Below are 288,358 nucleotides of genomic sequence, written 5' to 3' on the forward strand. Positions count from 1 at the left end.
CTCCTTTCTCTCAACATTTCACCTTTTGTTCCAAACTGACTCACCATTGTCCAGATCATTCAGGGGCTCGAAACATTCATCCCAAACCAAAAACAGATAGCAAGGACTTTGATACATGTTTTAAAAAGGAAAACATTAATAAAGTGAGCACTGGGCCTATGAAAGTGAGTCTGGAGAATTGATAATGAAAAATAAAGGGATGGCAGGTGAATTGAGCAGGTAATTTGCATCAGCTAGACTAGACTAGACTAGACTTACAGTGTGGAAACAGGCCCTTCGGCCCAACAAGTCCACACCGACCCGCCGAAGCGCAAACCACCCATACCCCTACACTTACCCCCTACCTAACACTACGGGCAATTTAGCTTGGCCAATTCACCTAACCCGCACATCTTTGTGACTGTGGGAGGAAACCGGAGCACCCAGAGGAAACCCACGCAGACACGGGGAGAACGTGCAAACTCCACACAGTCAGTCGCCTGAGTCGGGAATTGAACCCGGGTCTACAGGCGCTGTGAGGCAGCAGTGCTAACCACTGTGCCACCGTGCCGCCCTAAAGCTGTCACTATAAAGGATACAAGTAACATCCCAGAAGCAGTTATAAATTAGGAACTGGAAATGTAAGTGCCTGGATTATGGTATATCATCCAAGGGTCTTAAAAGGTCACTGGGTCTGAACAATACGGTGGTTGTTCCTACATTGCAAAGACTGCGGCAGTTTAAGTAGGCAGCCCACCATGACCTTCTCTAGGGTAATTAGGGACAGGAAATAAATGAATGATTTGGATCTGAATTAATGATTTTATTGTCACATGTACCTCGCATTGAGAAAACAGTTCAATAGCTGTTTCACTATCACCATGAGCTGACACAATTTTGGACAATTTTAAGAAGAAAAACATTTGAAAGATATAACTTAAAGAGAGTCCATTGGTCCTGGGCCAGCTCATCATCCACACAATGCCTACCCTGATCCCTCCTCCACTGCCTCACCTATACCAGACCCAACCAATATCGAAGTTGGCACTTCCCCTCAGAGCCTATCCCCCTCTGGCACTGCCCTCCCCCCCGCTGCCTGCGCTGGCCCCACCATCAGAGTGGCATCTTTCCCATTGGGCCACACCGCGATGTCGCCGTGATGGTGTCCCACTGCCACCAGCAGCTGACCCAACCAATGATGAAGGCACAGATCCTCAGGTGGCGCTTGGGCCTACCTCGCTGACATCACCTCCTGCCGATGGAGCAGCCACCGGTGCCGGTGCTAGGTCCCGTGCTTGCCCTGTAAAGTGAATGAGGGCCCATTCTTCACCATCACCGTCACATGCTGGGCTCACTCAGATCCACGCTGGGATTCCTTGTCCCAACTCATGGTAGTAAAGGGAAGTAAGTATAAACTAAAGACAAAACAAACAAGGGAAAAAGAAAAGTGGACAGAATGGACGAGGCCTGGCACAGAAGCCCTTCACTGCCGCCATCTTGATAATATAATGTTGATCTAGTCAGGAACATGCATGTTCCAGAAGAAGGGGAGGCAATGGCCTCATGGTATTATCACTCGACTGTTAATACAGAGACTCCGGTAATGTTCCAGGGACCTGGGTTCAAATCCCGCCACAGCAGATGGTAGAATTTGAATTCAACCTGAAAAGAAAATCTGCAATTACGAATCTAATGACGACCATGAAATGATTGTCGTGAAAAACTCTCTGATTCACTCTATTAGGGAGGGAAACTGCCTTCCTTGCCTGGTCTGGCTTGACATGTGACTCCTGACTGCCCCTGAGCAAGTAGGGCTGGGCAATAAATGCTGGTTTAGACAGTGATGCTCACATCCTGCAAATTAATCAAAAAGAAGTGGCTACCAAAATAATTGATGCATTGGTTCCATTGTCCAAAACTCCCTGGTTCAGAGAGGGTCTCATTAGATTGGAAAATAGCAAAACTGATTCATTTATTCAGAAAGGGAGTGAGACAGAATGCAGTTTTATTAATACCTGCCACAGGGAAAGTATTTGTAATTATTATTAAAGGTCTAGCAGGGCAGTTAGATAAGATTAAGGTAATCAAGCAGAGCTGACAGGATTTTGTGAAAGGGAAATCATGTTGAACCAATCTGCTGGAGCTCTTTGAGGGAATAACATGAGCTGTGGATAAAGGAGAACTCATAGATGTCCTGTATTTACATATCCAGTGAACATTGCCACATCAAACATCATTGTGGGAAATGAAGGTTTCTGGTATAAAGGGTAGCAAACTGCATGAAATGGATAGTTTACTGGCAAACAGAAACGGAGATGGCCATAAGTGAATGAAGAAGGGTTATACTAAAACATTGATTTCTCCACCTCCTGTTGCTGCCTGCCTTGCTGTGTTCTTCCAGCCTCCTTTGTGTCTACTTTGGATTCCAGCATCTGCCGGGTTTTTTTTGTCTCCAACACGTAGAATGCGCAGATTGTCCTTTAAGAAAAGATTGGACAGAGCTGGCTGGTAATTACTGGACTTTAGAAGATTAAGAGGTGATTTGATTGAAACAGAGAAGATCCTGAAGTGTTTTGGCATGGATGAAGAGAGATTGTTTCCTCTTATGGGAGAATCTCAAACTAAGAGCTGACTGTTATAGAGTCACAGAGATATACAGCACAGAAACAGACCCCTCAGTTCATTTTAACCTTGCCAACCAAATTAATCTAGTCCCTTTTGCCAGTATTTGGTCCATAATCCTTTAAACCCCTCTTGTTCTGTTAATAAGGCAATGCCATTCAAAGCTGGGGTGAGGCAATGTTTTTCTTCTGGAGGACATGTGCCTCTGGAACTCACCTCCTTGAAAGGTGGAGAAAAACTTTTAAGGCTGAGGTGGATAGATTCTTGAAGAGTGGGTGAAAAGTTTTCAGGGGTAGGTGGGAATGTGGATTTGGGTTTACAGGTTGGATCTGGGTTGATTTTGTGAAATGGCAGTGCAGGCTCGAGATGCTGAATCTCCAAATGTGCAGATGACACTAAGCTGGGTGGCAGGGTGTGCTGCGAGGAGGATGCTAAGAGGCTGCAGGGTGTCTTGGACAGACTGGCTGAGAGGGCAAAGGCTTGGCAAATGTAACGTCATCTGGATAAATGTGAGGTTATCCACTTTGGTCACAAAAACAAGAAGGCAGATTATTCTCTGAATGGTGGCAGTTTAGGAAAAGGTGAGGTGCAACGAGACCTGGGTGTTATGGTGGAACAGACACTGAAAGTTGGCATGCAGGTACAGCAGGCAGTGAGGAAAGCGAATGGCATGCTGGCCTTCATAGTGAGAGGGAGTAAGGATGTCTTGCTGCAGTTATACAGGGCCTTGGTGAAGCCCCATCTTGAGTATTGTACGCAGTTTTGATCTCCTGGCCTGTGGAAGGACATTCTTGTTATTGAGGGAGCCCAGTGAAGGTTCACCAGACTGACTCCCAGATGGCAGGACTGACATATGAGGAAAGACTGGATCCAGTGGGCTGATACTCACTGGAATTCAGAACAGTGAGGGGGAGGGATTTCATCAAAACATATAAAATCCTGTTGGGACTAGACAGGCTCGATGCAGGAAGAATGTTCCCGATGTTGGGAAAGTCCAGAACTAGGGATCACAGTTGAAGAATAAGGGATAAGCCATTTAGGACTGAGATGAGGAAGAATTTCTTCACTCAGAGAGTTGTGAACCTGTAGAATTCTCTCCCACAAGAAGCTGTTGGGGCCAGTCCATTAGATAGAGTCAGGAGGGAGTTCGACATGGTCCTTGCAGCTGAAGGGATCAAGGATATGGAGACAGCGAGAGAGAGAGGGAATGGGATATTGAGATTGCACGATCAGCCATGATCATATTGAATAGTGGGCAGGCTGAAAGGGCCGAATGGCCTACTCCTGCACCTATTTTTTATGTTTTTATGCTACTTGCTTGGTTGCAGCCAGAAGATGAAAAGCAAACAGGGTGCGTGGAACTGAGGACGATTGTACCCACCATGAAACCGACCTGCATTCCATCTCCATGCAAGGCTTGTTATGTAAAAAGACACTGGACCCCCATGCACGAAGTCTGGCTTCAAAGACAACACAACAATAACTAACAGAAGACAGGTGCAGGAGTACAAAACAGCAGCAAGGAATGCCTGAAAAACCTCATCAACATAAAATGATACACATAGTTTGCAGCAAGACAAACCTAAGTCAAAGTTCAGAGTGAAACAACTTCCAAATCTTCCTCATGCTCTTGTGTTTCTGGTCAATGATAACCCTCAGGATGTAGATAGTGGCAGTAATTCATTGAATGTTAAAGAGCATTGGCCAGATTGTCCCGTTATTGGAGATGATCATTGCATAGCATTTGTGTGGCATGAATTTGTTCTGTTGCCTTGCATGTTCACTTATTGCTTGCAAAACAAACTATATATTCTTTGTATCTGGTCTTGTGTTTACCATGTTTATTTACAAGTGTCTCTACAAGAAAATGTGATATATCTACATATCTAAATATGGACTGCAATAAAGAAAAGTTTTAAAAGGAGGACCCTACTGGCTTACTAAAGCAGGAAGAAAATGAGAGGAAAAAGACATATCTGTACAACAGAGAGCAGCTGGTCAAATGAATGGTCAGGATATAAAGGGCCATACAGAATGACTAAAGGGTTGATTATGAGGAAGAAATTAGTGTATGGGAGGAAGCTAGCTAGAAACGTAAAAAAGATAACAAGAGTTCCAACAGGTATATAAAATTAAAAATTAAATATTAAACAAATATGGAAGCAGGCCATTATCCTCACTTATAGACGATACAAGATAATTCCAGTAATAGTTGTAAATTAAGAGACAGAATAAAGACAAACTTCGTGAAGTTACAATCACTGAAGAAATTTACTATGCAAATTGATTGACAAATTTTTGGGTCCAGATGGTCTTTATCCCAGAGTGTTAAAAGAGTGATTAATAAGGCAGTGCAAGCATTGGTGTTAATTAACCAGAATTTGCTACATTCTGGAAAGTTTCCATTAAACTGTAAAGTGGCCAATATAACTTCCCTATTCAAGAAGGAATGGAATCAGAAAATGTGAAACAATAGGCGAGTTAGCTTTAAGTCAGTCATGGGAAAAGATTCCCAGTTGGTCATTAGGGAGGGCATAGCTGGGCACTTTGAAAAGCTCAATTGGCAGTCTGAATTAGATTAGATTACTTACAGTGTGGAAACAGGCCCTTCGGCCCAACAAGTCCACACCAACCCGCCGAAACACACCCCACCCAGACCCATTCCCCTACATTGACCCCTTCACCTAACACTATGGGCAATTTAGCATGGCCAATTCACCTAACCTGCACATTTTTGGACTGTGGGAGGAAACCGGAGCAAACCCACGCAGACACGGGGAGAACGTGCAAACTCCACGCAGTCAGTCACCTGAGTCGGGAAATGAACCCAGGTCTCTGGTGCTGTGAGGCAGCAGTGCTAACCACTGTGCCACCGTGCCGACCGAATTATTCTGAAAGGAAAATCACTTTTCATCGTCTTACAAAAGTACTGCAAAGGAATAATGTGCTATGGACAAACGTGACTCTGTAGACATACTGTGCTTGGATGTACAGAGGCAAAGGATAAATTTCCAATTCAAACATTATTGTGGAAATGAAAAGTTTGCATAGCACTCCCTCTGGGTTGCAAGAAGCTCTACACACGTCAATTGACGTGTCAATGAATGTTGTTCACTTCCGGAAGCTTCTGCCACTCCGACAGGGAATGTTGGTGTAGAGAGTTACATACAGTCATGGATAGGAGGTTAAAAAATGAGGTCTGCAGATGCTGGAGATCACAGTTGAAAATGTGTTGCTGGTTGAAGCACAGCAGGTTAGGCAGCATCCAAGGAATAGGAAATTCCTTGGATGCTGCCTAACCTGCTGTGCTTTAACCAGCAACACATTTTCAACATGGATAGGAGGTTGGCTGGTTCATTAAAAAAAAAGAGTGGGCATAAATAAGTCGGTTTCTGATGGGTAGGATGTGACAAACGGAGGTCTGTACTACACCCTTGACAAGTTTACAATTTATATCAATGACTCCGATGAGGGCTAAATTCCCAGATGACGCAAAGGTAGGAAGGTATGGTGTGAAGAAGATATAGGGAGTTTGTAGGTGGACATAGATGGGATGATTGGTCAAAAATTTGCATAGTTTCAAAGAAGGGCCGCTGGATTGGAAATGTTAACTCTGCCTTCTCTCCTCAGATGCTGCCAGACCTGCTCAGATAGTTCTGAAGAAGTACTTAGATGTGCACTTACAATGCCGGGCACACAAGGCTCTAGAAAATGGGAAACAAAACCAGAAATTGCTGGAAAAGCTCAGCAGGTTTGGCAGCATCTGTGAAGAGAGATCACAATTAATGTTTTAGATCCAGTGATCCTTCCTCAGAACTATGCTGAGAAAAGGTCACCAGACGCGAAACATTAACTCTGATTTCCCTTCACAGATGCTGCCAGAACTGCTGAGCTTTTCCAGTTTCTGGTTTTGGTTTCTGATTTATAGTATCCACAGTTCTTTCAGTTTTCATCCTGGAGAATGAGATTAGGCTTGTTTTTGGCCAGCACAAACTTAATGGGCTGACAGTCCTGTTTCTGTATTGTAGACCTCTATGACTCTAAGATCATAATGGATGGACCCTTTGTTAAAGTTGCATTATTGTAGAGTTACTTTGTAGGCACACTTCTAGATGTAAAATGTAGACACTACCTACAATGTTAGGAATGTGAATTTTGCAATAATAGAACCGTGTATCCTCTGTATACCAAGGATGAATTGTTGGACATGGAGAAAAATGCATGCTGTTTATTAAAGATTAAATGTTACACATACTTTGAATAAACACCAACTATCACAAATGATGTCTTGCCACAGAAGGTACAGATATTTACTTTCATTGCCCAACTTCATTTTATATTAGTCATGAAATTAAATCCAGCTAGAAGTTTCTTACACCACTTTAATAATGAGTTGTACCCTTTGTTTTACAGGTGGCATTGTTACCTTAACATAGTAAAACTTAAAAAGGATCCACTGCATAACTGTATCATGACTCAGCCCACCATATATGCATTTCCTCATACACAGAGAATGAAATATACAGTTGTATTCATGAGGGGATTATAACTGTCAAGAGCCATTTTAGATGACAATTACAGTCCCTTCTGTTGTATATGCAGGTTTTCTTTTATATTAAAATATATCGTTAATCTAAAATATAATATAATTAAAGCAAATCTTCCATATAAAATGGATATTTTTATGATGCACATGATCTCAAACAAGCATTAGTAGGACAATTGCTTCTGAGACAATATGAGACTGAATAAAACACAAGTTTTATTTTCTTATAATATTAGAATATGGTAAAATACAGAACATTTGAAAACAAAGGGAGTATTAATGGATTGTAGCAGGAAAGACGTTTCCTGCAGCTTATTTATGGCATTTTTTGACAGGAATTGTAATTTACAAAATACAAGCTAATGTATTTAAAATTTTATCATGACAAAATATATTTACCAGATTCAGACCAACGTTAATAATCGAGGATATTTTAATCATAGCATTAATAAATGTTACAACACAAGTGGTGGTATTATGATCAATGTTAGTTGTGGGGGTGAGGGTAGCATGGTGCTGTAATGGTGATGTCACTGGATTAATAATGCAGAACCGCAGGTGAATGTTCCGGGGACATGGGTTCAAATCCCAACATGGAAGACAGTGAAATTTTAATTGGATAAAACTTGGAATTAAAAGCTTGCTAAATTCCACCTGTGAAACTGCAGTTAATTATCACAAAAACCTATCTGGTTCATCAATGTCATAGAATCCCTACAGTGCAGAAGCAGGCCATTCAATCCGTCAAGTACACACACTAAACCTCGAAAGAGCATCCCACCCAGACCGAACCCGATTTCCCCTTGGATAATCTACCTAGCCTGCATAGTCCTGGATACTATGGGCAATGGACCGTGGGCAGCACGGTGGCACAGTGGTTAGCACTGCTGTCTCACAGCGCCTGAGATCCGGGTACAATTCCTGACTCAGGCGACTGACTGTGTGGAGTTTGCACGTTCTCCCCATGTCTGCGTGGGTTTGCTCCGGTTTCCTCCCATAGTCCAAAGATGTGCGGGTCAGGTGAATTGGCCATGCTAAATTGCCCGTAGTGTTAGGTAAGGGGTAAATGTAGGGGTATGGGTGGGTTGCGCTTCGGCAGGTCGGTGTGGACTTGTTGGGCCGAAGGGCCTGTTTCCACACTGTAAGTAATCTAATCTAATTTAGATAGCTAGTCTGCTGAACCTGCACAGCCTTGGGCTGTGGGAGGAAACCCAGACACAGGGAGAACGTGCAAACTCCACACAGTCACCTGAGGTTGGATTTAAACCCGAGTCCCTGGCGCTGTGAGGCAGCAGTGCTAACCACTGAGCCACCACGCTGCCTAATTGTCCCACAGAATCCAGAGCAATATGGCTGCCTCTTAACTCCCCCCTGGACAATTACGGATGGGCAGCAAATACCCAAAAACCTGCATCCCATGAACAAAAAAAACCTATACTGATTTTTGAATCAACTGCCCATGTAACCCCAATCCTCAGCCTGAATCCTCTTTGATGACTGGACATCCTTCCTGAACAGCAGGGACCAGAACTGTATTATTAGACTGGCTGAGAGCTAACGAGTGTTGCATAATTGTTTTTATTGTTATTTTGTTGTTATTTTTGTATTCTGTGATCACAAATTTTGTTTGTATTGTAGAACTAAGATTTTGTCTATAATAGGATCATGATGTTTTAGGAGGCTTTTAGCACATGTGGTATGGAAATGTACTGACAATGACAGTGATGAGATTATATACTTTAGTCAGTATGAAATACTGATTTGACTCTAGCAGTACCATTTTGTACCTTAAAACCACCATCCTATTCCCTATGTTAATCTCACAAAGTTGCATGTGCATTTAGCAGCAAGATGTAACTCCCTCTCCTCCTCCACCAGAGATACTTAAAGGGTTCATTGACTCGATTCAGTTTCGTTGATGATGTATTTTGGTTGGCTAGGATAGATGTAGTTGAAAATGTGTTGCTGGTGAAAGCACAGCAGGTCAGGCAGCATCCAAGGAATAGGAAATTCGACGTTTCGGGCATAAGCCCTTTCCTGATGAAGGGCTTATGCCCGAAACGTCGAATTTCCTATTCCTTGGATGCTGCCTGACCTGCTGTGCTTTAACCAGCAACATATTTTCAACTGTGATCTCCAGCATCTGCAGACCTCATTTTTTACCCTAGGATAGATATAGCACAGCCTTAATTGTTTGTACTATTACTTAAAGTTGAAGTTTACACAGAGTGGAATGGTGCATGGTAAAGAGTTTGGTTCTCACTCCAAGGGTTCTGCTCACACTCCTGCTCCCAATCTTTGTTACAGCAGTTTCTATTCCCCTTGGCCTACAGCATGACCAGGAGATGAAGCAGAGGTGACACAGAGGATATTCAGTTGCTGTAAGAGGGATGAGGTGGTGAAGGAGAAGAACTCTCGCTAAGAGGCATGCACACAGAATAATTCTCCTTAACATTCAGTGAAATAGAGTGGGGTAGAGTTTCACTCCTGAGACAGCTGTGTCTGATCTAATACTCATGGGGGAGGGGTGCAGCTGGCCAGGTTTGGGGCCAGCACTTGGGAAGCAGAGCGGAGGCACACATGGGAATGGCAGAGTATTGAGGCATGCTGGTTAACAGGCCAAGCTTGGTTCTCTGCTCATGGCAGAGTCTAGGACCAGAGGGCACAGTCTCAGAATAAAAGGACATCCATTTCAGACGGAGATGATTTGCAGTTTCTGCGTTCAGAGGGTTGAGAATGATTGGAACTCCTTGCCACAGAGAGGTAGAACATAGAACAGTACAACACAGGAACAGGCCCTTCGGCCCACAGTGTTGAGCCGAACATGACGCCAAATTAAATTAATCCCTTCGCCTACCCTGGGTTCACATCCCTCCATTCTGTGCATATTCATGTGCTTATCTAAATGTCTCTTAAACACTCTTATCGTAACTAGCTCCACCACCACCCCTGACAGTGTGGTCCACATTCCTACTACTCTCTGTGTAAATATCTTGCCTCTCACATCTCCTTTGAACTTTCCCCCTCTCACTTTAAATGCATACCCCCCAGTTTTAGACATTTCAACTCTGGGAAAAAAATTCTGACCATCAACCCTATCTATGCAGCTCATAATTTTATAGATTCCTGTCATGTTTCCCCTCAGCTTCCACCACTCCAGTGAAAACAACCTTAGTTTGTCCAGCCTCTCCTTATAGCTTATACCCTCTAATCCAGGTAGCATCCTGGTAAACCTTGTCTGCACCCTCTCCAAAGCCTCCCCATCTTTCTTGGCGACCAGAACTGAATATAATATTGTCAGCCCCATGGCCGAACCAAAACCTTAAAAAGCTGCAACACGACATCCTGACTCTTGCAGGGAGAAAGTGAGGACTGCAGATGCTGGAGAGTCAGAGTCAAAGTGTATGGCACTGGAAAAGCACAGCTGGTCAGGCAGCATCTGAGGAGCAGGAGAATCGCCGTTTCGGGCACAAGCCCTTCATCAGGAATGTGAGAGGTAGGGGTAAGGGGGCTGAGAGATAAATGGAAAGGGGTGCTGGTGGCAAGGTAGCTGACAAGGAAATAGGTAGATGCAGGTGGGGAAGAAGGTGATAGGTCGGTTTTGAGGGTGGGGCCGATAGATGGGAAGGAAGTTGAACCGGTAGGACTGTTCAAGAGGACAGTGCCGAGTTGGAGGGTTGGATATGGGATAAGGTGGGGCGAGGGGAGATGAGGAAACTGGTGAAATCCACATTGATCCCGGGTAGTTGGAGGGTTCAAAAGTGGATGATGAGGCATTCTTCCTCCAGGCGTCGGGTGGCTAGAATTTTGTGGTGGAGGAGGCCCAGGACTTGCATGTCCTTGGCGGAGTGGGAGTGGGAGTAGAACAGTTCAGCCACAGGGCAGTGGGGTTGTTTAGTGTGTGTGTCCTGGAGATGTTCTCTGAAACAAACCACAATTTGGTGTCCTGTCTCCCCAATGTAGAGGGGACCACGTCAGGGCAACAGACACATTAGATGAGGTGTGTGGAGGTGCAGGAGAATTTTTGTCAGATGTCCTGACTCTTGTACTTAATTCCCCAACCAATAAAGCCAAGCATGGCATACAGCTTCTTCATCACCCTATTTACTTGCGTGGCCAGTTTCAGGGAGCTATGGACTTGAACCTCAATGTATGGGGACAGAGTCCATGTGAACATTTAAGGCTGAGGTGGATCGATTCTTGATCAGTCAGGGAATCAAGGGTTGGAGGGAAAGTGTAGGAAAGTGGGTGTGAGGAAGGTCAGATCAGCCATGATCCTTTTGAAAGGGGGAGAAGGCTTGAGGGACCGAATGGTCTACTCTGGGTTCCTATTTCTTATGGTCTTATCCACCATTAGTACATCTCAGGAACCACGCTGAGATAAAATTTAAAAAAAGGCCTGAGTTTGTAATACAGTCCTTACAGTAATAAAACAATTTACAATCATCAAGTGTGTAGTCTCTTATGAAGCAAACTTCTATTCACAAACCCACATCAAAGACAGCTAATCCTTTAATAAACTGCAAATTTTGAATGCTGTGCTGATATAATTGTAACTTGTTGAAATCAGATTCATAAAGAGGTCTTTGGTAAACATGAAGAAACAGATATTTTAACTCCTAGAACAGTTATTTAAATATCCAATGACAGCAGTAGCTCAAAATCTTTCATTTGTTTTAAAGAGCTTGTGATTTATTTCTAACAATTATACAGACTGTTTTAGCCTTTACATCTACTGGATAAAACTGTAACTACCTACTCGTGGATTATGGCCCTTGCTGTAGCCCAGGATGTGGACTATTTGAACTTAGCAGTTTCTGCTATTCTGAAAACTTCACTGAATCTCCATTATTCCACAAACATCCAGGGTAGAGTGTCTGATCACCTCCTTGCTCACAGTGGGCTGCTCAGTGAAATCAGTCCCCTGTCACGGGGATACCTGCAGCCTCTCAGCTGTTCGATGATGGTCTTGTGAGTGAAGGTGACCATTTTGGGTCTGGGTTCCTCGCAGACTGGAGCAGACAACATTTCTAGCCAAGGTGTGAAATTTGACAGTTATAAATACAAGAGTGAAAGGGTGATGTGAAATCATAAATGAGAGGTTTGGGTTGTTGTTCAGTAGGATGTTTGGATGGTGAATGATAGCGATATGGTATATAAGTTGTGTGTGCGAGGCTAGTGACATAGTTGGTGGGAAATGGCCTTTTAAAGTTACTTTTGATTACCTTAGCCACTTGTGTAAGATCAACTCAAAAGCAGCGTGAATGAATTAATGTCCAGAGGGTACCCTGTCCACGTCTTGCATCCATACTTCTGTTGCTGCCAAAAATAAATCTAGAGCTTGCTCTTTATAGAACTGTACCATTATTGTTTCTTTCTTCGGTTAATCTTGCTTTTTAAAATTACTTCCAGCACCTTCTGCAATCAAAATGCACCTCTCAGGTTAAAAGGTGCAGGCTGACTGTAAGCATCATAACTGTGCTAGCTTCCACCAACTTTCTGACTCCCCCTGTTCAGATGTCCAGCCATTCAACAGCAGTGGCCTCACATTTCAATCACAAACTGAAGTGGCAGGCACAGATTGCAAGCTTGCTGCATCTGAACAGGCTGGCCTGGATTAATTGCACCTTACAATTTCCCTACTTACTTACGGAGGGCTGGAGTCCCTGAAAAACTTTGAATGGATGGAAAATCATGTGAGCCCTGCAGTGCCATCTTCACCCAGTTCAGCTCCTTAAAAATATTTGTATTACATGAAAATTCACATTGACTGGTGCCGATACTCAAATCCATTCCAACTCACATTCAGCATCAGGTTAAAAGTTATGCACCACTCAGAATTAAACAGGATTTTTTTTTCTCTATACTGTGAACACAAACAATAAATCAAAGGTAGAGAATAATATAGACAATGCTGTTTAGAATTTCCCAGATTTGATTCAATCAAGGTCAGCAAGCATTTCCCCCATTCCTTCAGCCAGTCCTGACTGACCAACATATCATTCTCTCGGTTTGAAAGTGGAAATGTAGTATCTTTCTTCACTGATGCCATTTGTAGCGGAACTGAACATCAGAATCTGGCAACACGATACCAAGGCCTGCCCGGTCATTATTAAGTCCAACTGGCTTTTCTCCTTCAATGATTTCCAAGTCAAATGTAGCTAACATTATTGAGAGAAACATTTTGATCTCACTGACTGCAAAGTGTCTCCCCGGACACATGCTGGATCCAGAACCAAAAGGCATCAAATAATACCGAAGTTTCCTTCCTCTCTTGTAAAAGGCAGTCTTCTCCGATCCATTTTCCACAAAGCGATTATACTTGTACACCTGCAAAACACAAATCAGAATAAGTCTCTATGCATTGTTACAAGAAAGGTGAAACCTGACTTGGGTTGTAGCACAAATTTGTAGCTCAGTTCACACACCGCCCCGTTTTCTGGTCGATATTATTAAGTGAAATTGCAAATAAGTGACTCTCAGGTGAGCCCTGGGCTGTGGTGTCTTCCATCAATTATTCTGTCAAAGTTTACAAGTACCTGACCTACTGAAGGGAGTGCCAAAGGCAACATCACGGTCATAAAACGTGAATTTCAAAGAGAAATGGAGAAAATTGTTTAAAATATTAATATAAACAAGATCACATAAAAAAAACTTTTAAGTCAAAATTGTATTGGTACAGTTGTTTGTTTCCACTTCGAGTTACTTGGAAGTGAAACATCAATTATTTGCTTTGCTAAACAGTCACTTGTGGACAATAAGAGATAAAGCTGACAATAGAATCATAGAATCAGAGTCCTACAGCATGGAGACAGGCCCTTTGACCCAAACTGGTTTATAACGACTAAAATGTCCACCAACACTAACCCAATTTCCCTGCACTTGGCCCATATCCTTCTAAACCTTTCCTATCCATGTATTTGTCCAAATGCCTTTTAAATGTTGTTAATGTACCTGCCTCAATCACTTCAGCCGGCAGCTCATTCCACGTGCGTACCACCCTCTGTGTAAAAAAGTTGCCCCTCAGGTTCTTTCCTCTCTAACCTTAAACTAATGCCCTCTAGTCCTTGATTCCCCAAACCTGGGAAAAAGACTGAGTGCATTCACCCTATCCATGTCTCTCACGATCTTATACACTTCTTTAAGATCCCCACTCAGTCTCCGATGCTTGAAAGGAAAAAGGTCCTAGCTTGTCCAACTTCTCCCTATAACACTGTCCCTCGAGTCCTGGCAATATTCTTGTAAATTTTTTCAGCACTCTTTCCAATTTAATAACATCCTTCCTATAGCAAGGTGACCAAAACTGAACACAATACTCCAAGTGCAGCCTCACTAACATCCTGTATTGCTGCAACATAACTTTCCAACTTCTATACTCAATGCCCTGATTGATGAAGGCCAGTGTGCTAAAGCCCTTCTTCACAGCCCTGTCTACCTGGGACTCCACTTTCAGAAAACCATGCACCTGAACTCCAAGATCCCTCTGTTCCACTACACTCCTTAAGACCCTACGATTCACCATGAAACTCCTAATTTGATTTGACTTTCCAAAATGGAACACCTTACCTGATGAATCTTTTCATAAGGTATAAATTTATCAGAGTCACAGAGGTCTTTCGTGCAGAAAAAGGTCCTCTGCCCCATCATGTCCACGTCAGTGAAAAACAGCCCCCTAACTATTCTAATCCCATTTCCCACCACTTGCCCATAGCCTTATATGCCTTGGCATCACAAGTGCACATCTAAATACTTCTTTAATGTGATGAAGGCTTCAACCTCTCCCACCCTTAGAGGCAGAGAGTTCCAGACATCTACCCCCCTCTGAGTGAAAGCATTTTCCACCACATCCCCTCTGATCCTTCTGCCCCCCTCCCTTAATTCATGTACCCTGCAATTCCAGAACTGTTTCATACATATTCATTAACCTACATATTTTGTTGCAAAGTTTAGGTTGCTCTGAAATGTAGCCCCAACTGAATAAATGCCAGGAAATGTTATGTTATTTCTTTGAGGTTTGGAAAAGGCAGTAAAGGGAGCTGGCGATTCAAATTAACTGTGAAAATTCAAATCTGCATCCCGCACAGTAGTACACAATCTGTTCCCCAATTCAGTTTTACTTTCTATCTTGTCTACTGATTGCCAAATGGTTCCACTAAGCCACTGTGAAAACGTGTCACTACCATTTAATGCAGTATTCCTACATATTTTAAATATTTTCGTTTGTTTATACTTGTCCCATATACTTTAATCTCTGATCCGTTACTGAGCAATCATCAGTTTTCTTGAAGGCTGCTCTTCAATGTAATTATTAAGCATGACGGAATTATCACCGATACTGTACTGAGGTGAACAAACACCAGGAAATGCAAAGCTGAAGGCAGGATTCAATGTTCTCTCTCTTACATTTCCCAATATTTCAGCTGTGTAGACATATCCCATTTGTCAGAAAATTAATATTTTCTGCAAACAATCCAAATTGCAGTTTTATTAAATATTATTTCTGGGGGACATAATAGTGATATATGAAGTAATGACTGTAGTCAAAGCATTAATGGCCTTTCAGTGACCTCTGAGTGTAATCTGAATACAGGCGTTTCCAGGACCTGAAATTATTAATATGCACTGCCTAAATGAGAGGGCATAATTTGCGCTTTAAATCTAGGAATGTACCCCATATATGTTTCAAGTATCAATCATTTCAAATGTCTAAGCTCAATGGTCTAACTATGAAAGTAACTTGTCTGATATCACAACACAAAATATGGTATGGTCCGTATGGATTCCTGAAAATTCCAAAGAAAAGGTATGTAGTAACATCAGCCAATTATATCTTCCAGGTCAAATGGATTCTCTTTGTCATTTACACACAAAAAAGTCTATCAGAATAAGTAATTGTAATTGTATAATTGCTTGGTGGTACAGAATGTATTAGATTAGATTACTTACAGTGTGGAAACAGGCCCTTCGGCCCAACAAGTCCACACTGACCCTCTGAAGAGCAACCCATCCAGACCCATTCCCCTACATTTGCCCCTTCACCTAATACTACAGGCAATTTAGCATGGCCAATTCACCTGACCTGCACATTTTTGTTTGGACTGTGGGAGGAAACCGGAGCACCCGGAGGAAACCCACGCAGACACGGGGAGAATGTACAAACTCCACACAGTCAGTTGCCTGAGGCGGGAATTGAATGCGGGTCTCTGGTGCTGTGAGGCAGAAGTGCTAACCACTGAGCCACCGTGCCGCCCTTATTATTGAACAAAAAAAGAGAGAAAAGCTGCTAAAATGTTTTGGATTGTGTTTCATATGCAATATAAATTGCCGCTCCCTTTGATATGTTTGTATTCTTGTTCTGTGTGGGTGACAGAAAGACAAAACATTTCAACAGCTTTTCTCTCTTTTATTTCAGTAATACTTAATAATAAGCAATTATACCCAGTGAGTCAATTGCTTATTCTGATAGACTTTTCTTGGTCCAATGGGAATGAGCTCAAGGTTGGGGAGGGAGGTGTTGGATGGGATCCCTGTCTTACATTGCATGATGACATCACTGAAGACCCACCTTTCAGGAATGTGCAAGATCCATCCTGAAGTTTCTTTCTTACAAAGATGGGATCAGGATTTATTCCATGAATAGCTCACTGAAAAGTAACCTACATTGCTGCACATCCACGCCCAGTATCAGCCATTGTAATTCTCCTGTAATGATTGTGATGAGGTCAGCCAGGTGGACCTTATAGAATTTGAGTTCCTTGATTGAGGCTATTAATCTGGTCTAATCTGGGAGCACTGGCTGATAGATATAGAGAGGAGTGTTGGACCCTCTTGTAGTGCAGTGGTAGTGTCCATACTCCTGGACTAGGAGGCATGGGTTCAAGTCCCACCTGTCTTGGAGGTGTGTAAAAACATCTCTGAACAGGTTGATTAGAAAAACAGGTTAAAAACATGAATGAATTGGAGTGTCACACTGACAGCCAGCTCTGAGGGAACTGGATCAGTGTCAAGGACTGTCCACGAGTAAATAAACAGCAGCTTGGGTGTCAGGATACCGCTCTCTGTGGAGTTAATTCAATGACCTGCAAATATTCTAAGAAAGCAAACAACAAAGAGCCCATCAAACAGGTATTCATACATGCTCTAACGTTTCTTACCGAAAAGCCAAAATAAACTCATACTAATACAACCTAAATAAAACAGATCCAGACAAACTTTAGTGAGGTTAGGCACATCCATGTGCTCCAAAGGCCTGCGATTTCAAATAAACTTGTTGGACTATAACCTAGTGTGGTGTGACTTCCAACGTTGGCATCTAATCAGATTTCAGTTCAATCATATTTTATCTCTATTTATCTGTCATGGCTCCAGGTCCTTTTGCCATCACAAACCAAAAACATGTAGAGCTTTGTCTTGAGAATTGAGACCCTAGCCCTAACCCTAACCATTTCCCAAGTGAAAAAGGTCCTGCTCTTTTTACTGGCGGAATTAACAAGGTACAGTTGGGTGTCAATGTGCTCAGAACAGTTCAGCCTTCCATGAGCATCTCCATCATTCTTTTCACTCTCTTCTAGATCCCAGTTATTTTTACTCTCTTTTCTCTCTATCAAATTCAAGCACCTGGACATTGGTTTGAAATGTATAAAATTATACCTGTAAGTTTCAACTACTTTTCATTGCATGTTTAAGTTTTGGCAGATACTAATGGATACATGGGAGTAAATTACAAAGTTTTAGGTTTGTATTAAATAAGGGTCCAGATTAGAGTAGTGCTGGAAAAGCACAGCAGGTCAGGCAGCATCCGAGGAGCAGGACTCTAATCTAGACTGTGGTTTCCAGCATCTGCAGTCCTTGTTTTTACCTAGCTGACATTAAATAAGGCTGAGTTTACAACCAGCATTTGAACCCTTAGACTAATTCATACCTTAAAGTTAAATATTAATCTGACTTTAAATATTTAATAATACTATGAAATCGTAAATGTGTATGAATTTTTTGGAGAGTTGGCAACAGGAATTTGTTTTTAGCTACAAGCATCTATCAATGTAACATATTGATTCATGATAATATTTATGAAAGACTATTTACGTAATGCTGCATCAATGTTAACTAGTTGTATTCAACAGCAGTTGACCATGATTTACTGTACTAAGAATGTATTATGTTAAATTAAATGCTGGCCAAATCAAATTTTTGTCTTGAATAATAAGTGTCAATTAATACTAATAGCTGAATTTAATGTATTCATGTGCACATGTACATGGGAAGGTCACGGTGTGAAAGAAGACAGCAGTGTTTGCTGCTGCTGCTGCTGGAACAGTCATCTCTGCTCTCCAACCTCAGCTCGTAGTTTAGTGTTAATGCTAGTACTAGCAACAATTTACCAAATGCAATGTAGAATCTGATTGCATTTAATTTGCATGCAGGTGGTGAATCTCTCAAGCCACATTAAGGCTGTGCCATGGTGGATTAATTTCCAGCCTTTGATATTCATTAACTCTGGCTGCGGAGAGAGAAAAAATACAGGGAGATGACACAATTACCTTCAGAGCCTCAGTGCAGAGCAACAGCTTCACAATCTCAAGTTCACAGCACCATATCAATTGATCAAGAAAAGGGAGAATCCTTATGAAGTAATGTGAAGCAACATATGGCTATTACAGGAATTTTTGGAATCAATGATGCTCCGGCACAATTATCTCAATGATGCAGCTTATTTGTTACTGACACAGTTCTTTCTCATTTCTTTTTCTTGGTCATCAAGTGATCCTTTACCTAACAAAGCAGAGAGTTCTCTTGACTTCAAGCCAATCAATTCACAGTTCAATGTTAATCCTTTTCAAAGCAACACTACTCAATCTCATTCCCATATTCTCTATTGAGACACTAAATTCAATGACCTTCAGGTCTTGGACCACACACTATTCAAAAGATGGGAGATTCTTTTCGCAAGAAAGAGCAATCACAACGCTAGAACAAAAGGCTTGGTTGTTGCTGTAAGGCAGCAGGATAGACTGAGCTGCACATGCAGGACATGACATACCTCAGGATTTTCATAAACCTCTGGATCCATGTGTAGAATTTGAGGATAAAGGACAACCCAATCGCCTTTTCTCAGTTTGATGCTCTGTCCTTCTTTAAGGTTTAAGGTGAAATCCTCCTGAGCAGTTCGGATGTTCATAGAGGCACTACATAATCGAAAGCTCTCTTTTATGGCACTTCCTAAAGGCAAGTAAGTATAAGAACAGACAAAGAGAACAAATACAGAGAGAAAGCGAAACAGTGTTAGCGTCAAGAATTTTAGAAACATCCCGTCTCTTTTCGCTTTTTGTATCCATAATTTATTTTGGGGGAAAAAGTCCTTTAAATTCTGAGCATATTGAATGACATATTAGCTGTATTTGGTGTTGAATTAAGTGCTGGAATTCTTTGACTTCAACACAAAAAGAGAAACAGTTTCCTTGCAAAGATGATAATTGCAGATTTTCAGATTTTTTAGAAAAGCTTTTCAAACTGAATGCACCACCCCATCTTAGTAGGCTCCAGAAACCCAATGTCCTTGGCATCCTAGTGGCCTTCAACTTTTGTTCCCTGCTCGACAGATTTTATGGCTAATTTCCGGCAATTTATCCTGGCAGTTCGAAGAAGAATTCCTGTGGGAATAATGTGCATAATTTGCATAAATCATTCTGATAGAATGCATATCAGCATGTAGCTCCTGTCTAGGGTTGCAACACTCACATTGTAATCAAAACTGACTTCTTTCCAACAGTATATCTGGATAGCGAATTTAGCAACTTGATTCTTTCTGATCATCTTGGGGAAGTCGAAAAATTGTATCCGCCCATGAGAGAGGGTACAAATTTACAAAAGTCATCACCTACATTTAAGGGATGAAGGAAGTTCACATCCCAAGCACCATGGCGTTGTTAAGAAAGGAAGCTTAAAAAAAACTGCAAGTATTAATCCGAAGTAAACAGCAACTGTTCTTTCAGTAAACATTAAATCTGCAGCAGCGTGCACAGAAAATAAAGTGGCATGGGATGCATTCTTGCAGGAGGTTTCTCCTTAAGCGTGCATTTGTCTAAAGGAATGAAGCTTTGGTCAGCTCTGTGTGGTCAGCGCGGTGATTCAATGTGACGTACAGTGAGTCTGTGCATATTCTTTTGGACTGCCTTCGTTACTATAATCAGGCAGAATCAAATCGGTTTGTTGGTGACGAAGCCAGGGCAGGACTGCGAATCCAGAAGAAAGCCTGGATTGCGGATTGCCACAAGGCACCTGACACGATAGATTCTAACTGGCAGCGCCCTGGCAGCGAAACGTTGCAGCGTACGAGAAAATGTCTACCCTCCTACCCTCATGCTGTGCGCTGCCACGAGAAAGACACTGTGTATAAACCATTTTAGTATGTGCTCGGGAAATGATAGATGACAAGTGAAACATTACTGTTTGCCTAAGAAATCAGACGAAACAGAGAGGAAAAAAAATTTCATGACTACAGCACACGACGGTGAAATGGTCGTGCAGTAGTTATCACTTGAGCAACATGATCACATTCCATTGGTTGAAACTCTCCCTTGCAGCATGGCACTCAGTGGCTGATGTAGTATCACAAATGACAATTGGGCAAGCATATCTTATGCAGAAGTTAATCACGATAATGGAGCGCAAAGTGTGTCTTCGTGGTCAGATCGTAAATGACAAATCTGTTTTACCTTACAGTACCAGCTACATGTGGGAGGTTAGCCTGCTTTGGCTTTGAGCAATCATGATGATAATTATTAAATGCCAAAAGTAATGAGTCAGATGATGATCAGCAAGGGAGAAGCACAGGCCTATGGGGTTTAAGTTGATAAATTAAAAGACACATTTCTATAAAGCATTCAAAGCTTGCAACACATTCCCAAAAATAAAATGCAGAAAATCTCATCAATCTAAATAACCCTGCTTACAATTTCTTGCACACATTTAACATATATCAAAAGCAGCCATCCAACGCCACAGATAGATCAGCTGGTAGCTTGGGAGGTCTTCTATTCAGTACCAAGGGCTATAGTTTGTAAATTATCCAGCGCAGTGGTGCGGCATCTGTTTCTGTACTAGTATCGAACAAACAAGCCAATTCAAAGCCTATCCCAGGATAGCCAGACAGCAAAGTGTGCACAACCTTTGTTTTCAAACACACACTGGAGACATCTTGGAATATTGAGGTTAAGGAAAACATTCAGTTCCTTTTCAAAAAGTACTACACTGCCAGCATCTGTGAAAGATTTCTTGATTTGTTCTTGAAATATGTGTGTTATGAAACATTTGCAGGCTCAGTCCTGTACAGATAATATGTTTCTCTAGATTATTAAAGTGAAAGTTTCAATCTCACCTCCAACCTATGGGCAGCCTTGGTAGAAGTCAATTGACAACAATACATGAAAGCATTCAAATTACAAGCTAGTCTTTTCTTCCTTTCAGTAGGAAGTAATATTGTGAGAGACTGGTTATAAACTATTGCTATGTTTGCTGTAGTCGACTGTCTGAGAATTCAGCAGCTTTGCAGAAATTTGATAAGGTAGCAATCACTGTAAATATTTTTTCTAATTTTTCAAATAAATTAATTGTTGCAAAACTAAGGAACAGTGCAAGCTACAAAATAATTGCAGACTTTATTGTAAACATTACGGTCTTGCATGAATCTGACAGCTTGAAACACAACATGGTGATTCGATGCCCAGATCCCAATCAGATACTGCACTAAAGGTTTGCACAAAAAACTTAAAGGTCATTGTCAACTACTTTGATATTTAACACCTGACCCAAGACTCAGAAAGCACATAAGCAATGGTCAAAAAAAATGTGGTTCAGGAGTACTGAACAGTAAATGATCAGTCACCAACTGGGAATGCTACAGTGGCCAATCCCCACACTTATTGTTTGTCAGGTAGTAAACTGGCTACAAAAGGAATCAGCAAAAACCAAGAATTCACTCCAGAATGATAGAATTTTATTGTGCAACCAGCCTGCTATGTAAATGTGTTGAGAATTTTTAGTAAGTTGCTGACTTAAAAAAAAAATCATCTGTTCATTTCAACTAACCCTAACCCTAAACTAATGTAGTTTATAAAATACCATGCAAGGACTGCACAAAACACTATATAGGACAAACAGGAAGACAGCTAACAATCCGCATCCATGAACATCAACTAGCCACGAAACGACACGACCAGCTATCCCTAGTAGCCACACACTCAGACAACAAGCAACATGAATTCGACTGGGAAAACACTACTATCATAGGGCAAGCCAGACAGAGAACAGCCAGGGAATTCCTAGAGGCATGGCATTCATCCACAAACTCCATCAACAAACACATCGACCTGGACCCAATATACCAACCACTACAGTGGACAGCTGAAACTGACACCCGGAAGCGGCAAGGACAGACCACTATAAATACCGGAAGAAACATCAAAGAAGCGCTTCGCAGGAGGCTCCAGAGCACTGATGATGTCGCCTAGCCAGGGGACGAAACGTTTGCAACAAAAACTTCCAGCTCGGCGAACAGAACCACAACAACGAGCACGCGAGCTACAAATCTTCGCACAAACCCTAACCCTGTTGACTAGAGTAAGGAAACAAATGTTACATCCCGCTTGTAAACTGGGTAACACAAAAGACTGAAATGTTATTGGATCAGTAAGCAATCCTGATCTATTGAAAATATCTAACTTCATAAAATTAGATGAAAGAGGATGGGTGTAGTCATTACGGATTGACTTTCAATGCCAAGTCTGCTTCTCACTGAGACGCTCATTCCAATTCTTCTTCATGGGAAGTCAGTAAAATGTGGTTTAGCCAGTGTGCAAGAGAAAGCACCACAGAAGCAGTACGCTGGGGAAAACACCTTCTCTCTCTGGGGTGCACTTTCTGCTCAGGAGTCTTAGTGAAAAACCACATTTCAGATGGCAGTGATATTTTATAAACTTTAGGCTTTAGATGGGTTATTACTGGAGGAGGAAGTTAAAAGCAATGTACATAAGTTAATCGCCATAAAGGGTGATCAAAATGTAGTCTAGTAACATTTTCCAACTTCATGTCACATGTGCATATATCTGAAACACTGTGGTCCCCTTATTTAAGAAATGTAAGGAAGCTTTCACTGGAGGCAGTTCAGAGAAGGGTCACTAGGATGATCCCTGTTATAGAGGGGTTGTCTCATGAACAAAGATTAAACAGGTTGGGGCACTACTCCCTGGAGTTTAGAAAAATGAGAGGTGATCCCATTGAAGCATAGAGGATTCTTAAGGGGCTTGACAGGGTCAATGCTGAGAGAGTATTTCCGCTCATGGGAGAGTCTGGGACCAGAGGGCACAGCCTCAGAATAAAGGGGCATTAATTTAAGGCTGAGATGAGGAAGAATTTCCTTTCTCCTGGGGGTTGAGAGTTTTTGGAACTCCTTGCCCCAGAGAGCTGGGGGTATGCAGAGTCCATGTATATATTTAAAGCTGAGAGAGAAAGATTCTTGATCAGTCAGGGAATCAAGGGCTACAGAGAAAAGGCAAGAAAGCAGACGTGAGGAAGGTTGGATCAGCCATGATCCTGTAGAACGGTGAAGCAGTCTCGAGTGGCCAAATGGCCTACTCCTGTTCCTATTTCTTATGATCTTCAAGTGGCCCAGTGACGAATAACTGAGACAAAAAGCTCACTCACCACTCAGAATTCTTCTCTTCTATCCCATTAACTAATCCTTTTCATTTACCCATCCTTAAGAAAGTTTGAAAAATAAACCCCAAAACTATTTGTGAACGTTGAGCCGCTTGTCAATCATGATGATGACAATGGGGCCTAATGTCACTGTGCAGTACATTGGGAAGGAAGCAGCTGTCTAAATGGTGCCTGACAGATTGGCATTGTGATTGACGGGTGAGACCGAATTTACAAATAGTTCCTGGCGTGTGTCAAGATCAGGCGACCGTTACTTTTGTTTAAAATATCTAAATGATGGGTTTTAAAAGATGGAATTTCTCATTGGAGAAATATCCTGTGGGTGTGGATTTTGAAAATCCAGTATTTAAAGTAGTGCTACTGTGGGACACTACAGATTTAATGATATGAAATTGAGTTTACGCATTGCAGCAAACACTATCGGAAAGTGCCTTCAGGTGAAGAAAGTTTTCCTATAGCAAAGGTTAATATGGAGTGTTTCTGCCATAAAGGTATTCACAGAATGTATATTAAAAAATATACCTCACATCTTCTAAAATTGAGTCCAACTAATTACTTTATGAGTTAGATTACTAAAATTGATAAATGTAGCAATAATTTGCATAAATTAAGATTCCACAAACAGCAAATGACCAGTTTATCTATTTATGTTAAAGTGAAGTACCACAGAATCTTAATTAAAACCGAAAAAACTGCGGATGCTGTAAATCAGAAACAAAAATAGAAATTGCAGGAAAAGCTCAGCAGGTCTGGCAGCGTCTGTGGAGAGAAATCAGAGTTAACGTTTCAGACCCGGTGACTCTTCTTCAGTTGAGAGGAAGGGTCGCCAAACCCGAAACGTTAACTCCACTTTCTAACAATTTCTGTTCTTGTTACCACAGAATTTTAAATGTACTTAAATCAATGTGGAGGACATCCATTTAATATCCCAACCAAAGAGCAGCAGCTTTAACAATGGAGTACAGCACTGGTGTAGCATTTCAATTCTCTCACAGCTTTGGAATGGGATTTGAACCTATAATCGTCTGACTTAGAGACCAAAGTACTTTCAGATGAGCTAGTCACACTTAGTTACATAGAAGAAAGACATGAGGATATGTGCATTCATGGTTACTGCATTTAGTAACCCTGCAATGTCATAATTTTCAGCAGTCAGTCTCCATTTCATTACCTCTTGAGCATCCCAATTTTAAACTGCTGCTTCCTAAAGCAGGCTAGAAGCTAATGTCAGATAAGGTGTGATTGCTGTTCTCAAATGAGATCATGCATTTCCTCAGAGGATTTTTTTTTCCGTTTTGCTGACTCCCAAGATTAAAAGAATCATATGTCTTCATTTCTCATTCCAAAATGTATGTCAGATCCGATATACAGTTTTAACACATTGTGCACCGGATATTTTAGTTAAGGTAACCTTATAGTACATGGAATCAAATTCTCTTTCTCAAAGAATTATAGCTTTCACAGCAAAAATGAATATTAGTGTAAGGCTGCACAGTCTTTACTAGTGGAGACAAAATCACAGGTGAAACAGAGTGACAGAGAAGGTTTAATTTGGAGATGCAAGTTTGTGAAGTTAAGTATTTTCAACTGTTTTCATAATTGTTTCAAATTCCTAAGACTCATTACCCAAGAGTTGGGTCCTTTGGTATAAATGTAAACATTCAAGATATGAAGTCACAAAATATTTTCATATTTCCTTCAACATTAGGCAGCCAAATGAGGGGCTTTGAACCTGAAATATTCCCTTTGTTGCTTTTTAAAAAGGAAGTTGAATATGCCAATTATTTGCCATTAACAACAGGAAATAGATAACCATATGCACAATGTGTCAGGCCTTTCAAAACTTGAATTAAATTAAAAGTCGCTTGACAGCAGGTTATGGTCCAACAGGTTGATTTGAAATCACAAGCTTTCGGAGCGTTGCTCCTTCATCACCTGACAGCGCTCTGAAAGCTTGTGATTTCAAATCAACCTGTTGGATTATAACCTGGTATCGTTTGACATCTGACCTTGTTCACCCCAGTCCAACAAAGGCACCACCGCATCATGAATTAAAATCATCAAACATTCTGGCTTTCTGTCAGAAAGAACTGCTCATCAAGTCATTTGATACTTGATTATTGAGGATAAATTTGGTGATCCCACTCACCAAGTGAGCTGCACTTAAAAACAGCAGGATTTTTAAGTATTGAAGATCTCGCTCTTGCTTTTGTCTTTAGGAGAGCAGAATCACCAAATTTATTTAATAATTGCTCACAAAGTATTCAAACTATCCATTCAATGCTGAGGGAACGCATAACCTATAATCGATGCAACTGGAAGTTTAATGTATTTTCTGAACAAATTGGAAATGCACTTGCATTTTTCAGGATTGCATGTTAAAAAGCAGTTACCTAGGATCACCATGCTGTCTAAGTGTTCTCTGGTGAGGCTGATGTTGAAGTCAGGGCTTGCTCTTTGACCAGCTGCCTGGAACACATGCTGAATTTCATCACATACAGCTGCATGGGCTTCTGGATTTTTCACCAGATAATACAGGGCCCAGAATACAGCTGGAACTGTATTTCCAAGAGCAGCCCACAGGAAGGCAAAATGATGTGCTGCAAGAAAATAAGTGAAAAGGAAGATTAATAGCATTTATTACACTGATTAGATTTGCAGTGTGCTAATTAAAAGATGTTAGGACAAAGACCCAGCCAAGGATCAGTGAATGCTAATGAGGACCAATAGGGTTCTGAAGTCTAATTTTCTGCTTAATGAGGACAGTTTCAAAGCAATGTTACATGGGAGGGGTGGAGGGGGAGGGGGCAAGGAATAAATGTGGCTCTGTTAAATCTGCCTCATTATTAGCAATAAGTGCCTTGTTTTAGCACATCAGCAAAAAGTTGAATTCAATTATCCCAGAAGGTTTTTGCAGGATGGAAATATTACAATACAGGCTACTTCTAAAAGATTTAGAAACATTCAAGGTCACATAATTGTCTTCTCTTAAACATAACAATTCAATTATTTTGGTGTTTTAGCCTAATATTAAAATACCTTTATAACATGATTGTCTACCTCTAACTTGAATATTGGATAGGTCACGTAAATCACTCTTCTTCCATATTGGTTAACCATTTGCATGATAAAAGCTGGACAAACTTACAATAGGGACTTGTCGTTGTAGCATAGATTGCAAAAGAAAGGGAGTCATGTTTAACCTGCAGGGAACGCTGCTCCAACCTGGAGTTTTCCATCCATTTCTGCAGAAAGGGGTCATGAGGATAGTTCCAAGGATGAGGAAACATCAGCGATGTGGAAAGGCTGGGAGAAGTTGGGATTGTTCATAAAAACAAAGCAAAGGAGCAGAGTAGACAGTTTACTCACTGAGTAAAAAGTGAGGTCTGCAGATGCTGGAGATCGCAGCTGAAAATGTGTTGCTGGTTAAAGCACAGCAGGCCAGGCAGCATCCAAGGAACAGGAAATTCGACGTTTCGGGCATAATTCCTGATGAAGGGCTTATGCCCGAAACGTCGAATTTCCTATTCCTTGGATGCTGCCTGACCTGCTGTGCTTTAACCAGCAACACATTTTCACCAGTTTACTCACTGAGCCTGGCTTTCACTTTGAGAAAAGATTAAGAGGTTATTTTACAGGATCCAAAAATGATTTACTGCTGGGACTGGAGAGTTTGAGTTAGTAGGAAAGGCTGGCTAGGGATTTTCTTTTCCCTGGACTGTAGGAAGTTGAGCTTGGAGAGGTTTATAAAATCATAAGGGGCATGGATACGATAAATAGACAAGGTCTTTTACATAGAGCTGTGAAATCCAAAACTAGAAGGCATAGGTTTAGGACAAGGGGGGAAAGCTATAAAATGGACCTGAGGTTTTACACAGAAGGTGGGGCAGGTATGGAACAAGCTGCCAAAGGAAGTGGCAAAGATGGGTCACAATAACAACATTTAAAAGACACTTGGATAGGTAGATGGAGAGGAAGGGTTTAGAGGGATATGGGCCAAATGGGGCCAGTTCAGTTTAGGAAGCCTGGTCTGCAGGATGAGTTGAGCCAAAGGGCCTGTTTCCATGCTGTCTGACCCTGTGACTCCATGAGCAGCAAAATTCATCAGGGATCTATACAGAGTAGATCAAAGAAACTGTTCCAAAAGTAATTGTAAATTAAAATGCACTACCTTAGAGGATGGGTCAAATGAGACTTTCTAAATGGGATTGAATCATTATCCAAAAATGAAATACAAATTGCAGGGCAGTGGGGAAAAACTAAGCAAACCAATCCTTCAGTAGGTCAGGAGGTCACCATGGACTGAAGCCTCCTTTCCTGTCATTGTGCCTTAGATTTCATGTGTTCTATCTGCCCAGATGATCCTATCCATTCAGGACTGAGAACATAAATTATTCTTCAACTAAAACGCAAATAAAACCATTCAAACACAAACTTGTTTCCCTCCACCTGCCTATCACCAGTTCGCAAAGCCATTGTAGGCTGGGAGACAGAAGTAAGTTCATGACAGAGGGAGCCCACAGAGTTGTTAAAGAGCACAGAGCTACATTCCCATTGCTACTCATTCTCAAGAATCCTTCCCAAAATGTAAACAAATTGGCGCCAGGGACCTGGGTTCAATTCCAGCCTCGGGCAACTGTCTGTGTGGAGTTTGCACATTCTCCCAGTGTCTGCGTGGGTTTCCTCTGGGTGCTCCGGTTTCCTCCCACAGTCCAAAGATGTGTAGGTCAGGTGGATTAACCATGTGAAATATGGGTTACTCGGGTGAGGGACCTGGGCTGAGTGGGATGATCTTTGGAAGGTCAGTGTAGATGGGCTGAATAGCCTCTTTCCGCACCGTAGGGATTCTATGCATTACGTTGGTGTCTTGTGGCTATAGTGCATCACCAAGCCAGGTTTCACTGGTGGTATTGGTGGTATACAAGCCTCCAAACTCTTTGCAAGTTAGTCCCTTGCAAGCAGGAATCATGTACACACTGTTTCACCTGAGGCCCACTGAAGATGTTACCCAGGAGGGTGACAAAACGTCTGGAAATGAGCCTTCCAGCTCAGTGAGCAAACCTACATCCAGAACCTCAACCTGAGCTACAAATCTTTTCAAAACTCGTTAAGTTAGTCCCCAGTTAGGTCATGCTGCATGCCTTGTAGAATCCCAGTTAAAGTGCAGTAGGTACAAATCCATCAGCAAGGTGGTATATCCTCTGGGGGCAATATTAGCCAACTGATTGTACCCTGTGTGTTGGATTAAAATCAGGTCTCAGCTTTATGGGGATTTACGTTTAAATAAAATGCTGACTGAAATTAATGTGAACCATAGTGAGTGATTTCATCACTGGGGAACTGAACATTCTAACTGTAGAACATTTTTTAAATAAAACTCAAATCTGACACCAACTTCCTGCTGTGTGAACTCACACTTATTCTCAAGGAGGGATCTCAACTGCAAGGGTTTCCACTTTTATCTGTTTGTTACCATCTTCTCTGAGATAAACAGCTAACTCGTAATGAATTACAGAACATGCTCCCGTGTATTATTCAAACCATGAAGATTAATTTTAATTAGAAGCAGCATTTGTCAGAGACGTTACTTCCATTCCATTAGTCTAAGTTTCAAAGTCAGGTCTCAGTGCTGCAAATATTCAAACCCACTCTGACATTGATCCCAGCAAAATGAGAACTTATCAAACAACTTTGCCTGAACAGTTCAAGTTCCTTAAAATTGCGTGGATGGGCCAACAGTTTGAGATTCAGTTTAATTTATAATTTTTAATAGATGGGGAAAGATTGCAATTGTATGTGTTCATTTTTGCTTACCTGCTCTCTGATGATCTTGCAGATATGAATACGTCTCTAGAAAATTCTTTCTCTCTTTGATTACATTTGCTAGATTTAGTCGTTGATCCAATCTTCTCGATGTGAAATAACTGGTCAGTTCTCTGCGAATCAGTTTGGTGTTGCCTAGAAGTTCAATGGGGATCCTTGCAACCAGGTAGGGAAACATTTTGTCAAATTGAATAAATTTCTTTTTTAATTCAGTGATTTCTTCTTGCTCGTCCTTGGGTGCCTTTCCATATAGAGTTAAATAAGTGGCTTCAATTATGATACGGCAACAGAAGCTGTACATACCCTCTGTTCTGCACTCTGTTGGCCCCAACTGCTCTTGTTTCATTACATTCTGAAGATTCTTCATCATTCTTCCATTCAAAATATTTAGCTCCTCACCCATTAGGTAGGAGTAGAGCTTCTGAATTTCTTCAATGCACACTGGTATTTTGGGATCATTCAGATAAGGGTGGCCAAAAACTTTGGCTGACAGCTCCAGTGAAAATCCTTGGAAGTCTAATTGCTTGTTGCACTGAACCACAAACTGATAGAGGAACGGATTTAAAATAAAGGTCATGTACTTGCCTATAAAGAAGAGTGAAAAAAAAACCAAACACAGCATTAAGGAAAAACATTTCTTTCATTTCACTCTCAATTCCATCATTTGAAAACAATGCAAACTGCATGGAGATTAATTGACTACATTGATCTCCAGTTTCCAATTTCACCACGAATCCTGCTCCCCCTCAAGACCTCTGGCCTCCCTCCCTCCCCTTTCCAAACCCTATCAACCATGCTGCAAAAACATATCTCACCTTTCAGATTTAAACAACTATCAAAGTGTTAGCAAGTTTTGAGAAGATTTGTAGCTCCGGCTGACGTTCTGGATGAGAAACCAAACCTTCCAGCTCAGCGAGCAAACCTATATCCCGAACTCCAAGGGCTGCCTGTACAATGCTGCTCATTTATTGAATGTTGTCTTCATTGAACAGGTGATTGGTTGACTGAAGGTGCCCTTCCATTGCATGCATCCCCCAGGAGCAGCACTGCCATACTCTGGCACATGAGGGTTTCCAAATAGTGGCCCTGCACAGTCTAGCTCTACGGCAGGATGAGAACCTCAAAGATGCACCAGCTACCCGTCTCCTCAGCTCAGGACAAAGGGATTGGGACAGAAAGTGGTGACATAAATGGTGTCAAAGATGACACCACAGCAGTAATGAAACACAGCGAACAGGCCTGTGAGTGCCCAATGGTGGCGAGATTGCAGACGGAATTAGTTTGTAGTAACATACATTGACACTCAGACGTATGAGCCAGTGGTGGCAGAAAATATTCCTTCTCTTAAGGAAAAGCTTGATTCATAACATTAACACATCAAGAAACTTTGTTTGACATTAATTGTCAGTTAATTTATTTCCTTTAGACCAATAGCTTCCTGTGGGTTTCCTGGCTAGAACATCAGCATGGAGTTTTGCGGGATTGCAGACAAATGATTTGAACCTCAGTTTGCTACAGGTATCCATCTACAGCAGTTATGAAGAGGTGTTAAAGGAAAGTGTGTCTTGCAGTCAGCATCACGGTGAAGCATTCTGGGAAGAGTACCTTGCAGTCAATGTTGCAGTGAAGCATTCTGGGTAGAGTGCCCTCCAGTCAACATCAGAGTGAAGCATTCTGGGAAGAGTGGCCTATAATCAGCATTGCAGTGAAGTATCCTGAGAAGTGTGGCCAGTAGTCAGCTTCACAGTGAAGCATTCTGGGAAGAGTGTCTGTAGTCAGCATCACAGTAAAGCATTCTGGGAAGAGTGGCCTGTAGTCAGCATCGCAGTGAAGCATTCTGGGAAGAGTGGCCTGCAGTCAGCATCACAGTAAAGCATTCTGGGAAGAGTGGCCTGTAGTCAGCATCACAGTGAAGCATTCTGGGAAGAATGCCCTGCAGTCAGCATCGCAGTGAAGCATTCTGGGAAGAGTGGCCTGTAGTCAGCATCACAGTGGAGCATTCTGGGAAGAGTGGCCTATAGTCAGCATCACAGTGAAGCATTCTGGGAAGAGTGGCCTGTAGTCAGCATCACAGTGGAGCATTCTGGGAAAAGTGGCCTGCAGTCAGCATCACAGTGAAGCATTCTGGGAAGAATGTCCTGCAGTCAGCATTGCAGTGAAGCATTCTGGGAAGAGTACCCTGCAGTCAGCCTTGCAGTGAAGCATTCTGGGAAGAGTGCCCTGCAGTCAGCATCAAAATGAAGCATTCTGGGAAGAATGCCCTGCAGTCAGCATCGCAGTGAAGCATTCTGGGAAGACTGCCCTGCAGTCAGGATCGCAGTGAAGCGTTCTGGGAAGAGTGCCAGGTAATCAGCATCGCAGTGAAGCATTCTGGGTAGAGTGGCCTCCAGTCAGCATCACAGTGAAGCATTTTGGGAAGAGTGCCCTCTAGTCAGCATCACAGTGAAGCGTTCTGGGAAAAGTGGCCTGTAGTCAGCATCACAATGAAGCATTCTGGGAAGAATGCCCTGCAGTCAGCATCGCAGTGAAGCATTCTGGGAAGACTGCCCTGCAGTCAGCATCGCAGTGAAGCGTTCTGGGAAGAGTGCCAGGTAATCAACATCGCAGTGAAGCGTTCTGGGAAGAGTGCCCTGCAGTCAGCATCGCAGTGAAGCATTTTGGGAAGACTGCCCTGCAGTCAGCATCGCAGTGAAGTGTTCTGGGAAGAGTGGCCTGTAGTCAGCATCACACTGGAGCATTCTGGGAAAAGTGGCCTGTAGTCAGCATCGCAGTGAAGCATTCTGGGAAGACTGCCCTGCAGTCAGCATCGCAGTGAAGCATTCTGGGAAGAGTGCCCTGCAGTCAGCATCGCAGTGAAGCATTCTGGGAAGAGTGCCCTGCAGTCAGCATCATGGTGAATCAGTCTGATACATGCTCTGATGTTATTTATTGTGTTGTGGCAGTGGAGTTAGGGTTTCTCTGTCCTCTACATCCACGTCCATCCATGTCACTTTTGTCAACCGGGATGGCCACTTTTTGTCATCTCTGGGGAAGAAAGGTTGATCTCTGTCCTGGACAATGTTCCGGAGAACCTCAGGGGAGGCATCACTGTGCCTATCGTGAGCCTAGTCTCGGAAATCCACAGGGGTATTAGGATAGAGTTGATAAACACACACAGACTGATTGTCCTGTCTTGTGGAGAATGAAGTGTCTTTTCAGTAAAACGCCCAGAGGATGTAACCCAGTAGGTTTCATCAGGGAGCTCGATTTTTTGACCGTCTCCCCAAAAAACAGGAATGTAGTTGTGTCAGAAAACCTGCCCTGCATCCAATTAAGTAAAAACTGAAACAACTGCAGATGCTGTAAATCAGAAACAAAAACAGGAATTGTTGGGAAAGATCCGCAGGTCTGGCAGTATCTGTGAGGAGAAATCAGATTTAACGTTTTGAGTTGAGTGACCCTTCCTCAGAACTCCAGTGAGAGGAGAAAAACATTTTCAAGATGTGCATTCCTAGAAGAGATGTGGCAGTGAGTTAAATACTAAATAAAAATCAAAGGAACTGTGGATGCTGTAGATCAGAAACAAAAACAGAAATTGCTGGAAAAGCTCCGAGGAAGAGTCACTTGACCCGAAACGTTCACTCTGATTTCTCTTCACAGATGCTGCCAGACCTGCTGAGCTTTCCCAGCAACCTCTGCTTTTGTTTCTGCACCCAATCAAAACGCCTGCTACTCTCAGGCCCCTCCGTCACACTGAATTTGCCAAAACAAGATTTCTTCCCCAGGGTTCACAAGTCACAAAACTTTATCCCCATTTTGTTTAACCAAACAGTGAAAAATTATGGTTTCCAACACAAAAAAGGAGAATTTAAATCTGTATTAATTACTCAAACTAAAATAACAATGTACAGATTATTTGCTACAGTTTTTTTAAAAAAAAATATGTGTGCATGTACTTGGTTAATATTGCTATGTGAATATTTAAAATAATAACATTGAAAATTTCTTCATCTGATTTCTTTCCTCTCACTTAATAAAATTTGTTAACGTACAGAGTGCATCAGCTGAAAATAGGTTATTTTTTCTGGCATTGTGCTTCATTTCTAGTTGAACAAAATAAGTGGGGCTGGGGGGAGGGAGAGGTATGGTGGGCAGAAAGCCTTTCTGGTGGATCGATTCAACAAGGTAGGTTTTTTTTGTGAAACGCAGCATTTATGTAATCATGCTCTTATTAGGAAGATTTTGCTGAACTGTTGACAATGATGTACAGTATTGCTACTGCGGAATGACGTTTAGGAAAAGCGATTCTGCTGCACCACCACACAATACCAATTAGAGAACTATATTCTGCGACAGGTCAGAAATTTACATTGTTTCTCACAGAAAGATGTGCCTTTTAATTTCTTTATTAAGATGACATTCCTGTCCCTTGCGACTTTTCAGCACGACAATCATTTGCTCACCATGTCGGAATCACGTTTCATGTCACCGCTCTGCCAGCAACTCGGAGCATCGTTTTGTGTTTTCCATGTGAGCCGCTTTTGGAAAGCATTAATTATACATTGAAATAAAATACAAGCTCTTTCCAAGGTGGAAAATTCACAAAAGGTTTGCGGCTGAATCAGGACAGCTTTCTACCTTCCAAAGGCCCCTGCCAAGTACTGGGAGACAACCTGTGCTTTCCTGCTAAATCTATCTCTCAAATATCTGTCGAGTTTTGCATGGAAGCACACCGCAGTTGTAGTTTTCTTCAGAAACCTTCAGTGCCATCGTCTTAAGTACAACAGTTACGAGAAATTCGCCAAATCATGTGGCTGTACCACAGAAACAACAAGGATTTACAGCACAAAATGTCAAAGGTAGCCTGAGCAGCAGTTTATCTGAATACTCACCGGCGATGTAGACTGTGAAGACGTCACCCCATCTTTGTTGACGAGAGAGAAGAAATCCTAAAGAGTCATGATGGAACTCAAATGCCTTGCCAAAATAAGGGATCCAGCCTTGTTCTAGAGGTGGTTCTCCAGGTCTATATTCAAAAAGAGAAAGACACAAAAGGGATTTTTCAACAAAATTAACTGCAAATTGCTGCAAAGTGAGTAAATTCTTCAAGAACTCCTGTAGATTTATTTAGTTTCCCAGATAAGAGATAGTAACATATTCATGGTTATGTTGTGGCTGTTGTTTTTGTGATAATTCCATTGTAAATACAATTAAAATGTTGGCCTTCCCACTTCTTTTTAAAAGATTATTTTACAACTGTAATGTGATAAACCAAATTTCCTTCATCGCCAAAGAATGCAATCAAGTCTTAAATAAAAACAATTATTTATGTGCACTTTACAAGACACCATTCAAGATGACACTTCAATGCATTAAAATATAACAGCACTAACACTGCCCATTCCCTTTAGTCACTTTCTATATCTGCCCCGTTCTCAAGTGGACCAGAGGGGAATGATATTTATCCACAGCCTCCTCAGTTTTACAAAACTAAAATCATATCTTGCTGATATAGTCATCGACCCTGAGAATGTGGGCCCTTCAATTTATCGCCGTCATACGGAATGCACTTTTGACCCACTGCATCAATATCGTTTTCCTACAACTTAAATAACAAACATATCAGAGAAAGCATTCATTATCAGAGGGATTGAATTCAAGAGTCATGAGGTGATGTTGCAGCTGTACAGGACCTTGGTAAGGCCACATTTGGAGTACTGTGTGCAGTTCTGGTCGCCTCACTTTAGGAAAGATGTGAAAGCTTTGGAGAGGGTGGAGAGGAGATTTACCAGGATGTTGCCTGGAATGGAGAATAGGTCGTACGAGGATAGGTTGAGAGTGCTAGGCCTTTTCTCATTGGAACGACGAAGGATGAGGGGTGACTTGATAGAGGTTTATAAGATGATCAGGGGAATAGATAGAGTAGACAGTCAGAGATTTTTTCCCCAGGCGCAACAGAGTGTTACAAGGGGACATAAATTTAAGGTGAAGGGTGGAAGGTATAGGGGGGATGTCAGGGGTAGGTTCTTTACCCAGAGAGTGGTGGGGGCATGGAATGTGCTGCCTGTGGGAGTGGTAGAGTCAGAATCATTGGTGACCTTTAAGCGGCAATTGGATAGGTACATGGATGGGTGCTTAAGGTAGGACAAATGTTCGGCACAACATCGTGGGCCGAAGGGCCTGTTCCGTGCTGTATTGTTCAACATTCTAAAAAACAAGTCCCTCTTCCATTCTTACTGTGTGAACATTTGTTAATGCCTCTTACATTTGACACACCCATTGTGATTTCCCTTAAAGCTAAACCTTCTACCAAACTCAACATTATCAAAATAACACATTAAAAATTACAAATGTCAATGGGAACAAATGCTTGGACCTGGTTTCTTTATGGAAACGTGCTATGTGAAAATTGGTTGGAATATTTCTCTGCATTTTATAATGACCACAATACACTGACATTCAAAAGTTTCAGAATGATCACTGTTCACTGAAGGCTTTATGTGAATGCAACTTCTTTATTTATTTTGTCTCATTTTACTTTCTTATCTCTTGCACACCATTCTCCTTTTGTAAAGGCGTTAGTTCCTTGAAAAGTCTTAAATCAATGGACACACTGTATAATCAAAAGGCAAAATCCAGGAATTGGAAGGGAGTACTGCTGAAGCATCAGTGGAATAGCATCTAAGCTGAGCTCGTAATCATGCAGACACTCCCCAGCAGGTTAACAAAACTGAGATGAGGAGAGATTGGTGGCTGATTCTGCCCACCAACCCAACTCAGGAATGCTCTCAGACCTGACCTACTCTCCTGGCTGGGATCAGATAAAGGAGCACAGAATTGAGATCTAACCTGAAATGGTTTTGTTCATCACTGTTTTAGCCCAAGGTTATCAACACAGCAAACCTGTTTGTTTTGTACAGAAACAGCACCCAGTGCCTCAGGCAGTTTCCTGTTTGACAGTTGGTCCAACATTTGTCTGATTTTAAAATCCACTTTTGAAATTTTTGAATTCAATAATTATTATCGTATGTGAGGCAAAAAGCAAAGAACAAAAGACTAATTGCCCATAACTTATATGTAAAAAAGCAGTGAAGGATCAGTAGTAAATTTAAGTAAAAGTTAAGGGTTAGACAACTGTTAGTGCACTCTAATGTTCACATAAAAGTAAGACACGAGGTAACGTGGTGGAAGATTCAACAAGCTCTGAGATAAGGGGACTCATACGCAGTCTTTCAGTTCTGATACCAGAATGGATGGTGGTGATTACTGCAGCTAGTTATGCAATTTAAATAAATAGAATGTTAAGCATATCGATGTCAGGACCCTGACTGATTGTATAGCAGGGGAAATCTGTTACATGCAGAAAAATGGACATAATGCTTTTGGAGGGATTAAATAAAAATCATAAGCTGGCAGCAATTGTCTACGAAGAGGTAATACTGAGGTTAATGTTCCACCTTTTCTTCCCTTTACTAAAATCCATTTCAAATCATTTTTGAACATACACAAATATCAAACATTTCCATATTGTATTAGGTGAGCAGCTGATCTGAGTATTGAAATGTTTATCCAGTATTGCTTTAGGATTCACAATTTGTTTTACTAGTTACAGGCAAATTCATACAAAATAATGCCAGTTAGCAAAAATATCTAAAATAAAAGCCAGAGTTTAGTAGTTATAATGGAGTTGAGGAATTTTAATGTACAATTTGTTAAAACAAATAGCTATCTAGCATCCCTGCAATGTTTATGCTTAAAATACATTTTTGATCCAATTCTAAATGCACCATAACTAGTAAGATTTTAATAATAAGATAATGTTATTCTCAAAAGAGGTAACAGCAAGTCTTTAATCAGCCAATGGCATCGCATATAACCGTACAATCTGAAAAGGGTCCTGATCCTGCTTCATGGTATGATATTGTTTCTCCATTAACTTTAATATAACGCAATATATAATTACAACTGGCTTTTGTTACCCTTAAGGACTTAAGAACTGAATGAAACCCAGTAAAATTGTGCTTAAAATTATGAGTATATCATTGAACAAAAGGAAGATGTTTCTTGGAAAAATAAATGGGACATTCAATAGGAATATGAAGAGAATCTCAGAGTTTTATTTTCTGCATGTGTGTTAAGATCATGAGTTACTGGTCCCTTAGTCCCCAGACTAATACTTCTGTTTTATACCACTTTATGTAAGCATTTAAAAACAATTCTATGAATTAAAGCTTCAAAATCTAATACTTTCAGTTTAAACAGTCAGTGTAAATGTATTGGGTATGACCTAAAATGAAACCAATGGTAACTGACCACCAAATAAACTTCTAATCTTTTGATCTTAAACAAAGCCAAATGGCTTATTGATGTTAGATAATTGAATGCTGCTTCATGTAATGTAGGTCATTTTATGATAGAAATGATAATACAAATAAAACAATCAAGACGCTGATTTAACATTTTAGGAACAGTTTAATATGGTTAAATGAATATCAAAAATGAACTATTTTTCATAGGTTAATACTAAAGCTACATTTATGCCATTTTGAAATAATTTAAAATAAAAAAGTGATAACAAAATTTGCAAACAAATGGATTTACTTGGGGAGATTAAAGTAATTTGATAAAGTAAGATTACATATACAGCTTTTCTTTAGTAAAATCAAGGCTTTAATATATTTAAAATTGAATTTATGTAGATGTAACAACAATTTAAAGGTTCAACTTTTGATGGTTGGCTGTAGAATGATTTGTATTGGTTTTCAATCTCATCATTACAATAACATTTCCTATAAATGAATGATATGCTGTTCCATCAAGTCAGATTTCGCCATTTAATTTAGAATCACCTCATAGTTTTCATGGTAGTTTTAATCAATGTAAAATGAGAAGGAATAAACATCAGCAAAGAGAATTGCTTCACATAAGTTGTTAGTTAAAAGCTTTAAAAATAATTATTCACACCAAAAGCATACTATATTAGGATACTGCTAGTTCATGTTTGTTCTCTTAGGCAGAACAGCATCTTTGCATAATTTTCATTTGTGAATTTATTCCGTGACTTTGGCAGGTAATGAGCTTTAGTCATCCTTCTTTATAGATTGATTTGTGTGAGTTAACAGAGCTCATACTGCCTTATAGGAATGAGAGCTTTCTTCCTGTTAGAATGATTTATTCTCAGGCAGTGGGTCTTATGATTTATTTTCTTCCCTTTAGAAGTGTTGTGTTGTACTTTATATGTCCCCCATCATACACACAGGTGCATCTTCCCATATAATTTACTGTATACTTTACTTAAACCCTTCAATGACCATTCCAGTCCCAGTACTTGTGTACTCTGCCTGAATCAGTACTTAAAACTAAATTCAGTATATGGCATTATTGTAAGTAATCAAACCATCAAACAAATAGTTTTTGTCTTAAAGGTTTGGAGTAAAACCTCTTTACAACGTGAAATATGTTTCAAAATATAAAGGCTTGTTTGGTAATAGCTGGCTATCTCCTTTGATCTCTCACATAATTAATTCAGCATTGTTTCTTTATATTGTTCAATATTTCTCACAACGCTTCAAGCTGTTCATTAGCCCTTAATGTTTCGATCTTTGAACTTTAATTTCAAGTAGTTTTAAACTATGAATTTTGCTTTGAGGTTGGTTCTGCAGTAAGAATTAGTCATTTTGTTCCTTCCATAGCTCTATTGCCAGTACTGAGATTTAATTGATATGAAAAATACGCATGATGTTATTTGTAAATCATCAGGAGCATTATACCATGTCATATATAATGTGTAAAACTTAGAGTGTTCCTTTAGGACCATGAGCTGTAATTACTGAGCTAGGTCACTGAGAGGCTTATTGGTGGGTTCTCATTGACTTTTTTTTCAAGAAGCTGTGACATCTGAAGTCAACACAGACATTTTCTGTTGGTCTGGAGGTTCTCTGGGCTTTGTCTATTTTAAAACCATTTTTTAAAAAACATCACACAGAAAATAGCATGCATGATATTTGAAGAATAGCTTTTATAATACTAACAAACCTGTAGTGGTGATGCTCATGTTGAGATATCAGACAAACAGATGTGCCTATGCTACCTAAGGCAAAATATAATTGGAAGTGATTTACCGTGACTGCAAAATTCACATTTCACATTTTCAAACATATATTTTGAGATTTTTTTATGCATGTTTTTGAGAATGTATTTCACAATATGGTCAATCATTCATGTTGTTATTTTTATTATATACTATACTAATTCCATTTCAATAGGAGGTATGGATTTCTTAACTGTTACAAGAGGTTGCAGTATCTATGGCTCTTTTAGATCTTACCATAGTAGTTATTTTCAAAGTTAAAGAACTCACATAAAAACACATAATGTCAACAGCATCGAACTCTGAGATTGTTGTATATCCACCAACTTCCCATTGCACAAAACCCTCTTTGAATTTTTGTTGTTAAATATTTATATTAACTTATTTTATATCTATATTATTTTAAATTCCAAAATAATTAAACAAAATAATGAATAAATATCACAACATCGTGGTTCACTTTATTGCAGTAATTGTTCTGTGTCTTTTAATGCCATCAATGATTTTATTTGAAGATCTCGACCTATCCCAAAAATCTGGGTTTCAGTTTTCATTTTGATCAGAGTTGTGACTCTCAGCAGAACTTGTGTTATCTAAACAAGCAAATTACACATGATTCCAGAAAATATCATCATCACTGAATACCCAAGAGGTATCAATTCTAATTTCTATACACAAATGTATGTATACACTCCAGACGAGTGACCACATTATCTCATTTGACACCAGGAAAATACTGAGGGTGTGCTCTACCGTCAGAGGTTTCAGATGAGACACAAAGATGGAACATGGTAGTCATGAAAATCTCTCTCTCTCTTCTTTGATTCCCTTGTGCTCTGTTATCAGACATATTAATTGACATCAGGTGAAAAGCCTGGGGCTGAAAAAGTAAATGTATGAGGGAGTGAGCTGAACGAAGTAGGGACTGGAGATCTGTGTAGCTACCCATGGATGTCCTGGAGTTTATGATGCTCTCCTCCTAACTGTGATCCTCTTTTTCTTTTCTCTTCATGTAACAGTTGACAAAGAGATAGCCTGTACTATGTTTCCTACACCTGATCTTTTGACCCTCTCCCTGCCTTAGATCTGTGGGAAAAGAAATTCAGAAACTTTGAATAATTAAGCATTATTCTTTCTGGAATAGAACACAAAAAGGATGTTTGGAAGCTGATATTTGATACAGCCTAGCAGAGATTTCAACACAACAGCGTAAGAGTTCAGTGGCTAATTGCGAGAAATTTGTCTCCAGCATTTTCAGCTTCCCCACCATGAGCAAAAAACTTCTTCAATAGGTTTGTTGCCTCCACTCATATCCAGCAAGTTTTATTTAGGGTGGGAATACCCCCTCCAATGGTCTGACAAACAACTTTCTCCTGCAAGAAACCTGAGTAAATGAAAGAAAGGCTAAAAGTTCACAAGTGTTAAAATAATAAAAGTCCTCAGTGCAGCTGCCTACCAAGTTGGAGGTAGGAGTGTCTGTAGCTAATCACTCTCAGGGGAAATGGATAACCATAATGCAACACAGAATCATACAGCTTGGGAACAGACCCTTCGATCCAACTCATCCATGGCCAGCAGATATCCCAAATTAATCTAATCCCATTTGCCGGCATTTGGCCCATATCCCTCTAATCCCTTCCTATTCATGTGCCCATGTCCATCTTCAATGAAAACAGAAAGTGCTGAAGAAATACAAGCCAATACAGGCCTGGCCGCATCTGTAAAGGAGAAGCATAGGTAATGTTTCAAATCTAATACAATTTTTCTTCAGGACCAATTAATTAATTGAAGCCCCTTGAAAACTCCCAAGAATCCAGCCTAGATACTGATTACACATTGTAAGATATCTCTTATACAGTACAAACTATTCACAAACTGTTTAAAAGTTTTACCATATGAATGTTAGCTAATATAAATATTTATGATGGAATGCACATCATTTGAGCCAATAATATTTAATGCAAAGGAAATCTGTGACTTATCTTGTTTTGGTGGTTAAAGGTGTGAATGTTTATGCAACCATTTTAACCAACTGTTTTAAGATTATTCAAGACAAAGATATTCCTCGCTGCTGTCAGAGTGGTACAGGCAGAAATCCACATGATATTTGGGAAGTATTTCAAAGTGCATTTGCAATGCCAAGGCATATAATGCACCAAGTACTGGGAAGTGGGATTATAACAGTGAGGTGGTTATTTATGACCAGTATGGACTCTATGAACTGAGGGGCCTTTTACTGTGCTGTAAATCTGTAGGACGAATATAAAAATTGTAGTGACATTCACACAGTTAAAACGTTTAATCAAAACACTATTTCATGTTGATGGTTTTCCCACTTACCTTTCAGCTTTCTTCATACTACATGCCAGTCTTTACCTGAGAATACTGACCGCTGACCTGCTGTTGGGTATTTGTCAGTGCCTGTATTCAGTTACCTTTGAGGGGACTCCCAAAAACAGTTTGGGTCCAGCAACTGTTTCTTCCTCCACTTACCTAAGTGTGCTCCTCTTCATTTCACATTTAGTAACATGCCAGCAAACATCTTCTTTTATTGAAGTAAACACAAACAGCTCAACTGCTTTGGAATAATTACTGAAATGATTACACTTATTCAAAGTCAGAAGTTGCATGACACCAGGTTATAGTCCAAGCTTTCAGAGCGCTGCTCCTTTGTCAGGGCTTCCAGATTTCAAATAAACCTGTCGGACTATAACATGGTGTCATGCGACTTCTGACTTTGTCCACCCAGGTCCAACACCAACACCACCACATCATACTTATTCAAACCCATACACAATCTGCAGCTCACTTAGCTATGCGATGTTATACTTGCCTGATGCAAATCTTATGATATTTATGATTTCATAGAGTCATCAGTGTTATAGTCACACAGCACAGAAACAGACCATTTGGTCCAACCAGTCCATGCTGTACATAATCCCAAATTAAACTAGTCCCACCTGCCTGCTCGTGGCTCATCCATGACCACAAACTATATACACTCTGTATAATTTGGCAGCAGGAATGTTATTGGATAGGAAAACTATACTAACAGATTCAGGATTACAATCTTTTGAACTGCACCTCATCTGAGCTATTTTAGAACCGTTCTCATCACATTCGGACTTTGTTCCTTTCACTTCAGGTAATTGTCTGTTATTTCAGACAGTTATAAAAGTAATGGTATATTTATCTTGCCATTCCATTTCAGCTCTAGAAATAGTTATCAAGAGTTGAAATAATTTCAATGAACAACATAATTTCATTCCATCTCTGAAGGTCATACTCCATATAAAATAACTTATTTTGATTCACCACAAGATACATACTGGCTCAAATCTAAGCAAGCATCATGGGTTCATAGGGTTTTATGACTATGCACATTCATGTGGCCATATTAACCCAATATTTAACGAGTTTCTTTCACTCAAAGGAGTTACATTCAATAATTCTAACTCTTATTATCAGTTCCTATTTTTTTTCCACATCAGGTTATCATTTACTATTTATCTTTCAGGTTCTCCCATGATATATGCCAGTCACTAAATGTAACAATGGAAGACCATTAGATTCTGGTGAAGTGTGATTAAATGTGGTACCCAGGACCAGTCTTGGTTAACCCTTCTTCAATGATTTCCTTTTTATTCTGCAGAAAGAAGTCTCACCTGTACTCATTGCTTTCTGAGTGGTTTTGCTAAAACCAAATTCACAATGACAATACTTGAGAAAGGACCACAAATGTATATGCTACAGCTCTAGTTCATAGCATCTTGGGACCACCTTGCTGTGGTTCCTTATAAAGTAAAAAATGCACAACTGCTACATCAGTACAACAGAAGTCATGCACATCACATAATTTTATATCTAAGACAGTGTATAAATTGTAACAGTTCTAAATTGCTGCTTTGATACAAATGAGAAACAAATTATTCTGCATCCTTCTAGATGGAGTATTTTTTTTCTTAACATTTAAGCAATATTTCGGATGAATCTTCCACAACAGCACTGCAATTGGTGGTTGAACTGTACTGCATATATTGCAAAACACACAAGGCATTCAGAGGGTTAATTCTGGATGAATTAGAAATGAAACAAAGTCTAATCCTAGATTATAGATAAAATCATCAAATCTTGAACTCTGACAACTTACACCATGTCCTCAATTATCCTTTCAAAGCAGATAAAGCATAATGAAAACTCACCTATTATTTAGAAAAGCAAGTGCCCGTGGTTGTCTGCTTTCAGTTTATGAACAGATATTACATTGAATATGTAACATTGTGACAAATATTTAGATAGGCTTTTTGTCATGTTCTAATTTAATGCACTTAATTGTACCATCCATGCTCTGTCATTCGGTCAAAAGCTGTATACCTCACAGTGTTTCCGCAGGGTAAAGAAGACGCAACTCAAAAATCCAGGGCAAAATTAACTTAATATTCCAAGTCCATGAACTCACATCAGAGAGACATTTCGCTATCATGGAGACGCGAGGGTCATCGTTTACTTCAGACATGTTTAGATCAGCAGCGATAGGCTTAACATTATTAAACACTGTGTCAAAAGAATGTGTGTACCAAGAGCAAAAATCTAACGCTAATTCAACTTAGGATGCTCACTTAGCAAAGAAATGTAGCTCAATTTTCAGGCTCTTTATTACAAACAAGAGATCATTCTGAGGCCATTAAGTGTCAAGAAATACAAAGTGACATGCATGCAAACACAAAAATCTTTCACTATATCCCAAAGAGACTGCCACTTCTGATGGAGATTATGACCCTCTCAAAAATGAATTATTTTAACAAAAATATTTCTCCATTTCATTTAGTTATATATATTTAATAGCTATTACAAATGGCAACAATCCACAAAAGAATCTGTTTAAAGGTATCTAATCTTCTGCCAGTATGAGAAAACATTAATCCAGATCTGTCTGGAAGAATTCTGCAATTATACTAACCTCCCTTCAGAACGTAAACTTCATCTCTGCCTTTCCCACAATCTCACCGATCTAACAATACATTATGATTGGTGTTCGGTATTAAGCCCAGCCTCAGACCATGCAGAAGTGGCTAAGTGGGGTAGAAACATCAATGCACAGGACACCAACAGTTCAGCTGTGCACTGTTCAGATTTCCCAAAGAAATGAAGCATTGACTGCACTGGAGCTAAAACACAGCTAGCTGGAGAAGTGGATCAGCCAGAACAGCTCCCTGTGTATACCTCAGGTAATTTCATATTACTGGCGATCAAATTGCACACATGGTGAATTCACACAATATTTCCAGAAATTATTTTAATCAACTCAAATAATGCAGGAAACATTCTAGATCTCAGTCAGACATGGGCAGCTCACCAAGGAAACCTTGTTAAGTGCTGCAGCTCATTCAATTGACTTCAAGGAACAGAATGGCCTTGACATTTTGCTAATGTAATTTGTTTGAATGTCAGGAATTGAGTCAACAATAATTCCCAATAAAGGGGCTGAAAAGAGAAGGTGATTTCTGCCAAGAGGTGTTCTTCCAAAGGGGTGCTCAGTGAGCTCCCACAACCATGGAATGCAATGCTACTTACTTCCTAAAGGTTTGCCTGCATGCTGCTAGGATGTGAATGTGGCAGGTCCACCGAGATCAGGACATTGCAAGAGCTGCCAGAAAGACATTCCAGATTTCAGATATGATAGCACAAGAAATATTTAAGAAAAAGATGAATAAAGTTTTAGATTTTAAACCCATCACAGGGTAAGGGATGGTGGTGATATAGAGGATCAGCCATGATCATGCTGAACAGTAGAGCAGGCTCGATCAGCTTAATGGTCTCGTCCTACTCCTAGTTTCTACAATGTCTGGAGTGAAGTAGGTGCTTATAATTAACCAACAGGGTGAAATTTGGTTGTGTGATATGACACTATAGTGTGTAACACATAATGAAAGAGATGTTGCTACTTGTTATTATGAACGGGCTAAAGTAATAAAGGGTTTATCATATGAGTGATGGTTGAGGACTTTGGGTCTGTACTTGATGAAGTTTAGAAGGATGAGGGGTGTTCTGACTGAAACTTACAGACTCCTGAGAGGCCTGGATAGAGTGAACATGGAGAACATGTCTGCACGAATAGCAGAGGTTAACAGGTCAAGTCAGGCTCCTGGGTTGTTCACTCTGACTGCCTTACTACCTCTTTTCCTCTTGTTTTATTTCTTCTTCTTCCATTTCCTTACTTTTTGTGCTGAGCTTTGATGGCAGTGGGCCCAGTGCAGGACCTTATGGCAATGGAAAGTGGGCCCCTGGGTAACCAAAAAACCTGGCATCGGAATTGGTGGCTGCTACATCAACGGAGGAAAGATTGGCGAGGTAGGCCCAGCAGCAAAAGATGGCGCCTGAGGAATGGTGACTTTGTCGTCAGTTGGGTCCTATGCTGGCAGTGGCCAAAGAACATCGCAGCAAGATCAATGAGATAGGCCCAGAGGTGACTCAGACTTTGGTGTTGCCAAGGAGAATCGGCCCAGTGACAAAATACCTGAAGAGTGAGGACTCCGACATTGGTGGCGACAACAGTGAGGTAGTAATGGTGGTGCAGGTGTCAGTGATGATGAGCTGGCTCAGGACTGATGGACTGTCTTTAAATGATATCTTTCTTCATTTTTCTCTTTTTCGTAAAATTTAATGGCATTGAATCGTGGCGACAGTGGAAAAGCTTTTCATTGAACAGGTATTTCTGGTATAACGCGTGTTTTGTCAACGCAAATTGGCTATAATGTGATTGATGAATAGTGGACCCTGCTTGGATAGTGCAAACTTCCTACTGCACAGGTATGGTGATTTTCTACAGCACGATTTTGTATACTGAGAGGTTGCATGGGAGTGCCACCATCGTGTTATACCAGAAATCCCAGTATTTTACTGTTTTTCTCACTATAAGCTCCATGTGACAATAAATCACTCATTCATTCATTCAGACCAGCACAGCCACAGAGTGAAGGGATGACCCTTTAGAACTAAGATGAGGAGGAATTTCTTCAGCCAGCGGGTGGGGAATCTGTGATACTCAGAAGGCTGTCGATGTCAAGTCATTAAGTGTATTTAAGACGGAGATAGATAGGTTCTTAATGAGTAAGAGGATCAAGGGTTATGGGGAGAAGGCTGGTGAATAGGATTGAGAGAAATGTCAGAGCTGAAAATGTGTTGCTGGAAAAGCGCAGCAGGTCAGGCAGCATCCAAGGAACAGGAAATTTGACGTTTTGGGCATAAGCACTTCATCAGGCTTATGCCCAAAACGTCGAATTTCCTGTTCCTCGGATGCTGCCTGACCTGCTGCGCTTTTCCAGCAACACATTTTCAGCTCTGATCTCCAGCATCTGCAGACCTCACTTTCTTCCTGAGAGAAATGTCATCCATGATTGAATGGTAGAGCAGACACGATGGACCAAATGGCCTAATTCTGCTCCTGTAACTTATGGTCTTAAGGATATACACCAGCATACACATCAGCCAGGGAAAAGGTGCTCCTTATCACCAGTGCTTCCAATGTGACAGAAATCAGTTACAGCAGGGAGAAAAGGGAATATTCCCAATGGCACCTGGAATGGTCCTTGTCTATCACCATGAAGTGAGTGGTGATAACACAGCTACCTGTGCACACTCAGGAAAACCTGGAGAGTTAGAAGATCTGTATAGTTGCTAGAGAAAGAATAATAGTAGACCTGAGAAGTGTGCAGGAAAATGGCAAGAGACTACCTGGCCTTTGTAGATAAAAATGCTAGCCCAGATTTGGTAGACCAAGGTATAATTTTGCAATGCAACATTAAACAAATCCTGGCTTTGTTTGTGGGAAGTTTAATGGAAAAACCTTTAGATATTCTGATGGCAATCATGTGTATGATCAGCAAATCTGTATGTCATATGCTGTTTGAGAATTTGATGTAGCATTTTTAATATCTTACGAACAAACACCCAATGGCACTGCTCAATAGTCTTTTTTTAAGAACACAATTACACATGGACATATCAATGCCACTGTTTTGCAGTGAGCATATCATTAGCACCACATGTTATCTATAATTACAGTCATATAGATGTACAGCACAAAAACAGACCTTTTGGAGCAACCCGATCATACTGACCAGATATCCTAATCTACTCCCACCTGCCAGCACCCGGCCCATATCCCTCTAAACTCTTCCTATTCGTATACCCATCCAGATACCTTTTTAAATGCTGTAATTACATCAACCACCATTACTGGCAGCTCATTCCATACACACACCACCCTCTGCATGAAAAAGGTTGCCCCGTAGGTCTCTTTTATATCTTTCCCCTCTCACCTTAAACCTATGCCTTCTAGTTCTGGACTCCCCCAGATTCAATCACCTGATGAAGGAGCGTCGCTCCGAAAGCTAGTGTGTTTCCAATTAAACCTGTTGGACTATAACCTGGTGTTGTGTGATTTTTAACTTTGTATACTCCAGTCCAACACCAGCATCTCTAAATCTTGTCTATTTACCCTATCCGTGCCCCTCATGATTTTATAAACATCTGTAAGGTCACCCCTCAGTCTTCAAAGCTCCAGGGAAAACAGCCCCAGCCTATTTAGCCTCCCCCTCTAGCTTAAACCATCCAACCCTGGCAACATCCTTGTAAATCTTTTCTGAATCCTTTCAGATTTCACAACATTTTTCCTATAGCAGGGAGACCAGAATTGCATGAAATATTCCAAAAGTGACCTAACCAATGTCCTGCAACAGGACATCTCAACTCCTATACTCAATGTACTGACCAATGAAGGGAAACTTACCAAACACCTTCTTCAACATCCCATCTACCTGCAACTCCATTTTCAAGGAACTATGCACCTGCACCCCTAGGTCTCTTTGTTCAGAACACTCCCCTAGGGCCCTACCATTAACTGCATACATCCGGCCACGGTTTGCAGGGAGACTAGAAGCATTCCAAAAGTGGCCTCACCAATGTCTTAGTTGAAAATGTGTTGCTGGTTAAAGCACAGCAGGTTAGGCAGCATCCAAGGAATAGGAAATTCGACGTTTCGGGCATAAGCCCTACATCAGGAATCACCAATGTCTTGTACAGTCTCAACATGATGTCCCAAATCCAATACTCAATGTTCTGACCAATGATGGTTAACATGCCAAATGCTTCCTTCACCACCCTGTTCAGCTCTGACTCCACTTTCTAGTTGCAACACTTATTATTGTGTGTCTTATTGTAAATTGTTCTCAACGTTGGTTCAATATACAATGGAGATATCAAATTGCATTTCTTGGAACAGTGAGTTTCTTAATGGTTTCTTTATTTCATTGTCGTTGGCAATGACTCACTAATGTCCAGCTGGGGATTTCCATGTCTCTGGACTGGATTCTGTGGGCCCTTGTGTGGCTGATGACCCTGGTCATGGATTTCCAACACTGGGCAAGTGTTTCCAGGAGGTGGACGCAGTCCTTCACCTTGAGATTCCTGACATTCCTTTCTCCAGTTCCTCTTCAATACTACCTTGTGCTGACGGATGCTCTTGGAGAATCATGTCTCATTGTACAGGTGTTTCCTCCAAGTTGGTTTCTTCTGAACGAGGGTCTCCCATGCGTTTCTTCACTGACAATTATCTTGAAAAAGCCATGAGGGTGGCCAACTCAAAAGATAAGATTTCTTACTCGCAAGATCTGATCTCATGAATTACTGAAATCTCACAAATGAAGACAATGAGTCAAAGTAAATCAGCGCAACAAGGTTCTCCCTCAAATGGTTGGACAATCGCTGGGAACCACCATCAGTTAGATAGGAAAGGCTCATCGGCCATAAATGCCCTTAAGGCATTTGAGAGGCTCCTATCACACCATCCCTGGGTTAGGACCCCAGCAGGAGATGTCCCGCCCACACAAAACTGCCAGTCACTTGGACAACATTTATCAGGAAGCGAACTACAAGGTGGTTACAAAAAATTTTTTAAAATGCAGACCATTTGCGAATAAAGTACAATAACACCCGAGACCTGCACATGTACCCGAAGCAATGTAAGCCTTCTGCCTCCCACTCTGTGAGTCTGGATATGCCTATAATCATATTTGTGGCATTTCCGTTGTCCAACTCCTCAGTAACATTAGTGGACGGAGAGGCAAGGTGGTTGGAAATTGGTCAAACCACTGATTAAGATTCAAAAAAGGTTGAAAATTGCAGCAGCTATCAGTCAGGCAGGTAGGAAGGGCAATGTTAGATACCATCAGCTGATTACATTGAAGCAAGTCTTCAGTGGCACCTAAAGAAAGCAACATGACATTGAAAGAAAGCCAAAAACACTCATTTCGACTGGTAGACCCTCCCAGCTCAGATATAGGAGGGAGAGAAAGCTCATCAAGGAAATTAGAAAAGGATCTTATGTTTAATGTGGAGAGAGTTGGCAGCGACAACAAATGTCATCTTTTTCACTCCCAAGATAACAGACTTGTTTTGGGCAAATCACTTTAATGAAGGAAACACTTTGTTTTATTTGTTTAAGTACCAAAGATAACAACAAAAAAGATTCACTGAGTAAAATCAACAATTAGAGAAGACACCCTCCAAAACTGCTTTGTTAGACACCCAGTGAAATACAATAACCTGATGCCAGGACCAAGGATGGCCCAATGGTAGTATTGCTAATCTTGCGATCCAGGTAACATTCCAGTGACCTGAGTTCAAATTCTGCCACAGCAGATGGTGAAATTTGAATTCAATAAAAACCTGGAATTAAGAGCATAATAAGGACCATAAATCCTTTGATTGTCAGGGTGATTTTTTTTTAAACCCATCTGGTTCATTAATGTCCTTTAGGAAAGCAAACTGCTGTTCTGACCTACATATGACTACCAGACTGCAGTTCAATGTAAATGAATAATTAAAACATAGACAGGCAGTTGGTAATTTTCTTGGCCCCCATTTCCCTTTCACAGCATGGTTGGACCTCACTATAGGTTTCCACCTGCAGATCACAAAAAGTAGTCTCTGTCTCAGTCAGGGGTTTTGTCCTTGCTTGCAATAGCAACTCCTACCACAGGGTGGGGCCGCTAATGGGAGACAACCACTAATGGTCCATGTCAATGCTAATGGACCATGTCAATGTCAGGTATCCAGAGTGCTTCCAAATCTGGTTGAGGAAGGGATACAGAAGCAAGAAATGACTGGCTTGTTTGCTTACCATATCTGATAGATTAGAAACTATTATTAAAGACGACGGAAAGGGACACCAGGAGAAGTTCAAGAATAGATTAGAGTGGTTTTGGAAAAGCACATCAGGTCAGGTAGCAATCAGGCTTTGTGAAAGGGAAAGTCACATTTGACCATATGATTGGAATTGTTTGAGAATGTGATATGTGGATATACTGTACTTAAATTTACAGACAGTGTTTGATAAGGTGTCATATTAAAAGCTATGACAGAAAATATAAGTTCATTGTAGGGAGTAGAATATTATGTTGGACAGGAGCTTGGCAGCCCAGCAGGAAGCAGACAATAGGCATAAAATGGGTCTGTCTCTCTGTCTCTAGTTGGCAAGATTTAATACGTGGTGTGTCACAGGGTGTGAGGAGGGTGGATTGGAGTTGGGTGGGATGCTGTTCAGAGGGCCAGCGCAGACACGATAGGCAGAATGGCCTGCTTCCCCACTGTAGGGAGTCCGTGATTTTCTCTCGAATGAAAGGGGTCAGTCAACTATTTTGTAAAGCTTCACAACCAGAACTAAAGTATTTAAATTTTGGGCGCCATATCCGATGTGACCAACAATCTTGTTGCATAGATAAAAACAATCTCTGATTGTGTATATGCTTGCTGATGTCATCCCATGCAGCCAGGAAACCGCCCTGATGCAGTTGGAATCATTCAAGATTTGGAGATGTTTTCTTGTACCAGCAATTCTTCAGGGTGTAAGACCCTTTAAAACATGTTTCTCTGGGGTTTCAGAATGTCTGAGGAATTATGGTCATGTTTAGAGATGAGATGCACAGATAGTGGAGTGGAAAGGTATCCTACCTGAAGGAGAGGCCAGTTTGCTTTCAAAACGGCATGGACGGATGTGACAAAATACAAAATCGTAATTGTACTTGTGACCTGAACTGGGGAATAGGGAAGAAGAAATTCTATGCATTGCCACAGGCTGCCACCATGCAGCAGTATCTTAACAGGTTGTCCTGCAAGGTGTCATTGTTCCTCCTCTCTGTCAACAGGGTATCCCAGAGGGAGATTGCAGCAAAATGTGTCAAATGTAAATCTTCTGAAATGCACAGACACATTCATTTCCTTCCAAAGCACCGTGCAATGTTGCCATGTCATTGTACTGACTATGTTGCCTATTGAATGTGACAAGTAACATGCACCAAGTTCAATGTTGCACATTCACACACTCATGTTGTGTAGCTAGTGTCCTATGCTCTGGGGTTGCACATATATTCTTGCACACTTGTTTTTTTCAATTTATATCTATTTTACATTTGATTCCATAAGAAACATGCAGATAACAGAAATCTACATTTGCAAACAGAGGAGGAATCATCAAAGAGGTAATCCTCAACTCTGAGAATTCCTTGAATGCCTAAGTTATGAGGAAACAAAGGGGCAAAAATTCAGAGGTCTTCTTTAAGATTGTGTCTGGTTTCTTTTGCTTTGCAAACATTGTCTTCCTAGTCACAGTCTTACATACCTGGGAATGTTCTGTGGATCTGGGGTATGAATCCTACCATGGCAGGTGGTGAAATTTGAATTCAATAAAAAAAATCTGAAATTAGGAGTTTAATGATGGCCATGAAACTATTCTAGATTGTCAGAAAAACCCATCTGGTTCACTAATGTCCTTAAGGGAAGGAAACTTCCATCCTTACCTGGTCTGCCCTACATGTGACTCCAGACCCACAGCAATGGAAAGGGATTGAGGATCTGAGTAGTGACTACACAGAGCTAGGTTGGAAGCTGAAGAGCAGGACGAGTAGAGTAGAGATCTCAGGTTTGCTACCGGTGCCACGAGACAGTGAGATGAGGAACAGGCAGCGAGTGCTGCTTAACACGTGGCTACGAGGCTGATGCAGGAGGGAGGGCTTCAGATACTTGGACTATTGGGATCCTTCTGGGAGAGGTGGGACCTGTACATGAAGGATGGGTTGCATCTGAACTGGAAGGGAACAAATGCCCTGAGTGGGAGATTTGCTCGTGTGATTCGGGAGGGTTTAAACTAGTTTGTTAAGGGGATGGGAACCAGAGCTACATATCTGAGGGGCGGGGGAGGGGTGGGGGTGGGGGGTTGTGGATGGGGCAATGACAGGATGTGGTGAATCTATCAGGAAGGTTTTTCATGTGATGAAACAAAGGGATCGGTTAAAATGTGTCAGCTTTAAAGCAAGGAGTGTCTGAAATAAGAGTGACAAACTTCGAGCATGGATCAGTACTTGGGACTAGGATATTTTGGCCATAACGGAGATGTGGGTTTCACAGGGCCATGAATGGTTGCTGGATGTTCCAGGGTTTAGGACATTTAAAAGGGACAGGGATGGGGGAGAAAGACTGGGGGGAATGGGGGAAGAGAAGAGGCAGCAGCGTTGGGGGGGGGGGGGGGGGGAAGTAGCATTGCTAATCAGGGAGGGCATCACAGCTACAGAAATGAAGGTTGTTGAGGAAGCTTTGTGTACTGAGTCAGTATGGTTGGAAGTTAGGAACAGCAAGGGAACAGCCATCATATTGGGGGTTTTCTACAGACCCCCCTAATAGCAGTAGAGAGGTTGAAGAACTCATAGGCTGGCAGATTTTGGAAAAATACAGATGTAGACTGACATAAGGACTCAAACAGAAACAAAGAGACCTCTCATTTAACGAATAATTTTATTCAATATAAGAACAGAAAATGCTGGAAATCATTGAAGACAGTTAACAGTTCAGGCCCAGTGGGAAAGAGAGTTAACAGTTCAGGTCCAAGGGAGAGAGAGTTAACAGTTCAGGCCCAGTGGAAAGAGGGTTAACAGTTCAGGTCCAAGGGAGAGAGAGTTAACAGTTCAGGCCCAGTGGAAAGAGGGTTAACAGTTCAGGTCCAAGGGAGAGAGAGTTAACAGTTCAGGCCCAGTGGAAAGAGGGTTAACAGTTCAGGTCCAAGGGAGAGAGAGTTAACAGTTCAGGCCCAGTGGAAAGAGGGTTAACAGTTCAGGTCCAAGGGAGAGAGAGTTAACAGTTCAGGCCCAGTGGAAAGAGGGTTAACAGTTCAGGTCCAAGGGAGAGAGAGTTAACAGTTCAGGCCCAGTGGAAAGAGAGTTAACAGTTCAGGTCAAAGGGAGAGAGAGTTAATAGTTCAGGCCCAGTGGAAAGAGAGTTAACAGTTCAGGTCAAAGGGAGAGAGAGTTAATAGTTCAGGTCCATCATTTTTTAGGAATAAAAATTAGGAATGAAACAGATGTTGCGAAAGAGAAAGAGGGAAAGAACAACGAGGGAAGGTAGATAACAGAAGAGAGAATGGAAGAGATGAGATGACAGAAGGATTGCTGGTGCATGGCCAAAGGGAGTGGGGATGGAAAAGTGAATGTATTTAAAATAGGTCACAACCGGCTAAATAGCTGTGGCTCATGAAAATGTTGTAACCACACAATAAATTGACTTCACTACACCTTGCTATTCAAGGAAGAAGATAAGATCCTACAATTGCTTTTCACTTTGTATTTTATTAATGAAAGCCTAAACAGGTTGAAGTACACTTGTACATACCATGCAAATGAGTACTGAGATTGCATGCCCAATGGTTGTATCTATTATTCAAATTTTATGTACTAATTTGAAATCCAATTAGACAAATCTGAATTTTTAATTGGCCATATGTAGCTGGTAGTGAATGTATTGGACAGCATTGGTCTAGAGGGGGTGTGAGTGGCAAAATGGTGAACAGCTGTCACCTGAAAGCAAAAGAACAAGAGGAAAATAAGAGTGAGACCAAAACCTGTGAAGACAAATGTAACAAAATGAGTCAGTGATTCTGGTCTGCAACTTACTGTTCAGTTTTGATTAGGTATTCCACAGCAATTCAAAAATTCATTTCTCCAGTCACTGCCGTGTTGCATTGAAACATCGCAGGAGGACAGGGGCCAATCTGAGATCAAGGTGGAGCAGCAGAAAGCCATGTGATCAGGACCTTGGGTCATGCTTGCAAACTGGAGCGACTACTCAGCAACATGGTCATCCAACCTATAATTGGTCCCTCCAACACAGAGGAGATTACACTGTGAGCAGTGAATACAGTGTACTATATTGCAAAGCATACACTGGGAAGTAGGGTTTAAAGTTGAAAAATGTGGTGCTGGAAAAACACAGCAGGCCAGGCAGCATCCGAGGAGCAGGAGAATCGAGGTTTCGGGCATTAGCCCTTCTTCAGGGTTTCCTGGCCTGCTGTGTTTTTCCAGCACCACATTTTTCAACTCTGGTCTGCAGCATCTGCAGTCCTCACTTTCTCCAAGTAGGGTTTGGAGCCTGGTACTGTAAGCAGAGAAGTAGTAAAAGAGTGTAGCATCCCCTAGGCAAACATGGGAAGGTGCTGTGAGTAGGGGATGGGATGTTGGAGATCATCAAGGTTGTGAACCAGCTATCGCAGAGAGGATTGTCCTTTCCAAACTGTCAAGCATTTGCCTGAGACAGAACCTACTGGTGTTTAAACATATTCATACTTATCTAACCTCAACAGCACAATTACTAAAAGTGGCAATTTAACAGCAATGGTGAAAAATAATTCCCATTTTGAGAGATAAAGAATTTACAGCCTGCTTTACTTGTTTTCCAACTCTTGTTTGCATTAAACTTAAAATTATCGTTGTAATGAGTCTTGTATGTTAAAAATTTCAACTATTAAATCATCCATTTAAAAGAGCCAGAGTATCATGAATACTACCCAAGAATGTGGGTACACCAGGAGAGGTGGGACAATGATTAGCATTAGCAGAGGGGAACATCAAGGCAGAACAAGCCTGCAGTGCTGTTGGCCGCTCCTACTGCTCCTGAATCCACGTTCCTGCAACATCCTTCATCTCCGCCTTACAAGCAATCTCTAGGGCTAGAATGGGTTGTCTCAGGTCCAAGAGGGGAAGTTTCAAGCAGGAAGTAGACTTTGTGAACATGTGCAAATGACCAGAAATCTCCTTTAGGTGAGGGCAAAAGATATCTTGTCTGTTTATTCTCAGTGAGTGGCTCACTTCCTCCTGCCTTTTTGCAGCTTTAGCAGTTACAGTAGCACCTGAAAAATGGGCACTGCAAAGACAAGTTTCTGAACCCACAATCCTGTAAAACCACTATATTTCAAAATATTCCAGTATGTCATGTTGAATCATTGTACACTAATGGATATGTTTACTATTCAGTTACAATGACTTTTCATCTTAATTTGTAAGTTGTATTTCAAAACACAGCTATATCATACAAGGTTATTCTGCTTCTATGCATGTTTAGTTAATGTGAAATTGCTATAACACGATTGACAAATTGGAGACATTGTTTCTGAAGCACAAATGTTTAAAGCATATATTGGTTAGAGTGATTCTGACCCCATTAGTTTCAGTGATGCTGTTATTATGGGATTTTCTTATAACAAGGGATTGCACACACGTTGTAGCAGAACCACCTGTATCTTAATAAGATCATTATGCCATTATGCTAAATTCCAAACAAAATTATTTTGCTAATTAGTTGTCCTCCATTTTAACACCCCACCCTGTTCCCTGGCCAACATCTCTGCCTCAGGCCTGCTGCAGGGCTCCTGTGAAGCTCAGTCCCAGCTGGAAGAAGCTCATTTTCCACTTGGGAACCATGCAGCCCTCCAAACTCAATATCAAGTTCAATAACTTTGGGGCTTGAGCTCTCCCATGTCATTACCCTAACTCCCACACACCAAGTCTTGTTTTATTATCACATTGTCCACAACTACACACCACCCATTGTTAGCTACCAACAGTCCCCATTAATAGCTATCAGATTAGATTCCCTACAGTGCGGAAACAGGTCCTTCGGCCCAACAAGTCCACACCGAATCTCCGAAGAACAATCCACCCAGGCCCATTCCCCTACATTTACCCCTGGCAAATGCACCTAACTCTACGCGCAATTTTAGCATTTCCAATTCACCTAATCTGCACATCTTTGGACTATGGGAGGAAACTGGAACACCCAGAGGAAACCCACACAGACACAGGGAGAATGTGCAAACTCCACATGGACATTTGCCTGAGGCGGGAATTGAACCTGGGTCCCTGGTGCTGTGAGGCAGCAGTGCTAACCACTGAGCCATCAGGCTGCCCTCCTAGCCAGATTGTTATCCTCTGCTTTGTCTGTCCAACTGTTCTTCTCTCTCTCTCTGGGCTTAATCTCCATCATTTACTCCTTACCCCTCCCGCACCCTATCTTCCAACACTTTCCTCACCTCCATCTGTTCTGAGGAGGGGTCACCCAACATGAAACGTTAAGTCTGATTTCTCTTCATGGATGCTGTCAGACCGGCTCAGTTTCTCCAGCCATTTCTATGTTTGTCTCTGATTTACCCCATCCACAGTTCTTTTGGTTTTTATTTTGCTAAATACGTTTCCATTACAGATAATATCCCTTAAAATGCTTATTTCATGTTCATAATAAAATACATCTATAATAAAACCATGTATTTCTAAAGTCCCCTCAGTGAGTGAATAATATTAACTGGCGAAATATATTGATCCTTTCCCATGACGAACCTATTCAGTCATTCTCGAGCCTATAAACATTTTTTATAAACTTGTTCCTCGTCTTCATTATAAATCTGTTCCAAGGTTTGACCGTTAGCATGTCAACTGCAGCAGAAGCTTCTTTTTGCTGTCAAAGTGATCAAAGGGAGGTTGAAAATGGGATCTATAAACAGATGCTGCCCAATCACAAACCTTAAAGGACAAGACAGTGTGGCCAGATGTTGAAGTGACCTTCGGACTGAGGAGCATGCTGACATGGCATTGATTTAGATAGTAGTTGGCAGGGGGCTTTATTCCAATTGCGGGAAAAGCAGAAGGTAAAGGAAAATCTTTCCCAGCATCCCCTTCAAACAAAATTTAGAAGTGTTGGTCGATGAAGCTGATGACTGTCATAGATGTACAACTCACCATGCCATCCTGTCAGTTGCTATTACATCAAAAAGAGTTACTTGAGTGAACACAAACATCTTGCGGCCGTGCAAAGCCACATTCCTTCAACTTTGTAACAGCTGTTTTTGTTTGAACACAGCTTAAACATTATTAATAATTAGGAAGGATAGGACAACTATGCAAAGATATGCCAATCTTTTAAGATTAGGATGATGTATCAGCAATCGTCATCTTTTTAGTCACTTCCACTGCGTACGTAAACTGTGTTACAATAAACAGGTACAATTATGTATTGATAGCTATCATTTGTATTGTGTGATACATAATATTGTCAAATGCACAAGTCTTGACACTTGTATACAAAATGGTTGTGAAACAGTGCTATATTCCTCTTTAGTAATCAAAATCAGCTTGGGGCTAGCAATTTCTTCCTCAATGTCTCTGCCATGGTGATTTTTGGCAAAAGATTAAAACTGACTGAATCACGTAGGTCACATTTAAAATTTAAATATTCTTCTGAAATACTATCATTTTTAAGTGAGAGTTTCATTTTCCAAAGATAAACTGATAAGCAGTGAAGTTAACCAACTTGTATGTGATGTAAAGATAGGGATGCAATATTAATTTGAATTTCTGAGCCATTGATTCATAAGAGAAATTTGCAATGCTAACATTAGTTTGCACAATCTACAACAAATACCATATTGAATATTTAATAAACTGCCAGTGTATATTTTCAAACATGTCCTTGGGTACAAAATAATTGGAACTACAGTTGTGAATAAAAGGAGAAAAGGATATGGAAAATATAGACTCCAGGGAAATAGACGGTGACATCTTGCAAAATGTCCAGATTACAGAGGAGGAAGTGCTGGATGTCTTGAAACGGGTAAAGGTGGATAAATCCCCAGGACCTGATCAGGTGTACCCGAGAACTGGGCCTCTTGCTGAGATAGTTGTATCATCGATAGTCACAGGTGAGGTGGCGGGAGACTGGAGGTTGGCTAACGTAGTACCACTGTTTAAGAAGGCAGGTAAGGACACGCCAGGGAACTATAGACCAGTGAGCCTGACCTTGGTGGTGGGCATGTTGATGGAGGGAATCCTGAGGGACTGAATGTACATGTATTTGGAAAGGCAAGGACTGATTAGGGATAGTCAACATGGCTTTGTGCGTGGGAAATCATGTCTCACAAACTTGATTGAGTTTTTGAAGAAGCTGCAAAGAGGATTGATGAGGGCAGAGCAGCAGATGTGATTATACGGACTTCAGTAAGGCGTTCGATAAGGTTCCCCATGATTCGCAAGGTTAGGGCTCATGGAATAAAGGGAGAACTAGCCATTTGGATACAGAACTGGCTCAAAGGTAGAAGACAGAGTGGTGGTGGAGGGTTGTTTTTCAGACTGGAGGCCTGTGACCAGTGGAGTGCCACAAGGATCGGTGCTGGGTCCTCTACTTTTTATAACTTACATAATGATTTGGATGCGAGCATAAGAGGTAAGTTAGTAAGTTTGCAGATGACACCAAAATTGGAGGTGTAGCTGACAGCGAAGAGGGTTACTTCAGATTACAACAGGATCTTGACCAGATGGGCCAATGGGCTGAGAAGGAGCAGATGGAGTTTAATTCAGATAAATGCAAGGTGCTGCATTTTGGGAAAGCAAATCTTAGTAGGACTTATACACTTAATGATAAGGTCCTGGGGAGTGTTGCTGAACAAAGAGACCTTGGAATGCAGGTTCATAGCTCCTTGAAAGTGGAGTCACAGGTAGATAGGATAGTGAAGAAGGCATTTGGTATGCTTTCCTTTATTGGTCAGAGTATTGAGTACAGGAGTTGGGAGGTCATGTTGCGGCTGTAGAGGACATTGGTTAGGCCACTGTTGGAATATTGCATGCAATTCTGGTCTCCTTCCTATCGGAAGGATGTTGTGAAACTTGAAAGGGTTCAGAAAAGATTTACAAGGATGTTGCCAGGGTTGGAGGATTTGAGTTACAGGGAGAGGCTGAACAGGCTGGGGCTGTTTTCCCTGGAGCATCAGAGGCTGAGGGGTGACCTTATAGAGGTTTACAAAATTATGAGGGGCATGGATAGGGTAAATAGACAAAGTCTTTTCCCTGGGGTTGGGGAGTTCAGAACTAGAGGGCATAGATTTAGGGTGAGAGGGGAAAGATATACAAGAGAGCTAAGGGGCAACTTTTTCACGCAGAGGTTGGTACGTGTATGGAATGAGCTGCTAGAGGAAGTGGTGGAGGCTGGTACAATTGCAACATTTAAGAGGCATTTGGATGGGTATATGAATAGGAAGGGTTTGGAGGGATATGGGCCGGGTGTGGGCAGGTGGGTCTAGATAGGGTTGGGATATCTGGTCGGCGTGGCCAGGTTGGACCGAAGGGTCTGTTTCCATGCTGTACATCTCTATGACTCTATAAAAACATGTAAAAGGCATATGGATGGGTATATGAATAAAAAGGGTTGAGAGGGATATGGGCTAAATGCTGGTAAACGGGATTAGATTACTTTAGGATATATGGACGATTGGACCAAAGGATCTCTTTCTGTGTTGTACATCTCCATGACTCTAAGTGCATGCAGCATATCAAAGTTAAATTGGTGTATATCAAAAAAGTATTAGTCTTAGCTCACCATCAGTGAAATTATGAACATGTTAAAAGATTTCCCGGAATACCCCACCTTTTTTAGTCGATAATATCAAACAGAAGGACCAATCAGAAGTTGAATGAAACATTAGCTGTCAGAAAGAGGCAACAGCTCAACCTTCCAAATAAGAACAGACATCAAAGCACATCGATAAACGCAGGTCATCACTAAGCAAGCAGAATAAATACTTGCAGAATCTTATATATCCCTAAAAAAGTCAGAACATTGTCATAGTATATAATATTTCATCAAAAGAAGTCATCACCATGGATTTAGAAAAGCCGCAACACTCCATGGAAAAGCAATGGACAATGTTGCTGATCCACTCCCAGAACTAAATCAACGACCACAGCCAATAGGAGGCTGGAAGGCTTTCCCCTTCCTTGGCCCAGTGAGGTTTGTACTGGAATTTGACACTATTGCTCTCTACAGGAAGCTACTTGATTGACTCACTCCTTGAACTTCCATGTAATTGGTGAATAATTCAAGGAAATGCAAAATATATACAGAGCAGTAAAATTTCACTACCTCTTAACATCTGTGACCCTTTAGTATCCCTTTCGTTCTAGTATGTATGCTTCAAGTGTTTTATTCTGGTGTATTTACCACTTTTGTGTCAAAGTTCTTTGTCACAGTCTTTGCAATCTGAATGCTAGTGGGTATAGTGCCTGCAGTTCTTGTAGCAGGGTGACAGATCTTTTGTTGCTAAGAGTTTCCACAAGTAGGACATGCCTTAAAGTGATTTAACAAAGTTCCATGATCTCACTGAACTTAAAAAGATGGCACTAAAATATACCGATGAACTGCACATGCTGGAAATCAGAAACAAAAAGAAAAATAGCTGGGAAAACTCAGCAGGTCTGGCAGTATCTGTGGAGAGAAACGTTTTGGGTTCAGTGACCCTTCTTCAGAACTGATGGTAGCTAGGGAAAGGTGGTATAGATGTGTGGAAAATGGGGTGCTCAGTGATAGGTGGAGACAGAACCCGGGGCGAGAGAAAGACAGTTAGGGAGACAATGGAATGGATTATTGGTGAGCAAAGGAGAATGAGAATTGTCCATTGTTATGGCGACTGTGCATAGGTGACAATAGATAGGCTGCGCTGAAAGTAGCCCATGTAATGACAGGGTTTGGGGTGTGGAGGAGCTAACGCACGAGGAAGGAAGGGTTCAGGTTTTAAAATGATTCAGTCAACATTGAGTCCTTCACCTGACGAAGAAACAACACTCCAAAAGCTTGTGACTATAACCCAGTGTCGTGTGACTTCTGACCTTGTCCACCCCGGTCTAACACTGGCACCTCCACATCACGAGTCCTGAATATTGTGGGGTCCCCAGACAGAAAGTGAGGTGCTGAATCTGTGAGTCTTTAGATTTCTCAATATTTATTCTTTGAATGAATTGAAACTGTTGTGACTGCTTGGGGAAAATGACCTCAGTGTTTGAACATCAGTCTTTATGGAGGCAAGTGCCTCTCAATAATCAACGTATTCTCGTATCATGTATCTAAAAGCAGAGGCTTTAATATCCATGTCGCAGACAAAAGAGAGTCTGCATACAGTCACCCCTTCTCATCTCCCACCCTTTCAAATGGCTCATTGCCAGTTTCCTGGGTTTTGGGTGGTATTTCCACGAGCAGATTGCCAAGCTTGGGGCTGAATTAACATTTGGTAGATTTCTGCATCAAACAATATTTTACCCTTTCCTGATTCTATTCCAGCTGTGGTTTCATTTCCCTCAAATTCTGAGTAGGGCAGAGGGAACAAAACGGCCACATAAGCATTCTGATTTATTTGGCTACTTTATAGCTACTGTATTTCAATTCAGGATAAAGTTGTTAATGGACCAGATACCAACAACATGATGAATAGCCACAGCACAGTGTACTAGGCCAGAATAAGAGGAAGTAGATGTCTCTACATAGGTCTCTATACTCCTTCCCTAAGGGCATTGTGGGTCCACCTACAGCACATGGACTGCAGTGGTTCAAGATGGCAGCTCACTATCACCTTCTCAAGGGACTGGGAATAAATACTGGCTCAGACAGCAATACCCGCATCCCACAAGATTTATTTGAACTGGAAAATATTTAATTTGGATGGAGTAAGGGTCCCAAAATATAATTGGAGGTGTTAAGTTCACTGACTCTAATAACCAATTTCCTAATAACCAATTTCTGAAAATCAAATTAAAATGATGATGAAAGTGGGGAGAGATGTTATGAGATTTTTTAAAAAACTGAACACTTTTAGAGAATGGGATACGTTACCTTGGGAGTAACTGAGACAGAAATATCTTTATTGTCAAAGAGAATGATGCATAAATATTGAAACAGACTGGAATGGGTCAATAAGAGGGCAGTGGGATTAATTTTGAATTGCATCAGTAGAATGGCAGAGCAGATGGTGGTGCTGCAAGTGTCTAGTACAGGTCTTCCGAACAGCCAAAGGAGCCCAAAAGGTTCTGACTGTATTTTCTCCTCTTTTTTTAAAGTCATTAGGTCTCAGGTTAATGAAAACTTTCTACAGGTCTCTCATAACCAGGTAGTAGTTTTACTTACAAGGTGTCATCAAACATTTACTACTCTAGCATCCAGTTCTTAACAATGAATATAATGATTGTGCATTTTGAAGTTATCTTATCTGAGTTCATCATATCTTATAAATGGTCCACACTACTATAACAGTGCATTGGTGGACAGAGTGAATGTTGAAGATGGTGGAGCAAGTGCCAATTATGCAGGCTGCCCTGTCCTCAATTATATCAATATATACAAGAGGAATGTCTATCATTTGTGAGTCAGGAGATAAGCTATTTCCAGCTCAGCACTGTCCCCATGACTTGTCCTACCTGCCTATCTTCTTTTCCACTATCCACTCCACCCTCCCCCCGCCCCTGACCTATCACCTTCATCCCCTCCCCCACTCACCTATTGTACTCTATGCTACTTTCTTCCCACCCCCACCCTCCTCTCACTTATCTCTCCACCCTTCAGGCTCTCTGCCTGTATTCCTGATGAAGGGCTTTTGCCTGAAACATCGATTTTACTGCTCCTCGGATGCTGCCTGATCTGCTGTGTTTTTCCAGCACCACTCTAATCTAGACTCTGGTTTCCAGCATCTGTAGTCATTGTTTTTACCAAGCTATTTACCATTGAATTCCCAGCTTCTGATCTACTCCTACAGCCTCAGTATTTATGTGGCTGGTCCAGTGTTCAGCTTCTAGTCATTGGTGAACCCACAGTATGTTAATAAGTGGAGGTTTAGTCATGGTAATACCATTGGATGTCAAGGGACAGTAGCTGGATCCTCACTTGTTCCAGATGATCATCGTGTACCACCATGTGGCTTAAATGTTACTTGCCACATACCAGCCCAACCTCAATGTTGTTGAGTAGTTGCGACACATTGGCTTAAATTGTTTACAGTATCTGAGGAGTTGTGAATGGTCCTGAACAATTTGCAATCATCAGTAAACATCCCTACGTTGGACATTATGTTGGAGGGAAGATCATTGAAGAAGCAGCTGAAGACACTTGGGCCTAGGACACTACCTGCAAGGATGTCCCATCGCTGAGACGATTGACCACTGGGTGTGTTTCCAATCAATGGAGAACTCCTTTCCCCCTTCCCTTTCCCTGTTGACTCCAGTTTTGGTGGGACTCCTTGATGCAACAAATATCAAATGTTGCTTTGAGGTCAGGGACAGTGATCCCCCCACTTTGTCTGTCCACACTCGGTTGGAGCCCTCCAGTAAAACCCAGCCGGGGTGTGAAGCAAAGTAAACTTCAACACTGAAAACTCCAGCCGCTTAAAAAAACCAAACATCTCTGTTGGACATTTAGGCACTACTATATTTTGTCAGAAGGTAAATGGAAGTACAGCCATTATAGGACACATAGAAAAGTGTTAATTAGAAATGTTTTAGTAACTCTAAGATTTGTTGGTATTTGCATGAATTCATCCATCGTCTCTACCTCAATGCAATCACTTAAAATAACGTTTCTTACAGAGACTCGAAGTAGCTGACAAGGGGGTTGCGGTACAGTGATAGTTTGGTGCATCTCAATACTCCAAGTAGTTGGCATATTCTTTATGTGTTTGTCATATTTCCAAATTATACATAGTTTAGAACATAGAAATAACATGCCAATTAACTACACTGTGTTGATTCTATACCATTTGTTAACAATAATTGCAGTTCTCCACACTCTTCTCACCCAAGGTATCTTTCTCTGATTCAAATCTTTGTACAATTCTCAGTTGCTCTCTCACTGAATAACTCCCTGTTGCAAAACATGCAATAATGCAGCAAGTCTCTGCATTTCGCATGTTCTCAACGGCATTCGTATATTGTATATCTCTTGCTACTGACTCCCCAAACACAAGAAATAGTCTCAGAGCAAATTACTGCAGGTGCCGGAATCTGTACTGAAAACAACAAATGCTGGAGATCCCAGCGGGTCAGGCAGCATTCAGGGAGAGAGAGCAAACTAACGTTTCAAATCTAGATGTCTCTTCATCTTCATTAGACTCAAAATGTTAGCTTGCTCTCTGTCCATGGTTGCTGTCTGATTCACCATGATCTCCAGCGTTTGTTGTTTTCAGAGGATATAATCTCTTTCTATTTAGTACAAATTATTATTCATAAGCTTAAAAATCTCTCATATTAAAGTGTAAGATGGGACTTTTTTTCCCAGGCTGAGGGGTGACCTTACAGAGGTTTATAAAACCATGAGGGGCACGGATAAGGTGAACAGCCAAGGTCTTTTCCCCATGCTAGGGGAGTTCAAAATTAAAGGGGATAGGTTTAAGGTGAGAGGGGAAAGATTTGAAAAAGGACCTAAGGAGCAACTGTTTTACACAGAGAGTGGTTCATGTGTGGAAAGAACTGCCAGAGGAAATGGCAGATGCAGGTACAGTCACAACATTTAAAAGACAAGTACGTGTGGAGGAACATGGGTGAAATACAGGCAGGTGGGACTAGTTGGAATACAGGGAGATTTGGCTTTCTGGATTCAGAATTGGCTGGCTGACAGAAGACAGAGAGTGGTTGTAGATGGAAAGTATTCTGCCTGGAGGTCAGTGTGGAGTGGGGTCCCACAGGGCTCTGTTCTTGGGCCTCTGCTCTTTGTAGTTTTTATAAATAACTTGGATGAGGAGGTTGAGGGGTGGGTTAATAAATTTGCTGATGACACAAAGGTTGGAGATGTCGTCGATTGTATAGAGGGCTACTGCAGGCTGCAGCGTGACATAGACAGGATGCAGAGCTGGGCTGAGAAATGGCAGATGGAGTTCAACCTGGATAAATGCGAAGTGATGCATTTTGGTAGGTCAAACCTGAATGTTGAATATAGGATTAAAGACAGGATTCTTGGCAGTGTGGAGGAACACAGGGATCTGGGTGTGCAGGTACATAGATCCCTCAAAGTTGCCACCCAAGTGGGTAAGGTTGTTGAGAAAGCATATGGTGTTTTAGCATTCATTAACAGGGGGATCGAGTTTAAAAGCCTTGAGGTTTTGCTGCAGCTCTACAAGTCCCTGGTGAGACCACACTTGGAATATTGTGTCCAGTTCTGGTCACCCTACTATAGGAAAGATACAGAGGCTTTGGAGAGGGTGCAAAGAAGGTTTACCAGGATGCTGCCTGGACTGGAGGGCTTGCCTTATGAAGAAAGGTTGAATAAGCTTGGGCTTTTCTCTCTGGAGAGAAGGAGGAAGAGAGGAGACCTGATTGATCGTACAAAATAATGAGTGGAATAGATAGAGTCAACAGCCAGAGACTTTTCCCCAGGGCAGGATTGACTGGTACGAGGAGTCATCGTTTGAAGATATTAGGAAGAAGGTATAAAGGAGATGTCAGAGGTAGGCTCTTTACACAGAGAGTTGTGAATACATGGAATGCGTTGCCAGCTGTGGTGGTGGAAGCAGGGTCATTGGGGACATTTAAGCGACTGCTGGACATGCACATGGATAGCAGTGAGTTGAGGGGTGCGTAGGTTAAGTTACTATATTTTACATGAGGATTAAATCTCGGCACAACATCGTGGGCCAAAGGGCCAGTTCTGTGCTGTACCTTTCTATGTTCTAGTTAGTTCAGGAAACCTGGTCAGCAGGGACTGCACCAGCCTGTTTCTGTGCTCTGTGACTTTCTATAATCAGTGGCTGGGGCTAAATGTCGGTAGTATTAGACCATTTGCAAATTTGAAAGTGAAATGAATAACAAAGCCAAGAATTACCCTGGAGAATAAAATTAGGATTTAGGTACAAAGAAAACCGTCATACCCCACTATAAAGATGCTGATATGGAATCATACAAGACATAAATAGACCCTTTGTCCAACCACTCCATGCCGAACATAATTGAAAATGTGTTGCTGGTTAAAGCACAGCAGATTAGGCAGCATCCAAGGAATAGGAAATTCGATGTTTCGGGCATAAGCCCTTCATCCTGATGAAGGGCTTATGCCCGAAATGTCGAATTTCCTATTCCTTGGATGCTGCGTAACCTGCTGTGCTTTAACCAGCAACACATTTTCAGCTGTGATCTCCAGCATCTGCAGACCTCATTTTTTACCCCATGCCGAACATAATCCCTAATTAAACTAGTCCCACCTGCCTGCTCCTGGCCCATCTCCCTCCAAACCTCTTCTATTCATGTACTTATCCAAATGTCTTTTAAATATTGTAACTTCCTCAGGAGGTTCACTCCACATGAGAACCACCCTCTGTGTAAAACTTTGCATCTCATTTTTCAAAAGAACTCTTTCCTCTTACCTTAAAAATGTACCCCCTGGTGTTGAAATCCCTCATCCTAGGGAAAAGATGCCTATCATTAACTCTATCTGTACCCCTCATTATTTTATAAACTTCTATCAGATTGCCTTTCAACCTCCTACACAGTGACAAAAGTCCCAGCCTATCCAAGCTTTTTGTAAAACTCAAACCTTCCATTCCCAGCAGCATCCTGGTAAATGTCTCCTGAACCCTCTCCAGGTTAATAATATCCTTCCTATAACTGGGCAACCACAACTGGACACAGTATTCCTGAAGAGGCTTAACCAGTGTCCTGTACAACCTCAAAATGATGTCCCAACTCCTACACTCAAAGGTCTGAGCAATGAAGGCAAATGCCTTTGTAACCATCCTGTCTATATGTGATGCAAACTTCAAATATAAAGTGCATGAGCTTCATACAACTTAGTGGAAAATAGTAGTTCTCATTATTTGTGCTAACGTAAACATTAAGGAAACCCTGTAAGTTCCAGCAATAGTAACATGCTACTTATTTAAATCAAACAAACGCATTTCATTGATAAGCTGTAATCATTCTACCTGGTTGAACAAATTAGAAAGCAACATATGACTTGAAATTAAATTCCAAAATGATTGATAAATTATGTAGCTTCAGGAGTTTAAATAATTGTCACTTTACCTGGAGAGATAGGAAACTGTGCTGAAACATTGGCTATGCTCTGTGCATGTCAAAACAACTATCCATCACAGATGTCACCGACTGTTTCAGAATGACAGTTCAGGATGTTTAAATAGATGGAGCCCCAGGACAAAAGCAGAACAGATAGAAAATGTGTGGCTTTAAAATACATCAAAGCGACTTCTGTCAACTTCACGTCAGAAGGTGGGTGGGGGAGAACAGAACTGTTCTTTTATCATCGTTCAGTCTACCTTCTGTTGTTGACAAAAGTCTAAAATCAAAATTATCAACATACAGTGTAAAACATATTAACTGTGTTCTGAAGAAGTGTTACTGGACCTGAAACGTTAACCCTGCTTTTTTTCCACAGATGCTGCCAGACCTGCTGAGATTTTCCAGCAATTTCTGTTTTTGTTTCTGATTTCCAGTGTCCACAGTTCTGTTTTGATTAATACTACTTTTGCTCCCAGGTTATATACTTGTTTAGTTTATAAGGTTGGCTTGGGTGGATTCTTGATTGATGGGTAAGAGAAAGGATAGTAAGTGGAAAGGATGCCAGTAGATATAGAAGCAGAATTAGGCCATTTGGCTCATTGATTCTGCTCTACCATTTGTTAATGGCTGACATGTTTTTTAATTGCATTGTCCTACATTCACCCCATAACTGTTGATCCTCTTTATAATTGAGAATCTATCTATCTTTGTATTAAACACACTCAATGACTTCACCTCCATAGTCTTCTGTGGCAATGAGATCCACAGATTCCTTACCCTCTGGCTGAAGAAATTCCTCATCTCAGTTCTAAAGGACTGTCCCTTCACTCTGAGACCGTGTCCTCAGGTCCTAGTCTCTCGTACTGGTGGAAACATCTTCTCCATGTCCACTCTATCCAGGGATCTCAGTATTCTACAAATTTCCACCACAACCAGCACCCTCCCCCACCCCCCACCTTCTAAACTCCACTGAGTACAGACCCAGAGTCCTCAAAGATTCCTTAAATGATCAGCCCTTCATCGCCGGATCATTTTTGTAAATGTCCTCTGGATGCCCTCCAAGGCCATCACATCCTTCCTTCAATACAGGGCCCCAAACCACCCACAAACATGCAGATGTGGTCTGACCAGAGCCTTTCACAGCCTCAGCAGGAAGGTGATGGGACATAGGAGGTTCGGAGGTGATCTTCTTGGTCATGATCACACCAAATAGCAGGGTGGTCTTGACAGGCCAAATAGCCAGTTCCTGCCCATACTTCATCTATTCAAACGCATCTTAGAGATACCTGAAACGTCGCCCCCGCCCCGATGCTGCTTGACCTGCTGTGCTTTTTCCAGATCCACATCTGCAGTCCTCCCTATCTCCGAGATTAAACTCTGACCATCCAAAGGAAATAATGTAAGCAGCCGATGTTTTATTTTGAGAAATAAACAACACTAGTATCACATTAACACATTACCGTGCCTGTCCTCAGTTAGTTTGCATCATCTATGGGGGTCAGTAGTGCTGCCCCATACAAACTCATGCTCACCCCCAGCTGACAGGCATGCTCAGTAGCCAGTTAATACCTGATTGACCATTAATTGGCACGAGATGAGTCCTCTGCCTCTCAGTTACATGGATAACCAGCTCAGAGTTTGGAAGTTTAGTTTGGGAATTATTCACATTCTCGGTACAGCGGTCCTGCACCCAAGACTGAAGATATGTTGGGGGGTGTGGTCTTGCTAGGGCAACGGGAATGAAGGAGTGGTTGAGTCTAATGTGACCAGGGGCAACCTCACCCCAGCACACCACCTGTCAGTCCCCAGCCCAGTTTTAAGGGTTGAGAGTGTGGTGCTGGAAAAGCACAGCAGGTCAGGCAGCATCCAAGGAGCAGGAAAATCTATTCTCCTGCCCCTAGGATACTGCCTGACCTGCTGCGCTTTTCCAGCACCACACTCTCAACTCTGATCTCCAGCATCTGCGGTCCTCACTTTCTCCTATATCGTTTGCATTTCTTTGGGGTTTGCATGAGTTGGCTTCTTTGCTGACATTTCCAGCTTCATGCACAGCCTTTCCTGGCAAAGGGACCCTCACCCAGGCAACAGTGCTGCTGAAAGCTGGGCCCCATGGATACAAACTGTTCAAACGCACGACTAACCATCACTAAGATTGCTGCAGATATTAAGTGACTGTGAAAGCTGACTTGCTCATTATTAACCCAGCACCGTGTACATCTGCACATTCAAAGCTCTTTGTGGTACAACCTCGGACATACTTGTGCTCATTTCCAGTCAAAGTGGTGTCTAAAGGAATAACACACAAATGTCACAATCCAGGAAACATGCTGTTCTTACAAGTAACTTTGTGAATGAGGGTTCTCACTAACCTTTCCTCTATAAACAAATAGCAATGAGCAATGCAGAGAATGAATTCTTCAGTTTTCTTTCAGGTAAAGACAAAAAAAAAGCTGCAGATGTTGGGACCCAGCAGGAGGTTGGGAGAACGCAACATGTCAGGCAGCATCTGAGGAGCAGGAGAGTCAACGTTTTAGGCTGAAGCCCTTTGTCAGGAGAGGGGGAGGGAGACCAGAAGTATATCAAGGGGGAGCGGGGTGGAGCTGGGGGATGGGTAGGTGGGATGGTGATGGGTGGGTACAGGTAGGGAGTTCTTGTGATTGGTCAGTGGGAAAGGTGGAGTGGGCAGGTGATGGGCAGGTTCGGTCAGATCAGGGAGGTGAGGGGGAGGGGTGTGGCTAGACATGGGATAAGGCTGGCAGGGATGGTGGAGGGGCTTTGAAGCTGGTGAGGTTGAGGCCATTGGGCTGGAAGCTCGCCAGGTAAGATATCAGTTTCCGTTTGGTCTCACTCTGACAGTGGAGGATGGGCATGTCACCGGGGGAGTGGGAGGGGGAATTCAAGTGGATGGTAACTGGAAGGTCGGGTTGGTTAATGCACACAGAGCAGAGACTCTCCACAAACCAGGCCCTGAAGCTGCGTTTGGCCTCCCCAATATAAACATCCAATGATATCTTGACGGAGTGACTACGTGTAACTGTTTACTGAAGGCTCTTTATTACAACGTAAAACAGAAACAAACAAATTTACTCATAGTATTACCTTAGAACTCGGGAGCATTACATCAATTGCAAATCTGAGCAATCAATCAGAAAATAACTGAAATAATGATGCTGAATTGTCCATTAACCCTCATGAATAGGCAAGTAAGTGATCTCGATAACACTCATTCCAGTAGCCCAGCTGCAAACTGCCCCCCAGCAGGAGCACTGATGGACAAAGTAGGATCTCAAGGTTCTGAAAAACAATCACTGAACCTGAACCTGAAACATTGCCTCTGCTTTCTCCCCACAGACGCTGCCTGGCCTGCTGGGTTTCTGTTTTTGTTTCATATTCCCAGCACCTGCGGTTCATTGTTCTTGGCTTAAGATCTCAAGTTGTCTGACTGGAAGCAGTGCCAGGGGTAGAAATGGGCGCAAAGTTGATCACGTACCATTGAATCATAAAAATTACCGGCCTCATTCCGAAGTTCAGAAAGGTGGCTAGTTTGGGAAAGGAAAAGGAATTGGTCTAATACTGAAGGGTTCACTTCCCCTTCAGATGAATTTGAGAGTGAAAAAAAAACTTTATTGTCATATCCCAGAGTTGGACTATCAATACAGCAGCACTTCAGTTAGCACAGAGTTCCACTTTTGACACCCAACAATGGTTGCAGTCGGCAAGTAATTAGCCTCGTTGTTGGACATGAATCTGCCTATTAACCTCCAAGGTGTTATCCCTGCAACCTGTCGCAACTCTAACATTGAAACTGTGCAGCACCTTTAACAGGGAAGGTAACTATGCATCTTCTTTACTGGTCAGGTTGAGGAACTGTTAAATAAACTGCTTAAGTTCTGAAGAATTAACCATGAATTAGAACAAGAAATTTAACGTCAAATCTGGTATGGGAATAAAAATAAAGAGAAGGGAAATAAAGATTGAGAGAAAGAGGGAGAGGTAGACAAAAAGAAAGACAAAAACATAAAAATGTATATTTTTAAACCACATTTTAAAATATTTGAACTAAGAATTAGACACCTATAATAGTTAATATTTGATAATAGAGAGATTGACTGGCAGGTTTTAACAACTGTCACATTGTTAGAAGGATCATTAGATTTGGAATGATGAGGTTTACAACGGCTGGTTTATTTTATATTTACCATGCAACTGCAGCAAGTTAAAAACCGTGAATGGCAAAGCCAAACAACATGTCATTTTCACAAAACTAACAGATGTGCAGTGCATCTCCAACATCAATATTTGGATTCTATGTTCATTCATGCAACTGCCCTTGCCTGAAGTTGTTGTGGCATTTGAGCATAAATGATGCTAAATGCTCGTAACCTTCATCTTATTTTGACAGCATTGTTTTGGCCCAATATAAAGTCAGAACGTGTCACTTCATTTGATTTTCCTATTTATTCCTTCATTTCTGAGTTTTTCTTCATTTATACAGTATTACCACAGTTCCATTTTGTTTACACATTTTCACTACTATTCTAGTTTGTTTGAAAGGAAATAACTATCAGTTAGATGTAATATTGTCAAGTTATTTTAACTGGAATACATGTGGAAGGCAGAAATGTCATAGGTCTACAGCACAAAGAAAGAACCTTCAAACCATTGAGTCTGCACTGGTCAAAAACAACCACCTCACGATTGTTTCCACTTCCCAGCCCTTGGCATATAGTCTTGGCATCGCAAGTGTACATCTAAATACTTCTCCAAAGTGTTGAGGCTTTCTACCTTTACAACCTTGATAAGCAGTGAGTTGCAGATTCCCACCACCGTCTGGGTGAAAACATTTCTCCTCACATCTCCTCTCAACCTCCTGCCCCTCACCTTAAATTTATGCCCCTGCTCAACGACCATTATGGGAAAAGGTTTCTTCCTGTCCACTAACCATGCCCCTTACAATGTTATGTTTCTCAATCCTGTCTCCTCTCAATCTACCTTAAGGAAAATAACTCCAGTTTGTCCAATCCCTTTTCATAACTTAATCTCTCCAGCCCAGGCAACATCCTGGTAGATCTCTTCTGCCCCCTCTCCAGTGCTATCACATCCCTCCGATCAGGTGACTCAAGACTCAAACTGTGGCCTAACTAGCTTTTTGTACAGTTCCAGTGAAACCTCCCTGCTTTTAATACCTATGCCTTGACTAATAAAGGCAAGTATATGATATGTTATAGAGTCAGAGAGATGTACAGCATGGAAACAGACCCTTTGGTCCAACCCATCCAAGATGACCAGATATCCGAAATTAATCTAGTCCCATTTGCAAGCACTTGGTCCATATCCCTCCAAACCCTTCCTATTCATGTAAACAATTGGTTGTTTTTTTAAATGTTGTAATTGTACCAGCCTCCAACAATTTCCCTGGCAGCTCATTCCATACACGTACCACTCTCTGCATGAAATTTTACCCCTTAGGCCTCTTTTATATCTTTCCCCTCTCGCCTTAAACCGATGCCCTCTAGTTCTGCACTCCCCCAACCCAGGGAAAAGACCTTATCTGTTTTCCCTATCCATGCGCCTCATGATTTTATAAACCTCTATAAGGTCACCCCTCGGCCTCCCATGCTCCAGGGGAAACAGTCCCAGCCTATTTAGCCTCTCCCTGGAGTTCAATCACTTTGTCCACTTGCCCTGCTCCCATATGAGATGGTGTACGTGCACAGCAAGGTCGCTCTGATTCTTGCTGCTTCCCAGGGGCCGACTGTTTCATCATATGTTTTATTGCCTTGGTTGTCCTGCCCAAGTGCATCACCCTCACATTTATCTGGATTGAATTCCATTTGCCACTGATCAGCCCATCAGACTACCCCGTCTATATTCTCCTGTAATCCTCATCACTGTCCACCACCTCAGCAATTTTCATATCGTCTGTGGATTTACTGATCAATCCTCCTACATTGCAGTCCAAATCATTTATATAAACCACAAACAGCAAGAAGCTCAACATTGATCCCTGTGGAACTCACTGGTCAGAGTTCCAGTCAGAAATTCACTCCTAAACCTTCCCAGGCCTAAACTCTTAGCTTTCTGTCAGTCTCCTTCTGCTATCACCCCTAGGCCTACTCACTTACCCTCCTGCCAGTCCCTCACTCCCAGGCATTACCTATTTCCCTCCTATCAGTCTCCCTCTGCTCTTGCCCTAGGATCAGCCTTTACCCTGGGATCTGCCATCTTATCCTCCCTTCTGTGTCACTGTGCTCTCATTCTTGGACCTGTGCTCTTACCCTCTCACCAGACTCAATGTCATGTCTCAATGTCATTCCTGATGAAGCACTCCTACCTGAAACATAGATTTTCCTGCTCCTCGGATGCTGCCTGACCTGCTGTGCACTTCTAGCACCACTCCAATCTTGACCCAATGTCTTGTCTTTTCATATCTTTCATATGCTCTTCTTGTGCTCTCACTATTCAAAATAATGTCAGACTACCTTCTTCCTTTAAGGGAAAAACTTCTAACATTTTTGCATTTTTTGTTTTCTTTTCCAACTGGATGAGTACAGTACACTTTTAAGTTGGAAACAACATTGTAAAACATGAGCTCCAACTCAATGGATTAATTCCCCAGTGAATCAAATGCCAACGGGTCCCTTACCTGGTATCTCATTTGATGGCAGCTTCATGTCACTGACTGAAATTGTTCAACGTGAGGTCATTGGTTATAGAACATAGAACATAGAAAAATACAGCGCAGTACAGGCCCTTCGGCCCATGATGTTGCGCCGACCAAAGTCTACCTAACCTACACTCGCCTGATAACCTCCATATGCTTATCCAATGCCCGCTTAAATGACCATAAAGAGGGAGAGTTCACCACTGCTACTGGCAGGGCATTCCATGAACTCACAACCCGCTGAGTAAAGAATCTACCCCTAACATCTGTCCTATACCTACCACCCCTTAATTTAAAGCTGTGTCCCCTAGTAACAGCTGACTCCATTAACAGAAAAAGGTTCTCAGTGTCTACCCTATCTAAACCCCTAATCATCTTGTACACCTCTATCAAATCTCCCCTAAACCTTCTTTTCTCCAATGAGAACAGCCCCAAGTGCCTCAGCCTTTCCTCATACGATCTTCCTACCATACCAGGCAACATCCTGGTAAACCTCCTCTGCACTCGTTCCAATGCCTCCACATCCTTCCTATAGTATGGCGACCAAAACTGCACACAATACTCCAGATGAGGCCGCACCAGAGTCTTATACAACTACAACATGACCTCAGGACTCTGGAACTCAATTCCTCTACCAATAAAGCCCAGTACACCATATGCCCTCTTCACAGCACTATTTACCTGGGTGGCAACTTTCAGAGATCTGTGCACATGGACACCAAGATCCCTCTGCTCATCCACACTACCAAGTAGCCTACCATTAGCCCAGTAATCCATCTTCTTGATACTCCTACCAAAGTGAATGACTTCACACTTAGCTACATTGAACTCCATTTGCCACCTTTCTGCCCAGCTCTGCAACTTATCTATATCCCGCTGTAACCTGCCACATCCTTCTTCGCTGTCCACAACTCCACCGACTTTCGTGTCATCCGCAAACTTGCTCACCCAGCTTTCAAGCCCCTCCTCTAGATCATTTATAAAGATGACAAACAGCAATGGTCCCAAAACAGATCCTTGTGGAACACCGCTAGTAACTGCACTCCAAGATGAACCTATTCCATCAGCTACTACCCTCAGTCTCTTTCCAGCCAGCCAATTCCTAATCCAAACCTCTAATGCACCCTCAATGCCATACCTCCGTAGTTTTTGCATTAGTCTACCATGGGGTACCTTATCGAATGCCTTGCTAAAATCCATATACACCACATCTACTGCTTTACCCTCGTCCACCTCCTTAGTCACCTTCTCAAAGAACTCAATAAGGTTTGTGAGGCACGACCTGCCCTTCACAAAACCATGCTGACTATCCTTGATCACATTATTCCTATCCAGATGTTCATAAATCCTATCCCTTACAATTCTCTTTAAGACTTTGCCCACAACAGAAGTGAGACTCACTGGCCTATAGTTACTCGGGCTATCGCTACTCCCCTTCTTGAACAAGGGGACCACATTCGTTATCCTCCAGTCTTCTGGCACTATTCCCGTAGACAATGACGACATAAAAATCAAGGCCAATGGCTCTGCTATCTCCTCCCTAGCTTCCCAGAAGATCCTAGGATAAATGCCATCAGGCCCAGGGGACTTATCTATTTTCATCCTTTCCAGTATTCCCCAGACCTCTTCCCTACATACCTCAAGGCCATCCATTCTAATCACTTGTGACTCAATATTCACATCAGCAATAGTGTCCTGTTCCTGAGTGAATACTGACGAAAAGTATTGATTTAGTGTCTCTCCAATCTCCTCCGCCTCCACGCACAACTTCCCACTACTATCCTTGACTGGACCGATACCTACCCTAGTCATCCTTTTATTCCTGACATACCTATAGAAAGCCTTTGGGTTTTCCCTAATCCTACCAACTAAGGACTTTTCATGTCCCCTTCTCGCTGCTCTTAGCTCTCTCTTTAGATCCTTCCTGGCTACCTTATAACTCTCAATCGCCCCAACTGAACCTTCACGCCTCATCTTTACATAGGCCACCCTCTTCCCTTTCACAAGGGATTCCAATTCCTTATTAAACCACGGCTCCTTCACAAGACCCTTTACTCCCTGCCTGACTGGTACATACTTATCAAGGACACCCAATAGCTGCTCCTTGAACAATCTCCACATATCATTTGTGTTCTTCCCTTGAAGCCTATTTTCCCAATCCACGCATCCTAAGTCATGCCTCACCGCATCATAATTTCCCTGCCCCCAGCTATAACTCCTGCCCTGCAGTGCACACTTATCCCTCTCCATCACTAAAGTAAAAGTCACCGAGTTGTGGTCACTGTTCCCAAAGTGCTCACCTACGTCCAAGTCTAACACCTGGCCTGGTTCATTACCTAAAACCAAATCCAGTATAGCCTCAGCTGTTGTTGGCCTGTCTACATATTGTGTCAGGAAACCCTCCTGCACACATTGGACAAACACCGACCCATCTAACGAACTCGAGTTATAGCTTTCCCAGTCAATATCTGGGAAGTTAAAGTTCCCCATAACAACCACCCTGCTTCTTTCACTCTTCTCCTGAATCATCCTCGCAATACTTTCCTCTACTTCTCTCGGACTATTGGGAGGCCTGTAGAAAACTCCTAACAGGGTGACCTCACCTTTCCTATTTCTAACCTCAGCCCAAACTACCTCACATGGCAAGTCTTCCTCCATCGTTCTTTCCACCGCTGTAATACTATCCTTGACAAGCAATGCCACACCACCCCCTCTTTTACCCCCATCTCTGACCCTGCTAAAACATTTAAACCCTGGAACCTGCAACAGCCATTCCTGCCCCTGTTCTACCCACGTCTCTGTAATGGCCACAACATCGAAGTCCCAGGTACCAACCCACGCTGCAAGTTCACCTACCTTATTTCTTATACTTCTGGCATTGAAGTATACACACTTCAAGCCACCTTTCTGTATGGTTACTCCAAACAAAAAAAAAATCATGGTAAAAGATTAACTGTGTATATTAGTGTAGGAAAAAGTACCACAAGGCAATTGCGCCCAAGCATAGTAGATACCCAGTAACGTTTCTTGATATGAACCCCTTTTTTTGAAGTATATGTAAATATTGATACCATCAATGAAGGAGACAGAACGGGCTAATTGAAACTGATGACAAAGTAATATTTTCTTTCATACTTTCTTTGCCACCAGGCATCAAAATTTTAATAAAACTATTTTAAAATGCTGACATCGGCAGGTGGAAGGAATTAACAGAATGAAAACCATAAATTGCATGATCCCTACTCTATCTGAGTAGACTCCATGCTGGGTGTGTATAACCAGAGGCTTTAACCTTACAGACACCTCTGGAACAGGTGGGTTTTGAATTCCTTAGGGAGGGAAGGAAGAGTACCGATGCCTCAAGAGCCCGGAAGTATCCACAGATCACTCCCAATTGTGTTTATAGCGCTAATGTAATCGTGGATTGGAATTAATGGCTAGGGACCATTCTGCTGTGCTGATTATCAATTAAGCATCCATAAATGGACAACTGGAATGGGTGTCAAAACAGAGTGAACCCCTGGGAAACAGGTAAACATTAAAAACAATTCCAAAGAGTTGACCAACCCTCTGGGGAGCCTAAAATGAGGATAGGCCAAAGAGATCACTCACAATAAAGTCTTGAATGAATTGTGTGGAATTATAAATCAGGCTTTTTTGGTGCTATGATTCTCTTAAACAAAAGATGTTATAAGCCTTCACATGCTTTCCTTCTAACAATAATAAAGTTCTTAGGTAATTGAGACCCTATTAAAATCATTTTAAAGCTGATCATAAAATTCAATGTACCGATTCAATTTCTTTTGGCTTTTTATCTTTCTTTGACATTGAGATATTAATACCAATAAAACAAAAATGAGGAGCACAGATTTTACTGCTGGTCTTAAAATGCTCTATCTGTTATCAGAATTCTGTGTTAGTGAGGTTCTGCATTAAAAGAGGTCAGAAAGGTTATCACTGAGCAATGTACCCCCTAAATCTCTCTTTCTCTGTAATAGAATCAGAATTGCTATTCATGGCTTACTCAGTAGTTGTGAAATATTAGAAAGTCAAAAAAAGTGCAAGTTTACTTAGAATGTTACTTTTCCTAGTCTCTGAGGATGGAGTGGTCTTTATTTCTACCCCAAAGAATAACCAATACAGAAGGGAAACATTAATCCTCTTAAAACGACTGGGAACAACAATTAAGAGCTGGTTAAACATTAAGTAGCACTTTGAAGGGAACAGCCAGGCTGTCCTCTGTTAAATTGATAGAGGATTGAATTTCACAGAATGAGGAAGAACAACAAATTAAATCATACCGTACGGAATCAGTGAGAGCAAATATACAAGGAGGAGCAAATTACTATAGCTGCTGGAATCTGTTCTGAAAACAACAAATACTGGAGATTCACAGCAGGTCACACACATCCATGGAGAGAGAGCAAGCTAACGGTTTGAGTCTAGATGACTTCATCAGAATTCTGTTGTTTTCAGAGAAAGTGTACATCCCTTCCTGAGAAATATTTGTTACGTCAAAGGAAGAAGTGGCAGAAAAAATGGCAGTCAGCCCCCATAGCCCTTTAAAGTGCTTCCTGATGTTCAGGGCTGTCAAAATCATAGGCTCATACAGTACCAATGAGGCCCTTTGGCCCATCACATCTGCATTGACTGAAAGGGCACATACCACATCTTGCAGTAGAGGATTCCAAAGAATCACAAGGGATACATGACAAAGGTTCTCTGCATCTCAGTAATCAGTACTGACCCCCTTATCCTGAGATTGTACAGCTGTGTTCTAGAATCATCAGCTTGGCAAAGTCAACTCTCACCTTCTACTGTGTCAAGTCCCCTTATGTTTTGCTCAGTTTCTGTTTCTAATTCTTCTGAACTCCAATGAGTACAAGTCCAACCTACACTCAGGGTGGCACGGTGGCACAGTGGTTAGCACTGCTGTCTCACAGCACCAGAGACCCGGGTTCAATTCCCGACTCAGGCGACTGACTGTGTGGAGTTTGCATGTTCTCCCCGTGTCTGCGTGGGTTTCCTCCGGGTGCTCCGGTTTCCTCCCACTGTCCAAAGATGTGCGGGTCAGGTGAATTGGCCATGCTAAATTGCCCGTAGTGTTAGGTAAGGGGTAAATGTAGGGGTATGGGTGGGTTGCGCTTCGGCGGGTCGGTGTGGACTTGTTGGGCCGAAGGGCCTGTTTCCACACTGTAAGTCTAATCTAAGTCTAATCTAATCTAAACCTCTTCTCCTCAGTACATCCCTCCATGACAGGACCAGCCTCTAATGAGCCTTAGATAAGGGAAGCAAGACTGTACACAAGATTCTAGATGTACAGCAGACCCCGGGTTGTGAACAGGTTCCATTCTGGAGTAGGTCGCAAATTGGAGCAGGATTCAGAACACTACAGGGCAGCCATTTGTAAGTATTGGAAATACTTGTTTGTTGAGTCTTTAAAGTTGTACCCTTGTAAGGGATTCTGCTCAAAACTACGATAGTTTATAGGTCAGACATTGCTAAAATAGGGACCCTATAATCAAACTAGTGGTTTGTATAGCTTCAGCAATATTTTCTTATTTTATACACCACTCCCTTTGAAAGAAGCACTGTTGTATTTGCCTTCCCTGTTAGCTGCTGATCCTGGGAGCCAGCTTCTTTGTGATTTTTGCGTGAAAGTGACTGCAGCTTTCCACAATTTCAAAGTCCTCCTCAATTTAAAAAACAGAATTCAACTCCTGGTCTTCCTCCTGCCAAAGTGCATAATCTCACATTTTCAACCATTATATTCCATCTGTCAAGTATTTTTCCTCACATTTGACCTGCTTATAACCTTCTGTACACTCCTCGTGTCATCCTCACTGCTTGCTCTCCCACCTATTGGTATGTCATTCATAAACTTAGGCCATTATATACTTATATGTTGTAAATAATAATGGTCCCAGCCCTGAACTCAATGGCACTTCATTAGCTTTAGTTGCTATCCTGAAAATACACCCTTATCCCAACTTTATATCTTCTCCCAGTTAGCCAATCTACTACCCATGCTATAATATGATCCCAGCACCATTAGTTGTAATGAATGAGCCCAAGATATGGTGCCTTATTGAGTGCCTTCTAGAAGTACAAATATATTGCAACAACTGTTTCCGCTTTATGCTTATTACATCCTCAAAAATTTCTAATGAATTTGTCAGGTTTGATTTCACTTTCACAAAGCCATGTTGACTCTGCTTGATCAAATTTCTAAATGCTCCGCTGTAAAGTCATACAGCACTGAAACAGACCCTCCAGTCCAACCGTCCATGCTGAACATAATCCCAAACTAAACGAGTCCCACCTGCCTGTTCCTGGCCCATTTCCCTACAAACCTTCCCTATTTATGTCCTCATCCAAGTGTCTTTTAAACGTTGTAATTGTACTCACATCCACCACTTCCTCAGGAAGTTCACTCCACACACTCACCACGCTCTGTAAAATATTGTCCTTTTATGTCCTTTTTAAATTTCTCTCCTCTCATCTTAAAAATGTGCCCCCTCGTTTTGAAATTCCCCATCCTAGGAAAAAGACCTTTGCTATTCTCCTTATCTTTGCCCCTCATGATTTTACAAACCTTTCTAAGGTCACCCTTCAAACTCTTATGATCTAGTGAAAACGTCCCAGCCTATCCAGTATATCCTTATAACTCAAACTCGCCAGGCCTGGTAACATCCTGATTAATCTTTTCTGAATCCTCTCCAATTTAACAATTTCCTTCCTATAACGCGGTGACCACAACTGTACACATTACTCCAGAAGAGGCCTCACCAATGTCTGTACAACCTCAACATAACGTCCCAACTCCTATACTCAATGGTCCCATAATCAAAGAAGGCCAACGTGCTAAACACCTTCTTAACAACCCTGTCTACCTAAAAAGGGTAATTAGGAAAACATGACCACTTCTCACCTAGTGAAGGAGTCGGTGAAAATGAAAACATAACCCCTGAAAATAAAACAGGGAGCTCTTGAAAATCAAAAAAAAAGTGGAGCAGGAAATCTCAAAATATTATATTCTTAAACCTGCCAGCAACTGAATTCTACAAGAGCTGGACAGAGTTTTGCAATTACACCACAAGTAACTTACATTCTGACCCTTCAAGTCTCTCCTCATCTACAAGGCACAAGGTAAGAGTGGAATTAAATACTCTCCAATCCCCTCAATGACTGCAACACCAACCACTCAAAGGCAACAAACACTAACTAAGACAATGGGGATGGCCATATGTCAAGAATGAGGCTCCACTATCTCTTAATCCAGGGATCCATCACTTCAACATTGTATTGTTGGCCTCTTAGTATTTAGGAGCATGCTGTGCAAAACAATCTTTCTTATTCTGTTTATTTTAGCTCCTACTTTGATCACTAATATGATTGGATTATTGTTAACTTGTATCTTAAACATTTCTCCTGTAGAAGCAACATTTCACAACAAATCTTCATACAGCTCCTACTATCAATAAAAATGTTGAGATTTATGGAAGGTTCAGAAAAGAGTTACAAGGATGTTGCCAGGGTTGGAGGATTTGAGCTACAGGGAGAGGCTGTTTTCCCTGGAGCTGGGGCTGTTTTCCCTGGAGCATCGGAGGCTGAGGTGTGACCTTATAGAGGTTTATAAAATCATGAGGGGCATGGATAGGATGAACAGGCAAAGTCTTTTCCCTGGGGTGGGGGAGTCCAGAACTAGAAGGGCATAGGTTTAGGGTGAGTGGGGAAAGATATAAAAGAGACCTAAGGGGCAACCTTTTCACGCAGAGGGTGGTGCGTGTATGGAATGAGCTGCCAGAGGAAGTGGTGGAGGCTGGTACAATTGCAACATTTAAGAGGCATTTGGATAGGTATATGAATAGGAAGGGTTTGGAGGGATATGGGTCGGGTGTTGGCAGGTGGGACTAGATTGGGTTGGGATATCTGGTTGGCATGAACAAGTTGGACCGGAAAGTCTGTTTCCATGCTGTACATCTATATTACTCTATGACGCTAATTACTAAGATTAGAGAAGTTTCAAGATTTATAAGCAAGTGTTGGTCATTCTATCGTGCTGTATTAGATTAGATTAGATTCCCTACAGTGCGGAAACAGGCCCTTCAGCCCAACATGTCCACACTGACCCTCCAAAGAGTAACCCACCCAGACCCATTTCCCTCTGACTAATGCACCAACAGTATTATGTATTAACTACTGCCTTTAATGCTGCTGTTATAAATACCATACAGACACAGCAACAGAATGTACATCACTTGATGAATTAGCTGGGATAAACCTCACCATCTCCCTTTGCCATTTGGGTTTTTAATTCCTTAATGATAAAGGCAAATGCTTACAATGGGTCACAAGAGTAGCTGACAGAATACTAGTCAGAGACTGGTAAATTTATACAACAAATATTGTCTCCTTTAAACTTCAAATGAGCAGAACTGAACAACCGATGAAAATAAACATGGAGCTCATCATAACCTTGGCACGTGATAATGAACAACCATGAGCCAATGTGACCATGAAAGCAAACTGTAGCAGCGAAGGCTCAAGGGGCAGAATGACATATTTCCGTTCTGACAGTTCATGTTTGTATCCCCAAAACAAGCTAAAGTAATTTGTTTCTGGTGCTTTTCAACGGTAGACAAAAGCTTGCTTGAGAAACCAATTGTTTTCCGAAACATGCCAGGGAACATTTTATACCACATTCTTTAGCTTTCCATTCCCTACTAACGGACTTGTGGGGTCACGACTTCCTCCTTGAACAGACTCCTAAGCAGTTTCCATTCAGTGCATCCTCCATTTGACTGAACCGTACTCACACCAGACAGGCAGAAGGCTGGAAGAACACAGCAAGTCAGGCAGCATCAGAAGGTGGAGAGGTCGATGTTTTAGTTATGACCTTGCTTCAGGATGCTGCCTGGCTTGTTGTGTTCTTCCAGCCTCCTGTTTGTCTACTTTGGATTTCAGCAACTGCAGTTTTTTTTTGTCTCTGTTCTCACATTGAGCCACCACTCACTCAATTCCATTCATTTGCCCCAAATGAAAGGTGCTCCTTCACAACTGGGTACCACTAAGCCATTGTCTCCCCTAAAGATAAAGTATTTCTGTTGGTTGAAGATTCTAGAACTAGGAGCACAAGCTGAGAATTAGGGCCAGATTGTTCAGGAGAGATGTTAGGAAGCACTTCCATATACAAGGGAGAGAGATATTTGGAACGCCTTTCACAAACGGCAGTAGATGCTGGGCCAGTTGTTTAAATCTGAGAGTGATAAATTGTTGTTAAGCTAAGGTATGAAGGGATATGGTCAATATGGAAGTAGGCCACATATCAGCCATGATGTCATTGAATGGTGGAACAGGCTTGAGGGGCTGAATGGTCTCCTATGTTCCTAGAAACTCATCAGGTAGCAATATCTATGGAGAAAGAAACCGAATTAACATTTTTATCTGAAGTATCTCTCTAAATGTTTCCAGATCTTCTGAGTTTCTCCAGCACTTTGTTTTTATTTAGCTTCTAGCTATGCCTGTGTTTATGTGGAGTGTGTGAAATCTTCCCCTTCCTACTCTGGACCCCTCCTTTATGGGACATTGGTAACTGCATCAGAGCCACATCCTTTTCTCCTTTGAAACATCTCACTAATTTGTGTGTGTGTGGGAGGGGGAGAGAGATATTATGGAGTTTACAGGAGCAGGAAATGAGCAGGAAAAGGAGCAGGAATTGGACAGTACAGTGGTTCAGTGGTTAGCACTGCTGCCTCACAGCACCAGAACCCGGGTTCAATTCCAACCTCAGGTGACTGACTGTGTGGAATTTGCACTTTATTCCCATGTCTGCTTGGGTTTGCTCTGATTTCATCCCACTGTCCAAAGATGTGTAGGTGAGGTGGAAATGCAGGGTCTGGGTGGGATACTCTTCGGAGCATCGGTGTGGACTCGAAGGGCCGAATGGCCGCCTTCCACATTGTAGGAATCTATAAGGTGGGCAGGGTGACGTAATTAGTGCAATGTAACACTTCTGCTTCCTGAAACAGAAACAGGTATTGCTGGAAAATCTCAGCAGGCCTGGCAGCATCTGTGGAGAGAAAACAATTCTGTTTCCTGGTGAGTTGAGATGCAGTGATTAGAAAGTGTCGAAGATTGCACTGGCCTGGAGCAGGTTCATTAAGGGTAACATATCTGTGCTTCACAAATAGCGTGAAAGAGTTTTCAATGTGTTCCTACCTCCAAGATAAACTCAGTGGCACATTAGAACCTTGTAGTACCCAAGTCACAATCATTTCACATTGGCATCTACTTGATGGCTTTGGACAGTTGTGTGCAAGTTCAGTGTTTGTTAAACTCAACAGCACAAAGAAGGGGCATGAGAAAGGGGACATGCACAGAGGGTGTGGGGGTCAGTGCTGAGTCCGTGGTGAGTGCATGCATGAGTCATAAAAAGATAGCATCCAAGTTCAGCAGATAATAGAGAAAGCAAATAGACTGTTGGCATTTACTTCAAAGGGAACATAATATAAAAAATATCGGCAGTGTTAGAGTGGTGCAGGGAAAGCACAGCAAGTCAGGCAGCATCCGAGGAGCAGGAAAATCAACGTTTCAGGCAAGAACCCATCATCCTTAATGAGGCCTCATTCCTGATGAAGGGCTTTTGCCCAAAACATCTGTTTTCCTGTTCCTCGGATGCTGCCTGGCCGGCTGTGTTTTTCCAGCACCACTCTGATTTAAAGCATCTGCAGTACCCACCTCCACCTAAAAAATAACCTGGTCTTGCTCAAACAATATAAGGCACTAGTGAGTCCATTCCTGGAATGTGCTGTAGTGTTGGTCCCCTTATCTAAACAAACCTGGCGGTGTGTGACTTTTAACTATCTAAACAAAAACATACTGGCATTCCAGGCAAGCTGGAGAAGGGTCATTAGGCTGAATCCTAGATATGGAAGGATTTCTTTCGGAGAGTTTCAGTGGATTAGGCTTGTACTCATTGGCGCTAGAAGAATCTTACTTGATCAGAGCTCAGAATAAAGGGTTGCTCACTAAGGACTGAGATGGGAAGGAATTTCCTCTCTCAGAGGGAGGGAATCTGTAGAATTCTTTACCATGGGGGACAGTTGTTGCGTTAAGTATATTTAAAATTGAGATAGACAGATTATCCATCAGTAAGGGAATGTTTGGGGATAAGGTTGGAAAGTGGGTTTGAGGATGATCCCATGGAATGCAGAGCAGATTCAATGGTCTACTTCCACTCTATATCTTATGGTCTTACATCACCCAATCCCATCGTCAAGTTCTTTGTGATGTTGCACTAACAGAGCAGTAGTGGATTTATTCAGATCTTTTTCTATTATAGCAGTAGCTTGTTAATCATAGCTGTACTTTCCTGTAATTCTGGGATAACTCATCTTCTAAGGTCATTAGATTACTTCACTCTATTGGACAAAACATATTCTTTGTTTTGTTTCTCTCAAGAACAAGTATAATTAAGTTGCCACCAAAAGCTTTCCAATGAGAATATGAAATCATCTGCTATAAATATGGCAGCCTTCTATCCTAATAACAAAAATGCAAAAAATTTCAACGTCATCTCAAAATGTAAGGAATGTTGGGTTACAAATTAATTCATTTTAACTTAAAATCAACAAATTGCAATGAGTTCTTTGAACAGCACATTAGTGACTAGGTTAGCAAACAGGCACATGAACACAGAAGTGAGATCAAATATGCAGATCAGTCCAAAGATGACCAGGCTAGGTGGATTGACCGTGCTAAATAGGGGTCGTTTGTTCCCAGGGGGGTTGGTGCAGATATAGTGGGCCGAATGGCCTCTTTCTGAACTGTAGGGATTCAATTATTCTATTTTTATTGTTTACAGTTCTTGGCATATTCACCATGGTTACAGAAACCTCATTCAGAACTAATTGTAGTATCCCCCTTAACCATAGTCACCATGGTTACAGAAAACTCATTGAGAACTTTTTGTAGTGTGTCCCTTAACCATAGTCACCACAGTTACAGAAAACTCACTGAGAACTAATGGTAGTGTCTCCATTAACCATTCTCCTGTTGTGTTTGCACCCTTGCCTGAAAACTGAATTTCCTACTTGCCGCTCTCTGATCCTTCAAATCTCCTCAATCTCTCGGCAAGATTATTGTAAGTCTTTTTGTCATCTCCACCTCCATTCATTTCGCAGCTGAGGATCAGTAACATGTAGAAGCAGATGTAGGCCATTCAGTCCATCAAGTCAGCTCCAAAAACACAAGGATGCGCACTATTCCATTCAGGCAACGTATCCTTTCAATGTATGGTCACTCTTCCTTGCCCCTCCATCCATTACAGCTACCTTCTCCAGATCTGCCAATATTTTGTCCTTTACCGTGGTCAACATTGATACCAATCCTCAAGTACTTTAGTCTTACCCTACACCTCCAAGTTACAAAGATCCTCTTTATCCCTAACAGGGCTCAATCCCTCTCTTACTACATGCTTGTTAGCAATTTGTGTCAACATTTGCAACAATCTCTTTTGTTTTCCTGAATTGAAAACTGAAGGAACTGCGGATGCTGGAAATCAGAAACAAAAACTGAGGACAGGTCACTGGACCTGAAATGTTCACTCTGATTTCTCACAACAGAGGCTGCCAGACCTGCTGAGCTTTTGTAGCAATTTCTGTTTTTGTTTCTTTTGTTTTCCTGTTTTGTTCCAAAAGTGGGCATGTAGTACATGAAGTCAACTGTCATTAGGCTTTTATTAGAGAGCCTAAAATTAAGATACAAACAAGTGGAGAATATCACTTGGCTGCCTCAAGGTGCCGGGAACCCGGCTTTGATTCCAGCCTTGGGTGACTGTCTGTGTGGAGTTGCACATTCTCCCTGTGTCTGCGTGGGTTTCCTCCGGGTGCTCCGGTTTCCTCCCACAGTCCAAACATGTGGGTTAGGGTGGGTTGGCCATGGGAAATTGCCCATAGTATCCAGGATGTACAGGCTGGGTGGGTTAGCCATGGGGAATGCAGGGATAGGGTAGGAGGAGGATGGATCTAGGTGAGATGGACTCAATGACATGCTTCCACACTGCAGGGATTCTAATTCTAATACGCATTCCACGTTTTGATCAAAGAAAATAAACCTGGTTTTTTAAAAGTGGAATTTTATTTCACAAATGTAGTCAAGCTGATTGAAGATGTTACCAGTACATTGAATGGAGGTGGATCCATACGTATGGTATACATGGATTTCCAAAAGGTATTCAGGAATGTGTCACATAAACTGGTGATTAAAGCTCTAGGAGTTGGACGTAATATATTAGCTAGCGAGTTTTGATAAGATTTGTAGCTCAGGTTGAGGATCTGGATGTAGGCTTGCTCACTGAGCTGGAAGGTTCATTTCCCGACATTTCGTCACCATACTAGATAACGTCTTCAGTGAGCCGCCGGACAAAGCACTACTGGTGTTTCCTGCTTTTTATTTATATGTTGGGGTTTCCTTGGGCTGGTGATGTCATTTCCTGTGGTGACATAATTTCCTATGGTGCTTTCATTTCCTGTTCTTTTTCTGAGGGAGAGGTAAATGGGATCCAAGTCAACGTGTTTGTTGATAGAGTTCTGGTTTGAATACCATGCTTCTAGGAATTCTCGTGCATGTCTTTGTTTGGCTTGTCCTATGATGGATGTGTTGTCTCAGTCAAAGTGGTGTCCTTCCTCATCTGTATGAAAGGATACTAGTGGGAGAGGTTCGTGTCTTTTTGTGGTTAGTTGGTGTTCATGTATCCTGGTGGCTAGTTTTCTGCCTGTTTGTCCAATGTAGTGTTTGTTACAGTTCTTGCATGGAACTACAATGGGCAAGAGTCCTGTTATTCACTTTGAGCAGTGAGAAATTGAGAAGCAGCTTCTTCACAGAAAAGACTGAGCCTTGTAAACATTGACATGAAGAGGGTCTCTAGCACTGAGAATACAAACTTAGCATGCAAGTCCAGAAAGCAATTAGGAAGGCAAATACCATGTCGGACTTCATTGCAAGAGAAATAAAGTACAAGAATATCAAAGTCTTAAGACTCCCTCCGGTTGCTTGCATTAATGAAATCATTCGAATAGTTTCCACTTTGAAAGCAAAGACATATGTGTATTGGAGGTGATACAGCAAAGATTCACTACCTTTGTAAATCCAGTTCTGAAGAAGGGTCACTGGACTCAAAATGTTAACTTGCTTTCTCTCCACAAACACTGACAGAACTGCTGAGTTTCTCCAGCAATTACTGTTTTTGTTTCAGATTTTCAGCCTCCGCAGTTCTTTGTTTTATTTTATTTATTACATTTGTCCCTGGAATGAGAAAGTTATTCTCTGATAAGAACGTGATTAAATTTGATCTGGGGGCCATCTAGTCTATGTCTGCTCTTCTATCTTACATTCTATTCTTACGTTGAAAACAATACAAAATATTGTTTTACCAAGGAAGTGTCTCAATATAAGGTGATTAAAACAAATGTAATAATGCACGGTCACAAATAGTGTACTCATTTTAATTAAACAGCATCAGTTTTTTTGAAGCACACATTTTGGTTTATGTCTCAGAAGTAACAAAGTAACGATCTATGGGCTGTCAGTATGTGGTTAATGAAGGTTTTGTCACCATAAGCTAATGCATAATCATATGAAAACCTGGATAGGAACACCTGTTCCAGGTCTACAAAAATCAGCTTTAGTGACTAATAAAGTCCTGAATTTGTTTGTCTGACAATAGAAATTCCATCCCAATATACTGCACTCAAAGGTACATCTTTTTTAAATATTGCAGGAATGACAGGAAAGTTTTTTTAAAAAATTGTATTGACACTCTCAAGATCCGAAGAGAAATGAAAACTTCACACATGCATGATGGTCCAATAATTATTTTAAACAGCCTTCTGTCGTCCCCTGAGGAACTCGGTGGTATTTATTTGACGCAGTTTTAATTAGTGTCAGGGTAATTAATGCTATGCCATCTACAGGAGCTAATAAAAAATGTTGCTAGGTTAAAACAGGTCCTCAAATCTACCAGAACTCTTACAATACCACCTTATGCAGCAATTCATAAAGAGGTAATTCAAATTAATGGAGCAAACAAATTGTATAAGTATAATTCTACAATTTTCATAATACCTTGCTAATAAAAGATTTTTAAAAATATAATTAAAAATTACCATTCAAAAGCAATTTCTCTTAATTAGCACCATATCTACATAGAAATTATAATTACTGAACTCATTCTTAAGAGTAGCTCATTGAAATTAAAGGATAAAAAGTTAGTTTTTCCACTACTATTTTCAAATAACTTCATAGATATAACCTCACTTTTTTCCAAATTCAAAACAATTTTAAAAATATTTTCACCTACTCATGAATGGCTAAAAGTATTCAAATTATCTTTGGAAAGCCGTTTTACAATTCCACTAAGGTTACGAGCGTGCAAAGTATACTGGAATTGTGGCAAATAAGAGGAACTCTGTGTGTGTTTCTGTCAGTAGAGGAAATACTCATTCAGTCCATTCATTTGACCTGGGTTTTAAAAGAAAATCAATGCTAACATCTGATCATCAGTGGAATTCAGTACCATTAGAAATTAAGACATCCAGCAATGAATGTGGGGCTGTGCCAATAATCTGAGCTGACCCAAAAGGTTATTACTATGGAACAAGATCCAGGCAAGCCTCAGGAAACAGCAGGTCAGAAATGAGTTGAAGGCCCAGAGATTTATAGTGGATGTAATGACTATATTAAGCTTTGAAATTTGGGGAGACAGAAGTGTATTTATTTTTCTGAATATTAAATAGAGTGTGTCATTATTCCCAACAAAGAGGTGCACTAATAAAAGGGCTTAATATGCACAGGATTTAATCCATTTTATACACATGAACATGGTTTTTCCGAATTTAGGAAAACCACAGGTTAGTAGTTACCTGCACCAAATGTTAAATTTCCAGGAAGACCATAAAGTTATAATGATGCTGCTTCTAATAAAATAGGTTTAGGACAGTCACTTCAAATGTCTGTACAGTCATTAATAGTTGATCATTACTGCATACATGATAAGAATAAATCTTATGTCTGGAATGACAAGACTAAGAGACAGTGTAAAGAGAAATCAAAGCCTGCTCTGAGCAGAGATGCAGTGTTGTGGAACTGCATATAAATCAGACTGGCTATGAAATGGAACACTTGTACATTCATTTGCGGTTTAAAAACTGCAGCCGACAACACAGTACTTTGGTACAACTGAAAACAGAAAATTCTGGAGATCACAGCAGGTCGGGCAGCATCCATGGATCATCAGCACTCTCTGTTTTCAGTTCAGATTCTAGCGCCTGCAGGAATTTGCTCCTCGATTTTGTACAACTGATGCACAATCAGACAAAGACAACAATTCCTCTCACCTGCTTTCCAATGTAATAATTAACACGGTAAAAAGCAAAGAGCTGTGACGTATAACAATGACAATATGCAGTGTAATACCGTCACATCCAGTAACTTGAAACAACAAATGTAAGCAAAGTTCAACAACTGTGAAAGAACTATTAAAAAGAGGACACACAATGTGTGACCTTGACTGACAAGCGCACTTCATTTCAGCAATAAACAGCAGTCTGCTGATAAGTGTTCATTGGCGCAGAGAGTAATTACCTATCTGTCAGCGTTGCTGGTGTGCGAAGTAGTATAAATGAAACGTACATAATATACAGCAATAATACAGCACATGCAGAACCTAATGGATTATCTCAGATGCAGGTTTATGCGGTGGTTGCCACTGAATAAATGCCTTCAAACTATGATAATTTCATTCTAATCTCTGCTCCATATTATAATTTTCATAACTGGACGATACTGGTGGGCAATACGTTTCAATCAAGCAGTAAATGGAACACATCCAGTAACTGGATATTTTATATTGGCTTTTTTTTCCCTCTTTTTAAAAAGGGAGTTTAAGAGAAGTCAAGAATAAGCTGTAAATTCATGGATGACAAATTCTGTCTGTACCAATGTCACAAAATCTGCAGACAAGTGGCACATACCCTGTAGAAGGAATTCTACCCTTGTCTATTAGGCATCCCCAATACAACTCACCCTCCAGCAGTTACTGCTCAATCCTGTTTCTCATTTGACAGATTTCCATACAATTCTTCTAATCTTTGAAAAGAGAAAAGGATTGCAAGACAGGTCTTTAATTTATTGATACAAGAGAAAAAGGATAAAAATTCTAATAAAAATTGAAATGAATTGATCGCAGAACGCACTGGCACCTACAATTAAAATTTTAACACACTGGGGGTGGCAAGATTGCTGGGTCAGCCATATGGAACCAGCAGAGAGATACAAAAGAGTCCTCGAATCCAGACATGACAATCTCCTCAGCAGAGGTCAGATGTAATATGGCAGGTTAGTGTCAGTCAGGACTGACAGCCTGGAGAAATGTAACGTCAGATAAGTCAAACAGAGAGAAAGACAACAACAACTTCAAACAAAATCAAATAAACGTCCTGGGAGCTCATCGAGAGAATCAAGTTTGGAAATTGTTGCAAAGATACTGTTTGAATGTTCATACACTTGTATCAAAAGTCATTCTGCTTTTCTAAGTGAAACATGATTTGATTTGTTTTAAATAACTTTTAATGCTTTCAGTAAAATAGCAAAAACAGGAACTATCAAAAACATACTAAGAATTCATTCAGATGTGTTCCTCACAGCAGTTTCTAGGTACAACTTTAAGTCTGTAGGCAGTTTAACTGAAATAATGTTTGTTTTACCCTACTACTCAAATATAATTTGGTGTTTTTTTTGGCCAATTGTTTGCTTACACAATCACTATATTATGTATTTAAAATTTAGTTCAGAATGGTATTGGATAATTCATAGTAGGTAAGATACGAAAGACCAGAGGAAATAAGAACAGGAGGAGGCCGTTCAGCCCCTTGAGCCTGCTCCGCCATTCAATACGATCCTGGCTGATCTGGCATTCCTCATGCCCACCTTCCTGCCCTTTTGCCTGTGACCTTCGTTCTCCGACTGATCAAGAACCTATCTCAGCCTTAATTATACACAAGGACCCTGCCCCCACAGCTCTCTCTGGCAACGACTCTCCATCCTCTTGGGAGATGAAATTCCTGCTCATCTCAGTCTGAAGTTGGTGCCCCTTTATTCTGAGATCACACGCGCTGGTCCCATGAGGGGAAACATCCTCTCAGCAATCCTCTTAAAAATCTGATCATTCTTTTAAACTCCAGTGAGTCGAGAAAGAAATATTGGGGAAATATTATTATTACTGCCGAGAGCTCTTGTAGAAGACAAGACAAACCATTGGTACTTCTGTGCTGTAATATTTATGACTCTAATATAAACCTTATGCAATAATACATGAAAAGAAGAACATTTAAATGAAATGGCACCCTTACTATTGTCCTTGCCCTACAGAATAGCTCAATTTGTTTGCTTTCGAACATACTTTTATTTGCAGACTAAATGAATAGCTCACCCATAGAATAATATGTAAAAGTGCGAGTTCCACTACACCATGGGTTCAATTCCTGCACTGACCGAGGTCACTATGAAGGTCACACCTGTTCAATCTCACCCTTCACCTGAGGCATGGTGACCCTCAGGTTAAACCACCCCATCCATCTCTCGCTAATGAGGGATTAGCCCCATGGTCCTCTGGGCATATGGCGACTTGACCTTTATTTCTCACAGAAGTTCTTGGTCAGTATCGACAGTTTTGATTGGTGGTTGAGGTTCTCTCTCATCATCGCACTATTCACTCCATGTTTCTCTGACTGTATCCTTTTCCATTAGAATTGAAACATCCTGCAACACCAACTATACACTGCATCCTACAATGGTTCATTTTCCTGACTGCCTTCATTGCTCAGTCCTTTGAGTGTAGGAGTTAGGATGTAATGTTGAAGTTATACAGATCAGTGGTGAGCCCTGTTTTGGAGCACTCTGTCCAGTTCTGGTCGCCCTGTTATGGGAAGGATATTATTAAGTGGAAGAGGATTCAGAAGAGATTTACCAGGATGTTGCCAGGTATGGAAGGTTCAAGTTGGAAAGAAAGGCTGGATAGGCTGAGACTTTTCTCACAGGAGTATAGGAGATTGAGAGGCGATCTGATAGAAGTTTATAAAATAATGAGGGGTGAAAATGTGTTGCTGGTTAATGTGCAGCAGGTCAGGCAGCATCCAAGGAACAGGAAATTCGACGTTTCAGGCAATTCCTGATGAAGGGCTTTTGCCCGAAACGTCAAATTTCCTGTTCCTTGGATGCTGCCTGACCTGCTGTGCTTTAACCAGCAACACATTTTCAGCTCTGATCTCCAGCATCTGCAGACCTCACTTTTTACTCGAAAATAATGAGGGGTACAGACAGAGTTGATGGTAGGTGTCTTTTCCCTAAGATGGGGAATTTAAGAGTAGGGGGCTCATTTTATAAAATGATGGGGGGCATGGAAAGAGTTAATGGTTGTCATCTTTTCCCTGGGATGTTGAAAAGACTAGGCTCATATTTTCAAGGTGAGAGGAGAGGGATTTAAAAAAGACATGAGGGTAATTGTTTTACATGGAGGGTGGTTTGCGTGTGGAATGAACTTCCTGAGGAAATGGTGCATATTTAAAAGATATTTGGATAAGTACATGAATAGGAAAGGTTTGGAGGGATATGGGTCAGGAGCAGGCAGATGGGAGTTGTTTAGTTTGAGGTTATGATCAGCATGGACTGGTTCGGCCGAAGGATCTGTTTCCATGTTGTACGACTCTATAAGTTGCTGAATTTCTTCAAGATGCAAATTCATCATTGCCTCAATTGAAAAGCAGGACCAAAATCCAACAAAGAAAACAGGACTAGCTGAAACAGCTTTTACAAAATCAAGTCGCGTGCACATTCATGTACATATCAATAGCAAATCAATGGAATCCTTTTCTTCTGGCAGTATCCTGTGGTTGTTAAACGTGACTCTCAGCAGATCTCGGTCACTATCAGGTCTTTCCAAGGGGGCCATGTTCTTACAATGGGACAAGTCAAAAAGACAAGAACTGCCACAGCCAGTACAGGAAATGAACACTTCCTGTTGGTAACATTAGCATCACATTCTAAACCATCTGAGCTAACTGATCCAGGGACCAATTAGATGGGGCAAAATTATTGTAGAGAGACTTTGAAATAAAGTGGTTTCCCCTTGACATTAGATTAGATTACTACAGTGTGGAAACAGGCCCTTCAGCCCAACAAATCCACATTGACACTCCAAAGAGCAACCCACCCAGACCCATTTGCCTCTGACTAACACAATGGGCAATTAAGCATGGCCAATTCACCTGACCTGTACATCTTTGGATTGGGGGAGGAAACCCACACAGGCAGTCACCAGCAGCTGGAATTGAACCTGGGCCCTTGACACTGTAAGGCAGCAGTGCTAACCACTGAGCCACCATGCCACCCATCAGGTGATCAATGTTTGTACTTGGGTTAATTTTCTTTTAAATTCAAACAGCACTTTGACATATTCTTCAAATATAACTGTTGTTTTCAGAGAAAACTTGTCAGATATAATCAGCCTGGTGGGAATGGAGCAAATGTGTATTTTGCATTGTGCCGAGTTTTGCATTCCTGTCTTTAAGGCCTACTGTCTGATGAACACATCTGCTAAGTTGATCCGGGAATCTGTTGGCGATAATAAGCCCTCTGTTGGTATGCTTTCACCATTCAGAATGCCACTGATATTGTTAGTGAGAGTTGGGCTGAAGATGTCCATTCCTGTATGAATGGCATGAGGGAGGAAATTTAGCCTAAACATGCAAATGAGTTTAATGGCTTCAAAACTGAAGATGACGTTTCTGAAGCAAGGCAGAACAAGTTTGATCTGGTGGAGACCAGTGGGTTTGAGAAAAGTGAAAAGAGAGAGATGTTGAAGAAATTCTGGAAACTAATACTGGTGAATCAACCAATAAGGAGCCACAGTGGCTGGAAAATTACTGATTTTTTACATCTAAGCAGATGCGAAAAAACTGAGGCTCTTGCTGCTCCAAATATTCAAAGAATCTGCAGACTCCCAGAAACATTCAGTTTGGATGAGTCAGCATCATGTATTTTTAATGAGGGTAACCTCGACTTAGACCAGAGCTGCTAGCTAGGACAGCGCTGAAAATGTGTTGCTGGAAAAGCACAGCAGGTCAGGCAGCATCCAAGGAGCAGGAGAATCGACGTTTCGGGCATGAGCTCTTCTTCAGGAAAGAAGAAAGCATCTGCAGTCCTCACTTTCTCCTCGCACACTTTCCTCATTCCTGGAGAAGGGCTCATGCCCGAAACGTCGATTCTCCTGCCCTGCTCTTTGGATGCTGCCTGACCTGCTGCACTTTTCCAGCAACATATTTTCAGCTCTGATCTCCAGCATCTGCAGTCCTCACTTTCTCCTCCTGCTAGCTAGGACAGGTCTTGTAAGTGCTCCCAGATATTGTTAAGGGGACTGCACAGAGAGAAAACAGAACTGAGCGAATCAGTTAAGGCTGGGTAAATATTTAAAAACTGTCCCCTGAAACTTTCAATACTCCAAAGCAGCAGAAGAGCTGCTCATTCCTAAATTTCCAGACCAATGGATGAGTTGGATGGAAATTGACAGTCTTCCTGCCCTGAATAAGCAATCCTATACAGGGCGACCCCTGTATCCACAAAATAATTTTCCATGGTTACCCACCATCTACTGTGGGCCAAACATACTACAGGGAACCTTCCAGAACTGGGGATCAGGAGGCTGCTGGGAAGGTACATTTCCCATTGAAATGAATTGGTTTGCTCCAATCCACAGTTTTGAGCTTCCACGGTAGGCTTAGGAATGTATCCCCTGTGGGGGGAGGGGTCAACTGTGCATGAGACAAGAAACATTAAAAGATATCCTTTTGCAGAAATGCTACTTTCTGGACTCTATTTCGGTGTTTTATATGAGGTTTATGCATGTATTCTGTACTTGGAAGAGAACATCTTCATCAGAGTGAAAGGTTGGGGTCAAAGTGCTACTGATGACAAGGGCTACTGATGACAGTTAAGCTAATTTGTCACAAATCTTTTATTGGTCCAATCAGAGTGTTCCAGCAGTGTACCTACAATTCCATTCAAAACCAGGTCCATTGACAGGAGATCACCACCAGCCTTTCCTTTCCAGTCAAAGATACTTTTCTATTCCATGCTTTTCAGGCTCAGGGAATTATGGGATTTTGATCAATTGGACCAATGGGCTGAGTGTCAAGTGGAGTTAATTTAGATAAATGCAAGGTATTACATTTTGGTAAAACAAACAAGAGCAGGACTTCTACAGTTAGTGGTGGGTCGCTGGGTAGTGCTGACAAACAGAGAGACCTAAGGGTTCAGCTATGTATTTCTTTGAAAGTTGCATCATGGGAAGACAAAGTGGTTAAGAAAGTGTTTAGCATACTTGCCTTCATCGCTCAGACCACTGAGCATAGAAGTTGGGACTATAAGACATAGGAGCAGAAATTAGGCCATTCAGCCTATGGGTGGCACGGTGGCACAGTGGTTAGCAGTGCTGCCTCACAGCACCAGAGACCCGGGTTCAATTCCCGCCTCAGGCGACTGACTGTGTGGAGTTTGCATGTTCTCCCTGTGTCTGTGTGGGTTTACTCTGGGTGCTCTGGTTTCCTCCCACACTCCAAAGATGTGTGGGTCAGGTGAATTGGCCATGCTAAATTGCCCCTAGTGTTAGGTAAGGGGTAAATGTAGAGGTATGTTGGCGGGTCGGTGTGGACTTGTTGGGCCGAAGGGCCTGTTTCCACACTGTAAGTAATCTAAATCGGCTCCGTCATTCAATCTTGGCTGATAAGTGTTTTCAATCTCATTCTCCCCATAACCCATGATACTCAAGAACCTATCTACCTCTGTCTTAAATAAACTCAATGACCTGGCCTCCATGGCAGTGAATTCCACAGATTCCCCACTCTCTGGCTGAAGAGGTTTCTCCTTATCTCTATTCTAAATGGTCTCCCTTTTACTCGAAGGCTGTGCCCTCGGGTCCTAGTCTCTCCTACCAATGGAAACATCTTCCCATCGAGTATAGACCCAGAGTCTGCAAATGTACCGCAAATGTTAAGCTTTTCATTCCTGGGACCATTTTTGTGACCTCTGAACACACTTCAAGACCAGTACATCCTTCCTGAGATATTGGACTCAAAACTGTGCAAAATGAGATATCATAGTGACGTTGTGCAGAATGATGGTGAAGCCACTTTTGGAGTATTGTGAACAGTTCTGGTTGCCCTGTTATACGAAGGACATGATTTCATTGGAGAGGGTTCAGAAAAGATTTACCAGGATGTTGGCATGACTCAAGGGTTTGAATCAGAAAGAAAGGCTGGAGAGACTGGGACTTTTCACTGAAGTGTAGGAGGTTGAGGAGTGGCCTTATACAGGTTTATAAAATGGGCATTGATCAGGTGAATAGTAAGGGTGTTTTACCTTGCGTGGGGGAGTTCAAAACTAGGGGGCATATTTTTAAGGTGAGAGGAGAAAGATTTAAAAGGGATTTGAGGGGCAACCATTTCACACAGAAGTGGTTTGTATTTGGAATGAACTGCCAGAGAAAGTAGTAGATGCAGGTACAGTTATAGCATTTAAAAGATATTTGGACGGGTACATAAATGGGAAAGGTATGGAGGGAAATGGGTCAAATGCAGGCAAGTGGGACTAGTTTAGGTTAGGAAGCCTGGTCAATATGGACAAGTTGGACTAAGGGTCTGTTTCTGAGCTGTGCAACTCTATAATTCTGACTCTAATTTCCTAACAGATGTGAAACTAACTATTGCTAGGTTCCTACTCTCTATCTTTCTCACTTTTGGAATAAGTATGCTATGTTAGTATTTTTCCAACCTTCTGGAACCTTTCCCACATCCAGGGAATCTTGGAATATGGATTCACTATTTCTGCGCCATTACCTTTAGACTCAAGGATGTAGGCCATCAAGCCTTGGGGACCTGTCTGTCTTCAATCCCAATAGTTTCCTCAGTACGATGCCCTAGTATTGATGCTTGTTCTAAGTTCATCACTTTCCAAAATCTCCGCACTGCCTGTTAATACTGGGACTGTATTAATATTCCCCACCGTGAAAATGGAGGTAAAATATTGATTAAGTCACTCCACCATTTTTGTTGTCCCCACCATTAATTCTCCAGTCTCATCCTCCAAGGGACCAACATTCACTTTAGCTACTCTCTTCCCTTTTATATAATTACAGAGTATATCCAGTAATATCCATTTTTATGTTGTGTTGGTTTTCTTCCATAATTAAACTGCTGTACTACCTTTTTTAGAAACCCTCTGTAGATCTTTAAAAGCTTCCCAATCTTCCAGCTTGTCACTGATCTTTGCAATTTAGTTAATTTATGCCTTAGTTTCTGACTTGGTGTTATCTTTAACTTCCTTGCTCAGCTAAGAATGTTTACCCCCTCTTACAATCTTTCCCCTTCTTTGAAATATATTTAATTTGGGAAGAACAGAATGTGTCCATAAACATTTTCCATTGTTCATCAACTGTCCTACAGTTTAGTCTTTCTGCCCAGTCCACTCAGTCCAAATCTAACTTCGTGTCTATGTAATCACCTTTGTTTAACTCCAGAACATTAGAGTTGGACTCCAGTTTCTCACCCTCAAACTAAATTTTGAATTCCCAGCACACTAGGATCACTGTTCCCTAGAGGATCCTTTACAATGAGAACATTAATTAATTTCCATCTCATGTCACAATACCAAAATCTAGAATATTAGATTAGATTAGATTACTTACAGTGTGGAAACAGGCCCTTCGGCCCAACAAGTCCATACCGACCCGCCAAAGTGCAACCCACCCATTCCCCTACATTTACCCTTTTATCTAACACTACGGACAATTTAGCATGGCCAATCCACCTGACCTGCACATCTTTGGACTGTGGGAGGAAACCGGAGCACCCGAAGGAAACCCATGCAGACACGGGGAGAACGTGCAAACTCCACACAGTCAGTCGCCTGAGTCGGGAATTGAACCCGGGTCTCTAGCGCTGTGAGGCAGCAGTGATAATCTGCTTCCTGGTTGGCTCCTTAACGTACACCTCCAAAAAGAATTTTCTAGTACATTCAATGAGCTCTCCTTGGTGTTAATGTTGTGAATTTATTTCATCCAGTCCATATGCAGATTCAAATCCCCCAGGGTTATTGCCATAGCCTCCCTTTAAGTCTCCAGTATTTCCTGGCTTGTACTGTGCCCCATTGTGGAACTACTGTTGGATTGGGTAAGAAGCTCCGAAACACTTCTACAGAACGATGGTGGTGGCCTGCTGTACTATTTATGTTTGGACCTTAAGGACAATGGGGACCTGGAAAGAAATAACTCATTGGGGGAGAGGTAGGAGGTGTCAGGAGGTCTGGTCGAGGAAGGTTCAGCTGAATAAAGGGGTACCTTGGGGAGAACTTGCCTCCCCTCCATCAGTGCTAGGTCTCTGCTTTTCCTACAACACTTCCCTTCCCTCTGGTACTGTTGGAACTGCTCAGCACAAACTATCGGCTTCTCTTTGAGGACAGCTCGCAGCCTGGTTGCTGTAAGGAGTTGAAATGAGTCCCACATGTCATCTCACCCACCTCCAATCCCATCCCCACTAGCTCTAAGTAGTCAGGAAGCCAATCTTGATATTAATGGAAGGCTACCCCCATACCTTTAATCAGATTCTCACAAACACAGATATCTTGGATTGAAAGTTGGTTGGCTGATTGGAAACAAAGAGTAGTGATAAACAGCTCCATTTTGGAATGGCAGGCAGTGACCAGTGGGGTACCGCAGGGATCAGTACTGGGACCACAGCTTTTTATAATATGTTAATGATGTAGAAGATGATATTAGCAATAACATTAGCAAATTTGCTGATGATACAAAGCTGGGTGGCAGGGTAAAATATGTGGAGGATGTTATGAGATTACAGGGTGACCTGGACAGGTTAGGTGAGTGGGCAGATGCATGGCAGATGCAGTTTAATGTGGATAAATGTATGGTTATCCACTTTGGTGGCAAGAACAGGAAGGCAGATTACTACCTCAATGGAATCAATTTAGGTAAAGGGGCAGTACAGAGAGATCTGGGTGTTGTACACCAGTCAATGAGGTAAGCATGCAGGTACAGCAGGTAGTGAAGAAGGCTAATAGCATGCTGGCCTTCATAACAAAAGGGATTGAGTATAGAAGCAAAGAGGTTCTTCTGCAGCTGTACAGGGCCCTGGTGAGGCCACACCCGGAGTACTGTGTGTAGTTCTGGTCTCCAAATTTGAGGAAAGACATTCTGGCTATTGAGGGAGTGCAGCGTAGGTTCACAAGGTCAATTCTTGGAATGGCAGGATTACCTTACACTGAAAGACTGGAGTGACTGGGCTTATATACCCTTGAGTTTAGAAGACTGAGAGGGGATCTGATTGAGACATATAAGATTATTAAAGGATTGGACACTCTGGAGGCAGGAAACATGTTTCTGCTGATGGGTGAGTGCCGAACCAGAGATGAAGAGAAACTTCTTCACCCAGAGAGTGGTGGCTGTGTGGAATGCTCTGCCCCAGAGGGCAGTGGAGGCCCAGTCTCTGGATTCATTTAAGAAAGAGTTGGATAGAGCTCTCAAGGATAGTGGAATCAAGGGTTATGGAGATAAGGCAGGAACAGGATACTGATTAAGGATGATCAGCCATGATCATATTGAATGGTGGTGCAGGCTCGAAGGGCAGAATGGCCTACTCCTGCACCTATTGTCTATTGTCTAATCTGAAAACAGTCCTCACTGCAGTTCCCTATTTCATTGGAAAAACATCTAGACCAATATTTGTGTATTAGATTTTTAAAACTGCCATCCATTTCAAATCCTTGACATATTTTTAAATTCAGAATCAAATAAATGAAAAATAGGATCAAATTTAGGTAAAGGACAGTTAATCTTAGAACCTAACACCTTAACAGTTTATTTCATTAAAATGTATGGATGTAGGTTTGTTCACTCAGCTGAAAGGTTCATTATCAGATGTTTCATCACCATACTAGGTAACATCTTCAGTGAGCCTCCGGACAAAGCACTGCTGATGATTCCTGCTTTCTATTTATATGTTTGGGTTTCCTGGGGTTGGTGATGTCATTTCCTGCAGTGACATCATTTCCTATGGTGATGTTATTTCCGGTTCTTTTTCTGAGGTGTGATGTCATTAAAATGTATAAATGTACCATAGGACTGTCAAATATATTTATGTTCACAAATTCCATAAGTACCTGACCTTTCATATCAGCCCCCTTTACCCCAAACCCCACAGGCAGCCTATGGGTATAATGGAGTAAGTGATCTACACATTCCTTTCCTGTGCTTATCTGACCATTTCATATTAGAAGCAGCATTCATAGCTGACAACATTCTCTTCAAATACAATATCTTTGAGCTCAATTTGCCAAAAAAACTCATAATTCTGTTTGACAAGAACAATAGTCAATGGACCTACGAATGTAAGATGTGTTTTTATTTATGTTATTTCCTGGCCCAACAAGGGAACTCTGATCGTCCTTTAATAAAAACTGAAAGAACTGTGGATGCTGTAAATCAGAAACAAAAACAGAAATTGCTGGAAAAGCTCAGCAGGTCTGGCAGCATCTGTGAAGGGAAATCAGAGTTAATGTTGTGGGTTGAGTGACCCTTCCTCAGAGCGGTGAGGATCCTCTCTCGGGGTTCCCTACCCAGTTCTGAGGAAGGGTCATACGATCTGAAACGTTAACTTTGATTTCTCTCCACAGACGCTGCCAGACCTGCTGAGCTTTTCCAGCAATTTCTGATCCTCTTTTCCTCTTTCCTGAGATCTGGCTAATTACAGATAATCGGTCTCACCAAGTCTCATGTCAATAGAGATCCCATCACTACGTCTACCAGCGATGGAATAATGTCCTCGGAGTTCAGGCAGAAGTGCCATCCTGACAATGGAAAGGAGTCAAGATGAGACCAAGTCCTGGCACCAGAGTGTGACACTACCTTCAAATTCAATTTAAGCCTATTGCCTTTTGAATTGGATAGTTGTCAGGATATTGCATAAAGGATATTGACTCAGATTTATTCCAACTGGCTATTCCAAACACATTGAGGATTGATTTATTAAAGGTACATGGATGTGAAAGTTACAATGAGAAAGAAAAATGTGATAGATTAAAAAAATGTCACACACACACACATCCCCCACTCCAAAACTGGAGCTACAAGGCAAGATGGATAAACTCAGTATTTCACCCTTCTGAGATAACAAACTTTACAAGTGCCACATTGAACAACACAGCCAAGCACTGACAAACCTCATTACATATGTGGCTGGTGGATTGGAGCATTAGGCAGCCCTGGGGACCAACCCAGTGAACCCAGGGATAAGAAGCACAATTTGTAACCTTTTCACCAGCAAGCTACCAGTAAACCTGCAAGTTTCTGATTCACTGGTTAAAGCAGTCACCCTCGATCGGCATAGCAGAGTCAGTAATGAACAGTAGAAAAGAAATAGTGATTATGGATGATTTGTTTTAACAGTGCAAAACAGAGAAAAAAATAGAGCTCTATTTGACATGTTTATGGCATCATAATTCCATTTTGTTGCAGGGATCTGTCTTTGTTTCTTAGCCTAAAGAATCAAGAGAAATTGTTTGTCAAATTAATGTCTACAGGGGGTGTTTGAAAGACATCCTTCTGAACATGAGTGGAACTACATGACTGCGAGGCAACTGATACTGCGATAGACAGGGAAAGATAAAAGGAAAACTTGAGATGAAAGCAGTCACCCATTCATTCTCACTATTAACTATGCGAGTGCTGAATTTCTCATTTTCTCTCAATAGCTTCAAAAAAAAACAAACCCGTGATAGAGAAAATAGCTGCTGGAGTAGGCCATTCTGCCCTTCGAGCCTGCACCACCATTCAATATGATCATGGCTGATCATGTAATCTCAGTATCCCATTCCCGCTCTCTCTCTCCATCCTCCATGATCCCTATAGCTGCAAGGGTCATGTCTAGGTCTCTCTTGAATCTATCTAATGGACTCGCCCCAACAGCTTCCTGTGGGAGAGAATTCCACAGGTTCACAACTCTCTGAGGGAAGAAATTCTTCCTCAGCTCAGTCCTCAATGGCTTACCCCCTTACTCTTCGACTGTGACCCCTAGTTCTAGACTTCCCCAACATCAGGAACATTCTTCCCGTGTCTCACCTGCCCAGCCCCATTATATGTTTCTATGAAATCCAGCCCTCCCTGATGCTCAATCTTCTCACCCAGAACAACATACCCACATGTTAAAGTTAAATACATTTTTGATGACATGCTAATTTGAATCAAGTTGTGTGGTAGCAAAGGTGACAGGTCCAAACGTGCAGCACGGTAGCACAGTGGTTAGCACTGCTGCCTCACAGCGCCAGAGACCTGGGTTCAATTCCCGATTCAGGCGACTGACTGCGTGGAGTTTGCACATTCTCCCCGTGTCTGCGTGGGTGTGCTCTGGTTTCCTCCCACAGTCCAAAACCGTGCAGGTCAGATGAATTGGCCATGCTAAATTGTCCTAGTAGGTGTGGGTCGGTGTGGACTTGTTAGGCCGAAGGGCCTGTTTCCACACTGTAAGTAATCTAATCTAATGTGCTGTGTTGGAGGCCATATTTGGTGCTAATGTTTTTGACTCTGTCCCACAATTATTGGGGTTGAGGTCTGCTGGTTAATGAGATATTCATTACTTCTAAATGAGTTAGGGGAATGTTTATGGGCACTGAATGTGACAGCAGTTTAAGGAGCAATTCTTGCAGGGAAAAGCATGTGCTGTTTAAAACTAACGTGTGGTAATATTGCTCTGCATACCGTTAGCAGCCACTCCCAATCCCAAAACTGGTCACTCACACTTAAAATTATCCCAACAAATATCACCACACTATCGACAGCAACAGCTGAGGAGGGTTTAGGAACAAAAGATTGTGACTAACAAACCTTCAGCATATAATCATTTACTCAGGGATACAAAGAAGCAAGCCCACAGCATATAACTCTCCGATGCTAATTAAATGATATTATAATTACTAGTTCTCCTCTGAAGCTTTTCAAAACCTGGTAGGTATTCTGTAGCTACAAAGTAAGGAGGTTTTTTTTTCAGCTAAGGGTATCCATGACACTAAGGAAGTTTCAGGATAATCTGCTTCCAAAATCATGCTCTTAAAAACCCAGCTCACAGTGACAGGTTAACAATAGCTGTCAAAATAATCCACAACATGAAATAAAATAATCCACAACAGTCTAAATCAAGTCAATTGTGCCATCTCCCAGACCCTTTAAAAATTCCAGGATCTCCAATATCCACTTTCAGCATGAATTATTTGTTTTTTCCTTGAGCCCGAATCTGTATACCGAGTTTTCTGAAATATGTCCATTGGACTTCAAGATGTGTTATTTACAGACATATAGACTAACAGGAATGGAAACATTGCCTCTGCTCACATCAGTGATGGAGGTTGTTATCATCATCATCATTATTATATAAACCCAGTTAGGCAAAACTGAGTACTGCAGATGCTGGAAATCAGAGTCTAGATTAGAGTGGTGCTGGAAAAGCACAGCAGGTCAGGCAGCATCTGAGGAACAGGAATATCGACATTTCGGGCAAAAGCCCTTCATCAGGAATGAGACTGGGAGCCTTCAGGGTGGAGACATAAATGGGAGGAGGGTGGGGGTGGGGACAAGAGTACAAAAGGTGAATGGGAGTGGGGATGGAGGTGATAGGTCAGAGAGGAGGGTGGGCCAGAGTAGCAAAGAGTACAGTGGGTGGATGGGGATGGGATGGAGGTGGTAGGTTAGAGAGGAGGGTGGAGCAGATAGGTGGGAAGGGAGATTGGCAGGTAGATAGGTCATGAGGACAGTGCTGAGCTGGAAGGATGGAACTGGAGTGAGGTGGGGGAAGGGGAAGTGAGGAAATTGCAGTCCACATTGATACCCTGGGGTCGAAGTGTTCAGAGGTGGAAGATGAGGCGTTCTTCCTCCAGGCATCGGGTGGTGAGGGAGCAGCGGTGGAGGAGGCCCAGGACCTGCACGTCCTCAGCAGAGTGGGAGGGGGAGTGAAATGTTTGGCCACAGGGAGGTAGGGTTGATTGGTGCGGGTGTCCCGGAGATGTTCCTTAAAGTGCTCTGCAAGAAGGTATCCAGTCTCCCCAATGTAGAGGAGACTGCATTGGGAGCAACGGATACAATAAATGATATTGGTGGATGTGCAGGTGAAACTTTGATTGAGGTAGGGTCTGTCCTTGTTACGGTTGGAGGGGTGGGGTTTGAGGACAGAGGACTTATACACTTAATGGTAAGGTCCTAGGGAGTGTTGCTGAACAAAGAGACCTTGGAGTGCAGGTTCATAGCTCCTTGAAAGTGGAGTCGCAGGTAGATAGGATACTGACGAAGGCGTTTGGTATGCTTTCCTTTATTGGTCAGAGTATTGAGTACAGGAGTTGGGAGGTCATGTTACGGCTGTACAGGACATTAGTTAGGCTACTGTTGGAATATTGCGTGCAATTCTGGTCTCCTTCATATCAGAAAGATGCTGTGAAACTTGAATAGGTTCAGAAAAGATTTACAAGGATGTTACCAGGGTTGGAGGATCTGAGCTACAGGGAGAGGGTGAACAGGCTGGGGCTGCTTTCCCTGGAGCATTGGAGGCTGAGGGGTGACCTTATGGAGGTTTACAAAATTATGAGGGGTATGGGTAGGGTAAATAGACAAAGTATTTTCCCTGGGATCAGGGAGTCCAGAACTAGATGGCATAGGTTTAGGGTGAGAGGGGAAAGATTTAAAAGAGACCTAAGGGGCAACCTTTTCATGCAGAGGGTGGTACATGTATGGACTGAGCTGCCTGAGGAAATGGTGGAGGCTGGTACAATTGCAACATTTAAGAGGCATCTAGATGGGTATATGAATAGAAAGGGCTTAGAGTGATATGGGTCGGGTGCTGGCAGGTGGGACCAGATTGGGTTGGGATTTCTGGTCGGCATGGACGGGTTGGACTGAAGGGTCGGTTTCCATGCTGTACATCTCCATAACTCTATGACTCTATGTGATTGAGATGCGTTGGAGGGCATCTTCTACCATGTGGGAAGGGAAATTGCGGTCTTTAAAGAAGGTGGCCATCTGGTGTATTCTGTGGTGGAACTGGTCCTCCTGGGCACCCATATGGGCCCCAGCTATGCCTGTCTCTTTGTTAGCTACGTAGAACAGTCCATCTTCTGTAGTTACACCGGCACCACTCCCCACCTCTTCCTCCGCTACATTAATGACTGCATTGGTGCCACCTCGTGCTCCCGCGATGAGGTTCAGCAATTCATCAACTTCACCAACACATTCCACCCTGACCTTAAATTCACCTGGACCATCTCTGATACCTCCCTGCTCTTCCTGGACCTCTCCATCTCCATCAATGCTGACCGAATTGACCCTGACATTTTTTACAAACCCACCCACAGCTACCTGGATTACACCTCTTCCCACCCTGCCTCCCACAAAAATGCCATCCCGTATTCCCAATTCCTCCGCCTCCGTCGTATCGGCTCCCAGGAGGACCAGTTCCACCATAGAACACACCAGATGGCCTCCCTCTTTAGAGACCGCAATTTCCCTTCCCACGTGGTTAAAGATGCCCTCCAACGCATCTCGTCCACATCCCGCACCTCCGCCCTCAGATCCTACCCCACCAACCGTAACAAGGACAGAACCCCCGCTGGTGCTCACCTTCCACCCTACCAACCTTCGCGTAAACTGCATCATCTGCCAACATTTCTGCCACCTCCAAACGGACCCCAGCACCAGGGATATATTTCCCTCCCCACCCTTTCCGCTTTCCGCAAAAACTGTTCCCTCCGTGACTACCTGGTCAGGTCCACGCCCCCCAACAACCCACCCTCCCATCCTGGCACTTTCCCCTGCCACCTCAGGAACTGCAAAACCTGCGCCCACACCTCCTCGCTCACCTCCATCCAAGGCCCCAAAGGAACCTTCCACATCCATCAAAGTTTTACCTGCACATCCACCAATATCATTTATTGTATCCATTGCTCCCGATGCAGTCTCTACATTGGGGAGACTGGAAGCCTCCTAGCAGAGCGCTTTCAGGAACATCTCTGGGACACCCGCACCAATCAACCACACCGCCCCATGGCCCAACATTTCAACTCCCACTCCCACTCTGCTGAGGACATGCAGGTCCTGGGCCTTCTCAACCGCTGCTCCCTCACCACCTGATGGCTGGAGGAAGAATGCCCCATCTTCTGCCCTGGGACCCTTCAACCCCAGGGCATCAATGTGGACTGCACCAGTTTCCTCATATCCCCTCTCCCCACCTTACCCCAGTTCCAACCTGCCAGCTCAGCGCTGTCCCCATGACCTGTCCTACCTGCTAATCTCCCTTCCCCCCATCCACTTCACCCTCCTCTCTGACCTATCACCTCCATCCCCACCCCCATTCACCTATTGTACTCTTTGCTACCATCTCTCCACACCCAACCCCCTTCCATTTTTCTCTCCACCCTGGAGGCTCCCTGCCTTCCGTCCTGATGAAGGGCTTTTGCCCGAAACGTCAATTTTCCTCCTCCTCGGATGCTGCCTGACCGGCTGTGATTTTCCAGCACCACTCTAATCTAGGTTATATAAACCCAGTGTAATGTGATTTCCTTTGTGCTGCATGTAATAAAATCATAAGAAATTATTTATCAAAAGACTTAGATTTGTATTTGTATTTGTATTTGGGGAATGTTACCCCATATGCTTTCCAAAATATTTTATTTGTTACTGACTTTCTTATCAATCATAACAGCTGACTGCAAAAGCAGCTCAATCAACAATTCTATAAAACATACTGCCAATTTATCGTGAAACACCTTTTATATGCACTCAGTTGGAGAAAAAAATCATAAGACCATCAGAAATAGGGACAGGAGGCGGCCATTCAGCCCCTCGAGCCTGCTCTGCCATTCAGCAGGATCATGGCTGACCCAACATTCTTCACGCCCACTTTCTTGCCCTTTCCCCATAACGTTTGATTCCGTGACTGATCAAGCATCTCTCTCTCAGTCTTAAATATACACAAGGACTCTGCCCCCGTAGTTCCCTGCAGCAAGGAGTTGCAAAGCCTCACAAAGCTCTGAGAGAAGAAATTCCTCCCCATCTCGTTCTGAAATTGATGTCCTGAGACTGTGCCCTCTGGTCCTGGACTCTCCAATGAGGGCAAACATCCTCTCAGCACTGACCCTGGAATATTCGTATTAAATCAGATTGCATATGACAAGATTTTGTACAAACTTCATCGGAACGTATCAGCTGGTTCATGCACAAGAATGGGAGGGGGTTGGGTGTGGGGAGATGGTAGCAAAGAGTACAATAGGTGAATGGGGGTGGGGATGGAGGTGATAGGTCAGAGAGGAGGGTGGAGTGGGTGGGGGGAAGGGAGATTAGCAGGTAGGACAGGTCATGGGGACAGCGCTGAGCTGGCAGGTTGGAACTGGGGTGAGGTGGGGAGAGGGGATATGAGGAAACTGGTGCAGTCCACATTGATGCCCTGGGGTTCAAGCACAACCAATTGTAAAACACAACACCAGGTTATAGTGCACCACGTTTATTTGAAATCACAAGCTTTCAGAGCACTGCTCCTTCGTCAGCGTCCACAACCTGATGTCATGTGTTTTCTGCCTTTGTCGAACCCAGTCCACAATCCACATCAAAACACAATCTAGCATCAAATTTCTTAAATGAGTCCAAAAAAAGTAAAGCGTTCACATATAAAAAAAACTTGGAATTTATAAAATGGATCTAGCATTATAAATTGTTTTAAAATCAACAGCTCGTTGACTGTGCTAAATGTATTGAAGGGGGCTTTTTTTTTCGTTTCAATTAGTTTTTTTTGGTTGGGGGAAGTTGCAGAAACGACAAAAAAACTTAAGCGCTGCAATGGCATTGCTGTGGTCAGAAGGGGATTGAGGTTTTATCGTGTGCCCTGTGAAGATTTGTGAACTGACAACACACAGCCAGTGTTACCTGCTCACGTTCATCTGCACAACCTCAAACAAAACGCCAGCAGATTGTCAGAATCGTGGAAGGAAACCAATTCAGCGTGCTTGCAATCTGCAAGTTTGATCAGAAACACACCAAATTGCTAATAACTTCATATGAAACACAGCCAGACAGAACAGATAATCTTTACTACAACATATTAACAGCTCAATGAACTTTTTAAAACCAAGACTAAAATAAGTTTCCAAGAAATTGATGTAATTTCACAGATAGATTGATAATTTGCGCAGCTACATGAATAAATCCCTTTAAAAGAAAATCACAAGACAGAAAAGCGAATCTGAGAAACTTCTAAAAATGAAGACAGACGGTCCGCTATTAAAAGCGCTCAGAAAATGCATCCATTTGGCAAGAGGAGAAAAAGGACCTACTAAATTTAATGCACGCAATTGACAAAAGTTGTTTTCATTAGTTGGGACAGATTGTTACATGTCTGACAGGTTTTTATCTGTTTGACTACCCTATGAGGCACTGGGCGATGTGCAACGTTTGGGTTCACAGGCCTCAAACAGACCAAGGTTCATGCTCATCAAAAGCCTTTCACTAACACAAACTTAACAATCGAATTAAAGCTTTATTTATTGGCGCTAAATATCTTGCTCAGTTTCGAACCATACGGTCCATTTCACTCCATCAGCTCTTCACAATGGTTGTGAGGCCGGACAATCTGTCTTGTGTCTGTACTGGATAAAGCTCGAATTGACCAGCATCAGTTACAGAACAAAAACAGACAAAAAGCTGAAACTCATTAAAATAAACTTTTAATGGAAAGACTTTACAATTGCAATTGAATTGACGGGCTTTGTTTCAGGTGATGAAAAGTGCATAATTGAGCCATACATTCATTTGCTTTCGCCTTATGCCCTTATGTGAATTTTAACTTTCGGTTCCTCCCAAAAGTCCTTTAAACAATTCAGAAAGAAGTACAAAAGAAATGATGCATTTTTATTGAGCAGGATTATCAGTCCATTACTCCGAGTTTAAAAAATGCACCTCTTTGATGATTCTCACCACTACCAGATGTTGACATGGTCAAAGTGCCATCACAAGAAATCACTTGATCAGTGCTCTATGTGCAAGTGTCAGTATATAACATTGGAGACTGCATCAAATTAAGAAGCAGTTGTAACAATGTTGTACTGGGTGAATCGTCTGATGCACACATATCTCCAAGACTATTTTGCATTCCAGAGAAGTGGCGCTGAGAGTGCAAAAATGAAAACTATAAAATATAGTTTCTCAAAAATATATGCAGGTATATGTTTTTTTTTGTCAAATACTTAAGTGTTGTTCCTAAGTCAAGCTAGAGCATTCTTAGAACTGAAAAAAACCCAGAAATTGCTGGAAAAGCTCAGCAGGTCTGGCGGTGACTGCGAAGAGAAATTGAGCGACCCTTCCTCAGAACAGGTCTTTGACCAAAGAAAGTCTACCAAACTCAAGTAAATTTTCCCCTTCAAATAGGCAACACGTCTCAAGAATAATTTACCTTGGCGGATGCCAAACATCCACACCCAGGCACAATTGGCAATGATATGATGCTTAAAATCTGATTGAAGATTTGTAGCTCGGGTATCCGTTGTTGTGGTTCTGCTCGCCGAGCTGGAAGTTTTTGCTGCAAACGTTTCCTAGCCAGGGAACGAAACGTTTGCAGCAAAAACTTCCAGCTCGGCAAGCAGAACCACAACAATGATATGATGCATAAAGTAGCTCATTATGCTTTCAAGTTACAAGCTTCTTTGTAAAAATGCAATCTCAACTCTCTAAAAGGATGAACTGATATGAGGGGTGCTGAAACAACAAAACCCTGTGGAAACAGGGGGAAAAAAAATGAGGTGAACTGTGCTACCTCAATTTAGACAAGAGGAAGTTTTCAAGGGAAACTGCTTCAAAAGCAAGGAGATGGAAGAATTGCTGAAAAATCTTTATACTTTAACAACAATTAAATAGATGTATGCAACAATTAAAGTAATCATCCCTGTTTAAAAGCATTTACATCAAAATGAAGTTCACTAATGCAGGATCGGAGAATATTTTCTTTTGGTAAAAAAGATAGATATTTTAAAATGATATGTAAAAATATAATAAAACTTATTAAATAGAAGTAAACAATCAATGAGCATGAGTGGCGAAATGTGGTGGAAAGTCTACGCCAAGTTGCACAAGGACAAAAACAAATGGAAGTGAACTCTAAATACTGCACAGAACAACCAATTCTGACCAGCGATATAAGCAGCTCACTTAATTATAAGGTTGAGAGAGTTGTGTCAAATTATGCAACTGTTTAGCATTAATATAGAATATGGGACATCAGAAAATTGGCTATGTAATACCAGAACGAAGTGTAAGCTTTTGGAAAAACATAAACAAAGTTAAACACCAAGAGAGATAAGTTACAAATTATAACATGAAAGCGCGACAACAGAAGGTGAAAATATTACTGATGTTGAAATACCAGTGTGGACTATTATTTCCATTGCAGCACTGCTTCTGTACTGAGAATGGATTCTGAGATTCACACAGCACAGAAAAGGCCCTTCGGCCCATCAAGTCTGCACCGATATAACTGCCACTAAAGCCACATGAATCCCAATTCCCTGCATTGTCCCATATCCTTAAATGTTACGATATTTGAAGTGCTCATCCAAATATCTTTTAAAGGTTGTAAGGTTTCCAGCCTCCACTACCTTCCCAGGCGGTGCATTCCAAATTCCCACCAGCCCATGTATGTAAACATTATTTTTCCCAAATCCTCTCTGAATCTCCTGCTCCTTACCCTAAAACTATAGCCTCTCGTGATTGACCCCACAACTAAGTGGAACAGCTGCTCTCTACTCACCCTGTCCATACCCCTCATAATCTTCCACACCTCCATCATGTCCCCCTCCGTCTTCTCTGTTCTAGAGAAAACAATCCAATCCTATCTAGTCTCTCCTTATTGCTCAATTTCTCCAGTGCAGGCAACTTCCTGGTGAACCTCCTCTGCACCCCCTCGAGTGCTATCACATCCTTCCTGCAGTGAGGTGACCAGAACTCCACCCAGTACTCCAGCTGTGACTGAATTAATGCTCTGAATAACACCAACATTGCCTCCTTGCCATTATACTCCATGCCCCAACTGATGAAAGCAAGAATCAACAGTACTTCTATATTACCTGTGCCCAAATAAGAAATTCTTATTTTGATCCAGTTGAAAGTTAAAGATTTTAAAGATTGTAGTCAGAGACTGGAACAAAGTGCTTATTCATGTGTCTCATAAACCAAAGCTGTCATGATCCAGAGACAGATTGTTAAAATTGTACCATAGCGGTTAGAATATTTAAATTCAATTGATTAAATACTAGGACAAAGATGGTGTTAGTGTTGAAATTACTGATTATCAAAAAAAATCCATCTGATTCATCCAGAAATGAGCAACTTCAGTAATGAGGAGTGACCGGAGAAGTTGGGACTGTTCTCCTTGGAGAGAGAATAGCGAGGAGAAGCTCTGATAGAGATTTTCCAAATCATAAGCAGCTGGACAGAACAGAGAGGGAGAAGTCGCACCAGCTTGTGAAGGACAAAAAAAAAGAGGATCCATAGATTCAAAGAAGAATGAAGGATGATGGGAGAAAGAACCTTGGTCATACAGGGAGGAGTTAGGGGCTGTGATTAGCCTGTCTTCTTAACCCTCACCACACTCTGTCTTTTTAATCAATATTGACTCCCAGTTCAGCAATCCCAACTTTAAGATTCTCATCCTCATTTTTAAATCCCTCCAAAGCCTGATCCTTCCTCATTTTTGGAATCTCCTTCAGTCCCACAACTCTTCCTCAGAGTTTCTTACTCTCCTCAAATCCTGGGCTCTTGAATCTTTCCAATTTTACTGTGCCAGCATTGTTGGCAATCAGCGTACCCTCAAAGCACACACACGCATATGACTACTCCCAGGTTCCACACACAGCAACCACTGTTGGTAAGCCAATTGTGGCACTCCCCTGTAGTTCTAGAAACTTCTGCCATGCACAGGACTTCAGCGTAACCTGTGTAGCCAGAAAAGGAATTTGAGGGAATACTGGTGACATCACCCTCACAGTCACCTGGACCCCATGTCATGGATTCTGAGCATCACATATAGTCATAGAGATGTACAGCATGGAAACAGACCCTTCGGTCCAACCTGTCCATGCTGACCAGATATCCCAACCCAATCTAGTCCCACCTGCCAGTACCCATTCCATATGCCTCTAAACCCTTCCCATTCATATACCCATCCAGGTGTCTTTTAAATGTTGCAATTGTACCAGCCTCCACCACTGCCTCTGGCAGCTCATTCCATACACGTACCACCCTCTGTGTGAAAAAATTGCTTAGATCTCTTTTATATCTTTCCCCTCTCACCCCAAACCTATGCCCTCTAGTTCTGGACTCTCCCACCCCAGGGAACAGATCTTGTCTACTTATCCTATCCATGCCCGGGGAGATCCAAGATGGCGGCGACTCAGCAAGTCTGAGTTTACAGTGCTCTTCCCAAAACCTGGGTAAAGTGAGTTACTCACTCCCACCACACTTACCAAACCACCCAAAAAAATTTTCTAACCTTAATTAGCTGTTTACTATTATATTTAAGCAGTTTAATATTAAGTGGATAATGAGTAAACCAAAGGGATCCCGCAGCTCTCAGAAAACAAAGACCCCTCCCCCACCCTCCTCTCCTCCTCCGGCTGCAGCTGATGTAAAAACAGGCCTTGAAGAGATGATTGCCAGGCTGGAAACGACACTCGTCAATTTCATCGTAGAATCCAGACAGAGATGGAATGCATTCGAAGAAAAGCTGCAGAAACACAGCCAGGCTCTCGAGGAATTACAGGGCCGAGTGGAGGGGTCGGAGCTAAAGGCCACGACCTCCGAGGCTGCAGCACAAACAGCTGCAGAACAGGTGCGAGCTCTGGAGCAGAGAGTCCGGGCCTCATCTACATGGATGACCTGGATAATAGAAATCGGAGAAAGAATATCCGTCTTCTGGGCCTCCCTGAACAAGAAGAGAAGGGACAGTTAGCAGTATTTCTGGAGCGATGGCTGCCCCAGCTTTTAAACCTGGGGGCTGAAACTGACCGGGTAAGGGTGGAGTGGGCCTACCGGGTCGCAGTACGCGGATCTGGCCCAAACCAGCGCCCACGCCCGGTCCTGTTCCGGCTGCAGAGTTATAGGGAGAGGCAGATACTCCTGGATGCCTCCAGAAAGCTTGGAAAGGATCCTAAAGCCATGATCCATGAAGGATCCAAGATTATGTTATTTCAGGACTTCTCCCCGGCTTTGGCCCGAAGGAGGAAGGCGTTTGATGAGGTGAAGAAATGTCTAAGGAACTTAAATATTCAATACACCTTACGCTACCCAGCGACGTTATGCTTTAACCACGAAGGATCCGAGTATAATTTTAGATCACCAGAAGAGGCTAAGGAACTTTTAGACTCGTTTAAATAAATCGTAAGAGACAATTTATGTTGGCTTGCCTCTTCCACACTCCGTGGGGAGATGTAAGTGACTCAACTATACACTCTGGATAATTGTGGATTAGATTAGTAGTTAACTGAGTTTCATTGTTTTTCTTTCTTCTTTAGTATCATTCCTTTGAATTTTGATGATTATATATTTAAGATCTATTTTTATATTAATGTTTGTGCTTGAAAGTTATGTTTATTTTTGTAAATCTGTCAAAATATTAAATTTCTAATAAAAATATCTTCTAAAAAAAATCCTATCCATGCCCCTCATGATTTTATAAACCTCTGTAAAGTCACCTGTCAGCCTCCGACAATCCATCTTCATTCTGTCTTCAAAATACATCTTAAAACCTATCCCTGCAATGCGTTCAATGCCAAATTTTAGCGTACAATTCTTCTCCAAACAAAGCACTATGGATGCTGGAGCTCTGAAATGAAAACAGAAATTTCTGGAGAAACTCAGCAGGACTGGCATGTGTGGAGAGAGAAGAACAGACTCCGGTGACTCTGCTTCGGGATAGAGAGCAGCGAAGAGAAACTGGCACAGTCGGTTCAGATATAACATGATAGTTCTGTTCTTGTGTGATTGTGCGTTATAAGAAAATCGCACAATAGCCGCACTGCTTAAACGAATGGGGCTGGAATCATGTCATAGCCAACACAGGTCAGAAAAGCTCACATTCTACAAGTAATGGTTGAAGCTCTTCAATCAGGTTAAAGCCAATTCAGTTTGAAGAAACACGTGTTACAGCAGAAGCAACTGAATTGATGCTGAAGGTGAGGTGGGAAGGGGTGAAGAGGGAAGGGAAAATGAGCAAACAGGTGGTGATGGAGCTGAGTGACTGGAACGGGGTAGGTGGAGAAGGAGATCATTGTTAGCAGACAAGGACAGATGCTGGATAAGTGATAATGCAAGCTGGTGCTGAAAGTAATCCATGTACATAACATGGCAATAGGCCAGAGAGTGGGAGAGAGGGGGTGAGGGCAGGTGAGGAATGGGTGAGGGTGGGTAGTCTGCACTAAAAGGGGGAGGAGGAGTGGGTGGGGGAGGGGATGTGGGAGGGGGAAGGGGGGGTAAGGGGAGGGGTGGAGTCGGGGGTGGGGGAGGGGGAGGGGGTGGTTGAAAATGTGGCAGGATTGCATCAACACAGGATTGTGTCGAGTTCCAAAAGTTGCGGGGAAAAGCAGTGACTCATTTAGTGCCTTGGGACATTTAATCACATGAACACAAGTTGTTGTTAAGTGTGCATGTTTGATCCATTTTCTGTAATATGTATTTTCTTCTATGTCTGCAGCATCGGAATTTGATTGTTTATTATTCTTTAAGCACAGACTAGTTAATTCCATGGCACTGATTTAAGCATGAGAAACAATGACATTGATTTGTAGTTAAACCAAAATAACCTGTTAATAACTCACTTTTGTTCTGTAAAACAGCTTGTGAATGTAATAGACGACTGCCCAAGTACAATATTTGCCAGGGAGGCCACCAGCAACAATTTGCAGCAAATCATTCAGTACTAAAGGGACTCCGAAATATTATGATTTATCATCCTTAAATTAGTCAGTAGTTTCTATTGACACAGCCTGCCACATCACTGGGACTCTGGTCTCGGTGCTCAAACTCATTGCCAGTATTGGGGGTCGGCAGTGATTTTCCAAAAATAACTAAATGTAGGTGTAGATAAAGGCCTAATACAACAATCCGAACTGGAGTTAGAGCACACAGTGACAAAGCTGGTCAATCAAGGAACGGTCAAGAAAACAAGTGTGTCAGGGTCTGTTTAGGTTCATACCAGTTTGTATATCAGTATCAAAAAAGACAGAGACAGAAAGAAAGAAAAAGAGAGAGAGAGAAAAGAGAGAGAGAAAAAGAGAGAGAGAGAAAGAGAGAGAGACAAAAAAAGAGAAAGAGAGAGAGAGAGGAAGAAAAGAAAGTAAGTTGCCCTATGCATAAGGTAACAGTTTGTGACTGGACACAGCTTATGGAGAGAAACCCTGGAGGGAGGGTGGGTGAGAGAAATAAAGAGAGTAGAGTGTGGAGGTGGGGTGCAGGGGTAAACGAGATATAACGGCAGACAGGGAGAACAGCTTGAGCTTTATCTCAGTTCCCCAATGACATGGTTACACACACCACATCAATGGGCAGAATTCTCCATGTTGGCACTATGTTCCACACCATGTGACTTCTCTCAGCCCCCTCTTCAGTTTTCCTTTTCCTTCACACTATGTCTCAGTGGTTTCATTGGGTTTCATGCTGCTTGTGTTTTATTGACAGCAGACATGCAAGAGGGAAGTGAATGTACATCGCTAAATTGTTAGGAAGGTAAGTACTGAGAGTGGTACAGAATGTGCAGAGAGATACAGGTAGGTTGAGAGCAGGTGAGAGGGAGAGAGAGAGGGTGGGAGAAAGAGAGAAGGAGAGGGCAGGAGAGAAAAGCAAGAGAGAGAGAAGGGGTGGGGGGATGGGAAGGTGGGGAGAGAGGCAGATAGAGGAAAGAGTTGGGTCATTTTGTGACAGCATCTCTAATAAATGAATGAAAAAAACCTGGAAAATCAAAAAAAAAGCCACTGAGACAAAAGTAATTACTTTGAGCCCTGTACAAAATCCTGAAGGATGTCAGGTGGGTGCAGGTGGGGAGTAGGAGCGCAGAAACAGCAGGGTCCACCAATACTTTCCCAGAACCCAATGGTGAAAGCAAGGGCACAATCCTGATACCAGGGAGGGAACGCTGTGGTGACCTCCTCATGGATTTGGTGAGATCTCTAATAGGATGAAAATTCCCTGCTGTGTTTCACCGGGAATTTCACTTGCTTAACTTGACCAAAAATGGCCCATTTTCCATTGACTTCCAAGGATAGGAAAGTCAGACATGGTGAAAACCACATTGACAATCCACCTTTACTTTTACCTGGAGGAGCAGTTAAACCCAAGAACAAAACATTTCTCATCCACTGAGATATGTCCAGGATGAGTTATATTCTTGCCAATACATTGACTGAAACATCAGGGAAGAAAGCTACTTAATATTGTTGTAATTAAACTTTGTTTAATTGCTTGAAATAAAAATCACGTCTGACTGTTTCTATTTGTTTTGCACCACATTAATTTAGGGACTTTTATGAAGCTCGCCCATTTGAACGTCGAGTAAATAGGCTTCCTCCTGTCAACGTACAACTGATAATGACTTTACATTGCAATAAGTGCTAATTAACTTACACTGGAGAAATGCCGATTAAAAAAACAAGGGAGTCAATGAGAACTGTGTCTGCCTGAATAGCTTCACACACACAAACTGGGTCTCACTTACAAAAACATGGAGAGGAGGGATAGAGGACACTGCTGAAATACTGTAATCTCCTCTGTAAAAACCAACAGATCTCCTAACTAACAGCTGAGAAATTTTCAACTAATTCGGCTGTAGCAATGCTTTTGATTTACTCCTTCAAGGTCCTTCCAGCAGTCTTAAGGAATCCAAGCCTCTCCAGCTACGTCAATTCTATACCATCCCAGCTCCATTTTCCTAGGTTGAATCATTTCTGAGACTCGTAATGGGTTTCCCAGGAACTGGAGGATACCAGCCAATGCAGAAAAAAAAGCTCGAAAAGTGCTAGTTTTAAAAGGGGCAGAATGGACTAACAAAATGACAAGAGGCACTGAAGACAAATACCACGGCAATATTACTCCCCACAGCAACGTTGACAGAGAAGCAGCTTCACTCATCAGAACACCAACAACAACTCTCAGGCACCATAAAAAATCTGAACACTGAGGATGTTGTGCAATACATATGTAGGCACAGCCAAAACTGGAACGGATTAGAACAAAGAGTTCATGATTCATGTATGATCGTTGTTTATGGACTATATTGCAAATGGTAGTCTGCAATTTATTTATGCAAACCAATATAGTTTAATAATTAATTTTGCAAAGGTGTGGCTTGTATCCCACATGCTCTCAATTGTTACAAAATGCAAATGAAGATTTCAGAGCAGCAGCATTCCTGTGGAACAGAGATGAGCATCAATTTTATGCCTCTACAGTTCTAACACTCCATCTCCATTAGCAACCGATAGCAAGTCTCATTAAACTGCTGGAGCAAGGCGTCAGCACAGTGGATGGAGGTATCTACTTGCAGTAAGAATCTGTTAGTAAAAGCAATCTTGCCAATTGTCATGAGCCCAGCTGATGGTATGATTGGACAAAAGCAAACCCCAGAATGGAATCTGGCTGGTCAGATGTTTTGATAATTTAGCAATGGCAGTCTTTCCCAGAAACATAATCTTCCAAGACTGCAGATTTGGTTTTAACAACAAAACAGAAGTTTATTACACAAAATAAACAAAGCTAGCTACATATAACAACAGTTTAAAATATTTCAAACAAATTCCCAGCTACCCAGATAACACCACCACTTTACACTTAATCAAAATCAAAAATAAATGTTCCCACCTTCTCAATCTCTGAGTTACTTGCTTCTTTCCAGTTCTGGTCCTGTTGGCGGTAAAAGCTTTTTCATTGATGCACCAACTGAGATCATTATGCTAAGGTGACTTATTATTTTAACTGCTCTGAACAAACTCATTTTTCCCAGAGAAACTATTTTCAGATCTGAATTCAGTCAGGTCTTCTTTCCAGTCTCTGGGTTTGACTAAGATTGAAAATTAAACCTCAATTACACTCAATCCAACAGGCAAAGCTGATATGTCCTAATGGTGCATCTCTCATGTCACAGAATCCCACAAAGTAAACAAACTCCCATTAACTCTGCAGGAGGCCTTCAGTCATCTGCTCTCTGACACCTACTGCTTTCAAATCATTGTTCTACAAAAGACTGACCTTTTTAGATTACTTACAGTGTGGAAACAGGCCTTCGGCCCAACAAGTCCACACCGACCCCCTGAAGCGCAACCCACCCAGACTCATTCCCCTACATTTACCCCTTTACCTAACACTACGGGCAATTTAGCATGGCCAATTCAACTGCACATTGTTGGACTGTGGGAGGAAACCAGAGCACCCGGAGGAAACCCACGCAGACACGGGGGAGAACGTGCAAACTCCACACAGTCAGTCGCCTGATGCGGGAATTGAACCCGGGTCTCTGACGCTGTGAGGCAGCAGTGCTGACCACTGTGCCACCTGCTTAATTATGAAACTCCTTCACACAAAAAAAATCCAGGTGCCTCTAGTTTTAAACTCAAAATTATAAAAATTGATATTAACATATATGAACCTTTCATTTTCCATCATCTCACTATGCACAGTTACATTAATAACAGAAATGTTATAGAGTCATGAAGTCACACAGTTGTACAGAACAGAAACAGACCCTTCGGTCCAACTGGTCCATGCCGACCAGATATCCTAACCTAATCCAATCCCTTTTGCCAGCACTTCAGTCATATCCCTCTTAAACCCCTCCTATTCATCTACCCATCCAGATGCCTTTTAAATGCTGTAATTGTACCAACATCCACCACTTCCACTGGCAACTCATTCCACACACACACATACCACCCTCTGAGTGAAAAACTTGGGTCCCATTTCAATTCCTTCCCCTCTCACTTTAAATCTCTGCCTCTTAGTATTGGGCTCCCCTACCCTGGAAAAAAGACCTATTCACCCGATCCATGTTCCTCCTGATTTAAAAACCTCTATAAGGTCACCTCTCAGCCTCTGATGCTCCAGGGAAAACAGCCCCAGCCAATTCAGCCTCTCCCTACAGCTCAAACCCTCCAATCTTGGCAACATCCTTGTAAATCGTTTCTGCACATATTAAGTTTAACAATATCTTTCCTATAGCAGGGAGACCAGAATTGAACGCAGTATTCTGAAGTGGATATTGGTCAGTACTTCCTAATATTAAAAATAAATCCTGCACACAATAAAAGGAAGAACTAAAAACCTCCCAAAACAACACCCTTATTCTACAAATTTACTTCAAATGTTCAGGAATTTGTGCCTCTGTTTGCAAGATCAATCATCTAGAAATAGCAAAGAGTGAAATGATTGGTAAGATGGACTTTGAACGGATGTCCCCGCTCGTGGGAAAGTGTAGAATAAGAGGGCATAGATATACAGTGAGAGGAGGTAGGTTCAAAACAGAGATGAGGAGAAGCTAGTTTTCTCAGAGGGTTGTGAATCTGTGGAACTTACTGTCCCAGAGCACAGTGGGGGCAGAATCAATCAACACATTCAAGATAGAAATAGATATGTTTCTGATGAAACGCAAGGTAAAGGACCATGGGGAGCAGGCAGGAAAATGGCATTGAGACCAGAAAAAGATCAGCCATGATTATGTTAAATACAGAGTGGGCTCAAAGGGCTGAACCACCCACTCCCCACTCTGAATTCCTGTGGGATAGATTTGGGTTCAATGTTGCACAAATGCAGCATGAGGGGCTGTTAGGGTGGTCATAGAGAATAAGAAATGAAAGAGTTCAGAACTTTTACTGTCTATCGCTAAGCAGTAGATGACAAATATGTAAGAGTAACATATACAATATACAGAGGAACCTCGACACGGGCGGGGAGTATTTCATTCGGTTAATAAAATACCGGGTAACTGAATGCCAGATAACTTTAGGAGAGCATCGGGACCTGGCAATCTTGCCAATAATCCAAAATTCAGATAATCGAGTGCCAGATAATCAATGTTCCTCTGCACAACATAGTCTTTATTAACCTCCAAAAGCAGAGGATGACAGGGATTGGCTCGATTAGGCTTCTATACACGAGAGTTTTCAAAGGATGAAAGGGGATCTGATTGAGACATATAAAATTCCAACACGCCGGACAGGCTGGATGCAGGGAGGATGTTTTCAGTGGCTGGGGAGTCTAGGACGAAGGGAGACGGTTGTAAAGTAGAGGTTGGAGAATTCAGGATTGGGATGAGGAAAAAGGTCTTCACTCAGAAGGTAATAAACCTGTGGAATTGCCTACCAGAGAAGGCTATGGAGGCCAAGGGGATGTGATGGCCTAGCGGTGTTATCACTGAACTGTTAATCCCGGTAACCTTCTGGGAACGGGGTTCAAATCCCACCATCTTAGTTAGATTAAGAATCTAATGATGACAATGAATTGATTGTCAGGAAAAACCCATCTGGTTTGGAAATGCCCATCAGTGAAAGAAACTGCCAACCTTATCTGGTCTGGCCTAGCCTACATGTGACTCCAGACCTATAGCAATGTGGGTAACTCCTACTGCCCTCTGGGTAATTAGGGATGGGCAATAAATGCTGGCCTAGATAGTGACACCTACATCCCATGCATGAATATAAAACTATATATATTCATGACACAGTTTGATACATTTTAGATTGTAAAGGTGGCAAAGAGTATGAACTGGGAGCACAGCACTGAAGTGGATGGTCAGCCATGATCATACTGAATGGTAGCGCGTATTCGAAGGGCGAATGGTGTACTGTTCCTCGTTTGCGTTTTTCGAGCCAAATACAAGAAGTACTGCTGCGGCTCATACTGAAAGACACATTCTGAGATGTGGGCAGTAAAACAGAATAACCTACAGCAAAAGATTTACAGCGAATTTTAGTTCATAAGTTGCTGTTAATAATTGCAGATAGTTTTTTTTAATTTCGCAATTACTGTTACCTTGAATATTCATTTTCAATCTGCCCATAGATCACATCATTAATCAATATATTTCTTAGCTGATTTACAACACCTATACTGTTTCTCCTTCATACAGGTCAAGAAAGCTTTTTTTTTCTGGGACAGTTTATCATTTGTATGATCAGGAAGTCGCATTCATCTATCCATCCAACTAACGCAGCTCCTAGTTTGCGAGAGTTTTCATTGGCAAAACTGTTCCTTTAAACATTAAAAAGGCAGTCATGTCGATCAACAAATAAAATCTATGGATTCAAAAGAATTGAGAACCTAATTTGAGTAAAGAGCAAAGGATCACGATCATAACTATAAAGTCCATTACAAATATGTACGTCGGAGGCTGAGAGGTGACCTTATAGAGGTTTACAAAATTATGAGGGGCATGGATGGGATAAATAGGCAAAGTCTTTTCCCTGGGGTCGGAGAGCCAGGACGAGAGGGCACAGGTTTAGGGTGAGAGGGGAAAGATATAAAAGAGACCTAAGGGACAACTGTATCACACAGAGGGTGGTACGTGTGTGGAATGAGCTGCCAAGGGAAGGGGTGCAGGCTGGTACAACTGCAACATTTAAGAGGCATTTGGATTGGTATATGAATAGGAAGGGTTTGGAGGGATATGGTCAGGGTGCTGGCAGGTGGGACTAGATTGGGTTGGGATATCTGGCCGGCATGGACGGGGTGGACCAAAGGTTCTGTTTCCATGCTGTACATCTCTACGATTCTAGGTATGTCACATCTCAGCCAGCAAAGAGAGACGAGAACAGAATAAGTGCAAATGTTTGGAAGTGAGCCAGGAGTTAGGTTGTAAATCAAAGATTCTAACATCAGGGTCGCTACAGGGATAGCTAACAGAGGAACAGAAAATGGGGTTGAGAAGATGCTTCTTGAGTCATGTTGAGCTGCACTCACTCCAGACATGGAAATAAAAACTGAAAGAACTGCAGATGCTCTAAATCAGAAACAAAACAGAAGTTGCTGGAAAAGCTCAGCAGGTCTGGCAGCATCGATGGAGAGAAATCAAAGTTAACATTTTGGTCAGAGTTCTGAGGAAAGGTCACTAGACCCGAAGCATTCACTCTGATTTCTCTCCGCAGATTCTGCCAGATCTGCTGAGCTTTTCCAGCAATTTCTGTTTGTACTCCTGACTTGTGCCTTGTAGATGATGGACAGGCATTGGGGAGTCAGGAGGTGAGTCATTTGCTGGTTTACGGAGGTAAGTGCAGTGCTCGAGAGTTGAGTTGGGCAAATCTGTAGACCATTGCTTGTAGTCTGACTGCTGGAATCCACCCACGCTCATGTACTGATCACACAGCTATAATTTAACTAAACGTTCTGAACAGGCAGCCATATGGCAGATCATAGAGAAACCCTGGCCCCAGTGTAATTTATCAGATTCCTTAATAAAAGACGACCTTGCAGGCTTCACATGATTCAGGCCCTGATCAATGGGTATGCTCTGATCGATGGGTAGGCTCTGATCAATGGGTAGGCCCAGATCGATGGGCAGGCCCTGATCAATGGGTATGCTCAGATCGATGGGTAGGTCCTGATCGATGGGTATGCTCTGATCGATGGGTAGGTCCTGATCGATGGGTAGGCCCTGATCGATGGGTATGCTCTGATCGATGGGTAGGTCCTGATCGATGGGTAGGCCCTGATCGATGGGTAGGCCCTGATCGATGGGTAGGTCCTGATCGATGGGTAGGCCTTGATCGATGGGTAGGCTCTGATCGATGGGTATGCCCTGATCGATGGGTTGGTCCTGATCGATGGGTAGGCTCTGATCGATGGGTAGGTCCTGATCGATGGGTAGGTCCTGATCGATGGGTAGGCCCTGATCGATGGGTAGGCTCTGACCGATGGGTATGCCCTGATCGATGGGTAGGCTCTGATCGATGGGTAGGTCCTGATCGATGGGTAGGTCCTGATCGATGGGTAGGCCCTGATCGATGGGTAGGTCCTGATCGATGGGTATGCCCTGATCGATGGGTTGGTCCTGATCGATGGGTAGGCCCTGATCGATGGGTAGGTCCTGATCGATGGGTAGGTCCTGATCGATGGGTATGTCCTGTTTTCAAAGGAGATTCACAATTACTGCCACAAAGCATGTCAGCCTTGCAGCAGGTTCGATGGGTCAAATGGCCTGCTCCCATTTTCTACATTTTCCTGAAAGTGGTCATCAGCAGTCTGTCATGGATAAAAAGAGTTGGGGAAAATTTAAATAAGACTGTAAGGTATAGGAGCAGAATTAGGCCATTGAGTCTGCTTCCTTATTCAATCATGGCTGATACATTTCTCAACAGTAGTCATGATTTGGAGATGCTGATGTTGGACTGGGGTGTACAAAGTTTAAAATCACACAACCCCAGGTTATGGTCCAACAGGTTTAATGGGAAGCACTAGCTTTTGGAGCGCTGCTCCTTCGTTCACCTGATGACCTGGTGTGGTGTGATTTGTAACTACGTTTCTCAACCCCATTCTCCTGTCTTCTCCCCATAACCCTTAATCCCCTTACCAAACAAGAACCTATCTATCCCTGTCTTAAACACACTCCATGACTTGGCCTCCACAGCTCCTCTGTGGCAATGAGTTCCACAGGTTCCCTACCCCCGGCTGAAGAAATCCCTCCTCATCTCTATTCTAAAGGGTCGTCCCTTCACAATGAGGCTGTGCCCTTGGGTCCCAGTTGCTCCTACTAATGCAGACACCTGCTCCATGCCCACTGATGTAATGTTTTACCTTTTCACCTTCACTGAAGGACAAGGCAGATTTCCTAAACACTGTTTGTTTTATCTTCAACGGCAAAACTAAACCTACACCAAAATCTCAAAGATGAGATCAGGTGGGGTTCATTAACAAAACATTCAAAATGCTGGGGAAATACTGTATGTTTGCTAATTCACTCAGACAGAGATACAAAGCAGGGAAAAGAAACAGAAAGCAGGTACAAATGATGATTTTGAAAGAAAATTAAGAATGCTTGTGCATTTTATACCCTTGTGATTATTCATGATAAAACAAATTTGCTGTACATATGTAGATACAGGCAGTGACATCACAAGGCTGCAGTAAACATTGCAGCCAATGAACAGGGTCAAGATGTGGAATGGTCTACTCCTGTTCTTATGTTCCTAATAGTCCCTGTGCACAGGAAATTAGTCCAGTTTCACAGGCAAAATCTGAAAGTTTGTTTCTGAGTAAGATTGGGATGGCAACTAGGCCTTCCGAGCTGCAGAGGCCTACAGTTGTCATTCTCATGGTATCAACATAACGACAGAAGTCATGGGTCAAAATCGGCTTAAGCAACTCAACAAGTGTTAGGTGCCAATCTCATACCAAGGTAGTTTCTGCTAAGACTGGTCAGAGAAACCAGGTTATTTTCACTGGCCTCACCAAAATGCCCATTGGGCGGTGTCTGCCTAACTAAGGCTCTATGACTCAGTGACCTTTTAGAAAACCATTACCATCCTCAGCAGGTCCTGCTCAGCAGGTCTGTTAACATGCGAAGTGTGGAGAATAAATTGGGTGGCACGGTGGCACAGTGGTTAGCACTGCTGCCTCACAGCGCCAGAGACCCAGGTTCAATTCCCACCTCAGGTGACTCTTTATGTGGAGTTTGCACATTCTCCCCGTGCCTGTGTGGGTTTCCTCCGGGTGCTCCAGTTTCCTCCCACAATCCAAAAACGTGCAGGTTAGGTGAATTGGCCATGCTAAATTGCTGAAAATGTGTTGCTGGAAAAGCGCAGCAGGTCAGGCAGGAATAAGCCTTCCTGAAGAAGGGCTTATGCCCGAAACGTCGAATCTCCTGTTCCTTGGATGCTGCCTGCCCTGCTGCGCTTTTTCAGCAACACATTTTCAGCTCTGATCTCCAGCATCTGCAGACCTCACTTTCTCCCCAACATAAGAACCAGGAGCTAGAATAGGCCATCTGGCCCCTTGAGTCTGCTCCACTATTCAATAAGACCATGGCTGATCTTTTCATAGACTCAGCTCCACGTACCCGCATTTGTGAGTAATTTGTAATTCGACTGCACCATAGTCTTTATGGCAGTTGATCAGGACACCTCACAATAGTGGAGCAGTTAAAGTCCCCAGGGCGTTAAAAGGAGGTGTTAATAGTCTCATTGTTATGCAGTTCAAAGGAGATGGTGAGGACTGCAGATGCTGCAGTCAAAGTCGAGAAAGCATGACACTGGAAAAGCACAGCAGGTCAGGCAGCATCCAAGGAGCAAGAGAGTCAATGTTTCAGGCAGGACCCTTCATCACTCCCAAACAAGAGATACAATGCATTGGGATTGCTAACTGGGTTTTGCTCTCCACAGATGCTGCTGGGCCTGCTGAGCTTGTACTGCATTTTCTGTTTATACTTCAGATTCACAGAATTTCGCTTTTATTTGAGTGTTAATGAATTAGCTGGCTTTGATTTGCAGGGTGTCCCGGAGAGGTTTAGCTCATTCCAGTTCAACAGCAGCCAGTTTAAGAGTACGGCGATGTTTTTGAAAAAAAAATTAAACATAAGAATCATGAAGATGATGCAGTTCTACAGAAAAACAGTTAATAGTTTTAAGATTCCTTACAGAGTGGAAACAGGCCAACCAGTCCACACCAACTCTCCAAAGAGTAACCCACCCAGACCCATTTCCCTCTCACTAACACTATGGGGAATTTAGCATGGCCTTATGCTGACCTGCACATCTTTGGACTGTGGGAGGAAACTGGAGTAAACCCACGCAGACATGGGGAGAAGGTGTAAACTCCACACAGACATTTGCCGAAGGCTGGAATTTGCCCTGGCGCTGTGAGGCAGCAGTGCTAACCACACCGAGCCACCATGCCACATTATCTTTGCTTGTCACAAAATTTATACAGGCCAAAAGGTCATTGGGCTCGGCACAACCACACTGGATATTGGAGTATTTTAAATCTTGGGTTTTTTTACTCATTTATGGGATGTGAGCAATGTTGTCTGGGGCAGCCCATCCCTAGTTGCCCCTTGAGAAGGTGGGGGTGAGCTGCCTTCTTGAACTGCTGCAGTCCATGTGCTGTGGGTTGACCCACAATGCCCTTAGGGAGGAAATTCCAGGATTTTGACCCAGCGACACTGAAGGAATGGTGATAGGTTTCCAAGTCAGGATGGGGAGTGGCTTAAAGCGGAACTTGCAGTTAGTGATATTCCCATGTATCTACTGCCCTTGTCCTTCTAGATAGATGTGGTTGTGGGTTTGGAAGGTGCTGTCCGAGGATCTTTGGTGAATTTTTGCAGCATGTCTTGTTGATAGTACATACTGCTGCCACTGAGTGTCAGTGATGCAGGGAGTGGATGTTTGTGGATGTGGTGCCAATCCTGGATGGGGTCAAGCTTCTTGAGTGTTGTTGGAGCTGCACCCCTCAGGGCAAGTGGGGAGTATTCCATCACACTCCTGAATATTGCCTTTCAGATGGTGGTCAGGCTTTGGAGAATCAGAAGGGGAGTTACTTACCGCAGTATTCCCAGCCTCTGACCTGCTCTTGCAGTCACTGTGTTTACATGATGAGGAGAAAGTAGCGGAGGAAAAGATGGGGGGCTGTTACACTGCACCTTCCACCCCGACCTCAAACTTACCTGCACCGTCTCAGACTTCTCCCTCCCCTTCCTGGACCTCTCCATTTCTATCTCGGGCAACTGACTCAACATGGACATTTACTATAAACTGACCAACTCCCACAGCTACCTAGACTACACCTCCTCCCACCCTGCCCCCTGTAAAAACGCCATCCCATATTCCTAATTCCTTCGCCTCCACCGCATCTGTTCCCAGGAGGACCAATTCCAATACCGAACAACCCAGATGGCCTCCTTCTTCAAAAACCGCAATTTCCCCTCAGATGTGGTTGACGATGCTCTCCACCGCATCTCCTCCACTTCCCGCGCCTCCACCCTTGAACCCTGCCCCTCCAATCGCCACCAGGACAGAACCCCACTGGTCCTCACCTACCATCCCACCAACCTCCAGATACATTGTATCATCCTTCGTCATTTCCGCCACCTCCAAATAGACCCCACCACCAAGGATATATTTCCCTCCCCTCCCCTATCAGCGTTCCGAAAAGATCACTCCCTCCGTGACTCCCTCGTCAGATCCACACCCCCCACCAACCCAACCTCCACTCCCGGCACCTTCCCCTGCAACCTCAAGAAATGCAAAACTTGAGCCCACACCTCCCTCCTCACTTCCCTCCAAGGTCCCAAGGGATCCTTCCATATCCATCACAAATTCACCTGTACCTCCACACACATCATTTACTGCATCCACTGCACCCGATGTGGCCTCCTCTACATTGGGGAGACAGGCTGCCTACATGCGGAACATTTCAGAGAACACCTCTGGGACATCCGCACCAACCAACCCAACCCAACATGGACAGTTTCAGTATCTGAGGAGTCATGAAGGGTGCTGAACACTGTGCAATCATCAGTAAATATCCCTACTTCTGACCTTATGATGGAGGGCAGGTCATTGATGAAGCAGCTGAAGGTGGTCATGCCTAAACACTATGCTGAGGAACTCTTGTAGAGATGTCCTCGAGCCCTGATGACTGACCACCAGCAACCATGATCATCTTCCTAAGTAGCAGGTATGACTCTAACCATCAGAGAGGTTGCCCACTGATACCTACTGATTTCAGTTTTGCCAGGGCTCCTTGATGCCACACTCAGTTGAATGCAGCCTTGATGCCAAGGGCTGTCCCTCTCCCCTCCCCTCTGGAATTCAGCTCTTTTGTCCCTGTTTGACCCACGGCTGTAATGAGGTCAGGAGCTGAGTGGCCGTGGGGGAACCCAAACTGGGTGTCACTGAGCAGGTTATTGCTGAGCAGGTGCTGCTGGATAGTTCTGTTGATGACACCTCATTACTGATGATTGACAGTAGACCTCTTTGATACACATATTTGAAATAGAAAGCATTTTTAAATACTTAAATACATGAAAGGTGTCAATTATAATGATGCACCATATTCATCGTGTATATATTTTCAGAACATGGCTGTTTCTTAAATTTGAAAAGGAACTTTTACATCTTCAAAAATTGCTCATTGGAATCCTGAACCAAAGTTTATTTTCACCATCTAAAAACACAATGCAACCAGGGCTTCTTTCAAATTAATTAAAGTTATTAATGAATATCATCTGCTGCATTTTGCTCCTAAGATTTATGCAGAGCAGTTTCTGTAATATTGGAAGATTAGAATGAATATCATGAAATGTTCAATAAAATAAGCATCCAGAATAGCAAATAAAAGAGGTGCGTACTTGAAAAGCAATTATAAAATAATTTGGAAAAAAGATGCACAACATTGTTGGTGCCATCATGAAGTCAAAGGGTGCAACTATAAACACGCTGCCAAGTAATTTCCAGCTCAAAATGAAGGCTTACTTGGAATAAAGCACAATATGGCTCCAAAATGCTGCGTGAGAACTCCTACAGGGCTTCACTTCATAACCTGCTTGGATTTGATAATGTATGGAAGGACACAGTCAAATCAAACATAAAAATTATTCAATGGGTCACTTAGACCAGCCAGGGACTATCAAATTTGTGAAATGAACCCATCATTTAACAGTGCATTTAAACTAAATCGATAAAAATGTTGGAAAAACTCAGATACGGGACTCCCCACCCAAAATAGCACATAACCGAAAAGAATGGCCCAGTTAATAGGCATTTGTTAATCTCAACAGAATGACCGGAGAAACTCTAGTAATCATCGTCACTCACCTCTCACCTTCACTCTTTATAAACTCTAATGCATTGCTCAAAATATTGCCCGTAATAATCACCAACCAACCCTTCACTCTATGCCACTATCCCTGAGACATTCCATAAGACATAGTGGATGTAGGCCATTCGGCCCATCAAGTCCACTCCACCATTCAACCATGGTTGATGGGCATTTCAACGCCATTTACCTGCATCTCCCCGTCACCCCCTTCACTCTGTGCCACTATCCCGGAGACATCCAACTTCAACTCATTGCTCTTACTTACAATCTCCCTGCAGCCTCTCTCTTGTCTAATTCTTCAAATCCCTACAGCCTGATGTAGCACCTGTGCTTTATAGTATTCTAACTTCCACCTCTTCCACATCGCTCTTTAGTTTTATGTGCTGTTGTTAGAAAAGTCTTGGTTTGTTCCTCTAAGGTTTCCTCCTCAAAACATTACTTTGGGAAAAACGCAATCTTGCTCAAAACCAGTAACTTTTTTCGAAAAAAAACATTTGTTCAAAGTTATGCACTAACAGAATGAAGCCACAATATTCCATTATGAGAAAGTGAGGACTGCAGGTGCCGGAGGTCAGAGTCAAGAGTTTGGTGCTGGAAAAGCGCAGCAGGTCAGGCAGCATCCGAGGAGCAGGAGAATCGACGTTTCGAGCATAAGCCCTTCATCAGGAATACAGGACTTCATCATTCCTGATGGAAGACTTATGTCTGAAGTGTTGATTCTCCTGCTCCTCGGATGCTGCCTGACCAGCTGCGCTTTTCCAGCACTACACTTTTCGACACAATATTCCGTTGTTTGAAACAGAAGAATTTTCACTGTATAAACAAAACAAACTCGAAATACTATCGCGAGTAACAATCCACACTCCTAAACTCAGAAAGGACACAAGGCAAATATGACCCAAGAGGCAAACTACAGCTGGCTGGAAATGGAGTTAGATATTAAATGGTTGATAACAGCTAAGACAGCTGGCAGTCCCAGGAACCCCTCTCACCTTGCAGTGAACAGGCCTCCTGGTCTGACCATCACTGCTGAACAACTTAGAAGGACAGGCCCAATTACTGACTGACCACGGCCCTGACTGATTTCTGTGCAGCTCCCCAACTGACTGTTCACTACTCCCCTGACTAGTTGCACTGGATCTCCAGGATTGACTGTGGCACACTCCCTGGGCTGTAGTGAAACCAATCCTCTGATTATGATCACTCTATGCACCTATCTGACCATGCCATGTCCCTGGTAAAAATAAGGACTGCAGATGCTGGAAACCAGATTCTGGATTAGTGGTGCTAGAAAAGCACAGCAGTTCAAGCAGCATCCAACGAGCAATAAAATTGACGTTTCGGGCAAAAGCCCTACATCGGGAATACAGCTGTATGCCTGATGAAGGGCTTTTGCCTGAAACATTGATTTTCCTGCTCTTCGGATGCTGCCTGAACTGCTGTGCTTTTCCAGTGCCACTACTCCAAAACCTGGACTGATATCAGACAATGCTCTTGACTTACTGTGACTGGCTCCTTGACTGATGACAATCCCTTAGACTCAACCCAGGCACATTCCCCTTTGACTTTCAGACAAGGTCACCTGTAGAACATGCAGAGTTTGCCGTGTGCACTGTTGGTAGACACCTTGACCTCGCACTGCCCAATATTGATATGGCTGCTTCACTGATTGATCACCACTGATGAAAATGACAGGTTCCTGTCTTGGTACATGCACCAAAGGGTAATGCAATAGTAACATAATAAATAAAACAAAATAGATGCTGAAAATCCAAAGCAAGAACAGAAATTGCTGGAGAAACTCAGCAGGTCTGGCAGCATAGGTGAACAGAAAGCACGGTTAATGTTTGAGTCTGATGACAGTGTCGTGGGAGGGAAAGGAAGGGGTGAGGGCAAAAGTGCAGGAGATGTGTCAAATGCAGTTATCGACCATGTGATCCACGATAGTGGGGTGTCCTCAGTTGGGGGATTTCTGAGACCCTCCTGCAGATGGTGGCTGCATCCAACATGATGCAGTAGAGAGGGAGTAACTGGGAGAATAGGATGGAGTCCTCACAGGGTGTGAAGGTGTACAGTTAAGGGGAACTGTGGGAGTGGGTGGGTTTATGATGCCTATCCCCAGAAATTGAAGGGAGGAGTCAGACATGGACCAGGTGAAGGTGAGAGCACAGTGGGGAAAGTTGGAAACAAACTTGGTAAACCTTTCCAATTCCAGGTGAGAGAAGGGCCATCCAGCCCAATAGTTCATACCAGTGCTCACATTCCACCCAACCATCCACCATTCTTCACCCAAACACATTAACTTTGTGAGAAACTTACGCCAAGCTTGGGTTTTGAACTTGTGTTAGCACACATGGGTTTCACGTGTATCTAAAGTTAAGGATTGACTTGTAGATAGTTTTATAGCCATTGTAATTTCATGAGGCTACCTTGATAGCCTTATGGATTCTAATTTCCTTCAGGATTTATGAGCCAGCAGGGTAGACATTTGTACACCAAAGCTTCTGTTATAAATTGCTGAACAGGGAGCTTTTTTTAAATTTAAAGGAAACACTCATAGCTTAGAGAAAGAGATTTTTGATTCTAGTTTTATTTTGAGTAGGGCACTTGTGTGAGGTCTTTACATAGAGAATTATAGAGTGCTCCAGAGAAGGGGAGAATACAGTAAAACTAGGATACCTTAGCAATAGTCCGAGAAGTGTTGGGACAAATTGTCAAGTGAACTCGAAGTGGAGTTTGTTTGAACCAGGCATATGATAACTCCAGAAATAAGGTATCGGCGTTCCAGTCCAGGAGGTAAAGTCACAGTTACCTTAAATCTGTTTCGGCATTAAAGAAAGGATTCCGCTGGGTGAGTACTGTATATGGGTTGCTGTTGGATACAGTAAAATGGATTTTTTTAATCTTGAAAAGGAATGTATTAGGATTAATGTGATTAAACTGTTTGTTTAAAACTCTCTGAACTTGCATTATAAATAAAGAAACAGAGTGGCTTATTGTATCTTATCTTCAACTCTTTCGCTTTCTAAAATTCTGTTTCATTGTTAAAACAAAATCTGTAATATTGTGCAATTCTACATCAGAGAGAAACTACCTTACTAAAACAAAAACATGATCTATTAAGGCTAATTTAAGCCTGGGATCTGACACAGACAGCAATAAATCAGGTGGTATCATAACAATATCTTCTGTGTCTTTATTTGTTCCCTGTTTATTCAGCTTCCCCTTTGAACACATCTGTAATGTTCATTTCAACTACTTCCTTCGGGAAGTATGTTTTCCCTGTATTCCCTGGAGGTCATTAATAAATCTCTTTTATATCTGGCTCCTAATTCTGGTCATTTCCACAACTGGAAACATCTTCTCAATCTCTACTCTATCAAACGATTTTGTAACGAAGGCTTTCCTCAGCTTACCATTCATTTTCAGTTTTCAGCAAGAAGATCCCAACTTGTTAAATCATTCCTATTTCTTACAAATCTGGTTTTGTTCATTGGTTTTTTGATCAAAACTACGCCAATTCCTCTATGACTCCTTCTGTAATATGTAGACCAGAAATATTCACGGTTTGGAGATGCTGGTGTTGGACTGGGCAGTACAAAGTTAAAAATAACCTGGTGTTGTGTGATTTTTAGCAGAAGTATGCACAGCATTCCAAATATAGTCGAACCAAACATCTCGACTGGTTTAGCAAAATATCTTTACTTTCGACTCATTCTTTCTAGAAATTAATCTAAGTAGTAGTGTTTTTTTAATGATCCTACTGAAGTGTATTGCTACACTGAGTGATTTGTGTGTCTACACTCTTTCTGAGGAGAGAGGGATGTGTGTTAGTAAGTGCCCTATGATATGTTTTTGAGTGGAGATGGTCATGGTTAAATAGTGAGTGGTGTGGTTGATAACATGCATTTATCTTGGTAAGGTACACATGATTATGAAACTTCTTCCTGCAATGCTCTGTAGACTGCCTTTGAAATGGGATTTGGAGAGGGTCCATATGAGGTTATATAGGAGAAAGTGAGGACTGCAGGTGCTGGAGATCAGAGCTGAAAATGTGTTGCTGGAAAAGCACAGCAGGTCAGGCAGCATCCAAGGAACAGGAGAATCGACGTTTCGGGCATGAACCCTTCTTCAGATATGAGGTTCCAAGCCTGGCATTGATCTCTGCCAATCTTTCTTTGCACTTCCCATAACGAGAGATTTTAATGATCTCTTGCCCCTCAAACTTACAGCTGCTCTCTCTCTCTCTCTCTCTCTCTCCATTTATCAAGGTCCCAATACGCAAACCAACCTTCCTTCCATTAACTAGTAGAAAAAGTGTGGACTGCAGATGCTGGAGATCAGAGTTGCAGTAAGGTTTGCCTGAAAGGTCGATTCTCCTGCTCTGTGGATGCTGCCTGACCTGCAGCACCACACTCTCGACCCTGACTTTCTTTCACTAACACCATCGACACTTCCCGCTGCCTCGGGAAAGCAACCAACATCAAAGACTCTTCCCACCCCAGTTATACTCTCTGCCATCTTCTACCGGATGGGACAGGGTGGAAAGGTTTGTACACACGTACGAATTAGATTCAAGAACAGCTTTTTCCTCGCTGTAAGTACACTTCTGAGTTGACTACTCAAATTTTAAATTTAGGTCGATCCCGCTCTCTGCACACCTTCTCTGCAACCATAACAGTGTATTCTTTATTCTGTTCCAGTACCTGGATGTACTTTGTACAGTATGTTCGGCCTGTACTGCACACGAAATAAGCCGTTTCACTGTACCTAGACAATAATAAATCAAATTAAATCCAATCTAAAAGCATTACTAAAAACCCTTGGTATTTTCAGCCATTATTCAATCTTTCACAGCACATTTATACTATTTGATAACAGTCCCTACAGACAGCTGGCGTAATTCCAAACAGACTGTCCTAATGTTTGGGCATGGAGTCACTTTCCTGAGCAAGTAGCAGTCTGTCCTACTGTAACAGTCTCCCACCGGTACAACAGGTAAACCAGAATGCAGGACCTGTGTATTTTTAATCAGATCAATTCACAGTGGCAAGATTTCTACAACTTCCATCAATACTTACCTCTACAGTTCGTCAAAATATCATTCACAGCTCTCACCAAAACCTATTTCAAATAAAACACAGCTTACAGAGCCCTCTGGCTTTCAAACAGGTCCTTAATACGCTCACACACAGCTGTTCCAGACCTATTTGCATCTCTAAACCGTGCATCAACAATTAAGTTGCCTTCCACTTTTTCAGGTTGGTAACATGCCACAAACAAGCGTTTGATTTTCATTGCACTGTAGTATGCTTGGGCGATGCCTGTGAATGCAACAGAATTGCTCAGAAACAAAGACTTGGTCCATTATCCAGGATGTCCCTATTGAAGCAGCTGCCTCCACCACATTCACCATGACAAACCCCAGGAAAACAGATGGTTTGAGTATTCATGACTGGTTCTGTTGAAGCCCAAGAGTCAACTGTTCAGGGGACTTTTTGTCATCAATTTGATAATGAGTCTTTCGATTCTGGTGTAAGGATTAGACCTGTTTCTGTTTCATCCACAGAAATTGAGAGCGTTGATGTTAATAATAAACATGATCTTAGATTATATCGAGAAATAACACAAACTATATCTATTTCAAAGCACTGAAAGTGTCATAATTTGAGATTTACCAATTTTTTTTATTGACGTTGTTATAAACATTGCCCACAAAAACATTTTCCTACACTATCATTTTTCTAAAACACACAGTATAATATTAGCATTATTATTTGTAATTAATTTGTAATTTCAGTTTTTTTCCAATTATCAAGAAGCCAGGACAATTATTTTAAATTATTGTTGCATTTTAGTACTCAAACTAAGCAGTTTTGATGATTAAAGAGAAATCCGTACACTTCAAAACATGATAGAAACATTGTATATTTAACAGGCCAAGTTTTACTGTTCGCTGGAAATGTGCTACACTTATCTCTCCCCCAAAATGTTCTAATTTTATAGATAGGTTGTGCTGACGTTTCATTGGTTGAAGACTAAAATTAATCTGTCTAAAAACACAACTCAATAAGTAAGCACTCACTGCCAACACTCCCTAAACATCAGAAAAACACACACATTAAAATGGAAATGCTGAATATTAAACAAAATTAATAAATAATCCTACATCTAGTATTTTGGTAATTAATTACAGTATAACAATGATTGGATGAAAGGGATACAAATATCTTCATAATCTTAAAAGAGATGATTTATTTAAATCAGAAATACCATTTATTATTGAAAAGATTAAACACCAGAGGAGCCTGTTCAACCCATCATGTTTTGAACACATCTATCAACTTTCCAAATGACTTTCTCTGTTCTGAGGACATTTATCATTTCCCGTTTAAGAGGAAACCTACATCCCATTACAGTACGTCGCCTCTGCGCCCTTTCCTGACATTCTTTCAGGAGTACAGTGCTTAGAATCGATCAACTTATTCCAGCTAAGGCCAAACTAGTTTCATTTCTTTCACAAAATGTTTAGCTTTCCTTGCTGGTTCCTCTCCATTTTTCACCTTAAAAAAGGCAAAGGAATTATTTTCTATTTCAACATAAGAAAGTTTGCCAGAAGGAACAACTAACCTTATTTTGTATGTTTTACACGACACCATGATGACTGCAATGTTTAATTTTTACTTGGTTCTTTCTTTCTCCCTTCAGTACCTAGATACATCAAATTCCACACCTCGCACGTTCCTCAATATCCTCAACACACATGTTCCTTAAAACACATAGTCAGACACATGCTTCTCAACATCCTCAACACGCAGCTTCCGCAACATCCTCAACACGTATGTTCCTCAACATCCTCAACACGCAGCTTCCTCAACATCCTCAACACGCAGCTGCCTCAACATCCTCAACACGCAGCTTCCGCAACATCCTCAACACGTATGTTCCTCAACATACTCAACATGCAGCTTGCTCAACATACTCAACACGCAGCTTCCTCAACATCCTCAACACGCAGCTTCCGCAACATCCTCAACACGTATGTTCCTCAACATACTCAACATGCAGCTTGCTCAACATCCTCAACACGCAGCTTCCACAACATCCTCAACACGCAGCTTCCGCAACATCCTCAACACGTATGTTCCTCAACATACTCAACATGCAGCTTGCTCAACATCCTCAACATGCAGCTTCCTCAACATTCTCAACACGCATGCTCCTCAATATCCTCAACATACATGTTCCTTAAAACGCATACTCAGACACATGCTTCTCAACATCCTCAACACGCATGCTCCTCCTCAACATCCTCAACACGCAGCTTCCTCAACATCCTCAACACACATGGTCCTCAACATTCTCAACACGCTGCATCCTCAACATCCTCAACACACATGCTCCTCAACAGCTTCCACATGCAGCATACTCAACATCCTCAACACGCATGTTCCTCAACATCAACACGCATGTACCTCAACATCTTCAACATGCATGCTTCTCAACATCCTCAACACGCAGCTTCCTCAACAAGCTTGCTCCTCCACATCCTCAACACCCTCAACATGTAGCTTGCTCAACACTCTCAACACGCAGGTTCCTCAGCATCCTCAATACACATGCTCCTCAACAGCCTCCACACGCAGCTTACACAACATCCTCAACACGCATATTCCTCAACATCAACACGCATATGCCTCAACATCTTCAACATGCATGCTTCTCAACATCCTCAACATGCAGCTTCCTCTACATCCTCAAACCACATGTTTCTCAACACGAATACTCCTCAACATCCTCAACACGCAGCTTCCACAACATCCTCAACACACATGCTCAACATCCTCAACACGCATGCTCCTCAACATCCTCAACACGCATGCTCCTCAACATCCTCAACACACATGCTGGACAATGTCCTCAACACGCAGTTTCCACAACATCCTCATCACGTAGCTTCCTCAACATCCTCAACATGCAGCTTCCTCAACATCCTCAACACGTATGTTTCTTAACATACTCAACATGCAGCTTGCTCAATATACTCAACATGCATGCTCGTCAATATCCTCAACACACAGCTTCGTCAACATCCTCAACACGCATGCTCCTCAACATCCTCAACACACATGTACCTTAAAACGCATACTCAGACACATGCTTCTCAACATCCTCAACACGCAGTTTCCTCAACATCCTCAACACGCATGTTCCTCAACATCCTCAACAAGCAGCTTCCTCGACATCCTCAAACCACATGTTCCTCAACATGAATACTCCTCAATATCCTCAACACGCTGCTTCCACAACATCCTCAACATGCATGCTCCTCAACGTCCTCAACATGCATGCTCCTCAATGTCCTCAACATGCATGCTCCTCAACGTCCTCAACATGCATGCTCCTCAACATCCTCAACACGCAGCTTCCACATCCTCAACATGCATGCTCCTCACAATCCTCAACACGCAGGTACCTCAACATCCTCAACACGCATGTTCCGCAACATCCTCAACATGCAGCTTCCTCAATGTCCTCAACACGCTTGCTCCTCTACATCCTCAACACCCTCAACATATAGCTTCCTCAGCACTCTCAACACGCAGGTTCCTCAATATCCTCAATATACATGCTCCTCAACAGCTTCCACACGCAGCTTACACAACATCCTCAACACACATGCTCCTCAACATCAACACGCATGTACCTCAACATCTTCAACGTGCATGCTTCTCAACATCCTCAACAGGCAGCTTCCGCGATATCCTCAACACGCAGCTTCCTCAACATCCTCAAACCACAGGTTCCTCAACATCCTCAAACCACATGCTCCTCAACACGAATACACCTCAACATCTTCAACACGCATGCTCCCTCAACATCCTGAACACACATACTCCTCAACATCCTCAACACGCATGCTCCCTCAACATCCTCAACACACAGGTTCCTCAACATCCTCAACACACAGCTTTCTCAACATCCTCAATACGCACATACCTCAGCATCCTCTACACACAGCTTCCTCAACATCCTCAACACACATGCTCCTCACCATCCTCAACACACATGCACCTCAACATCCTCAACATGCATGTTCCCTCAACATCCTCAACACACAGCTTCCTCAACAAGCATGCTCCTCCACATCCTCAACACACATGCTCTTCAACATCCTCAACATGCATGCTTCTCCACATCCACAACATGCAGCTTCCTCAACATACTCAACACACTGCTTCCTCAAGACCCTCAACATGCATGCTACTCAACACCCTAAACACGCAGCTTCCTCAACATACACAACACACATGCTCCTCAACTTCCTCAACACACATGCTCCTCAACAATCTCAACACGCAGCTTCCTCTACATCCTCAACACACATGCTCCTCAATATCGTCAACACATATGCTCTTCAACATCCTCAACACGCATGTTCCGCAACATCCTCAACACGCATGTTCCGCAACATCCTCAACACGCAGCTTCCTCAACAGTCTCAACACACATGCTCCTCAACATACTCATGACGCATGCTCATCAACATTCTCAACACACATGCTCTTCAACATTCTCAACACGCAGGTACCTCAACATCCTCAACATGCATGTTCCCTCAACATCCTCAATACACAGCTTCCTCAACATCCTGAACTCGCATGATCCTCAACATCTGCAACATGTATTTTCCTCAACATCCTCAATACGCATGCTCATCAACATCCCCAACACACATGCTCCTCAACATCATCAACACGTATGTTCCTCAACATCTCAACACACATGTTCCTCCACATCCTCAACACACAGCTTCCTAAACATCCTCAACACGCAGATTCCTCAACATACCCAACACACAGGTTCCTCAACATACCCAACACACAGGTTCCTCAACATACTCAACATGCATGCTCCTCAACATTCTCAACACGCAGCTTCCACCACATCCTCAACACACATGCTCCACAACATCCTCAACATACATGCTCTTCAACATCCTCAACACGCATGTTCCGCAACATCCTCAACATGCAGCTTCCACAACATCCTCAACACACACGCTCTTCAACATCCTCAACACGCATGCTCCCTCAACATCCTCAACACACAGGTTCCTCAACATCCTCAACACACATGCTCAACAGCTTCCACACGCATGCTCCTCAACATCCTCAACACACATGTTCCTCAACATCCTCAACACGCATGTTTCTCAACATCCTCAATATGCATGTATCTCAACATCCTCAACACACAGCTTCCTCAACATACTCAACAAGCATCCTCCCTCAGCATCTTCAACATGCATGCTCCTCAACATCCTCAACATGCATGTTCGCAACATCCTTAACACGCAGCTTCCTCAACATCCTCAACACACATGCTCCTCAACATTCTCAACACACATGTTCCTCAACATCCTCAACACACATGCTCCTCAACATACTCAACACGCAACTACCTCAACATCCACAACACGCAGCTTCCTCAAGACCCTCAACACACATGCTCCTCAACATCCTCAACACGCAGCTTCCTCAACATCTTCAACACACATGCTCTTCAACATCCTCAACACGCATGCTCCTTAACATCCGCAACACACATGCTCCTCAACATTCTCAACACGCATGCTCCTTAACATCCGGAACACGCACGCTCCTCAGCATACTCAACATGCTGTTACCTCAACATCCTCAACACGCATGCTCTTCAACATCCTCAACACGCATGTTCCGCAACATCCTTAACATGCAGCTTCCTCAACATCCTCAACACACATGTTCCTCAACATCCTCAACACACATGCTCCTCAACATACTCAACACACAACTACCTCAACATCCACAACACGCAGCTTCCTCAAGACCCTCAACACACATGCTCCGCAGCATCCTCAACACGCAGCTTCCTCAACATAACCAACACACAGGCTTCTCAACATACTGAACACGCATGTTCCGCAACATTCTCAGTACGCAGCTTCCTCAACATCCTCAACACACATGCTCCTCAACATCTTCAACACGCAGCTTCCTCAACATCCTCAACACGCATCCTCCTCAACATCCACAACATGCAGCTTCCTCAACATCCCCAACACGCATGCTCCTCAATACGATCAACACGCATGCTCCTCAACATCCCCAACACACACGCTCCTCAACATGCTCAACACGTATGTTCCTCAACATCCTCAACGTGCAGCTTCCGCAACATACTCAACACACATGCTCCTCAACATCCTCAACATGCATGCTCCTCAACATACTCAAAACGTATGTTCCTCAACATTCTCAACACACATGCTCCTCAACATCCTCAACATGCATGCTTCTCAACATCCTCAACACACATGTTCCTCAACATCCTCAACACACATGCTCCTCAACATCCGCAACACACATGTTCCTCAACATCCGCAACACACTGCTCCTCAACATCCTCAACACGCATGCTCCTTAACATCCTGAACACGCATGCTCCTCAACATACTCAACATGCAGCTACCTCAACATCCTCAACACGCATGCTCTTCAACATCCTCAACACGCATGTTCCGCAACATCCTTAACACGCAGCTTCCTCAACATCCTCAACACACATGCTCCTCAACATTCTCAACACACATGTTCCTCAACATCCTCAACACACAAGCTCCTCAACATGCTCAACACGCAACTACCTCAACATCCACAACATGCAGCTTCCTCAAGACCCTCAACACACATGCTCCTCAACATCCTCAGCACGCAGCTTCCTCAACATAACCAACACACAGGCTTCTCAACATACTGAACACGCATGTTCCGCAACATTCTCAACACGCAGCTTCCTCAACATCCTCAACACACAGCTTCCTCAACATCCTCAACACGCAATTTCCTCAACATCCTCAACACACACGCTCTTCAACATCCTCATCACGCATGTTCCGCAACATCCTTAACACACAGCTTCCTCAACATTCTCAACACACATGCTCCTCAACATTCTCAACACACATGCTCCTCAACATCTTCAACACGCAGCGTCCTCAACATCCTCAACACGCAGCTTCCTCAACATCCTCAAAACGCATCCTCCTCAACATCCACAACATGCAGCTTCCTCAACATCCCCAACACGCATGCTCCTTAATATGCTCAACACGCAGGCTCCTCAACATCCCCAACACACACGCTCCTCAACATGCTCAACATGTATGTTCCTCAACATCCTCAACGCGCAGCTTCCGCAACATGCTCAACACACATGCTCCTCAACATACCCAATGCACATGCTCCTCAACATACTCAACACACAAGTTCCTCAACATCCTCAACACGCATGCTCCTCAACATCCTCAACACGCAGCCACCTCAACATAACCAACACACAGGTTCCTCAACATACTGAACACGCTTGCTCCTCAACATCCTCAACACACATGCCCCTCAACATTCTCAACACACATGTTCCTCAACCTCCTCAACACACATGCTCCTCAACATTCTCAACACGCAGCCTCCTCAACATCCTCAACACGCAGCTACCTCAACATCCACAACACATTGCTTCCTCATGACCCTCAACACACATGCTCAACATACTGAACACGCATGCTCCACAACATTCTAAATACGCAGCCTCCTCAGCATCTTCAACACACATGCTCTTCAACATCCTCAACATGCATGTTACACAACATCCTCAACACGCATGTACCGCAACATCCTCAACATGCAGCTTCCTCAACATCCTCAACACGCAGGCTCCTCAACATGCTCAACATGTATGTTCCTCAACATCCTCAACGCGCAGCTTCCGCAACATGCTCAACACACATGCTCCTCAACATACCCAACACACATGCTCCTCAACATCCTCAACACACATGCTCCACAACATCCTCAACATACATGCTCTTCAACATCCTCATCACGCATGTTCCGCGAACATCCTTAACACGCAGCTTCCTCAACATCCTCAACACGCATGCTCCTCAACATCCCCAACACACACGCTCCTCAACATGCTCAACTCGTATGTTCCTCAACATCCTCAATGCGCAGCTTCCGCAACATGCTCAACACACATGCTCCTCTACATCCTCAACACGCATGCTCCTAAACATCCTCAACACGCATGCTCCTCAACATACTCAACATGCAGCTACCTCAACATCCTCAACACACATGCTCCTCAACATCCTCAATGCGCAGCTTCCGCAACATGCTCAACACACATGCTCCTCAACATACTCAACACACATGCTCCTCAACATCCTCAACACGCATGCTCCTCAACATCCCCAACACACACGCTCCTCAACATGCTCAACACGTATGTTCCTCAACATCCTCAACGCGCAGCTTCCGCAAATGCTCAACACACATGCTCCTCTACATCCTCAACACGCATGCTCCTAAACATCCTCAACACGCATGCTCCTCAACATACTCAACATGCAGCTACCTCAACATCCTCAACACACATGCTCCTCAACATCCTCAATGCGCAGCTTCCGCAACATGCTCAACACACATGCTCCTCAACATACTCAACACACATGCTCCTCAACAACCTCAACACGCATGCTCCTCAACATCCCCAACACACACGCTCCTCAACATGCTCAACACGTATGTTCCTCAACATCCTCAACGCGCAGCTTCCGCAACATGCTCAACACACATGCTCCTCAACATACACAATACACATGCTCCTCAACATCCTCAACATGCATGCTTCTCAACATCCTTAACACACATGTTCCTCAACCTCCTCAACACACATGCTCCTCAACATCCTCATCACGCATGTTCCGCAACATCCTTAACACACAGCTTCCTGAACATCCTCAACACACATGCTCCTCAACATTCTCAACACACATGTTCCTCAACATCCTCAACACACATGCTCCTCAACATTTTCAACACGCAGCTTCCTCAACATCCTCAACATGCAGCTTCCTCAACATCCTCAACACGCATGCTCCTCAACATCCTCAACATGCAGCTTCCTCAACATCCTCAACACGCAGCTTCCTCAACATCCTCAACATGCAGCTTCCTCAACATCCTCAACACGCATGCTCCTCAACATCCACAATATGCAGCTTCCTCAACATCCTCAACACACATACTCCTCAACATCCTCAATGCGCAGCTTCCGCAACATGCTCAACACACATGCTCCTCAACATACTCAACACACATGTTCCTCAACATCCTCAACACACATGCTCCTCAACATTTTCAACACGCAGCTTCCTCAACATCCTCAACATGCAGCTTCCTCAACATCCTCAACACGCATGCTCCTCAACATCCACAATATGCAGCTTCCTCAACATCCTCAACACACATACTCTTCAACATCCTCATCACGCATGTTCCGCAACATCCGTAACACGCAGCTTCCTCAACATCCTCAACACACATGCCCCTCAACATTCTCAACACAAATGTTCCTCAACATCCTCAACACACAGCTTCCTCAACACGCATGCTCCTCAACATGCTCAACACGTATGTTCCTCAACATCCTCAATGCGCAGCTTCCGCAACATCCTCAACACACATGCTCCAAACATACACAATACACATGCTCCACAACATCCTCAACATGCATGCTTCCCAACATCCTCAACACACATGTTCCTCAACATCCTCAAAACGTATGTTCCTCAACATTCTCAACACACATGTTCCTTAACATCCTGAACACGCATGCTCCTCAACATACTCAACATGCAGCTACCTCAACATCCTAAACACGCATGCTCTTCAACATCCTCAACACGCATGTTCGCAACATCCTTAACACGCAGCTTCCTCAACATCCTCAACACACATGCTCCTCAACATTCTCAACACACATGTTCCTCAACATCCTCAACACACATGCTCCTCAACATACTCAACACGCAACTACCTCAACATCCACAACACGCAGCTTCCTCAAGACCCTCAACACACATGCTCCTCAACATCCTCAACACGCAGCTTCCTCAACATCTTCAACACACATGCTCTTCAACATCCTCAACACGCATGCTCCTTAACATCCGCAACACACATGCTCCTCAACATCCTCAACACGCATGCTCCTTAACATCCTGAACACGCACGCTCCTCAACATACTCAACATGCTGTTACCTCAACATCCTCAACACGCATGCTCTTCAACATCCTCAACACGCATGTTCCGCAACATCCTTAGCATGCAGCTTCCTCAACATCCTCAACACACATGCTCCTCAACATTCTCAACACACATGTTCCTCAACATCCTCAACACACATGCTCCTCAACATACTCAACACACAACTACCTCAACATCCACAACACGCAGCTTCCTCAAGACCCTCAACACACATGCTCCGCAGTATCCTCAACACGCAGCTTCCTCAACATAACCAACACACAGGCTTCTCAACATACTGAACACGCATGTTCCGCAACATTCTCAGTACGCAGCTTCCTCAACATCCTCAACACACATGCTCCTCAACATCCACAACATGCAGCTTCCTCAACATCCCCAACACGCATGCTCCTCAATATGATCAACACACATGCTCTTCAACATCCTCAACATGCATGCTTCTCAAAATCCTCAAAACGTATGTTCCTCAACATCCTCAACACACATGTTCCTCAACATCCGCAACACACATGTTCCTCAACATCCGCAACACACAAGCTCCTCAACATCCTGAACACGCATGCTCCTTAACATCCTGAACACGCATGCTCCTCAACATACTCAACATGCAGCTACCTCAACATCCTCAACACACATGCTCCTCAACATTCTCAACACACATGTTCCTCAACATCCTCAACACACAAGCTCCTCAACATGCTCAGCACGCAACTACCTCAACATCCACAACATGCAGCTTCCTCAAGACCCTCAACACACATGCTCCTCAACATCCTCAGCACGCAGCTTCCTCAACATAACCAACACACAGGCTTCTCAACATACTGAACACGCATGTTCCGCAACATTCTCAACACGCAGCCACCTCAACATAACCAACACACAGACTTCTCAATATACTGAACGTGCATGCTCCTCAACATCCTCAACACACATGCTCCACAACATCCTCAACATACATGCTCTTCAACATCCTCATCACGCACGTTCCGTGAACATCCTTAACACGCAGCTTCCTCAACATCCTCAACACACACGCTCCTCAACATGCTCAACATGTATGTTCCTCAACAACCTCAACGCGCAGCTTCCACAACATACCCAACACACATGCTCCTCAACATACCCAATGCACATGCTCCTCAGCATACTCTATACACATGCTCCTCAACATCCTCAACACACATGCTCAACATACTGAACACGTATGCTCCGCAACATTCTATATATGCAGCCTCCTCAACATCTTCAACACACATGCTCTTCAACATCCTCAACATGCATGTTCCACAACATCCTCAACATGCAGCTTCCTCAACATCCTCAACACACATGCTCTTCAATATTGTCAACACGCAGCATCCTCAACATCCTCAACACACATGCACCTCAACATTCTCAACACGCAGGTTCCTCAACAGCCTCAACACACATATTTCTCAACATCCTCAATACACATGTTCCTCAACATCCTCAACATACAGCTTCCTCAACCTCCTCAACACACATGCTCCTCAACATCCTCATCACACATGTTCCACAACATCCTTCACACGCAGCTTCCTCAACATCCTCAACACACATGCTCTTCAACATCCTCAACACACATGTTCCGCAACATCCTCAACACGCAGCTTCCTCAACATCCTCATCATGCAGCTTCCTCATCATCCTTAACTTGCATGCGCCTCAACATTCTCAACACGCAGCTTCCTCAACCTCCTCAACACGCATGCTCCTCAACATCCTCAACACGTATGCTCCTCAACATCCTCAACACGCATCCTCCTCAACATACTCAACACACATGCTCCTCAACATCCTCAACACGCAGCTTCCTCAACCTCCTCAACACGCATCCTCCTCAACATCCTCAACACACATGCTCCTCAACATCCTCAACACGCAGCTTCCTCAACTTCCTCAACACGCATCCTCCTCAACATACTCAACACACATGCTCCTCAACATCCTCAACACACATGCTCCTCAACATCCTCAACACACATGTTCCTGAACATCCTCAACACACATGCTCCTCAACATCAACACGCATGCTCCTCAACATCCTCAACACACATGTCCCTCAATATCCTCAACAAACATGCTCAACATCCTCAATATGCATGTTCCTCAACATCTCAACACGCAGCTTCCTCATCATCCACAAGACTCGAGTGATCGAAAAAGGAACATTTGGCCCACTAAAGAACAATATTGAGCATTAGACAGTTGCATTCCACAACTCTGTTCACAAAAGCAAAAACCAGACTGACGAAAGGAGACAAAAATGGAAATTACTAGAGAAACTGGAGGTCTGGCAGCATTTGAGAGAAAGTGGAGTTAATGTTTCGAGTCCGGTAACACCTCTTCTTTGTTTTCACTGCTCTGTTGCTATCAGACCTGCTGAGTTTCTCCGGCAATTTCTGTTTCCGCTTCAGATTTCCAGCATCTGCAGTTCTTAGTTTTCTTGAAGGTGATATGAGCTTTACTTAATGAATTTCAGCATATAAATATTAAAATTACAATCCCTGGTCTGGTATTTTACAGGTACTAATTTTAAAGATATTTCTGTTTATTGGTTCATGGCCAATATATGCACAAAAGTCAAATACAAAAAAAAGTTTAAAGTGGCTTTATATGTACCATAGCCAACTAAGCACAACTCTGCTGAACCCACAGTAGATTTTACAACGCTTGTTTGAATGACCATTCATCATGACATTTTCTCTTTTCTAAAGTTACGTGTTATTTTAAATCTTTTAAGGCCAGTGTCATTTGTATATTTTAGATTTCAAACATACACATAATCAAGTTCATATTGGCCAGTCACATTTTAGCATAATGGAGACGTGCTGAAGATTGGGGTAATGGATGAACACCATTTAAAAGCAACACTATAATTTCAATGAAAAATTAACAACCAAAAAGTCACTGCATGCAAATTACAAATAAAAATGCAAAGCCAATGTAATCAGTAGACAGTAAACCTAGCTCAGGCTGCTTTAAACTGATTGGTCAATTTTGATGTATGTCCCCATTATTTAGCCTGTAATCCATTAGTATCAGTCAGCCATGGACAGTAGGCAGGCCTTCATTTCACGGACTGATACATGATTAAACTCAAGCGCACCTGCACAATCTACACTCCTACGCTTTTGGGCTCAAATGCGCTAAATAATCATAAATTTGGACACCAAGGGTAACTTAAATCTGCGGACATTTACCGTAAGCCAAAGAAACAGCTGAACTTAAACACTTCAAAGTTTAGTGCTGTCGAAACTACATTGTTTGTGGTGCATACACTGGGTGCTTCAAAGTCCACTAATTGTTCTGTTCCTCAACAGCAACGAGCCAGGTATAAAGCTTATCTTCTTTTCTGAATTTATTGCACTGTTTTTGAGAGACATTTCTGTTTCCTAATGCAGTCCAGGAACAGGATTGCAGTTCAGATGGATTGAACAAATCTTGGCCAATGCTATTTTCAGTACTATCCATTTCCAAAAACAATTGCAGTTCTCTTTGATGGCCTCACTCCAAGCCATCTGGATGCACTCAGAATTTCTGAAATTCTCCACACTTGTTTCTAAAATGACCAGAGCTGTGGATTTCACAGATTTGTTGTTAACATATTGCAAACAGTCTATTGTAGCCAATTACTCATCCCTGCTCAAGTTAGCTCTGTTCATGAATGAAAGACCCAGGGCTGAAAGCAGATATTTACATATCTTGGAAACAAATATTTCTTCCTTCAGAAGTTTCTAAAGTTACATACAAACTAAGGCAGGGGTTTGAGGAGGTTAGGAGCCAATTACTGCAGCTACTGGAATCTGTCCTGAAAGTAACAAATGCTGGAGATCACAGCGGGTCAGGCAGCATCCATGGAGAGAGAGCGAGCTAACATTTTAGCTCTAATGAAGAGTCATCTAGACTTGAAACATTGCTCGCTCTCTCTCCATGGATGCTGCCTGACCCCCTGTGATTTCCAGCATTTGATGATTTAAGGAGGTTTCTGGGCACCCACAATGACTTCAGTATACCCAGGCAGAGACCAAAAATTAATGCAATTCAATTGATCCCAAAGTCACTGAGTTCAGAAGAACTTCCCCAGAGTTGATGATCCTATTTGCTGGTTAATGCCTCCTGTGAAAGCACAGGCATTGATATCAGATCAGCACCAACCTCGGTATGAGATTTCCCACATTTGAATATACAATGACAACCAGTCAGGCTCAGGCTTGGAAAAGAGGACAGTTCGCATTCCTCTCCGATTCAGTCAGAGATAGCAAAATTGGGGATAGGTCAGATTTGCTCAACACTGATGGTATCCGTATAGCTTTGGTAGTCTAACCTGTAGGATAAAGTGAGGACTGCAGCTGCTGGAGATCAGAGTCGAGAGTATGGTGTGCTGGAAAAGCACAGCAGCTCAGGTAGTAGCCGAGGAGCAGGAGAATCGACGTTTCCTGATGATAGAGCTTATGCCCGAAACGACAATTCTCCTGCTCCTCGGATGCTGTCCGACCTGCTGCGCTTTTCCAGCACCGCACTCTCTAATCTAACCTGTATTCTGAACGAGTAAACAAATTACAGAGAACATTGAGAACGCACTCCCTCCTCCTTCTACAATTAACCTGCTGCACAACTCAATCACTGGACTTTCTAAAATGTAACATGCAAATGTTTGCACACTCTTCTGGAAAAGGATCTTGTTTTCCAAAACGGCAGTGCAGGAGAGATGTGCGTAATCTGCATCTGGATTGCTGATCTTTAGGTTCACAACGACCAAAGTCAGCATTCTGTTGGATCTATACATGCTGAGATTACAGCAAAGTTTATACCAATCTGAAAGAAAGATCCATCTCTCGTCATCTTGTGGCAATCCTGAACAATCCTATTGAAAACAAGTTTGCAAATCACTTGGAGCAGTCAATTGGCTTTTATTGAGAATTATGGAACAATACCCAATGGGACCTGAACACCAACTTTGATTTTTCGAGATGATATATCTTATTGGCATTCTCCTTCATGTTATTATCATGTTTCAATCCCACACAAAAGTGATGGTAGAAGGTAAAAAGTGAGGTCTGCAGATGCTGGAGATCAGAGCTGAAAATGTGTTGCTGTTTAAAGCACAGCAGGTTAGGCAGCATCCAAGGAACAAGAAATTCGACGTTTTGGGCCAGAGCCCTTCATCAGGATACTGCCTGACCTGCTGTGCTTTAACCAGCAACACATTTTCAGCTCTGATGGTAGGAGGTACCATGATCCTCAAATTGAGATGGGAAGTTGCTGCATTTGTTTTGTCCATATTCGGATGAAGTATAGCATAGGAATTAAACAGGAATGCTCAAAGTTATTATTTCCAAGGAAATGATTTAACTGAACAACCTAGATACAATTCATAATAATTCTTAAGCATTGTTTTTCCAGCCGTAGAATTTGCTTTTGACAGATTTCATGACATTAACTGACGGGATGCAGATCAGTTCCTTTTGGATCTTTTGGAAGGTCTTGTAAAGATTGGAACTATGACCAGTCTTTAGCAAATTAAATGAATAGCTGACATTTTGGAGAAAAATTGTAAGGAGATAATCTCTCTATATTTGCAGCCAAATTTGGTATTAATTTGTTTTCCTTATTGCCCCCTCTCTCTTTCTTTCAAAGATTTTAAAGTGGTTTTGTTGATAAGAAAACTTACCTGGGAGGGCTGAGAGCTGGAATAGTGCAGACTGGAGGCACTGAGCTGGGCTAGGGGTCTGGAATGGAGTGGGGACGATTGGTGGTCTGGGGTCTGGTGAGGTTGGTCAGACCATATATAGAAGCCCCTGTGCTGGGTTACTGCAATGTAATGTTAATCTGTAATTTGTTTACCTGTTTGTAATGTTTATCTTTTTAATATGTCTTACTTCTCATTTATACTATGATTCACTGCAGTGTAATGCAACCTCTTTTCTTTTTTAATCCTCTTTTTTGTATCTAGGTACTTTCTACCTAAAATGGCACTATGCGAGGCAACATAGTAAACGCTTCACTGTACCCCGATTCTTCTGTACTTGACCACATGTGACAGTAAAACCTAATTTCAAAATCTAATTATTATTGCCATGATAATTATTTGCTGTCAATAATCAAGTAGATCTATCATCCATGCACTACTGTAACTGCAACAATGGACACTTGATAATGTCACTGTCACTTCTGCCATTTTGCCCAAGCTTTGGAACCAGAATACACCTCAAATACTCACCAATGGAAGTATTTCAGTTCCAACAATACTGCTGCGATAAACATACCTTCCTCTGTTGAGTAACAGCTCCTTAGTAGTAAGTAGTTCATGACAGTGCAGCCAAAGATGTAGACAGCCAATTGTCAATGATCTGCGTCCTGTGACTACATAGAGTGCAATGTTCTATGTGCTTCAGTTAGAATGATTGCCTTGAATGTGGAATTCTAAGCAATCAGAATTTATGAATTCCTTCCACTCTAATGACTAATCGCAACGTTAAAATATTCAGAGGAAATATTAATAATGGTAACAATGTCATGAAACTGGACTTCAATCGAAAAGGTTTAGTCTGTGGCTTAGACAATGTGGGAACTAAAGTCTTGTAAACAAATATTATTTTGCAGATGAATACATGGAATTATTGCACAGCACAATCATTAACTATTCCTGTGGCTCTGATAACTCCACTGACTGTCGGCATGACACCGAGATTTGGAAAGTGCCGTGAATCTTTAGAATGTATGAACACTAAAAGAAAACCACTGAAAAATGTACAGATGAAATTAGGCACAGTGAGGCAACCACCAACACATGATCCAACTGTAGCCATGCTGTTTAGATTTTGGTGAACACTCTAACTAGACTGAGATCATAATGATAACTCCCAGGTCAGACTGGCACATACACAGGTTGGTTGGCCTTCCAATAATCTATTATCAATCTATTTATCAATCTCGATGTCTCGAGGGATTAAGGGCTACGGGGGGGGGGGGGGTTGGGGGGGGAGGGGGGGAATGTGGGTAAGTGGAGTTGAAATGCCCATCAGCCATGATTGAATGGCGGAGTGAACTCAATGGGCCGAATGGCCTTACTTCCACTCCTTTGTCTTATGGTCTTACTTTATGGTTATGTCGGATATAGGAAATTTATGTTGCTTCTGCAATTCTAATTCATTATATAAAAAATAACTGAACTCACATTAGTGTGTAATTGTTTCAGCCAGGAGCTGAGTCAACAAGAATGGGAACTCTGTGGAGGAAATGCATCATTTTCTTTTGTATTAGTTAAAAATGTCTGCAAGAAAGAAACGGGACTACACAACAATGGTAAACAAAAAGGGCACAGTGATAAGATGCCGTGAGGGGAGGCACAGATGGAGGGAGTAGATAATGGTAAGGCAAGGATGTGCCCACAGCAGGATGAGGGCAAATGGCCTTGAGAACAGGAATGAGCATGTTTTTCACAGACAAGACCGGATAAGACACGAGATAAACAGGAGTAATGGGTACCGGTCTTAGGGAAGTGGAGGATGTAGACGGGGGGGGACCAAGGAAATAAGACAAAAATATGTAGGAACCAAATTATATAAATATCGAGTATTTGTTGAATTCAGTGTGTTTTGTCCCTGCCTTGTGGACATCACACCCACTTGCAAGTGTGAAATAAAGGGCACTACTGATTCAGATCTTGTCTCGGACTGAAATTATTGCAGTGTGTGAGCTTTGTTTCTCATGATGAGATAGCAATTAATTCAAAAAAAAGATCTTATTGTGTATTTCTTCCCAAAGATACCAATGTTGCGAGTTTCTATATTAGGTGCAATCGTCGATTTCAATTCAATACTTTACCAGTTTGAAAATATGTTCCTCCTCTTTCCCAAAGCCACAACCTTTTGTTCCAGCTCAATTACATTTTGCACTTGTTCAGAGCAGATAGTGATAACCGGTCAGTAACATCTCAACAAGTTTCTTCTTAAATATTTCTTTAAAGAAATAAACCATGGTAACTTGGCAAAGCATGATGAACACGGTTTAACATAGGTTAGACACTAAACATGTTTATTTTAGGAATCAGAATGTCAATCCAGCACCTATTACTGACTGGATTTTAAATCCCCAAACTGTCTTTAAAAAGTACGGAACCTATTTTTCTGGTTAGAATGAAGAACTGTACCAAGTTCCTTCATAAATTTAAAACAATTACTTAAAATCTTCCAGAAGATATTTTAAAATCTTTGCACCTAAAAGGTTTATGAGACCATGAAAACTATAAGATACAGAAGTAGAGTTGGGCCATTCGGCCCATCAAGTCTGCCATTCGATCATGGCTGATATGTTTCTCAACCCCATTCTCCCACCTTCTCCCTGTATTCTTTGATCCCCTAACCAATCAGGAACTAATTTATCTTACTAATCTGTCTTAAATACACTCAGTGACCTAACCTGCACAGCTGTCTGTGGCAATGAGTTCCATAGATTCCCCACCCTCTGGCTGAAGAAATCCCTCCTCATCGCAGTTTTAAAGGGTCTTCCCTTCCCTCGGAGGCTGTGCCCTCGGGGCCTAATCAATTTGACTAGCGCAAACATCTTCTCCAAGTCATCTGTAACCAGGCCTCCGCGGTTAAATTCTAGGAACCTCAAGGGCATAGAAACAAGTGCAGTTGGCAAGAAGATAACTCAATCAACCTGACGGAATACCTGTTTGGTGATTTATTGGATAGAATCACAGAAATTCAGGTCGTATCGAATACAATGTGCATTTAAAATGTCATGACCTCTGGCACTAGTTAGACCAGAAAAGAAATGGTAACACTGTCAAGTGGAAACTCCAATCCACTAGTTCCTGTGATAGCTCTCCCAAGGACTGAATACTGCCAAGTTAAATGGAAACCAGAAGTTCTCAGATTGAAGTCTAAATATTAGCTTGGCCTCTTATATTCCAGTGTGACCATCAGATTTTAAGCTCACCATTGCAAGTTACACAGGCATAGAAATTTGAGAACAATGAAAGAAGCAGCAAATGCACAATGTGCCCCCTCCCCCCAGAGTGTGCGTACTCTGTGCCATTCTAAGATCCACATCATAGGATGCAGGTGGTGGCACTGGAGAGAGTGCAGAGGGGGTTTACCAGGTCATTGCCTGAGCTGGAGAGTCTCAGTGATGAAGAGAGATTGGACAGACTGGGGCTGTTTTCCTTGAAGCAGAGGAGAGTGAAAGGGGACATGACTGATTGTATAAAATGATGAGGAACGTAGATTGGACGGACAAGAAGCAGCACTTTGCTTTGATGTAGGGATTAATGACCAGGGGAATAGATTTAGGTGAAGGGACAGGAAGTTTGGCGGGATCGTGAGGAACGTGTTATCACCCAGAGGGCAGTGAGAATCTGGATATAGATGTGTAATTGTGATGTCAAGGTTTACACAGCCAAGTGCTGGGAAATGGGATTGGAATAGGTGGTGCATGGTTTTGACAGGTTTAGATTGATTGGCCAAAGGGTCTTGTTCTGTGCTGTAGACCTCGATGACTTTATATTAATCTTCATTCCTCATCACGGTTCCTATCACTGACAAACATTCAATTAACAAACGTTGGCAGGCAGCTGGCTAATAAATAAGGATCACAGATCAGGCTGCTACACGCTAAATAGAAACTTTAACTTACTTGAAGGTAATCAGCTTACAGGATAACAGCCTTATTTGTAGCTTGCCTTCACAGAACCAGCCAGAATGCAAATTGCTATTGTGAATGCCTCATGATGGACATCAATGACTGCAGCTAGCTAATTGGTTCATACGATATCCAAAGATGTGCCGGTTAGGGTGGGATTGGCCGTGCTAAATTACTCATACTGTCCAAAGATGTGCAGGTTAGGGTGGGATTGGCCGTGCTAAATTACTCATACTGTCCAAGGATGTGCAGGTTAGGGTGGATTGGCCATGCTAAATTCTCCCATAGTGTCCAGGCATGTGCAGGTTAGAGTGGATTGGTCGTGCTAAATTGTCCCATAGTGTCCAGGCATGTGCAGGTTAGAGTGGATTGGTCGTGCTAAATTGTCCCATAGTGTCCAGGCATGTGCAGGTTAGGGTGGATTGGTTGTGCTAAATTGTCCCATAGTGTCCAGGCATGTGCAGGTTAGGGTGGATTGGTCGTGCTAAATTGTCCCATAGTGTCCAGGGATGTGCAGGTTGGGGTGGATTGGCCATGGGAAATTGTCCCATAGTGTCCAGGGATGTGCAGGTTGGGGTGGATTGGCCATGGGAAATTGTCCCATAGTGTCCAGGGATGTGCAGGTCAGGGTGGATTGGCCGTGCTAAATTACTCATACTGTCCAGGGATGTGCAGGTTAGGGCGGGATTGGCCGTGCTAAATTGTCCCATAGTGTCCAGGGATATGCAGATTAGGGTGGATTGGCCGTGCTAAATTGTCCCATAGTGTCCAGGGATGTGCAGGTTAGGGTGGATTGGCCGTGCTAAATTGTCCCATAGTGTCCAGGCATGTGCAGGTTAGGGTGGATTGGCCGTGTTAAATTGTCCCATAGTGTCCAGGGATATGCAGGTTAGGGTGGATTGGCCGTGCTAAATTGTCCCATTGTGACCAGGGATGTGCAGGTTAGGATGGATTGGCTGTGCTAAATTGTCCCATAGTGTTCAGGGATGTGTAGGTTAGGGTGGATTGGCCATGCTAAATTGCCCCATAGTGACCAGGGATGTGCAGGTTAGGATGGATTGGCTGTGCTAAATTGTCCCATAGTGTTCAGGGATGTGCAGGTTAGGGTGGATTGGCCATGCTAAATTACCCCATAGTGTTCAGGGATGTGCAGGTTAGGGTGGATTGGCCGTGCTAAATTGTCCCATAGTGTTCAGGGATGTATAGGTTAGGGTGGATTGGCCATGCTAAATTGCCCCATAGTGACCAGGGATGTGTAGGTTAGGGTGGATTGGCCATGCTAAATTACCCCATAGTGTTCAGGGATGTGCAGGTTAGGGTGGATTGGCCATGCTAAATTGCCCCATAGTGTTCAGGGATTTACAGGTTAGGGTGGATTGGCCATGCTAAATTGCCCCATAGTGTTCAGGGATTTGCAGGGTAGGGTGGATTGGCCATGCTAAATTGCCCCATAGTGTTCAGGGATTTACAGGTTAGGGTGGATTGGCTGTGCTAAATTGCATTTCTACCCCAGTTTTCCTCCTTTTCATACAGAGAGAAAAAAACAAAAACTTGCATGTATGCAGAGTTCCCCAAGTTAGTCACGACGCACACAACTGCTCTCACACAGTTGCGGTCTGTAATTTCCATTAATGTCTGCATGTGCATTGATTGACTGATTGATTGATTGTCACATGTACTGGAGTACAGTGAGAAGCTTTGTTCACGAGCAGTCCAGGCAGATCAGAGTAAGCAAGAATGTACAGATTAAAAGATTTAGACAAACATGCAGGTAACATTCCACAGGGCATACAGGAGAGATCAAGGTTAGCAAGATCAGCATTATTTAACGCGAGAGAGTCCATTCAATAGTCTAATAATGGCCAGGAAGAAGCAGTCCCTGAATTTGCTGGTGCATGTTCAGGCTTCTGTATCTTCTGCTGATGGTACAGGTTGTAGGAGATCATTGTACAGATAACTTTCAAATGGTGTTGGTCTCACCTGGTACACATGGGCAGCACAGTGGTTAGCACTGCTGCCTCACAGGGCCAGAGACCTGGGTTCAATTCCTGACTCAGGTAGCTGCCTGTGTGGAGTTTGCACATTCTCCCAATGTCAGCATGGGTTTCCTCCCACAGTCCAAAAATGTGCAGGTTAGGTGAATTGGCCATGCTAAATTGCCCGTAGTGTTAGGTGAAGGGGCAAGTGTAGGAGAATGGGTCTGGGTGGGTTATTCTTTGGAGGGTCAGTGTGGACTTGTTGGGTCAAAAGGCCCGTTTCCACACTTTAAGTAATCAAATCTAAATAAAATGCGAGTTTTTGTCAGCTATTCATGTGGATCAGATTCCTTTTCCAGGGAAGGAGTGCCAATCCCTTGACAAACATTGTTTCCACACCAACTGTTGCTCCATTCCCGTTGCTGGGATCCTGAGGATCTCTCAGATTGATGGTTGATCTTTGGTCTGTGCAGATGATGATTTCAAATCTTTCTGATTGGTCCTCCAAGAGTGGATTTGTGCTGCAGTTGAGAGAGTAAATGTGGTCATCCCCTCAACCACAAATCTCCCAGGTAACAGCTTCTCAATGCAGGGTCTGAGGTGCTGCTTGGTACTAGTCTTGTTTAGAGAATTAAAAAGGTTTCTACACTGACTGGCTCTCCAATGTCCAATTCTGGCAATGATTTGGCATTTCTGTTCAAGTGAAATTGGACTTTCTGTCTTATTAAACTTGATTTTATCACTTCTGACATCAGTATCTTTCCCATTGGAAAAGTAGTTTGGGTGTGGACTGGTAACAGGTGTTTCAGCAGTCGAGGCTGTCCGGTGTACATCCATGATCAGAAGACAGTGAGGACTGCAGATGCTGGAAGTCAGAGTCGAGAGATGTGAAGCTGGAAGAACACAGCAGATCAGACAGCACCCAAGGGACAGGAAAGGCAACATTTCTTAACAAAACCCTTCAACAGTATGGACATGAAGCACGGGGTTGAATTTCCCATTCCTTTATGAACTGGCTGAGTTTTTCACTGTTGAACTGAGAGCCATTGTCACTGATCACAATGTCAGGAATCTCAGCATGACACAGTCACTGGAATGGGGGTCACAGGCTCTCCTGATTGCTAGGCGTGACACTGAAAGCCAGCACTGCTCCGGCCCCATGTGGTCCTCGATTTCATTTCTCACGTTTAGCCAGTAATACATTCCTCCAGCCTTGATCAGGCTCAACAATTTCATGTATGCATTTTCACGGGTCTCCTCCCTTGTTAGGGGCAATGACTTTCTTGTACAGTACACCATCTTGAGTTGTCAATTCCTCATGCCCAATATACCCATGACCAGAGGGAGTGCCCTCAGTGCTTTCAGGCCATCGGTACTTCCTGCAACAGTCTCAGGGGTTGCATCTTGTTGGGTCGTGCCCTTGATTTGATGAGATGCTCATCTGTTATATATGCGCTGTCTCTGCAGAGCTGATGGCTCCCAGATGACATCAAATGGCTGCTTTGTTTTGGATCTGAAAGCTTTCACACTTTCTTGGTGCATTCTCTACTTCCTTCATACCGAGTGCAGCTTTCAGCATTGTGTCAATGATGTACATCTATTTCCCTTGCTTTCATGAAACACTCTCTGCATATGATTTGATGCACATAATAGCAGCTTGAGGAAATTGCTTTGAAGTGGTTTGTGGTCAGAGTCGTGTATCTTTTGTGTCTTTATTAACCACAGTATAAGACAGAAGCTGGAACTGCATACAACACTAATTAGGCCTTAACTAAAGTACCATGAGCTGTTCTGGTCACCACACGTTTGGAAGGGTAGGCTTGAACTAATGAGGGTTCAGAGGAGATTTACTAGGATGTTGCCTGAGCTAGAGGGAAAGATTGGATAGGTAGGGATCATTTCCCTTAGAGCAGCAAAAGTTGAGAGGGGACCTGATAGACATATTATAAGGATATGAGGGACTCCGGAAGTGAATAGGAAGGTACCTGTTTTTATTGGGAGAGGGTCAATAACCAGGGGCAGAGATTTGATGGTAAGATATAGAAAGCTAAGAAGAGAGTTGAAGAGACATGTTTTTATTCAAGAGGGTGATGGGAGTCTGGAACTCCCTGCCTGAAAGAGATGCTTGAATGAGAAACTGTCATCACATTTAAACCCTTAGATTTCCATCAGTGCTACTACACTGCTAATCCATTCTGCAGAAAATGTCTTTATTTTAAGTATGCCTTTTCTATTTCTCATACCTTTCAGGCTGACCTTGAAGACAGCTTTGAATTTGCTTTGGCAGATGCTGCATGGGTTTTACACTCTTCTACTTCAAGATTATGATCTCCAAGAAGACACTTTATTGTAAAACTTCTCGAGGATTTATTTTATAATCAATGCTTTAGTGGACTGATTTAACTTCTGATGCTTTCTGATACGTATTTCATGTAAGCCAAACTTTTCTCCAATTTCTCAGCTATCATTAAGAATGAAGTTAAAAATCCAACAACACCAGGTTATAGCCCAACAGGTTTATTTGGAAGTACTAGCTTTCAGAGCGCTGCTCTTTCATCACAACCACTTGTTGGACTGTAATCTGGTGTTGTGGGATTTTTAACTTGGTCCACCCTAGTCCAACATCAGCTCCTTCATGCCATCATTAAGAATGAAAGTCTCTCAAAGAGGGGATGCTTTTGGCACAGATCAGAAATACTCCCTTTGTGTGTAAAAACGAATCCAAAACTTTAAGTTCATGCTTAACTAAAGGTACACAGGTAGAATGAGACAGAAAAAAAGCTTATAAATTGTAATCTTAAGTCAGGTTGAGAAACATTAAAGGGCACCAGGACAAATGTCAGACTCGCTCTGGGGGAGATGAGTAGCTGTTGCTTGCAATCGATGATCTGGAGGTCCAAATTTCTTCTGGATTCCTTCATATTTGTTGTTGCACTGGGATTTCTGATTGACTTGTCCAAGTACAGTACCTCGATCTTACTTCCAAGGGATTCATTTTTAGTCACCATGTTGGCCCACTTGCACAGGTACATGAAGATCACGATGATAGACACCAGAGTCTGTCTATGTTTACACTGACGTGTTGTTCTTTCTCTTCAGTTGTTATCTCAGCAATCGCAAAGTATTGATCACCCATCAACATGATTGAACTAACTGGTGATGTTGTCCGGGTACTGGTGGTATTATCACTGGACTGTTAATTCAGAGACAACATGGGGGCTCGTGCTCAAATCCTGTCACAGCCGACATTGGAATTTGAATTCAATCAATATCTGGAGTTAAAAGTCTAATGACGACCAGGAATCCATTGTTGATTGTTGGAAAAACCCACCTGGTTCACTCATGTCCTTTAGGGAAGGAAACTGCTATCCTTACCTGGTCTGACCTACATGTGATTCCAGACCCACAGCAATACGGTTGACTCTTAACTGCCCTCTGGAGTAATTAGGGATGGGTAATAAATACTGGCCTGGCCTGGCCCAGGACCAACCACAACCTGTAAATGAATAAGAAAAAAAAATTGCCTGAATCTTTGATTGATAGCTCTCTTACGGGCCAGCTGGACCTGCTTATTGTATATCCTTCAGGCAAAAAAAACTTGTATGCAAATGATTCAGTTTCTTACAGTGAGAAAAGTGCTTTCCCCAATCTGGAAGGGTCTCCTTTTCCATTGTACAATGTTTTCCACAGTATTTGCTTTCTGTCTGGCATTACAAGTGCTAGTCCAGATGCTTCTTAAATGTTGCAATATTTGTTGAACAAATTTGTCGCAATTTTATAATGTTGCCATTGCAAATTGAAAACTTGAGAGTTCTTCATATCACTCTTCACTTTGAGTGGTTCCAGGAAAACATAAAATTGCAGCAATTGTCTCTTGCTCAGATGTTTTAGCTGTGGTCCATTTCTTTGAAGTCTGTGGTTTCCTGCAACTTTTAGCAGCGTGTTACTGCAGAGCAACTTTCTTCCATTCTAACACACAACTGTATGTATGTCAGGAGTGTGCATACAAGGGTATATTTATCTAGATGAGACAGGAGAGTTTTCCACTTTTCCGTGACAAGATTAGAATCTTTTCATGACTGTCATAAAAGGCTTTGCCACTCAAAATCTGACAGCAATTACATTGTCCCCAATGAGGAATGTAAAGTTATAAATGTAGAAGAAGCAATATTGATTCATTGTAAAACAAATATGAATTTGAAGTTGGCAGAAAAGGAGTGAATTCATGAATTTTCAGCCTCAGGGACATAACTGTGCCAGAGATGCACAGCTTCTAATGTACTAGGCCACTTACGTCATGTCTAAAATAATAAAATTCTGTTGATACTGTGTATGAATTTGTATTTGCAGAATTACATTTTACTTTGCTCAAAAACTACATGAATCCATGTAAGATTCTGTAAATCTGTTTTTTAGATTAGAATCAGTCTGACCATTGGGGCACAGACAGCCTCACACAGGGCACCTCACACCTTCAATGCATTATCTGGGCTGACATGACACCCATTGTTAATGTTCACTTGAGAAAGTAACTTTTAAATGTTCTGGCATTTACGTATGAAAGAAAGAACTGAAACCAATATGCCCATTCTAAAATATGAGAGACTTAACAAACAATCCAGGTCATTTTCAATGTATAATTTCAGTTGTGTCACACTGTAAACTTTTGCTATAAATTCTGTGTCTTACGATCTTATTCTCCACAACCACCTGATGAAGGAGCAGCGCTCCGAAAGCTAGTGCTTCCAAATAAACCTGCTGGACTATAACCTGGTGTTGTGTGATTAACTTTGTACATCCCAGTCTAACACCGGCATCTACAAATCAAGCCTTAAACAGGGTTTAAACAGAATATCAACTGGAAGAGCAGATTGTGTTTAGTTAAGTAAAGCATTGAACTTTGTTCTTCTATAACTGGGTCAGACAGGGCTTGTTCTGTTAGCAGCATTGCAAAGTAGCCAACCTTATCAAATCACGTCAAATAATGGGCGGGACGGTGGCACAGTGGTTAGCACTGCTGCCTCACAGCACCTGAGACCCGGGTTCAATTCCCGACTCAGGCTGTGTGGAGTTTGCACGTTCTCCCCGTGTCTGCGTGGGTTTCCTCCGGGTGCTCAGGTTTCCTCCCACAGTCCAAAGATGTGCGGCTCAGGTGAATTGGCCATGCTAAATTGCCCGTAGTGTTAGGTAAGGGGTAAATGTAGGGGTATGGGTGGGTTGCGCTTCGGCGGGTCGGTGTGGACTTGTTGGGCCGAAGGGCCTGTTTCCACACTGTAAGTAATCTAATCTAATCTAATATAGCAACTGTGGCAAGGTTAATAATATTATACAAATAGAAATGTAATATAATAACATAGTCAAGTAGGTAATCAGAGCACATTAAAGGATGACAGGAAGGTGATGTGTCACAGCTGCAGAGTGTGGGAGCTTCTGGAAACCATTTTTTATCAAGGGCCAACACATCCGCAGTTAAGTGTTTGAAGTCTAAATAGCTTTAGATCAGAGTTTGAGAATGAAGGCTGAACTACAGATACTATAACACATCAAGGAATAGGAAAGTTCCTGGATATTTTATACTGGGGGGGGGCAGTTAGGATAGGGCCTTCTGGCAGTGATCTGGGAAGGAGAGTGTGATCGTGAGTGAAGCAGGTAAGGGGGCACAGAGGACAGGAGTCTCCTGTGCCGTGGTGGATTTGACTGTGGCATTCTGGCACAGGAAGCTATTCAAATCAGGGAAAGACAACCTAAAGGAATGCAATGGCATCAGAAGGCTGTACAGTCAGAGGCAATGACACTGTTCCTGACTGAAAGGAGCACGTTTCCAGATGGCCATGTGCACAGCTGGGTTCCAGCATCTTGGACATTGCTCAAGGCTGGAGAAGAACTTGTAAAAAGGATCCAGTATTTTGCCATCAATGGAGATACCAACAGCATAGGCAGGATCGTGGAAGAGGTTCTGTGTAGGAAATGAGGAATTAGGCACCAGATTAAGAAGCAGAACCTCAAATAATGATCATTATCTCTAGGTCATGTGCAAATTTGAAGTGATTGCATGGCTGAAAGACTGGTCTAGGAGAACTGGACTGGTCTGGGAGAATTGGACTGGTCTGGGAGAACTGGACTGGTCTGGGAGAACTGGACTGGTCTGGGAGAATTGGGTTCCAGTTTACGTGGCAGGGAGACTAGCACTGGGGAAAGAAAGATCTCTGCCATTGAGACAGTCCACATAAGAATTGTGCTAGGGCTAGCATTTGTACAAGTCACATAGCAAGGAATTAAACAGGCATTATTAAAGTGAAAAATTACCACACTTGAAAATGTTGTCACTCCACAGATCCTGCCAGATAAGCTGAATTTCTTCAGCAATTTCTGTTTTTGTTTCAGATATTAAACTAGATACTGGGGACGGGGTGAGGGATCAGATTTGAGCAGATATGGTAAATCAAAGCATACAGCTCCTTTGGTGCATTGGTAGTGTCCGTACCTCTTAGCCTTAAGGCATGGGCTCAAGTCCCACATGTTCCAGGATGTGTCAGAACATACATGAACACATCAATTAAAAATATCTCAATCAAAGGATAGAGAAAAGGCATTAATGTGTGAAATGTTAAACTAATCGTAACAGGAAAGGATAGAGGGTACAAATTTAAGAATAAATCAACAAAGCTAAAAATAACAGAAAAACTTAAGACTTTATATATGAATACTCTCAGTATTCAAAACAAGTGAACAGATGCAATACAATCTGATAACAATTATAGGGATACAGCCTCAGGAAATATCGCCTGGGAACTGAAACCTAAAACATGCTAGTCATTTAGGAAGGACAGGCAGCTGGGGGAAAAGGTGGCTCTGTTAGTTAATGATGGCATTAACACAATCCAGGGGGGGATTGCTTAGGTTCAGGAAAGCATGAAGTGGAACTGGTTTTGGCAAAGATTTAAAAATGTTTAAGGCCGAAAGGCGCTTACAGGAGTGGTGCACAGATCCCCTAACGGTACCTGCATTGTAAGGTGAAACACAAAAGGAAGAAATAATGAGAAACAAAAACAGAAATTGCGAGAAAAATACTCAGCAGGTCTGGCAGCATCTGTGAAGAGAAATCAAAGTTAACATTCCTCATCCGTTCTGAGGAAGGGTCACCGGACCAGAAACATTAACTCTGATTTCTCTTCACAGATGCTGCCAGACCTGCTGAGCTTTTCCTGCAATTTCTGATTTTGTTTCTGATTTACAGTATCTGCAACTGTTTCAGTTTTTATGAAGAAACAATAGGAGCTTGTCAGAAAGACTTGCAGTACTCATGGGACATTTTAATCTATGTATAGACTGGGAAAGTTAGAAGGACAAATGAGGATTCATGGAATGTTTTGGGAAAACATGTCCTGGAGCTTGAGTGCAGGCTATGTGAGCTCGAGTACTGTACAATAAGAAAAGCTTAATGTTCCCACAGTCACAGATTCTCTAAAGAGCCTTCACGATAACATGATTAACTAGCCACGAAACGACACGACCAGCTATCCCTAGTAGCCACACACTCAGACAACAAGCAACATGAATTCGACTGGGAAAACACTACTATCATAGGGCAAGCCAGACAGAGAACAGCCAGGGAATTCCTAGAGGCATGGCATTCATCCACAAACTCCATCAACAGACACATCGACCTGGACCCAATATACCAATCACTACAGCGGACAGCTGAAACTGACACCCGGAAGCGGCAAGGACAGACCACTATAAATGCCGGAAGAAACATCAAAGAAGCGCTTCGCAGGAGGCTCCACAGCACTGATGATGTCGCCTAGCCAGGGGACAAAACGTTTGCAACAAAAACTTCCAGCTCGGCGAACAGAACCACTACAACAAGCACCCGAGCTACAAATCTTCGCACAAACTTTGAATAACATGATTAAATTTTACATTAAATTTGAGGGAGAGAGGAACAAGTTTAAGACTCCTTTTAAATGTCAAAAAGCGCAGTTGTGAAGGCATGAAAGCAGAGGGATCTAAACCAAATTGGCAAATTAGGTTAAAGGTTAGGTCAACAACAACGCAGTAGCAGATATTTCAGCATGCACAAAATTTAAAATTCCAGTAGAAAAGATATTTAAACAGGAAGACCAAGCTTCCATGATGAACTGGAAAAGTTAAAGATAGTATCAAACTTAAAGAAAAAGCAGGTATAGGTGAATGTTGGCTGGCCAGAAGATTGGACAGAATATTAAAAACTAGCAAAGAATGTCTAACAAATTAATAAAGGAGAAAACATAGAATGAGAGATTAGATTACTTACAGTGTGGAAACAGGCCCTTCGGCCCAACAAGTCCACACTGACCTTCCGAAGCATAACCCACCCAAACCCATTCCCCTACACCTAACACTACAGGCAATTTAGCATGGCCAATTCACCTAACCTGCACATTTTTGGACTGTGGGAGGAAATCGGAGGAAACCCACGCAGACACGGGGAGAACGTGCAAACTCCACACAAAGAGTCACCTGAGGCAGGAATTGAACTCGGGTCTCAGGCGCCGTGAGGCAGCAGTGCTAACCACTGTGCCACCGTGCCGCCCACTGACAGCTGGTCAGAAATATAAAAGCAGATACTGAGCATTACTATAAATATTCAAAAACATTTTTAAAATTAATAAGCGAAGGTGAACTTTAACAATTGGTATCATGTTGACCCAGATAATACACTGAAGGTGTGAGGTGCTCTGTGTGAGGCTGTCTGTGCCACAGTGTTCAGACTGATTCTAATCTAAAAAAAGGTGAATCTGGAGAATGAAAAATAACAAGATGAACTGAACAGCTATTTTGCATCAGCCTTCTTTATAGGGGATGCAAGTAACATCCCAGAAGCAGCTATAAATCAGGATATGAAGGAGAGAGGAACTCAGATAAATTGCATCCAACGGAGAAGTGTTACTGAGCACAGTTTTGGAACTGGAAAGTGATAAATGCTCAGGTCCTGATGGGCTCGAACTCTGGTCTTTAAAGAAGTGCCAGCTGATGTTGACGCATCAGTTTTCATTTCAAAAACTCTCTAAGTTCATGGCTGGTCCCACCAGCTTGAAAGATAGCTGCGCAATTTATTCAGAAAGGATGGGAAACAGAAAGTGGAAATAATACAGACCAGTTAGCTTAGCATCTGCTGTGTGGGGAAATGGTTGAAGCTGTTCAAAGAAGCGATAGCAGGATCCATAAAAAGCTTCCAAGGTCACCAGGCAGAGTTCATGTAGTTTTGTGAGGGGGAAATCATCTTTCACCAATTTATTGGAATTCTTTGGGGCAATAACATATGCAGATAGTATTTTTTAAAAATCTACCATAATTTCCTTTCTATGATTTCCAGAGGGTGTTTGATAAAGTGTCACATCAAGGATAGGTGCAGGAAAAAAACCTCATGGTGTCAGCAGTAACATATTGACATGAATAGAAGATTGGCTGGCTAAACAGGAAGTAGACAGAGGTATAAAGGGATTGCTTTCAGGTTGGCAAGATGTGAGGAGTGTTGTGTCACAGGAGCAGTGCTTGGGCCGTGACTGTTTGCAATTTAAATAAATGACTTGGATGAAAGAAATGGAAAGTATGGTTTCCAAATTTGCTCATGCCAGAAGACAGCAGGAAACTAAGTTTCCCTGGGACACTCTTCCCCGACCCCACAGCCATTCACAAACTCTCTCCACCACTCTCTCATCCACTCTCTCATTCCCTCCACTCTCTTCCTCTTCACTCTCACGTCTTTTCAATTGCATTTTTGATTGGCGAGCACGCATGTTTGCACATTGCTGTGTATTCACGTTTTCGGATTGGTGTGTGCATGGGTGTTTCCGGATTGGTGTGTATGTAGGGTGATGGATTGGCATATATATGTGTTTCTAGATTGGCACGCATGCATGTTTCTGGGTTGGCGTGTTTATGTGTTTTGGATTGGATTGTGTGTGTTTCCGGATTGGCATGCGTGTGTGTGTGTGTGCGTGTGTGTTTCTGCATTGGCGTGAGTGCGTGTGTTTCTGGATTGGTGCGCGTGTGTGCTTCTGGATTGGCGTGTGTGTGCACACGTGTGTGTATTTCTGGATTTGTATGTGTGTGTGTTTCCGGATTGGCATGCGTGTGTGTGTGTGTGTTTCTGCATTGGTGTGTGTGCGTGTGTTTCTGGATTGGTGCGTGTGTGTGTTTCCGGAATGGTGGGGGTGTGTGTGTGTGTGTGTGTGTGTGTGTGTGTGTGCATATTTCTGGATTGGTATGTGTGTGTGTTTCCAGATGGGAGTGTGTGTGTGTGTATGTGCGTTTCCGCATTGGCGTGTGCGCGTGTGTGTGTTTCTGGATTGGTATGTGTATGTGTTTCTGGATTGGAGTGTGTGTGTGCGTGTGTGTGTTTCTGCATTAGCATGTGTGTGTGTGTTTCTGGATTGGTGCGTGTGTGTTTGCGTGCGTGTGTGTTTGTGTGTGTGGTGTGTGTGTGTGTATTCGGATTGGTGTGTGGTGTGTGTGTGTGTGTTTCTGGATTGGCATGTGTGTGTTTCTGGATTGGCGTGTGTGTGTGTGCACGTGTGTGTATTTCTCGATTGGTATGTGTGTGTGTTTCCGGATTGGCGTATGTATGTGTGCACGTGTGCATATTTCTGGATTGGTAGTGTATGTGTTTCCGGATTGGAGTGTGTGTGTGTGTGTGTTTCTGGATTGGCGTGTGTGTGTGTGTGTGTGTGTGTGTGTGTGTGTGTGTGCGCGAACACATATTTCTGGATTGGTATGTGTATGTGTTTCTGGATTGTCGTGTGTGCATGTTTCTGCATTGGCACGTGTGTGTGTGTTTCTGGATTAGTGTGTGTGCGTGCTTCCGACTTGGCGTGTGTGTGTGTGTGTGTGTGTTTCTGGATTGGTGTGTGTGTGTGTGTGTGTTTCCAAATTGGCGCATGTGTGTGTGTGCTTCTGGAATGGCATATGTGTGTGTTTCTGAATTGGCGTGTGTGTGTTTGTACGTGTTTCTAGATTGGCGTGTGTGTATGTTTTCAAATTGGTGTGCATGTGTGCGTGTGTGTGTTTCCAAATTGTCGTGTGTGTGTGTGTGTGTGTATATTTCTGGATTGGTATGTGAATGTGTTTCTGGGTTGGCGTGTTTATGTCTTTCTAGATTGGCATGCATGCATGTTTCTGGGTTGGCATGATTGTGTGTTTCCGGATTGGCGTGTGTGTGTATGTGCGCACACGTGTGTATTTCTGGATTGGTATGTATGTGTGTTTCCGGATTGGCGTGTGTGTGCGTGTGTGTGTGTAAGTGTGTGTATGTGTTTCCGGATTGGCGTGTGTGTGCGTGTGCGTAAGTGTGTGTATGTGTTTCCGGATTGGCGAGTGGAAGTGTTACTGGATTGGTCAGTGTGTGTGTTTCCGAATTGGCGTGTTTGTGCGTGTGAGTGTGACCGGATTGGCGTGTGAGTGTTTCTGGATTCGCGTGTGTGGGTGTGTTTCCGGATCGCCGTGTGTGTGTGCGTTTGCATGTATGTAAGTGTGTGACTATGCGCATGTGTGTGTGTGTGTGTGTGCGCGCGCGCGCGCGCGCACGTGTTTCCAGATCAGCGTGTGTGCGTGTTTCCGGATTGGCATGTGTGTGTGTTTCCGGATTGGCATGGGTTTGTGTGTTTTTGGATTAGCGTGTATGTGTCCGCATTGGCGTGCGCGCGCGCGCGTGTGTGTGTGCGTGTGCGTGTGTGTGTGTTTCCGGATTGGCGTGTGGGTGTGTTTCTGGATTGGCATGTGTGTGTGTGTGTTTCCGGATTGGCGTGTGGGTGTGTTTCCGGATTGGCATGTGTGTGTTTTCGGATTGGCGTGTGCATGTTTCCGGATTGCGTGTGTGTTTTCGGATTGGCATGCGTGCGTACATGCAAGTGACACAAGGAGTCAGTAGACACTGGCTAAGAAGAAATGAATTGATGCTGAAGTGAATGGTATTGTATGCAGCTGTGCTCAGATGAGGTGTGAATGCCTACACAGCAGCCACCTGTATGTAACACAAAGTGACTGAAATGGGTGTACTAAACACACACAGAGCTGGATGAAGGCAGAGAGTATGGTCTAAACTTGTTGAACTGCATATGAATTCCAGCAGATTGCACTGTACTGTGATGGGACAAAAGGTACAGTGCTGGTCCTAGAGCGAGTGGACCTTTTTTGACAGAGGTAGCAATCTATTCACAGAAAGGACAGAGTGAGACCATGGCAAAGAACAAAAACGACAAGTGATAGAAAGCAGATCACACTTGTGCGCTGGATGGAGGTCTACGATAAAACAGTCACATTTTGTTACTACTGTAGTGAAAATGGAGCTTCAACATTCAATCTTTGTCAAGTGACCCTTCCTCAGAACTGAGCAACTTCCTCACATTCTAAGGAAAGGTCACTCAACCCAAAACGTTAACTCTGATCTCTCTCCACCGATGCTGCCAGACCTGCTGAGCTTTTCCAGCAATTTCCATTTTTGTTTTTGAATCACAGCATCTGCAGTTCTTTTGGTTTTTATTTAACCTTTGTCATTTGACTTTAATACCTGAGACTTTGATAGACTAAAAATGGTTTCAAAAATTAACTTCACTGGCTGAAAACGGATGCTGAGATGACTCTCCAGGTTCACACATCCCGCATGAAATGTTCAAGACCAATTTTAATAGGCTGACCACACGAGTCAAGAGGTACTGAAACTCAGGAAAGCATTGAGACATCTTTATCTCTTGACTGCATGACAAATTCACGCTTTGGGAGATGAAAGATCACCTCTGGAGTGTTCCATTTGAAAAAGCAAATGCAGGTTGACTTGAAAAATACAAGTGAACTTCATATTCAAGAAGATTAAGGGGAGACTTAATAGAGACGTACAAGATAATACATGGCTTGGAAAGGGTGGACGCTAGGAAATTGTTTCCATTAGGCGAGGAGACTAGGACCCATGGACACAGCCTTAGGATTAGAGGGGGTCAATTCAGAACAGAAATGCGGAGACATTTCTTCAGCCAGAGGGTGGTGGGCCTGTGGAATTCATTGCCACGGAGTGCAGTGGAGGCCAGGACGCTACATGTCTTCAAGGCAGAGATTGATAGATTCTTGTTGTCTCGAGGAATTAAAGGCTACGGGGAGAACGCTGGTAAGTGGAGTTGAAATGCCCATCAGCCATGATTGAATGGCGGAGTGGACTTGATGGGCCAAATGGCCTTACTTCCACTCCTATGTCTTATGGTCTTATGGTCTTATATTTCAGGAGGTTACACTGAGGCAAAGAAAAAGAGAAAGATGCACAATACCAGCAAAGATAGGAGGTGGCACGGTGGCTCAGTGGTTAGCACTGCAGCCTCCCGGCGCCAGGGACCTGGGTTCGATTCCAGCCTCGGGTGAGAGTCTGTGTGGAGGTTGCACATTCTCCCCATGTCTGCGTGGGTGTGCTCCGGTTTCCTCCCACAATCGCAAAGATGTACAGGTTAGGTCAGTTATAGAGACAGGGTGGGATGATCTTCAGGGGATCGGTATGGACTCGACGGGCCAAATGGCCAGCATCCACGCTTTAGGGATTCAGTGATACTGAAAGCTCTTCTTTCCCAACCTCAAAACATTTGCCTGATAAAAGGAACTGGGCATTGAGAACTCAAGATCTCCAGCAGTCAGCTCTGCCAAAGAACCAAGTATACAGTCAGAACACCTCAAAGGACTCTGAGAACTTTAAACTTCGGCTGTACCTTCCTCACTGTATACACACCCTATCCTCTCCTTTTTAAACTGACTCATATCTGTGTACTTGTGCAGTCAATGTCACATTTTTAATTAATATTTGGTTCACTCAAGAAAACTTCCGAATTGCCTCCTTCTAATGAACTAAGTTTGAACTGAAGTGATGTAGCTGTATGCTAATGAAGTGTTAAAATATTTGTTGCAACTCATTTCGAGGCAGGACCCAATCACCTCACTCCACCTGATTGCAACAATTCGGTTTCCCCAAAGGAGAGATCATGTTGTGAGCAGAAGATTGAAAGCAGTCTCAAGTACATGGTTGCTTTAAATGGAAGGAGGGTCTGGGACCAGCACATTGGAAAGGAAGGAGGTAATAGGAGTGATGTTACACTTCCTGGCTTTACATGTAAAAAATGAGGTCTGCAGATGCTGGAGATCACAGCTGCAAATGTGTTGCTGGTCAGAGCACAGCAGGCCAGGCAGCATCTCAGGAATAGAGAATTCGACGTTTCGAGCATAAGCCCTTCATCAGGAATAAGAGAGAGAGAGCCAAGCAGGCTAAGATAAAAGGTAGGGAGGAGGGACTAGGGGGAGGGGCGATGGAGGTGGGATAGGTGGAAGGAGGTCAAGGTGAGGGTGATAGGCCGGAGTGGGGTGGGGGCGGAGAGGTCAGGAAGAGGATTGCAGGTTAGGAGGGCGGTGCTGAGTTGAGGGAACCAACTGAGACAAGGTGGGGGGAGGGGAAATGAGGAAGCTGGAGAAATCTGAATTCATACCTTGTGGTTGGAGGGTTCCCAGGCGGAAGATGAGGCGCTCCTCCTCCAGCCGTCGTGTAGTTGTGTTCTGCCGGTGGAGGAGTCCAAGGACCTGCATGTCCTCGGTGGAGTGGGAGGGGGAGTTAAAGTGTTGAGCCACGGGGTGATTGGGTTGGTTGGTTCGGGCGGCCCAGAGGTGTTCTCTGAAGCGTTCCGCAAGTAGGCGGCCTGTCTCACCAATATAGAGGAGGCCACATCGGGTGCAGCGGATGCAATAGATGATGTGTGTGGAGGTACAGGTGAACTTGTGGCGGATATGGAAGGATCCCTTGGGGCCTTGGAGGGAAGTGAGTGTGGAGGTGTGGGCGCAAGTTTTACATTTCCTGCGGTTGCAGGGGAAGGTGCCGGGGGTGGAGGTTGGGTTGGTGGGGGGTGTGGATCTGACAAGGGAGTCACGAAGGGAGTGGTCCTTGCGGAACGCTGATAGGGGAGGGGAGGGAAATATATCCTTGGTGGTGGGGTCCGTTTGGAGGTGGCGGAAATGGCGGCGGATAATACGTTGTATGCGCAGGTTGGTGGGGTGGTAGGTGAGAACCAGTGGGGTTCTGTCTTGGTGGCGGTTGGAGGAGCGGGGCTCAAGGGCGGAGGAGCGGGAAGTGGAGGAGATGCGGTGGAGGGCATCGTCGATCACGTCTGGGGGGAATCTGCGGTCCTTGAAGAAGGAGGCCATCTGGGCTGTGCGGTATTGGAACCGGTCCTCCTGGGAGCAGATGCGGCGGAGACGAAAGAATTGGGAATATGGGATGGCGTTTTTACAGGGGGCAGGGTGGGAGGAGGTGTAGTCCAGGTAGCTGTGGGAGTCAGTCGGTTTATAATAGATGTCTGTGTTGAGTCGGTCGCCCGAGATAGAAATGGAAAGGTCTAGGAAGGGGAGGGAGGAGTCTGATACAGTCCAGGTGAATTTAAGGTCGGGATGGAAGGTGTTAGTAAAGTTGATGAACTGTTCAACCTCCTCGTGGGAGCACGAGGCAGCGCCGATACAGTCATCGATGTAGCGGAGGAAAAGGTGGGGGGTGGTGCCAGTGTAGTTGCGGAAGATGGACTTTACATGGCAAACTACCAAAGGAAAGGGTGCTACTGAGGAATAGACCAGAGTATTGCAGAGGGAAAAGTGAGCTCAGAAAGCTGTAAATATTGCAAAGTAAAAGTTGGGTTTAATAATGAAATATTAATCCTGTTTCTCAATCACAGATGCTGCCTGACATGTGGAGTATGTCCCTCATTTTCGTTTTACCTCAGTTACACAGAAACTACAGCCTAGAGTCATAGAGATGTACAGCACGGAAACAGACCCTTCAGTGCACCTCATCCATGCCGACCAGATATCCTCACCTAATCTAGTCCCATGTGCCAGCATTGGACTAATATTCCTCTAGACCCTTCCTTTAGAATAGAAGTGAATAGAATAGCCGTGATTATCATGTGCAAGTGAACAAGTCCAGTGAAAAGATTGTAATGTCGCCACTTTGGCACCATCTTAGGTACAGGGTTCCCAGATAGATACACAAGTGTTTGTTACAGAATTGAAAGGATTTAAAAGTCCAGCATGGGAATACAAAGTTTTAAAAAACACTCAAATTACTCTAAGTCCAGAATAAGAATAAAAGTATTTTTAAAAACTTACCTAATTTACAGTCCTTTTCACTGAGTAAGCTTCAGGACAGGAGGCCTTGCACTGGCCTCTGGCCCAGGACTCACTAGCCACCAGGACTCACCTCCTGCGCTGGCCGGAGCTTGGACGGCCTCCCACACCAGACTCCGGCCCGTGACTCCCTTCCGGGACTCGCATTCCAGGCCAGCATAGACTCAGGCTCACCTCCTCTATTCTCCACTCCCTCCAAATAAGTTTAAGAAATTAAAAGTTGGGGGAAAATTGCAGGAAAGAACTGTGAAGGATGAGACTTCTGAATACTTGGAAATGTATGGTAAAATAGGGCAACGTCAGCATGGTTTCATCAAAGGGAGGTCATGCCTGACTAATCTACTCGAATTCTTTGAGGATGTAACAAGCAGGTTAGACCAAGGAGAGCCAATGGATGTTATCTACCTGAACTTCAAAATAAGTTCTCACACAGGAGGTTACTGATTAATATAAGGGTCCATGGTGTTAGAGGCGAGGTGCTAGCATGGATAGAAGCTTGGCTGAATGGCAGAAAGCAGAGAATGGGGATAAAAGGGTCTCTCTCAGGATGGCAGCCAGTGACAAGTGGTGTTCCGCAAGGCTCAGTGTTCAGACCACAACTTTTGGACAGGTTAGGACAGTTGGCAAAGAGGAGGTTGGTGGAGTACAACAGGGGCAAGTGTGAGCTCATGCACTTCAGTAGGAAGACTGGAGGTGCAAACTATTTTCTAAATGGAGAGAAAATGGACAAGTTTGAAGGGCAAAGAGACTTGGGAGTTCTCGTCCAGGATTCTCTCAAGGTAAACTTGCAGAATGAGTCAGTAGTTGGGAAGGGAAATGCATTGACGGCATTTACTTTGAGAGGACTTGAATATAAAAGCAGGGATGTACTTCTGAGGCTCTATAAGGCTCTGCTCAGATCACATTTAGAATATTGGGAGCAATTTTGGGCCCCATCTCTCAGGAAGGATGTACTGGCCCTGGAGCAGGCCCAGACAAGGTTCACGGGAGTGATCCCAGGAATGAATGGCTTACCATATGAGGGATGTTCGAGCAGTGTAGGCAGAGAGTACTGAATGGCCTGGATAGAGTGGACGTTGGGATGACGTCTTCATTAGTAGGAGAGATTAAGATGTGAGGGTACAGCCTTAAAGTAAAGGGAAGACTCTTTAGAACGGAGATAAGGAGAAACCTCTTCTGTCAGAGAGTGGGGAATCTGTGGAATTCATTGCCACAGAAGGCTGTGAGGGCCAGGTCATTGAGTGTGTTTAAGATGGAGAGAGATTGTTAAGGAGATCAAACGTTATGGAGAGAAAGTGGGAGAATGGGGTTGAGAAACTGATCAGCCATAATTGAATGGCGGAGCCGACTTGATAGGCTGAATGGTCTAATGTCCACTCCTATGTCTTATGGTCTTATAAAAGATAAGAAAAAAGGAAAGGAACTGGCGAAGCTGAGGACCTCTGGCTGGAGCGTCCTACTCTTCTGCCTCTTGCGCCACCTATTCATACACTGATCACACATCACCCAGCCCATATCCCTCTAAACTGTCCTATTCATAAACCCATCCAGATGCCTTTTAAATGTTGTAATTATACCAGCCCCCAACACTTCCTCTGACAGCTCATGCACCACTCTGTGAAAATGTTGCCCCTTTAGGTCCTTTTTAATCTTTCCCCTCTCACCCTCAACCTTTGCCCTCTACCCCAGGGAAAAGACTTGTCTATTTATCCTATCCATGCCCCTCATGATTTTATAAACCTCTATAAGGTCACCCTCAGCCTCCAATGCCCCAGGGAAAACAGCCCCAGCCTAGTCAATCTCTCCCTGTAGCTCAAACCCTCCAACCCTGGCAACACCCTTGTAAATCTTTTCTGAATCTTTTCAAGTTTCACAACATCTTTCCAACAGGAAGGAGACCAGAACTGCACACAATATTCCAACAGTGGCCTAACCAAAGTCCTGGACAGCCGCAATATGACCTCCCAACTCCTGTACTCAATACTCTGACTGATAAGGGAAAGCATACCAAATGCTTTCCTCACTATCCTATCCACCTGCGACTCCACTTTCAAGGAGCTATGAACCTGCACTCCAAGGTCTCTTTGTTCAGCAACACTCCCTAGGACCTTACCATTAAGTGTATAAGTCCTGCTAAGATTTGCTTTCCCAAAATGGAGCACCTCACATTTATCTAAATTAAACTCCGTCTGCCACTCCTCAGCCCATTGGCCCATCTGACCAAGATCCCGTTGGGATCTGAAATAACCTTCTTCACCAATTTTGGTGTCACCTGCAAATGTACTAACTATATAGTTAATCATCATAATGCTGGATGTTCTGCAGTGGGGGGTTCAAAAATAGGACCATTGTTCTTTTTTTAATATATGTCCTTTATCAGGAAAGATCTCACAGCCTTGGGGAGAATGCAGAAGAGATTTTGAGAGTGGGATGTGGGACTTCATTTATTGTGGAGAGATTATACAAGTTAGGCTATTCTACCTTTAGCAGAAAATAATGCAATATGATAAAGGAATTCAAATATCATTGATGTTTTAAAGAGGAGGACAGGAGAGTTTTCAGTGGAATAAAGGTTGAGAAACCAGAGGGCACAGATTCAAAGGAAAATGATTGACAAATAAATCAGTGGTTACAATTGCAATTTGTTTCCCCCATTTAAATTCAATGCAATTTGCTTATTTGGAATATGCTACTTGAAAAGGTGGTTGAACCAAAATTCAACAGTAACATTCATGAAGAATTTCACTCAACATGTCGAAGAGTAATATTTACAGCACCACAAGGTGAAAACAAATGGAGCGGATTTAATTTGATAGTTCTACTGAAGACCCAGTACAGGCATCATGGACCAAATAGTTACTCTCTCGAGTATCATCCTGTAATTAACACATACATTGCTAGACTGGTCTCGCTCAGCACTTTTCCAGGTTTTTTTTTTCATTAACTTTTATGTTCAAAGATTATCTAACCCCTACAATGTGGAAGCAGCCCATTCACCCCTCCAAAGAGCATCCCACCTTGACCCACCCCCTCCCTGCACACTATGAGGTAATTTAGCATGGCCAATCCACCTAATCTGCACATTGTTGGACTATGGGAGGAAACCAATACAGACACGGGGAGAATGTGCAATGACAGACAGTCACCCGAGACAGGAATCAAACCCAGGTCCCTGGTGCTGTGAGGCTGCAGTGAGCCACCATGCTGCCTAAGTACTAAATTCTGCCTTTGACAGAACAGGTTCCTCAGATACATTAATGACCAAGGATTTTTTAAACATTGACATAATAATATGGATCTGAATTCTAAGAAGTGGATTTTTTTTTAGCAGTTATGTTTAAAGATTTGCATTACAGGTCAGTCCCAGTCTAGTTAAAATTAAATTTCCAACATTGTGCATGTAATGAGTCAGCCTTCTACCCAAAACTTTCCATAATAATGTAACCAATAGGATGCAACTTTCAGCAGTTTAAATCAAGGCTGAAGCTCAGAGTCCCATAGAAACCCTGAGGAAATTTGACTCAACCAATGTCATTTCTGAACTGGGGGGAGTTTTGAAATTGAAAGAGGAAGGTTGTGAGTTTTGGTGATGTCATGTGTAATTCTTTGATGAAACCCTTGGGAAATGTGAGGTTTCAACAAATGCTGTGGTACAGTATTGAGGAACGAAGATGGGTTTAAAATGCAGCAAAATAAAAGCCACTCCATCTCTAATCCAGTTCATATACTTGGTGTTTCTCTCAGCTTCATCTCTTTTTCATAATTTAAAAGAAAGAACTTATCCACTGAGAGGGCCCAAGTCAATTTCTAGATTCTGAATATAATTGCAATGAAATAGATACAGTTTAATTAGTTAACACCCATGGCTAACGCGTTCACCCTGATGCCACAAGGATTGTAACGAGGTCAGCAAAGTCGACCTCATAGAATATGAGTTCCCTGATTGGGGTTGTTAATCTGATCCATCAGGGAGTCCTGGCTGACAGCTATAAACAGGAGTGTCAGGGATTCTGTTCACTCTGAGAGTCGGCCCTTGAGGTAGCTGGATCAGTGAGAGTGAAAGACTCTTCGCCTTTAAGCATAGAGGAGAGGAACCTCAAAAAAACAGACAAAAATAATCAGGAGCATCAGGGGTTCTGTTCATTCTGACAGCTGCCTCTGAGGGAGCTGGATCAGTGTTGAGGTCTCTCTATGTGTAAATAAAGGGGGACTTGGTGACAGGATATCGGCCTGAGTGGAGTTACTCCAGCTACCGTGTAATTGCAAGCTGTTATTGATTGCTTGTCTACTGGAGTCATCAAGAACTGTGCAGCAATGTGGAACTGTTGGTTCACATCACAGTGGAATATTCAACAGCACCAGCCATCAAGGAGTGAATGCTAATTCCAGAGACATCGATGAAAATGCTTGGACCAGGCATCCTTTGTTCAGTCAAAGTGCCTTTAACAACTGGCCAATCTGCTCCAACAGAGGCCTGAGTTCCAAACTAAGCAGAATTAAATAGAGGATAGTTCTTCAGAGGAGTCAAATAGGACTTGAAATGTTGACTCTGTTTCTCTCTCTACTGAAGTGGCCAGAGCTGCTGAGTTTCTCCAGCATTTGGATTTTTAAAATTGTTTTAAATCTCTGGCATCCACAGTACTTAGAGTCAGACAGTACAGCAATGGACTCTTTGGCCCGACTCATCCATGCTGACCAGTTTTCCCAAACTGAAATAGTCCCAGTTTCCTGCATTTGGTCCATACTCCTCTAAACCTTTCCTCATGACTTTATAAACTTCTGCAAGGTGACTCCTCAGATGCCTACAGTCCAGGGAAAGATGTCCCAGCCAATCCGGCCTTTTCTTACAGCTCAAACCCTCCAATTCTGATCTGTCTTTTTCGCACCTTTTCCAGTTTAATAACATCCTTCTTATAACAGGGTGACCAGAAATATGCACAATATTCCAAATGTGGCCTTACCAATGTCTTCTACAGCTTTAACATGACATCCCACCTCATGTGCTCAATGCCTTCTTCACAAACCTGCCTGTCAAGGAATTATGTACCTGCACTCCTGGGTCTCTCTGTTCAATATCACTCCCCAGGGCTCAGCCTTTAACTGTGTAAGTTTTACAGTTTCTCTTACCAAAATGCAAAAGCTCACATCCATCTAAATTAAACTCCATCTGCCATCCTAGACCTGCTGGCCTAGTTGATCAAGATCCTGTTGTAATCTTAGACAACCTTCTTGACTGTCCACGACACCAACAATGTTGGTACCATCCACAAACTCACTAACCGTGCCTCCTATATTCATGTCCAAATCATTTATACAAATGACAAATAACAGATGACGCAGCTCCGATCCTTGTGGCACACCACTGGTCACCTCCAGTCTGCAAGGCAACCCTCTAACATCATCCTCTGTCTCGCATTGTCAAGCCAATTTTGTTACTGATTGGCCGGCTCTCCCTGGATCCCATGTTATCTACTTTTACTTATAATAGAATCTCTTCTTCGGGGGAAGTCAGTAATGCAGTTGTAAAGTCACTGAACTAGTAATCCAAGTTAATGGCCTGTTTCAGAGGTTCAGATCCCACTATGGAAACTGCTGGAACCCACATTTAATGTGGGGGAACAACTGGCATTGAAAGCTAGTATGAACAATGCTGAAACCAGCAACAACTAATGCCCATTGACAAGGAAACCTGCCTAACCCTAACTCTAGCATCCTTGTTCAGTCCGAACTCACATCTTCAGCTAATATGTGTTCATCGTGATGCCACTGTAGTGATTGCAATGAGGTGGACTCTTTACTGTCCTCTGAAATCATACATCAAGCCATTCAGTTCAAGGGCACTTAGAGATGGGCAATGAGTACTTTCCCCATTCAATGAAATAATTTATGTTTGACTAATGTGCTAGAGTACTTTGAAGATGCAACAAGCAAAGTAGATACTGGAGGTCTTGCAGATGTAGTGCATCTGGAGTTCCAATTGATAAGATGTTGCACAACAGAGTGATACATAAGGTAAGATCATATGAAGATAGAGGTAATTTATTAACTTAGAGAGAGGATTGGATAACTGACAGAAATGAAAAAGTCAGGATAATGGGTCTGACTGGCACAGTGTAACTTGTGGAGTGCCACAGGATTCAGTCCCTGGGTCCCAATATTATAATCTGTATTAATGACTTGATTGCAGGGATAGAAGGTACAATAGCCAAATTTGTAGGTGGCACTAGAACAGATGGGAAAGCAAGTTGCAATGAAGAAATAAGGAATTCACAAATGGATCTGGATGGGCTAGGTTCTTCTGTTAGGTAACTGGGCCAACGTTTGGCAAATGAACTTTAGCTTGGATCAGTAGGTGGTTATCCATTTTGGTCAGAGGAATAAAAAGGTAATTGATTAGCTAAATGGAGAGAAACTTCAGAGTGCTTCAGCGCAGAGGGATCTGGGTGTCTTTGTGCATGAATCGCACAGAACGAGTCAGCAGACACAGCAGATAAAATAAGAGGTAAATGGATTTGTGGCATTTATTGCAAAAGGAATGGAGAATAAAAGTAGAGAAATGTTGCTACAACTGTACAAGGCATTAGTGAGACTGTCTGGAGCACTATGTACAATATCAGGTCCCTTTATTGAGGAGGGAAGTAGTTGTATTGGAGGGGGCTCAGAGGAGATTGATTGGATTGATTCCAGAGAGGAGGGGTTTGACTTATGAAGAGAGATGGAGCAGTTCAGGCCTATACTCTCTGGAGTTTAGGAGCATGACAGATGTTGAAGGGGATTGACCAAGTAGACGTAGAGAGGATGGTTCCTCATGTGGAGCAATCTAGAATGAGAGGTCATAGTTTTAGGATAAAGGGCATCGGATTTAAAACAGAGATGGGGAGAAATTACTTCTCTCAGAGGGTCATGAATCTGTCAAATTCACTCCCCCAGAGTGCAGTAGGTGCTGGGATATCCAGGAGGAGATAGACAGATTTTTAATTGGTAATAGGTTAAAGGGTACAGGACAGTGGACAGAAAAATGGAGTTGAGGGTAAGATGAGATCTCCCACCTCCTCCCATCCTCCCCCCTGTAAAAATGGAATCCCATATTCCCAATTCCTTTGTCTCCGCCGCATCTGTTCCCAGGAGGACCAGTTCCAATACCGTACAGCCCAGAAGGTCTCCTTCTTCAAAGACCAGAGTTTCCCCCCAGACGTGATCAACGATGCCCTCCACCGCATCTCCTCCACTTCCCGCTCCTCCGCCCTTGAGCCCCGCCCCTCCAACAGCCAGCAGGACAGAACCCCACTGGTCCTCACCTACCACCCCACCAACCTCCGTATACAACGTATCATCCGCCGTCATTTCGGCCAACTCCAAACGGACCCGACCACCAGGGATCTATTTCCCTCCCCTCTCCTATCAGCGTTCTGCAAAGACCACTCCCTCTGTGACTCCCTTGTCAGGTCCACACCCCCACCAACCCAACCTCCACTCCTGGCACCTTCCCCTGCAACTGCAAGAAATGCAAAACCTGCGCCCACACCTCCCCCCTCACTTCCCTCCAAGGCCCCTAGGGATCCTTCCATATCCACCAAAAATTCACCTGCACCTCCACACACATCATCTATTGCATCCGCTGCACCCGATGTGGCCTCCTCTATATTGGGGAGACAGGCCGCCTACTTGCGGAACATTTCAGAGAACACCTCTGGGACGCCCGGACCAACCAACCCAACCACCCCGTGGCTCAACACTTTAACTCTCCCTCCCACTCCACCAAAGACATGCAGGTCCTTGGACTCCTCCATCGCCAGAACATAACAACATGACGGTTGGAGGAAGAGCGCCTCATCTTCCGCCTAGGAACCCTCCAACCACAAGGGATTAACTCAGATTTCTCCAGTTTCCTCATTTCCCCTCCCCCCACCTTGTTTCAGTCAAATCCCTCGAACTCTGCACCGCCTTCCTAACCTGCAATCCTCTTCCTGACCTCTCCGCCCCCACCCCACTCCGGCCTATCACCCTCACCTTGACCTCCTTCCACCTATCACATCTCCAACGCCCCTTCCCCCAAGTCCCTCCTCCCTACCTTTTATCTTAGCCTGCTGGACACACTTTCCTCATTCCTGAAGAAGGGCTTATGCCCAAAACGTTGAATCTCCTGTTCCTTGGATGCTGCCTGACCTGCTGCGCTTTTCCAGCAACACATTTTCAGCTCAGGTAAGATGAGATCATCCATGATCAAATGGCAAGCAAGTTAAACGACCCACTGCTATTCTTATATTCTTACTTAAGAATGCTGGTCATTGTTGGACATAGACAAGCAAGAAACATAGTGTGAAGTTATTGATACTTGGAGACCAACTCATAAACAGATCACTAGAATGCTGAAAATGGGTTAAGCCAGAGAAAGGAAAATCTCAGATGATGCCACATCTATCTCATGTAACTTGCCTTGTCAGGAAACAGACTTGCCCCAGTTAGTCACTATCAAGGACTTGGATGAAGGAATTCGATATTACATGTCCAGCTTTCCTGGTAATACAAAACTCAGTAGGATTGGGAATGGTGAGAAGAATATAAACAGGCTTCCAGATGATCTAGACAGGTTGGTCGCGCACATGGCAGACACAGTATTAAATGGATAAGTGTGTAATGATCCGCAACAAAATAAAATGGCAGAGTGTTATTTAAATGGTGACAGATTTGGAAAGCAAGAAGTCTGGAATGCAATGGTTTTGATAGCCTGCACCCCAAAAATGTCCGGGGACAGGATTTGGGCGGCACAGTGGCTCAGTAGTTAGCCTCGGATGACTGCCTGTGTGGAGATTGCACATTCTCCCAGTGTCTGCGTGGGTTTCCTCTGGGTGCTCTGGTTTCCTCTCACAGTCCAAAGATGGGCAGGTTAGGTGGATTGGCCGTGCTGAATTGTCCCATAGTATCCAGGGATGGGCAGGCTAGATGGATTGGTTATGTGAAACGCAGGATTACAAGGAATAAGGTTGGAGGGAGATGGGTCAGAGTGGGATGCTCTGTGGAGGGGTTGGTGAGGACTCAATGGGAGAGATGACTTGCTTCCACACTGTAGGGATTCTATGAATCGCACCATAGCTGTAGAGAGCCTGACTGAGGTATCACCTGGCGTTGTGTGTGTACAGTTTGCTTTCCCAACTGAGGGAATGTACAGGTTCACCGGATTGATTCTGGAGATGATGGGTTTCTTCATGGAAAGAGAGATCGAGTTGACCCGGCCAGTTCACCGATATTCAGAAAATGTGAGAGGAATCTCATTGAAACATGAAACATTCTCAGAGGGTTTGACCGACTGAGTTTCTCTGGCCAGGAGTTCAGAACAAGGGGTCAAGGTTCAGGAAAATATGCTGGGCCATTTGGGACTGAGATGAAGAAACTGAGGGTAATGAATGTGTGGATTTCTCCAACAAGGAAGACTTTGGAGGCGAAATCACTCAATTTCCTCAACTTAAAAATAGATTTCTTCAGACAAAAGCTGTCAAAGGGAATGGGGAGAGAGGAGGAGGGGGATATTGAGATAAAGGATCAGGCATGATCATGTTGAATGCTGCGGACGAGACTCCCAGACGGTAAGTTTCCTCCCAAGTGCCAGGGTCCAGGATGTCTCTGATCGAGGCTACGAGATTCTGAAGGGGCAGGGTGAGCAGCTAGAAGTCGCAGTGCAGATTGGCACCAATGCCATAGCGAGGAAAAGGGATGAGGACCTAAAAGGTGATTTCAGGGAAGCTAAAAACAGGACTAGCGGAGTAGTGATCTCAGGCTTACTACCGATGCCACATGCTAATGAGGCAAGGAACAGGGAGTGAGTGCAGCTAAACACATGGCTACAGGGCTGGTGCAGGACGGAGGGCTTCAGGTACCTAGATCATTGGTGTTTCAGGTGGGGAAAGTGAGACTGTACATGAGGGTTACACTTAAACTGGAGGGGCACCAATGTCCTGGGTGGTACATTTGCTAGTGCACTTCAGGAGGGTTTAAACTAGTTTGGCAGGGAGATGGGTACCAGAGCTACAGACCAGAGGAGAGGGTAGTTGTTGAATGGGCAGAAATAGATTGCAGAGAGTCTGTCAGGAAGGATACATGGTTGATAGAGTAAAGGGAATGGTTAAAGTGAGTCTGTTTCGATGCAAGGGTTGTCAGGAGTAAGAGTGATGAACTTAGAGCTTGGATCAGTACTTGGAGCTAGGATGTTGTGGCCATAACAGAGACATGGATTTCACAGGGGCAGGAATGGTTGCTGGATGTTCCAGGATTTAGATCTTTAAAAAGAACAGGGAGGGGGGTAAAAGAGGAGGGAGAGCAGCATTGTTAATTAGAAAGTGCATCACAGCTGCAGTAAAGGAGGTTGCTGAGGAGGGTTTGTCTACTGAGTCAGGATGGGTGGAATCAGTAACAGGAAAGGAGCAGTCACTTTACTGGGTGTTGTCTATAGATCTCCCCCCACCCCCAATAGCAGCAGAGAGATGGAAGAACAGATTGCACAGCAGATCTTGGAAAGGTGCAGATGTAACAGAGTTGTTGTTGTTGTTATGGGTAATTTTAACTTCCCCAATATTGATTGGAACCTCCTTAGTGCAGATGGTCTGGATGGAGCCAATTTTGTCAGGGGTCCCCAGGAAGGATTCCTGACTCAATATGTAGATAGGCTGACTAGTGGGAGGCCATATTGGCTTTGTTGCTAGGCAACGAGCCGGGCCAGGTGTCAGATCTCTCAGTGGGAGATCATTTCGGTGACAGTGACCACAACTGAGAGGGATAGAAACAGACGGGATGGGAAGGTTTTTAACAGAGGGAGGGGAAATTATATTGCTATCAGGCAATGGAGGAGCTGTGGAGTATAAATTGGGAACAATTGTTCCACGGGAAATACACAACAGAAATGTGGAAGCTGTTTAAGGAGCACTTATTGCGAGTGTAGGAAAACTTCGTCCCAGTGAGACAGGCAAGGAATGGGAAGGTGATGGAGCCTTGGATGACAAGAGAAGAGGAGCTTCTTGTCAAGAGGAAGAAGGAAGCTTACTTAATGTTGAGGAAGCAAGAATCTGGCACAGCTTTAGAGGATTACAGGGCATCTAGGAAAGAACCCAGAAATAGACTGAGGAGAGCGAGGAGGGGGGATGAGAAAGCCTTGGTGGGAAGGATTAGGAAAGCCCAAAGGCTTCTGCAGGTAAGAGAATAAGAGAATGATCAGAGAGAGGGTGGAGCCAATCGGGGTAGTGGAGAGAACTTGTACCTGGATTCTGAAGAGGTAGGGGAGGCCATAAATGAGTTTTTTGCTTCAGTATTTACTAGAGAGAGGGACCATGTTTATAATGAGAACACTGTGGACCAGGTTAATAGGTTTGAACAGATTGATATTAAGGAAGTGGATGTGCTGGAAATTCTGGGAAGCATCAAGGTAAATAATTCTGCGGGGTCGGACCAGGCATATCCAAGGTTATTGCAGGAAGTGAGGAATAGGATTGCTGCGCCTTTGGCGATGATCATTGCATCCTCACTCTCCATGGGAGTAGTACCAGCTGATTGGTGGGAGGTAAATGTTGTTCCTCTGTTCAAGAAAGTGAACAGGGAAATCCCTGGATGTTATAAACCAGTCAGTCTCACATCTGTGGTTAGCAAAGTACTGGAAAGGATCTTAAGCGATAGGACTTATGGCTATTTGGAAAATAGTTGATTAAAGAAAGTCAGCACGGCTTTGTGAGGGGCAGGTCATGCCTCACAAGCCTTATTGAGTTATTTGAGGATGTGACAAGACAAGTTGATGAAGGTCGAGCTGTGGATGTAGTGCATATGGATTTCAGAAAGGCATTTGATAAGGTTCCCCAAAGTCGGCTCATTCAGAACATTAGGAGGTATGGGATACTGGGAAATGTGGCTGTCTGGATACAGAATTGGCTGGCCGAAAGAAGACAGCGAGTGGTAGTGGATGGAAAGTATTCTGCCTGGAGGTTGGTGACCAGTGGTGTCCCACAGGGATCTGTTCCTGAGCCTCTGCTCTTTGTAGTTTTGGCTTGGATGAAGAAGTGGAAGGGTGAGTTAGTAAATTTGCTGATTACACAAAAGTCGGTGGTTTTATAGATAGTGTCAAGGCTACAACAAGACATTGATAGGATGCAGAGCTGGGCTGAGAAGTGGAAGATGGAGTTCAACCTGGACAAACGTGAAGTGATTCATTTTGGAAAGTCAAATTTGAATGCTGAAAACAAGGTTAAATACAGGATTCTTGGCAGTGTGGAAGAATAACGGTATCTTGGGATCCACATACAACGATTCCTCAAAGTTCCCACCCAAGTTGATAGGGTTGTTAAGAAGGTGTATGGTATTTTGGCTTTCATTAATGGGGGATTGAATTTAAGAGCGGCGAGGTTTTGCTGCAGCTCTATAAAACCCTGGTTAGATCACACTTGGAATATTGTGTCCAGTTTTGGTCACCTCATTATAGGAAGGATGTAGATTCTTTAGAGAGGGTGCAGAGAAGATTTACCAGGATGCTGCCTGGACTGGAGGGTTTGTCTTATGAAGAGAGGTTGAGTGAGCTAGGGCTTTTCACACTGGAGATAAGAAGGAAGAGAGGTGACTTGATAGAGGTGTACGAGGTAATGAGAGGCATCGATAGAGGAGATAGCCAGAGACTTTACCCCAGGACAGAAATGGCTGTCATGAAAGGTCATAATTTTAAGGTGATTGGAGGAAGGTTTAGGGTTCTTTACTCAGAGAGTGGTGGGTGGGTGGAATGCACTGCCAGCGGCGATGGTAGAGTCAGAGAGATTAGGGACATTTAAGCGACTGCTGGACAAGCACATGGACGGCAGTAAATTGAGGGGTGAGTAGGTTTGGTTCATCTTCGAATAAGATAAATGCTCAGCACGACATCGTGGGCCGAAGGGCCTGTACTGTTGTATGTTCTATGAAATGGTGGGGCAGGTTCAAAGAGTTTATCCCTACTCCTATGTTCTATGTTTCTATGATCTGGTCAGTTACAAACTGATGAATGAAAGCAGAAGTTGCTGGAAAATCTTAGCAGATCTGGCAGCATCTGTGGGGAGAAAGCAGAGTTAAAATTTCAGAACATTTCTGAGGAAGGTCCCAAAACATAACTCTGATTTCTCTTCACAGATGGTGCAAGACCTCCAGAACTTTCCCAGCAACTTCTGTTTTTGTTTCTGATTTACAACATCTGCAAATCTTTTGCTTCTTTTGACGGATGAAAGGCTCTTCCATTCATTTGTAGCCCAGTTTCTAATGTTACATGAACATCAACTGGAATATTGAACATGACGATGAGATTAAACTGCTCCCGTGTTCTATTCGAGAAAGCAGTATTGGTCTTTGACCTTTGAACTACAAATTGGATCAATTGCCAGAATGTCCTGCGGCATCCTGGGAGTAGCCATAAACATACAAATTGATGACAATTAACCAGATATTCAAGAAAAGAGCCCCTAATAACATCTCTGTGAGACACTTTACCAATTACGGCTAGCTGGCTGTGCTCTCATTCACATAAGCAATTTCTTAGGTATTGACGACTGCAGATAGTCCAACTCCCAGACAAACCAATCACTCTGGCAATGCTGGGTAACGAAGAAGCAACTCAAGCAATAAAGAGAACTGAAAGCAACAATACTTACTTTGACGTAGAATGATGCAACAGTAAAGTTTTACGGAAATGCTTATTTTTCAAAAAGGCACCAAGTTACTGATCTGTGAAGTGCTTAACAAGAAGTAATTGAAAGCAATATTCTCATTCTTATAAAAAGCAGGATTGTTGAGTTGAGTTCACTAAACGCAGTTTTCAAAAATAATAATAATTGATTGATAATTAATGAGAATGACACATTGCACAAGAGAGCGCCACGTCCATGTTCATTCACAAACTCAGACTAACAGATCCCTTCCCCACCTCTTCGGGAATGAAATCCACACAAGTAAAAGCAAATAAATAAAATAGATTAGAGATAGAAAGAAAGAAGATGAAAAGGGATCGGGGAAAGGGAGAGGGTGAAAATGAGAGATAAATGGGGGGGGGGGGGGTGGCAGAGTACAATAGGTGAATGGGGGTGGGGATGAAGTTGATAGATCAGGGAGGAGGGTGGAGTGGATAGGTGGAAAAGAAGGTAGGCCTGTAGGACAGGTCATGGGGACAGTGCTGAGCTGCAAGAGTGGAGCTGAGGTGAGGTGGGGGAAGGAAAAATGAGGAAACTGGTGAAGTCCACATTGATGCCCTGGGGTTGAAGTGTTCTGACATGGAAGATGAGGAGTTCTTCCTCCAGGCGTCGGGTGGTGAGGGAGTGGCGGTGAAGGAGGCCCAGGACCTCCATGTCCTCGGCTGAGTGGGAAGGGGAGTTGAAATGTTGGGCCATGGGGCGGTGTGGTTGATTGGTGCGGGTGTCCCGGAGATGTTCCCTAAAGCGCTCTGCTAGGAGGTGTCCTGTCTCCTCAATGTAGAGGAGACCGCATCGGGAGCAACGGATACAATAAATGATATTGGTGGATGTGCAGGTAAAACTTTGATGGATGTGGAAGGCTCCTTTAGGGCCTTGGATGGAGGTGAGGGAGGTGGTGTGGGCGGAGGATGCTGCCTGAACTGCTGTGCTTTTCCAGTGCTACTAATCCCTACTGTACTCACTGTATACCCATGACTGCATCGCCAAATACCAGATCGATGCCATTTACAAGTTTACTGAAGACACCATAGTCGGTCGAATCTCAGATGGCAATGAAACAAACTATAGATGGGAGGTGGAAGACCTGGAAAAATGGCGCACTGAGAACAGCCTAGCTGTCAATGCCAGCAAAACCAAGGAACTCATTATTGACTTTCAGTGGGATGTTACTCATGCCCCCCTACACATTAACAACACAGAGATGGAATGAGTGGAGAGTGTCAAGCTCCTGGGAGTGGTCATCCACAACAAGCTTTCTTGGACTCTTCATGTGGACACACTGGTCACAAAGGCCCAACAACGTCTCTTCTTCCTCAGGCAGCTGAGGAAATTTGGAATGACGGTGAATACCCTCGCCAACATTTATAGGTGCGCCATCGAGAGAATTCTGTCTGGATGTATCACCACCTGGTACGGCAACTGTACCATTCGAGATCGGAGACTGTAACAGAGCGTGGTGAACTCGGCCTGGACAATCACAAAGGCCAACCTCCCATCTATAGAATCCATCTACCAGGCCCCACTGTCAAGGAAAGGCCACCCGCATTCTCAAAGATCCATCCCACCCTGGCAATGTTTTTCTACAACCTCTACCATCGGGGAGAAGGTACAGAAGCCTGAACACACGCACCAGCCGGTTTCGAAACAGTTTCTACAGTACTGTTGTTAGAATACTGAATGGACAAACAAACTCTTAACATTCGCCTGTATCTGTGTTTTTGTTTTTGCCACTGTTTACCTATTATTTACTATCTATGCTACTTAACTCTGTGATCTGCCTGTTTTGATCACAAGACAGAGCTTTTCACTCTGCCTTGGTACATGTGACAATAAATTAAATTAAATTAAATTTGAAGCTGGGTCCCCAGAATATTGAACGGAATTCAATTGAATACAATTCAATGTTCTGGGGACCCAGATTCAAATCCTGCCACAGCAGATTGGGGAGTTTGAATCTTTAAAAACAATCTGGAATTAAGAGTCTAATGTTGACCATGAATCCCTTGTTGATTATTGGAAAAACCCATCTGGTTTACTAATGTCCTTTTGGGAAGGAATCTGCCAATTTTACCTGGTCTGGCCTACATGTGACTCCAGACCCACAGTAATGTGGTTGACTCTCAACTGCCCTCTGGGTAATTAGGGATGGGCAATAAATACTGCCTAGCCAGCGATGCCCTCATCCTAGGAATGAATTTATAAAATCTCGTTGTTGTGGTTCTGCTCGCCGAGCTGGAAGTTTTTGCTGCAAACGTTTCGTTCCCTGGCTAGGGAACATCATCAGTGCTGTTGGAGCCTCGTGTGAAGCGCTGCTTTGATGTTTCTTCCGGTATTTCTATTGGTTTGTTCTTGCCGCTTCCGGGTGTCAGTTTCAGCTGCAGTGATTTGTATGTGGGGTCCAGGTCGATGTGTCTGTTGATGGATGTTCTTGCCGTTTCCGGGTGTCAGTTTCAGCTGTAGTGGTTTGTATATGGTGTCCAGGTCAATGTGTCTGTTGATGGAGTTTGGGGATGAATGCCATGCTTCTAGGAATTCTCTGGCTGTTCTCTGTCTGGCTTGTCCTATGATAGTGGTGTTTTCCCAGTCAAATTCATGTTGCTGGTTGTCTGAGTGTATGGCTACTAGAGATAGCTGGTCGTGTCGTTTTGTGGCTAGCTGATGTTCATGGATGCGGATTGTTAGCTGTCTTCCTGTTTGTCCTATATAGTGTTTTGTGCAGTCCTTGCATGGTATTTTGTAAACTACGTTAGTTTGGCTCATGCTGGGTATTGGGTCCTTTGTTCTAGTGAGTTGTTGTCTGAGCGTGGCTGTTGGTTTGTGTGCTGTTATGAGTCCTAAGGGTCACAGTAGTCTGGCTGTCAGTTCTGAGACGCTCCTGACGTATGGTAGAGTGGCTAGTCCTTTTGGTTGTGGCATGTCCTCGTTCCTCGGTCTATCTCTTAGGCATCTGGTGATAAAGTTGCGTGGGTATCCGTTTTTGGCGAATACCTTGTATAGATGTTCCTCTTCCTCTTTTCGCAGTTCTGGTATAAAATCTCTCCTACCATCTAAAGGTTAAGATGTGGAATTTGTGGCACAATTCCAAATTACATGCTTGGTTTCACCGCCTTCTTTTCAAACCTTAAAAAATTATGTCAAAGGATGTCGGTATCACTGGAGAAGGTAGTGGGGAGTTATCTTCCAAAACTCCAGGAGTCCATGGACTGGAGATATACACACAGGAAGGGAGGAAGCTGCAGGATTTTAACCCATGGTAAAGCCCCCATAGTCTGACTGGACCATAGGGCTGCTCTTTCATAAGAGAGAGCGTGAGCTGACTGATGGCACTTTAACCTGAGGGTCACCACACCTCAGGCGAGGGGAGAGGTTGGGAAGGACACTCACTCATGGAAATCTCAGCTGGTGATGGGAGTTGAACCCACACTGTAGGCATCACACTGCTTCACCAAGCAGCCCCCCCAGCCCATTGACTGAACCAACTCCCCAACCTTCACCCCCTTCAGAGACAGTGAACGAACGGCAAATTCATTCCAAGTCAGGATGATGTGGGGTTTGGAGGGGAATTTGCAGGTGGTACTTTGCCCATACATCTCATTTTTCCAGGTGCTAGAGGGGCGCAGGCTGCTGTCGGAGGAGCTAGGGTGGGACCCAGCAGCATGTCTGATAGGTGGCCCTTCCTGCTGCCAGTGTGCGTCGGTTGTAAAGGAAGTGAATGTTTACGGTTTTATATCTCTTTCCTGTCTCAACAGCTGCTTTGTACAGGGTAGCATTAAACAGAATGCTGTGCAGAACCATGTGCCAGAATCCTTCTTTTGTAGTTGATGTAAATGATGACCATTTAGAATTCTTTAGTGAAAGAAACCAAAGTACTGTGAATGCTGGAAATCAGAAACAGAAACAGAAATTGCTGGAGACACTCAGCAGATCAGACAGTATCTGTGGAGAGAAATAGAGCTAACGTTTCGGATCCAGTCACCCTTCTTCAGAACTGATGATAGCTGGGAACAAGTTGGCGTGTGTGTTGAAGATGGAGTGGGGGAGGGGGGTGGGGGAGAGGTGGAGATGGAGCTGAGAGCAGGAAACAGTTGGACAGATAATGAAGTGGATCATGATCAGCCTGGGAGAATGAATATCTGCTCATGGGGACCATCACTGGTTGACAGTGGGCTGTTTTGTGGTTGCAGTCCATGTGGGGGTGAGGGTAAGGATAAGGGAAAAGGTGCTCAGGCCCCAAAATTATTAAATTCGACATTGCATCTGGAGGGCTGCAGGGTTCCGAAGCAGAAAATGAGGTGTTGTTCTTCCAGCTTGGACTGAGCTTCACTGGAGCACTGCAGCCAGCCTGAGACCGAGACATTGGCCAGGGAACAGGGTGGGGGGTTAAAGTGGCAGGCAACTGGAAGCTCAAGGTCATTACTGTGGACAGAGAGTAGGTGTTCTGCCAAATAGTTACCCAACCTGAGCTTTATCTGCCCAATGTAGAGGAGACCACATGGTGAACTGAATTAGCTTTACTGTCACATGTACTCAACTGAGTGACAGTGAAACATTTAAACTTTACTTCACCATCTTAAATACAAGGATACTTAAAATCAAATTCTTAGGCAAAAAAAAAGAGAAGTGATGAAAAGTCCAGCGTTACAGATCATAGGAATAAATTGGAAAAAAATACAGAGAAATAAAAAGTTCAGAATAATAGTCTTTCTGAGCTAGTCTAAGCCAGCACCTCGTCTATAGTAACTGAAAGAGTGAGATCTCCACTACCTCAACATCAGACCCACCAACGTAGGGATCACCCCACTTGAGGTGCCCTCCCTTCTTCAGTGATATCGCTGACCGCACACTCACCCCAATACCAGAGGTCCCCAGCTCCATTGCTTCCACCTCGCCAATAACCAGAGGACCCCACTGTAGGCTGGCCAGGACGTCCTAGCTCCACTCCTGCCCCAATCAGGGCAGGGCTTCATTGCCCTGGGTTCGGTCCAGCACTGCAGCGTTGCTTATTCAATCTTCTACACATTGATATAAAAAACTCTCCTCTCAAGAAGTCTGGCCCTCTCAACCCTTTACACTATGTGTATCCCAATTAATATTGGGAAGTTGAAATCCCCGAATATAACTCCGCTGTTACTATCTTTACACCCCTCAGTGAATTCCCTACATGTGTTCCTGTACTACCTGCTGGCTATTTGGGGTTCTACAGTACACTCCTAGCAATGTGACTGCCTCTTTTGTATCCCGAGTTTAACACATAAAGCCTGATTTGAAGACCCTTGCAAGATACTTTCCCTCCTCCCTGCAGTAACTGACTCATTCATTAATAATGTCACCCTATCTTCTCCTTTACATCCACTTTGATCCTGCTGAAGATTATATTCCCCAAAATCCCTGCGTTTCTGTGATGGCAACAATGTAAAATTTCTCGTGTAAATCCATACTCTTAACTCACTTGTCTTATCTACCAACATAATTTGGAACTTACTATAAGATACATTTCTAGTGTGCACCATGAACTGCTAACTATCAAGTAACTGAAAAGTTGCACAAGCCCATTTTAATTGCGGCTAGTTTTGAATTCACACACTCACATTCTACTTAAGTGTCAACAGAAATAAACTCACACAGTACTGTTTCAAATCAGCCTTTGTGAAAAAATAACTATGTGATAGCTGCATGTAAATAGACATTCCATCGAGAAGCATTTCCTCCAAACCAGCCTAGTCCACTTCTCTATCACTGCTAGCACCTCCTCACTGCCTCATGACAATCACTGAGGGTGTAACACTTACCCACTCACCTCCTCCCTCCACACTGTCCAACACACCTTCCAGATGAAGCATTTTATTTATACTTAGGCACAGAGTCAGAGTTGCACAGCACAGAAACAGACCCTTCGGTCCAACTCATCCAGGCCAACCAGGCATCCTAACCTAATCTAGTCCCATTTTCGAACACTTGCCTCTCTTTCAGTCTGTGAAACAATCTGACACACCAACTTAAGATTAACTTTAGGGGCTACCTTTAGAGCTGTGTTGTACCTAATAACATTTCCACCTTCTGTCACTCAGCCTTCTCAATCAATTTATGCATGTTTGTTGAATTTGCCCATTATTGAAAGCCTAGTCTAGCCCAAGCTCTGTCCTTAAATAGAAATGAGCAGTTTCACTTGTGCTTCTGCATTCTAAATACAGAGGGTTTGACACCTGCCCATTGCCACTCTGGGCTGCTCAGCAGCTAGTCCAAGTGATGTAATTATGAACAGAACTTCCAAACAAAACAGAGCCTACCTTGCTGAAGGCTTGCTTGTGGATAGCTGCTGCTGACTGGTTTGGGATTTATATCCCAAGGAGATTTTGGAACTGAATTGTTAGTGCCTTTTTCCCCCGTATGCACCAGCTCCCAGGGCTTTAGGTACAATTCAAGGAAGCCAGTGTCTAGAAAGCAAATAAAAACTCCCCTACAAGATCTGCTGATGCTAGAAATCTGAAACAAAAACAGAACAAAGAACAGGCCCTTTGGCCCTTCAAGTTTGTGCCCATACATTCTGCCCTTCCACACTAAAGCTGTCTTCCCTTCCATGGATCCGTATCCCTCTATTCCCTTCCCATTCATGTATCCGTCCAGGTGTTTCTTGAATGCTGCTATTGTGTCTGGTTCCTCCACCTCTCACTGGCAGCGCGTTCCAGGCACTCACCACCCTCTGCGTGAAAAACTTGCCTCGCACATCTCTTTTAAACTCCCCCTCGTGTGTCCCCTAGTAACTGACCCCTCCATCCTGGGAAAAAGCCTCCTACTTTCCACTCTATCCATACCATTCACAATCTTATAAACTGCTATCAAGTCGCTCATCAACCCCCTGTGTTCCAGTGAAAACAAACCCAGTCTATCCAACCTTTGCTCATCGCTAAAATCCCCCAGACCAGGCAACATCCTGGTAAACCTTTCTGTACCTTCTCCAAAGCATCCCCGTCCTTCTGATAGGATGGTGACCAGAATTGTACATCATATTCCAAGTGTGGCCTAACTAAAGTTTTATAAAGCTACAGTATAATTTGTCTAGCCTTATACTCAATGCCCCTTCCAATAACGACAAGCTTTTTTTATTATCTTATCTACCCACACTGTCACTTTCAGTGATCAGTGTACCCAGATCCCTCTGCATATCAATTCTCCTAAGGGTTCTGCCATTCACTGTATATGACCTTCCAAAATGCATCACCTCACACTTGTCTGGATTAAACTCCATCTGCCATTTTTCTGCCCATGCGTCCAACGGATCTGCAAATTGCTGGAAAATCTCAGCAGGTATGGCAGCATATGTGGAGAACACTCAAGAGTTAACGTTTCAGGTCCAGGGACCCTTCTCCAGAATTCAAGAATGCTAGAAAGCACATGTTAGTATCTCCAAAATGTAAGCAGATCAAAGGGAAGTATTTAGATCTCATGTAAATGATGCAACAAGGCAGTACAAAGCTTTCAGTATTACAATCTTGGAGACACTCAAAAGCCTCAGAGAGACTCCCTGTCTAACCACACAGCCCCATTTCCAATTCCTCAATGGAAACCTGAGAGGTGACCAGGCCTTGGCAATGATTAATTATCACCAGAATAAATACATAAGATGCTAGACAAATGCAGTAGAACTGGCAACATCAGAACAAAGCAGAGATAAAGTTGAATGTTGTAAGGCATTAAAAAGGAAGGATCATACCAGACTCAAAATGTTCATTAGATTAGATTACTTACAATGTGGAAACAGGCCCTTCGGCCCAACAAGTCCACACCGACCCGCCGAAGCGCAACCCACCCATACCCCTACATTTACCCCTTGCCTAACACTACAGGCAATTTAGCATGGCCAATTCACCTGACCTGCACATCTTTGGACTGTGGAGGAAATCGGAGCACCCGGAGGAAACCCACACAGACACGGGGAGAACGTGCAAACTCCACACAGACAGTCGCCTGAGGCGGGAATTGAACCCAGGTCTCTGGCGCTGTGAGGCAGCAGTGCTAACCACTGTGCCACTGTGCCACCCACTCTGCTTTTCTCTCCACAGATGCTGACAGACCTGCTGACTTGCTCCAGCATTCTCTGGATTTGTTTCCAATATCCAGCACCCCCAATATTTTGTGTTCATTCATGATCACCAGTTTTTGCAACTTGTCTGAAAGCTGAAGAATTCTCATGAAGATTCAGACTCCATCATGGTGAACAACATAAACTATTTTGGAGGGATCACTTATGCATTACAATAACACTTGGCCTTCCAGTGTTCTGTGGAAGTGCAAAGCACCAACTGTCCAAAGTATCACACGAGTCCTTTTCTCTGCTTTTCCTCCTCAAATACTTGTCCATGGTGCCTCAAATTAATCTGGGCCAGACTCCCCTGGAAACAGCGAACTGCACCAAAATCTAACCAGCCTGCACCAGAGCCAAATCACCATCAGGACTATTACAGACCACAGCAATGGTTTTGAGGAACCATGAAAAAGCACTTTGCAGCAGTTGTGAAGTTAATTAAAAAAAATTCAGGAATTTCTCATGTAGTTGAATAGAAGTCTGAGCCTGTAGTCTCAGAATGTCACCGGTACAAAGGTTGTCAAAGTGGTTTACGTGGTACATTTTGTATTCTTGGATTAAACAATATAGACCTAGGCTGAGGAGCTCAGTGTACAACATGATGGCAGGGGAATGGGGTCGTTCATTGTGCAATTAGCTCATTCCTCCCATTGTACACAGCGGGACATTGATGTTCCCCTCCCATTGTGCACAGTGGGACATTGATGGTCCCCTCCCATTGTGCACAGCGGGACATTGATGTTCCCCTCCCATTGTGCACAGTGGGACATTGATGGTCCCCTCCCATTGTGCACAGCGGGACATTGATGGTCCCCTCCCATTGTGCACAGCGGGATATTGATGTCCCCCTCCCATTGTGCACAGCGGGATATTGATGTTCCCCTCCCATTGTGCACAGCGGGACATTGATGGTCCCCTCCCATTATGCACAGCGGGACATTGATGGTCCCCTCCCATTGTGCACAGCGGGATATTGATGTTCCCTTCCTACTATTGCTTCTCCACTTTAGCTCAGTGTAGAGTCATAAAGCACAGAAACAGACCTTTCGGTCCAACCCATCCACACCAACCATATTCCTAAACTAAACTAGTAAATGGGCCGTCTGCGATTGGCCCATTTCCCTCTAAGTTGAAGGGTATGGTGCTAGAAAAGCACAGCAGGTCAGGCAGCATTTTGTAATTATTTGGACTACAAGAGTTCCAAAATCTTATGATTCTGAAATGTAAAATCACATCCAGTGTGGCTGATTCCCTAGAACAGGCATCTGTAAAGTAAAACGGGATTGTACTCAATATTTCATGATAACGAGGGATGCTTTTGAGGTTACGGTGAAACAAGCCTAAGCTTTACTGGGACCTCAACCTTTGTTTTAGCATCGCTGCACTGCGCTCAGTCACAACGCTGATCATCTCTAACTTCAATTACACGCGCTCTTCATCTTCAAAAGGAGGACACAGTAGGGTCCAAAGTCATGTCTGTATGAGATATCCCTCCTCCCCCAGTACTCTCACCACCAACTTTGAGAGAAACAATCCCTTTTAAAGGATTAACACCTTTAAAAAGAACTGAATAAATTTCACAAACGCAACTAACCAAACTAATGTCTATTGGAACACTGACTTTACAGGTTTGGAATAGAAGGTATTGTTTATTCATTTTGCAGATTTCTTTCCTCTGACACTTAGATTATAGCAGAATTTTGTTCAGAATATGTAACTGTCAAAACAAATGCGCTAAGGCCAAACTTATTAGCAATGTATTTCATGGTGTCCCTGCTGTTTTTTGTATGCTAGTAAATTTTGAATGCACAAATTTGATTTGATTTATCATTGTTGCATGTACTGAGATACAGTGAGAAGTATTGTAATGCATGTTATCCAGACAAATCACACCTCACGTGTGGGCATCTGTAAAGTCAAGGTAATAGAACAGAGTGCAGAATTTTTTAAAAATTCAATCACAGGATGTGAGCATCACAGGCTAGGTCAGCATTTCTTGCCCATCCCTAATTACCCAGAGGACGGTTAAGAGTCAACCACATTGCTGTGGGTCTGGAGTTACATGTAAGCCAGACCAGGTAAGGATGGCAGATTCCTTCCTTAAAGGACATTAGTGACCCAGATGAGCTTTTCCTGACAATCAACAATAGTTTCATGGTCATCACTTCACCTGATAAAGGAACAGCGCTCTGAAAGCTGGTGATTTCAAACAAACCTCTTGGACTATAAACTGTTGCCATGTGACTTCATCCACCCCAACACCTCCACTTCATGGTCATCATTAGACTTTTAATTCCAGATTTTTACTGAATTCCACCATCTGCTGGGATTCAAACCCAGATCCACAGAACATTGCCTGGGTCTCCAAATTAGTAGTCTAGCAATAATACCATTACACCATCACTTCCCCATTAGCCCATCACCTCTATTGTGTTACAGTTACAGAGAAGGTGCAGAGAAAGGTCAACTCTGACATATGAGAGGTCCAGTCACAATTGTGAAATCTAAATTCCCTACCTCCGCAGTCTCATCCTCCAACACATTATTGGGTATATCTACAAACCTGCAGTTGTAGCACAATTCATATCACTCTCTTATCACTGACTCACAAGATAGTATGGTCATGTCCCACTCCAGGGATTCCAGTTGAGTGGCGAGTGAGTATTGCACTATTGGAGAGGCTATATTTCAGATGAGACACAAAACTGAAGGCCCCATCTGTCCTCTTAGAGATTAAGAGTTTCTCTGGCAGAATTTTGAAGAAGAACAGGGGATTTACTCATTGTCTCTTGGCCAATATTTATTTCTCAATCAACATATAAAGAGACTATTTTGCAATATCACATTTCCGTTTATGAAGGCTTGCTGTATACAAATGAGTTGTTGCATTTTTTTCCCATTACAACAGCACGAAGAGAAAGGCTGATATTCAAATCCTTGTGGAATTGTTCAACTCTCTCAACATTCCTTTGGATCACCAAAGATTGACTTTGCCGGGTTTGAGATATCTCATATCCATGAAAACACTGCACAGCTGAAAAGTTTAAAAACAAGCCAGCTGTTTCTATGGAGTACAAATGTCTGACATCAAAGCCAAATTCTTTTAAAATCTTGTATTGCTGCTTTTCTAAGTTTGACTCATTGCAGGCATTGTGTGTGGGAACACCGAAAGAAAATAGTTCATTAAAAGGTTTTATTTAAAACATTATTTAGCATGTGCACACTAAAACAAACCTATTTACTCGGAAATTTAAGAGTTACGCTGTCATGATTTTGTTTTCATTAGATTTCACTTGTGGCTCTGACCCTGCAATCGGTCGTTCATATACAATATTGTTGGATTCCTAACTGCATCACAGAGCTTTGATTTTTGCATACTTCAGTCTGTTACCCGCCTGAAGTGAGTACTTAGATGGTTCTGGAACCAAGAATTGAAATATTTCCCTAATGTTAACCCTTGCCACTCACAGGACGCTAAAATTAACCCTCAAGAGTTTCTACTGAAGCAAAGCTCAAGTCTACCAGTTGTAAGGACGGTGTCTACAAATGTGTGCTATCTTAATGCACACCTCATTGAAAAGTCTTAATATCCAAGAGCCTTTTCACCTCAGCGGGCTACAATGTGTTCCAGTATAATACTAACAGCATGGCTTTGTCTCTGCCTCTGATCTGCCTCTTCGCCATGTCCCTGAGGATACTGCCTGAAACTGGGAAGGGAGTGAGGATGAAATATCAGCACACAATGAGCGAGGGATGGATGGATGAATGAATTAACCAGGTGTTTGTAACTGGGCAAAATACTCTAGTGTTCACAAAGGCCTGGGAGACTCACCCAAATGCATTTACTATTCAAAACGTCTCGCAGGATAGAACACTGACAAGTTTCCTGGCTGAGGTGGAATCTCCTACCTTACTCTCTGTCTGACTGTTGGTGTTGTTAGGAAAGATTACTGGAATTAAAGCCGATTCATTGCACCACTACTGACAAGAACAAACGCTGAAGACCACCGCGGGTCAGGCAGCATCCTTGGAGAGAGATGTTTCGAGTCTAGATGACTCTTCATCAGAGCTGACGTGAAGTGTGGAGGGGGCAGCACTTATGCAGTGGGGGATGGAGTATTGGGAGTGCTAGGGGAGAAAGAATCTGAACTATCAACACTCTTTCTCCCCAGCACTCTAAACATCCCCCTCCCCCACCATCACTATTGCAACAAGGCTGCCCCCTCGACACTTCATGTCAGCGCTGATGAAGTCATTTAGACTTGAAACGGTAGTTTGCTCTCTCTCCCTGAATGCTGCCTGACCCGCTGTGATTTCCAGCATTAGTTGTTTTCAGTACAGATTGAATTGACTTTATTGTCCCTGCAGTAATTTGTTCCTTCATTGCACTAGTCTTGGTGCCATTCTAGCAATCAAAACAAAATTGCAATCTCGCAGTTTTCTCTTTCCCCTCTTTTGAAACCAGATTAGTAAGTATTAAAAACTCTTAATACACCATCCTGACAGTAACAGGCTGCAGTTCCAGCTCAACCATGGAAAAAGAAATTCCTGCAAAACAGAATCTCAAATTACCGCGAGCAATAAGTCACCCAACTGGAAACTTGATATCATAGAAAGTTTCTTACTTAAATTTGTCTTTTTGTTAATACCTGTTAAGAAATGCAAATATGTGAGACACCAAACAACGCTGGTTACAATGAAGCAAATCAAGGATGTTCACAGGAAAGAAATTACAATTCAATGCTATTACAGTGAGCATTTCACAAATGATTTTCACAGGTAATTTAACAAGAGTTTCCATAGGCAGATCTTGCATGATTCAATACAACTGTTGTGTTTTTCCAATAATGTGGTGGTACCTTTTGTGGTAATCTTTTGGTTGGAATAAAATGAGCATACAATTTCCTCAGCAGGTTTTCTGCAACATGAGTTCCATTTTCACTGGTTGATAGTCAGGTTCAGTACCAATGCTGACAGCCTCAACTGGGATCTTGGGTTTGTGTTCCATTACAGGTGACCCCACTAACTATACACTCTCACACACACTCACACTCACATGCAGTCACACTCACTCACACATTCACACTCACACACACCCTCTCTCATACAGTGACCCTCTCACGGGCTTTTACACTCGTGCGTACTCTCTCCCATGCACTCTATTCTCTCTCTCTTTCTCACTCACACACACACACAAATATGTCTATGGGGTGAACTTGCATTTGCAGAATTGTGTTTGCAGACACATTCTATTTTGTTCAGAAAACAATCTACAGGCGGTCAGCCCATGTGACATGTTATACATTCCAATAAATAGAACCAGTCTGATTCAAAGTTGGGATACAGACAGACTCTAACCTCACACCTCTAATGCATTGTCTGAGCTGAGATGTCACTTTTTTATATATACTGATAGAACCTTAAGTTATCTCATGGCTGTGACTTGAAAGAAATTCTGAGATTTACATATTAATGAATTGAAACCTGCAGCTCCATTCTAAGTGATTAAAGACTTAACAGCAATCTAGGTTTGTTGCATCAGTTGTATGACACTGACCGTTTCCTGTAAATTCTGTGTCCTACGACCCTGCCTCACTTGCTACCTGATGAAATCGCAGCGCTCTGAAAGCTAGTGCTTCCAAATAAACCTGTTAGACTATAACCTGGTGTTGTGTGATTTTTAACTTTGTCCACCCCAGTCCAACACCAGCTCCTCCATATCAGGATTATATCTTGACAGAGTAATGACTAATTTCCTCACAGGGAGATTTGTAAATGCTGTAAAAGATGATTGAAACTATCTTATCCTGGGGATAGAAAGGTGGGGGACAGCTCAATGTGGAAGGAAATAAAGCTGGCCACAGGAAGCGAAAACGCGACAAGTGAAATGAGAACTATAAATGAATTCTGTCAGAGGTGGAACTTACTCCCAGTGTCCCCAGTGTAGGTTTCTGTCTTGGTAATCCAACAACACGTGTGAGACACCAAACAATGCCAAAAACAACTGAGCAAATTAAAAAAAAACTCACAGCAAAGAAATTACAATTCCACACAATTAGTGAGTATTTCAGAAGATAATCTTTCACACACGATGGAGCACAAGTTCCCAGAGGCAGACCTTGCATGGAACCCATGGCCTGAATGAGTGGTAGAATCTGAAACCCTCAAGACATTTAAGAATTAGTTAGATGAGCACATGAAAGTATACAAGGATATGGGAGGGGCTCTTGTCACACAGTGGTAATGTCTCTACCTCTGTGCCAGGAGGCCCCAATTCAAGACCCACCTGTAATGACATTTCTGAACAGGTTAATCAGAAATATCTACAATGATATGGACTAAGTGCTGGAAAACGTGATTCAACTATTGGATAGATGCTTGATGACTGCTGCAGACCGATAGGCCAAAGGGCCCTTTAGTCCATGCAGAAAAGACTTAATGACTCCCTCTCTGATGTCATCACTCTGTCTTGCAGTAATTTAAAAATGGTCCAATTTAATGCAGGGTCAGATTCATTTGGCTAAGCATGGAAGGAGAGACAGAGCTTGAGAAAATTGATGCTGTTTGCCCCCATTTACCACCCAGAACAGGGACACTGAGAAGCTACTCCTGGTATGTGTCTATTAGCCCAAATTTTCGAGCTCAACACATCAAGATCCTAAACAAGTCATGGTTCACATAGGGGAAAGTGAGGACTGCAGATGCTGGAGACCAGAGTTGAAAGATGTGATGCTGGAAAAACACAGCAGGCCAGGCAGCATCCGAGGAGCAGGAGAATCGACGTTTCGGGCATAAGCCCTTCGTCAGGAATGCCTGAATCACATGGTTCACATAGATAGGAAGAGAGATGGAGATTTAAAGCAGAAATTCAGGGATCTAGGACAAATAACATTGTTATCTCTGGTTTGTTGCCCGTGCCACGTGTTAGCAAGGCGAGGGATAAGGAGAGAGAAGAGTTGAACACACGACAACAGGGATGGTGCAGGAGGGAGGGTTTTGGATTCTTGGATAATTGGGGCTCATTCTGAGGTAGGTGGGACCTCTGCAAACAGGATGGTCTTCACCTGAACCAGAGGGGTACCAATATCCTGGGTGGGGAATTCGCTAATGCTCTTCAGGTGGGTTTAAACTAATTGAGCAGGTGGATGGGAACCGAAATTGTATTTTGAGTATAGCAGAGATTGAGAGTAGCGAGGTTCGAAACAAAGTTCAGGGTCACAAGAGGGCACCGGCACGCAAGAAGTTGGTGTGAAGTGTGTCTACTAGAAGGCCAGGAGCATCCGGAATAAGGTGGCTGAACTCGCAGCATGGGTTGGTACCTGGGACTTCAATATTGTGACCATTTCGGAGACATGGATAGAGCAGGGACTGGAATGGTTGTTGCAGGTTCCAGGATTTAGATGTTTCAGTAAAGAGGGGGGAGGTGTGGCACTGTTGGTCAAGGACAGTATTACGGTGGCAGAATGGACGTTTGAGGACTCCTCTACTGAGGTAGTGTGGACTGAGATTAGAAACAGAAAAGGAGAAGTCACCCTGTTGGAAGTTTTCTATAGGCCTCCGAATAGTTCCAGAGATGTACAGGAAAGGATAGCAAAGACAATTCCAGATAGGAGCGAGAGTAACAGGGTGTTTAGGGAAACTTTAATTTCCCAAATATTGATTGGGAATACTATAGTTCAAGTGCTTTAGATAGGTCAGTTTTTGTTCAATGTGTGCAGGAGGGTTTCCTGACACAGTATGTAGACAGGCCAACAAGGCCACATTAGATTTGGTACTGGGTAATGAACCCGGTCAGGTGTTAGATTTAGAGGAAGGTGAGCATTTTGATGATAGTGACCACAATTCAGTTATGATTACTTTAGCGACGGAAAGGGATAGGTATATACCTCAAGGCAAGAGTTATAGCTGGGGGAATGGCAATTACAATGGGATTAGACAAGATTTAGGATGCATAGGATGGTGAAGGAAACTGCAAGGGATGGGCACAATAGAAATGTGGAGCTTATTCAAGGAACAGCTACTGTGTGTCCTTGATAAGTGTGTATCTGTCAGGCAGAGAGGAAGTGGTCAAGTGCAAGAGCCATGATTTACTAAAGAAGCTGAATCTCTTGTCAAGAGGAAGAAGGTTTATTTCAGGGTGAGACGTGAAGGCTCAATCAGGGCGATTGAGAGTTACAAGGTAGTCAGGAAATACCGAAAGAGAGAGTTAAGACAAGTGAGATGGGGACATGAGGAGTCAATGGCAGATAGGATCAGGGAAAACCCTAAAGATTTCTATAAGTATAGAAGGGATAAAAGAACGACAAGAGTAAGATTAGGGCCAATCAAGGACAGTAGTGGAAAGTTGTGCATGGAATCAGAAGAGATAGGAGAAGCGCTTAAAAGACAATGTTGTCAAGGAGAATACTGAGATATAGGCTACTAGACTAGATGGGATTGAGGTTCACAAGGAGGTGATATTAGTAATTCTGGAAAGTTTTAAAGTAGAAAAGGTTATAAGAGATAGGATTTATAATAATCTAGAGAGGAATAAGTTGATTAGGGATTGTCAACATGGTTTTGATGAAGGGTAGGTCGTGCCTCACAAACCTTATTGAGTTCTTTGAGAAGTGATCAGACAGGTGGATGAGGGTAAAGTGGTTGATGTGGTGTATATGGATTTCAGTAAGGTGTTTGATAAAGTTCCCCACGGTAGGCTATTGCACAAAATACAGCGTCATGGGATTGAGGATGGGTTAGCGGTTTGGATCAGAAATTGCTAGCTGAAAGAAGACAGAGGTGGTGGTTGATGGGAAATGTTCACCCTGGAGCTCAATTACTAGTGGTGTACCACAAGGATCTGTTTTACGGCCACTGCTGTTTGTCATTTCTGATCCAAAATGCTAAATCACCCTCAATCCAATAGGAAGGATGTGGAAACATTGGAAAGGTTTCAGAGGAGGTTTACTAGGATGTTGCCTGGTATGGAGGGAAGGTCTTACAAGGAAAGGTTGAGGGACTCGAGGCTGTTTTCATTAGAGTGAAGGTTGAGAGGTGACTAAATTGAGACATATAAGATAATCAGAGGGTTAGATCGGGTGGATAGTGAAAGCCTTTTTCCTTGGATGGTGCTGGCTAGCACGAGGGGACATGGTTTTAAATTGAGGGGTGATGGACATAGGACAGATGTTTCTTTATTCAGAGTCATAGGGGTGTGGAACGCACTGCCTGTAACAGTAGTAGACTCACCAACTTTAAAGGCATTTAAATGGTCATTGGATAGACAAATGGACGAGAATGGAATAGTGTAGGATAGATAGGCTTCAGGTTGGTTTTACAGGTCAGCGCAACATTGAGGGCTAAAGGGACTGTACTACACTGTAATGTTCTATGTTCTATGTTCTTCTATGTTCCGTAACCTGCAAAACTGCTGGGACTCCATTATGACAAGTGCTAACTTTAAATCTGGGATGGGATGAATTGTCCGACCACCTCTTGCAAGGCCATGTAAAAGGACACAGCCTGCAGTAGAAACTTCTATTGGTAAGTGTTTCTACTTTACCAGTTCACGAGAGGAATAAGCATTGGCCTGGTGACCAGTTTGCCCAAGTTGACAAATACATTACATTCCAGATGGGTGGAAGATACATGGAGGGGTATATATCAATGAGACATGGTAAGAAACTCTAGTCTCAGGTGAATGAAATCTTCTCCCAAGATCATCCAGCATACATCATCCTTACGTAACCTCAGGAATTCACTTTTTCCAAACAACTGGCACTTACCAAGTTCAAACCTGGATTTTTATTTCATCTTGTTACTTGTCACAATAACATAAATTTGCATAATGACTTCCGGGGAACAAAGTTCACAAATCTCTTTGCCAAAGCAACACATTTATTGATTCATTCATGAATCATGGGCATCACTGACTGGGTCGCCAATCATTGTGCATCCCTCATTGCCCTTGAGTAGGAGGTAGTGACTGCCTTTATCACCCGCTGCAGTCCATGTGCTGACTGTAGACCCACACTGTCATTCGGGAGGGATTTCCAGGAATAGTGTTATATTTCCAAGCTGGAATGGTGAGTGGCTTGGAGGGAACTTGCGGGCGCGGTGTTCCTTTGTCTTTCTGGATGGAAGTGAGTGTGGGTTTGGAAGTTGCTGTCTAAGGATTTTGGCGAATTTCTGCAGTGCATCCTGTAGATAATACACACTACTGCTACTGAGTGTCAGTTGTGGAGGGAGTGGATGTGTGTGGATATGGTGCCATTCAAGCGAGCTTTGCCCTGGATGGTGTCAAACTTCCAGTGTCATTGGGGCTGCACCCATCCAGGCAAAGGAGGAGTATTCCAACATACTCCTGACTTGTGCCTTGTATATAATGGGCAGGCTTGGCCACTTAAGAAGTGGGTTATTCAACTCAATATTCCTAGCCTCTGACCTACTCTTGGAACCATTGTGTTTATGTGGAGAGTCCAGTTGGGGATCGCTTGGTGGTAACACCATTGAATGTCAAGGAGCGCTGATTAGATTGTCTCTTATTGGTGATGGTCATTGCCTGGCATTTGTGTGGGACAAACATTACTTGTCACTTGTCATCACAAGCCTAGATATTGAACAGATCTTGTTGCATTTGATCATGGAATGGTTCAGTTTCTGAGGAGTCCAGAATGGTGCTGAATACTGGACAATCATCAGCAAACATCCCCACTTCTGACCTTATGATGGAGGAAAGGTCATTGGTGAAACAGCCAAAGACTGCTTCACCTAGGACACTCCCCTGAGATGCCCTGGAGTGGAGATGATTGACCTCCGACAACCACAACCAACTTCTCATGTGTCAGGTGTGACTCCAAACCACTAAAGAGTTGTCCCCTGATACCCATTTATTCCAGTTTTGCCAGGGCTCCTTGGTCGAATGCAGCTGTCCCTCTCCCCTCCCCTCTGGAATTCAGCTCTTTTGACCATGTTTGAATCAAGGCTGTAATGAGGTCAGGAGCTGAATGGCCCTGGTGGAACCCAAACTGGGCGTCACTGAGCAGGTTATTGCTGAGCAGGTGCTGCTTGATAGCTCTGTTGATGATCCCTTCCATTACCTTCCTGAAGATCAAGAGCAGACTGATGGGCTGGTAATTGGCCAGGTTGGATTTGTCCTGATATTTGTGTACAGGACATACCTGGGGAATTTTCCACACTGTTGAGTAGATGCCAGTGTTATAACTCTGCTAGAAGAGCTTGGCTCAGGAAGCAGCGAGTTTTGGAGACCTCATTGCTATTGCCAGAATGTTGTAAGGAGCCATAGCCTTTGAGAACCCAGAGCCTCCAACCATTTCTTGATGTCACACAGAGTGAATCGAGTTGGCTGTAGACTGGTATCTGGAACGCTGGGGACCACTGGACAAGGCTGAGATGGATCATCCACTTGGCACTTCGGGCAGAAGGTTGTTGCAAAAGCTTCAGCCTTATCTTTTGCCCTGATGTGCTGGGCCAGTCCATCATTGAGGATGGGGATATTTGTGGAGCCTCCTGCTGCTGTGAGTTGTTTAATTGCCCACCACCATTCACGACTGGATGTGGCAAGATTGCAGAGCTTGGACCTGATCTGTTGGTTATGGGATCGCTTACCTCTGTCTGTCACTTGCTGGTTATACTGTTTGGCATGTTGGTAGCTTCACCAGGTTGACATCTCACCTTCAGGTCTGCCTGGTGCTGCTCCTGGCATGCCCTCCTGCACTCTCTAGTGAAACCCAGGCTTGAAAGTAATGGTTGATTAGGGGATACCAGGCCATGAGGTCATAGATTGTGGTGGAGTACATATTCTGCTGCTGTTGATGGCCCACAGCCCCTCATCGATGCCCAGCCTTGAGTTGCTCGATCTGTTTGAAGTCAGCACGGTGATAGTGCCACACAACACGATGGAGGGTATCCACAATGTGAAGGCGGCACTATGTCTCCATGAGGACTGTGCAGTGGTCACTCATATTGATACTGTCATGGACAGATGCATCTGCAGCGGGCAGATTGGTGAGGATGTGGTCAAGAATATTTTTTCCCTTGTTAGTTCCCTCAGCGCCTGCCGCTGTGTCCTTTAGGACCTGACCAGCTTGGTTAGCAGTGCTGCTGTTAAGCTGCTCTTGGTGGTGGACATTGAAATACCCCACCCAGAGTACTCTCTGTTCTCTTGCCACCCTCTGTGCATCCTCCAAATGTTGTTCAACATTGAGGGGCACCGATTCATCAGCTGAGGGAGGACAGTACGTGGTGATCAGGAGGAGGCTTCTTTGCCTAGGCTTAACCTGATACAACATGACGTCGTGGGGCCCTGTGTCAATGTTGAGGATTCCCAGGGCAACTCACTCCTGACAGTGCCCACTGTGCCACCATCTCTGCTGGGTCTGTCCTGCCAGTAGGTCAGGACATGTCCAGGGATGGCGATGGTGGTGTCTGGGACATTGTCTGAAAGGTATGATTGCGTGAGTATGACTGTGTCAGGCTGTTTCTTGGCTTGTCCCAGAGAAAGGGTTATGGGGCTGTTCTGCTGTTGTCTTTTCCAGTGCTTAGGTAGATGCCAGGTGTTCCATCCAGTTTCATTTCTTTGCTGAGATCTTGTAGCGATTGATACAACTGCATGTCTTGCTAAGCAATTTGATAGGGCAACTGAGGGTCAACCATTGCTGTGGGTCTGGAGTTACATGTAGGTCTGACAAGGCCGTTTTCTTTCCTGAAGGACATTAGGGAGCGAGATGGGATGTTTTTCCTAACAATGTTCAGTGGTCTCATGGTCATCATTAATCCCAGATGTTTTTTTATTTGAACTGAATTCAAATTCCACCATCTGCTGTGGCAGAATTTGAATTCAGGTCCCCATTAGTTGAAGCTCTGGAAAAATAGTCTGGTGATAATACCACCAAGCCATCATCTCCCCCTCCCATTGTGTGTATATTCACAAAACTTCACCTTTCCATATCCTGTGTTGCGTCCCAACTCTTGTTAATGATATTAGTGTTCCTCTGTTACAAGAGGAAGCATCATTCAGGTCGATTTTTCGATTACTGAGGAACCTCCATTTATCTGAATATCATTTACCCAAATTTCAGATTATCTGAAGATGATCTCAAGGTTCCGAGAGAAATATTACATCAAAGAGGTGTTTCCAACACTGATCGCGCCTTTCATTTACAATAATTAAAAGTGAATGCTGCTTACTGAAATGTTGCAGAGAACAGTCCTGGACATCGATGGGAGCCCAGGTACCGTCTCCAAATGACTAACAGTTTGCCCTCCCTCCCCAGGCTTTCCCTGGAGCTCTACACAGGGATGTACCCTAAACACCTCCCCCTCCCCCACCCCCCCACTTCCCTAGATAATCTGTCCAACATTGTCCTGCACAGGACAAAGGTGGAACTTGTTAAAAAGTTGCAGTGAAAAGGTGTGCATGTGGCTGTGTGTCTGTGTGTACACGCGGCATTGTGAGACTCAACCCCCAAGTGCAGCAGCAGGCTTACTGTTGGTGTCCAGTCCGGGTGGGGACATGGGGGCTGGGGCTACAGGAGCGGACAGGAAGCGGGAGTGTGGTGGGGTGGGGTTGGGAGTGAGCTGATGGTGGGTTGCGGAGAATCTGGAGGATTGGATTGGGTTGGGGGGCGGACAGGAATGGGACAGAAGGTGGGGTTGCGGGGCGGCGGGGGCTTGCACGCGGTGTGCTGCTGTTTAGTCTCCTGAATGGGCCACAGACTTAACAAGTGCTCGCTGTGCCAATCTGATTGAACTGATTGGGGGGGTGTGGTGCGGGAGGCTTCAGCAATGCTGCAGATCCCTTACACATGTGTGTGTCTGCTCAGAAACAAACCCTGAGAGAGAGGGAGTAAGGCAGGCAGACCAGCGAAAAAGTTAACTTCAGAAACTCCGAGCCCTAGGAGGAGAGGCAATGAATCAATTAACCGAATAATCAATTTTCCGAACAAAATAGTGCCCGCCCATCTTGTTTGGATAATAAAGGTTCCCTCTGTAATGAAGTAATCAGCTGAAATCAATGTGAAACCAAAAGTCTACTTCTAGGTTTGTTCCAGTTTGAGTGTTTTGAAGTTTGGGGAACTACAGTGAAAGATTGAACTTTTTCAAAACTCACTAATGGATGAGTCATAATAGAATAACTCATCAGTTCTCAGAGTCTAACTTTAAGACCAACAAGTTACTGCATGCAAACTGTAGTTAGAGAGATTCTAAACAGTCAGGAGCTGCCAATAAGAGAAGGACGTAGATGTGCTGACTGAACTCTAGTGATGTTGATGTAAAAGCACGTAGAACAGCAGAAGGATTTTTCTTGCAAATTGAGCTGGATATTACTGGACACCTGTACAAAGGTACCAATGCTCACTAATAAAATGCTTCTCTGACTGGGAGATAAAAATACACCCAGAGCCCGTATAATTTGACTTTATCTGCAAAGTGAGATTTTAGGCATTTGTGCCATCTACATTTTTCTGTAATGATTTTTCTTCTTGCCTACAGACATGATCCTCCACTGTTGTGAAAAGCCAGGAACCTAACAGAAGTATTCCTGGACAGCTTGTCATTGCACTTCAACTATTTTGCAGTGAGTGAATCCATCGGAACAACTTATACTGGATACTGAGTGACATCAGGGACCAGAAAATATCACTATTACGCATCAAGAAAGGTGCCTAGAAGGAACCCGAAGGAAGGGGATATTTAGCTGTCATCACAGACCTAGTTATAATGCAGCTCACATTCTTTGTGATCAATGAACATTATGGAAGACAACTTGAAAAACAGAGAGAGCAGAAACAGTAATGTTCTGCCAAGAGTAAAGTACTTCCTTCTGTACGCACAAATACCTCAGTAAGGATCATCATTCCTGCGTTTGAACCTCTTACTGCAATAACATTAAAACATTAAACAAAGCTAGCACACATCAAGTAAAGCACCACTGAACTCCCTCTCTCGCTTTTCTGCATTCATTCTTATGATGTGGGTAGTAATGCTATCACTATCTACATATAATATTGTACCACAGAGATAAATTACAACATTATATTGAAAATTTACTTTAAATTACCAGTCCAACAGTTAAAACAGACTGCAAACCTAACTTTACCAACTATGGAGACTTTCCCTTTGACGTTTATAACTCTTAGTGGAGGGTAGTTGTCAATTATCCTTCATGACAAAATAAAACAGTTGGGACATATTTTAATGCAATTTTTAGTTTATCTTTTATCACAGCATTTCAACTTCTGAAAAAACTGAGCAAACTTTTTTTGGAATGTATAGACATGAGAGGGATGAAGGCTATGGGAACAAAACAGGTCAGAAAGCAGAGAAAAGGATTTACTGATTTGGATGATGATGATCAATTATGAATGGCTGATTTTTATATTTCTAATAATAGGCTCCAGGATTTTTGTTTTGCCCTAATTTCCAACCTGTGACAACAAAAACACAACAGGATACATACACCTGCCCATATTCCATTTACCCTGAATTAGCATCCTTTCCAAAATTATCCAGTCCATTTCAAAACACACATATCTTTGAGAAAAAGTGGTTGAATTCAGACCCAGAAATCTGAACTGAGTTGATAACAAGAAATGCTGGAGATCACAGTGGGTCAGGCGGCATCGATGGAGAGAGAAAGCTTTCTCTGTCTCCATGACCCGCCGTGATTTCCAGTGTGTGGGGTTTTCAGCACAGATTCCAGGCTCTAAAACCAGCTGACTGCTCATAGCCTTTTTAAACAAACAGGAAAATGCTTCAGCTGAATAACCCTCGAGTTCAGCAATAAAGTGCAGGACAATAAGCTCCAGTGTTCACTACATTCCCTGGAACTGAACCAGTGGAGTGAGCAAATGTTTGCTCAGGCGCTTGTAAATTACTCTGGGAAGCAGAGTTACTTCTTGCCTCAGCTAGTTGGTATGAAGGCTGGGGCAGATTTGTCTGGGAGGGGTCAGTTCTGAAACACCTCTCCCACCCCCTTGCAAACTCCAGAGTGGGATCCACTCACTCGAGTCTAGAGTGGTGCTGGAAAAGTGGAGCTCACTCGACCGGATCCCACCAACAGGTAAACAGGAACAGTCCTGCTCAACTTGGTTGAAGTTGACAATAAGTCTCCGATTTGAACCTTCCGAAACGAAAGTGCACTCCGCTGTGACCGAAACGGAGCCTTTGTAGATGCAGACCAGAGTGAAGCTCAGTCAGGGGCCGGGAAACAGCAGCAACAATGTTTTACACTGCGGAGGTGGGGAAACGCTCATGCTTCAGGCTGAACTGGGGGGAAAAATAAACAATCTGATTCCTCTCTTTAACTTTACACCAACTGGTCTTTGAGCTTCAGCTGAGTATTCCGTGTGGGGGTGAACAGACAGAGACAGGGACAGGGACAGGGATATCCTACCTGCGGATCCTGCCCAGCAGAACTTTCCCAAGTGACAGCGCCGCAACCACCAGGAGAACAGCCAACAGGAACCACATCTCCATCGGCTCTCTGTCTTCTCCCTCTCTCTCTGTCTTCTCCCTCTCTCTCTGTCTTCTCCCTCCCTCTCTCTCTCCCTCCCCACTTTCCCTCTCTGGCTGACTCACTCCTTTCTCTCTCTCTCTCACACACACATACTCTGTCTCTCATTCACTCTCACTCTGTCCCTCTCATAAACACATTTTCTCTCTTTCTGATTTAATTCTCTCTCTCTACTTTGTCATTAACTTCTCCCTCACACACACAAACACACCTCTCTCTCTCTCATTCACTTCTCCCTCACACACACAAACACACTTTCTCTCTCTCTCTCTCTGCTTTCTCATTAACTTCTCTCTCTCTTTCTCCGTCTTTAACTGCAGAGAGGGGTCCGGACTCACGCATGCTCGGTGCTGCAGGCTCTCTAAGACAGACTTGAAGATCCTGGGAATTCCCCCCGATAACCATCCCCACCCCCGAGACACCACATGGTCACTGCCCACATTCCACACCATCACAGCAGCATCGTGGCTCCCAGTAACAGGGACCTGGGTAGGACTGCAGCCTCTGGTGTCTGTGTGGAATTGAATTGAATTTATTGTCACATGTACCGAAGCACAGTGAAGAGTCTTGTGATCAATACAGGCAGATCACAGAGTTCAGTAGCATAGATAAGTAAATAATAGATAAACAGCGGCAAAAACAAAAACACAGGTACAGGTGAATGTTAAGAGTTTGAGAGTCCATTCAGTTTTCTAACAACAGTAGGTTAGAAACTGTTCTGAAACCGGCTGGTGCGTGTGTTCAGGCTTCTGTACCTTCTCCCCGATGGTAGAGGTTGTAGAAAAACATTACCAGGGTGGGATGGATCTTTGAGAATACTGGTGGCCTTTCCCTGACAGCGGGCCTGGTAGATGGATTCTATAGATGGGAGGTTAGCCTTTGTGATTGTCTGGGCCGAGTTCACCGCTCTCTGTAACCATCTCCGATCTTGAATGGTACAGTTTGCCATACTAGGTAATAGACAATAGACAATAGGAGCAGGAGTAGGCCATTCAGCCCTTCGAGCCTGCACCACCATTCAATATGATCATGGCTGATCATTCCTAATTAGTATCCTCTTCCTGCCTTATCTCCATAACCCTTGATTCCACTATCTTTGAGAGCGCTATATAACTCTTTCTTAAATGAATCCAGAGACTGGGCCTCCACTGCCCTCTGGGGCAGAGCATTCCACACAACCACCACTCTCTGGGTGAAGAAGTTTCTCCTCATCTCTGTCCTAAATGGTCTACCCCGTATTTCTAAGCTGTGTCCTCTGGTTCGGCACTCACCCATCAGCGGAAACATGTTTCCTGCTGCCAGAGTGTCCAATCCTTTCATAATCTTATATGTTTCAATCAGATCCCCTCTTAGTCTTCTAAACTCAAGGGTATACAAGCCCAGTCGCTTCAGTCTTTCAGTGTAAGGTAATCCCTCCATTCCAGGAATTGACCTCGTGAACCTATGCTGCACTCCCTCAATAGCCAGAATGTCTTTCCTCAAATTTGGAGACCAGAACTGCACACAGTACTCCAGGTGTGGTCTCACCAGGCCCTGTACAGCTGCAGAAGCACCTCTTTGCTTCTATATTCAATTCCTCTTGTTATGAATGCCAGCATGCTATTAGCCTTCTTCACTACCTGCTGTACCTGCATGCTTGCCTTCATTGACTGGTGTACAAGAACACCCAGATCTCTCTGTACTCCCCCTTTACCTAAATTGATTCCATTGAGATAGTAATCTGCCTTCCTGTTCTTGCCACCAAAGTGGATAACCATACATTTATCCACATTAAACTGCATCTGCCATGCATCTGCCCACTCTCCTAACTTGTCCAGGTCACCCTGTAATCTCCTAACATCCTCATCACATTTCACCCTGCTACCCAGCTTTGTATCATCACCAAATTTGCTAATCATTAACATATATTGTAAAAAGCTGCGGTACCCCACTGGTCACTGCCTGCCATTCCGAAAGGGAGCCTTTTATCACTACCCTTTGTTTCCTATCAGCCAACCAATTTTCAATCCAATCTAGTACTTTGCCCCCAATACTATGCGCCCTAATTTTGCTCACTAACCTCCTGTGTGGGACTTTATCAAAAGCTTTCTGAAAGTCCAGGTACACTACATCTACTGGATCTCCCTCGTCCATCTTCAGAGTTACATCCTCAAAAAATTCAAGAAGATTAGTCAAGCATGACTTCCCCTTCATAAATCCACGCTGACTCTGTCCTATCCTGTTACTACTATCCAGATGTGCCGTAATCTCATCCTTTATAATAGACTCCAGCATCTTTCCCATCACTGAGGTCAGACTAACTGGTCTATAATTTCCTGCTTTCTCTCTCCCACCTTTCTTAAAAAGTGGTATAACATTAGCCACCCTCCAATCCTCAGGAACCGACCTCAAATCAGGAACTCTGGAAAATAATCACCAACGCATCCATGATTTCCCGAGCTACCTCCTTCAGTGCCCTGGGATGTAGACCATCAGGCCCCGGAGACTTATCAACCTTCAGACCTAACAGTCTCTCCAACACCAAATCCTGGCAAATATAGACTCCCTTAAGTTCAGGTCCTTCAGCCACTGTTACATCAGGGAGATTGCTCGTGTCTTCCCCAGTGAACACAGATCTGAGGTACCCATTTAATTCTTCTGCCATTTCTTTGTTCCCCGTAATATAGAATATAGAACATAGAACATAGAACATAGAAAAATACAGCGCAGTACAGGCCCTCGATGTTGCGCCGATCCAAGCCCACCTAACCTATACTAGCCCACTATCCAATGCCCGTTTAAATGCCCATAAAGAGGGAGAGTCCACCACTGTTACTGGCAGGGCATTCCATGAACTCACGACTCGCTGAGTAAAGAATCTACCCCTAACATCTCTCCTATATCTACCACCCCTTAATTTAAAGCTATGCCCCCTCATAATATTGAATATTAATATATTCTCCGTTTCTGTCTTCAAGGGCGCAATTTTAGTCTTAATCATTTTTTTGCCTTGCACATGCTTAAAAAAGCTTTTACTATCCTCCTTTATATTATTGGCCAGTTTACCTTCGTACCTCATTTTTCCTCTGTGTATTTCCTTCTTAGTAATCCTATGTTGCTCTTTAAAAGCTTCCCACTCCTCTGTTTTCCTACTTATCTTTGCTATGTTATACTTTTTCTCTTTTAACTTTATATGTTTCTTAACTTCCCTCGTCAGCCACGGCCTCCCATGCCTCCTCCTGGGATCTTTCTTCCTTTTAGGAATGAACTGATCCTGCAACTTCTGCATTATACCCAGAAATATCCACCATTGTTCCTCCACGGTCATCCCTGCTAAGGTATTGCACCATTGAACTTTGGCCAGCTCCTCCCTCATAGCTCCATAGTTCCCTTTATTCAACAGAAGTACTGTCACTTCCGACTGTACCCTCTCCCTCTCAAATTGCAGATTGAAGCTTAATGTATTATGGTCACTACTTCCCAATGGCTCCTTCACTACAACGTCCCTGACCAATTCTGGTTCGTTACACAATCCCAGATCCAGAATTGCCTTCTCCCTGGTCGGCTCCAGCACCAGCTGCTCTAAGAATCCATCTCTGAGGCACTCCACAAAGTCTCTTTCTTGAGGTCCAATACCATCCTGATTCTCCCAGTCTACCTGCATGTTGAAATCCCCCATAACAACTATAGTAACATCTTTGCGACAGGCCAATTTCAGCTCCTGATTCAACTTACATCCGACTTCCAGACCACTGTTTGGGGGCCTGTAGATGACTCCCAAGAGGGTCTTTTTACCCTTAGTATTTCGCAGCTCTATCCACACTGACTCTACATCCCCTGACTCTAGGTCCCCCAGCGCAAGGGGCTGAATATCCTCCCTTACCAACATGGCCACCCCACCCCCTCTGCCCGTCAGTCTGTCCTTACGACAGCACGTGTAGTCATGAATATTCATTTCCCAGGCCCTGTCCACTTGAAGCCACATCTCAGTTATCCCCACAATATCGTATCTGCCAATTTCCAAAAGAACTTCAAGCTCATCCATCTTATGTCTAATGCTTCGTGCGTTCATGTATAGTATTTTTAATTTATTACTGCCCTCACCCTTCCCATCAACCCCTATTTCACTCAACCTTACAGCCAGATCCCTTTCTGAGTTTTCTGCCTCATTGATACAGTTGTCTTTCTTGACTTCCCTTGTTCTAACTTTCCCTCCAATTTCCTTCTTAAACATCCAGTTTGTCCCCTCCCCCCCGCTATTTAGTTTAAACGTAGCTGTGTTGCAGTAACAAACCTGCCTGCCAGAATGCTGGTCCCTAACCTATTAAGGTGCAAACCGTCTCTTCTGTAGAATTTATGCTTACCACAAAACATACCCCAGTGACCCAAGAATTTAAATCCTTGCTTGCTGCACCAGTTCCCCAGCCAGACGTTTAAATCCATTATCTCCCTGTTTCTGGTCTCACAAGCCCGAGGAACTGGAAGCAAACCGGAGATAACCACCTTGGACGTCCTGCTTTTCAGCCTTCTTCCTAGTTCTCCGAAGTCCCGCTGTAGTATGTTCCTCCTCTTCTTCCCGACATCATTTGTGCCGACATGTACCACCACCTCTGTCTCTTCACCCTCGTCCTTGAGGTTTTCCTGCGCACTCTGTCGGCGATGTCCTTAACCCTGGCACCAGGAAGGCAACACACCATCCTTAAGTCCTGTCTGCTGCCACAAAAACCCCGGTCAGTCCCTCTCACGATAGAGTCCCCTATTAGCACGGCTCTGTGCGATGTCCAACTCTTCCGCTCTGCCTCTGCGCCAACTTTTGATTGACGGACCTGGCCGCCTCGCGGACTGGCAGTGTCATCTGTCTCTACTGTTTCCAAAAGATTCAACTTGTTCCTGACAGGTACTTCTCCCAGCATCCCTTGAACCTGTCTCCTCTCTGCCTTCCTCATCGTCCGCTCTCTTCTGCTCTCTTCTGGAATGATTGGTGTAATAACCTCACTGAAGGTCTTGTCCAGAAAGGTCTCGTTCTCTCGGATGAGCCTAAGGCCCTCCAGTTCTTTCATCAGCGCTGCAATATGCTCGGTCAATAGCTGAATGTGCACACATTTTCCACACATATCCGAGCCAGACACACCAGAGTCGTTGACCTCCCACATCAAGCACATAGCACACTGAACCAGCTGGGCAGTCATGTCTTCACCCTCTTCAACTGTGGCGTAATCACTTCACTCAACCTCCTTTTCAAAGACTCCTGAGCTGAAGCCTCACTCTTCGATCCAAACTTCCTTAGACCCTCTTTTTGTAGCAAGCCTGTGGACTCTTAATTTAGGTTAGAGGAGGAGGGAGGGAGGGAGACCCTACTTTGTAGGACCTGGGGTTTAGAACACACCCACTCAAATAACAATCGCTTACCTTCCCGACTGGCTCTGTGCTCCGCCTGAACTTCCGCCCAGCTCCCGCCGCTCTCTGCATGTAGTGATACATGCAGACAGAATGCTCTCGATGACGCACCTATAAAAGTTGTCAAGGAGTTTGCACGTTCTCCCTGTGTCTGTGTGAGTTTCCTCCCACAGTCCAAAGATGTGCAGGTTGGGGTAGATTGGCAATACTGATTTGCCCCATAGTGTCCAAGGATGTGATTAGCCGTGGGAAATGCAGGGTTATAAGGAGAGGGTAGAGGGGTGAGTCTGGGAGGGATGCTGTTCAGAGGGTCAGTGTGGACTGATTGGGCCAAAGGCCTGTGTCCACACTGTAAGGATTCTATAGGGGTTTCGGTGGTTCAGCTGCAGGGGCTGGGTTATAAAGGGCAGGTACAGGGCAGTGGGGTTTAAGACACTGGCTTGTTGGTCTGGGGTTTCTGAGATTGACAGCTGTGGCTGACATTGACACTTGGGTATCTGAGGTTGACACAAGCACATTGGAATGAATACTTAACAATACAGCACAGGAACAGGCTCTTTGGCCCTTCAAACCTATGCCCCCACATTTTGCCCTTCCACACTAAAACTGTATTCCCTTACAGGATCCGTAAGCCTTTATCCCCTTCCAATTCCTGTATTCATCCAGGTGCTTCTTAAATGCTGCTATTGTGCCTGCTTCCACTACGTCCTCTGGCAGCACATTCCAACCTTTGTCACCACCCCGTGTGTGAAAAACCTGTCTCACACATCTCTTTTAAACTTGCCCCCTCGCACCCTGAACCCATGTTCCCTCGTAACTGACCCCTCCATCCTGGGAAAAAGCCTCCTACTTCCCACGCTATCCAGGCCATTCACAATCTTATAAACGTCTATCAGGTCGCCCCCTCAACCTCCTGTGTTCCAGTGAACATAAACCCTGTCTTTCTTCATGGCTAAAATCCCCCAGACCAGGCAACATCCTGGTAAACCTTTTCTGTACCTTCTCCAAAGCATCCCCATCCTTCTGGTAGGATGGTGACCAGAGCTGTACACAATATTCCAAAGTGTAGCCTAAGGATAAAATTCTATAAAGCTGCAGCATAACTTGTCTATCCTTATACTCAATGTCCCTTCCACTGAAGGCAAGCATGCCATAGGTCTTTTTTGCTCCCTTATCTACCAAGACTGCCACCTTCAGTGACCTCCACATCCAGATCCATCTGCATATCAATACTCCGAAGGGTTCTGCTTTTCACTGTATAATTTCAACGTGTACATGACCTTCCAAAATGCTTGGCTAACTCAGCAAGTTAGGGTCGAGAATTGAAAGAGAAGACATATGATGCTGTTGGATTTGATGGTAGGCCGAGAAATTGGGAAAATTTTAGACATCAGTGAAGAAAGGAAAAAGTGGAACTTGCATTGTCTTGCCATATCATAGGGCTGTTCTCTCATTAGAGTGAGAGAGATGACTGGTGGTGGTTTAACGTGAGGGTCACCATGTCTCAGACATGGGGAAGGGTTGAGAAGGAGAGTCCTTCATGGTAATCTCAGCAGGTGCAGGAATTGACCCCACACTGTTGGTGTCAGTCTGCATTTCAGTCCTGCCATCCAGCCAACTTACCGACTACCAAAGGAAGTGGGAAAGCAGTCACTTTCATGCTCTGACCTGGAGGAGGTGGTGTCTACTATAATCCAGAGATCACAGCTGAGTCCATTAAAGGTCCCTGTGCCCCATGTTTCACTACAAGCAGGTGAGAAATGATAAATCCACTGCTCATTTCTCATTCTAATCGATTGGTCACAGCAAAGGTTTAAGTTCTTTTTAAACACAACACTATATCTTTCTCCAATGTCAGTAGACAGTAATAGGCCAATCAGAAGATGAGCTTGAGTGAAAGGAAGAGTAATGTTTATTACCTGCTAACCCTGAGAAAACAATAAAGATGTGATATTGGGTATAAAGTCTTCATACAGGAACTTGGGCCCTCACAGACATAAACTTCAAACATTGCAACGTCCAAATCACCCAGTCCATCAAACCTCTTCAAATATAAAATAAGGTAGTGGTTGTTAAAGGGTAAGCTGTGAACCTGAGATCAGGGTAGATTAGTTGGTTACTTGAGTGCAGTCAGCAGTAGTGAAGATTCCATTTGTTTTAAAGTTCTCAGCTCCCTGATACTTCTTCTTTTGTTGTTTATGTGGAACCAGGTCAGCTTCCATGAGAGAAAAAAAGAGATAGAGAATATAGCTTTGCTTCAAGTAATCTCCAGAATCTCTTTTGGAATGCCCCTTGTATTTCCAAAAGGTTCTTTTGGATGGGTTTAGCTCCAGTAGCTATGGTGTTAATGTCCAATCCCTGAACTTATCAGTCCATGATAAGTTTTGATGATGGGGGTTTGGATTGTAGGAAGCTGCTGTTTTTGTGCAGCTGCTCAGGGCTTGGCATTTTGTTTCTCACCATTTCAAGGTGACTTGACCATTTGCCTTCTCTCAACTCCAGCTGCAACAGTTCCAACTACATTTTTAAAAATCTATATCTTCAAATTACAGTCATGTAGCAGTGTGACAAATCCAATCCTCCTTTGCACTTGACCCTAATCCCACACTCTCTTCTGACCTAAATCGTAGAATCCCTCAAGTGAGGAAGTAAGCCATTCAGCCCACACTCGCCTTCTGAAGAGCATCCCACCCAGCTCCACCCCATAACCCTTCATTTCCCATTGTCAATCCACCCGAACCTGGACATCTTTGGACTGTGGGAGGAAACCCACGCAGGCACAGGAAGAACATGCAAACTCCACACAGCCAGTCACCCGAGCTGGAATCGAACCTGGGTTCCTGGTGTTGTGAGGCAGCACTCAGCCAGCATGCTGCCCACTTACAAGTTGCAGGTTGTCTAAGCAAGGACTTTCTACTTTCCACACTCCCCTGACCACAAGCATAGCCTTTCAGATACCCAAGGTATGCGACCTGGCCATGCATAGGTGCAAGAGCAATAGGAGCTGGTAGAACATAGAACATTACAGCACAGTACAGGCCCTTCGGCCCTCGATGTTGCGCCGACCTGTCATACTAATCTGAAGCCCATCCCACCTACACTATTCCATATACGTCCATATGCCTGTCCAATGACGACTTAAATGCACTTAAACTTGGCGAATCTACTACCGTTGCAGGCAAAGCATTCCATACCCTTACTACCCTCTGAGACAAAAAGCTCAGATGTGACACTGCACAAAAATAGCTGACATCTGCACATGGCCAGGCTGTGGGTATGATACATTGCAACCAGGAAAAGGGCTAGGATAGTAGCAACTACCAGCTAGCCAGTGAGCAAGGCCATGTATGAGTTGCGCTGCAGAGCGCGTTGAAAAGGGTTGCACACTGCTGATTATATGAAGAAGTCTATGAAAATCTGATCAAAAAGGGAGATGGAGGGCTTGGGCACCAGCTCTACACACCACTTGGTACAGAGCTTGGTGATACCTTTGAGTATGAATCAGGGGGACAGTTCCATGAACACTTCTGAGCGAATCACCATGCAGTGCCTGGTGGCCAACGTCTTGGCTTCCATTGCAGCCCGAGCAGCTTTCACCGAGTGTCTGAGTGAAGCAGTTGAAGCTCAGATTGCTGCCATCCTGGCTGTGAATACCAGTGTTCAAGCGAGATTGCAGGATGGCACAGAAACCCAGCAATCTGTCCTCCCACAGATCTTAGTGGAGGTGCCACCACTGAGGAGTGGTAGTGGCGCCCTGAAACATGAGCCAGCTGTCCTGTCTCAGGATGGCAGCAACTGACATTCCTTCCCTACTCCTCTGCCAATGCCCCTGCTTTGCCTGAGAGCCAGCTTAGACTGCTGCCACCAATGCAGTGATAATGCACTCAGAAGCTGGACTATTAGTGTCGGAGCTATTCAAGTTGTTTCTCTTTCAGTCTTGCATACTCCAAACAGCAGGGTAAAACCACATTGAAGCACTGTGTCAGAAAAGCAGACACAAACACAAATACAGCCTTTAGAAATTTGGTTTGGAATGCATATTTTGTGTTGATTTTAACACTGTGACCAAGAGAATGATGCACTGATTTGCAACAGAGAGAAGGTAAGGAGTATATAGCTACTAGTCATGTAGAAAAACAAGTCAGGAATGTGCAAGAGACTGGAATTGAAGGAAGTTGTAATTCTCAGAGGAGTGTGGGGCTGGAGCTGCTAATGGAGACAGGGAGGGTGAGACAGGATGGATATGAACAGCTCATGAGAATGTTAAAGTCAACACATTTGGGAACAGGGAACCACTAGATACCAGAGTGCATTGTACTGACATGACCTGATACATATTACTACGGGGAAACAGAGTTTTGGCACTAATCTTCAGGAAAGTTTCTATTTCATATCCAGTTAGGAAATGCCCTGCTTCGAAAAGAGAAAAGATTTATTTGATAGAGGTGTTCAAGATCATAAGATATCTGGACTGATTAGAGAGAAAGTGTTCCCGATGTTGGAAAGGTCTGGAAGAATAAAGGTCAATGGTTTCCGGGGAATGACATTAAGTCCAACAATGAAAATACTCTTGTTTTTACAGCAAGTGTTTAGGATCTCGAATGCACTGTTTCAGAACTGATACAAGCAGTTTCAGCTGTGGTTGTCAAACTGAACTGGTATGTTATCTGAAGAGGAAACCACTGTAGGCAATGTAGAAAGGCCTATGAAAATTAAGTTGCTGTTTCACAGACTTGGTGTTGACATAAGGAACTGAATGGTCTCTTGTTTCTATGACAAGCCTGTGCACTCTGAACCTGCTTAAATTGCTTGCATAACTGACGTCCTGTCCAGTGAATCTGATCTTTGGAATGCTGTTACTATGGCAAGACCTTGAGCTTAATCCAAACAATTCTTTCTTGGCAAACAGAATGGCTTGTTCACAGTGTGAGTTCATAGATTAGATTACTTACAGTGTGGAAACAGGCCCTTTGGCCCAACAAATCCACACCCACCAGCCGAAGCACAACCCACCCAGACCCATTCCCCTACATTTACCCCTTCACCTAAGACTACAGGTGATTTAGCAATTCACCTAACCTGCACATTTTGGACTGTGGGAGGAAACCGGAGCACCCGGAGGAAACCCACACAGACACGGGGAGAACGTGCAAACTCTACTCAGTCAGTCGTCTGAGGCAGGAATTGAACCCAGGTCTCTGGCGCTGTGAGGCAGCAGTGCTAACCACTGTGCCACCCAGATATATTCTTGCTTCATGTTTTACACACACAGGATTTTAATTTATTCATGCTACCAATAAATCTTTATTGTACATAAATACGGAGAATTAAATTACAATCCTGTAAAAACTCCAAGTGAAAACTAAAGAAAGAATGTGTAATTAAAGGCATGTAGAAATGTGTTGACCATTGTGTCCAGTCTGTAGTGAAAAAAAAACACAACCTATAGTTTAGGAGTCTGTCTCAATTGAAGCAGTAGAAAGGAATATTTAATGTTGTGCTATATCCATTTTAGTGAAGTGGAAAAATGAATCATTTTTTAGAGTGTTATCCAGGTAATACATAACACGCAATTGTAAATAACTCAGAGCACAAAGGGACTGCAACTGTTCAACGCTATGGTTTGTAATCACCCAATCAAGTGTAGTTGAAAATGGGCCATAATTGTTTGCCTAGTCAGCAACCCCCACATCCCATGAATCAATAAAGAGAGAGAATGAGAAATATGAAGAGCTTTCTCTTTGGCGATTAAATCTGACTTTATTTCCTGAGATACTGGTCAAAAAAAGGCACACTATGTAAAGAATGCAGTGTCTGCTGATGGCATCAGTCATTATTGCCAAACCCATGTTGAATAGTTTGTACTCCATGGGTCACTACTTTGGTCGTCTAGAAACCCACAAGCCATTCTGCTCACTCTGGGGACCTGGGTTTGAATCTCGCCATGACAGATGGCAGAAATTGAATTGTACTTGTACAAGACACTTGTTAGAGCTCAGCCGGAGTATTGTGTGCAGTTGTGGGTATCACGTTGTACAGCGTATTGGGGAGAGGGCAGGCGTTGTTTATAAAAATAGTTCCAGGAAGGAGAAGTTCCAGTGACAAGGATAGATTGAAGATATTGGGAGAGAAGGAGACTGAGGGAGATTTAATAGAGACTTTCAAAATCATGTGTGATAGAATAATTAGGGAGACGCTGTTCCACTTGTAAAATGGAAGTGTAGAGTGGAAGTGGATATTCTCACCTGTCTCAGTGAGACAGCAGTATATACTGTACATAAACTTCTCCAAACTCGCTAACATAGGGAGCAATACAGCAGAGACTTTTAGAGCTCCATAAAACGCAATTAATTTATTTTGTACAAAAATGAATAACATGCTTTTAACGACTAAAGATCTCAATCACTGTCTTTCTTTCACTGCCCGGGTTCTGTAACCAACCCCAACCATTATTGAAATCCCAAAAAACTGCGGATGCTGGAAATCAGAAGCAAAAACAGAAATTGCCAGAAAAGCTCAGCAAGTCCAGCAGTATCTGTGGAGAGAAATCAGAGTTAGTGTTTCGGGTCTGATAACCTGTTCAATGGGGATGGGCCATAAATATAACACTCACATTCCATGAAGAAAGAAAAACAAAGCAAGATAAAGAAGGGGGGGAGGGCTCACCAGTACTTCCTACCATAGCCACATCCTTTCCAGCTTACACACACACACAGACACACTTACACACACTCTCTCACACACACACAGACAAACTTACACACACAGAGACACACTTACACACACTCTCTCACACACACAGACACACTTACAAACACTCTCTCACACACACACAAACTTACACAGACACACTTACACACACTCTCTCTCACACATACAGACAAACTTACACACACAGAAACACACTTACACACACTCTCTCACACACACTCTCTCACACACACAGACAAACTTACGCACACAGAGACACACTTACACACACTCTCTCTCACACACACACACAGACAAACTTACACACACACACTCTCTCACACACACAGACACACTTACACACACAGACACATTTACACACACTGACACACACAGACAAACTTACACACAGAGACACACTTACACACTCACACACACAGACACACTTTCACACACACTCACACACACAGACACTTGTACACACTCTCTCTCACACACACAGATACACTTACACACACATTCTCTCACACACACACAAACACATTTACACACACACAGACACACTTACACACAAACACATTTACATCCACACACTCTCTCACAGACACACTTACACACAAAAAAACTTTTACACACACACACTTACACAGACTTACAAATGCATTTGCACACAGACATTCTCACACACACTTGCACTAAAACACACATACACTCTCTCTCTCTCTTCACACGTATACACACTCTCTCTCTCTCACATGCACGCACGCACGCACACACACCTGATCTCAGTAACATTGCAATCCAATGGTTGTAACACACTGTGTGGCAAGGGAATGATCAGGTTCAGTTGTGATGCCTACATCACTGGATATCCGATCAGCATTCACTGTTCAAATATGAAGATCATTCCTGAACTGCACCCAGCATGAGTCATTGCCTTCATGAGAAGAGAAGATTTAAACAATAAATCACTTTGAAATGTAGTGTATATTGTGTAATGTGTAACAGGCACTTTGATTGTACCACGTCACAAACACATAAATTCTCACCCCTATAAATTCTCACAAGCACATTTTTTATATGGCATCAAATAATGCAATAATATAGTTACACTGGCAAGATTTATGAAAGTTCAACATTTTGCAACTATCATTGATTCGATTCTATAAGTTATAATGCATGTCACAATTACTGTTAATTTTTCAAATTTTCTTTCTGCCATAATATCTGTACATTTTAATCTGTACCTTATCCCACCAAGTCAAACTTCTGCAACTGATGGAAAGCTGAAACCATGGTGAATGATCTCAAGAAGTTAAATTGGCAGAGGTCCCCTAAAGGCTATTTATTTGGGATCAACAACATTTCTGGTTTGAATCAAACAATCTATTAAAGAGACCACTAGCGATTCTAGTAATGAAACCCCAGATGGTGAATGTTAGGCCTGCCCACTCCATGTTGATGTGGTTCGTGTGTTTTTAAATGTGGTTGGGAGTTTCCTGCAGTCTTCCCAACATGTTTAACCCTGACAGTTCGAGTCAGAGGGAAGCACCCATCACATACACACAAGGGAACCCTTAATGTTTCCATAATGGGGCTCAGTGGAATCACACACACACCCCAGTGGAAAGTTTTACTCTAAATCATGTAATAGCTAGTGCCTGTGTCTCCAGTAAATGTTTGTGGTAGGAAAAGGGAAATAAATGAAAAAAGTAGATTTAGGACATTTCAAGGCACTTTATAGCTAACAATGATATCTGAAATTTAAAGTAAACTTGCCATAATACCATCCTCTCATTAGAGAGAGTGCACCATGACTGGTATGTTTTAACCTGATGGTCACCGCACCTCAAATGAGGGGGGAGGTTGAGAAGATATAATCTCCTTGGTGTCCTCAGCCAGTATGGGAATTAAACCCACACTGTTGGCATATAGAAACAGCTGTCCAGCCAACTGAGCTAACTGACACCAATATTAGTGTTGCAACATATGAAAAGTGACAGTCTACATACAGCAAGTTCCCTTAGCCTGTAACAGGGAATGGACGAGATAATTGTCATATTAAGGCTGAGGGATATATTGACTGAGACTCAAGTGGCACAGTGGCACAGTGGTTAGCACTGCTGCCTCACAGCGCCAAAGACCTGGGTTCAATTCCCACCTCAGGCGACTCTCTGGGTGGAGTTTGCACATTCTCCCCGTTCCTGTATGGGTTTCCTCCGGGAGCTCCGGTTTCCTCTCACAATCCAAAAACGTGCAGGTCAGGTGAATTGGCCAAGCTAAATTGCCCATAGTGTTGGGTGAAGGGGTAAATGTAGGGGAATGGGTCTGGGTGGGTTGCACTTTGGCGGGTCGGTGTGGACTTGGTGGGCTGAAGTAATCTAATCAAATCAAGCGAGAGCTCCCTTTTCAACCAATGCCATAAGATCTTCAGCTAAAATTGGAAACATCTGAAAGGCAACATCCAGCAGAATGTGGTTGAGCTGGGAAGTTGCCCTCTCTGATTAACTAGCTGTTCAAGGCAATCGGAACTTCTTGCTCCAGTCTTGTAATTCCGACAGAAAGTACACCGGCATTTAACCAGCTGCAGGATTGCCTGATGATCTGCCGGTCTCTCTTACCACAATAGGCTGTGAATCTCCATGCTGGAAATTCTCGCGCCTTTGAAAAAATGGGAAAATCCCAGTCTGCGCGTATTTTAGAGATTTGACCTGTAAATGGGGAGATGCTGCAGACAGGGCAGTGGTTAGATTTAATATTTGATTTATTGTGGTCACATGTACCGAGTGTGTTGCTTTGCTTGTTATGCAGGCAGATCATACCATATAAAATGCATCAGGGTGGCAGAACAGAGTGTAGAACACAGCCGCACAGAAGGTGCAGAGAGAGAGATTAACATTAACATTTGAGATGTCCATTTAAAAGTCTGATAGCAACAGGGAAGAAACTATTCTTGAATTTGGGTGTTTATTCAAACTCTTATATCTTCTTCCTGACGGGAAGAGGGTGGAAGAGATTAGAACCATGACGGGAGGGGTCTGTGATGAAGTTGGCTGCTTTCCTGAAGCAGCAGTAAGTGTAGATAGCATCAGTGACTGACAGACTGGTTTGTGTGATGGACTGGGCTGTGTTCACAACTCTCTGTACTTTCTTGCAGTCTTGGGCAGAGCCATTGCAGTGCCAAACTGTGATTGATCTGACTAGGATGCAACTATAAAAATTGATAAGAGTCTTCATGGACTTGCCAAATTTCCTTCGCCTTCTGAGGAAGGAGAGGCATCGTTGTGCTTTCTTGACCGTTGCGTCAACGTGGGTGGACCATGATGGATTATTAATGATATCACTCCCAGGAACTTGATGCTCTTGACTCTCTCCACCTCAGCCCCGTGGTTAGAGACAGGAGTGTGCCTTCCTCTCTGCTTCCTGAAGTCAATGACCAGCTCCTTGGTTTTGCTGACATTGATGGAGAGATTGGTGTCTATACACCATGCCACGAAGCACTCCATCTCTTTCCTGTATTCTGTCTTGTTGCCTCCAGGAGTGGTGTTGTCGGCAAACTTGTAAATGAAGTTAGGGTAGAATTCAGACGCACAGCCATGAATGTGTAAAGAGTATAGAAGGGCTGGGTATGCAGTCTTATGGGGCACTGGTGTTGAGGATTATGTTGGAGGAGGTCTTGTCACCCATTCTTACTGACTCTAGTCCATGAGTCAGGAAGTTAAGGGTAAAAAATGAGGTCTGCAGATGCTGGAGATCACAGCTGCAAATGTGTTGCTGGTTAAAGCACAGCAGGCCAGGCAGCATCTCAGGAATAGAGAATTCGACGTTTAAGCCAGGAAGTTAAGGATCTAGTTACAGAGCAGGGAGCCGAGGCCTAGGTGTTGGAGTTTGGAGATGAGTTTGTTTGGAATTATGGTGTTGAAGGTGGAACTGTAGTCAGTAAGTAGGACCCTGGCATAAGGATTCTTGTTATCCAGAGCTTCCATGGACCTGTTACACTGGGGATATTGAGGCAATTGGAAGGGATCAAGGCAGTTTGGGAGGCTGGAGTTCATGTGAGCCATGACTAACATCTCAAAGCTATTCATAATGATGGAGGTCAGAGCCACCGGGTGGTAGTGATTAAGGCATGCTGCATGTTTTTCTTTGGCACCAGAGTGATAGTGATCTTCTTGAGTATGTGGGGACTTCAGATTGTAGTAAGGAGAGGTTAAAGATGTGAATACTCCCACCAGCTGGTCTGCACAGGATCTGAGTGCTCAGCCAAGGACTTCATCTGGGCCAGTCACATTCCATGGGTTCATTCTCAAGAAGGCTGATCTAATGTCTGCAGCAGTGACAGTGGGTACAGGTGCATCCAAGACTCATGGGATGGATGTTCAAACCAAGTGCAGAATGCATTGAGCCCATTGGGTAGGAATGTACTGTTGCTTGTGATTCTGTTCGACTTCACTTTGTAGCTCGGTATGTCATGTAAGACCTGCCACAAATGATGGGTATCCGTGTAGTTAGTCTGGATTTTAAGCTTATTTTGGTATTGCCCCTTAGTGTCTCTGGCCTTGTGAAGGTACCTGGATTTCCTGCATCAGTCAGGGTTGCCCGATTTCTAAACCTTAGACCTGCACTTCAGTCGGGAGTAGATCACCCAGTTCATCCATGGTTTCTGGTTGAGAAACATTCAGATTAACTTCTTTGGCATACTGTCTTCTACACACTTACTAATGAAGTCCCTATGATAGTGGTATACCCATTTAGATTGGCTACTGAGATCGTGAATATGGACCAGTCCACTCACTTGAAGGAGTCCTGTCGAAACCCTTCCACTGCCTCAGACCAACACTGTTCTACTCTCTCTTCTGGATTTTCACACTTCATTTTCTGCTTGTAAGCTGGGAGCAGGAGCACAGCATTGTGATCTGATTTTCCAAAATGCAGATGGGGATGGAGCAGGAGGCATCTTTGGTTATATAGCAATGGTCAAGGCTGTTCGAACCTCTGGTAGGACAGGAAACATGCTGATGGTATTTTGGTAGCAATTGTTTGAGGTATGCCTGGTTGAAGTCACCGGCAACAATGAACAAGGCCTCGGGGTATCCTCTCTCAGGACTGTTTATAGCAGTGTGTACTTCACTAAGTGCACTCTTCACTTCCACATAGGGTGGGATGTAGAGCCACGATAAGGCATGGGTATTGGAAGATGCCAGCTCACTCAAGGCTGCTACAGAAGGGTCAGATAGAAATGGTGGAGAAGGTCTACTTGGCTTGAGGTAGTGATGGTGGGAGAGAGAATCAAGTGGCGTTAGTGAATAATCGATCTGGGTGGTCAGGTCGGTAACGCAAGGAGTGCGGGTTGGGTCAGGGATTGTGCTGCATTCAGTGAGCTGACTAACTGTCAAGTGAGTCAGAGTATTACCCAGAGAAACATTTCCAGGGTAATTATACAGGAAGGTACATCGTAGGTACCTGAACCTGAACCCGGTGTTAGAGACTTCTGTGGGTGGGACTTTGGAAGTTCTAACTTGCCCAAGCAATTACATTATGTGTGTGTGTGTGTGTGTGTGTGTGTCTGTGTGTGTGTGTCTGTGTGTGTGTGTGTGTGTGTGTCTGTGTGTGTGTATGTGTCTGCGTGTGTGCGTCTGTGTGTATGTATATGTGTGTGTGTGTCTGTGTGTGTGTCTGTGTGTATGTATGTGTGTGTGTGTGTGTGTATATGTATGTCTGTGTGTGCGTATGCGCCCGTCAGGTCTGAAGTTGTGACACAGACTTCAATCCAGATGATGTCACTCTGGACTTGGAAGCCTTGGGCCTGTGTGTTGGTGTCACAACAACATTTGTACCTTATCTTCAATACAACATGTTGAAAGTAGGTTAAAAATCACACAACACCAGGTTATAGTCTAACAGGTTTAATTGGAAGCACACTAGCTTTCGGAGCGACGCTCCTTCGTCAGGTGATTTTTAACTTTGTACACCCCAGTCCAACACCGGCATCGCCAAATCATGTTGAAACTAGACTTGCTGACATCTGATTGTTGTTCAAAATAAAGCTTTTGTTAACTGAACGTGGCTTGTTTGAGCCACACCCTCTGTTTCCTCTCACATCTAGCCTTCTCCACTCCCTGCCCACTCCCAAATCCAAGCTTAGAATTGATTGCAAGACAGCATTATTCTGTTTGCCAGGCAAATCTCTCCTCCAACACTCACATCTCAATAGCATGGCTGCGTATTAATATTCTCCCTTTCTCTGTCTTAAATCATATTTTTACTCATGCATTTGGGTCATTCTCCCTTGACGCTGTGTCTAAATATGAGGATCATTTCATGGCGATCAAGTATGGGCTCATATCTTTGTAACCAGATTGTGTGGGCTTTCAAATGAAACTGTTTCTTTATTCATTAGGTTTGTCTTTGAGGTCACAATTGCAGCGTTTAATTAATTGCAATAAGTTCAATGCATATTAAATGAAATAGTCAGCCAGGACTATAAAACCACGACCTCAGGCTGCCCAGACTCCCCCCTTAAAACTGAGGTGAAATCAGTAAAGTGCACCATGATGGAACAGGGCTCACTGAGCAGACGAGAGAATTCGCTGTATTTAATGACCCCAAATCAAAAGAATTCCAACTCAGTTGCCATCAAGATCTTTTTGAATCTTGCATTCTGAAAGTCAGTGAACCTCACCTCAGATTAAAGTGAACATTTGAATGCATGCAAATCCATTCTCAAAATAAATTAAAATTAAGAATTGTGGAGAGATATTTTATCTGAATCTTACAAACATTCCTGTCAAATTAAAGCTGTAGTCATCATAGTCTTACTAGACCATAGGACTATTCTTTCACTAGAGAGGGAGCCATGTCTGGTGGTGGTTTAACCTGAGGGTCACTGCACCTCAGGCTAAGGGGAAGAGATGAAGAAGTAGCATCCTACATGGTAATCTCAGCTGGTGTGGGGATTGAACCCACGCTGTTGGCATGACTCTGCATTGTACTGTGACTGAGCTAACTGACCCTCTGTTGGTAAACGAGCATGGTTCAGCCTTGTCCATGAGGTAGAGCTGCCGGTATTGGACTGGGGCGGGCAAATTCAGAAGCTGCATGACACCAGGTTTCAGTCTAACAGGTTTATTTGAAATCAGAAGTTTTTTAGAGCACTGCCCCATCGTCAGGTGATAAAGGAACAGCAGTCTGAAAGCTTGTGATTTCAAATAAACCTGTTGAACTATAACCTTCCAAATGAGAATGATAACCTGGCATTGTGTGACTTTTGACAGTATTTATATATTACCTACGCTGCATGCCCGCTCATGCCCAGCTATCATCTTCCCGAAATCTCTCTGTCACTTCAAGACACATGGCATTGGCATGCATTATATCGTAAGGTGACACACAGTGTTTGGGTGTGTGAGTCGGGAGTGTGATGCTGGAAAAGCACAGCAGATTAGGATTCCTGATGAAGGATTTATGCCTGAAACATTGACTCTCCTGCCCCTCGGATGCTGCCTGACCTGCTGTGCTTTTCCAGCACCACACTCTCGGGCTCTGATCTCCAGCATCTGCAGTGCTCACTTTCGCCTCACTGTGGGTGGGTGAGGTCTTGCACCTCCTTTGTGCCAATAGCAAGGCTGTTGTTATGTTGGTTCTTTCCAATGCTCACTTTAAGCCACCATTCATTCAGCGTCCACAAAAATGAGGACCACTGCTGGCACATATTTACCCCAAAGGCATTTGCTTTGGCCACCCTGCCAGGCACATACCCATGAGTTGGCTTTGCCACCAAGAGATTGGGAAGTCCAGGTCAGTGAGCAGAACGCCATAGACTCGCCAACTTTAAGGGCATTTAAAAGGTCATTAGATAGGCATATGGACGCGAAAGGAATAGATGGACTTCAGATTGGTTCCACAGGACAATGCAACATTGAGGGCTGAAGGGCCTATACTGCGCTGTCATGTTCTATGTTCCAGGACACTTGTGGTACAGCGGTGGTGCCCTTACCCCTAAAGTAGAAGGACTGGGTTCAAGTCCCGCCTACTCCAGAGGTTTGTCATAACATCTCTGGACAGGTTTATTTCTTAAAAACACACACACACACACACACACTTGTGTTATTTGTGAGAGAGGGTTTTGGATTATGATCAGCAAAGGGATCTGCAGTTGCTTCTTTAATGTACAGAGATCACTTTGATCAATTGTATTAATCAAGTCTCTGAACAAATGCGGATCTTTCTACACAGATCTTTGTTCTACAAGCACTGTGTCTCCTCTGGATGGTGTGGTTGTTTTCAAATTCCTTGATACGGATTCCCTGCAGAGCGATCTGTGCTCCTCCAAACCAACTCACTCTAGGAAGGCATCAAGATGGAGGTGGTGTAGCAGCTCTGTATTTGAGCTCCTGAGCTCGTTCACAGCTGTCTGTTTTTCTTTCTTTGTCTTTCTTTTTACTTTAGCTTTTCCTTTTCTCTTTTGCTTCAATGAGGTATTGGTGACGGTTCCTGCCCGGGAATGATTAGATCAGATTAGATTCCCTACAGTATGGAAACAGGTCCTTCGGCCCAACAAGTCCACACTGACCCTCCGAAGAGCAACCCACCCAGACCCATTCCCCCTGAATGATGCACCAAACACTACAGGCAATTTAGCATGGCCAATTCACCTGGCCTGCACTTCTTTCGGAGAGTTTGGACCGTGGGAGGAAACCAGAACACCTGGAGGGGACCCACGGAGACATGGGGAGAATGTGCAAACTCCACACAGTCACCCAAGGTGGGAATTGAACCCAGGTCCCTTGCGCTGTGAGGCAGCAGTGCTAACCACTGAGCCACCGTGCTACCCAGAATGTTCTGGGTTCCTGGCGAGGTTGTGAGCGGGTCCTGCCTGGGAATATTCTGGGTATCCAGTGATAGGAGGCTGTGAGTGTGTCCTGTCTGGGAATGTTCCGGATACACGGGGAAGGGAGGCTGAGTGTGTCCTGCCCAGTAATGTTCTGGATACCGGGGGAGGGGAGGCTGTGAGTGTGTCCCATGTGGGAATGTTCCGGATACCAGGGGAGGGGAGGTTGTGAGAGTGTCCCATTTGGGAATGTTTCGGATACCAGGGGAGGGGAGGCTGTGAGTGTGTCCCATCTGGGAATGTTCCGGATACCTGGGGAAGGGAGGCTGTGAGTGTGCCCTGTCTGGGAATGTTCCGGATAGTTGGGGAGGGGAGGTTGTGAGAGTGTCCCATCTGGGAATGTTCCGGATACCGGGGGAGGGGAGGTTGTGAGAGTGTCCCATTTGGGAATGTTTCGGATACCAGGGGAGGGGAAGCTGTGAGAGTGTCCCATCTGGGAATGTTCCGGATACCTGGGGAATGGAGGCTGTGAGTGTGTCCTGCCCAGGAATGTTCTGGATACCGGGGGAGGGGAGGTTGTGAGTGTGTCCCATTTGGGAATGTTCCGGATACCGGGGGAGGGGAGGCTGTGAGTGTGTCCCATCTGGGAATGTTCCGGATACCGGGGGAGGGGAGGCTGTGAGTGTGTCCCATCTGGGAATGTTTCGGATACCGGGGGAGGGGAGGCTGTGAGTGTGTCCCATGTGGGAATGTTTCGGATACCGGGGGAGGGGAGGCTGTGAGTGTGTCCCATCTGGGAATGTTCCGGATACCGGGGGAGGGGAGGCTGTGAGTGTGTCCCATGTGGGAATGTTTCGGATACCGGGGGAGGGGAGGCTGTGAGTGTGCCCTGTCTGGGAATGTTCCGGATACCGGGGGAGGGGAGGCTGTGAGTGTGTCCCATCTGGGAATGTTCCGGATACCGGGGGAGGGGAGGTTGTGAGTGCGTCCCATCTGGGAATGTTCCGGATACCGGGGGAGGGGAGGCTGTGAGTGTGCCCTGTCTGGGAATGTTCCGGATACCGGGGGAGGGGAGGCTGTGAGTGTGCCCTGTCTGGGAATGTTCCGGATACCGGGGGAGGGGAGGCTGTGAGTGTGTCCCATGTGGGAATGTTCCGGATACCGGGGGAGGGGAGGCTGTGAGTGTGTCCCATGTGGGAATGTTCCGGATACCGGGGGAGGGGAGGCTGTGAGTGTGCCCCCTGGTATCTGTGACTGCTCTCCGAGAGAGTGCGATAAAGTGAGGAGATTCAGGTCCCAGCACAGCTCAGCCCTTCAGAAAGACTGTTGAATTTGTAACTATTTATATTTTTCTAGTTAATATTAAGAAGGACTTTAATGTCAACTATTAGTTTATTTCTTTATTTTCCTAAACGATGGTCTGTCATGTTTAACTTTTAACTTTGTTTCTCTCATTTACCACTTTGTATCCAAGTTTTTGTACCTACATACCCTTGTATCTAAGGTGGGACAGCGTGTGGCACATTTGTCACTTTTCACGGTACTCCTGTACTTGAGTACATGTGACAGTGCAAGGATCTAAATCTAAAATGCCAGATTATAACAGAGAAGTCCAAAAGGATCATTACATTTGTGTAAATATTATAACACAAATTCTGTCTTTGTTTCTAAAAGAGTCGATAATCATGTAAATTGTGTCAAATGGTTGTAAAATGCTAGTATACTGCCTAAGGTATTATCATGATGAATATAGATATTATTGTCTTGTTTAATTTGTTTACCTAAATCGGATTTACTGAGTAATTTTCCAGGAAGGGTTGAACATTTGTGTCTGCTCCTTCTGTCAGTTGAGATGTTATAGCTTGTTTGCCCGTTCCACTGAAAGTAAAAGCCTTCATGGCACTGTTTGAACAACAGCAGGGGAGCTCACACTGTTTATCTTTCAATCAACACCTTCAAAAGCAGATTAACTAGCCATTTTTCTCAATTGTGGTGCTTTCCATAAGCAGGTTGGCTGTGGTGGCTGTCTACAAAATAACAGTGACTAACTACACTTCACTGTTACTGAAATACATTGACATATCCTCAGCCTGGCAAAGGTGGCTAATAAAATTCAGTAGCATTATATATGAAAGTTAAATGTGAAAAAGTGTTTCTGCTCTGCTCCAATGTAAGTAACTCCAGTATCCAATGTCTTTGGTAATAACAGCCTTGGTTCATCATGATTCAGAGATGCTGGTCTTGGACTAAGCTGGACAAAGTTAAAAGTCACAACCACCAGATGAAGGAGCAGCGCTCCCAAAGCTAGTGCTTCCAAATAAACCTGTTGGACTGTAATCCAGTGTTTGTGTGATTTTTAACTTGGTTCATCATGGTATTATTCCCTTTATTCCTGATGAAGGGCTTTTGCCCGAAACGTCGATTTCGCTGGATGCCTGAACTACTGTGCTCTTCCAGCACCACTGATCCAGAATCTGGTTTCCAGCATCTGCAGTCATTGTTTTTACCTCATCGTGGTATTAATCCATCAAACTATATTGTATGTGATCCTTGGTTGTAATACTCTTCCACATGTAGGTGACCCAAAATTGCATGCTATTGGCCTTTCGTGGTTTTATTAACCTATTAAGATTTTCAAGCAATTGATCCTGAAATCTTTGATCCCTGCATATCTTTCCGTTGAGTCCATACTTCTATTTTTCATGTTTTTAGATTAGAATCAATCTAAACATTGGCACAGAGAGCACCTCACACCTTCAATGCATTCTCTGGGCCAACGGACACCAATTGTTAAAGTTCATTTGAGAATGTAACTTTTTAAAAAAGTTCTGCGATTTACATATGAGAGGACTGAAACCGACATGGTCATTCTAAAAGATGAGAGATTTAACAAACAATCCAGGACTTTTTCAATATATAATTTCAGTTCCATCACACTGTAAACTTTTGCCATAAATTCTGTGTCTTACATTCTTATTCTCTACAACCACCTGGTGAAGGAGCAGCGCTCCGAAAGCTAGTGCTTCCAATTAAACCTGTTGGACTATAACCTGGTGTTGTGTGATTTTTAACTTTGAATACCCCAGTCCAACACCGGCATCTCCAATTTAAGCATCAGGTCAGTGCCCTTTGCCACAGCCCACCTTACAATCCAACCTGAGTCACTGCTGCTCTGTCCCCAGTGGCCACCATCCCATCATTGTTCAATGTGGAACTATCATGTTCAGTGAAACCTTCAATCACTTCAAAGCATTCACTTTTATTCACCAACAGCAAAAGTAAGCAGAAGGTGCACTTGCCTCTCAGAGCTGAAGTGAGTTGCTTGCTTGTTGGGCACTAACAATTCTGTGATTACTGCAGCCTGCTCTCACTGACTGGAACTCAGTGTTGATCATGTCCTATGCGCCTGATCATCCATAAGGCGATGCTCCTCTTGATCAATGTTCTCATCTTACATCTCAGAAGAATATACTCGTTCTGCCAACTCACGGACTCTATCATCAAGATTCTGCAGTATGTAAATCAAATTCTGATCCCCCCCCCCGCCCCCATGCTCGTGTTTATGGCCCTGCATTAGATCACAGCCAGCAAAGCTTCAGTTTCAACATTTTCACTCTTGTTTTCGAGCTCCTTCAGGATGGTGTCCCTCCATATCTCTGTCACTGCCCCCAGGCCCCAAACCACTCAATATATCTGTGCTGTGCAAATTCTAATGTTTGGAAACGCCCCAATTTTAAGAAGCATCGGTTCTGAGGAAGGTTAAGTCCACTTGAAATGTTAAATCTGAGCTGTCTCCACATGCTGCCAGAGAATTTCCAGCAACCTATATTTTTGTCTCTGATTTATGGCATGCATAATTCTTTCAGTTTTTATTTCACAAGTTGCTTATCTTGCTGAAGTTTACATTTGTTTTTGGTCCAATTTTTTCATATCTTTCTTCAGTTTTCACATTGAACTTCATCATATTATGGTTGGTGTTTTTAAGTTGTTCCCCTATTCTTAAATTGCTTATTTGTCCTATTAAGTAAATCAATGTTTCTTCCTTTGAAGGACTGGAAACATATTGATCTAGGCAATGTGGTCTTGAATGCACTCAGAAAGTCCCACTTGGATCATTATATTATCTTAATCGATATTTGTTAGTTTTGGTGTTAATTGATTATGGACAGATGGTCAATCCCTTACACTCTGACAACTGTATTTCTCACCTATGAGAGTGGGAGATGATGGTTAAATTTGGCAGGGTGTTTGGTAATAAACAAGAGTTCAGCACTTACAGTTATGTCAATTTTAAACATCTCATGTTTATTCCATGAAATGACTTGACATCATATTGGAATTTTTTCAATCATTTTCTCCTCAAATCCAAATTGCTTTTCCTTTATATATCGAGGAAGCTAAATTGTACTAAGTGGCAACAAAGTTTATTATGAATGTCACAAAGTAAAATGCTTAAATGCAGAAAAACATTACAGATCATTATCACCTAACATAAGGTTGAATCGAATGTAAAGTGTTTTGTGACGTAGTAATTGTAAATGTGGCTTGGATATCTGGATGTTCTCACAATAGAGGGAGTGCAGTGAAGGTTTACTTCATTGATCCCTGTGATATATGAGGAGAGCCTGAATTGATTAGGATTGTATTGACTGGATTTCCTGGCCCATAAAGCGCATGCTTGTGGATGTGAGGAGAGCCATCATTGTCCTCTTTGGTGACAGTTTCAGGCCCTGGTCGGTTCTTAGCATTTACCCTGTCGAAGAATCCTACATGTTTCAATGAGGTTACCTCCCATTCTTCCAAACACCTCTCCAAGGGGATTGTCCACATCCACCTATGCTCTCGCTCTATCCTGTGAACACAAGACCACAAGAGCTAGGAGCAGGAGTAGACCGCCTAGCCCTTCGAGCCTGCTCTGCCATTCAATAAGATCTTCTCATAACGTCAGCTCCACTTACCCGCACTCTCACCATATCCATTAATTCGTTTACCGTTCAATAAACCATCTATCCTAGCTATAAAGTCATTTACTGAAGTAACATCAACTGCTTCCCTGGGCAGGGAATTCCACAGATTAGCAACCCTCTGTGTGAAAAGGTTCCTCTCAGTTCTGTCTGAAACCTGCTCCCCCTCATCTTGAGGCTATGCCCTCTTGTCCGAGTTTCACCTACCAGTGGAAACATCCTCTCTACTTCTTTCTTACCTATTCTCTTCATAATTTTGTATGTTTTTATAAGATTCCATCCTCATTCTTGTAAATTCCATTGAATATAATCCCAGTCTACTCAGTCTCTCCTCATAAGCCAACCCCCCTCAACTCTGGAATCAACCGAGTGAACCTCCCCTGCACTCCCTCCAGTGCCAGTACATCCTTTCTCAAATAAAGCCACAGTCCAAAGATGTGCGGGTCAGGTGAATTGGCCATGCTAAATTGCCCGTAGTGTTAGGTAGGGGTAAATGTAAGGGTATGGGTGGGTTGCGCTTCGGTGGGTCGGTGTGGACTTGTTGGGCCGAAGGGCCTGTTTCCACACTGTAAGTAATCTAATCTAATCTAATCTAATCTAAAAACTGCATGCAGTGCTTCAGGTGTGGCCTCACCAGCACCCTGTACAGCTGCAACATCATTTCCCTGATTTTAAACTCAATCCCTTTAGTAGTGAAGGACAAAATTCCATTTGCCTTCCTAACTGGTGAATTGGCAATTCTAAATTGCCCATAATGTTAGGTGCATTATTAAAAGGAAATGGGTCAAGGTGGGTTATGTTTTGGAGGAATGGTGTGGACTTGTTGGGCCGAAGGGCCTGTTTCCACACTGTATGGAATCTAATCTAATCCAATTATCAGTTGTAGCTGCAGACCAACCCTCTGTGATTCATGCACAAGGACACCCAGATGTCTCTACATAGCAGCATGCTGCAACTTCTTACCATTCAAGTAATAGTCCTTTTTTACTGTTATTCCTACTGGAATGGATGACTTCACATTTATTAACATTGTACTCCACCTGCCAGTCCTCTGCCCACTCACTTAAACTATTGATGTCCCTTTGCAAAGTTTCACAGTCCTCTGCACACTTTGCTCTACCACTTATCTTGGTGTCATCTGCAAACTTTGGCACACTACACGTGGTCCTCAACTCCAAATCATCTATGTAAGTTGTGAATAATTGTGGTCCTAACAGCAATCCCTGAGGCATACCATGAGTCACTGATTGCCAACCAGAATAGCACTCATTTAATCCCACTCTTTGCTTTCTGTTGGCTAATAAACACACTAACCAACTAATACATTGCTGGTAGTGCCTTGCATCTTTATCTTATGCAGCAGCCTTTCACACAGCACCTTTTCGAATGCCTTTTGGAAATCTAAATACACCACATTTACCAGGTTCCCATTCTCCAATGTGTTCATAATATCTTCATTGAATTCCAAAAGATTAGTTAAGCATGACCTGTCCTTCATGAACCCATGCTGCGTCTGCCCAACAGGACAATTTCTATCTAAGTGCCTTGCTATTTCTTCCTTGATAATAAACTCAAGCATTTTCCCCACTACAGAGGTTAAGCTCACTGGTCTATAATTCCCCAGCTTTTGTCTACCTCATTTTTTAAGAAGTGGTGTCACATTTTCTGTTTTCCAATCTGCTGAAAGTTCCCCAGAATCCAGAGAATTTTGGAAAATTACCACAATTGCATTTGATATTTCTCCCACCAACTCTTTATTATCCTAAGATGTATTCCATCAGGGCCAGGAGACTTGCCTACCCTTAACTCCATGAGCTTGCCCAACACTACCTCTTCTGTGATAATGATTGTTTCCAGGTCCTCACCTACCTTTGTTTCTGTGTCAATTGCTGGCATGTTATTAGTGTCCTGGGAAGGCTGATACAGAATACCTGTTCAACGCCTCAGCCATTTCCTCCTATCCCATGACTAAATGCCCCTTCTCATTCTGTAAAAGACCAGTATTTACTTCAGCCACTCTGTTTTAAATATTCATAGAAACTTTTGCCGCCTGTCTTTACTTTTTTTTATCTCATGTTCTGTCTTACTTTTCTTTATAGCTCTTTTTGTGGCTTTCTGTTGACCTTTTAAAGGTTTCCTAATCTTTTAGTTTCCTGCTGATCTTGGCCACTTTATATGCCTTCTCTTTTAATTGGATGGCCTGGCTTATTTACGTAGACACCCATGGCAAATTATCCCTTGTCCTACAGTCCTTCCTTCTCACTGGCATATACTTTTGCTGAGCACTTTGAAAAAATTGCTTTGAAAGTTCCTCCATAGTTTCCCACCATAAAGTCTTTGCTTCCAGTCGACTTTAGCCAAGTCCTCCCTCATTCTACTATAGTCTCCCTTGTTTAAGCTCAGGACCCTGGTGTTGGATTTTATTTTCACACTCTCCATCTGTATTCTAAATTCAACCATACTGGGATCACTCCTTCCAAGAGGATCCCTGACTCTGAGGTCATTAATTATTCCTGTCTCATTACACAGGACCAGATCTAGGATAGCTTGCTCCCTCTTCGGTTCCTTTGCATACTGTTCAAGAAAACTATCACAGATACACTTAATGACTCCTCCTTAAGGCTATCCTGACCAAGTTGGTTCGACCAATCTGCATGTAGATCAAAACTACAATGAAGTTTGCAAATAATGAGTGGCACAGTCACTCACTTCCATGTGAATGGCTGATTAATAACAATGTTTCATCGATAATAATGATATACTTCTTACTTAACAGCATTCACATTGTTATGTTCATCATGAGTTAGACGTTGCCATAGACTGAATGATGGAGCAGGCTCAAGGGGTCAAATAACGTACCCCCTTCTCCTATCTCCCATGCCTCTATGTTTCCACAGAATGTTTAGAGAAAACTCCCACAATGATTTAATTTGATTTCAGATGAGCTGAGTTTCTCAAGGTTTTTCCAACTGTGTCTTCAATTCATAGAGTTCCCAGAAAAATAACGCAATTACCACCTGCTCCTGATCTAGAATAGAGAATTTGAACAAACAAAAAGAGATCTCAGAGAGTTGCTTTGGCAACTAATTACTAAAGAAAACTTCAGCTGAACAATCCTTGTGCAATCTCCCGCATTTCCCCATAATTCTCTAATAAACTGCACCATGGTGAACCAAAACTATAGGAAATGCTCAGTGATATTTCTTGCACAGCATGAGAATTTGCAAAGCCTTTGAATAATACCCCTCTGTCAGAGGTATGTTGAGTGCTGAAAGACATGAGAATATATTGCTGTTCACATAAACAGTCCTTCAAATCAAAAAAGCTGAACTACTACTGTTGAAGGAGGAAGTCCACATGGATTGCCAACATAAGCAGGTTTCAAAAATTACAACAGATTCTCGTGAGTTTAACAGGATGGTGTATTTGACATAATTGAGTTGCATAATGCCAATTGCATTTTGCTAGAGAAAAATGAGTTACAAAGAGTTACATAAAGTAAACTCAATCCCAATTAGGACAACATAGGCTCCAAATATAACTAACCAGGAAGTTATCCAATTATCTCATTCTGACCATTGCTTTAATTCCATTCCACTCCTGAGTAAACGATGTCATTACTTAGAGTTAAATTCAAAATGGTGCATTCTTTGCATTCAAGTTATCATTCAGACCTTTCCCTGGCCTGAGATGGATATTTCTACTCACGTTTCTTACAACAACGTACAGGACGCCCATAATATACTGAAGGTGTTTCACAGTATTTAAAACAAAGTATTATACCATGACAAATAAAGAGATATTGGGGCTGATGAGCAAAAGCTTGAACGAAGGGATAGATTTTGGAAGTCTCTTAAATTTGGAAAGCAAGGGAGAGAGACAGATAGGGAGAGAAAGGAAATTCCGGCACTTGGGGTTTAAGCAACTGAAGACAATGTGACCAATGGAATAGCACAAGAAGTCAACATGCTTTTAACTTTAATTAAATAGGAGAGCTTCATTCAGAGGCTTTCTGTAGCGTGACCACAAGTAACAGTCAGGAATGGACAATTCGGCAGTTTCCCTGCCTGGAGCCCATACTGCTCTAACTAACTGGGAACAAAAACAAAGGTTGCTGGGAAAGCTCAGCATGTCTGGCAGCATCTGAGGAGAGAAATCAGGGGTGAATTGAATTGGATTGAATTTATTGTCACGTATATCGAGTCACAGCGAAAAGCTTTTTCATGCAAGCAATACAGGCAGACCACCCAAGGTTTGACTTACAGCATCTGCAGTTCTTCTGTTTTTTATCGAAATACCTGGGGTTGGGTTCACACACAGAATTTATCCGACATAACTCTCCTCTACTCATTGCCAGAGAAATAATCAACTTTGCATTATGTAACTCCATTATGCCTGAGAGGTAATTCATATGATTAAGTAAAAAATGAGGTCTGCAGATGCTGGAGATCACAGCTGCAAATGTGTTGCTGGTCAAAGCACAGCAGGCCAGGCAGCATCTCAGGAATAGAGAATTCGACGTTTCGAGCATAAGCCCTTCATCAGGAATAAGAGAGAGAGAGCCAAGCCGGCTGAGATAAAAGGTAGGGAGGAGGGACTAGGGGGAGGGGCGATGGAGGTGGGATAGGTGGAAGGAGGTCAAGGTGAGGGTGATAGGCCGGAGTGGGGTGGGGGCGGAGAGGTCAGGAAGAGGATTGCAGGTTAGGAGGGCGGTGCTGAGTTGAGGGAACCGACTGAGACAAGGTGGGGGGAGGGGAAATGAGGAAACTGGAGAAATCTGAATTCATACCTTGTGGTTGGAGGGTTCCCAGGCGGAAGATGAGGCGCTCCTCCTCCAGCCGTCGTGTTGTTATGTTCTGCCGGTGGAGGAGTCCAAGGACCTGCATGTCCTCGGTGGAGTGGGAGGGAGAGTTAAAGTGTTGAGCCACGGGGTGATTGGGTTGGTTGGTTCGGGCGGCCCGGAGGTGTTCTCTGAAGCGTTCCGCAAGTAAGCGGCCTGTCTCACCAATATAGAGGAGGCCACATCGGGTGCAGCGGATGCAATAGATGATGTGTGTGGAGGTACAGGTGAACTTGTGGCGGATATGGAAGGATCCCTTGGGGCCTTGGAGGGAAGTGAGTGTGGAGGTGTGGGCGCAAGTTTTACATTTCCTGCGGTTGCAGGGGAAGGTGCCGGGGGTGGAGGTTGGGTTGGTGGGGGGTGTGGATCTGACGAGGGAGTCACGAAGGGAGTGGTCCTTGCGGAACGCTGATAGGGGAGGGGAGGGAAATATATCCTTGGTGGTGGGGTCCGTTTGGAGGTGGCGGAAATGGCGGCGGATGATACGTTGTATGCGGAGGTTGGTGGGGTGGTAGGTGAGAACCAGTGGGGTTCTGTCTTGGTGGCGGTTGGAGGAGCGGGGCTCAAGGGCGGAGGAGCGGGAAGTGGAGGAGATGCAGTGGAGGGCATTGTCGATCACGTCTGGGGGGAATCTGCGGTCCTTGAAGAACGAGGCCATCTGGGCTGTACGGTATTGGAATTGATCCTCCTGGGAGCAGATGCGGCGGAGACGAAGGAATTGGGAATATGGGATGGAGTTTTTACAGGGGGCAGGGTGGGAGGAGGTGTAGTCCAGGTAGCTGTGGGAGTCAGTCGGTTTATAATAGATGTCTGTGTTGAGTCAGTCACCCGAGATAGAAATGGAAAGGTCTAGGAAGGGGAGGGAGGAGTCTGAGACAGTCCAGGTGAATTTCAGGTCGGGATGGAAGGTGTTAGTAAAGTTGATGAACTGTTCAACCTCCTCGTGGGAGCACGAGGCAGCGCCGATACAGTCATCGATGTAGCGGAGGAAAAGGTAGGGGGTGGTGCCAGTGTAGTTGCGGAAGATGGACTGTTCCACATATCCTACGAAGAGGCAGGCATAGCTGGGGCCCATGCGGGTGCCCATGGCAACTCCTTTAGTTTGGAGGAAGTGGGAGGATTGAAAAGAGAAGTTATTCAGCGTGAGGACCAGTTCAGTCAGTCGAAGGAGGGTGTCAGTGGAAGGGTACTGGTTGGTGCGGCGGGAAAGGAAGAAGCGGAGGGCTTTGAGTCCTTCGTGATGGGGGATGGAGGTGTACAGGGACTGGATGTCCATAGTGAAAATAAGGCGTTGGGGACCGGGGAAGCGAAAATCCTGGAGGAGGTGGAGGGCATGGGTGGTGTCCCAAACGTAGGTGGGGAGTTCTTGGACTAAAGGGGACAGGACCGTGTCGAGGTATTGGGAGATGAGTTCGGTGGGGCAGGAGCAGGCTGAGACAATGGGTCGGCCGGGGCAGGCAGGTTTGTGGATTTTGGGCAGGAGGTAGAAACGGGCGGTGCAGGGTTGTGGGACTATGAGGTTGGAGGCGGTGGATGGGAGATCCCCTGAGGTGATGAGGTCCTGGATGGTCTGGGAGATGATGGTTTGGTGGTGGGAGGTGGGGTCGTGGTCAAGGGGGCGATAAGAGGAGACGTCCGCGAGCTGGCGTTTGGCTTCAGCGGTGTACAGGTCAGTGCGCCAAACTACCACCGCGCCTCCCTTGTCTGCGGGTTTGATGGTGAGGTTGGGATTGGAGCGGAGGGAGTGGAGGGCTGCACGTTCTGAGGGTGAGAGGTTGGAGTGGGTGAGAGGGGTGGACAGGTTGATAACCTAGAAAAAAATGCAGCACCTGGGTTGACCTGTGAATCAAAACAGTTTCATTATCATCCCTGCGAGTCAGTCTGGTAAATCTTCCTTGCACTCGCTCCATACGTAGAACATTCTCCTTCAGATAAGGAGACCGGAACAGTACACAATACTCCAGATGTGATCTGAGCAGCTTTGAAAGGACGTCATATCACAGAGAGCTCAGACTGAGATCCAGACCATCCCGTTGCTCCTGGATTGGGTGTGGTGCACTGAAACAAGCCTGGATCAGGAGATACCTTCACACCTCAGTGTTCTGCAACTTCCTCCTCTTCCATTTCCACATCATGCTCCTCCTCCTCCTCCTCTAATGTGACATGTCATTCCAACATTTTCAAGGTCTGCACTTACCCTGACGGCCAGAACGTGCAGCAGAACACACAGTGAGAGAAACCCTTTCAGGAGTGATTTGTAAGAGGACACTCAACTGGTCCCAACCTCTTTGTCTACACGATGACTTTGGTTATAGAACATAAAACATTACCGCGTGGTACAGACCTTTCCGCCCTCAATGTTGCACAGACCTGTGGAACCAATCTGAAGCCCATTGAACCTACATTATTCCATTCTTGTCCATATGCCTATCCAATGACCATTTAAATGCCCTTAACATTGGAGATTCTATTACAGCTGCAGGCAGTGCATTCCAAGCCCCTACTATTCTCTGAGTAAAGAAGCTACCTCTGACATCTGTCCAATATCTATCACCCCTCAACTTAAAGCTATGTCTCCTTCTGCTAGCCATCACCATCCAAGGAAAGAGACTCTCACTATCTACTCTATCTAACCCTCTGATTATCTTATATGTCTCAATTAAGTCACCTCTCAACCTTCTTCTATCTAATGAAAACAGCCTCAAGTCCCTCAACCTTTCCTCGTAAGACCTTCCCTCCATACCAGGCAATATCCTCTGAACCCTTTCCAAAGCTTCCACATCCTTCCTATAATGTGGTGACCAGAACTGTATGCAATTCTCCAAATGTGGCCACGCCAGAGTTTTGGTTCTGACACTCAGTCCCTCTACCAATAAAAACCAACACACTGTATGCCTTCTTAACAACCCTATCAACCTGCGTTGCAACTTTCAGGGATCCATGTACATGGACAACGAGACCTCTCTGCTCATCCACGCTCCCAAGAATCTTACCATTAGCCCAGTACTCTGCATTCCTGTTACTCCTTCCAACATAAATCACCTCACCCTTTTCGGCATTAAACTCCATTTTCACCTCTCAGCACAGCTCTGCAGCTTATCTATGTCCCTCTGTGACCTGCAACATCCTTTGGCACTATCCACAACTCCACCTGCCTTAGTGTCATTGTAAATTTACTAACCCATCCTTCTACGCACTCATCCGGGTCATTTATAAAAATGATAAACAGCAGTGGATTGAAAGCAGATCCCTGCGGTACCCCACCAATAACTGAACTCCAGGATGAATATTTCCCATCAACCACCATCCTGTGTCTTCTTTCAGCCAGCCAATTTCTGATCCAAACCACCAAATCACCCTCGATCCCATCCCTCCGTATTTTATGCAATAGCCTACCATGGGGGACCTTAACAAGCGCCTCACTGCAATCCATATACACCACATCAACCATATTACCTTCATTGACCTGTTTGGTCACCATCTCGAAGATGTGTTCTATATGGACTTCAGTAAGGTGTTCGACAAGCTTCCCCATGCGAGATTGATTAGCAACATTAGATCTCATGGAATACAGGGAGAACTAGCCATTTGGATACAGAACTGACTCTAAGGTAGGTGGTGGAGGGTTGTTTTTCAGACTAGAGGCCTGTGACCAGTGGATTGCCACAAGGATTGGTGCTGCGTCCTCTACTTTTTGTCATTTACATAAATGATTTGGATGCAAGCATAAGAGGTACAGTTAGTAAGTTTGCAGATGACACCAAAATTGGAGGTATGGTGGACAGCGAAAGATATAAAAGAGACCTAAGGCATAACCTTTTCACGCAGAGGGTGGTATGTGTATGGAATGAGCTGCCAGAGGATGTGGTGGAGGCTGGTACAATTGCAACATTTCAGAGGTATTTGGATGGGTATCTGAATCAGAAGGGTTTGGAGGGATGAGTGCCTGGTGCTGGCAGATGGGACTAGATTGGTTTGGGATATCTGGTCGGCATGGACAGGTTGGACCGAAGGGTCTGTTTCCATGCTGTACATCTCCATGACTCTATGACTCTATAACTCAATCAGGTTTGTGAGGCATGACCTACCCTTCACAAAACCGCGTTTTAGATTAGATTAGATTACTTACAGTGAGGAAACAGGCCCTTCAGCCCAACAAGTCCACACCGATCCATCGAAGCGTAACCCACCCAGACCCATTCCCCTACATTTACCCCTTCACCTAATACTACGGGCAATTTAGCATGGCTAATTCACCTAACCTGCACATTTTTGGATTGTGGGAGGAAACTGGAGCACCCGGAGGAAACTCACGCAGACACGGGAGAATGCGCAAACTCCACACAGATAGTGTTGACTATCCCTCATCAACTTATTCCTCTCTGGATGATTATAAATCCTATCTCTTATGACCCTTTCCAACACTTTACCCATAACTGAAGTACGGCTCACTGGTCTATAATTACCAGGGTTGTCTCTACTCCCTGTAGAGGTTGGAGTGCCTGTCTACCGGACTCTCACAGAGGGGATTCTTGGCTGCCTTATTGCTGCAGCTGATCAAGCTGTCCAGCTGGGAGAGACAGTCCTGAAGACAAACCTTACTGCCTTCTGTTTCTGTCAGACCCTGTCCGTCGGAAATTGTCTGCATTGCCCAGCTTTTGCTAATAGGGTGTCATGAACCTATTGTTTTGAACTTTGACCTGAAGACATTTTCACACAGAGAGTGGTCATACCGGGAATGAACTGCCAGAGGACATGTAGATGCAGGTTGAGTTGCAACATTTCAAAGACATTTGGACAGGTCCATGAATTGGAAAGGTTTGAAGGGATAGCAGCTAAACGCAGGCAGGTGGGAGTTGTGTAGTTTGGGAAAATGGTCAGTATGGATTTATTGGACCAAAGGGATTGTTTCTATGCTGTGTGACTCCACTACTCTTATATGTAATTTCCTTTCATTTATCATTGAATCATAGAACCATAGCATCCCTATAGTATGGAAGCAGGCCACTCGGCCCATCGAATCCACACTGACCATCCGAAGAGCATCCCATCCAGAGTGCAGGTTCATAGCTCCTTGAAAGTATAATCGTAGGTAGATAGGATAGTGAAAAAAGCGTTTGGTATGCTTTCCTTTATTGGTACCCTACACCATACCCTATCCCTGTAATCCTGCATTCCTCCAGGCTAATCCATGTAGCCGGCACATCCCTGGGCACTGTGGGAATTTCTCCAAAATGTCTGAAGTAGAGTCATACAGTCATAGAGCTATACAGCATAGAAACAGACCCTTCGGTCCAACTTCTCCATGCTGGCCAGATATCCCAAGCCAATCTAGTCCCATTTGTGAGCATATGGCCCATATCTCTCTAAACCCTTCCTATTCAGAGACCCATCCAGATGCCTTTAAAATGTTGAAATTGTAGCCACCTCCACCACATCCTCTGGCAGCTCATTTCACACATTTACCACCTTCTGCATGAAAAAGTTGCCCTTAGGTCTCTTTTATATCTTTCCCCTCTCACCCTAAACCCATGCCTTCTAGATCCGGACTCGCCCACCCCAGGGAAAAGACTTTGTCTACTTATCCTATCCATGCTCCTCATGACTTTATAAACCTGTATAAGGTCACCCCTCACCCTCTGACGCTCCCAGGAAAACAGCCCCAGCTAATTCAACCTCTCCCTGTAACTCAGATCGTCCAACCCTGGCAACATCCTTGTAAATGTTTTCTGAACCCTTTTGAGTTTTACCACCATCTTTCCGATAGGAAGGAGACCAGAATTGCACGCAATATTCCAACAGTGGTCTAACCAATGTCCTGTACAGCTGCAACATGACCCCCCAACCCCTATACACAATACGCTGACCAATAAAGGAAAGCATACCAAACACTGCTTTCACTATCCTATCTACCTGCAACTCCACTTTCAAGGAGCTATGAACCTGCACTCCAAGGTCTCTTTGTTCAGCAACACTCCCTAGGACCTTACCATTAAGTGTATAAGTCCTACTAAGATTTGCTTTCCCAAAATGCAGCTCCTTGCATTTATCTGAATTAAACTCCATCTGCCACTTCCCAGCCCATTGGCCCATCTGGTCCAGATCCTGTTGTAATCTGAGGTAACCCTCTTGGCTGTCCACTACACCTCCAATGGCTGGCAGATACAAAGGTGTGATAAAAGGTGAAGAGCTGGATAGAGAAAGAATCCATGAAGATACAAAGAGAAAGTAGGCTGAGACAGCTGAGAAATTATGGACAAAGAGAAGAATGTTGCTTCCACCACTATCTGATGCAGAGTTTGAGCATTATACAACAGTCTGAGAAAAATGTAACTTTCTCCTCATCTTAATCTCAACAATGCCATCCCTAATATTAAAACTGTGTCCCTTCATTCTGGATGCACCCACAACAGTCAACATCCTTTCCAAGTCCACTTTGTCACGACAATTCAGGATTTTATACACCTCAATCAATTCCTTTCTCTCACTCTTCTAAACTCCAACCTGTCCTCATCAGGACAACCCAGTCATTTCAGGTTGCATTTAGATGTGTGACCTCCATCAATGTTTCTCGCAGCTTTGGAAAAGCAGCCAAAATAATCAAAGGACTGGGGAAAAGACCTTCAGTATTCCCCCTACCCCTGCCCCTCCTGATTTTATAAACCTCTACGTTCACCCATCACCCTCCGACGCTCAAAGGAAAACAGCCCCAGCCTCTTCAGCTTCTCCCTATAGCTCAAACCCTCCAACTCTGGTTATGATCTGTTCCAACACCAGGCAGATGATACAAAAGCTTAAACACACTTACCAACAGATTCAAGAACAACATCTTCCCTGCTGTTATCAGACTTCTGAATAGACCTCTCAGATTTTAAATTTAAATGTTGACCTCACTCTTTGGACACTTTCTCTACAGCCATAGCATTGTATTCCTCGCTCTGTTCTATTACCCTGATGCACTTTGTATGGTATGGTCTGTACTGCACACAAAACAAAACATTTCACTGTACCTAGGTACATGTGACAATAATAAATCAAATCAAATCAGAAAAGTTGAGTTCATATTAGGACAAATCATGAAAAAAGTATCAAAAGGGAGAGATAATTCAGAAAGGGCAGGTCTTGATCCATTTGTCAGCCAAAGTCAATGTTGTAGATACAGTTATCCATTACAAAAAATACACCCTGCACCTTCCAGAGGGCAATGTGTTGAGGGTTAGTGATTGTTTATGGACTGGTAATAATTCAGGGGTTGCTGGTATGTGGGTGCGGAGACTGTCACAGAAAACAGTTCATCATGTTTATTATTCAGAAGCAGATGTGTTAGAGAGAAAGGTCAACAAGAGGCTTGGATTGGGCAGTGATGCTTCTGCCTTTAACAGGTTCTTTTTAACACTACAATAACATTACGAGAGTGTTACAAGAATGAAATAAAAGCATAAATGCTGGAAACCCTCAGAGGGTAAGGAGCATCTGTGGAGGGACAATCCGAACTGACATTTCAGATCACAAGACACAAGAACGGAAAGAGGCCATTCAACCCATCAAGTCTGCTCTGCTAGTCAGTGAGATATTGGCTGATCTGATAATCCTCAACTCCCCTTCCCTGCTTTTCCCCCAGAACCCGTGATTCTCTTATTGATTGCAAATGTGTCTATCTCTCTTATTATTTAATGGCCCGACCTCATCACTCCCTGCAATAAAGATTTCCACACATTCACAATCCTCTGAGACAAGTTCGTCTATGTCTCTACCTTAATTGGGAAACCCGTTATCCTGAGAAGATCCCCTCTGATCCTAGACACCCCTACAAGAAGAAACAATCTTTCCACATGTACCCTATCCAAGTCCCTAAGGATCTTTAATGTTTCATTAAGGTTGACCTACATTCTTCAATAGCACTCAAACAGCTCAACACCATTTAGGATAAAGCAGCCCAATCCAACAACTTGCACAGTCATAGCTCCGTGCCAGATTTTTTACAACCAGAAGGTAAAGAAACTCATTCTTGTCTCCAATTCTAGATTCCAAACAACTTTCACTTTTTAGCAGGTGCATTCCAAAATGGACTGAGTCATTAAACAATGGCTTCCCTTATTATTGAGAAATACCAGATAATGTTACAAAAATTTGGATAGAACATTGAATCATTAAAATGTTACCTAATCATATCATTGTCAACTGGTTAAACAGCCATTTAGTTATTCCTGATGAAGGGCTTTTGCCCGAAACGTCGATTTCGCTGCACTTTGGATGCTGCCTGAACTGCTGTGCTCTTCCAGCACCACTGATCCAGAACTTAGGAAGGTCAGTTGAGTTCAGGTACATGCACTCTCGCATGTACCAAGCTACACATATTACTGCACAGACCCATGTTGTTTACAGGTAAAAAAATGACATGTACATATACATTGTGTGTTTCAATCAACAAAACAGTGGAGAGACATTTGCTGGTTCATTTTTTAGGGCAGTGCTCTGGTTTTAAACCTAACAAAGCCAAGCAGTTAACTGTCATTCAGCATTAAAGTCATGCAGTCTTACAGATGTACAGCACGGTAACAGACCCTTTAGTCCAACTCGTCCATGCCGAACAGATATCCTAATTTCATCTAGTCCCATTGACCAGCATTTAGCCCATATCCCTAACCAGTCCGGAAAGTAATCACTCCCACTCCTACGGACAATCCAGGAAGGAATCATTCCATCATTCCCGCTCCTGCTGACACTGCAGAAAGGAATCACATCTTCTCCCGCTGACACTCCGGGAAGGAATCACTCCCACTCCCACGGAATGCGTTGCCAGCGGCGGTGGTGGAAGCAGAGCCATTAGGGACATTTAAACGACTGCTGGACATGTACATGGAGAGGAGTGAATTGCAGGGTGTGTAGGTTAGCTTATTGTATTTTAGATGAGGATTAATCCACGGCACAACATTCAGTGTGGTATTTTTCAATGTTCTATATTCTAACGGGTTCATCCTCCATGACAATGTCTCCACCTTTCAGAATCCATTTGCCAACCAATCAGTGCTCTGCTCTCATGCAGAGTAAATATTGATAGACCACTTGAATTATTATTCTTGTGAATTGCCCTTATTAGTGAAAGTTTGAAAAGTTTCAACAACATGTGTACTTTTTTTTAGCAATAATCAACAAGTATTCTACCAAGGAGAGCTGTTACCTGGCAGGTACTAGGCAATGGGGTGAATAATTAAAATAAAGCCAGTCACTAAGCCCCTCTGGTGTCCTTTCCTACCCACCACCTCGCCATGTAAGTTTGTTCCATTGTCAACAACGAGTTTTCACCATCCCCCCAGACCCCCCCCTCACTGAGGATGAACGATCAGTCCTCAGCAAAAGACTCACCTTCATACCCCTCCACCCACGCATCAACAAATTTAATACACACCGTGACGTCGAACAATTCTTCCGTCTGCTCCGCCTCCGAGCTTACTTTCACAATCAGGACTCCTGCCCTCCTTCCGAGGACCCCTTCGCCCGTGTCCAACACACTCCATCCACCTGGACACCCCGCGCTGGCCTATTACCTGCCCTCGACCTCTTCATTAACCACCTCAATCTGTCTACCCCCCTCCCTCACTCCAACCTCTCACCCTCACAACGCGCAGCCCTCCAATCCCTCTGCTCCAATCCCAATTTCACCATCAAGCCAGCGGATAAAGGGGGCGCCGTGTTAGTCTGGCGCACTGACCTCTACACCGCTGAAGCCAAACGCCAATTCGAGGACACCTCTTCCTCCTGCCCCCTCGACCATGACCCCATCCCCCATCACCAAACCATCATCTCCCAGACCATACAGAACCTCATCACCTCAGGAGATCCCCCACCCACAGCTTCCAACCTCATAGTCCGGGAACCCCGCACTGCCCGGTTCTACCTCCTTCCCAAGATCCACAAGCCTGACCACCCTGGCCGACCCATTGTCTCAGCATGCTCCTGCCCCACTGAACTCATCTCTACCTACCTCGACACTGTCCTATTCCCCCCTAGTCCAGGAACTCCCCACATACATTCGAGACACCACCAACGCCCTCCACCTCCTCCAAGACTTCCGTTTCCCCGGCCCCCAATGCCTCATCTTCACCATGGATATCCAATCCCTCTACACCTCCATCCGCCATGACCAGGGCCTCCAAGCCCTCCATTTTTTCCTCTCCAGACGTCCCCAACAGTACCCTTCCACCGACATTCTCATTCATTTGGCCAAACTTGTCCTCACCCTTAACAATTTCTTCTTTGAATCCTCCCACTTCCTCCAGACCAAAGGGGTAGCCATGGGCACACGTATGGGCCCCAGCTATGCCTACCTTTTTGTTGGCTATGTAGAACAGTTGATTTTCCGTAATTACACCGGCACCTCTTCCTCCACGACATTGATGACTGCATTGGCGCCACCTCGTGCTCCCGTGAGGAGGTTGAGCAATTCATCAACTTCAACACATTCCACCCTGACCTTAAATTTACCTGGACCATCTCTGACACCTCCCTCCCCTTCCTGGATCTCTCCATCTCCATTAATGACGACCGACTTGACGCTGACATTTTTTGCAAACCCACTGACTCCCACAGCTACCTCTTCCCACCCTACCTCTTGCAAAAATGCCATCCCGTATTCCCAATTCCTCCGCCTCCGCCATATCTGCTCCCAGGAGGACCAGTTCCATCATAGAACACACCAGATGGCCTCCATCTTTAGAGACCACAATTTCCCTTCCCACGTGGTTAAAGATGCCCTCCAAAGCATTTCGTCCACTTCCCGCACCTCCACCTTCAGACCCCACCCCTCCAACCGTAACAAGGTTAGAACGCCCCTGGTGCTCACCTTCCACCCTACAGATCTTCGCATAAACCAAATCATCCGCTGACATTTCCGCCACCTCCAAAAAGACCCCACCACCAGGGATATATTTCCCTCCCCACCCCTTTCCGCCTTCCGCAAAGACCGTTCCCTCTGTGACTACCTGGTCAGGTCCACCCCCCCCACAACCCACCCTCCCATCCTGGCACTTTCTCCTACCACCGCAGGAACTGTAAAACCTGCGCCCACACCTCCTCCCTCACCTCTACCCAAGGCCCTAAAGGAGCCTTCCACATCCATCAAAGTTTTACCTGCACATCCACTAATATCAGTTATTGTATCCATTGCTCCCGATGCGGTCTCCTCTACATTGGGGAGGCTGGGCGCCTCCTGGCAGAGCGCTGTAGGGAACATCTCCGGGACACCCGCACCAATCAACCACACCGCCCGTGGCCCAACATTTCAACTCCCCCTCCCACTCTGCCGAGGACATGGAGGTCCTGGGCCTCCTTCACCGCCACCCCCTCACCACCAGACACCTGGAGGAAGAACGCCTCATCTTCCTCCTCGGAATACTTCAACCCCAGGGCATCAATGTGAACTTCAACAGTTTCCTCATTTCCCCTTTCCCCACTTCATCCTGGTTCCAAACTTCCAGCTCAGCACTGTCCCCATGACTTGTCTGGACTTGTCCTACCTGCCTATCTCCTTTTCCACCTATCCACTCCACCCTCTCCTCCCTGACCTATCACCTTCATCCCCTCCCCCACTCACCCATTGTACTCTATGCTACTTTCTCCCCACCCTCACTCTCCTCTAGCTTATCTCTCCACACTTGCAGCTCACTGCCTTTATTCCTGATGAAGGGCTTTTGCCCGAAATGTTGATTTCACTGCTCCTCGGATGCTGCCTGAACTGCTGTGCTCTTCCAGCACCACTAATCCAGAATCTGGTTTCCAGCATCTGCAGTCATTGTTTTTACCCAAGTCTCCTAGCCACTTGCTCAAGACATCAAGTTAACACTAAGACCCAATCTACAATTTTTGCCTGAGGCCTGAAAAGGCGTTTTCTGTTTTCCTGGCCAGGCACACCTACTGAGTGGTGGACTGGCTATCAGTAAATTCCAATAGATTCATCATTCGGTGTAGTTTTTCTTGTGTGCCAGGGGAAACAGGAGTGTTCATTATCCACGTTGCTGGTTCTTCATCCTTATCTAGCTGCAGTTATACAGAGGCCTTGGTGAGGTCACAGCCTGAGTATTGTGTGCAGTTTGGGTCTCCTAGCTCAAGAAAGGACATTCCTGTTGTTGAGGGAGTCCAACGAAGGTTCACCAGACTGATTCCCGGGATGGCAGGAGTGACATATGAGGAAAGACTGGATTGACTGGGCTGATACTCACTAGAATTTAGAAGAATGAGAGGGCGAATCTCATAGAAACATATAAAACCCTGTCGATGTGGGAAGAATGTTCCCGATGTTGATGAAGTTCAGAACTAGGGGTCACAGTCTAAGAATAAGGGGTAAGCCATTGAGGACTGAGATGAGGAAGAATTTCTTCCCTCAGAGAGTTGTGAACCTGTGGAATTCTCTCCCACAGGAAGCTGTTGGGGCCAGTCCATTAGATAGAGTCAGGAGGGAGCTGGACATGGCCCTTGCAGCTGAAGGGATCAAGGGTATGGAGAGAGAGTGAGAGTGGGATACTGAGATTGCATGGTCAGCCATGATCATATTGAATGATGAGGCAGGTTCGAAGGGCCGAATGGCCTACTCCTGCTCCTGTCTCTTATATTTTCTATGTTGAGCCTTGCCAGAAATGCTCCCTTCCCATGATCAATGAAAAAAATCTAAGGGATGAGGAAACATGCAGGACTGTGGATATACACGATAATCTTGCTGTTAAAAAGGAAGAGCTAAAAAGTTCTCAGTAATTTAATTGTGCGTCTTATTTGCCGGTGATTGAGGAGATTTCCTGGACTAACCCAGAATCAGTTAAGTGGGAGGTCTGGCATTATCCGACCAGACAGTTTCTATTCCCCAAACTGAATACCACATCTGGAGGGGCTAATGACTGCTCCTAAGCAACCTAATATTATTTGTTGATCAAATTGCTGCGACGATCACTGTTATTCAGACACCAGACAGTTAATACAATCGTTAGCCAGCATCATTTGAATAATCAACGGTAAATTCTCCTAAGACCCGAGCATCTGTTAAAAAACATTATATTTGGTCTCCTCCTTTATTTTCAGCCATTTCAAACTAAGTAAATCGCTTAAAATCAATTCAACTAAAAGCAGTGATTGCAAGACAAATCCTTCCTCTGTAAATACAATAAACGATCAAGCTTTGTCCTAAACAGGACTCTGACAGTGCATTATTGTGATTTTGGAAATACCACAGGAAGTTACATTCTTCCCACTCCCACACTAAAGCAGTCCACACACTGAGCATTTATCTCAATGAGCTAACCCATTCGAACTCAGAAGAATGCAAAGTTAGCTAAATGAAAATATGGGCTTGTCTGATTCTGGTATCTCTAATGAGAGGTAATGCTACCTCAGATATAGCATTTATTCCAGACTATTGCCAATAACCAGAATTCTTCTCATTCATATCATTCCTGCACATCATCCTCCTATTATTAAATATGAATTGTGAATAAACTTCTTTCATCACACACATGCAGTGATCCCAGGACCAATCCTGAGGCAATTTAAATTTCCTGTCCTTTCCTGGTGAAAACAGGCACTGAAGATATCTAGAGAAGCCTTCAGACAGGCTTCTGATCAAAATTAAACCATGAATATTCCCAAACATCGCATGAAATGAAGCAAATTTCCCCACGTAATGGCATTAATAATACTTTGCTTCTCAAATTTGCATCTCAAACTTCAGCTAATCGTTTGCACAGACTATTGTTTGTTTCCAAATGGCTTCTGTTTCCGAAGATCTTCATTTAGAATAAAAGGGTCAGAGAACGAAAATTCATGTATCATCTCGACAAAATGTGGCAAGGCTTACACAATACAACGGGCTACAAAGTGAAGTCAAAGAGAATTACTGACAAGGCATCCCTGCCTGATCAGCTCAATGCATTCTCTGCTGTTTTCAGCGAACGGTCAGTGAAATGATCCAATAGCTTCGGGTGTCCCTGTCCCCACCGTCCCTGCCCCAGGGGTCAGATAGACCTTCTCGAGGGTGAACCCACAGAAAGGGATTGGCCCGGGTGGAGTCCCTGACTGTGCACGCACAAACCAGCTGGTGAGAGTACTCACTGACATCTTTAACCTCTCCTTACTCTGATGTGAGGCTCCCCGCCCTCACTTTAAGAAGACGCTATCATTCCGGTGCCAAAAGTAAATCAGGCAGCATGCCTTAATGGTGGCTCTGACCTCCATCATTTGAGAGGTTAGTAATGGCAAGCATCAACTCCCACCTCCCAATTGCCTTGAGCTGCTGCAATCCACAACAGATCCACAGCAGAGACCATCTCCCTGGCAGTAAACACAACCCGAGAACATCTGGGTAACAAGGACACCTACATCAGGCTCCCACTTATTGACTTTCACTTCACCGTCAATCCCATAATTCCAACAAAACTAATCTCCAAACTCCCAGACTGAGCACTCTGCTCCCCTCTCTGCAACTATATCCAAGACCACAATCAGGAAGGAGATGGCTTAGTGACATGGTGTAAAGACCACACACGCTCCCTCAATGTCAGCAAAACAAAGGGGCTAGTTATTGACTTCAGAAAGTGGAGGACACGCCCCTGTCTGTATCCACAGGTGGACGAGAACATCAAGTTCCTGGGAGTGACAACCACCAACAATCTGTCCTGGTCTATCCAGATACTGATCAGAAAGCATATCAACACCTCCACGCCCTCAGCAGGTAAGGATATTCACTGTGTCCACAATGACTCTTATTCATTTTTATAGTTGAGCCACAGAAAGCATCCTATTTAGATGTATCACAACTTGGTAGGACAACTGCTCTGCCCAAGACTGCAAAATAATTACGGAACAGGAGATTCAATGTTTCGGGCATAAGCCCTTCTTCAGCAACTGCAGACCTCACTTTCTCCTGCAAAATAATTACAAAGAGTTGTGAACGCAGTTCAGGTACAACACACCAAACCAGCCTTCCTTCGATTGACTGCCTACACTTCCCACTGCCTCAGGAAATGAATCAACATCACCAAAAACCCCTCCCACTTCAATTATACTCTCTTCCACCCTCTTCTGATGGGCAGAAAGTACAAATGTTTAAAAACACAGACCAACAGATTCAAGAACAGCTTCTTTCCCAGCTATTATTAGATTTATGAATGGACCTCTCATATATTAAGGTTAATCTCTCTCTGCACCTTCTCTGTAGCTGTATCACTGTATTCTGTGATCTGTTCAGTTACCCTGATGTACTTAGCTAAGGTACGATCTAGGAGAAAGTGAGGACTGCAGATGCTGGAGATCAGAGCTGAAAAATGTGTTGCTGGAAAAGCGCAGCAGGTCTGGAGGAAGAGCGCCTCATCTTCTGCCTAGGAACCCTCCAACCACAAGGGATAAATGCAGATTTCTCCAGCTTTCTTATTTCCCCTCCCCCCACCTTATCTCAGTCCCAACCCTCAGACTCAGCACCGCCTTCTTGACCTGCAATCTTCTTCCCGACCTCTCCGCCCCCACCCCCTCTCCGGCCTATCACCCTCACCTTAACCTCCATCCACCTATCGCATTCCCAACGCCCCTCCAAGTCCCTCCTCCCCATCTTTTATCTTAGCCTGCTTGGCATACCCTCCTCATTCCTGAAGAAGGGCTTATGCCCGAAACGTCGATTCTCCTGCTCCTTGGATGCTGCCTGACTTGCTGCGCTTTTCCAGCAACACATTTTTCAGCTAAGGTATGATCTGTTTGGTAAGCACAAAAACCAATAATTGTCATGGTATCTTAGTACATGTGAAAAATCATAAAACAAACCAAATCAAAATCAAATGTTAGGAAAGTCTTTTTTTCTGTTAAAGCAGGGCGATTGCGCAGAGATTTTTCTGAACAATAGTCACTGATTTCAGTGAAGGCAGTAAATCATTGCATTTTCACATTTTCAAATTTGGGAAGTTAGATGTTAATCTTTGCAATAGCTCGAACCATCCATTTCCCAATCTGAACTTGGCTGAATTAAACAGAAATTCCACTCTCGGTAATCCCCTGAGACCTGACAATTCCAGATTTCACAATTCCAGATGTGGTTGACAAAGTGATCACAAATATTTTTCAATGTTATTACATATTTTCAACCATGTATTTCCAAGAATATTTTTTAAAAACCCTACATGGTAATTATTTTGCTGATAAGGTCTGTTTGTTGTATAAACATCTGTGACTATCTTCAGAGCTAGTCTTTTGACAAGAAAAACATGTTAAACTTTGTAGACGAGAGTGTTCTAGTCACTAAAACTGTAATTTACCCTGGGTAAAAACAATGACTGCAGATGCTGGAAACCAGATTCTGGATTAGTGGTGCTGGAAGAGCACAGCAGTTCAGGCAGCATCCAAAGTGCAGTGAAATCAACGTTTCGGGCAAAAGCCCTTCATCAGGAATAAAAATAGTGTCCATCTCTCTCACCATCAGTTTCTTTCTCCATCCTTCCTTTCCCGAGACATCAATTTCCTTAATCCCGTTGGCTCTGTTTAGCAGTGAAACTTCACCTTAATAACCTGTTATTTCTTAAATAAAGGCATGACATTATGTTTATGGAAGTTATTCTATAAGAACAGTCTCACAAGCAAGACGAATCCTACTCAGGACAACATACTTGGTTATTGTTGAATAGAAAGAGTGGATTTGAAAGCTTTTCACTTTGTATTCATCGGGACAGAAGCAAGAATACCACATTTCAAAGGGAAGAACAATTTATATTGTGTGATGAAATGAAAATGCTGATTAGTTGGCAAGTTTTGATTATTTCGAGATATTGCTGTGGGAATGCACAGGGACCATTGTCCTTCAAGGTTCTGTTGCTAAAACAGTAACTTTTTATTTATTCATTTGCATGATGTGAGTGTTTGCTGGCTGGGTCAGTATTTATTGCCTGTCACGAGTTGCCCTTGGTGGTGGCCTGCAGACCACCTGCTGTGGGTTGACCCACTATGAGGAACAGGTGAGGAATGTTTGAGGACTCTGGATGGACTTTAGAAGGATGAGGGGGAATCTGATTGAAACTTACAGAATCCTGAATGGGCTGGACAGTGTGGATGTTGGGAAGATGTTTCTATTGGGAGGAGAGACTAGGACCCAGGGCACAGCCTGAGAGTAAGGAGGTAAGGAGAAACTTCTTCAGCTAGAGAGTGGGGAATCTATGGAATTCACTGCCACAGAAGGCTGGGGAGGCCGGGACACTGAGTATGTTTAAGACAGAGATAGATAGGTTCTTGATTGCCAAGGGAATCAAAGATTATGGGGAGAAAGTTGGAAAATGAGATTGAAAAACTTATCAGCCATGATTGAATGGTTATGCAGCCTTGATGGGCTGAATGGCCTAATTTCTGCTCCTATGTCTTCTGGTCTTATGGAGCCACAATGCTATCAGGGAGGGAATTCCAGGATTGTGACCAGCAACAGTGAAGGAATAGCGATATATTTCCAAACTAGGATGGTGAGTGGCACACAGGGAAGGAGGTGGTGTTCCCATATATCTGCTGCCCTTGTCTTTCTAGTTAGGTGTGTTTGAGGGTTTGGATGGTGCTGTCTGAGGGTCTTTGTGAATTTCTGCATCTTGAAGATAGTACACACTGCTGCTACTGAGCTTCGGTGGTGGAGGGAGGGGATGTTTGTGGATGTGGGGCTGATCAAGCGGGCTGCTTTGTCCTGGGCGGTGCCAAGTTTCATGAGTGTTGTTGGAGCTGCCCCCATCCAGGGGAGTATTCCATCACACTCCTGACTTGTGCCTTGTCAATGGTGGACAGGCTTTGGGGAGTCAGGTAAGGTTCGGTACTCCTAGCCTGTGACCTGCTCGTGTAATCACTCTGTTTATGTGATGAGTCCAGTTGACATTTTTGATCAATGGTAAACCCCAGGATGTTGATAGAGGGGGATTCAGTGACGGTAACAAAATGTTAAGAGGTGGTGGTTAAATGGTTTCTTTTTGGAGATGGTCATAGTCTGACATTTATGTGGTAAGAATTTGTCCTCTTAGTTTGCGGAGGACAAGGAATTGTATATGAATATATAGTTAATAGTTGCTATGGTAGTATAGAATTTGAATATTGCTCAATAAAAGGCATACATTGTTAAGTGTTTCATTTTGCAGTCATTAAGAAAATCTGCAACAAATAGATGAGAGCCATTCATTGGTTGATTTTCCAGGACAATTCCCTGACCAATCAGTGTCAATATGCCTGGTTTAAAATTTAAACAAAAGGTTTAATGTTTAAGCTTTGCAGCTAACTGTCAGTCATCATTTAACTGATGTGTTCTCTATGGCAATGTCTCTACCAATCAGAGATCACTTACCAACAGATCACCGTGTAGGGCGGCACGGTGGCACAGTGGTTAGCACTGCTGCCTCACAGCGCCAGGGACCTGGGTTCAATTCCCGCCTCAGGTGACTGACTGTGTGGAGTTTGCACGTTCTCCCCGTGTCTGCGTGGGTTTCCTCCGGGTGCTCCGGTTTCCTCCCACAGTCCAAAGATGTGCGGGTCAGGTGAATTGGCCATGCTAAATTGCCTGTAGTGTTAGGTAAGGGGTATATGTAGGGGTATGGGTGGGTTGTCGCTTCGGCGGGTCGGTGTGGACTTGTTGGGCCGAAGGGCCTGTTTCCACACTGTAAAGTAATCTAATCTAATCTAAATACGGACTCTCTTACAGGAACCCAGGAATTATAGGAAGAGGAAGAGGCCATTCAGCCCCTCAAGCCTGTTTCATCATCTAACAAAATCATGGCTGATCTGTGGCCTAACTCTATATACCTGCCTTTGGTCCATACCTTTTGCTTCACAAAATTTATCTCTTTCACATTTCAAATTAATGACTGATGCAGCATCCACTGTTGTTTGTGGAAGAGAGTTCCAAATTTCTACCACCCTTTGTGTGTAAAAGTGCTTCCTGACATCTTTCCTGAACAGACTGGCTCTAATTCTCAGACTATTCCCTAATTCTGGAATCCCCAACCAATGAAAATAGTTTATCTTTATCTACCCTGTCTTTTACTATTAATATCTCGAAGAATTCGATCAACTACCCCGTAACCTTCTGAAATCTAGAGAAAAAAAGGCCTAATTTGTAAAATCTCTCCTCATCACGGAACCTCTAAAGTCTGGGTATCACTCTTGTAAATCTACATTATACAGCCTCAAGGTTTAATGGATCTTGCCTGAGGTGTGGTGCCCAGATCTGCTGACGGTACTGCAAGTGGGCCCTAACCAGAGGATTGTTCAACTGCAGCACAACTTCTGCATCCTAATGCTCCAGTCCTCCTGATGCAGTTCTAAGTGTAGTTTTCACCTTTACATTGGTATTTCTTGCAAATGACCTGAAGGAGTGTTAGATAAACTGCTTTGAACAATGGAGCCTTTCCTCAGAAATTTATGTGGTTATAATTAGCATCTCACAAACACAGATAAGACTGATTGTGAGTCTAACCAATTTCAGAGCATTGTAGAATCTCTATGCTGGATATGGGTGAAGTTCTGTTTTCATATTAAGTCAGTTATCTTGCATATCTAAGCTTGCATTGGGCAATCTTGGGGATTTCTTGGTCAGCGATATGTTTGCATCTTGATGCCATGTCATTGAGGTGAACACTATAAAGATGAAGCTCCACTCTTCCATGAGTTTTTGGATTAACTCATTAATTAGCTGGAAACAATGTCAGTGTGACATTGTCCAAGGAACAATGGAGTCACCCACAACCCTGAAGGTCACCCCCGGTGCACTGACTACTATGAACAGGTGGCTGTCAAATTTCTTCGAGATTTTCCTTCATGACCTGCTGTTGGGTTCTTGAGACAGTGCAATGCTCTGGGCCTACATGCCGTTGGGGTATTGAAGGGGGTAGATCTCATTGCTTACCTTTGAAGTGATGAGACTGTCTTTTGTTTATTCATTCACGCGATATGGGCATCACTGCATTGGCCAGTAATTGCTGCCCAGAGGGCAGTTGAGACTCAACCACATTGCTGTGACAAAAGTGAGGACTGCAGATGCTGGAAACCAGAATCTAGATTAGAGTGGTGCTAGAAAAGTGCAGCACGTCAGGCAGCATCCGAGGATCAGGAAAATTGATGTTTCAGGCAAAAGCCCTTCATCAGGAATAGAGGCAGGGAGCCTCCAGGGTGGCAATGTCACATTGCTGTGGGTCTGGAGTCACAGGATTTCCTTCGCTGGTGATTGAACCAGATTGGTTTTTCCCTGCCCATCAGCAACAACTTTGTGGTCTTCATTAGACTTTTAACTCCAGAGATTTTTATTGGATTCAAATTTCATTGTCTCCAATATGGAACTCTTCATGTGGACGCACTGGTTACAAAGGCCCAACAATGTCTATAAGACCATAAGACCATAAGACATAGGAGTGGAAGTAAGGCTATTCGGCCCATCGGATCCACTCCGCCATTCAATCATGGCTGATGGGCATTTCAACTCCACTTACCAGCGTTCTCCCCGTAGCCCTTAATTCCTCGAGACAACAAGAATCTATCAATCTCTGCCTTGAAGACATTTAGCGTCCCGGCCTCCACTGCACTCCGTGGCAATGAATTCCACAGGCCCACCACTCTCTGGCTGAAGAAATGTCTCCGCATTTCTGTTCTGAATTGACCCCCTCTAATTCTAAGGCTGTGTCCATGGGTCCTAGTCTCCTCGCCTAACGGAAATAACTTCCTAGCGTTCACCCTTTCCAAGCCATGTATTATCTTGTACGTCTCTATTAAGTCTCCCCTTAATCTTCTAAACTCCAATGAATACAATCCCAGGATCCTCAGCCGTTTCTCTTATGTAAGACCTATCATTCCAGGGATCATCCGTGTGAATCTCGTTCCAGTGCCAGTATGTCCTTCCTGAGGTGTGGGGACCAAAACTGGACACAGTACTCCAAATGGGGCCTAACCAGAGCATTATAAAGTCTCAGTAGCACATCTCTGCTTTTATATTCCAACCCTCTTGAGATAAGAGACAACATTCCATTTGTTTTCTTAATCACGGACTCAACCTGCATGTTTACCTTTAGAGAATCCTCGACTAGCACTCCCAGATCCCTTTGTACTTTGGCTTTACTAATTTTCTCACCATTTAGAAAGTAGTCTAAGCTTTTATTCTTTTTGCCAAAGTGCAAGACCTCGCACTTGCTCACGTTAAATTCCATCAGCCATTTCCTGGACCACTCTCCCAAACTGTCTAGATCCTTCTGTAGCCTCCCACTTCCTCAGTACTACCTGCCTGTCCACCTAACTTCGTATCATCTGCAAACTTCGCTAGAATGCCCCCAGTCCCCTCATCCAGATCATTTATATATAATGCAAATAGCTGTGGCCCCAGCACAGAACCCTGCGGGACACCGCTCTTCACTGGCTGCCATTCTGAAAAATCCCAACTCTCTGCCTTCTGTTAGACAGCCAATCTCAATCCATCCCAGCAGCTCACCTCGAACACCATAGACCCTCACCTTGCTCAGCAGCCTCCCGTGTGGCACCTTATCAAAGGCCTTTTGAAAGTCTAGATAGACCACATCCACTGGGTTTCTCTGGTCTAACCTTCTCGTCACCTCTTCAAAGAATTCCAACAGGTTTGTCAGGCATGACCTCCCCTTACTAAATCCATGTTGATTTGTTCTAATCAGACTCTGCTCTTCCAAGAATTGAGAAACCTCATCCTTAATGATGGATTCTAGAATTTTACCAACAACCGAGGTTAAGCTAATTGGCCTATAATTTTCCATCTTTTGTCTTGATCCTTTCTTGAACAAGGGGGTTACAACAGCGATCTTCCAATCATCCAGGACCTTTTCTGACTCCAGTGACTCTTAAAAGATCTCAGCCAATGCCTCCGCTATTTCCTCAGCCATCTCTCTCAGAACTCTAGGGTGTATCCCATCGGGGCCAAGAGATTTATCAATTTTAAGACTTTTTAACTTTTCTAGCACTATCTCTTTCGTAACGGCAACCATACTCAACTCAGCCCCGTGACTCCCTTTAATTGTTGGGATATTACTCATGTCTTCCACTGTGAAAACTGACGCAAAGTACTTGTTAAGTTCTCCAGCTATTTCCTTATCTCCCATCACTAGGCTTCCTGCATCAGTTTGAAGTGGCCCAATGTCTACTTTTGCCTGTCGTTTATTTCTTATGTACTGAAAGAAACTTTTACTATCATTTCTAATATTACTGGCTAGCCTACCTTCATATTTGATCCTCTCATTTCTTATTACACTCTTTGTTATCCTCTGTTTGTTTTTGTATCCTTCCTAATCTTCTGATTTCCCACTGTTCTTAGCCACTTTATAGGATCTCTCTTTTTCTTTAATACATTTCCGGACTTCCTTTGTCAGCCATGGTTGTCTAATCCCTCCCCAGATAATCTTTCTTTTCTTGGGGATGAACCTCTGTACAGTGTCCTCAATTATACCCACAAACTCCTGCCATTTTTGCTCTACTGTCTTCCCGGTTAGCCTCTGCTTCCAGTCTATTTTTGTCAGTTCCTCTCTCATACCCTCATAATTACCTTTATTTATCTGTAACACCATTACATCCGATTTTGCCTTCTCTCTTTCAAACTCCAGACTGAACTCTACCATATTATGATCGCTACTTCCTAAGGGTTCCCTTACTTTAAGATCTTTTATAGAGTCTGGTTCATTGCAAAGCACTAGGTCCAGAATAGCCTGCTCCCTTGTGGGTTCCATGACAAGCTGTTCCAAAAAGCCATTCTGTAAGCATTGCATGAACTCCCTTTCTTTGGATCCACTAGCAACATTATTTACCCAGTCCACCTGCATATTGAAGTCTCCCATGATCAATGTGACCTTGCCTTTCTGACATGCCTTCTCTATTTCCCGGTACATGTTGCGCCCCTGGTCCTGACCACTGTTAGGAGGTCTGTACACAACTCCAATTATGGTTTTTTTTGCCTTTGTGGTTCCTCAATTCCACCCACACAGACTCCACATCACCCGACGCTATGTCATTCAGTGCCATAGATTTAATTTTGTTCCTAACTAACAAGGCAACCCACCCCCTCTGCCCACCTCTCTGTCTTTTCGATAAGTTGAAAAACAATGGAGGTTTAACTGCCAGTCCTGACCCCCATGTAACCAAGTCTCTGTGATGCCTACCTCATCATAATCATTCACTATGATCTGTGCCATTAGTTCATCGGCTTTGTTATGAATGCTACGAGCATTCAGGTAAAGTGCCTTAATGCTAACTTTCTTATCATTAGAGATATTGGAAGTCATATGATGTCCTAAGTTATCCTTGCTTTTTTCTGCATTCTCAGTCTGCCTCAATTTTAAATCCGCCTGGACACATGCTATCCTGCTGCTTATCTTTCCATTTAACGCCACAGGCAGCTGAGGAAATTTGGAATGACGGTGAATACCCTTGCCACCTTTTATAGGTGCGCCATTGAGAGCATTCTGTCTGGATGTATCACTACCTGGTACGGCAACTGTACCATTCAAGATCGGAGATGGTTACAGAGAGTGGTGAACTTGGCCCAGACAATCACAAAGGCTAACCTCCCATCTATAGAATCCATCTACCAGGCCCACTGTCAAGGAAAGGCCGCCAGCATTCTCAAAGATCCATCCCACCCTGGCAATGTTTTTCTACAACCTCTACCATTGGGGAGAAGGTACAGAAGCCTGAACACACACACCAGCCGGTTTCACAACAGTTTCTACCCTACTGTTGTTAGAATACTGAATGGACTCACAAACTCTTAACATTCACCTGTACCTGTGTTTTTATTTTTGCTGCTGTTTACCTATTATTTACTATCTATGTTACTTAACTCTGTGATCTGCCTGTATTGATCACAAGATGAAGCTTTTCACTGTGCCTCGGTACACGTGACAATATATTCAATTCAATTCCAACTTGGGTCCTGAGAACATTAACTGGGTCTCTGGATTAACAATCTAGTGCTAACACCACCGGACCATCACCTCCCCCCTAATGATGCTCACTCCAGCTGTCAGCATGCCATGTGATGAAATATTTAAAATAACATTGTAAAGTGTTTGCAGTTATTTTCCAAAGCATCTTTGGGATTTGGAATTTCTGGTGGTTTCTACCCTAAAACTCCAAGGGGTTGAGGGGATGGCCAAGAGTGGAATTTCTGTTTCGGTCAGCCAATTTCCCAATGGGAAATAGATGAGCAAAATTATTATTAAAGTTAACATGTTTGCCAAAATTGGAAAATGTGAGATTTGCGACTTCCATTGCGATATAAGACTTTATCTTAAAGGAAAATCTCCACACAGCCAATGTCTGCATACACTGAGCATTTGACAATGTAGCCCCTTTAATCATTTCCTGCTGCCTGAGCTGGCTTTTCATCGTGGCTCTCCATTGTAAAATGAGACTGAGATCGCATTCCCATGCAAGTATGGCTCTGTTAGCTCAGTTGGCTGGCCACCTAGTCTCTAATACAGTGATGTTAAAAATATGGGTTCGAGTCCCAAAGTGGCTGGGGTTACCCTAAAGGACTCTCCTCCTCAATTACTTTCCCTTACCTGAGACATGGTGACTCTCAGGATAACCAGCGTGTAAACTTTTCTCTAACAAGAGAGCAGCCCTATCTTCTGGTAAGACTATAGTGAGTTTACATTTCTATGTGAACTGTGTGCCACCTCTCTATCTCACCATGTCCTTTATTCATCTTCCAAATACATGCAGTATCCGTGGCTCAGCTGGCTACTGTGAGAATAAGCTGCAAAGCTGGCTCCTGTTTTCTTTATCTTCACTGTCTGAGCACCTTCCAGTTCTTGGACATCTCAAATACGGGAGCTGTGCGAAGAATGTAGGGGAAAATGAAAAGTGCACGATTATACTTTCTGCAGCCTCTTACTCAAAAGTGATTGAGGGTGACAGAGAAGGAGGGATGAGCGAAGGGGGATTGGATACTCTCTCATCGTCAATTATGCCCGTCCCACCAGAATGCGCAGTCCCGAAGTTGGGCGATATGAGGGTTAAAACATTCAGGTGTGCTTGTCCTCCTCCTCCAGTCCTCTTCCACTGCCTCTCCCAGAAATGTGCAATACCGCCCTGTGGCCCAACATCTCAACTCCCCCTCCCACTCTGCCGAGGACATGGAGGTCCTGGGCCTCCTTCACCGCTGCTCCCTCGCCACCCGAAGCCTGGAGAAAGAACATCTCATCTTCCGCCTCGGAACACTTCAACCCCAGGGCATCAATGTGGACTTCACCAGTTTCCTCATATCCCCTCCCCCCACCTTACCCCAGTTCCAAACTTCCAGCTCAGCACTGTCCCCATGACCTGTCCTACCTGCCTATCTTCCTTTCCACCTATCCACTCCATCCTCCTCCCTGACCTATCACCTTCATCCCCTCCCCCACTCACCTATTGTACTCTATGCTACTTTCTTCCCACCCCCCACCCTCCTCTCATTTATCTCTCCACCCTTCAGGCTCTCTGCCTTTATTCCTGATGAAGGGCTTTTGCCCGAAACATCGATTTTCCTGCTCCTGGGATGCTGCCTGAACTGCTGTGCTCTTCCAGCACCACTCTAATCTAAACTCTGGTTTCCAGCATCTGCAGTCATTGTTTTTACCAAGTTGATCTGGATGTCCTACACCCAGCAATGAAACAAGACAGGCTGTTGCAGTAATCAGTTAGAAAGTGAGGGCCTTCATTGCAGGAGGGTTTCAGTTCAGAGTGGGGAATGTCTTAATGCAGTTATACATAGCCTTAGGGAGACCATGCCTGATGTATTGTGAACAGTTTTGACTTGATTTGATTTGATTTATGATTGTCACATTTACCGAGATACAGTGAAAAGTTTGTTTTGCGTGTGGTGCAGGTAGATCACACCACACAGTGTGCATTTGGGTAAGCGAACAGAGGGAGGCATACAATGTTTTAGCTGTAGGGAAGGTGCACCAAGAACAAGATTCATATTTAAATTTAAAATTTGAGAGGTCCATTCAGAAGTCTAATAACAGCGGGGAAGAAGCTGGTCATGAATCTGTTGGTACATGTGTTGCGTCTTTCTATCTGTTAAAGAAAAGAGAAAAATCAGTTGAAAAAACCAGAAAACTTGTTCATAACCATACTGTTCACACTCTAGGGCTGTTCTGAGATAGCTGCTGAAAATGTGTTGCTGGTTAAAGCACAGCAGGTCAGGCAGCATCTCAGGAATAGGGAATTCGACGTTTCAAGCATAAGCCCTTCATCAGGAATGAGAGAGAGTAGCCAAGCAGGCTAAGATAAAAGGTAGGGAGGAGGGACTTGGGGGAGGGGCGATGGAGGTGGGATAGGTGGAAGGAGGTCAAGGTGAACGTGGCTGAAGAGTTTCTGTGCAGAGGAGATGACCTGGGGGGTGCAGTGAGAGAGAGACTCACTGAAATCCTTGTAGAGGGAGGAAGAGAGCTTCTTCAAGGAAGGCATCACAGAGGAGATGACCTGGGGGGTGCAGTGAGAGAGAGACTCACTGAAATCCTTGTAGAGGGAGGAAGAGAGCTTCTTCAAGGAAGGCATCACAGAGGAGATGACCTGGGGGGTGCAGTGAGAGAGAGACTCACTGAAATCCTTGCAGAGGAGATGACCTGGGGGGAATGCAACACTAGTCAGATCAGACCACTCTCAAATATTTTTCCTTTGGGATTGACATAGAGAGAGTGCAGTGGTGTTTCACTAGGATGATGGGGGGGTGGTACAAGGAGAGATTGCTTTGACTGGGCCTGTAGTCACTAGAGTTTAGGAGGATGAGAGGGGACCTGATTGAAACATATGAAGTTCCAACAGGGCTGGGCAGACTGGATGCAGGGAGGATGTGTCCCTTGGCTGGAGAGGTTAGATCCAGAGGGGATAGTCTCAGGATGTGAGTAGGTAAGTTAGGACTGTGAGAGGAAACATTTCTTCACTCAGTGGGTCCTGTGGAATCCCTGACCACTGAAGGAGGCCGTTGCACTGAATATGTTCAAGAAGGAAATATTGGAGGTTTGGAGGTTTTAAAGACATCAAGGGTTTTGAGGAGAAAGTGGGAATATGGTATTGAGCGAGTGAACCAGCACGATCACTCTGGAGCAGGTTCAGAGAACGGAATGGCCGATTCCTGTTTCTAGATTTTGTTTCGATACACGCAGTATTGAGTCCCCTGCTGGTGTGTGCTGCCAATGAACAGAACCGAGGAGAGCTGGCTGTGTACAGAAAACATTTCGAAGTGAGGTGTGATAAACTAAACACACTGCCTTCAATGTCAGTAATGGGCACAGGTTAATCACACAACATGACCCCTGCAGCCATTTTCAGATTGTGTCAATGTTCTCCCCAGAGGTCACTACTTGACCAGTGCGCTGAGGAATCACTGATGCCTTTCTCTGTGATTCAGTTGTCTGCTTTCAGAAAGAGCTCTCTTTGCTGAAGAGGACTAGGTCACTCCATCATCATGGCTGATCCAACATTCCTCAAGTCCATGTTCTACCCTTATCCCGGTAACCCCTGATTCCCCAACTGATCAGGAATCTATCCATCTCAGCCTGAGATATACACTGAGGCTCTGCCCCCACAGCTCCCTGAGTGAAGGAATTTCAAAGCCTCACAACCCTCTGAATGAAGACATTCCTCCTCATCTCAGTGTTGAATTGGTGCCCCTTTATCCTGAGACTATGCCCCCTGATTCTAGACTCTCCCATGAGGGTTCTATGGATTACCCAAGATTCACAAACCAGACCCATAGTCTCACTACCTGGAACCCCAACTTACAGATCGGCAAAGGAGCTACAACAAAGACTAAACCACTTAGTAGAAGACTCACGGATGGAGATCTACTCCACCCAAGAATTCCTCAAGACCATCAAAGACACCAAGATAGAAGAGGATGAAATAATGGTCTCCTTTGACATAACAGCCCTGTTCGCATCCATCAACATCTACCTGGCCAAGGAAACACTGACTATGTTATTAGAAGACCCAAAGGCACATACACCAAACACCAACTTCAACAGCAAGGACATCATCATCAAGCTAGCGGATCTAGCCACTTCACCATCAATAACAAAACCTATGGACAAACCAATGGAACACACATGGGATCCCCAATGTCAGGGTTCTTAGCAGAGGCAGTAATGCAGAGACTTGAACAAACAGCTCTGCCTATCATCCAACCCAAACTTTGGGTCCGCTACATGGATGACATCTTCGTCATCACTAAATGAAACAAATTAGAGGAAACCTTCAAGACCATCAATAATTCTCTTACTGGCATAAAATTCACTAAAGAGGAGGAAAATAACAACAACCTGCCATTCCTAGATGACACAGTAGAGCGAACAGCCAATGGGAAACTTCAAACCAGAGTCTACAGGAAAACAACACATAGAGATCAAATACTGAACCTACAGAAGTAATCACCCCAACATCCACAAACGAAGTGGCATTACAACATTATTTCAACGAGCCAACACACACTGCAGCTCAGAGGAAAATCACCAATACTGTGTATGCAAAATGAACGGATACCCAATGAACACAGTCCGCCGATTTCTCAGCAGCAAATCCAAGGAAGCAGACAAAACATGTCCAGAAACCCTAGCCACTCTCCCCTACCTCAAAGGCATTTCGGAACTGACTGCCAGACCGCTCAGACCCCTTGGCATCATGGTAGCCCACAAACCCACCAACACACTAAAACAGCAGCTAATGAACTTGAAACACCCTATACAGACAACAAACCAAAACTAATGTCATTTACAAAATACTGTGCAAAAACTGTAACAAACACTACATTGGACAAACAGGCAGAAAACTAGCAACTAAGATACATGAACATCAACTAGCCACAGAAAAACATGACCCTCTCTCACTAGTATCTTTACATACGGATGAGGAAGGACACCACTTTGACTAGGTCAACACATCCGTCATAAGACAAGTCAAATGCATGAAAATTCCTAGAAGCATGGCATTCCAACCAGCACTCTACCAACAAACACATTGAGTTAGAACCCCCGAGAAAAAGAACGGGAAATGACCTCACCACTGGAAGTGGCGTCACCACTGGAAATGACATCACCAACCCAAGGAAACCTAAACACATAAATAGAAAATGGGCCATACCACTCGTGCTTCATCCAGAAACTCACTGAAGATGTTACCTAGTATGGTGACAAAACGTCTGAAAACGAACCTTTCAGCTCAGCAAGCAAACCTACATCCAGAACCTCAGCCTGAGCTACAAATCTTCTCAAAACTCAGGAAATACTCTCTCAGCATTGACCCTGTCAAGCCCATGTTTCAATGAGATCACCTCTCATTCTTCTAAACTTCAGGGGTAGAGTCCCAACCTGTTTGGGCTTTGCTCATAAGATAGTCCTTCCATCCCAGGGATCATCCCAGTGAACCTTCTCTGAAAGGCCTCCCGTGAAATGATATCTTTCCTTATATAAGGAACTAAAACTGTTCATGGTACTCCAGGTATGGTCTCACCAGCTCCTTGTATGGTTGCAGTAAGATTTCCCTGCTCTGACACGCCAATCCCCTTTGAAGCCAACATTCCATCAGGCTTCCTGGTTACTTGCAGTGCCATCTTTCTGCTCTTCAAGCACAAGCCCTCCCACACCTCCTTGTGTTGCAGCTTTCTGCACTTTTTCTCCATTTAAATAACATTCTGGTCTCCCTTCAAAACTGAGCATCTTCACATTTCCCACATTACACTCCACATGCCTACGTTTTGCCCATTTATTTTGGCCAAAACTATGAACAATCCAATGGACCATGGGAAATTGTAAAGCATGTCTCTACTTGGAGATAACCTCAGCCAGTGCTGCGTAACACTATTTCCATGATATTAAGTAGGTTTCCTCTAGATATTTTTGCATCAGCCCATTCAGAGATGTTATGGAAGGTAGTAACTGGAGCCCGGGACTCCTATCTCTTCTGGAACATTGCATCCGGAGTGGGTTTCCTCATTCAGAGGCATTTCTGAGCAACATATAGATTAGATTACTTACAGTGTGGAAACAGGCCCTTCGGCCCAACAAGTCCATACCAACACGCAACCCACCCAGACCCATTTCCCCTATAAATACCCCTTCGCCTAACACTACGGGCAATGTAGCATGGCCGATTCACCTGACCTGCACATTTTTTGATTGTGGGAGGAAACCCACGCAGATACAGGGAGAATGTGCCAACGCCACACAGAGAGTCGCCTGAGGTGGGAATTGAACCTGGGTCTCTGGTGCTATGAGGCAGCAGTGCTAACCACTGTGCCACCGTACCATCCTGGACACTTGGAGCAGGTGGAGCTTGAACCTGGACCTCCTGGTCCAGATGAAGGGACAGTACCACAGTACTAGCAGAGCCCTTTAGAACAGACTCCAGGAGTGACTTAGAGGTGGGTCGAATCATTCAGTTTTTCTTTTTTCTAATTGTTTTCTAATTAAACTGTTCAGAGGTGTTATGACACACCTCTCGACCAGGTGCGACTTGAACCTGGCTCTCTTGGCTCAGAGGTATGGACATTACCATTGAGCCTCCAGACTTAATCCAAATTTGCTTTTTACATTGTTTTAGTGACATTTGACTCTTGGATAAGCACATAGAAGTTAGTACAGTGAAGGGTACGTAGGTTCGTCTGATCTTAGAGTAGCATCGAGGGCTGAAGGGCCTGTACTGTGCTGTGCTGTACTTAACCTGTTCAGAGAATTTATGACACCTCTGGCACAGGTGGGACCTGACACTGGGCCCCTTGGCTCAGAGATAGGGACACTACCACTGCACCACAGGAACTGCAGATTTCATTCAGACCCTCCTTTTATGTAACCCATTTTTCAAATCAACCCGTTCAGAGCTGTTTTACCACCCCTCAGGAACAGGCGGGACCTGATCCCAGTCCAGAGGTATGGACACGACCACTGCACCACATGAGACCCCCTCTAGGTTTGACACCGATGATTCCAGACTTGATTGCCAGACCTGAAAGTGTAAATGAGAAGTGACTTATTACAAAGTGAGATACAGCCGATCGCAGTGTATGTTAAATGCTAAATTAAACATTCCTCATATTTTTAAAAGGTAATTAACATGGCAAATGCTGGTATACTCTATGAACCGGTTCAAAACATTTATTCAATAAATGCTGATGTCCTGCGGGCTCATTATTTCTTAGCGGAGTCATTTGAAAATACCAATTAAGAGGAAGAGTGGTTTCTGTACAGAAACATAAAGAGAAAATTGATTTTTATTTGTCTAAATCATGTAGCCCACAGCACGAACTGATATAGTAAAAAGAAAAACTAATGGATTACATGGGTGACAACAATAATATTTGGAGGATCATGCAGAAGCAATTGGAAGCTGAACTCTTTACATTGATATTGTGGTATCTGAGAATTATTTATATCTGCACCGTGCCCAAGAAAGATAAATAAAATACTGCCAACACCTAACTTAGTGACATTTAAGATCTGACATCCACTCATCAGTGACTTTTCCCTCATATGATTAGACCTTGCTTATTAAATCATATCCCGAAGCTATGGGGGAAAGGAAGCCTTGTTCAGGGTGTTCACTGATTAATGGAGCTATTTCGCCTTCAGCAAACCTCGGAGCAGTCCAAGCAGAGTCATGCATAGGATAAGGTATTTATAAAGGGCACAGCCAAACCCTACCTTTTCTGGAACCAAATGGTTGCTGCTCAGTTAGCTGCAAGACATGGTTTCACAGCCTTGTATTGCACTACACAATTAATACTTCATTAGGAGTTTATGTGAGCACTGAGTTAAACACTCCAGGCATTGATGAAGGGCTTATGCTCGAAACGTCGAATTCTCTATTCCTGAGATGCTGCCTAACCTGCTGTGCTTTGACCAGCAACACATTTGCAGCTGTTTCTTAATTGGTCTTAAATGGGTTAATTGTATTTTACAAGAGCAAGCTCTTTGCTATTACCAATGAGGAATAAGTCAATGGCTCCCAGCTATTAAATAGTTTATAAAACATCAGTTTTCTCCACAAACAAAATATAATTTTCTCACTTAAACAAATTCCAATAAGTTCTCCTCAAGTACACAATCCTATTCTGTCAAAATGGGATTCAGAGCGGGTTTGGCTGTAATAAAGGCGTTTGGAAGTTGTGTGCATGTTGAAGTTATATGGGGTGTATCATTGAAATTCACCCTGAGCTTTACAACTAGATGTTTGTGGGGGGGGGGATAATATTGAGAAATAATGTGTTTTATTTCAGCAGTTGATGATTATGACATCAAGTGCATTGCTGTCTGAACATTCGAGTTTTACAATTGTTTTCACAACATACAACCTAAATCAAAAATAGAGATTTGAGCATTCCAGGACAGTCACTCATGCAACGCGGAAAATTGATAATGTGTATCCTGCAGCCACTGGCCTTCATAAAGGTCAGCCTGTCACCAGGAATGTATCCTAAGCCAAGGCAATGTGGCAGAACAGGAAATCTTTCCAAACTCAACAAATCTGTCAGATATTTGATGGATAAGACCTATGATCCTTACATATTTGTTCTTGAGATTCAGCCAATGCCTGGCAAAGCCATATTGCTATGATCTTAGTCAAAATTATTGCTGGACAAGTCAAATCCCAGGCTGAAATCTGACTTGATAGATCATATTTTGTGTCTATTGTTTTAGTGAAGTGGTCTGTCACTGAGAGATAAGTACATATCATTGCAAATTTGATTTTGACAACCTTTTAGACTACCCACTTCAGAGATAAGTCTCTTCTCTATCACTCTGAGAGGAGTTAATCTAACTGTGGCTTCAACTCCAAGATTTGAGAAACTGATAGTCTCCTTATGAGCTTAAATTTTCTCAGCTTCAAATAACCCATTTGGAATTTTAACCAAATGCTCCTATTCTGAACTGAAACAATTACTAAACTCTTTACACTGAGATAACCAATTTCGAACAATTTCAATTTAATCTCTTTCTCATGAGCAACAGCTTCACACATCCAGTTTCAGTGAAGACTTCTGCTGAAACTAAACTGAAATTAAAAAGGTTTTTCCAAGTTGTAGATGTTTCTCCGAATCAAAAGAGAGAAAGAAACCTCTCCTGACTTCCTAAACTGGAGTCTTATGCACAACAGATTGCCCTGTTTGCTCATGAAATTCTCCTAATGTTACAAAAGCCATTACTCTCACCATGGCTACAGAAATACTTACAACTGTATCATTCAGTCCCTTCAGAAACACAGAAAATCCATATGTGGCTAGTTCAAATTCAAACACCAAACTCATAAGTAAATGATATTAAAATAAAGAAGTGTCACCATCACCTTAGCAGAGCACAGAGCTCCTCTCTCTTCAGAGACAACTGTGTGGAGCTTGTTTAATCTGAAGGTCACCCTGTCTCAGGGTGAGGGGGAGAGGTTGGAAAAGGAGAGCCCTTCATGATAACCTCAGCTGGTACAGGAAGTAAATCACTCTGCCTCACAAACCAGCCATCCAGCCAACTAAGCTAAGCCACGTGTATATATAAGTCACAGACCTTATATCACAGCACTTCCTGATCTTTACTTGTTGCTCTATTTTGAACTGTTTTATTCCCTGTGTCGGCAGTGCCTGAATAATGGTGGGGGCTAGCTTTGCTTGTTTGGTTGGATGGTTGGCTGGATGATAGTAGAATGGGTTAAATTCCCATCATTGGTTGAGGTTACCATGAGGGTGTTTCCTTCTCAACCTCTCCCCTTGCCCAGAGATATAGTGAACCTCAGGATAAACCTGCCACCAATCATCTCTCTAATGACTGAGCAGCCCTGTAGTCTGGTAAGACAATGGCAATACAACGGCATCGTCCTAATGGTGTTTGGGAGGTGATTTCTGGGTACAGACATCACAGTGATGAAAACATATGTCCAAGTCAAACTTTTGTACACCTTGGAGGCAGGGAGGCAATCATGTTCCCACAACTTTCTTGCATTTATTATTTTCAAGTGGAGAATTCGCAGGGAGAGAAGGTTCTGGAAAGTTATCTTGTCGCTGTAGCATGTTTATAGGTGATACAGTGGCAGGAAGCTGCTGGTGTACTGGCTGGTTAGAGCCTTGATATTAACTCCATGCACTTGGAGAGTGGAGGAGTCTGATATCATGTGGGAAGCAAAGAAGCCGTTTGACTGTGTTGATCTCCAGCATTTTAACTGCGATAGCTCGGTGCAGGAGGCAATAAATCTGAAAAGGTTAAGGATAAGACACTGCAGAAAGTTCCATCAATGACATCATAGAGTCTTGGATGGTGAAAAGAGGAGTCTGCATTGAGATCCCAAAGGAGACATTTGTCATCAGTTTCTCGTAATGGTCTTTGATGTTATTTGTAATTGCATGTCTTTGTTATTATGTGCAACTAGCCCATGAAATTTGTAATAAATTACATGTTGTTAAGGAAAGTGCCTCTTCTCTTTCAGATTCAGCAGTGCTTTATCCTCTACTGCAGTTAAGCAAATAGACCTTTAGCCTCAATATCGAAAGGAGGATTTCCGTTGCAGTGTGGTAAGTCTTCATTTGCTTTACATTTTTGTGTCAGTGTCCCATCAGGCGCTGCATCACCTGTTTTATTTTAAGAGGTAAAACAAAGAGGATTGGCAATAGTATTTTGCCCCTAACCAGTACAGTCTAGATTACTTACACTGTGTGTAATAGGCCCTTCAGCCCAACAAAATCCACACTGACTCTCCGAAGAGCAACCCATCCCCATACATTTACCCCTTCACCTTATCCTCTACAGTTCCTGACACACAATGTCATCATGAGGTTTACTTTTGTTGGTTTGGATTTTGAATTATTCAGGCTAAAATGTTTTATATCTTTTATCCTCAACAAACCACCTCAACATTATCACTTTTTTTTATTCTTACAGGCATCATTGGCTAGGCTAGCATTTATTGACCATACCTAATATTTTCTCCCAACTGATATTTCTGTCATTAATTTCGTGAACAAAAGCATTGCATAAGCATTTTGATTTGAATATTTCAGACTTTGGAAGCAAGTTCAACATGTGCAATAATAGTAGTTTTTAAATGTAACTTGTAAATCTGATATGTTTATATTAGATTACTTACAGTGTGGAAACAGGCCCTTCAGCCCAACAAGTCCACACCAACCTGCCGAAGCACAACCCACCCATACCCCTAACCTAATACTACGGGCAATTTAGCATGGCCAATTCACCTGACCCGCACATCTTTGTGACTGTGGGAGGAAACCAGAGCACCAGGAGGAAACCCACGCAGAGAATGTGACAACTCCACACAGACAGTTGCCTGAGGTGGGAATTGAGTAAAAAGTGAGGTCTGCAGATGTTGGAGATCAGAGCTGAAAATGTGTTGCTGGTTAAAGCACAGCAGGTCAGGCAGCATCCAAGGAACAAGAGAGTCGACGTTTCGGGCAAAAGCCCTTCTTCAGGAATGAGGAAAATGTGTCCAGCAGGCTAAGATAAAAGGTAGGGAGGAGGGACTTGGGGGAGGGGCGATGGAGATGTGATAGGTGGAAGGAGGTCAAGGTGAGGGAGATAGGCTCGAGTGGGGTGGGAGCGGAGAGGTCAGGAAGAAAATTGCAGGTTAGGGGGGCGGTGCTGAGTTTGAAGAAATCGACTGAGACAAGGCGGGGGGAGGGGAAATGAGGAAACTGGAGAAATCTGAGTTCATCCCTTGTGGTTGGAGGGTTCCCAGGCGGAAGATGAGGCGCTCTTCCTCCAGCCGTCGTGTTGTTATGTTCTGGCGATGGAGGAGTCCAAGGACCTGCATGTCCTCGGTGGAGTGGGAGGGAGAGTTAAAGTGTTGAGCCACGGGGTGGTTGGGTTGGTTGGTCCGGGTGTCCCAGAGGTGTTCCCTGAAGCGTTCCGCAAGTAGGCGGCCTGTCTCCCCAATATAGAGGAGGCCACATCGGGTGCAGCGGATGCAATAGATGATGTGTGTGGAGGTGCAGGTGAATTTGTGGCGGATATGGGTCTCTGGCTCTGTGAGGCACTGCCACCATACCACCCTGGCTGAGCCAGGGAGAGAACTCATGAGCATTGAAGCTCCTCCTGTTTCCAGGCCTGTTACTCCATCAGAAATGCCACCTCACAGCCTTTAGAATTTAGAACAGGCATCACCTTGCTCTTTTAAAGGAATGTTCCGGAGATTTCCTTGAGGGGCTTTTTTCTTTGGATATTCAGGACCTACATTTTCATTCTCAATAACCCATTTATGAAGCAATACAGCACATAGAGAGCCCATTGAACGAGGTACAGCTCTAGATGTACTCTTAGGAAATAAAGCTGGGCAAGTGAGTGAGATAGCTGAAAATGTGTTGCTGGTCAAAGCACAGCAGGTTAGGCAGCATCTCAGGAATAGGGAATTCGACGTTTCAAGCATAAGCCCTTCATCAGGAATGAGAGAGAGTAGCCAAGCAGGCTAAGATAAAAGGTAGGGAGGAGGGACTTGGGGGAGGGGCGATGGAGGTGGGATAGGTGGAAGGAGGTCAAGGTGAGGGTGATAGGCCGGAGTGGGGTGGGGGCGGAGAGGTCAGGAAGAGGATTGCAGGTTAGGAGGGCGGTGCTGAGTTGAGGGAACCGACTGAGACAAGGTGGGGGGAGGGGAAATGAGGAAACTGGAGAAATCCGAGTTCATCCCTTGTGGTTGGAGGGTTCCCAGGCGGAAGATGAGGCGCTCCTCCTCCAGCCGTCGTGTTGTTATGTTCTGGCGATGGAGGAGTCCAAGGACCTGCATGTCCTCGGTGGAGTGGGAGGGAGAGTTAAAGTGTTGAGCCACGGGGTGGTTGGGTTGGTTGGTCCAGGTGGCCCAGAGGTGTTCTCTGAAGCATTCCGCAAGTAAGCGGCCTGTCTCCCCAATATAGAGGAGGCCACATCGGGTGCAGCGGATGCAATAGATGATGTGTGTGGAGGTACAGGTGAACTTGTGGCGGATATGGAAGGATCCCTTGGGGCCTTGGAGGGAAGTGAGTGTGGAGGTGTGGGCGCAAGTTTTACATTTCCTGCGGTTGCAGGGGAAAGTGCCGGGGGTGGAGGTTGGGTTGGTGGGGGGTGTGGATCTGACGAGGGAGTCACGAAGGGAGTGGTCCTTGCGGAACGCTGATAGGGGAGGGGAGAGAAATATATCCTTGGTGGTGGGGTCCGTTTGGAGGTGGCGGAAATGACAGCGGATGATACGTTGTATGCGGAGGTTGGTGGGGTGGTAGGTGAGAACCAGTGGGGTTCTGTCTTGGTGGCGGTTGGAGGAGCGGGGCTCAAGGGCGGAGGAGCGGGAAGTGGAGGAGATGCGGTGGAGGGCATCGTCAATCACGTCTGGGGGGAATTTGCGGTCCTTGAAGAAGGAGGCCATCTGGGCTGTACGGTGTTGGAACTGGTCCTCCTGGGAGCAGATGCGGCGGAGACGAAGGAATTGGGAATATGGGATGGAGTTTTTGCAGGGGGCAGGGTGGGAGGAGGTGTAGTCCAGGTAGCTGTGGGAGTCAGTCGGTTTATAGTAGATGTCTGTGTTGAGTCGGTCACCCGAGATAGAGATGGAAAGGTCTAGGAAGGGGGAGGGAGGAGTCTGAGACAGTCCAGGTGAATTTAAGGTCGGGATGGAAGGTGTTAGTAAAATTGATGAACTGTTCAACTTCCTCGTGGGAGCACGAGGCAGCGCTGATACAGTCATCGATGTAGCGGAGGAAAAGGTGGGGGGTGGTGCCAGTGTAGTTGCGGAAGATGGACTGTTCCACATATCCTACGAAGAGGCAGGCATAGCTGGGGCCCATGCGGGTGCCCATGGCAACTCGTTTAGTTTGGAGGAAGTGGGAGGATTGAAAAGAGAAGTTATTCAGGGTGAGGACCAGTTCAGTCAGTCGAAGGAGGGTGTCAGTGGAAGGGTACTGGTTGGTGCGGCGGGAAAGGAAGAAGCGGAGGGCTTTGAGTCCTTCGTGATGGGGGATGGAGGTATACAGGGACTGGATGTCCATAGTGAAAATAAGGCGTTGGGGACCGGGGAAGCGAAAATCCTGGAGGAGGCAGAGGGCATGGGTGGTGTCACGAACGTAGGTGGGGAGTTCTTGGACTAAAGGGGACAGGACCGTGTCGAGGTATTGGGAGATGAGTTCGGTGGGGCAGGAGCAGGCTGAGACAATGGGTCGGCCGGGGCAGGCAGGTTTGTGGATTTTGGGCAGGAGGTAGAAACGGGCGGTGCGGGTTGTGGGACTATGAGGTTGGAGGCGGTGGATGGGAGATCCCCTGAGGTGATGAGGTTATGGATGGTCTGGGAGATGATGGTTTGGTGGTGGGAGGTGGGGTCGTGGTCAAGGGGGCGATAAGAGGAGACGTCCGCGAGCTGGCGTTTGGCCTCAGCGGTATAAAGGTCAGTGCGCCAAACTACCACCGTGCCTCCCTTGTCTGCGGGTTTGATGGTGAGGTTGGGATTGGAGCAGAGGGAGTGGAGGGCTGCACGTTCTGAGGGTGAGAGGTTGGAGTGGGTGAGAGGGGTGGACAGGTTGCGCCAAACTACCACCGCCAAACTAGCAACACATTTTCAGCTGTGATCTCCAGCATCTGCAGACCTCATTTTTTACCCCAAGTGAGTGAGATAGCAGTGGGTGACCTTTTTGGAAAGAGTAATCATAACACAGTTATATTTAGCACCATTATGGACAGGAGCAAAAGCAGAATAAAAATAAAAAATCTAAATTGGAGGAAGGCAAACTTTACAAAGCTGGGAAATGATTGAGTAAAAGTGAACTAATTGCAAATCAATGGGAGGAATTTAAAAGCCCACTCTCTGTATAAAAGAGTTGCCCATCAGGTCCCTTTTAAATCTTTCCCTTTTCACCTTAGACCTACTCTGTCTAGTTTTGGGCTGTCTTCCTCCGGGAGAAAGACCTTAGCTATTCACCCCATCCATGCTGAGGGATGCACTGAAGCTTGGGGCATGCAGAGCAAAGGGACAGTTTGGAAAGATTGTGGTTCAAGACCTTTCAGCCATGGTGAATGAAGGAGCTGGGAAATGTCCATCACCCTGTGAGCCTCATAAAGAATGTACAGAGCAAGTCCAGAGCACGCTGAGGCATCTCTGAGTGAATCATAATTTTTAGAGAACTTTATATCAACTGTTCTTGTTGTAACTTATAATTTGAAATGCTTTTCCTTCAGGCAGCATACCTAACATGAAATTTGTGGGTGGCACGGTGGCACAGTGGTTAGCACTGCTGTCTCACAGCGCCTGAGACCCGGTTCAATTCCTGACTCAGGCGACTGACTGTGTGGAGTTTGCACGTTCTCCCCGTGTCTGTGTGGGTTTCCTCCGGGTGCTCTGGTTTCCTCCCACAGTCACAAAGATGTGCGGGTCAGGTGAATTGGCCATGCTAAATTGCCCGTAGTATTAGGTTAGGGGTATGGGTGGGTTGTGCTTCAGCAGGTCGGTGTGGACTTGTTGGGCCGAAGGGCCTGTTTCCACACTGTAAGTAATCTAATCTAAACATATCAGATTTACAAGTTACATTTAAAAACTGCTATTATTGCACATGTTGAACTTGCTTACAAAGTCTGAAATATTCAAATCAAAATGCTTATCAATGCTTTTGTTCACGAAATTAATGACAGAAATATAAGTTGGGAGAAAATATTAGGTATGGTCAATAAATGCTAGCCTAGCCAATGATGCCTGTAAGAATAAAAAAAAGTGATAATGTTGAGGTGGTTTGTTGAGGATAAAAGATATAAAACATTTTAGCCTGAATAATTCAAAATCCAAACCAGCAAAAGTAAACCTCAAGATGACATTGTATGTCAGGAACTGTAGAGGGTACGGTGCATCCATAATTGTTGTAATTTCCTGGAAGGTTTACATTTTCAAAGGAGCTGCATTTCCTGCCCATCCCTGGTTAGCCATGAGAACGTAACTTGAACTGCTGCAGGAGGGAGACCCACAGTGCCATTAGATAGGGATTCCTGATGAAGGGCTTATGCCCGAAACATTGAATTCCCTATTCCTTGGATGCTGCCTGACCTGCTGTGCTTTAACCAGCAACACATTTTCAGCTGTGATCTCCAGCATCTGCAGACCTCATTTTTTACACAGGGATATCAAATAGCCTGTCCAATTTCTTTGCTTTTTCCCTTCGAGGTGGTTGATGCAACTGGATGGCTTGGGAGGCCATTTCAGTGGGCAGTCCAGAGACAACCCATTTATGTGGGTTTGGAGTTACGTAAAGGTTTGAGCAGGTAAAAATGACAGTTTCCTTCCTTAAATTGAGCCAGATGGGCTTGTATGAAAATCGACTGTGGTCAACTTTAAACTTTAAATTCCAGTTTTTTTTGACTGAATTCAAATTTCACCATCTGCCCTGTCAGGTTCACTCACTCACACACGCCTGCTCACTCGCACACTCATGCTCACATATTTGCTGCTGGCTGAAAATATGCCATATAGTCTGGGCCCTATAAACAGGGCGGATGTGGTCAGTCACAGTCAGCATTGCTGCTGACCAGACGATCCAACCCCGTGGGTATAGCAGGTAAACAAGGAGACAGAAAATGGACACTTGGAAGTCAGAGAAAAGTAAATAAAAGACAGAAGAGAAGTGACACTATTTATAGACAAGGGAAGCCAATTGCAGGCAGAAGTTTCGGTTGGAGATACAAGAAGTTTCCCTGAGAATAAGGGAAGTAAGTTTTAACAAACCCCAGTCGAAATGTGTAAAGTGGAAATAGACTCAATGGCTAAAACAGCAAATCAGGAGGTGGATTACCCAAACCAGTTATTAAACATGCAGGTGGTACACAGTATACCTGCTGTTGCTAATTATAACCATTTATGAATGAAGCCAATGCTACATGTGCTGTTAATTAGAACATAGAACATAGAAAAATACAGCGCAGAACAGGCCCTTCGGCCCTCGATGTTGTGCCGACCCAAGCCCACCTAACCTACACTAGCCCACTTTCCTCCATTTGCCTATCCAATGCCCGTTTAAATGCCCATAAAGAGGGAGAGTCCACCACTGTTACTGGCAGGGCATTCCATGAACTCACGACTGGCTGAGTAAAGAATCTGCCCCTAACATCTGTCCTATACCTACCTCCCCTTAATTTAAAGCTATGCCCCCTTGTAATATCTGACTCCATACATGGAAAAAGGTTCTCATGGTCAACCCTATCTAAACCCCTAATCATCTTGTACACCTCTATCAAGTCACCCCTAAACCTTCTTTTCTCCAATGAAAACAGCCCCAAGTGCCTCAGCCTTTCCTCATACGATCTTCCTACCATACCAGGCAACATCCTGGTAAACCTCCTCTGCACCCGTTCCAGTGCCTCCACATCCTTCCTATAGTATGGCGACCAAAACTGCACACAATACTCCCGATGCGGCCGCACCAGAGTCTTATACAACTGCAACATGACCTCAGGACTCCGGAACTCAATTCCTCTACCAATAAAAGCCAGTACACCATATGCCTTCTTCACAGCACTGTTTACCTGGGTGGCAAATTTCAGAGATCTGTGTACATGGCCACCAAGATCCCTCTGCTCATCCACACTACCAAGTATCCGACCATTAGCCCAGTACTCCATCTACTTGTTACTCTTACCAAAGTGAATCACTTCACACTTAGCTACATTGAACTCCATTTGCCACCTTTCTGCCCAGCTCTGCAGCTTATCTATATCCCGCTGTAATCTGCCACATCCTTCCTCACTGTCAACAACTCCACCGACTTTCGTATCATCCGCAAACTTGCTCATCTAACCTTCTAGCCCCTCCTCCAGGTCATTTATATAAATGACAAACAGCAATGGTCCCAAAACAGATCCTTGCGGAACACCGCTGGTAACTGCACTCCAAGATGAACCTTTACCATCAACTACTACCCTCTGTCTTCTTCCAGCCAGCCAATTCCTAATCCAAACCTCCAACGCACCCTCAATGCCATACCTCCGTATTTTTTGCAGTAGCCTACCATGGGGTACCTTATCGAACGCCTTGCTAAAATCCATATACACCACATCTACCGCTTTACCCTCGTCCACCTCCTTAGTCACCTTCTCAAAGAATTCAATAAGGTTTGTGAGGCACGACCTGCCCTTCACAAAACCATGCTGACTATCCTTGATCACATTATTCCTATCCAGATGTTCATAAATCCTAACCCTTACAATTCTCTCTAAGACTTTGCCCACAACAGAAGTGAGACTCACCGGCCTATAGTTACTAGGGATATCCCTACTCCTCTTCTTGAACAAGGGACCCACATTTGTTATCCTCCAGTCTTCTGGCATTATTCCTGTAGACAACGAGGACATAAAAATCAAGGCCAATGGCTCTGCAATCGCTTCCCTTGCTTCCCAGAGAATCCTAGGATAAATGCCATCAGGCCCAGGGCACTTATCTACATTCACCCTTTCCAGAATTTCCAACACCTCTTCCCTACATATCTCAAAGCCATCCATTCTAATTAATTGTGACTCAATATTCACATCGGCAACAATGTCCTGTTCCTGAGTGAATACTGATGAAAAGTATTCATTCAGTGTCTCCCCAATTTTTTCAGCCTCCACACGCAACTTCCCACTACTATCCTTGACTGGACCTATTCCTACCCTAGTCATCCTTTTATTCCTGACATACCTATAGAAAGCCTTTGGGTTTTCCCTAATCTTACCAACCAAGGACTTTTCATGTCCCCTCCTTGCTGCTCTTAGTTCTCTCTTTAGATCCTTCCTGGCTACCTTATAACTCTCAATCGCCCCAATTGAACCTTCACCCCTCATCTTTACATAGACCGCCCTCTTCTCTTTAACAAAGGGTTCCAATTCCTTATTAAACCACGGCTCCCTCACATGTCCCTTTCCTCCCTGCCTGACAGGTACATACTTATCAAGGACACTCAGTAGTTGCTCCTTGAACAAGCTCCACATATCGATTGCACCCTTCCCTTGAAGCCTACTTTTCCAAGCCGCGCATCCTAAGTCATGCCTCACTGCATCATAATTTCCCTGCCCCCAGCTATAACTCTTATCCTGTGGTTCACACTTATCCCTCTCCATCACTAGAGTAAATTAGTTGAATGTCTGTCTGGGAAGGGGGCGGGGAAGGACAATGCAGGAGTCCCAGTGAAATGTGTGGTGTGGGGTAGCTGTTGAGATAGTATAAGGTGACTTGGTGAAGATCTGGGTGAAGTAAGCAATGGGTGAGGATCTGATCCTACAGTGCGGCATTATTCCAGGCAGTGGAGAGGAATTCCCACCTGCTCCCAGGGACAGGAAGACATTCAGGCATTCCCTTAGCAGGAGGCAATGGAAGGTGATTGTTGATGATAAGACCATGAGATACAAGAGCAGAGTTAGACCATTTGGCCCATCCAGTCTGACCCACAGCTTGATCAAGGCTGTCATGTTTCTCAGCCCCATTCTCCTGCCTTCTCCCCAAAACCCTTAATCCCCTTACCAAATAAGAACCAATCTATCTCTGTCTTAAACACACTCAATGACTTGGCCTCCCCAGCCCTCTGTGGCAATGAGTTCCACAGATTCCCCACTCTCTGGCTGAAGAAATCCCTCCTCATCTCAGTTCTGAAGGGTCGTCCCTTCCCTCTGAGGCTGTGCCTTCGGGTCCTAGTCTCTTGTACCAATGAAAGCATCTTTTCCATATCCAATCCAGCCATGCCTCTCTGTATTCTGTCAGTTTCAATCAGACCCCCTCATCCTTCTTTAACTCCATTGAGTACAGGCCCAGAATCCTTAACTGCTCTTGTCAAACCTTTCATCACAGAGATCATTTTCATAAATCTCCTCTGGACCTCCTCCAATGCCAGCACATCCTTCCCAAGATAAGGAGCCCAAAGTTGCTCACAATATTCCAAACACAGTCTGACCAGAGCCTTATATAGCCTCAGCAGTACATCTCTGTCATCCTTTATCCCTACTGTCTGCCTTCTGCCAGCTCTTTATCCATGCCAATACCTTCCCCATGCCACCTTGGGCTCTTACATAGCAGCCTCAGGTGTGGTACTTTGCAAAAGGCCTTTTAGAAATTCAAAAGTTAAGTCCAGGAGAGTTGTCCCAGAACCATGGTTATGATATTGGAACAAAATTCATTGACTGAGCTGGAATTGTGCAGCAAGAGACCTTTAACATACAAAATGAAATGGTCCCACTTTCAGCCCCATAACTCACAAGACTGACAGTGATGACATCGCTGCAATCCCTACAACTTCCAGTCCTGTCATTAATATACCATGTTTCCCTAAACTTCCTTCTCCTTATACGCACTCTGCCCACTGCACCAACCCCCACTTCCCCAAAACTCACACCTTACTCACAGACAAACCGCTATGTTCCCCAAACAGTTTGTCAGGTTTTCACGGACAATGTTCGCTTTGCCGAAGGTCGTGTTAGATATCAGGAAACAGTTACACCAGAGTAAGAGCCAAACAGCACACAGGTGAAATAGGAGACCATTTGGCCCATCAAGCCTGCTTGCCTGTTCAATAAGAACATTGTTGATCTGATTACTCCTACCCCTGATAACTGAGCATTAATTGGCTTCTCAAAATCTATCTCCGTCTTCTCATTTGCGTTTCATTTTCTGGACACCAAGGCAAGTGCCTCAGATAGTGGCCATGCCGGGGCAGATTCAGTGCACCGTTTCTTTACATGAAGTCTGCTTTGTCTTCCAACTTCTTCCTCACTCACGCGTTCTAACATGTGAATAAGGAGCAGGAGTAAGTCCCTCAGATCCTCATACCTGTACCTCCATTTAACAAGAACGGAGCTGGTCTGATCTTAAAAATAAGGGATAGGACATTGAGAACAGAGTTGAGGAGAAACTTCTTCATCCAGAGAGTGGTGGCTGTGTGGAATGCTCTGCCCCAGAGGGCAGTGGAGGCCCAGTCTCTGGATACTTTCAAGAAAGAGTTGGATAGAGCTCTTAAGGATAGTGGAATCAAGGGTTATGGAGATAAGGCAGGAACAGGATACTGATTGTGGATGATCAACCATGATCATAATGAATGGTGGTGCTGGCTCAAAGGGCCGAATGGCCTACCCCTGCACCTATTGTCTATTGTCTGTTGTCTATTGACTCCTCCACATTCCTGCCTACACTCAATAAGCTTTCACCCTCTTGGTTATCAAGAATCACGATAAAAAAACCTTCTCCTCATCTCTGTCTTCAATGGAAACTCTTTGTTTTTAAACAGTGATCACTCTTTCTAGATTCTCCTGCAAGAGGAAACGTTCTACCTCCACCCCCCACACCACCACCACCCCCTCCCCCTCCAACCCCCCATGCATTGTGTCAAGATCCCTCAGGATCTTATGTGTTTCAAACAAAGTCAGCTTTTACCCTTTCTGAGCTCCAGTTGACACAATGCTAACTTCAGAGAAAGTGAGGACTGCAGATGCTGGGGCTCAGAGTAGGGAGTGTGTTGCTGGAAAAGCACAGCAGGTCAGGCAGTCTCCAAGGGTCAGGGAATTCATCAGGGAATTACCCAGTCTTTCCTCATACAGCTCACCCATTGCAAATATTAGCCGAGCAAACCTCTGAATTACTTCCATTTCATTGACATCCTTTCTAAAATAAGATTAACGCTGTACATCGTACTCCAGGCATATGTAATATTCTCGGTATTACTGAAGTATAATTCATGTATTTTTGTATTCAGTTTCCCTCACTATAAAGCTAACTTTCTATTATCTTTCCTAACTGCTTGCTGGATCTGCTCATTCACGTTTGGTGATTTATACATGAGGCACCCGGCTTCTCTTCATGAACACTCAGTATAAGACTCAGATGTTTTAACACCT

At 43.6% G+C, this 288,358-nt stretch overlaps 1 protein-coding gene across 2 annotated transcripts; it reads right to left on the bottom strand.

Annotated features, from left to right (window-relative positions):
- Nucleotides 1-9,260: 9,260 nt before the first annotated feature.
- Nucleotides 9,261-211,881, bottom strand: LOC132810575 (cytochrome P450 7B1). Of its 2 annotated transcripts, none has more exons than XM_060822671.1 (6): nt 211,733-211,881; nt 34,558-34,691; nt 29,678-30,271; nt 26,257-26,463; nt 19,188-19,366; nt 9,261-13,477 (listed from the first exon to the last, which is right to left on the bottom strand). In XM_060822671.1, exons 1-6 carry the CDS (start codon nt 211,813-211,815, stop codon nt 13,187-13,189), a joined length of 1,488 nt encoding a protein of 495 aa, XP_060678654.1. In that variant the 5' UTR covers nt 211,816-211,881; the 3' UTR covers nt 9,261-13,186. The 2 variants fall into 2 exon arrangements, with proteins under 2 accessions (XP_060678654.1, XP_060678655.1); XM_060822672.1 differs by lacking the exon at nt 211,733-211,881 and adding an exon at nt 197,946-197,998.
- Nucleotides 211,882-288,358: the final 76,477 nt, after the last annotated feature.

The sequence above is a fragment of the Hemiscyllium ocellatum genome, chromosome 4 (assembly GCF_020745735.1).
Source record: "Hemiscyllium ocellatum isolate sHemOce1 chromosome 4, sHemOce1.pat.X.cur, whole genome shotgun sequence".
In the NCBI taxonomy this organism is placed as follows: Eukaryota; Metazoa; Chordata; class Chondrichthyes; order Orectolobiformes; family Hemiscylliidae; genus Hemiscyllium; species Hemiscyllium ocellatum.

Bases quoted from the DNA above. Each gene is read 5' to 3' on its own strand.
- LOC132810575 (XM_060822671.1), bottom strand. From the start codon at position 211,815: ATGGAGATGTGGTTCCTGTTGGCTGTTCTCCTGGTGGTTGCGGCGCTG. The intron at 30,272-34,557 runs GTGAGTATTCAG...TCTTCTTTATAG, and splicing joins CTTCACAGTCTACATCGCCG to GCAAGTACATGACCTTTATT. The intron at 13,478-19,187 runs GTATGTCATGTC...TGTGTTTTGCAG, and splicing joins AGGTTTATGAAAATCCTGAG to GTGTACAAGTATAATCGCTT.